Source organism: Equus caballus, chromosome 8 (genome assembly GCF_041296265.1).
Source record: "Equus caballus isolate H_3958 breed thoroughbred chromosome 8, TB-T2T, whole genome shotgun sequence".
NCBI classification, from domain to species: domain Eukaryota; kingdom Metazoa; phylum Chordata; class Mammalia; order Perissodactyla; family Equidae; genus Equus; species Equus caballus.
This window is the reverse complement of record NC_091691.1, coordinates 7,538,004-7,781,796: the sequence shown is the minus strand read 5'-3', so window position 1 is coordinate 7,781,796 and position 243,793 is coordinate 7,538,004. Positions and strand designations below refer to the sequence as shown.

The following is a 243,793-nucleotide window of genomic DNA, read 5'->3' as shown; positions in this document are numbered from 1 at the left end:
CCACTCCTGGCACCAGCACCTGACCCAGAAGGAACACTCAGAACCTTATTGGAGTCCAAAGTGGCATCCAGGCTTGGAGGAGGAAGACCCTGAAATGACCTCAGTGATGGGCAGGGATCAAGGTCTGGGGAGCAGGCTTGGCCCCAGTTCTAGCCTCCAGCCCTGGTGACCCTCATCTACCGCAGATGGTGGACATGGGGCAGAGGGGATAGGGTGAAGGAAAACAGGGGCTGGGAACAGGGTCTGGTCCTAGATTTGGCATGCCCTCCGCCAAGGTATTTCTCAGAGAGGCTCTGGAACAGGGCTGGGGCCAGGATGAGGGGCTCTGTAGGGTGTGGAGAAGAGATGCTGAACACCAGGGATGGCACCTGCTTCCCAGTCCCTACCTGCACACCACTTCTCTACACAAGCCTGTTTATTTCTGTACAAAACCATGTTTCTATTTTACACAAAAAATACCCCAACCTCCACCCCGCTCTCCCCTCATGTAAGCGCCCTAGCCCTGGAGAGCATCCCCCCAGGAAGAGGAGGCTGAGTGAGGCGCCACCCATGGGCCCTCACTTCTGCCTGCCCCAGCTAGGCTGGCCCAAGCTCCACTCTGGAGAAAATAAATAAGGAGGCTCAGGCGGAATCTGTGCTGGGCCAGCCAGACTCTCTGCCACCCAGTGGCCAGGTGGCCGGGCCCTCAGAGGGTGGGCAGGCCCTGGAGTGTCAGTCTATGATCTGTGTATGTGTGCCGAGACCCCGCTCTGGAGGCCTGAGCTGCCGGGGTTACAAGTAGGTATCCTCACTCTCTTGGGACGTCAGGCTCTCCCGGGAGTGGTGGTGGGCTGAGTCCTGGGGAGCTGAGTCCTGGGGGGCTGGGTCCTGGTGGACTGGGTCCTTTGGAGCCACATCCTGTGGGGGACATGCATCTCCTGCTGCAGATGCCATCTTGGTTTGATTTGGGGTCGGGGGCTTGTCCAGGTACCCCTTTGCCTGCTTCTGCTGCTCCTTCTGCTCCTTCTGGATCTGCTTGGATGGCTTGGGCTTGCCCTTAGAGCCAGGGAGGGGGGCATCCAGGGGCAGGCGGATGGATGGTGAAGGTTGCAGAGTGGGTCGGGGGCCTGGTTCCGCCTCCAGGATGGCCTTGGCACCATGCAGCCTGGGTGGGGAGCAGGACTGCAGCTCACCCCGGGTCTCCTGCCAGCGCCGCAGCTGGATGAGGTGCTCACGCTCAATCTGGCGCTCTGTCACTGGCAACTCTACCACCTGTGGGGGCAGTGACATGCAGGTGGGCACCAGGAAGAACCTTCCCCTTCTGCCTCCCAGGCTGGGCCCCTGTTCTCTCTCAGTGCCTCCCAGCCCTGGTCACTAAAGGCTGACCCTAAGAAGGATGGAGGTCTGGTCCCTGCAGTGGTCACAAGTCTTAGAACTGAGTGCCAGGTGAGCCAGGCACTTGAGACCCACGGCCTCAGAGGAGAAAGCTGCCCACAACTCATGAGTCCACTCATCTAACTATGTGTCACCTCATTACAGCCCCTGAGAGACAAAAATCCACCAAAGAAAGAAAAAAGGGAAAATAAAGGCCATGGATGTGGTACCAGGGAGTGAGAGGGGGTGACAGTTGCAGCTCCTCTTGTTCCCAACTGCTTCAGAACAGAGAAGGCCTTGCAAACCTAGGCTGCTCTGTGCCCCTCTTCTCGTTCAGACAGGAGGATGAGGTCTACCCGCACCATCCTGGGCTGCTGAGCACTGGGCCTGGCATGGGGGACCCACCCTCGAGGGCAGAGGGTTACCAGGCCCCCCTTCAAAGGGCCCCCACGTCTCCCCCTCCCTCCCAGTGGCGAGGGGAAGGTATGGGCCGCACCTCCTGGACCAGGAAGGCCTCCTGCATGATCTTGGGGCTGAGGCTCCGCAGCCGCTCAATAGTCTCGTACTGGCCCTGGCAGGCTTTGAGCTTCTCGGGGGAGCCCAGCGCGTGCTTCAACAGCACCAGCCCCACCCGGAAGATGATCTTGACTCCTGCATGGGGGGTGGGGGGAGACAGGTGGTGAGTGCAAGGGGGCCTTTAGGGAGTTTCTCTGGAAATAGAGGCCCCTCTGGGCTGGGTTGGGGGTAGGGGTACTCCCCCGAGCCCAGCCTGGTACCTTCGCAGAAGAACATGTCCCAGACACGCAGCACAGAGCTCCAGGGCAAGGTGCGGGCGAAGGCACACATGAACCACTCTGTCATGTAGAGCAGCGGATCAATCTTCTGCCGGCTGAGGTGCTTGTGGGCCACAGGCGACACCTTCTGCAGCAGTGAGAAAAGGATCTCCCCGTCCAGCTGGATTGCCTCCTGGGGGGACAGCAAGGCCACGGGGCCATGATGTTGGACCTGCAGCAGCCAGTGTAGGGACTATGCCCTGGCCCCCAGCACCAGGCAGACATTCGTTCATTCCTCAGGTGGCTATTGCCTGCAGGGTGCCAGCCTCGTGCTGGGTGCTTGGATACAATGATGAGCAAACCAGACACAACTGGTCCCCCTCGTGCAGTGTGAAGTAGAAAGAGGAAGACAGACATCAATCACAGGAACAAAGAGACTAGGAAGAGGAGGAGGGGGGGCTAAGTGCCCAGAACACGGCAGGAACAGGAACGCTGGGTGAGCGTGTGCTAGAGGTCCCACCTGGCAGGGTCAAGGAAAGTTCCCCAAGGGCTGAAAGCTGAGGGAAAGGAGGAGTTATCAGGGGAAGGAAGGACAGGAAAGGGGCAGAGGCCGAGGCAGGGAGGAAGTGGGTGCACTGGAGGAACTGTGAGCCTGCCGAGCGGCCAGACGGCTGGAGGCAGAGATGGAGGCAAGTGTGGAACTGATGACTCTGGAACCTGGGAGACCTGACCCTGGCAGGCCTGGGGACTTCAGCCTGAAAGCAACAGAAGGCTGGGAAGGTTTTAAGCAGAGTCAGGAGTGGATGTGGAGAGAAAGGCCTGGAGAGGCCAAAAAGGGTGTCCAGCCTGGGGCAGGTCCCAGGCCAGGTCCCAAGCCTGGCAAGCACTCACCAGTTTCTCACTGTAGTAGCCAGGCAGGTACTTCTCACAGATCTGCACCAGGCACCAGAAGGCTTGCTGTGAGAAGGAGAGATGTGAGGCCTTTCCGCAGGGTGTTCCCTGCCCGCCCGTTCACCCACCCAGGGCCTGGTGGTACCTCGGCAGGCATGTGCATGAGCAGGACAGCGGCAATGGGTGCCTGGGCCTGGCAGTAGCCCTCCTCAGGTCGGTACAGCGTGTAGGCCTTCAGCACTCGGAATAGGTCCTGCTGGCTGTGGAGAAGCCATGTGTGGCAGAGACGACAGGTATGACTGCCACCCACTGCCTTCACCTGTGCCCCACTAGACCAGACCTGTCTCAGAATTTGCACTCCCTTGGAGAGGGGACGTGACCTGATTGTGGTCACCAAGGGGTCAGTCTCCCACTGCAGCACATGGTCTCTCACATGACCAGAGTACAGAGGCAGGGAGAAGCTCCCCCATTTGACAGGTGACGGCAGAGGCTCGAAGAGAAAGCAGAGGGCAAGACCAGGGCAGGATGCCAGGTGCAGGGTGAGGCTGAATTGAGGGCTGGAAGTGTGGGCCTCTCACCCAGCAGCTGTGGCCCCTAGGCCAAGACAGCTTTGTCCAAGGTGTCTGTCTTGGTCCCCTGGCCCACCACATCTCTCCCTTCCTACATACCCTCTGCCCATCCAACTCTCTCTAACCTTTTCTCCCCACCAAAACTTGGTTTCAGAAGAGGGCCAGGCGGGCAAGCTCTAACACTCGGGGGAGTAAATGATGAAAGTTGCCCCAGAGGTAAGAGGAGATGCTAAGAGGACACATCAGACTCAAACCAAAGAAGGGAAAGTCTAACAGTGGAGTTTGGGGCCCCCAGATTCTGGGCCCCCTGGATACCCCACACTCATTTTACCTCCTCTGCCTCCTGAGGGACAGGGACTAGAGCCACCTCCAGCCTACCACACCCAGTCTGCTCACCCGTGGCCCCCCCGGGACACAAACATCTCATGGAAAGGGAACTGTCGGTGCAGGTCACGCTCAATCACATCCAGCCACTTGGGGTCCCCGGGGGACATGTCCAGCTCCTGGAAGCAAGATCAAGGGCATATTTTAGGAGTGAAGGATGGCTAGAAGGATACAACTGTCTCAGGTATTGGACAAGCCCCCTACCAGGGGCATTGCCTACCCAATCCCATCATGGACTGAGCCTTCCTGAGGATAGGTCAGAAAGCCTGGGCAAAGAGGCAAGGCGGGGAGGGCCCTGGCAACCCTAAGGGGTGATCCTGGCTCTAGGAGGACCCAAGTGCGCAAGTGTCCATCATAGCTATGGCTGAAAATAACTTCTATGTACTTCATTCAGAACTCACACAAACACCTTATGTCACATCCTTCAGAAGGAAGGCTACTGTCAAAGCAATAGCTACCACCTGTTAGCACTGCTCTGCACCACCCATGGGCCTCACTGACTCTTCTCCTCAACCCCAAAAGACAGGTCCTATCATTACATTGTTCAGAGATGAGGGTCAAACAAAAGTCACTTGCCCTAGGCCTCAGTGGCTAGAAAAATGGTGGAGCTGGGCCTGGAAGCCTGGTTGACTCAGAGCCATCAATCCCAACTCTTCTATCTCCCTGCGCAAGTGGCGTCACCTACTCAGATAGGTGTGTGTGTGATATGCATAGAGTGCTGTCTGGAAGGATGCGACATCTGTCAACCCATTAACCTCAGAGGCATCTCTGGGTGCTGGGGTTTCAACGAAATTGTCTCTTTTCTTTGAACTTCCACGAACATTTTATACCATGAGTACTGTTTATGAAAACAAAGTACTACACAAAGAAAAAGCATTTCTTGGTCATTTGAAATGTCCTATATCTTGATTTGCATGTTGGTTACACGGATGTGCATTATTTGTCAAAATTCACTAAATTGCACACTTAAGGTTTGCACATTTTACTCTATGTAAAGTCATGTCTCAACTTTAAAAAAGAGAGAAGAAATCCATAAAAGGAAACCCAGAGGGCTGAGCAGGGAAGCAGACTATATACGTGTTGCCTGCAAGGCTGGGGCAGTGTCAGGGGAGGTCCCCGAGAGGAAGGGCAGGTCCTCAGCAAACACAGCAAGTGGGTGCAGGCCCAGGCCCGGGCCCTGATCAGCGGGTGACTTCACACAAGCGCCGTTCCCTCTCATGCCCCCTCAGTGGGGGTGTCCCAGCACTGAACTAAAGAACCTGGGGTGAGAGAGTAAGTACTGAGAGAAAAACCTGACAGAGTGGTGAAGGCTGGAGGGTAGAAGGAAGGGCTGGGGGCTCCCACAAAGGGTCCTTGAGCAGGCACACAGCTGAAGAGATGGGTGTGCAACCTCTAGAACCCCATACACCCTCAAGATGGCAGCCTGTGTGTGTCCCATAAGTCAGGCCCAGGACCGGGTACTGTCTGAGTACATGGCAGGTTTGTTTTGTCAGAAAGGGGAGGAGGGTCCCACAAGTTCTCCTGAGGGTTCCTGTGAAGAGGGGACCTCAGAACCCAAAATGTCGGTTCCTGGGATGTGCTTGCCTGGTACCTCAGCAGCCCAAGGTGCTCAACCACACATGGGTTGGTGAGTAAGGAAAAGATGTAGCTGAAGGGCCTGTGGGGAGAAAGTGTGCTGGGAATGAAAGGCAGGTATGGGCTGTGGCAGATGATCCCACTACCACAGCCTCTGTGAGATTCTGAAAGCGCTGGCGCCATCATGAGGTGAAGCCAGGGAAGAAAACCAGCTAAGAAAGGGACAGAAGGTCCTGGCCTACCCAAGAAAGAGGAAGAAATAGCCAGTGCAGAAGAAGGAGCCACCAGGGGCTACAGAATCTGTCCTGACAGCTGAGGTTGGGGTTGGCCACTTGGGTCTGCGGGGAAGCACAGGAACAGGTACGTGCTGCCACTAGCAGCCCCCTCACCATACCCCTGCTTTGGTCTCATGTGCCCACAGCAGCCAGAGGGAGCTTCTCATCCCTGTCCTTTTCCTCCATGTCACCTATAGGCAAAGTTCTTCCAGATGTGCTCAAAAACGACTGTTCCAGCCCCCAGGACTGCCTCGGGGCCCCCACTTTGCTTCAGAGCATTTTGAAGACCTTTCTCAGCAAATCTCTCTCTTTCCACAAGCAACCTTCAAGACTACATAGGGGTGGCCAATTCCTCCCCGGAAGCACCACTCAACATACACATAATGCACATACAGCTCTATGCTCTGCCCCTCACATAGGATGCACTCACATTTGCTAACAGGAGGCTAGCTGGACCACCCAAGCTCTCGGCTTCATGCCTGTGCTCTGGCAGCCAGAGGCAAGCTATGAACTTGAGTGAGGCTCCCACCCCTGAGCCTCCCCCTCCGCCCAGGATGCAGCCCCCTGAAATGGAAGAGATGTAGCCACTGGGAGGAAGATTCTGGAGTTGAGAGGCCACTTGAGTAGGACCTGGTATTGGTGCTCTGTGGGACAGTCGAATCACCCCAATTCAGAGCTGCTCCCCCAGGGCCAACTGCTGCTGGCAAACAGCTCTTACCCACTCCAGGTCAACAGCAGAAACTCTGGGCTGCCCTGTTCCACCCACCCTTCTCAGGGAACAGGTTTGGTGGGATAGGAATGTTTGCTGAAGCCTGAAGTACGTCAACAAAGAGCTGATGGCTGGCAGCTCTGTTTCAGTCTGCCTGTCACCAGTCCTGGGAGAAACCCTGACACGTGGGGCCGGGTCTGGCAGGTGAGCTGGGACAACCCCAGGGAAGCTAACTCCCTCCCACAGTTCCCTAAGGGAGCAGGCTGGAGGAGCTGCCCAGCCCAAGTGGGACCCAAGAAGCTCTACGAGTGGAGGGGTGTTCTCACCCTGGCAGCCATGGGGCAGGGGACAGTGGTTAGGGTTGGGGAGGGGAATGCATGGCTGCAGAGGGCATCCTCTCTGGCCACTGACTGGCTTCTGAGCCCTAAGGATACTAGTTTGGCTCTGCCATCCCCAGTGCCGACAACCCCATAAGCAACACAAGTGAACCATGTCTGGCTGAGCTTGGCCGAGCTTGGCCCAGGGAGGAGAAAGAGTAGAGGATGGGAAACCAGGAAGCATTAAGGGTTCTGTGGTCCTGCTATGCAGGCCCCCAAAGGCCCAGAGCACAGGGCCCAAGGCAGTCAGGGAAGTGGTCTGGGTATCCCCTCCTGACGGCCAAGGGCTGGGAGGTGGCCCACTGAGTCCAAGAAAGCAAACCTGAGTAGTTGTTAAGAGAAAGCTGGAATGGGCAGTTGGGCACTTGATGGGTGGTTACATCATCACTCAGACTGCTGAGGTCCAGGTGAGCACATGTAGGATCACTGCCATGGAGAGGACGCCAAGAGACGCGGAAGGAAGGGCAGGGTGAAGGAAGGGCAACTCACGTCAAACTTTCCAGGGTTCTGCTGCAGCTTCACCTTGCCTCCTGACAGGTACTGCCAAGCACGGCCCCGCAGAGAAGGTGGGATGCCCTTCTGGCACCGCAGACGGATCTGAAAGTCAAAGGGAAGGCTGTGTCCGTGCATCTACTCGGGTAGTTCCCCCAGAGGCTGCATGCCAACCTAGCCCCTGAGCTGGTGTTTGGCGAGCCTTTGGTGAGTAAAATAGCAAGAATAGAAAAGGAGAGAAAAGAAAACTTTCTTACTGTTGCTAAAATGCAGATCCTATGATTTGGGTGTGGGCAGTGGGGGCAGTGGAGTGTGACTAGAATTAGATATGCTGCCACCAGGTGATGGCAGAATCCCCACATCCCCTGCTCCAGTGACAACACAGGTATTCCTGAGGTCTACCACAGAATTCTGAATCCCCATCACCATTTTCTGAATCGAAATGGAACCACACAAGTTGGAGGAGCCTCACGGGATGTCACTGGGAATGGATCTGCAGGGTGCAGTGTACGGCTACAGCCATAGGCAGTGTAGCTCATGAGATGACTGAGAATGTGCTCAGAGATGTGGCTCCAGGCACTTTCACAGGGGTGTTTGTTTAAGCAGCTGTGCGGCAGGACACAGCCAGCCTAGAGAGGAGAGATCTTGGCAGAACTCACAAGGAAGATGGGAGCTGATCAGAATGGCTCCCTCTTTGTTCTGGTCAAGAATCCCTTCTTCTGCTCTCCCTGGTCCTCAACTCCCATGATCACCAGCCTGAAGCAAAGGCAGCTGGCCTGGGTGCAAGTCCTGATCCCAGCCTTTGCTAAAATGGCTCAGGTATTCCCCACCACTCACAGACTGCAAGAGGTGAGGGAGGAAGTGTTTGGGATAGCTCATGACCCAGAGCTAGTGCTCAATTCACGTGCTAGCTGTTTTTATCAGAGAAAGGCTTCCACTGCCAAAACCAAGTTTAAAAAACCACCATGTCTTTTATGAATGGGGAAACTGAGGCTAAGAGTGGGAAAAATATTAAGGTCAAGGAAAAATATCAGGGACCCTGCTACCTCCTAGCTACAGCAGCACAGGCTAAAAGGATCAAGCCCCATGCACTTTCAACTTCACTGGCCTCTTCGAGCTGGGGCGAGGAGGCAACTCCCCCTGGGCTTAGAGGGGAATGAGGCTCTGAGGCAGCTTCCCTGATTGTCCTCCTTGACCTCAAGTCAAGGGTCAAGAAGAGTGAGGGCAAAGGCAGAGGCACCACTCCTATAGAACGGAGGGCTGGGGATTGGCCACCGACACTCCTCTCAGCCCCTGCAGTAAGCAGCCTGGCCTGGGATGAAGGAGATGGGAGCTCAGGGCAGTGGGAAGAGCACCTGGATGTGGGTTTGAATCCAGCACTGACTTTCAGCCAATCATTTCTCATCTATGGTAAGATCAGAATAATATTTAGGATTCTATTAGAAGGGGAAAAAAGCATACTTAGCATGGGGCCTGACACACAGTCTGTGTTCAGTAAAGGATGGCTTCTTCTCCACCTCTCCATCACAGAAGGATGTCTGACACAGAAGCCCCAGGGCCTTGGGCTTACACCTAACCTCCCCTCCCTGGAAACCCCCTCAAACAGTCCCGCTGGAAACTCTCAGAGGAGGCAGCACAGACGGCCCAGCCTTCCTGATGACCAGTGCAAACCAGAGAAAACTTTCCAAGGGTCAGAGAAAATAAACGACCAGGAAGGAGACAGGCTGAGGGCAGTGGGGGAAGAGCAGAGTGGCTGGTCACAGGAGCCAAGCTCAAGCTTCTGGGACTGCCTGCAAAGTGGGAAGAGGAAGGAAGTGGAAGAGAACTGCCCCAGACTCTGGGAACAGTTTCCTGCTGCTGTGGGACAAGGGTCTCTTTAAGGAAGTCACTTGGTCTGGGCAGGCTTTGGCAAAGGGATGCAGTATGGCCCAGAGCCACAGATCCTTTAGGATCTCCCCAGGGCCAAGCTCAGCCGAGCCAGCCCCCACATCATCATAGCCCCCTGTCATATTTGCCCAGGAACACCTTCAGTCCACTAAGGTTCTCAAAAAGGCCCCACCGTCCTCAGGCCCAGGGCTGGGGAGTGACAGCCAGGAGTACAGCCAGCCTTTCCCACTCTGGCCTCAGGAATCCCCCTCAGCACAGTGCTGCTAGAAATGGCAATCTCCACCTGCCTGCTTTAGGGAGGAGGCAATGATAGGGAGGGACCAGTAAGGATAAAGTGAGAAAATGCTGGCAAACAAGAAGAATAAGGGATTACCATGGGAAAGGAGGTCTCTGATGACAGTTGAATGAGGCCACACCCTGCCAGCTGAACTCTAGGAGGCAGGGCCACAGCTTGAGCAGAGCCCTACAGGGGAAGACAGCATTCCAGCCCCAGCCCTGCCTCCCTGCAGGGCTGGGCCCACGCTCCGGGGGACTCAGGATGAGTCCACAAGAAGTGGTGGGTCTGGACCCACTTCCTGAAACAGGTATTATCCTTCCTGTGCCATGACTTCCTGACCACAGGAGAGCCCAAGCCTGCACAGCCAGCCAGGAAGAGCTCCTAGGGCCAGTGTGGCTACAGCTGAGGCAACAGGAGAAGAAGAGAGGGCTAGGGCCTCTGCGTAGGGTGGGGTGAAGCCTCTTGTGGTGGCCCTGCTGGGTAGGGGTAGCCCATAGCCTCTAACCACAGTGCCAGGGAAACAAAGGGGAAGAGGAAGTGGTGCTGGCTGCTCTGCGGAGAGGAGCTCCCCAAGGCTCCCATCTGGAATCCCCATTTGCAAGGGTGGCTGTAGCAAGAAGGCCAGAGCCACTGTCCCTGCCAGCCACTAGTTACTACAACAGACAGTGGAGAGGGAGCTGAAGCTCAGGGTAAGAGCCTGAGAGATAAGGAGGCAGGAAAACAGATCCCAGAGTTAGGCAAGAAGCAATTGAGGAATGCTGCCATAAAAATAATTTAAAGGGGCTGGGCCCATGGCCAAGTGATTAAGTCCAGCATGCTCCACTTGGGTGGCCTAGGTCCGCAGGCTCGGATCCTGGGCACAGACCTACACCACTTGTCAAGTCATGCTGTGGCGGTGACCCACAGACAAAATAGAGGAGGACTGGCAGAGATGTTAGCTCAGGGCTAATCTTCCTCAAGCAAAAAAACAGGAAGATAGACAACAGATGTTAGCTCAGAGTGAATCTTCCTTAGCAAAAACAAAACAAAACAAAACAAAACAAAAACCAAACAAAAATCTTAAAAAGAGAAAGATTTTTTAATAAGCAAAAAATAAGTGCCCCAAAGCCCACACAGAACAGCAAGAAAGTGCCCAGGCCTGGATACACCTGTCTTCCCATGGGCACAGAGCATAGTTACTGCCTCGTGGGAGCCTTGCAACAGGACTGTCATTCCCACTTGACAAGGGAAACTGAGGCTGAGAGGGTAGCTGAAAGTTATACAGCTAGCCAAGGGCATGAAGAGAGGGAGGCAGTGGGGCTGGGGTCAAGCCCATACCTGACCTTCAGTCCCAAGCTTTCTGCTAGGCTCTGCAGCCAGCTGTACCAGCCTGGGCCAGAGTGGCCTGTCAGCTGAAGACAGTGGGCCAGTGAGTTCACTCTGTGCACTGGGAACTTGTGAAGAGAGACCCTGGCTGTGAGGCTCTGGGCAAGGCTCCACTGGGCCAGGGAGTAACTACACCCTGCCAAGGTGGTCGAGGGCATCAACACACACACTTAAGAGTGGTGGGCAAGGACATTCTTATGGGGTGGTACAGTTAGTGTCTAAAGATAGCCTGCCTAGACAAGGACCACTGGGTGTTTTCATTTTTATAAGACCATTAAACTGTGAGGTTACTTTTCTTTCTTTTTGCTTTGGCCAGGAGGTGGGAGGGAACTCATCAAATTAATCTAGCGGGTAAAGTCCCCTTATTGTGATGGTGAAGAGTACAAGCACCAAAACTAGTCTGCCTAGGTTCAAATTTTGATTCCGCAGGTCATCCATAAAGTGGGGACACTACTACTACGAACCTCACTGGGGCATCATAAGGATTATCTGAGACAAGTGCCCAGCACTCTACAAATGTTCAACACGTTAGCTATTCTTAGTATTATAAAGTCCTCTCTGATAGGTGGTAAGCAGCAATAAGGACTTCTTCCAAGAGGGCTGGAGGAAAGCTGCCTGTAAATCCTTTTGGCTAAGAGCAGCTTTGAAGTTTGACTCCAGGACGAAGTTTGCATGAGCCTGGAGTCATCTAGGAGGACCAAGTGAAGGCTGGCCCTGCCCTCCAGCCTGCTTCTGCTCCCATTTCAGAGCTGGCAGATGGGGGTTACCTAAGGCAGCTGGCAGCTGGAGAAGCCCCTGCTCCTCCAAGCTGATTCACTTCCTCCTTCTTCCTTCCCAGGCTGCCAACTCCCAGCACAAGGCACAAGGCTGGGCCCCTCACCTTTTTGTGCTTCTTGGCCATCCATTTGTCCCAGTTGTTGAGCATGTCCAGCCACTTGGACTCTCTCTGCCTCAGCACCTCCAGAGGAACTTCCTCCAGCCTGTGGAGCAGAAGGCAGGGCCCGTCAGAGGTGCCAAGAGAAGCAAAGGCCCTGGCTTAGGCCCCAGTCACCAGTGTGGCTGGGCCTCCATTCTTCCCTCTGTCTTGCATCCTTCCAGGTCCCTTCGAGGCTGCTAACTCACGAACGCCCTAACACAGAGGAGAGGGAACACTGTCCCCTCCCTGAAAGGCACAGGCCAGAGGGACCCCAGGTTCAAGTGCCTACTCCCCCAATAAGTCAAGGGGCCAGGAGTCACCATGCCTCTCTGGGACAGAGACCTGAGTGCCTGGGTCTGTCCACCAAAGCAAAGCATTCCCATCCTGGGTCTGTCTCAATAAATCAGCCTCTTCAGAGGGCCTAAATGCAAGGTGCAGAGTTGGATGAAAAAACTAGTCAAACGAGTACAGAAATAATATGCTCACCTGTTCACTCTAGCAAAACTAGTTACTCATAGTTTCCCCAATTACACCCTGGCCTTTTCCCACCTCTCAACCTTTGCTCATGCCAGTCCCTTTGCTGGAACGCTCTATAAGTTGTCTCTACTTAGCAAAATCCTACACATACTTCAAAGCCCCATCAAATACCACTTGTATTTGTACATCTACTAACTGAGCAGCTATCACAGCTGTGCCAGAGTTGTTCTAGGGCAGGGCTTCTGAGCTGGCTGTGGGGAAGCACTCCTATGACTAGAACAAAGTCCCGGTCCTCATGGCCTTGACATTCTACTGGGTACCAAATGCCCACTAGAGCCCGTGGGGAAAACACTTCAGTGTGGAGATCCACCCCAGGCAGGCAGACCAGCACCAAAGCAGCTGAGGCAGGGTGGGGCGGAAATCCCTGGCTTAGCCAGAGGCTGCTTCAAGCGAGAGGCCTTCCTCCAAGGAGTGAGTCCCTGGGAATTCATGGGTTCACATAGCTCTGAGAGGCAAAAAGAAGGAGACTAGCTTTCGTAGGCTGGGCATTCTATATATGCATTCTTATTTAGCCTACAGGGCAATATTAGTAAAACAACAACAACAACAAATGTATGTGTATCTCTCTACACACACATACTCACTCTCAAAATTGTTTTTAAAGTGATGGATTGCGGATCTTTTAAATTTCCTTTGTCATTTTTTTTTTTTTCATTTAAAAAAGTTCTTGATGGTATTGAGAGGTAAGATACCCAGGGAGGGTATCTTGCTCAGAGTCACACAGCAAATCGGTGGAAAAACCTGGACTCAAATCCGAGTGATCCCTGCCAAGAGCCTGCACTCAGTCCTGCCTGACGTCCCAGAAAGGAGTGCAGGGTCAAAGGCACTCAGGCGCTGGGAGGAGGCTCTCCGGAACAGGACATGGTGGGGCTGGGGCTTGGCCCAGGCCTCGATTCTCTGATTCTCTCTCTGCCGGAAGGAAATGCACTGCTGTGACTTTTACTGGTTGGAAGAGCAGAGGGAGGGGCCCTGGCAGAGCGGAGGCCTCTGAGACACAAAAGGGCAGGTCCTTTTCTTCAGTGCACTTTATCTGGGGAACTTCATGGGCCTGTGAGCAGCCTTGGAGCTGAACAGCTGAGGAGAGACATACCTGGCAGAACCAGCGCATGACGACATTCCCTTTCCCTCCCTTATAGGAGAAAAGCAGAGACCACACCTTTAGACCAGGTAATTTACAAAAGGACATGCGTTTCCAGGCCACTCCAAACACCCAGGGAGCGGAAACCAAAGGCCCACGCATCACAGGCTCTGCTGCCTTCTAGCACCTACGAAGCACTAGGTTATACAAGTCAGGGGATGAGCCTTCTAGTTGACTAAATGAAAGGGGGTGCCCACACACTGAATCACAGGAAGTTCTGGCAGTTATGAATGTGGATAATATCTGATTCAATTCCCCACTGAACAAATGAGAAAACTGAGGCTCACAGAGGGCAAGGCTTTGCCTGAGATTACCAGTTTCCAAAGAATTCCCATGTGATTAAATACATGCCCATTTGACACCTCAACCCTCCGGTCAGTCTTGGTTGATAAGATCTGAGTTCAGGGCCTCAGAGATACTCATTTTCCCAAATGCAGACACACAGGGGAACAAGTTTAAGTTCAGTGTTTTTTAACTGATGCCAGATAACAGCTTTGGCAATTTCAAAGCCCCAACATTAAACCTCAAACCGGAATTTCAATTGGGTACAAAACAAACGACCATATTTCCTGGATTCTAAGACACTGAATTTAAGCTACACCAGTGATTTGGCAAGTTCTCAGAAACAAATGAAAAACCTACCACTACTTTAAATGTACATGTGAACTGAAAGATCCATTTTGCTTTTTAAAACCTTAAACTTGGAAAATTTTGAAGAAATATGGTCATTTGAATAGCTTCTCTTCCAACAGCAGAGAAGATTAACCCACTTGGAGATGGTGAGAAGGAAGACATAGGAGGTCTGGTTGTACCCAGTACCCAGGACATCACATGCTCTCTAACTGCGGGTAGACCTCTCTTTACGTACAGGATGTGCTCCTGAAGAGATGCAGGCTACCTATTTTTTGAAAATCAGAAGGTTCACAATCTAGTCGGTCCGGATCTCAGAAGGCATCTGATCAGACTGCTGTCTGATATAGGAATCCCTTCCAGACCAGGCAAGCCCCTTGCCCTCTCTGAGCCTCAGTTTCCCTATATGAGTGAACAGCCTGCATAGCGAATTGACCCTCAAAAGATGCCCAGAAGGAGCCAAGATATGAAGCTGGAGTCAGGGCAAACAGTGTGATGGTGTAGAGGCCCTGGGGCAGCTTCCTCCTGACAGTGGAGGGAGAGCATGTGCCAGATTCTAGTGACAGGAAAGCTGACCAAATGGCCAGTTTAAGTGGCCAAATGGCCCATGGGGGATGCTTCAGGTCTAAGGGCTTCTCTCACCCTTAAGAAAACCCTGCTTTCCTTAAGGTGGCCTGAGGGAGTCTCTGCAACCAAAAGAACCTAATGAGAACAGTTTCTGGTGGCCCAGCCTCTGCTGGAACTCCTTCAGGAATGTGGCCTTATTATCTCCAGGAGGTGAAGTCCCTCTATTGTTGAAGTTTCTTACTGTTAAAACTTTCTCCCCCAAGTAATGCCAAAATTTTCCTGGTACCTTCTACCTATAATCTCAACACCCCCTTCTACGGCTGCATAATTCTCAGCCAGACCAGTCTCACACCAGGCACATGTGTGCTTATCCCTTGTCACCCACCCGTCCCTACCTGGAATGCTCTTTCTTCTCCCATCTCCAAGTCACAGAATTATATTGACCCTTTCAGGGCCCAATATATCAATAAAAACCACAACTTCAAAAATGACAGCAGCAATAGTAGTTACCATTTGTACGTAATTTCCTATTTACCAATTTCTTCCTAAATGCTTTACATACATTATCTCATGTACATTTCATAATAACCCTACCATAATATCAGTCTCCCCATTTTACAGAAGTAGAATCCAAGACTTAGTAAGGTTAAGTGCCTCACTCAGGGCCATGTACCTGTAACTGACAGAACTGGGACTCAAGCCTAGGACGGCCTAGGACTCCACAGCCCATGCTCCTGACCCCTGCACCAGACTCCTCTGCCCCTGCAGGTCAAGCCCTCAGCCTCCACACCTGCCCAGATCTCATTAACTGTCCTCCAACCTGAAGGCCTTCATCTTGACTTAGAACACTATTTCTCAAAGTTTTTAAACTGAGACAGAGTAAGAAACAGATTTTCTACTGAGATTATATATATTTTAACTGAAATATATTTAATATATTTCATGAAACAGTTTACTCTTACATGTACCAAAGCAGTTTAATTATATATTACTATATTCTTTTTTTTTTAAGGATTGGCACCTGTGCTAACATCTGTTGCCAATCTTTTTTTTCCTTCTTCTTCTTCTTCACACCAAAGCCCCCCGGTACGTAGTTGTATATTCTAGTTGTGAGTGCCTCTGGTTGTGGCATGTGGGATGCCACCTCAGCATGGCTTGATGAGTGGCGCCATGTCTGCGCCCAGGATCTGAACCGGCGAAACTCTGGGCCACCGAAGCGGAACACACAAACTTAACCACTAGGCCACGGGGCCGGCCCCTATATTATTCTATTCTATTTCTTTTTTCTTTTTTAATGCTAGTCACAATCCCCTAAAATTGATTTCAGCACTAATTCATTAACGAATCAAGACACGAAGTCTGAAATGAGCACTTCATTACAACTTGCTCAGCACTGTCCCTTCCTAACTGGACTGGGTCTTGAACTTCTCTAACTCCTACCATGCACCTCACAGGTGTTCAACAGGGGCCTGCCTGGTTTCCGCCATGACATCATTATTTTCAGCTGCACTGCATTCAGATCTACAAGCCTCTGCTGCCTAACAGCCCCTAATAGCCAAGTGAGGTGGATCCCTCATAGATGAATTACTATTTCCATTTGGCCCATGAAAAACTTGACCCAATCAGAGAGGCTGTATGATTTGGGGAAAATCACAAAGCTAATAGTCTGCCACAGTGACTCATGTGCTTCAGATACGTTCTTCAGATACTGCTGAGGGCTCCATCTCTGACTCCCAAGCCCCTAGAGACAGTCTAACCTCCTCCTCCTGTGTTCTGATTGCCCCAGTGAGCAGCCTGCCCATACCTAGTAGTGCTCAATGAGACCAATATGCTGGATGGGCACAGCTTGCAAGCACAACCTCAGCTGGAGACAGCAAGCCTGGGAAATGTGCTATTTGCCAGCTGCCCCTTCCTGAGGGAGAGAGGCACAGAGGAGACAAAGGTGGGGAGCCAGGGAGCACCTGATCCCAGATTCTGTCGGGTTCTCAGGCCAAGAGAGGCTTAGCTGTGCTGTGCCACTCTATGGCCCAAGGCAGCAGTGACATGCCACTGACCCAAAGTTTTGCAGGCTCCCAATTCCATAGCCTTCTCCTCAAACTTAGAAGCTGGAGGCTTCTAAGAGTTCAGAGGGACAAGACCACAGGCTACTGGTACCACAGGCTAGGGCTCTCTCTCCCCTTGTCCTTCCAGTCGTCTGCTTTCTGCCCAAGCACACCTCAGCCCCTCTGGTTGGCAAATTCTGCCAAGTATGGTGCCTGTGCCCATGACCCCTTTATGCAATGGTGGAAAATAAACTTTGATCCCAAGGAACCAGTCTAAGCCCCTCCTCCAAGCCTCACTCTCCAAATCAGTCCAAAGGAAGAGAAAGACAGCCTCAGCAGAAAGCCCAAGGTCACAGACCACAGGATTGATCCTTGTCATCTCAACCACTGGGGAGGTCAGGAGGGGTGTGGGGGAGAATGAACAGAGTGGGGACTCTGAAGCCAACCGACCTAGGTTTCCATTCCAGCTCCTCCACCTGGGAGACCATGGGCAAAATATTTGCCCTCACTAAGTCTCAACTTCTTCATCCTGAAGTGGGACAATAATGTACGCCTCACATTTTACAGGGCTGCAATGAGGAATACATGTGTATGGGGGCCCAGCCTGGCAAGTGGCCAGCAAATGGTAGCTATTAGGTGATCAGTATTTGCAGCTTATCCAGCACTTTCACATCTCTTTTCTCATCTAACTGGTCCATAGACACAGCCACATACACACGCGGCAAGGAAGGATTATCCCTTTCTTACCCATGAAGCAACTGAGGCCCCAAGAGATTAAGTAATTTACTCAGTGAAACATACTGTAATTCCTGGGTTCTGATCCCAGCTCTACCACTTTATGGCTGTGTAAAATGGGGCAGGTTGCTCTGCTTTCTGAGCTTCTGTTCCCCATCTAAAATATGGGAGCAATGCCACCTCCTCAGAGGGAAGCGGTAAAAATCACATGAGGCAGTAAGAGCTGATACAATTGCAGGACTGGCCATGTACCAGCTCTGCCAAGCACTACATATGCACGCAAATCCCCAAGGAAGTAGCTTTTATTATCTCCATTTAATAGACAAGAAAACTAAAGCTCAACACGGTTGAGTAATCTGCCCAAGGTTACACAGCCTGGAAGTGGAAGCTGGCACTTGAGCTCTAAACTATCCAACAAATATAAAGTGCCCCACATGTAACAGGGCCTCAATACCTGTCACATTCCCTCCCCTCTTCTCCACCACCCTGTAACACAGAGAACCACGACCCTCTGTGTTGAGAAGGACAGGAGTGAGCAAGATGAAAGTGTGGGAAATTGGGAAGTGGATGTGCAGAGAGAACACAGCCAATCACAGATTCAGGGACAAGAAGGGTGGGGGAGCTCCCCTTCCCACTCAGAACTGGAAAAAGAAGTGAGGATAAACAAAAGGCTGACCTACTTTGCACACTGGATAACAACCTCTGGAGTTCATTAACCTAAGAGGTGGTAATGACTGAAAGTATAAATAGCTTTTATGCCAGCTCCATAATAACAGACGATAGGAAACTGGAATGCAGGAGAGGGTGGGTTGGTGGTGTGCAAAAGGCCAACGGTCAGACTGGGAGGCCTGTGTTAGTGACTCCACCTCCTCCCCAGACAGCCAGGGAGGCCTGCAGCGCAGAGAGTAAGTGATCCTCCCAAGGCCATGCTGTGAGTCAGTGTGGAAAAAGAAGACGGTCTGCAGCAGGCTGGCACTCCCTCCTGTGACCTGGTAGCCCCTGGCTTGGGGGGAAGGCAGTGTCCAGCCTCCCTATCTGAGTGAGAGAGAGTCTGGCTTGCTTCACTCTCCCTCACTCCCAATGCAAGCTAGTTCTGCGCCTGCCTCCCTTTCCCATAAGGAATTCCCTGGCTGTGCTCCTTCCAGCCCTGGGTCAGCGCACAACGGTAAACAGGTTCTCTCCACCCTCCACTGGCCTCGGTGCCCTGGGCCTTTGCCCAGCTCTCCACTCTGCTCAGCTCCACTCCCCTCAAAGTCAGAGGGAAGAAATGGTTCCTTTAGGTACCAACCTTGCTGGCTCTAAAAAGCAAGGAATCCCCTCTCCCTGACCCCTACTCAGCTAGGGCAAGGCAGAGACCACAAGAGAAACACCCAGGGCAGCTCTCCCTGACAACTGCAGTTGCAGGCTATTCTTAATAGAAGGTTTGTGGAGGTATGGAGGTATGGAGACTATTCTCAATAGAAGACGTCCCTTCCCCAAGACCCTAACCTGACCAGGCAGAGAGAGTAGTGCTTGAAATGCCTGCCAGCAACTGGGTCCTCAGATCACAATCTCACTTCAGGCACCTGGGACCAACCTGACTCATGTATGGCCCCCTCACCCATCCTTACCAAATGGCTAGATCTTATTGATAGATCTTACCAAACTAGTTTTGACTCACTGTTTATATAAGGTCCCTCCTCTGCTCAGATTCCTTTAAGGCTCCCTACTGCCCTCCTTGTCCAATAGAAATCTCAGGCCCTGGCTCTCAGGCTCTCCTATTCCCTTAAACTTCCCTCTTTTTACCCCAGCCCTATCTCTAGGTGGCCCTCTCTCTGAGCTGCCCTCCCTCACCCCTACCCCAACTCTAATTGCATCCCACTCATCTTCTGAGGTCTGAGGCCTCATTCAGAAATCTCTCTTGTCTCTGCAAAAGCTTTCCTAACTACTCCAGGAACAGAACACAATAAGCACCTCATTATATTCCATACACTCTCTCTAGAGCCTGTGTTCCAGGCCCTGAATCTACAAAGATGAATAAAATACAGTCCCTGCCCTTGAGGAGGTCAATCTGGCAGAGGAGACAGGTGGGTGAGTAAATAACTAGCACACATAGAAGTGCTATCACAGAAGCATGGAGAAGGTGCTAGGAGGGGTCAGCCTGGTGGCGTAATGGTTAGCTTCGGCGGCCTGGGGTCCACGAATTCAGATCCTGGGCACGTACCTACACCCCATTTATTGAGCCGTGCTGTGGCAGGCGTCCCACATATAAAATAGAGGAAGATGGGTCCGGATGTTAGCTCAGGGCCAATCTTTCTCAGCAAAAAGAGGAGGACTGGCAGAGAATGTTAGCTTAGGGATAATCTTCCTCAAAAAAACAAAAAGGGGGGAGGCAGCTAGGAGAAGCCCCCAGGGTGGGAGCAGGGGTGTTTAGGTAAAGCTTTAAAGGAGAGTTGACTTTTGAGATGGTCCTTGAAGGGTGACAGGAAGTGGCCAGGGTGAGAAAGGGGAAAGGGCACACCAGGCAGAAGACTAGGTATGAGCAAGCACAAGTTAACAGAAAAGGGCACGGCTTGTTTGGGGAATGTGAACCATCCAGCAGAGTAGGGATGGCTTCTCCACCCAACTGTCAGCCTTGCTGAGGCAGCATTCCACAAGAAGGTGTGCTCCTGGAGGGCAGGGGCTCTGCTGGTCCTATTCTCTGAAGTGTATCCTGGGCCTAGAACAGAGCCTGGTACCTAGCCAATGCTCAGTAAACATGTGTCAAGAGATTCATTAGCTTTGCGACCTCGGGCTCTGCAGTGAAACGGGAAGACCGTTCTCTACCTTGAGATCAGGTGGATAAAGCACCGACAGTGCTTGATAAAGGGCACTCCCTCTCTGGCCAGATACCAGCTCTGGATCTCCTTGAAGTCCAGCAAAGGGCTGAGCACAGATGTGCCTGATGATGGCCTTTAACAACATTATAATTCCAATATTCAATTAACATAACTGCATGTCTGTTATAACACTTACCAGGCACTTGCTATGCACCAGACACGGTGCTCAGCACTTAACTTACATTATTTCATTTAATCCTGACATCAAGCCCATGAGGTAGGTCCTCTAATTATCAACCCCCTTCTGCAGATGAAGAAACACAGGTTTTCAGCAAGCCAGTAACTCTCCAAGGCCCAGGGTGAGCGAGGACAGCCGTGGGAGGTGAAGAAGCCCTACTCTTCTCCTGCTCTGTCCCAATCAACTCCAGCACTTAGTGCTGGCCACGAGGCTGGGTTGCCCACAAGCCTTACTGCCGAGGATCTTGGAGCTTAGTGGATTCAGAGCCATAAACTGTGTAATGCTTGGCAACTGACTTTACCTCTCTGGGATTGGCGTTTGCCTTTGTAAAATGGAGATTATGATGATAAGTATGTCTCACAGAATTAAATGAGGTGGTGTCGGTGGAAGCCTGGTTCACCATGCAGGCTGTTCTGTGAAAGGGTGTTATCATGTGACTATGGTGGGAAGATGGAGGGAGTCATTCAGAGTCAGGACAGGAAGCCCAGGATGAAAGTCTACAAGGAACATAGAAGGAAAGTGGTGGTAGTTATGAAGTAAATTCTGACTCCTTCGCCAAGTGACTGCCACTACCCAGGAGGGCAGAGGCCTCAGGCTGCCCTATGGTTGCATGCTTTGAGTTGAATCTTTCAGGAGACCCACCTCTGTTCTCACTTCTGTTTTATCTTCACAGGCCAAAGAGAAGAAAGGTCAGGGCTTCAGATCAGAGCCCTCAGAGTCAGGGTCGCTGAGGACTCAGTTCCAAATGACTCAGTGAGGAACTGATGGAGGGATCCCCAACCTGCTCTGGCAGGCCAGAAAGCCCCAGACCACAAGCTGAGTGGATCTGGCTCCTGCCTTCTCCACAAGGCCCAAGGGTGGGTGGGCAGAGCACGTGAGTGAATCTGGATGTTCACCTCCATACTGCCTTGTTATCTCACCTGAAGTGAACCTCAGGGGATAATTCACACTCAAGTTATAAGAGCCACCATGTACCATGGAGCCCTTACTTTGTGGCAGACACTGTTTGGGTGCTTTACCAACATCGCCTCCCTTAATCTTCATAATACCTCCCTTCCAATGCTACCACCTGGCCCATTTACAGACTCAGAGAGGTCACATGGCTAGAAAGTGACAGAGCCAGGACTTGAAGCCAGGTCTGCTGGTGTTCTGAACCTGGGCTCTCCTAGGATCAAATTCATGTTCTAATTTTTTGTGAAACCAAGATAGAGAGGGAAGGGATAAAAGCAGCATCCTCCAAAAGTGGCTGGCTGGAAAGGATCACTTCTGGACACACAGAGTCCAGGGCCCAGAATGCACTGAGGAGGAACAAGAATTGTCCACACTATGTTCCTGGGCCCCCTCAATACCTAGCTCCCCCTGCCTGGTCTTGGGGTACAAGAGAGGGGCTGTACCTGGACAGGAAGTATGCCATCCATCATGACAACTCAACTACAAAAACACCTCAAGAAACCTACTAGAAGTATAGACACTTGAGGCTGGGCTGAAGTCCTAAGCCTGGAACAGGGATGAGGAGGAAAGGGCACACAGTGGCTACCAGCTTTAGTAAGACAGAAGAGTGGGAAGGAGGAATTCTGGGTTCCAGGCCCAGTTTCATGACTTGCTCAGCTTTGGTTTCCTTGTCTGTAAACAGAGTAAGATAAAACTTACCCTACTGATTTCCCATTGCTCCTGTAAGGATTACTGGAGAGAAAGGGGAATGAAAGCACTTAGCAGACTAAAGAGCTAGACAAATCAAAGCCTCCTTTGATTTGATTACACTTCCAAACACATGAAGGCCACTGGTCTACACACCAAGAGAGGTCCTCTCACATGAAGAACAGAGCATGCTGGAAGTATTGGCCTCTGTTGGGCTGTGCTGGGACGACCCCTTGTAGTACCTCATGAAAAACTTCTGAAAGCACTTTTCATATACTCCAATGTCAGTCTCAGAATGTCAGAAGCAGAAGAGCTCTTCAACATTATCCAGTTAAAACTGCCTTAGTTTACATCTGAAGGAAACTCAGGCTTAGAAAGATTAAGCAACTTTCTCAAGGTCACACACAGCTAGTTAGGGCCCAGTGAGGCCCAGGACTCAGGCCTCTTGATCCTGTTCAGCAGTCTTTGTTTACACTATATTCCTAATCCACTTATCTTGTTTGATGCGCACAATCCTTTTGTATACAGGCCACACCTTTAACTATGTACTTGTTAAATGTCTGACATCCCTGCTAGGCTATAAATTCTGGGAGGACAGGACCAGATCTCTATCCCCTGAGCCTAGCAAACTGCTGCACACATGAGTAAGTGCTGGATGAAAAACAGGGAGCATTAGCCCCATGGTCAGGTAAAGGGACATGTCTAAGGCACACGCCACAATGTTCAGTGGTGGAGCCGGCACCGGCACCTTGACCCCTGTGCTTGGTTCAGAAACCTCTCCCACTACTAGCCTAAATCCACACTTCCAGCCAGAATCTCTCATCTCTGAGAAATGGCTGGTGGTGCCCCTTAGTGCTGATGGGTTTGCCTTCTCATAGGCACCGGACTTGCTTCCACCTGACCCAGCTAAGGCACCAACTCCAGGAACAGAATAAAGACCTGCGGTGAGGTCAAGCCAGCCCTCAGCTACCATCTGCCTCCCCTTGATCAGCTTATTCTGTGCCCAAAGCTGTACCTTCCCCAGCTGCACACCAGCCCAAGGTAGCTTGTCCATGCCTTCAGGCCTTACTCCTCTCTCCTTGCCATCCAATACGTTTACCAGGGAGAGACCACAATGCTCAGTTTCACTCACCCCACCCCCTCCGAACCAGGCCAGCTAACCCACTCTCCTACTGGAGAGACAAAGAACTCCTTGATGTGCTCTGGGCGTGCCAGCCAGGTCAGGCACCTTGGGGAGCCCAGGGATGTGACAAAGCAGAGTCAGCAGTGGCCCAATGTCTACTTCAGAGGAAAGTCACAGCTGGCTTTCCCTCTCTGTGGCCAGAAGGCCCCAAGAAGGGTTCTGTGACAGGCCAGGGTCACTTCAGCTTGTCCTAATCCTTCCCAACTCCCTGTCAGCCCACACAGTCAGTCAGGCACCAAGTCCTACTGATTTGTTGGCCTCTTCATCCTCACAGCTCTAGACCTCTTCCGGGCCTCTCCATAGCCCTTTTGGGCTGTCTTGAACTCTCCCAACTGGTCTCACTGCCTGCAGTCCAGCTCATCTTTATGCCATCTTCCATGCCAGCAGCAGACTGATCTTGATGAAACACAGGAAGCCTCAGTCTGACATTCGAGGCTAGGCAAGGTCTGCCCAACCTCCTTTCCTAGCCTCCTCTTGCTTCACATCATCCTCCTGCCTCCCACTCTTCTTGTCACCTCTGCTCTTGGCACACCACATTTCTCAAATAGCTGGCTTTTGGGGGAACTTTGTACATGAGTCCCCTCCCATCCAAAGGAATGCCCTTTCTTACTCCTTCTGACCCCTGGATCAAATGCCACTTCTTTCTGGGCTCCTATAGGCACAGCTGGCTGCTTCTTCCTATATATTCCCAAAGCAACCACACATCTCAATTATAGCCTTTACTGCTCAACATTGTAATGATTTGTTTGTGGTTCCCTTTTTTTTAATCAGTCTGTGAACCCTTTGAGGGCAACAAGACACAGATGTCTGGTTCAGTTCTGTATCCCTTGTCCCAATCACAAGGGCTGGGAGAGTAGGTGCTCAATAAATGTATGGTAAATAAGCTCACTGCTAAGAAGGCTAAGCTGGCCAAAGTAAGCCTTGCTTTCTCTCCCAGGCTCCTGAGTCTGATGCCTGCTTCCCTATCTGAAGAGCAACAAACAGCTAAGCTGTGACAGCCTCTGAGGAGCTGGACAGGGTATGGAATGGGCTGGGGTGGGTGGGATGGAGAAGGGAAAGAGAAAGATAAGGAAAGCCAAAGTTGGCAGCTGCCTTGAAATCCTGGATAGGGGGGCCTCTAAGCAGGTAAAGCATCAGGAGCTTAGGTTTGCCAGTAGAGCAGCTAGGACAGTTTTCTGTCAGGGAGGGTCCCTGGGTCCAGGATAGCAGCAGATTTGCCAGGGGCAGACAAAGCAGCTAAATGAGGCCTCCTCCCCCTCAGGTGTGCTGCCTGCAGGATAAAGAAAGTGATCAGCTAGGGACACTGACAATGGGTGGATGATGGCTAGGTACTGCTCTGGTGGGCAATGCATCCTGGCCTGGAGGCTCAATTGGCTTGGAGTGAGGAAGAGAATGCCATGTAGTGCCATGGGTAGTGCCATGTAGCTGGAGTAGCAATGGTCTGAGTCAGAAGATCTGGGATCCCTCCCTAATCTGGCTCTATTGTTAACTAGCTATGAGGCTTCTCCTCCATTATTAACTAACTGGATTTCTCACTTGTATAGCGAGCTAATCCCTGCCTTACCTACAAAGAAATACTCCTTCCAAAAGGCACAGACTGGATATCAAAGTCAGATGGCCATTATATGCAGTATTTTGGGGTCAAGAGCAATGCAGTGTGGCCTCTGGCTATGGGAGGGCTAGAGCAGGCGTGATCGAGCCATGCTTCCAGGGCTTCCCTGGGCATCTTCCTCACTGGGTCTTTCACTATATTGAGACCTGCCTTGCCCTCCACACTGCAATGGGGAGGTAGCCAGGTTCCTGCTAACTCCTGCTCTAACTCCTGCTCTAGGTGTGTGGACCTCAGGGACTGGCGAGCACCCGGCACCCTGCCTCTTCCCACCTTAGCAAGGCTTAGTCACTGAATCCAGCGTCGAGAAACAGTCTAGTCCCAGTTCTGCCATTTACCAGCTGACAAACCTTGGGTACTCTTCTTCGGTGTGCTCATCTACAGAGTGGGGATAACCACCCCTCTTGGGCGAAAGTGAGAGTTCACCATTGGTTAGAGTTCACTCCTGCCCACAGGGGATGACACTCATTATCACAGCCAGAGATGGAAAGCAGAAAATGAAAAGAAAGGACTACTAGCTACTCCAGTCTTTAAGAGGAAGAAAAACATTCATTTAGTACCTACTGTGTGCCAGGCTTTTTTCAAACATTAGTTTATTTAAGTCTCACAACAACCCTGCAAAGTGAGTAAAATCATAACCATTTCACAGTGAGAAACTGAGACTCAGAAAAGTGAAGAAACACGTCCAAGGTCACACAGATAGCCGGACTCCGAGCTTGTGAGGAGGGAGCACAGCACGCCTTCTTTCCCCCATCTCAGTGTAAACTGAATGGGTGGCTGGACCAGAGCCAGGACTCACTGGACCAATGGAGGTCTTATTTCAAACCCAGATGCTGGGAGGACAAAACATCATGCAGGCCCCACCGCCTTATCTATTTCCCACAGCTTAGGATTTCCTAGCAGGCGGACACACAGGCACCTTCCCAGGGCAGCAGCTGGTGTGCTGGCCCCCTCCTTCACCAAGTCAAGTCTTGTCTGAGGCCCTAGAACACCTAAAGGGCCATCAAACCGGATTTTCCTTTGAAGCTGGAGGAAGAGAAGGAGGAGAGAAAATGGAGGGCCTGTAGTCCCGAGTCACAGACCAGGGCCCCACATGCGCAGCTGCCTCCTTCCAGATGGGCTCCCCAGCGACCACTCCACTGCCAGCTCCATGCTCTCCTGGGAACTGGAATAGCTCAAAAAAAGAGGATGCTCTGAGCTTATAAACTGGAGAAGATAGTGAGAAGGCAGGGAGGCAGGCTCTGGCCTGCCAGGAGGGCCCTGGCCCCACCCCAACAAAAACTGGCACAGACCAAACTATAGGAATGCCAATTAAGGCAATTCTACGATTTCCAAAGTCATAGGGCTGCCAAGGTTGGCTAGGAGTAGTGGAGGGCCCAGGGGACAGGGGAACTGAATCAAGAGAAGACAGTATTGCTGTTCCAGATGTTTCTCCCTGGGCCCAGCTCAGATCCCTCTCTCCCCTAACAGGAAGCCAACACCCACGGGATCCCAGAGAGCATAGCTCCTCATCTCATCTGGCCTGCAGCACTGAGCAGACTGAAGGGTGGATGGGAAGCTCCAGCCTTAGGAGGTCAGTCCTGGCAATCGCACGGGAAAAGGAAAGGGAGGTCAGGGACTCACCTCTCAGGCCATCTCCCTCAGGCAAGGAGACCCGGTATCCAACTGATAGCCTTCTTTCCCTTCCTGATCACCTCCTCTATGCTGCAGAAGGGACCCCTGCCCGCTCCCCTGCCCTGCCAGCCCCAAACAGGTCTGCTCTTTTTACCCTAAAGTATTAGGAACAGTAATATCACTCCTCCCACCCTTCCCTGCTGAGAACACTTCTTTCTTCTCCTCTGGTCCTTCCTGGGCTTCAACAACCAGCTCAGTCCCCAGCCAAGCCACAAGAATTAATGCTGCCAGCATCCCTGTCTGTGCTCACGCTACTGCAGGACCCTTCGCTGACTGGCTGCTTTCTTGCCTCTCCTCACTTACTGGCTACTGCTTAAGAGTGGGCAGGGACCATCTCGGGCCCACCAAAGGTTCCCTGAAGAGTAGGCTCAAAAGACAAACTGAAGAAGTGGAAAGGGCCTAGGACCGGGAATCAGGAGTTCTGGATTCACTTCCTGGCTTTGCTCCTAATAGACTGAAGAGGTAAGGCTAAAAATTTCTCTCAGGCCTCAGTTTACCTATCTGTATGATGATGACCATCTCTAAGGTCACTTTCAGCTTTCTGACTTGAAATATCTGTCAGTAAAACTCATTCAGTAAATAAATATTAACTGTGCGTTTACTTCTCTGCAGGCCTGAGGGGAAAAGGTGAATAAGCCTGGTCCCAGCCCTGAAGCTGATCAGTCTAATGGACTGGTAATGACAACACACTCTTAACCTTGCTAGGTTATCCCTGTTAGCTTCCTACATTGCTGAGGGAGTCAAAGGTGCTGAGTTAAGCCAGAGAGAGTGAGGATAGGAAGGTTCTGCTAGGAAACTTCTGTTCTACCTCTCTGGCGCCTGACTTTCTGCTGGGGCCATAGGCCATACTAACGGATAGTGAAGACAGTGGAAACTGTCCTGACTAGGAGTCAGAAATCCTGGGTTCAAGTCCTGGTTCTGCCAATAATATGTTGTGTGATCTTAAGCAGGTTATTCTCCCCTCTGGGCCTTAGTTTCCTCATCTGTATAAGTAAGGGCTAAACTGGTCAATTTCTTAAGATCTTTTCCAGCTCAAACAGTCTATGATTTTATGATCTACTCATGCCAGGCACCGAATAGTCATCTGAGCGGCTCGCCTCTGATCTGCTTTCTTCCCCATCCCCCCAGACCCCAGCAACTGCCAAAACTGACCATCTTGAGACAACCTTTGGCCCAGGGTGGCTGAAATGGACCTTTAATCTGGAGCCAGAGTCCCTGTGATCTCCACTGCAGCCATCAGTGCTAATGTTTCACTTCTCTGGAATAGCACATGGACTCCTAGCCCTCAACCACAAGACTGAGTTCAGGGCGGTCACCCTGAAACGTCCCATAACTTCCTCTCTTATAGCCTTGAGCAGAGACTTACTTTCGGCTTTTTTTGGAACCACAATATAAACTCATCAGGGATCATTCAGGCTTTCAGACACCAAAGATTTTAGGTTGACCAACGGAGTCAAGAAAGTGAGGCAGGGAGAGAAGACAGGACCTGGGATCCCACCTCAGCCCCAGCCCTACAGACACCAGTGATGCAGAGGGCATCTGCAAAGCCTGGGTCTGCGGTTGGAGGGTGGGGAAGACAGATGTCTGGCCGTCTGGTTGGGGACTACAGCCAAAGGGAGTTGCTCCCACTGAGGCCTCTCTCTGTCCACAAATACCAGAGGTATGCCCTCATTTTTCTCCTCAATTCTCAGACCCTTAGAAGGAAAAGAAAGGAAACTGATATTTTCTGGGCACTACTTGTGCCAGGCACTGTGCTAGGCACCTTTGCATAGCTGATCTCATTTAATCCCCGCAGTAATCCTGGAAGTAGAGTTACAGTTGCCCTTTTCAGTGAGTAAACAGGCTCAGAGATTCAGGATCTTGCCCAAGGTCTCACATCCAGCAAGTGTGATTTTTTCCTAAGTCTCGCTTCTTACCACTATATCACACTACTCTATACCCTGAGTTCTGGTTAACTAGCTGATAAGTATGTACCACAAATTCTTATCTCCTAGAACTCACCAGCAAATCTGGGCTCTTCCTTCCAAACACCCATGAATGCAACTGGCAACTTTTTCCCTCTTCTCAAGAACCCTTCCTTCCCAGGGCCCTGATTCCTGGTGACTGCTCTTCAATTCAAAAATATACCCTAAATCCCCTTTGGGTTCTGACAAGCTAATGCCTGGGGAACTGTGACAAAGCATCAAGTCAGGGTGCGGGATCAGAATACAGGGTACTCTCTGAGTTCTGGACTGGATAGGCTTAGCCTGCGCCTGCTGTGAGCAAGTGGGGAGAGGCTGGAGGAGACAGATCCAGTGGGTAGGAGAGAACTCTCCTTCGGGGAAGGGCCTACATTTCTCTAAAGGAGAAGGAGGCCTGGAGAAAATGAGGCTTTGGGACTGGGGAAATCCCACAAGTGACCTTTATGGGGTTCCTTGTGTGGGGTGGGGTTCTTACAGATGGTCGACTCAATTCCATAAGTCATAAGAGAGGCTGGAGGAGCCCTGGGCAGTCACAACAGGTCAGAGAAGGGGAGGGAGGACCCTCTGGAGCAGGGGCATGGCTGAGTCCTGTGGGCCCCCACAAGGGACAGTGCGGGCAGTCTCTGCTGAAGGGGAGGCACACCGTGAGGGAGGCTTGTCAGTCCTGTGCAGAGCGCTGGTCTCGTGTGACAGGACAGCCGGGATGGGAGTGGGGTTGGGGTCCATCTCTCCTAGGGGGACCGCCGGCCCACCCAGACGATCTCTGTGGTCCTGTGGGTCAGAGTGCAGCTGCCCCATGTGCCCAGCCCGGAGGGAAGGCCTGCTCCCCTGCCTCCCCCTTCTCTGCCTGCCAGCTGTGCCTGGGGCCCTGCGGGTGGGGCGCCGGGTGAGCCACCGGCAGGGACCTGCTGCCTCCCTGCCCGCCCCTGGCTGTGTTTTGGGGGAGGGGCGCGTTTCCACAGCACACGCAAAGCGAGCGGAGGGACTGTCCTGTGAGGGGGGCACTGTCACCCTGTGGGCACTGGGAAGGGGCGTGTCTGCCCACCTGTTGCCACTGACAGGAGGAATCTGCTTCTGAGGGGGCAGGGAGCACTCTCTGACCCTTCCTTGTGGGGACGGGACTGTCTGTCCGGGGCGGGGGCCTGTCAGTCCATCGGGAGGTCTGTGTGCCTTGAGGTAAGGCCTGAGTGTCCTGACGCGGGGTGGGGTGGGGTGGGGCGGGGCAGTCATCCCTCGAAGTCTGCCGAGGTGTCCCCTGGCGTGGGTGGTGGGGCGGAGAGCCCAGGGGCCTGTGGGCGCGCGGGGCGCGGGGGATGGAGAATGCCCGGGGGGAGGGGCGGCCGTCTGCGAGCCCGTGTCTGCGGGGGCACAGCCAATCAGCCCGAAGGCCGCGGGGGCAGCAGGAGGGTTGGGACAGGTGTCTGTCGTTCTGTCCCGCAGCTGGGAAGGACACTGCCGGCCCTTCCTGGGGGCAGGTCCGTCTGCCTGCGGGGCGGGGGCCGGGGAAAGGCACCCACCCTCCTGTCTGTCTGTCCCGGCCTGTCTGTCCCCATGTCGGAAGTAGGCTCGCGGGCGAGGGGCGGGTCGGTCTGCGGGAGGGGAAGGGGGGGTGGGGCCAGGACAGGAGTCAGCCGTTCCCGGTCGGGAGGGGGGCCTGTCGGTCCGTCCTGAGGGCGGCTGTGTCCGCGTCGAGTCGTCCCGCGCGGCCCGGCCCCCGGCCCCGAGCCCCGGAGCTACTCACGCGCCCTCGGCGCCCTGGGAGCCCACGATGAAGCCGAACTTGTCGATGCGCCGCTCGGCGAAGCCGTTGGCCTCTGAGTCGGAGCCGAGAGAGCTGAGCTCGTCGGCGGCTGTGGCGTCGGGGCCCGGGGCCAAGCTCTCCCGGGTCCCCGACAGGCTCCCCGCGGCCGCGGGCGCGCGCGGCCCGTTCTCTCCGCGGCTCTTCGCCATCCCGGCCGCGCCCGCCGCCTCAGCCTCAGCGGCCACCCCAGCCACCTCAGCTGCACGGCCGCCGCCGACGCCACCGACGCCCCGCCCCCGCGCCGCGCCCATTGGCCGCCACCGGGGCGGGGGCGGGGCCCTAGGCCCTCCCCGGGAGCTCCCCCCACGCCCAATGGGCGCCGCGGACCCTGGGGCCCGCCTACCTCCCCCCAGCTGGCGCCAACCGGCCCGACGTGAGGGGGCGGGGAAGCCGTCACCCGAGCCCTCCTCCGCGGGCTGCCAATCACGAGAGCTCACCTGAACGAGCTCTTTCGGCCTTTCCGGGTTGGCCCCGTCCCGGCCAGTCACCTGCAGCGCCGCGCAGGCAGAGGCCGAGGGCGTCCGCTGGGGATTCCGCATCCGCCTCCTGAGGCCTCGCTCCTCGCGAGACCCCAGGGACGTGGGTGGGGATTGTTTCACCCATTCATTTTGAAGGGCTTTCAGGACTCCCCCAGGGACACTCAGCGGCTTAAAAACCCAGGCTGAGCCAGAAATTGGGCAGCCTCTTCCCCAGCTCTGTACTTTCGGGGCTTTAAATTAGCTCATGGGAGATCTAATTAATAAGAATGACCAACAGTTCATTAAGCCACTCACTGCCCCAAGTTCTATCTACTTTCTCTTGTAATCTTTTTTCCCAACAACTTTATTGAGATACAATTAACATACCATAAAAGTCACCCGTTTAAAGTGTATAATTCAATGGTTTTAAGCATATTTATAGAGTTGTGCAACCATCACCACAATCTAATTTTAGAACATTTTCATAGCCCCAAAAAGAAATTCCTATCCATTAGCAGTCACTCCCCATCCTTCCTCCCCCAGTCCCTGGCAACCACTAATCTGCTTTTTTGTCTCTATAGATTTGCCTATTCTGGACATTTCATGTGAACGGAATCATACCATGTGTGGCCCTTGTGTCTGGTTTCTTTCACCTAGCATAGTTTTCAAGGTTCATCCATGTTGCAGCATCTTATCAGTACTGTACTGCATTCCTTTCTTTATGGCTGAACAATATTCCATCATATAGATATACCCCATTTTGTTTATCTACTCGTCTGTCATGGTCATTTGGGTTGTTTCCACTTTGGGGCTATTACGAATAATGCTGCTATGAACGTTTGGGTACAAGCCTTTGTGTGGACATATATTTCCACTTCTCTTGGGTAAATACTTAGGAGTGGGAATTACTGGGTCACATGGTAACTGTTTAACCTTTCGAGGAACTGGCAAGCTGTTTTCCAAATTGGTCACACCATCCCGTAATCTTTGAGCAACAGGGTAGGTATTATTATTAGTCCCATTTTACAGTTAAGGAAACTGAGGTGCAGGGAAGTGAAGTCAGCTGCCTAAGGTCCCAGAACTAGCTGGTGGCAGAGCCAGGGTTTGAGCCTAGCTCTTACCAACAGCTTATACTGGGAGGCATGGACCAATTGTAGTTACACAGACTTAGCTCCCAGCAGCCTACTTCCGACCCCAGGAATTGTCAAGTCTTGGAGCCATGATAGCCCCTCAACTAAGTCTAGCACCTCATAGTTTACAAGTCGCAATCATGATGTCATCTAACACTCCCCTATAAATCTGCGGGGGAGATAGGCCCAGAGAAGGGAAGGGACTAAAAGAGCCAGGCTTGAGCTACAGGGCCTGGGACAGGCCGCTAAGGGGCCCAAAGGAAGCCCCAAGAAGGGGGGAGTCTTATGCCTTGAGTGATTTCACCAGCCGTTTCCTTGATGCCACGCGGCCTGGACATTCTTGAAGACTTCACTGTGCAGTCTTTGCATTCCATAGGCTTCCGGTTTTCCATAAAACAGGCTATTTCAGTCTTGAACTCTCAGTTGGAGAGGACCTTCCTCCTTTCCAGAGGCTCCAAAAAAGAGTGGTGGGCTCTTAGCCCCAGCTCTCAGGAGGGGCAGAGTGGGCCTCACATGGGAGTGTGGGCTTATCCCAGGGAAGGGAGAGAGGAGCCAGACACACCTGGAGCAGATATGAAGCCCCGAGCCTGGCAAAGTACCCACAACACTTTGACTCCATAATTCTGGTCCTAAGGTCATATCCCAAACACATTTAGCTCTGTAAAGGCACGTGTACAGTGGTGTTCACCCCAGGAGTAGGGGTGGGGGGTATGTTAGAGGCACCCAGGTGTCCATCTTTGAGAGACTGGCTAGACATTTCTCAGGTTAAGGCATTTATGCCTCAGCTTCTAATTTTCTTACCTAAGACCACCCAGGATTCAAATCTCTTCTCGTCACAGTTGTGACCTTGAGCAAAACACTTTTCTGAGTCCATTTCCTCAACTGCAAAATGGAAATACTGAAAAAATGCCTCCTTGGAGGAGTTATTCTGAGACTTTAATGTGATAATATGTGCTGAGCATTTGGCACGTGGAGATATACAATAAATGGAAGCCAGGAGTGGTAGTATTCGCAGTTTGCAAAGCACTTGCAAATTCATTATTGTCTCGCATTTCCCTCGCCAGCCTGTGGCTGCAGCAAGGAGTTTACCTAATTTAACCAATGGCATGTGGCTTGGGAGACTCTGCTTCATGGCTGTACCCTCAATAACTAGATGTTCTTGTGCAAAATTGTTTAACTTCTCAGAATCTGTTTCCTCTTTTGTAGGAATGTCAATAATCACTTGTGAAGAGTCAGTGAGCTACGTCTCTGAAGCCTCCAGTACATAATAGACAATAAATGTTACGTTTCTTCAAACTCCAGAGCTCTTTAGTAACTTGAAACTACTCTAGTGAACAAGAGAGACGAAGTCCTGGCCCAACAGAGTTTTTATTCCAGTGGTGGAGGGAAAATATGAACAAGCTCAGAACACGTGTCAGGTAGTGGGAAAATGAAGCAGAGTAAGGCAGAGAAAACGCTGCGGAGGCGGGGAGTGGATGGAAATGAGGAGGCCTCTCTGTGGGGATCCGGAAGAACAGTATGCAGGAAGCAGGACACCAAGTGTAAACCCCTTGAAAGAGAAGCAAGCTCAGAAGATGGTGTGGTTAGACTGGAGTGAGAAAGCAGGAGAGCTGAATGAATGATTCAAAGGAATGCCTGCAGAATCACGCGGTTCACTAGAGTACAAAATAAGAGGCCTCTGGCAATGCTGTGAAACATCCTAGTAGACTAGCTGCTGGAGATGTTCTTTTGAGGATGAGATGCTTGGCCACTGCTATAGGAAGGTGTTGATGACCTGGAATCTCATCCCACGGGGTCAGTCCTGAAAGTTTAGCCTGAGGCACGCACACAGGCCCCTGTGCAGTCCCCTCTCCTGGATACTGGAATGTGCAGCTTGCATGTGCTCAGGAGACCTGTCAGCACTGGCCATGAGCAGATGTCCAGATATCACAGCCTTTATTTGTAATGAGAGCAGTTTCAGAAGGTAGACAGCTGATCCCCAGCAGCCTATGAACAGTAGGCAAACTGTAAAGCTTCTTTATCCCTACACTGAGGATAACAGTTAACAATCTTTTGGTCCAAGTGGCAGAGAACACAACTCAAATGGGCTTAACCCAAAACTGCATTTAGTGGGTCCCATAGCTAAAAAAAATCCATAGGTAAATAAGCTTCAGGAGCAGTTTGATCTAGAGATTATCACCAGGGAGATCAGCCTCACTTTCCTTTTTCCTCCTTTTCTCTTTGTCCTCCCTTCCTGTGGTTGCTTCATCCCCAAGCTAGAGCCCCTCATGGCAGCAGCTCCAGGCTCACATCCTTCCTCCATACATCCACACAACGGATGACTCTTCTGGTAGCTTCTGCTCAGTGGTGAGGAGGCTGCATTCCTTCATGCATCATCTGTTTTACTAGGACACACAACTGTCCCTAATCTAATCACCACAGCTCAGGGACAGGGAACATTGACTAGCTTAACTGAACTCAGCTTAAGGCGACAATAGTACCTTCTCTGTAATGATATGATAAGCAATAGGAGTGTATCTCGTCCTGCTTCATGGATTGTATGCCTCAGGAGTACCTAGAATTACTCACTTACATTTTTTTGTAATATAACAATGTAGAGTAGTTAAGAGCAAATCCGCAAATCAGATGAGTTAATTATCTTAACTTCAAGATCTTACATTTTACTTTTATTTTAAAAAAGTAAAATTCTAAAAATCTTATATACTAGTATATGGACCATTAAACATGAGCTATACTGTACTTTTTTGCCTTTTTGCTTTTTGAATTATAAGAAAAAATGAAATATTACATATAAGGATTGCTATAATCACAGTACACCACATATCTCCATTCAAGCATATATCCTAACATAGCCTATTGCATATATTGTCTAGCATATAATTTTAAAAAGTGAAATGGGTCTAATCATTAGTGGCCTCCTGTGCGCTACATGACAGGTGCTCATTTCAGCAGCCGGTAGAACTGGAAGTGAAATTCCTTAGTGTTGATGACTCCTGATAGATGTGGGAGTCTTTAAAGTTATAGTGACTCTGAAAGGATTAAATTGTGCCCAGTTTTCCCAGCAATGCCACAAGAGGAACATTTCTCCCCATTTCACAGTCTAGTCTGGTGCAGTGCTAAGGACAGTGTGGTCACCAGGAACGGGAGACCTGCTTTGGCCTTCCAGAGGCTCACTGGCTACATGAACTTGGGTATCCACCTCATCTAAAAACGGGGTAGCTAATCCTCAGAGGATTACAGTGAGAATCTGAAAAGCTGTGCAAGCAAGAGGCTGCCTACATGCTGCAGGCCCTAAACAAGCAGCGCAGAGTGCTGGGCTGCAGGCTGGGCCTGTGGCCACTGTGGTAACAAGGCTGCCTGGTCAATGGGCCTTCTGCAACCGAGTGAGCCAGGACAGATGTTCATTCAGGAGCTCCGGGAAACTGGGTTCGGGCCCCAGAGGGCAGCTCAAAGGACCCATTCACTCACATTCCACCCGGCAGCATTCCTGGCCTCCAGTCACAGCCTCAGTCATGGAGAGTCTATGAGATCTGCCAAGCTGTGGAGGAGAGTGCTCTGACACCATGCCCTGTCCCCCATCCCCAGAGGCAATCCCAGGAAGAAAAGGAAGCTTGGAGTGTGAGACTCCCCCAGGTCTCCTGATCCCCATCCCTCTTGGAATGGGACCCCAGGTGCTGTTCAGGGGAATTCTGGGGGTTGGCCCTGGAGAAGCAACCAGCAGTGGGCTCACTTGAGGCACCCAAACCATGGAACCCACTTCAGGAAGCCAAATTTCAGCCCTGGCCCCTGGGGGAAACTTCTAGCAACCAGGAGAGAGGCAAATGTCAGAGAGAGGAATAACATCCCATCGACGAAGTTAAAAACGTGAGGGATCCAGCAGTTTACAACAAAGCCACACAATTAGCACTGAAGAAGGGCTACCTGAGCCCTAGGTCTGGAGCTGGAAGCTCTGAGCTTGGCGGGAGGTCAGCGGGGAGGAATAGGGTGGTGACTAGAATACTGGTTCTGTGACCTTGGGAACGGCCTTACCCCTCTGAGCCCTGGAGATGACCTCATGGGGCAGCTAGGAGGATCAAATGGAGGGACTGCAAAGAAAAGGCACTGAGAACTCTCAGGGGATAAACACACAAAAGATCTTCAGAATGAAACCAGCCTGAGGTTTAAAACCAGAAACGGTTATCAACAGGCTCTCACTTTCCTCCCTCTGAACACCCACAACAGCGCCTACCTCCCTGTGATAGGACAATTGCAAAAATAACAGCCTGCATCGGGCCCTTACTAGGGAGCAAGGACTGTGACAATGTGTCTCGCACTCAATTTCTTTTCACCTTCTTACTGTGTGACTGTGGGTATGTGACTCACCCTCTCTGTGCCTGTTTACTCAAGTGTAAAACAAAAATACATCAGGATTACATGAGTTAAAATTGATAAAGTGCTTAAAACAACAAGGAGCAAATTGGTTAAGTTTTATAAAGCCCTCAGAACAGTTCCTGGCCTTGGCACAACTGAGTGTTTTTTAAATAAATACATCTTTTAAAAACCTCATCATGTCCCTGTGCTCATCCAGGGTAGGCCACCTGCCCAAGGTCACAGAGGCAATCAGGTGATGGGTGATTCTAGGCCTACAGGAAACTGCTACCCTTGAGTCTCATCTGCCCAATGATCCAGGAACTGCGTCTCATCTGTCCTTGTTCTTCTGTGGTGCTGGCATGTTGAAGGCATCCCGTGTTAGTCTGTTAAATACACCGGGCTATCCCTTTGGAGGGTCTGAATGTCTTAAAAGGGTAATAAAATTTTGTCTAAGAAAGATTCATAAAAGACTTGATGGCAGCAAGAATTTAGTTAAAAGTCTCAGAGCAGGGCATTCCTCAGAGCAGAAGAGGAGCCACAAGGCACTGTGCCATGCTCCCAACTACCTTGGGTCTGGACAGGGTGCAGGAGCGAAGGAACAAGTCTATGACACTAATTTCACAAGAAGGATCCAAGAGGTTTATTAGATAGCCCATGGCAAGATACAAAATGATTAATAATGATAACGACCATACCCTATCAGCCAAATGCCACTTGGCACTCTGACACTATCTCGCAGGACATCCCTGGGTTCACATTTCTTAATGGGCTGCCTGAAGAAGTGAGCGCCCTCAAATCAAGACCCAAACACAAACGGATTCCAGAGACCACTGGGGAGAAGCAAGGCTTAGAAGCCCTCTCTGATCAGTATGGGGAGGGAGGAGGGGGAAGGCGACTCCGCAGGACAATTTGAATTTCCAAACTTACTAAGAGGGAAATAAATGTTCAACGCAGGGTCTTCTGGGTCTGTGGAAGGGGGTGGGGGACAGGAGAGGCAAAACGGCAGTGGCTGGGACCTGAAAGCAGGTTTCTCTCTTCTATTTCTTCCTCCCGCCTCTCTCCTTGAGGGCCAGGTGGATGACAGCGCCATTGGCCATGTTGTAGTAAGCCAGTGAGTTGGAATCCTTGATGAAGATGCCCTGGAAAGCAGACAGTGTGCCTCAGGGCGGGGCAGTCTGGCCTTGAGCACACTGCACAGCCTCACTACTCCCAACATCTGTTCATGTTCTGAACTCAGCAAAGGGGGAGGGGTGGGGGCAGGCAGAAGGGGTTAGGGGAGGAGGGAATGGCACAGGATAGGACTGAAGGGTCTCTGGTTCCTCCCAGAATGCTGTGCTTTTCCTACTTTCCTACCAAGCCATGTTCTTCCCCTGTGTCAACTCCCCTAGAAGCTGGCCCTGATCAACACCATGGAATTCTGACTCTCAAATCTTTAGAGATCAACTAGTCCAAAAGCCTGGTTTTACAGAGCAGGAAACTGAGGACCAGACTGGGGATTTGTCAAAATGCAAAGAAGGAGAACACAGTGGCCGCATGTGACTTGGTGTGCACCAGGCTGAGCTGGACTATCCTCTCTGTGCCCATGCATGAAGCCAGGCTAGCCAAGACCACACTGGCTGGGACGGCTCCACCACCAGGCCAGAAACCCATTAGAGCACTCCCAAGTCTTGTACCCAGGTGTCCACCCTAGTTGTTGAGGCACAGGGTTTTCTGGACTCCACACAAAACTGTACCGTGATCCCGCCAGAGCCTTACCCTGTCAGGCTAACCTGCTCCAGCACTCTTAGCCAGCATTATCACTTCTAGGATGGACTCAGGGCCACACCCAGGTGTCTCCCGACTCCTTCGATTCCACAGGAGATTCAGCTTCTGGGACAACAGAGGCATTGGGCCCCAAGGGGCAGGACCACAGACACCCGACTCACCTCATACTGCAGCTTCTGTTTCCCTGCAGGCATACCAGTGGCTTCGTGAATCTTCACCTTGATGACAGAGACCTGTGGGCCCAAGGAGAGGTCATTCACCCCCTTGCTAAAAGTCAGCTGGAGGAAGCGGCCCCATGATCCCTTGGTTCCTGTGCACCTCACGCCAGCTGGCAGCAGCAACTCATACCTGGTCTGTGAGTGGGAGGGTGAAGACCAGCACCTGTCCGTTCAGCTTCCATTCCGTCTTATCCTGCATGTTGGGCACCTGGACTTTGATGGATACTGGACCCTGCAAAGAGGAGGTGGCCATTATGCATAGGGAGCCCTGAGACCATCAGGAATTAAGCTCTCGTTTTCCTGGGCCAATCTAGACAATGTCACCTGTCCATCTGGGCTCCTGGACTCTGGCCCAATTCTCTACTGATGCCCCTTGTGATGTGGTACAAGTCACTCCCCCTTTCTAAGATTTGGTGTCTCTTCTTTAAAACGATCCCATATCCTGCCTCCTGGTGAGTCTAGAACTGAAGAAGTGACATGAAAATGCTCTGCCAACCCCAAGAAGCAACATGGGGGAAAGAAGATGAACTGCAAGGTCAGAAGACCTGGGTTCCCCACTCAGCTTCCCTGCTAACTAGGTCTCTCGGAGCTTCCACGCCCTGTCTGTAAAGTGGCTGATCACAACTCCTGCATGGGATTATCGCGAGCATTAAACGGAGAAGTGCCCATAAAATGCGCAGCTCTACCCTGGCACCTGAGTAGGTACGCAATAAATGGGAACTACTACCAGAAAGAACGAAAAGAAAGATCTGGTCAAGTGCATCAGTGAAATGGGGCTAGGACAGTTTCTGCCTCCTCACTGGAGCCTAACAGCTTCCCTAGGCACCAGCAGTGCCAAGGTTCCCACCTCCCCTTAATTCTAGCCCCCAACAGAATCTCCACAACAGGCAGGCATCTTAGCTAAGGCCTGGAGCCAGTGGGAAGGCCACAAAGAAATAAGAACTGCACCCAGGGTTTTCTTCACTGTCCAGGGCCCCTTTTGCACCTGAGTCCTGCTGCCTATGCAGCTGGGTCTTCCTGCTGACCTCTACGACAACAGTTCACACCCACATCTAGTGTGTGCCCAGAAGCCTCCCAGGCCTCCAAGGGCTGACTGAGGCCCCAGAAGCCAAAACAATGGGGGGTCAGGGAGTGTGTGACTGCGGCGGGCCTGACCTCCCAGTAGACACTCCAGGCCTCCGGCAGCGCTCTGGGATCTAGTACCTTGTTCCTGCGGAGGAACTCCTCTTCGGGCATGAGGCTGTCCTCTGTCTTCAGTTTCTTGGAGGCAGGCTCATCTTCCATGGGAGGTGGGGGGTGGACAGGGGGCATTGGGGCTGGAGCTGGGACAGGTGCCACAGGTGGAGCGGGCACAAAGGCTACAAGGATAGGAATAAACAGCCATGTGAGTGGGGGGAAGGGGCGCAGGACTCAGGACTGGTAAGAAGTAAGAGGGGAGAATGCAAAGGTTTCCCATTTCTCCTAAAGGTGTGAAGAGCCACTCCTTCCTGAGTCTGGCAGCCAACATGTTCCCTGGTAGGGGCACTCCTGGGAGGCTGCTCTGATTGAGCAGCAGGTGACTGGACGAGGGGCAAGACTGATGAATGGAGTAGGCGCCAGCCTACAGCAAGCAGGGGCCTCTGCGCCTGTCTGCTGTCTGGGGCCTCGCCCCTCTGGGTGCACACACCTCAGCTCTGCCACATCAGCCTATCTTCCCCAAGAGCCATGGCTCCCTGCTCCCAGCTCAGGGATCTCTCAAATGGGGAAGCCAAAGCTCTCCTGTAGGTAGGACCCCCAGCTGGAACTACCTACTGCTCTGCTCACAGTGCTTGGCCTGTAGTCCTGACCCAATAGCCTGGAAAGTGATTTGAGAGACACTGACCTGTTGGCACAATCATGGGGGGTGGGCGGGGTGCCATGATAGGAGGGGCCGAGGGAGGCATGGGCACCACGTTGATCCTGGGCGCGTGGATGATAGGCGGCATGGGGGCAATCACCGAGCCCGGGGGCAGTCGGACCACGGAAGCCATTGGGGGCCTAGGCATGACGGGTACTGCGGACACAACTGTGGTGCGGACAGGAGGTGGCATCTGTTGGGGAGAAAGGACCCATAGGTCACCGGAAACCAGGGCTGGCAACTGGCCATTTGCAGCCTTTGAGGATTAGGGATAGGCAGCTCCAACTCAGTCCCCTGGGACTAAGAGACTACAGCTTCACACCAGGCTCTGACGGGAACTTCGCTGAGAGAGGCCCAGAGCGACACTCTTTCCACTTGGGACTTAACCAGCTGCTCGTGGCAGACACTGAGAGAGCCACTAAAGAGGCTGACCTTGACTTAGCCTCCTGGAGACAGGCCAGCTGTCCTCGAAGACTTGTTAAGCCCTGCAGCCCTTCTCTGACCCAAGCGTGCTTCTCCCATTTGCCACTTGCCTCTCTCCTTGTTCCAATCCTCCCACACAGAGGGAAGATCAGGCTAGAGGTTCCCACTTCCAATTAAAGGGTTCTTTCCCTCTCAACTGGACTCACTCAGCACTTGAGCCCTCTATAAGGCAGTTGCCCTTCTCAGCCAAAAGTACCCAACCCCAAGAACCAAGCTCTGAAAGATCAGTCACAAGGTGGCTGCTGGCTTACGGCAGGAGGCCGGGGCACTGAGGTGATGGGTGGGGCCGAGCTGGGGATGTTGGTGGCTGAAGATGGAGGCGGTGGCTGCTGGGGGATTTCATTGGGCTTGCTGGGACCAATCTTCTCTTTGGTATCATCTTCCGGCACCAGGCCCTTGGCCTTGTGGATGGCCTCAATCTGTTCCTGGAGGGTGATATTGGCCTGGGCAGCCTGCTGGGTCCGTGCCATGCTGCCTGAGTGGCCATCCCAGGTCACCTGCAAGGGAAAGCAAAGCCACAGCTTGTCAGGGCTCCTGGAACTGAGCCAAAGTATGGGAGTCTGAGGGCAGGGGAGGCACTAGGATCCATCTGAATAGCACCTTTTCCTCTGGTTTCTGGATCTCCTCCTCGCCGATCTTCTTACCGATGGCTGTTTCCTCCACACCGAAGATGTCGGTACGCCGCTCAGCCAACTGTTTTAAGCTGCTTTCAATATCCAGACCTGGATACAGTCAGAGAATGGAGGCAGGGAACAAAAAGAGAAACTAAACCAGGTGCCCTTCCAACAAGGCAGCAGTTCTCCTGGTGCAGGGTGGAGGCTGGTCCCACGGGATGAGGCTGACTCTGGGTCCCAAGATAGTACTGTCCTCTGAGCCTGGGGAAGGCTGCCCAATCAGCACTAAGTCTGTAAACTAGAGCTTGTCCAACCCCTTGACTTAAGAGAAGCAAGGAGGAAGACAGGCTCACATGAGTGGCAAGTAGCAGTCAGGATTAAAAGCCTGGTTTCCTGCCTCTGGGACAGTTTCCTCCCTATCGTGCTGCTTCTTTTTAAAAACATTTTTATTTTATTTTTTTTGAGGAAGATTAGCCCTGAGCTAACATCTGCCAATCCTCCTCTTTTTGCTGAGGAAGACTGGCCCCAAGCTAACATCCATGCCCATCTTCCTCTACTTTATATGTGGGATGCCTACCACAGTATGGCTTGCCAAGTGGTGCCATGTCTGCACCCTGGATCCGAACCAGCGAACCCCAGGCCGCCAAAGTGGAACGTGCGCACTTAACCACTGTGCAACCAGGTCGGCCCCTCGTGCTGCTTCTCACACAGCAGTCACAGGACCACTGTGTCTCATTTCAAGGTGCTCAGGGTACTCCAGCCATCAGAGCCCTCATTCTAAGACAGCCCCAAAAATGAGTGCCCCTCCCAGGTACAGTCAGATCTTGCTCACGGATGTCAATGGGCACATGCCATCCATGTCAGGTGCCCGCCCTTGAAGGAGTCCTATGGGGAAAGTCGTTCTGGAAAAAGGGGAGTTCTTTTGTAGCATCATAGGCTACACCTACTCTCAAAAGCTTTTCTTGACCTCAATTGTTGCTTTCTATGTTTGCTTAAAGCAGGCTGACTGTAGTTTAGAGATCCCATTGACCAAAGTGAGCCAGGGCTGAGTCAGAGAAGGGGTGTAGACTGGGTGGGGGAACTCCCACCTCACCTGGTGCGTACACCTCATCGTCACTCTGTTTCTCACGGATGGAGCGATCACGCTGCTCTAGCCAGCGGGGGTCGAGAAGCCCGATGCGCATGTGTTCCTGCATTTTGCTGGCAGGGATCTTCTCTCCCGTGATGGGGGACACGAGATACTCATCTGGAGCAGGGGCTGGAGGCAGGGGCTTGGAAGCTAAAAGGAAACAAAGATGCTTGAGTGAAAACTAGGTGGCAGCCTGGGTTAAGAGAATTTTGTTACACTGGTGCATGATTCATTCGAGACATCCACTCAGTGCCATGCAATACCTGGCACTGTGCTAGGCGCCAGGGCACCAGACATGACTAAGCCTATTCCCCACGGTGAGGCCTGTGACAGAGGCTATCAACGCCTTTATGACAAGCCCTCTTGAGCCCTCTGAGAAACGAACAGTTCTGAGGAAAGATGAGGGCCGGAAAGCAGGCCTTACCTTTGGGGTCATAGTCCTTCCGGACAATGACCTGGTCTGGAGTTGGGGGCAGAGGCGGCGGCATGGGTGTCTCTGGGGGTGGGGGCACTTTCTGCCCTTCTTCTTCATCATCTGAACCCTGAAAAGCAAAGCAATGGCAAGACTCACAGAGGGGCTGAGAAACCACCTCTCTACAGCTGAGCCCTGGCGGCCCTCAGGGTGGCAAGGAGCCTAGGCCCCTGCCAGCCAGCATCCATGTGCTAAGCCTCCCAGGGCAGCTGAGGCCAGCCGGCAGCCGGCCAAGCTGCTTCCTCACAGCATGAATGGGAGCGCTAGGGGCTGTGGTGCTAACACTCCGCCCAGGCATTTCCAGCAGCTGGCACAAGGCAGTCCCAGGAGGCCAAGGGCACTTAACACACTGGGGAGGGGTGTGGAGGGCACGTCTGAGCTCAACGGTAGCCGCTCATGGAGCAATGCTGGGAGGGAGAGAAAAAGTCAATTCCCACAGACACAGGGGCCTTTCTTCTCAGGCTGCACACAAATTCTTTCCAAGGGGAGGAGAGCAGCTTGGCTCCAGAGTCTCTATGCTGCTTGGAGGGCCTGGCTTGAAGGGGGTAGATGTGGCCAAAAGGAAGCACAGGCTACACTTAGAAAAGCTCTGGGAACTGCTGACCATTTGGGCCTAAGCTCAAACCCATAAAAGCATGTGGTGTAGAGGGTTCCCTAACTGAGAGCTGGCGTGGGGGCAGTGGGAGCAGGGCCTCTGGGCAAAGGGGGAAGGTCACAGAATAGGGTCAGCACAGCTTTCAGATCCTTGCTTATGAATGAATCTTTGTTGCCTGAGCTGGAAGGAGGCTCTGTGCTGCCTGGGCTTGGGCAGCCGCTCAGCCAAGATGCCTTATTCAGGACCCACACCTCCTCTTGAGGTTCACAAGGCAACTGGATCTCTGACTCTGGTGGAGAGCACTCTCCCTCCTTGGGCTCCAGGGGAAAAGGCCTCCCACAGGCCTGCCTAGGAGTATACCTCATCCATGTCTTGCACTTGGGTGTCCTGGTCCAGCTGGGAAGGCGGCTCCTCTGCCTTCTCCTGTTTCTCGTCCTCCTCATCAGACTCGACCTCCATCTCGACCTCCTCACTCTCCCCAAACTTCTCATAGCGCTCTTGAATGAGGATTCGGGCCCCCAGCTCCTCCGGGGTGGTGGGGGGAGGGAAGTTCCCTGGCAGAGGGTAAGCCAGAATCAAAGGGAGGCCTCTACAGACATTGCTTGTCAAGGGCCCATCCATCTGTCCTCTCCACATGGTGAGCTCTCTATGAGGGTTGGGCGCTCTGATTTCTCTCCTATCTCCAGAGGCCCATCCACGATCCGGCACAGTAAGTATTCGTTGAATTGAATTTAATTGGGGCAATGTGGTAGAACTGAAGTCTTCTGGGAGCACAGATGAAACAGACACTGATAAAGCCCTCTAAAAGATTCTGCTGCTCTGTGGGAATAGGTGTATGAGATCTCCTGGGATGGCTTCAAGCTCCCAGCTCCCCGTCTGGAGTCAGAGACCTACCTTCCTCACAGACCTACCTTGCTCATTGGGCTGAAAGTCCACTGTTTCCACCACCACAAAATCATGCCAGTCGATTTGTGCATAGGCCACCCGCTCCTTCTCCTTCTCTTCCTCTTCCTTTTTCCTCTCGCGCTCCTGGAACTTGGCCCATTCCACTCGGTAACACACCTGAAGGGATGGGAACGAGCATGGTGCTAAGTTGAATCAGGGTCTGCTCCTGACCAGGCTGTCAGATCCAGGGCCTTCACCAAAGCCAGCATCTCCCTCAGAATAGGAGGCTGCTCTGCCCACAAGGGGAACTTCCTGGAGTAAAGTATGGTATTTGCATCTGGTTTTAGCCAGGCCAAGTGTGGACAGGATGAAAATTCTAAACGCCATAGAAACTTTCTGTCTGGGCCCCAAAGGCAGCCATTTGCTATAAACTCAGAGTTTTCTGCTTGAGTTAGCGAGGGGTTCTGTGCTCAAAGAGAAGCAAACTCCCTCCCAGGAAGTGTGCGTGACAACCCAGTGCCCACAAGAGAAGCAGCAGTCTGCGAGCCTGAGAACCAAAAGCCCTTCATGCAGCCACCCAAAACAGCCAGCACCAATACGCCTTCTCTAGACTCCTTAAACCTGGGGCTTTGAAAGGTGTCTGTCACCAGAGAAACTGTTCAGGAGTTGGGTTTCTTTGGCCTTTGTAGCCCCAAGGCCTTTCTTCCCACTACTCCTGTGCTTGGAAGATAACAATGTACTGCCTCAGAGACTATTTCCAAACACAAACCAGAACGCACACAATATAACTTGTAGTATCAGTAACTGGTTATAAGAAATTCAGTTTACCTGGTCCAAAACTTCTCGGGGGTTCTCGGCCTCTTTCTTGAGCTTTGTGAATAAGCCTTTAGGAGGAATCAAGATCTGAAACACAGAAGAGTTAAAGCAACTATCAGTGTAGCACACCACAGGACAAAGAGGTGGCCTCCCTGGGCCTGTGGAAAGACACAGGAGAAGGGAGAGCATAGGATTCTGGGTCCTAAGCCCAGCTCCACTTGGCTGTGTGACTTCAGGAAAGTCACTTAACCTCTTTAACTTGGTTTCCTTCTACAAAATGGTGACACCACCACTTAAAGTTGGCACCATCAACTTAAAAGGTGGCTGCAAGGATTAGGAGGAAAATATGCAAAACCACTGGCAGATCACCCAGCACACTGTCCGCATATGATGGTTGCTTCCAGGGGATCTACTCTAGCCTTTTGCACACACTAGTAGGCCTCCCCTGACGATCTTATTTAAGACTGCAGCCCACGGGCCCCACCTCCCTAGATTTCCATCTCCTGCCTTGTCTTTCTCCATAGTATTTATCGCCATCTGACATGTACTGACATTGCACTTGCTTGTCACCCCCTCACTAGACCAGAAACTCCACAAAGACAGGAATCTGTCTTCTGTTCACTATTACATCTGCAGCACCTGAATAGTGCCTGACACTCCATGTGTATTTGCTGAGAGACTGAATGCTAGCTTTGTTCAAAAGAGCCAGTCATTCCAACAGCCCCAACAGTATCTACTGTCACTGATGAAGTGGTTCAGCCCCAGCCACCCTCCCTACACCTCTAGCCCAGGAACTGCCCTGCTCCTAGAGTCTCCCACGGCCAGAGACAGACACCAGCGCCCTCAGGTTTGAGGACTAAATGTCAATACCCAAGTTCTGAGAGATAAAAAAGAGGAAAGTAACAGAACAAAAAGGGATCTAGGGACCTTTAACCCTAAAGCAGTCCACTGGGGGAAACTAACCCAGGGTTCGCTTAAAATTGATACTGTGTAGTTACAGGAACCCTTTGACCTTGGGCCTTCAATGATTGTTATTTTAGCTACTCTACTAGCTTCTGGATTTGGTCATTTTCTAAACACACACATTTTTACAATTCCTTCTAGTTATATACTTAGAGTGAATGAAGTTAGAGGAAATCATTACCAGTCCTTTCAAGTCAGATCTTTTCTCACATATTGTTTCTAGATAAGAAAAACAGACGTGTAGACCACGCCACTAAAAAAAGGAAAACAACCTCCACTATGTGTGTAGCAACTTGCCACAGGCAAATCTGTACCAGTGTACCTTGCCACAAATTAACAATTTGATTATTTTAAAGTCACCTGTTGCTTAATGAGAATACCTTCTGAGAAAAGCATAGTCAGGTGACTTCGTCATTGTGGGAACATCACAGAGTGCACTTACACAAACCTAAACAGAATAGCTTACTACACACCTAGGCTCTATGGTACTAATCAGACCGGACCACCATCGGATATGTGGGCTGCATCCTTATGCAGCACACAACTGTCCCAGTACTGACTGTCCAGACTCTTGATTGCAACAATGCAGCATGATAATTAAGATCTCAGGGTCTGAAATAAAAAAGCCAGAGCTCAAGTCCCACCTCTGCAAATGCCTACCTGTGTGACCCTAGCCATGTTAACTTGTCTGTGTCAGTTTCCTCTTGTATAAAATGAATATAGTAACAGTGGCTACCTCACAGGTTATTAGGGATTAAATGAGAAGATGCTACATATGTGAGTAGTTAATAAATAGTGGCTGTATTTACTGTTTCCCAATGCCTATTTAAATGACATTTCTGATTTAAAGTAGTTTTTAGGGTGAAAACAACATACATGTTAGAGTCAAACATTGGTTTAAATCTAAGCACAGCTACTTACGAGCTGAGAGACCATGAGTAAGTGACTTCATCTCTCTGAGACTGTTTCTGCTTTTGAAAAAGGCGGAAATTCACTTACCTCATGGGTTTGAGGATTAAATTAGGTAGTAAGAGGCAATTATCAAGGGCTTGCTTCTTCTCAGGCCCTGTTCTACACAACTGAAAATGTGGGTGTACTTAAAAGCAGCTAGCACCACTTGGCCTTGTCACATAGTAGGCCCTCACCTAACAGTAGTATCAATCACGTGTTTCATTTCTCATTAGAAATGGCAGTCTATGTTGTATTTAAAAGAAAAAACTGAATAGAAATCAAGATTTTACACTGAACTGGAATTTTTAACATCTCCCTGGAGGCCCACACAAGGAGGAGTGTCCTTCCAGACAGTGAGTGGATGGAGTGCTTCTGGTAAGATGCCTCCCTTCCCTGGGCGCAGCACCCTGGCCCCTCTGCCCAGGCACCTTGGTATACTGTTCCACCAGCTTCGTGAAGTAGTTGAAGAGGCTGTGTTGTGGCCGGAGGAAGTCAAACTGGTAGTTGCGCTGCTCTTTCTGCATCAGCTGGGTCAGAAACTGGCGCCCGTTCCTAGCCACAAACTGAGCCGTCAGCTTCACCACATCCAGGTCAAAGGCTGAGATGGAAGGGGGGTCTGCGATGAACTCAAACTCGGGAGGGGGCTCTTTGGGCACGATGGTCTCTTGGATCACCTGCGCTTGCACCTAAGATGCAGAAGGAGTGTGAGGCAAGAGGCACAGAGGGGGAAAGGCTCCAGAGAAAGGGCGGGAACGCACCCCTGGGAGGATGGTGCAGACCCCTATGCTTCTGTTAATCACATGTACACCACTGGCACACAGTATAAGAGAATACTAACTCAAAAGAGCACCAATTTCTTGGCCGCCTGTGGCCTCAACTCCTTGAATGACTTCAAGTGACACCTGTGCACCTCTGTATCTCTGCTGCTTCCCTGAAATCAAGGGCTAAAACTGGGTGACAGAAACGCCGATGGGAACACAGCTTATTAAACCCCACCCGAGGGGGACGGAGGATGTGGTAAGCCAATGTGTGCAGAGGACTCCACCAGACAGGACTTCCACGTTTGTTACTTCACTTGGCCTCCACACAAACCCAGAGACGGACAGAACAGGTACTGTGAATCCTTTTTACAGATGAGGAAACTGAGGTAGCCTGAGGCCCTAGGAGTAGTAAACTGCAATGCAGGGTCTCAGAACCTACTTCAACCCTTACTTTCCACTGTTAAACAAGGGGAAGGCTTTGCCACCATGGTTGAGGAGTGAAACAAAGAAAAGGGACCCGTCCAAGTCTACGAAGGAGGCAAATGTGCCGGCTCTTCCTGTCGTCACTGACAACCCTAATCGTCCCTAGTGCTGAGTATTCGGGGAGGCCAGATGGAGGGGCCCCGGGAAGGTGAGACAGAAAGGAGACATGGCACAAGAAGGCCCACAAGCAACATCACAGCACTGCTCTTACACCATAGTCAAGGCAAAGAGTAGGTGCAGAGAACATGGACTTGAGTTCTGACTCTGTGGCCTTGGGTAAATCACACTTCCTGAGCCTCAGACTCCTCATCTGTAAAATGGTCACTCTGTTGGCCTCCTCAAGGTGCCAACGAGACAAAGCCCCTAAAAGACTGAGCACAGAGCTCGGCAAGCAGTGCCTGGGAGAGGCCAACTGTCAGCAGTACTTTGTTGTCCGAGCCTCAGTGTGTGCCTCCGTAAGACAGGGATAAAACCCTCATGTCTCTCCCTGGGGGCTGTGAGGTCTGGACAGCAGAGCTCATTATCCTCCCTGCCCTGGCCTCCCTCTCAGCCCTGGGGAAGTGGGGCAGGGGCTGGCTCCAACCTTCTGGGGCAGCTGCTGCTGGGTGGCTTGCTGCTGCTGCTGCATAACCTTGGGGATGGCGGCCGAGGGCTCCTGAGCCTTCCCTTCCTTGAACTCGCTGACCTTGTGACGGTAATAGGCATGGTAAGGGTCATTGGGGTTCAAGAAGTTGAACTTGGGGTTGTTGATCTCATTCTGTCGTATTCTAGCTTCAAATTCAGGTCCATTTCTAGAAGGAGAGAAATAGAGAAGAATTAACACCATAACCCTTGCAACTGCTTAGACCCAGAACGCTGCAAATTCGAGCCCCCTTCTTGCCCCCACCCATCACTCAAACTACTCCATCCTTTAGCGCAGCAGAGGTCCTCCTGAGACTGCTGGCGTCAGCAGCAGTGCCGTCTGCCTCCTTTGGTCTGGCCCAGGCCTCCTCTACCACAGGGTCTTTCAGACCCCCGTCATTCCTGCAGCTCCTCTGCCAGTTTTGCCATTTCCAAAACCATCTGGACTACTGCTTTTTTCTTTTAATAAAATGTATTTAAAGAATGTACTTAAAAAGAAAGGCATATACTACACTACTTCAAATAAAAATCAGTATGGCTTTACTAACAAAAGGCAGTCACAAAATTATAATATAATGAAAACAAAGTAATATTGTTAAAGGTTACCTCAGTTTGCTAAGACTGAAGCCAGCTTAGTTAAAAAGTGGGGTGACAGAGCACTGGAGAGGTGTTAAAGATACACTACCACCAAACTGACACTCTGCCCTTTGATTAACAAGAAGGATTTAAAAAAACATGAAACCGTAGAAATTTGATTTAATGCCTTGTCCAAATACTGCCTAAAATCACCTCATTTCCCACTGGGTGAGGCCCACACAGGAAACACTGCTCTCCAAGGACCCGGATCCGTGCTGCTGTGTAAGGCACATTTAGACGACAGGGGAGTGGTAAGAGGGACAGGGAGTCTCTCATCTCTCTCTGTACTGGGGACAGTTTCCCACACAGACCTCGTGTCCCATGTTTGCGTGCCTTTAAGCATAATGAAAAACCATTCCTGTCGTGATGTTTAGGGAACCCTGATTTTTTAAAGAGTCCCAATGGTAATATTTCAAGGTATCATACCTGTACAACACCTGCATCAGGCAGAAAGTACACTAACCTTAAAGACACAAGACACTAACCTTAAAGACATGGTCAAGTTTTGGGTTCACTACTGACTCACCAAGTTACCGATTTCTCTTTGACTTAATCTCCCATGTATAAAATGTGACTACCATAACCTTCTCTCTCTACTTTGAAGTACTGAGAAGATCGACCTGGTTAAGGAGATGCCAAAGTCTTTTTGAACCATACAGTGGCCCACAAATGCAAGGGCTGTCACTCCTACAAAGGCTAGAAGGGGCTGTTCCATAAACATCAGAGATGATCTGGGTCTTAGGAGATGCGTGTGGGGCTGCTATTGCTCGTCCAGCCAGAGCCCAGCACTCAGAGATGCCCCAAACACACCAAGGGACAGCTCTAGGGCCTGGTGGCAGCCAGGTCTCTCCACTCTCTTCAGACTTTCACAGCTTGGCCCTGTCAGTTGAAGAGAGAGCAGGAAACAGAGTGTGGGCAATGCTGTGCCCCAGATTAGCCACCACAGCAACCTGTGCCACAGCGGTGGTCATCAACACCCAGGCTAGCTCCTCCACAAGTTCTGGTCACACTCTATAGCGTGACTAACACCATGAGGTCTCAATTTGACGGGGCATTAGTCCAACTGAAAGCTCATGCTTGGAGAAAACCATTCTTCCCCCTCCTTAAATAATGCAAACCACACACAAGGAGGGTGACTGTACACTGGAACGCTGTGAAACTGGGCCACCATACCCAGCAACGCCCAGCGCAGACAAAGGGCTGCTAGCAAAGAGGGCTCTGGTGGTCTCCTCTAGCGCTGCCTCCTAAGCCATAACCTCACCACATCTGGGAACAATCTGAAAGACGAAACAACGAGAAGGCAGGCACGCGCATTCCAAACTATTCTGTTGCTTTAAATTAGCTTAAGGTTAATTTTAGAATTATATTCTCCAACATAAGGAACAGATTTCAGCAGAAAAAGACATGATTCTGGCTCAACCCAGCTGGTAGGACTTTTTAAGGGTAATCTCCACTTCAGTTTCTTGAGAGGAAAATGCAGGGAAGGGAAGACCAAACCTAGAAAAAACTCCTTTTGAAGACCACACTTGGTTGGTGATGTTTACTGCATGCTCTGTCAGGACGTGCGTGAATACAGGGGAGGGAAGCAGAGGGTCCCGCAGGCTGCCTTTAGCCCAGAGGGAGATGCTGGGCTGTCCCCTCACTGCAACGTAACAAAAGCAGGTCCACAGATTTGAGAGATGCCTACAAGGCAATCACTGCAGACAAAAATAAATCTAGAGATGTGGATGTACAGATTTATTTTTAAGGGAACCTGGATACTCATTTCTGTGGCAGCAGAGGCAGGCACAAAATTATTGGAAAGCTACATGGCAAAATATTTAAGAAATCTTTAAAAACGCTCTTTCAGCCAGTAATGTGCCACACAGAACTTTCTTATAAGGAAACAATCTAAGAGAGAAAGAAAACACTCAGACTTCACCACAGCTTCATTTGCCAAATTGAGACGTTGGAAGCAAGCTTGAAGGAAATATTGAGGGGACAGCCAAGTCAAGGAAAGCGTGTCACCTTGACATGGTGCATCCTCTCCAGAGGACTGTGCAGCATCAGGAGACCACAGAACAAAACAGGAAAATGCTTACAACACAATGTGAAAGGGAAAAGCAGGATGTGAAAGTATCTTTGCTAGTTTTACAAGGATCTAAAAAAGGATGCCAAGGGCCAGAAGGAAACAGGAAAAAGTGAAAACAGCTGGTAGAAACTATTGTGATAGTGCGATCATACTGATTTCTTCCTCCAACACCCTTTTCCTATTTATTTTGCTTTTAAAAATAGGGGAAATGGGGAAGTATAAGTGTTGCTATGAAACATTAAGCTTATATCATAAACACAACACCTGCTGCCCTAAAGCTGGCATCATCTGATAATGTTTAATCAAGCACAGAACAGTTTTAACCCAATACCCAGGTTAATCAAAGCCTCTGAAACATGATGAGATGAATCTGTGTGGATCATGACACAGTGAAAGACATCAACCAGAGTAACCTCTTCCTGTGTTTCATTTTATTAGGAGGTTGTGAAAGGAAGGCACCTTCTATTAAACGATTTATTGTGATGGGGATGCCAGTTTGGGGTCAAGGCACAGTCCCTGGAGAGCATATGCCCTGACTGCGGGCAGCAGTCTGCTCAGGGCCAGCTACTGCTTCCATGCAAGAAGCTGTCCACTTTGTAAAGAGAAGCCAGAAATCCAGACTGACTGTGCAATCTCCTTATTATTAAACATTTTAAACAGTGGCAATTAATTCAAGTTTAAAAAAATATTGTCGAGGACAAACAAAACATCTACAGACTGGATGTGCCCCGCTGGCTGCCAAAGGAATACTTTACCCTAAACTAGGAGATACGTTGACCTCTGGAGTCAAGCGTCATCAAGAAGATTCCATCTGGGGAAGTGTGTGTCTAACTATGATGGGGAGACGAGAGGAACTCGGACTGATTTCCCTGCCATCTGAGAAGACAGCAAATGCTGCATGATGTACCTGCACTGAATTCCGTCCCGTGCCCTCACTCCTGCCTCATAGCAACTCTGACGCAGTATTTTATTCCATTTTGCAGATGGGTCATTTGAGGTTCTGAGGAATGTAGTCCTTGAACAATGAGAATGATCAACTCCCGTTTTTGTTGTCCTTGGGCCAGCAGCCCAGACACAAACACACAGATTATCTGCGACAAAGCAGCTTTCCAGGCATCCCCTCAGGTCCCTTGTGGAAGCACAGCTTCCTAAGTGACTCTGGGGCTGGGTGTGACTTGAACTCTGCGTTGCCATGCTATGCTGGAGAAGCCAGTCCTGCCCGTTGCCTTCCTTACCGCCATGCCGTGGTTTTAAATGAGCTAATGGGCCTAAGCCGACAACACCCCCTCTAAAAACCCAAGTGTCACCCTTGTGCGGATTCAGGAGCTTTTGGTGCTAAAGTCCGCCGTGACCCACATGAGCAGAGGTCGCTATCTTACCTGGCCACAAAGCTGGCAGTCTTGTCAACGATATTCCTGACCTCTGGAGGAGGGTAAATAATTCCCACGACTGGCTTGGAAGGGGTAGAATCCTCCTTTGAAGATGGTTCTTCTTCTGTGGGCTGTGAAGAGAGGAAAAGGAAATAAGGTCTTGAAGTACCTGGTTTGGAGGTGACCCCACGTTAAACTCCTCTAGGGGTATCACTGAGAATACCGACTCTCTCCCATAGACTTCCGGAACAGTGGTTCTCTTAGCTGCATTGTGCTTGCATGGGACTCTCCTGGGGAAACAGCGAAAAGAGCACCCTCTCTTGCTCCCCTAAGCCACACAGGCTCAGTGACACTGGGAATCTGCATTTTTACCAGTGCCCAGGTGATTCAGATGTGGAGGGGATCTGACCACATCCTGAGAAACCATGTTCCAGGATCCAGAAGGCCAGGTCTGTATGCCCGTACCCCAGGATGTGCCTAGCACAGGATACTTAACAATTGTTTGCTTACTAAAGAAACGGGAAACTCCTTACTGGCAGCTCCTTCTGCCTTGAACATCCTTTCCTTCTGCATCCCTTCCATAGTCCGAACCACACTCAACACTCAAATGGTGTGTGAAACTCCACTGGAATACTCAACATTAACTGTCCCATAAGTTTCAATACTTTCCTCACCAGTTTCTTCTCCATACTAAACAAAGGGTCAAGCCTCTCATCTTAGAAAAATAAAGTTTCTCCCCTGCCCTCATGTTCTTTTCTGCTGCTGCCTTCTCCCTCTCCCCTTGTGCCCCCAACCCCGGAACTAAACACCCTGAGCTACCATTCCCACTTCCTCACTTCCCATTTGGTCCCCATCCGTTTCAAGTGCTCTTGCCAAGTCAGAAACTGCCCACAGCCAACTACACTGGTGATCTGGCCATATGACCAGTGACCACTCCTTCACAAAATTCTCCAGTCCTCAACTCCCACACCCTTTTCTCACCTGCCTTTCCTTCTTGCTCACCAAACCATCCAAGTTTCCTGCCTGGCTTCCATTTAACTTCCTGCCCTACAATGTAGGGCATCCTCAAAATTCTGTTCTTAGTTCTCTTCACAGCATTCACACTGTCCTCAGTCAGGCACTCATAGCCACATCCTCCATTTCCCCTATCACCTTTAGGCTGAACAATCCCATCCAAACTGATGCCCCAGATCACTCTTACGTGCCAGGGCTTTATCCAGGCAGATCCAGTTGAATCCTGGGCACTGCTATCTCTAACCTCTTCCCTTATCAATGGCCAACCACGTACCTCAACATCCAGGCCAGAAATTTAGGCCTCCTCTCCCTTCCTCAGCCTCTACGTTCAGTGATAACAGTATTTATCAAGCAGAGCAGGTAGCATATGCTTTCCTAAGCCCTTTAAATATGTTAACTCTTACAATCTTCATGAGAGCCCCATTTTTACAAACAATAAAACTGAAGAATGGAGCACTTAAATACCCTCAACGATGGAACTGGATTTCCAACACACCACTTCGGCTGGAGAGCCTGTACGATCAGCCATTTTGTGAAACGAACCTGCCCAGACCCTCTGCCTCATCACCCATCTTCAGTACTTTTTGAATGAAGTGACTAATCCTCTGTCCTCCTAGCAATTCTCCACATCGCTGCGTGTTTCTGAAAAACAAATATGTCACTATCCAGCTTAATATCCTTTTCTCCCCATTGTCTACTGGTAAAAGTTCAAATCCTCAGAATCCCATCTCCTGCCAGCAGTTACCCAACGCTGTGCTTTAACCACACTTGTTTATTTACCTTGACCAGAGGCACCATCTGATTCCTATCTTGGTATCTTTGCACTTATTATCTGGTATTACTTTGTTTATTTTTCCCCAGTGACTGGGAAAATGCCAGGACACACAGGCACTAACATATTTGTGGAAAGTGCACAGACCTTTTGGGTCTCCTTCCCGGCTGTATTCTGAACCCAAAGCAGTGGCTAGCACACAATGTGCTCAACAAATGTTTGAGGAATGATTAAAGAATGCTATTTCCCTTCCCCAACCACCTACCTGGTGAACTCCTGTTCATCCTTCTAAAAGCAATTTATCTCACTCCTGTGAACTTCACCTACCTTAATCTCCCCTCTACCCGATCAAAGCAATGTCGATTAGTCGATTAGATCAGTGTCTTCTTTGTACCCGGCACTTCCACTATAGGGCCAATCACACCATACTGCAATCGTTTACTTATTTATTTTTTGGTGAGGAAGATTGCCCCTGAGCTAACATCTGTGCCAATCTTCCTCTATTTCGCATGTGGGACGCTTCCGCAGCATGGCTTGATGAGGGGTGTGTAGGTCTGCAACTGTGACCCGAACCTTCCACCCCCCACCTGTGGACTCACAACACAAGAACTTAACTACACCACCCAGCCGACCCCACACTGCAATGATTTATGTACATCTTTTCCTATCAGCTGCTTGAGCTATCTTTAAGGGCTGGCTGGAACTGTATCATTTACACTGATGGGGCAATAAACATTTGTTGAGTATTCCCGAATATCTGTCTCCCCAGTAGCCGGTGAGCTCCCTAAGGCAGAAACTCTGCCTCACTCATTCTGGTAACGTCAGAGGGTGGCACCGTGTCTGGCTTAGAGTAAGCACCGAGTAGATGCTGAGAATTAACATTATAAGATGTACCCTGCAGGGTGGGAAATTAGGGTAAAGGCTGGGGGGCCTGGGGGCTCAAATGCCACAGAAGACAGGTGGATGGGCTGGATCAGTGCTTCTCAAACTTTACTGAGTCACCTCGGGACCTTGTTAAAATGCAGATTCCTATTTAGAAGGTCTGGCCTGGAGACTCCGCAATTCTATTAAACTCCCCGGTGCTGCTGATGCTGCTGGTCCGCGGACCACACTTTGAGAACCACTGTTCTTGCCAGCCCGTTGCGCGACCAGAAGGCAGCGCAGCGCAGCAACCGCGCTGCCTCCTGGGACTTGCAGTCCCTCTACGCCCTCCTAAGCGGCCAGTTCCTTCTGCAAAACGGAGCGCCCGCGCCAGAGGGGAGGGCCCAGGCCTAGGCTCGGGCTGCCGGTAGAGGTGCGGGGGACGTGGTACCTGTTTGGGCTCGGTGGCCACGGGCGGCGGCGGGGGCACCGCCTGCACGGGTCCGGCCGGCATGACTGCGACGCTCAGGGCAGCCAGTCCGCCTCAGTGTAGGTGAGCCTTGCTGCGTCGAAAGAGTTTTCTCGCACCGACAGTACGACAAGCTCGCAAGATGGCGGCGGCCGAGCGAGTGGTAGCCGAGGAGGCGAGGCTGACGCACTTCCGGGCCCGCCCCTATCCGTGACATCACTTCCCACCTCTTCCCTGCGGGAGAGGCCCGCGCGAGACGCCGTTGCCATGGCAGCGGTCTGAGCGCCCGGCTGGCGTTTGCAGGGGATCTCAAGAGCGGCGGGCGCGTCGGGGCCGTTCCATGAGCCGACCAGACACAGGAGCTAAGGCTGCGACGCCGGAGACTGGTGAGACGTTCTGCACGCCAGACGCCCCCCGCACGCACCCCACGACTCTGGGCCCACTCTCCTTCACTCCACAGGCCGGTTCCTCGCTCCCTTCGACCGCGCCTTCCAAGGCCCCCGCTCCCTCCCATTGGCGTCTCACTTTGGAGAGTCCCCTCCTCTCGGGCCCGCCCCCTTCCCGAGTCTCTATCCCTAATTCCCACCGATGCCTTTTCCCGTGGGCGTGCCTTTTCTAGGTTCCACCCTCTGCCTTCCATAGTCTGGCCCTCAAGCCCTATGGACCATCTCAAATCAGGGCTTCTTTAGGCTCCACCCCTCACTCCCACAGGTGCTCCCTGCAGACCGCTTTCTCCGCTGCCCCCAGGCACAGCTCGAATCCCACTCTTCACTTCCTCTCCCGAGATCCTCTCCTCCCTGTCCCCTCTCCCCTCCCTCCCACCTCCGGAGTGCGGGCCTTGCGTGGTCTTCAGTTTCCTCACCTGTGAAATGGGGGAGAGTGATCGGAAGAGATGGCCTCCCAGGTCTGCTACCTGTCTCTCTCTCACACACATATACACCATAGCTGGCTTATGTCGTTGTTGTTATTAATACAGAATAATAATGATAGCTAGGATTTATTGAACATTTACCATGACCCAGACCCTGTGCCAGACTACATGCATGACATCATTTATTTCTCATAGCAACTTATTTACAGATGGGAACAGTGAAGTTCAGAGTTGGTGGAGTGGGAATCCAAACCCCGGCCATTCTCACTCCTCTACTAGTGCAGTTACTTATTCCGTTGTCTTCACTCAGTCCCTTCACTGTCCCCAGGGATCCAGGCAAGTAGCAATCCTGAGTCAGAGACTGACAACTGCTATATAGATGGTTTTAGAGTTTCCAAAGTGTTTTTGTGGTGGTGACTTGGAATCTCGGCACACTGGCCAGGAGGTGGGCATGAGCTTTACCATAGAGGTGGGGTCCTAGGGCTCAGAGAGGGAAGGGGCTCGAATGTTGAACGGGTGTGAAGGAAAGGCTCCTTCACTTCTCTGCGAGTCAGAAGGCTGCCTTGAGCTGCCTTGAGCTTGAGGGAACTGCGGAGAGGCAGAGTTAGCTGCTGCTCCTACTTCAGGCAGTGTTGGCTCAATTAGGGTCATCACCTGTGTGAACTCAGGACCAGTGCAGGGCTGGCGGCTTCAGGCTGAGGGTTCCACTCAAGACCCAGGAATTACAGAGAAAGCCGTGTCAAATGCTCCTTCACTTGACGCACCCTAAGCGGTTCTCAAACCATGCTTATGTCTGCAAATCCCCAAAGTTCAGAAGAAATGACATAAGGTAACCTTGGATATTTTTAGATGTTGTGTTTTCCTCTTGTATACTCTTCGGCCTTTGGCATTGCGGCTGCTTCTCAGAACCAGAATCTAATAGGAAGTTGGTATCTCAGTTGGGCCCAGGTGGCCACTGTTGTTCTTTGAGGAATAGGTCAATGTTTCTTGGTCTTCACAAGCAAGCTCCTGAGTTCCAGGTGCCACCTGAAAATGCCTCTTCCTAGGGTGGAGTTTCTTGCTTGCTTTATTTCCTTCCTCCTATTCCAGGAAGGAAACCCAGGATGTTTCAGTCTGTCTTTTCTGTTTGTTTCTGTCTCATTCCTTGGGGGCATAAAATCTCATAGATGGCAATATCTCACCAGAGGCAGTCGCTGAGGCAACATATGCCTGCGGGATGTAGGCTCATGTGTGTATGTGAGTGTTGTGTGGCGGATACTCATTGTCCTGTGGCTGGAACTGACACAGCTGACACACTCAAGACTCGTCCCCTGCAGAAACCCTCAGACATAAATGGTGGTTCCTGGCAGACAGGGCTCCGTGTGCCCTGCTCTGTCCCTATTCTTGACACGGTGCCCAGCACATAGTAGATACTCAGTCATTATTTGCTGAATGAACACACAGGATCTAACCCTCTACACCTGCACTCTCCAATCTGGTATCCATGAGCCTGCATTTGAAAATAGTGGCTGGGGCCGGCCCCATGGCCAAGTGGTTAAGTTCGCGCACTCCGCTTCGGCGGCCCAGGGTTTTGCTGGTTCAGATCCTGGGCACAGACATGGCACCGCTCGTCAGGCCATGCTGAGGCGGCGTCTCACATGCCACAACTAGAAGGACTCACAACTAAGATATACAAGTTGTACTGGAGGGATTTGGGGAGAAAAAGCAGAAAAGAAAAAAAAAGTTTGGCAACAATTGTTAGCTCAGGTGCCAGTCTTTAGAAAAAAAAGAAAACAGTGGCTGGTCCAAATTGAGATGTGTAGTAAGTGTCAAAGAGACACTGGATTTAAGACTTAAGGCAAAAAGAGACTATTAAAAAATCTCCTTAATAATGTTATATTGACTTCATGTTGAAGTGATAATATTTTGAGTACATTAGGTTAAATAAAATATATTATTAAAATTCATTTACCTGTCTCTTTTTACTTTTTTTTAATGTGGCTAATGGAAAATTTTAAATCCCACGTGTGTGTTCTGTTTCTTTTGTACAGTGCTGCTCTAGAAGCAGCATGGCTTGAATACAGAGCAGAAATGTTGGACTCAAGAATCCCAGCTCCTGAGTGACCTTGGGCTAGCCCCTTAACTTTCCAGAGCCTTAGTTTCCTCATCTGTACGAAGGAGGTGGATCTGGGAAGTGGCACACCGTAGGTCCTGTAGTCAGAGCTAGCACTGTTGAAACCTGCCCCCTCACACAATTCCTCCAGCCTGTAACACCCTCCCTTTCTTCCGGGACAGCCTCTTGCCTGCCCCCCAGGAAGCCCTCCTGGAGTACCCTCTCACTGACTCTTGCTTTTATTGGTTCCCAGGGACCGAAGAGCTGCTCAGGGCCAGCCCTAACACCTAAGACGGGAAGCCAGGAACCTGCATGAGCCTCTGACCCTGAGCCCCAGAGCCCACAGTCTAGTCCAAGAGCTTGACATACTCCGCCAGCCAGCTGCACAGTCAGGCACCTGTGAGAGGTGAGGACAGGGCCCAGTCCTCTGGGAGGCCAGAGAGGCTGGCTCAGCCCTCAGGAACCACCCTGGGTGCCTCTGAGCTTTCCAGCACCTGTGGGCACAGGCTGGTCCTCAGGTCCCTTGGCCCAGGTGGCCAGGTCATACTGCAGTGAACTCAACAGACAGTCCATGTGCTCACAGGGAGACAGATTGCCAACGGGAAATAATTACTCAAATAATGATTCTGTGCCAGTGTGGCGTGTGCTGGGAAGAAAAAGAACAGGATGTTCTGAGAAGGTGTAACAAGGGGCCTCACCTAGGCTGGGGACCTGAGGGAGGTGTCTTATCTAGATGAAGAGTGGGGAGGGGGCACATTCCGGGTGTTGAGACACTGAGGCGGGGGCAGACCACACAGGACCAGAGCCTGGGGATGTATTCCAGTCTTTATGCTGGAGAAAGCCATTCAGGGGCTCTAAGAGGGGGGTGAGTTGCTTTTTTAAATGATCACTCTGGCTGCCATATACAGAACAGGCGAGGTGCTGGGGGCAGAGTGAAGAGGGCGACCCCTCAGGGAGGCTGTGGCGGTGGTCTGGGGAGATGGTGGAGTGTGGAGCAGTGTCGATGGACAGAAGTGGTGGGTTCTCACTGTGCTCTGGACGTGGCAGCACTCGGTGCTTGGACATGGGGGTAAAGGAAGGGGCTTTGAGGAAGTGCCAGGATGTACTCAGTGGGGGTGCCATTTTCTGAGATGAGAGATGTTGTGGGGTGGAAATAGGTTGGAGGAAGAGCGGTTTCCCAGCCAGGCCTGAATTGGCTGGGGGCCACAGAGGCCATGGCCTAAATACTGCCTAAGAGGCCCCTGCCCTGCAGGGAGGGGCTGTGGTGCAAGGAAGCGCTTTCTGCTTCTGAGAAAGCCGCAGAGGACAAGGGGCACCTGCTGCAGGGTGGGGAGGGACCAGGGCTCAGCATCCACAGGGCTGCGCAGCTCTGAACAGAGTGCTGGCTCTGACACCAGCTGCCACAGGGTGAAACCCTGAGGCAGGTGGTGAGCCACCTGGAGGGGCTGGGACAGTGTCAAGCTTCGTGGCAGTTCAACCAAATCACCGTCTTCAGATGTCCACAGACTCTGAAGATGGACGAGAAGCATTCTGAGTGGGCCGCAGGGGAAACGGGGAAGTATAGGAGGCAGGCAACAGCTCTAGACAAGGATAGTCTTTACTGTTGTTACTGCTAATAATAGTAATCACAATAATAATAGTTACTATTGCTTGAGAACTTTACTGGTGCCTTGCCCTGGACGAAAGCCCTCACAACTACCCAGCCTGGTTGGGGACGGTGTCTCCATCTGACAACAGAGATAGCTGGGGCTCAAAGGGGTGCAGTGACTTGCTCAAGGCCACACAGCCAGGAAGGGGCAGGGCTGGGACTCTCTGTATCAACATATAATGGGTCCCCTGTCCCAGAGTGATTAGGATAGGTATTGATAAAAATTTTCGGGTTTTCCTCTCTTGTACCTTAGGAATTGTTTTCCCCCAAAAGTCAATGTATTTTACATTTTTTTTGTGGATTCTTTTTGTTTTCTCCACTCAATTATTCAGTCATTCACTTGCGACTGAGCCTCTACAATGGGCCAGGCCCCAGGCTGGCCACACTGGGGTACCACATTGACTAAGGTGGTCTGAGGACCTGGCCTGGAGGGCGGAGGCCATTCCAGCAGAAAGCAGTCAGGGCCGAGATGGGGGAAGCCCAGAAGGATTATCTAACCCAGCCTGGAGGGTGCTCAGGGAAGGCTTCCTGGAGGAGGTGATATCTGAGAACCCTGAAGGATGAGCGGAGTTAGCTAGGTGATGGGAATTGGATGCGGGAAGCATGATTCAGACAGAAGGGACACGGATTCACAAACAAGTGGCTCCATGTGAGCTTGGAGTAGAGGGTATGGGCCGGTTGTTGAGGGGTAGGAGGGCGGGGGGGACGTGATTAGACAGAGAGGGGTGTGGCTGGAGGTTGCCTTTCTCCCAAGGGCCACAAGGAGTCTCGAAGCGTTGTTTGCCAGTGTGACATGGTCAGATAGGGTTTGGTCTAGACCTCTAGAGCTGAAGTGGATCCGATTAGAGTGGGCAGGCCTGTGGCCCAGCTGGAAGCTGCTGCAGTGGTCAAGGCGGGAGATGATAGTGGCCTGGTATGGTCTGGCACTCCCCATCATGCTGTAGCTACAACTCTTTTAGTTGTCAGTTGCCTGCTCAATGGTTTGTTTGCTCAGGGAGAGAAAGATGGTAGGTACCTTCCCGTCGATAGCTGTATCCACCCAGCATTTAGCAGGGACCTGTGGGACGATGGAATCAGCAGGGTGGGCCTGGGGTAGGGTGGATGAGGAACGCTGGTGAGGTCACCCACAACCAGATCCCAAAGGAGCCAGGGAACAGACTTCTCCCTAGGGTCTAGGTTGGATTTTTTGCCTCGGAGCAACTGGGAAGATCGTGGTTTTAGGAAGGTTCCTCCAGCAGCGACCACATGGCTCTGGCTAACAGGGGTCCTCTCTGCCCACCTCAGGAGCCACAAGGATGGCGCACCTGCTGGGCAGCCAGGCCTGCATGGACAGCCTGCGCAAGGACCTTACCGACCTGCAGGGTGCCATCGTGGACGTGTTCTCCCGCGCTGGGCCTGTGCGTTTCCCCTCCTGGAAGTTCCCTGACCGAGTAGCCTGTGACCTGGACATGGTGGCCCTGCTAGAGCACTATGACCATGTGCCGGGTGACCCTGAGTTCACGCAGCTCTCCCATGCTGTTCTGCTGGAGCTGGTCATTGACAGGTGAGTCACCACAGGATGCTGGCACCCTCCCCTTAAACCAGTAGCAGCAGTGGTGATGACATTGGTGACAACAGTCACCTTTGACTGGGTTCCTGTTGGGGGCCAGCTCAGCTCAGGGCCCTCACAGCGATCTCACCTTGTTCATGCCGTGTCATGTGCTGGGCCATCCCATCCTGTCCACCCTCAGGGAGTTGCTGGCTGCCCTGTCAGTCTTTGCAGCACCACAGCTCTGACAGCTGCCTCTCTGGCCACTGCCAGCTGCCTCCTCAGGGTTTCTGTGTGTCGGGGACACTCCAGCTGCTGCTCAGAGTTTCCAACCCAGGCTCTTTTTTCCTCGTATCTTTTGGGCTGTGCTGTTCCCTCTGTGTCACAGGACCAGACATGGGATGTGTTTTTCCAAATCCTGGTCTTACCAGGAAGAGGCCAGTGGATTTCCCTGCAGCCCCACCACTTCTGCACTGTCATTGAAGTTAACATGGTCGTTGGCCTTCCACTTCCTGGGGACTGCAACCCAGGATCCCTGTGCTCCAAAACCTTACATACTATTGAAGTCACGGGAGCCCAGCAGACAGGGACCCCAGCAGTTTGGGGATGACCTGCCTGGGGACAAAGAAGCCAGGGTAACCACTTAGAGGCCTGGGGGAGCCCTTGCTGTGAAAGCACCATTTGTAACCTCTGAGGGGCTGAACTGTGTAAGCACAGAACACACCTTCCTTCCTCCTGGCTTTGCACATGCTGTGTCCTCTGCTTGGAACGCCCTGCCCACACCTTCCTGGTCTGGCCCAGTCCCACGCATCCATCGAGGCCCAGTTTACCCAGCCCCACTCTGTGAAGCTGTTGCTGATGTGTCCTTCCACCCTCTAGCTGTCCCCTCCGCCCACCTCTGGCTGAGTTTGTCGGGGCCTCCTCTGGACTCCTGTGTGTGTATATAACTCTTGACAGAGGCCTTGGGGTCTGAGGCCTAGGCCAGCCTAGGAACCCTGGAGGACAGGGCTGCGGCTACTGGCTCAGGCTGTAGCATTTGGAGATGCTCAGTTCATGTCCGGGGATGGGCCTGCGGCTCAGGATGAATACAATGCAGCAGGACAGCAGTCTCCCACCCGGAGGGTCTGTCTGTCTGAGCAGACAGATCGCTCTGTCAAGGCCATGCTCTCTCTCTTTCCAGGCGCTTTCCCTCCCCCGGTGCTGCTCAGCACCGTGGCACACCACTGTTGTCCCCATTCACAGAGGAGGACACCTTGACCCAGAGAGGGGCAGGGCCTGGAGGTGGTTGGCACCTCCTTCCCTTCTCTCCCCAAGGCCCCAGTGGGTTTGAGATCACCCCCCTGCACCTACAACAAGATAAGAGCATTTATCTGCCTGATATGTTTTGTAAATACAATACTTCTTCCTTTAAAATAGCTTAGTTCCCACGCAAATACAAACTTATCTTCCCAACACCCCTTTTTCTCAAAATTAGCACCCAACTCTAATTTTGAACTCTAAGGTTAGGATAGAGGCCTAGCTCTCTTCACTCCAGTCTCCGTTGTCACAGAAGCAGCCCACCCTGCAGGAGAAGCCCTGACTAGAATCAGGAAACTGAGGCTGTGGGCAGGCTCCTCCCCGCCAGGGTTTCAGCTCTGTTGTCTGTCATGTGAAGGCGCTGAGCATCTGAGATAAGGCAGCTATTCACCCCACACTTTCTGAGCACTCAGGATACATCTGAGGCAGGCTTGGCCTCCCAGGGCATCCTGGTCCAGTGGGGGACAGCCAGGCCGAAGTGCTGCCACCCAGGAGGCCCCCAAGCTCGGCCCTCAAGGGAGGGCTTCCTGGAGGAAGCAGCTCTTGGATTGGGTTTGAAGCTGGCCTGGCGGAGCATATTCTGAGATGCTCCAAGTCCCTGATGCATGGGCCAGTTCCCCAGAGCCAGAGGCTGCCAGTTGTGTGACGTGTGGGCACACTGGCGCTTGGCTCTGCCCTAGCTGACCGTGCCGTCTCTGCTCGCAGGCTCCTGCTCCTGCTTCAGAGCTGTGCAAGCTACTTGGAGAACCTCGGCTCAGGGCAGACAGTGCCCCCTGCCCGGGCTGCAGGGCCCTGCATGTCTGTGGGGCTCACTGTGCGGTGCTTCTGGAACAGCCTGCTGAGGCTGGCCATGCTCTACCAGCAGGCGGCCCCCCAGGTGGGTCGGCTACCCGTCATTCCCCAACTGTGGTCACCCTCACACCAGTCTAGCCTGCCCCAGCTTCCTGGCACACCATATGGGCACCGTATCCATTGCTGAAGGAGACAGTGTGAACTCTGGAACCTCCCAGTCAGGGCCCATGCAGCTTGGCAGTTAGCATCACAGGCCTTGAGGTCATGTCTGGGCTACCTGGCCCTGCTGTTTACACTGTGGGACTTTGGAAAACTCCTACCTACTCTGAATCTCAGCTTGTGCATCGGTACAATGGGAGTAATAACAGTCCCTACCTCTCAGGACGTTGTTGGGTAATAGAGTTAATATGAGCGCCATTTGTTAGAGGTTATCCTGTAACCCTCACAACCACCCAGTGGGAAGGACCACCATCACCATAAAGGGGAGGAAACTAAAACTGAGAGTGACTACACAATTGTGACACGAGAGCAAGAGAGTCCACCAAGCAAGAGCCCAGTAACCGGCAGCTGTGGCTGTCACTGTCACCCTCCCAGTACCATGCATGTAACTGCAGCGGGCCCGGGGGGTGGGGAGGGGCAGCAGAGAGGAGGCCTGGCTTGGGAAGTTCAAGCAGCAGAAAGAAAGAGGGTTCTCTCTCTCATTCATGTTGGTGTCCGATGACATCTGAGGGTCTGAGCATCAGGAGAGGCTGTCACAGAACTCCCCAGGGAACTGGCCACCTCCCCAGCCCATCTTGCTCACTTCTCCCTTTCTTTTCTTGACCACAGAAAAGGGCAAACCAAGGGGAGACCCCCACCTCCAAGCCCACAGCCAAGAGCGAGCCAGCCAAGAGCCCTGAATTTGTGACTGCCAAGTTCATCAAGCCCCCCTCCCCACTGCCAGTCTTGCCCCAGACCTGCGAAGAGTCAGACAGCCCCATTAGAGTCTCCTTGCAGTGTCCAGCCAGGACCACTGAGAACACCAGGAGTGTCCACTCGCAGACCGTGGAGACGGCCCTGGTGCCCTGTGATGCGTGCACCAGCGTCCAGGGCAGCCTGTGTGAGGTGGGCAAGGTGGTCATCAGCCTGTGTCAGAGCCAGAACTTGCCCTCGTCTTTAGGCCAGTTCCAGCAGCTGGTGCAGGACAGTATGGGGCTCAGGCCGCTGCCGGCCACCACTGTGGGCCACTGGGCGGCAGAGCAGAGCAAAGACCTGATGCGCCTCAGTAAGCATGTGGGGGCCCTCGCTCAGCTCGTTGGGCCCCTCAGGGCCCAGCTGGAGGAGGCCGAGGGGCAGAAGGATGGACTGAGGCAGCAGGTGAGCAAGCTGGAGCAGGCACTGCAGCAGGAGCAGGTGGAGCGGCGGCGGCAGGCGGACGAGACTGAGCAGCGCCTGGCCACGTGGGAGCGCCACAAGCAGCAGCTGCTCTCAGGTCTGTGCCGGGGCTTGACCAGAAGCAGGCCCCAAAACAGGACTGTGGGTACAAGTAGTTGGTGAGGAGGAAACCTGGGCTGGGGAGTGGGCAAAAGATACAAGGAAGGGAAGGCAGTGAAAAAGGGTGCCCTCCTCAAGCCGGTTACACTGCAGGTAGCTGGAGCTTCATGGCCCTGGGGAGACTGGAGCCACTAGTGTAGAACGGTGCCTCAGAGTTGTCCCATTAGAGGGGCAAGGGAGCTAGGGGATTCATCCACTCACTCCCATAGGTCACTGAAGGGGGCTCCTGGGGGAGCTCATTCCTCTGGCACCTCCAGCCAGCAGAGCAGCCTCTTTGGCTTCGGCGAAAGCTGTTAGGCAAAGAGATGTTGCTATGGCACTGCAAGTGGCCGGTGCCCGCTGATGTTGTGAGGCCGGAGGAATTTGGGCAAGTCGCTGCCCTTTCCGAGCCTCACTGTTGCCCCCATGGAAGACACCAAGGCCAAGAGAGGTGTATAGACATGGCAGCCACCCAACAGGAAGTAGGGCAGATGGGGCCCAGGCCTCCTGACCCCTCCATGCTGTGGCGCCTACCACGGCTCTACAGGATGCTCTGGGCATGAAGGCTGCCAGCCGGGCCCAGGGGAGCCTCTAAAGGACCTCTCTCTTGGCTGCCATAGAAACAAGTGACCTCAAGATGAAGGTGGCCACCCTGGAAGGGGAGCTGAAGCAGCAGCAGGAGTCCCTGCAGGCTGTGGGTGAGGAGCCCCGTCACACGGCCCTGCACCACATGCCCTGTGCTGGGTGGTGTGGCTGTATGAGCCCCTCCATCTCTGTCCCTTGGGGTTCCAGGGTAAAGATAAAGGGAACCACAAAGGAGGGTGGGCCTGGCGGGACACTATTGGGTGATAACTCAAGACAGGGTGCCACCTTCTATTTTCAGAACCCACCTCAGGCAGGGTTCAGAGCCCCATTTTGTGGCTCAGGACACTGAGGCCCAGAAACCTGATATGACCCTTCCCACTGGTCTGGTCCTGGGTCAGAGGCAGTGCAGGGACTTGCACCCAGGGCTCCTCCCTCTCCCCCCTCCCGCTTGATCCTGCAGAGACAAAGGCCCAGCAGCTGCAGAAGGAGGCCGAGTGCAGGGCAGAGGCTGAGAGGCAGGTGCAGCAGCTGGAAGAGCAGGTGCAGCTGCTGGCAGGGCGGCTGGATGGGGCCAGCCAGCAGATCCGCTGGGCAAGCACCGAGCTGGACAAGGAGAAGGCCCGCGTCGACAGCATGGTCCGCCACCAGGAGGTGAGCCCAGGGGCCTTGCCAGCGCCCTGGGCACCTGCAATGCAGGCTGCAGGGAGAGAGGGCTCCACTGGAGGTGGGGGTGGGGGGTCGGTTATCTGTGTAGGGTATCTGCTTCCCAACACACCCAAGTTTTGGGTTGACTGATCTTTACTAAGAGTCAGAGCCCTCCCCTGAGCTGGGCACTTGGGAAACAGTGACCCAGGGACAGAACAGCCAAATGAGGTTTTGCTCTGGAGGAGCTCCCTGCTCGGTAAGGATGAACAGTTGTGCCACCACAGCTCTCCTGCCAGATGGCTAAGAGGGGCAGGGAAAGTGCTGCAGGATCCAGGGAGGGATGGTCACATCTGCCTGTGGGAATCTGGGATGGCTTCTGGGAGGAGGTGGCCTTTGAACTGGAAGCCGATGGCTGGTGATTAGTCCATCAGCCAGAGGAAGGATAGGGCAAAGGGTGAGCCAGGGCCCAGGATATGGCTGTACCCTAGGCATTGGGGCCTTGCAGGAGTCCCCAAGGGGGTGGCTGAGGGAGCAAATGACCTGTCATCTAGAGAAGGGGGCAGGCCTGGGGGCTTTCCTGGCTGGGTTTACCCTCAGAGGTTCAGTGGGGAGCCAAGACACCAGGTAGAAGTCTCTGGGGTCAGGCATGGCAAGGATAGGAAAGCCTTTCAACCCCAAATGGGTGCTTTTCTCAGTGTCTTAGTCACAGTCACCACACATCAGGTGTCTGCTGTGAGCCTGGCACTGGGCTTCAGCCTCTGCAGCCCTGTCATTCTTACTCCCTGCCACAACAGAAGTAGAGACTCTTGTCATCCCCATTTTACAGAAGAGGAAACTAAGGCTTGGTGAGATTAGGGAAATTGCCCAAGGTCGCACAGCTAGCCACTGGTGGAGGCAGGACTCAGAGCAGACTGGTGCTGGTTCTTGCTGCTTTGCACTCGGCGGGTGCCAGGAAATGTGGGTTCCAAGTGACATGGGTTGATGGGACACTGGTGACCTAAGGAGAAGAAGAAAAGTATACTTCCCTGAATTCCTCTCCACGTGGAAACCATGTGACTGGAAAGAAGTGGGCGCGAGGCCGACAGAGTCAGCCAACTGCTTTCCAAGGGGGTGAGGTCTGCAAGCGGGGGGTGCCTGGCCTTGACCAGGTTGGGGTGTGCATCCGTCTTCCCTGTTCCTCTTCCGCTCCGTGCTGTGCACAGCCCCCCCCCCCCAACCCCCATTCACAGACAGACGGGGCACGAGGGGGAGGGTTTGGAGGGTCGCAGACATGGTAGCGTCCTCAGTCCCACGTGGCTGGGCCTAGCCCCGTGGGCCTCATGGCCTCCCCACCTGCCCGCCCTGGCTCAGTCCCTGCAGGCCAAGCAGCGAGCCCTGCTGCAGCAGCTGGACAGCCTGGACCAGGAGCGCGAGGAGCTGAGGGGCAGCCTGGACGAGGCCGAGGCCCAACAGGCCCACATGGAAGAGCAGCTGCAGAGCGTGCAGAGCGAGCGGGAGCAGGGGCAGTGCCAGCTCCTGGCCCAGCAGGTGGGAGTGGGCAGGGTGAGGGCACCAGGGCGGCTCTTCCCTTTCACCAGAGGAGCCTCCAGCCAGCTGAGTGCCGGGGGGGCCTGTCCTATGTCTGGGGATTAGAGGGGGTGTGTCCCCAGGGGAGCCCGGAGCCATTCCTCAGACCAGGTCTGAGCCTCCCTCTGCCCCAGGAGTTGCTGCAGAGCCTGCAGCAGGAGAAGCAAGGCCTGGAACAGGCGGTGACAGATCTGCAGCTGACCATCTCGGAGCTGGAACGGGAGCTCGTGGAGCTGAGGGAGCGGGAGCGGCTGCTGGTGGCCTTCCCGGACCTGCACAGGCCCGTCGAGGCCCAGATCCAAAGTAGGGGCACAGGGGTGCTGCAGAGGGCATGCTAGGGCCTGGGGCTGGCAGCTGAGGGCTCACCTGGGCAGGACACTGGGGTCTGCAGCTTGCAGCTTGCAGCAAGGGGGGTAGAGTGGGGGTGGCCAGCAGTGTGGCCCCTACAGAGCCCTCATGACATGAAGCTGCTTCATGTGTCATCCACTCCTCTGTGTAGACGGTGACAGGGAAGCCCAGAGGTGAGGGGACTGCCACAGTCACATGGCCAAACCCAGATGCAGGTCTGGCTGCCTGTGTAGCCTGTGTTCTTCACCATGTCACATGCCAGTCCTCAACTTCCCTGTGTCCCCCATTCCTGCGTCTCCCCAAACCACACCATGGGGTCAGCTCCAGGGACACAGCCCCAGCTGTTCAGTGTCCTGGACCCCTCGGCACAGCAGAGGATTGGACGCCAGGCAACCTGGTTCTCGTCCCAGCCCCGCCAGGCCCCTAAAGCTGTGGAGGCGACTCCATTCACAGAGCTGTCGGAAAGGATCCGCTGCAGTTTAGCTGCTCATAAGTCATCACTCCTGAGTGTGGACTATGTGCCAGGCCCCTCTGATGCCTTCTCAACTGCCCCACAGGGCGGGTAGCAGCTCCTTTTTACAAACCAGGAAACTCAGAACCAGAGCAGGCAGCCACTTGCCCAGGTTCACAGAGCTGGAAGGCAGCTCCATCCCGCAAGCAGTGGGAAAGAACATCCTTGCTGAATTCCTGTGACTCATACCCAAGAGCCTCCGTGTGGCTTTGGACAACTCACTGTCTCTGGCCCTCGGGAAAACAGGCAGCCTTGGAAGAGATTCACTCTTTTGCCTATTTTCTGAGTCTTCAGTGAGCTCTTGGTCCCACCCAGGTCTCAAATTCTATAATGCTATGGTCACCTTCCAGCAGGTAGAGGGATGGGGAAGGGGGACAAGCCCTCAGGAGAAGGAATGAGTTGGGAGACCCAGCACACTGACCCTGCCCAGCCTCCCTGTGCCTGCTGGGCCACCAACCCAAGGTACACCCCAGCTGGCGTGCCTGCCGACTGAGGTCCTGTCCCATTGGGCACAAGTGGCAGACCTGGCAGGGTGAGGTGCCAGATAGCATGTCCCCCCAGGCTCTGGCAATGTCACGGACGACATGGAGAGACAGATGGAGGCCAACAACATCCGCATACGGGTCCTGCACGAGGAGAATGGACGGCTCCAGTCGATGCTGTCCAAAATCCGGGAAGTCGCCCAGCAGGGGGGCCTCAAGGTGGGCAGCCCGGCTCCCCCACCCGAGAGGGTCAGCCCTTGGGGACTTGGGAGAGACCCCCCGACTCAGCAGAGGTCTTCAGACCCCACGCTGGGGACCTGTCAAGAGTCTATCTCATTGCACGTGGCTTTAGGCTGTGCTGTTGTGAAACACCTTCCACATTTCAAGAAGGTGCAAGGTGTTACAGTGCCTTCTGGCTCCAAACCCTCCTCTGGCCCTTCGTGCCTTTATTTCAAGTGCAACCAGGAGCCTTGACAGAAGGCAAACCTTCCCATACTTACTGCAGCTGAGGCGGCCCAGGAAGGCTTCCCAAAGTCTGCCCCTCAGAGAAAGGGATGTGGGTACAGGTTTGGGCCCTCCCTACCTCCCTGGCCATGACACCTCTCTGAGCAGTGGGGAGGGGACTCCTGGGCCTTTCTGAGCTTGGTTTTCTTTGCAGCTGATCCCGCAGGACCAGCTCTGGGCCCATTCCAGCAGGGGAATCCAGGGAGCAGCGCCCCCAGCCCAGGCCCAGAGAGCATCCCCAGGGTGAGTGAGGCTTTGCCAGAGGCAGGGCAGACAGGGGTGGGCTGGGCCCCCTTGCTCACAGGGGATCTTGCTGTCTGGTCTTCCCTTAGGCCCCTGGGCAGGCGGCACCCACCTGGTGGCAGGACAGCTAGTGCGGGCAGGACCCTGCCAGGCCAGCCCCGGGCATCGCCACCTCAGCAGCCCAGCAGCCGGCCCAGCAAGTCCTCCCTGGAGGATGTGACCCATCCAACCACCTGTACCCAGAACCCTATCCGGGCCTTGGCCAGGCTGAGGAGGAGACTGTCACCGGGCCAGGGCCAGGCCGGCCCTGCATACCAGCCCCAGGAGCGGCCCATGTAGCCTGCAGTGAGGTGGGGCTAGAGGACAAGTGGCTGGCAACCCACCCAATGTAATAAAGCCCCGGCCATCTGCCCACAGCAACCTTGGCCTCACAGCACTGGCTGAGCCGGAGGAAGAGTCTTTCCTTCCCCCTCCTAGGCAGGGACCACTGAGCCATGCAGGTTATCGGCCAGCAGAGGCCTGGCACGCTGTGGGCCCTCAGTAAATGGGAGCTTCCTGCCTTCCTCCTGATAGGGGCAATGGGAAAAGAGGGCACACTGAGGGCAGAAAGAAGCTTCTAGCATCTGGGCCAGGTGAAAGGCAGTCTTTCGATCCTTATAGCAAGGGCTAAGGGGTAACCTGGGCTCAGTGACCCCTGACAACAAAGAGCCGGGTTAGGGGAGAGGGTGTGCAGGGCAAGGAGAGCAGCTACTGAGACGGGCCTGGTGAGGATGTCTGAGGCAAGGAAGGCGTCAGAGACCGGGGTCCTGGCTCCAGGCTCTTGCAGGCAGGCAGAGGCAGCAAGGCCTTCCCCGGCCCCAGGTCTGGACCTAAACCTGGGGATGGGGACGCTAAGGACCCAAGAAAGTCAGCCCTCCTTTCACTGAGGAACTCCTCAGCTCCAGGAAATGTGAGTCACAAAGGGTTTCTCTAAATCCAGGAGGGTGGATCCCAGGAGGCCACTGAAGGCAGGGCAAGGCCTCACCCAACCAGAGTGGGGGAGACCCCAGCCAGCCCTGGCTTTCCCAGGCCTGTGCCGTGGGGCCCAGGCACTGATGCCACCAGTCACACCAGGGCTACAGCAATCCAGTTTTCCTCGCCAAGACTCCAGCCTGCCCTGAGTCACCCTGTCTGTAAAGGACAGACTCTAAGACCTTGCTGAGGACTTCTCAGGGTCCTCAGCTTCCTATGACACTTTCCCTTGGTGAGGGGGCCAGCAGGTAGAGCTAGTTCACAGAGAAGGGTCAGCAGGGGCCATGGCTGAAGCAGGGTCTGCCCAACCCTTGCTTCTGTGGAGCCCGGGGGTTCCTGAGGGGGGTGCCTGGCCCTGCCCCTCACAGGTGAGAGCCAGCCCTTGGGGGGGCTTCCTGAGGCAGGAGGCCCAGGCCCAAGTGCAGGGGGAGAAGCCATCACAGCTCAGCTCCTCTCCACAGCCATTTGTTAGCTCACTGTTCTGTAGGTCAGAAGTCTAGGCCCTGTGTGGCTGGGTTCTCTGTTCAGGGTCCTAGGAGGCTAAAATCAAAGGATCTGCCAGGTGGCATTCCTTTCTCATGGCTCTGGGTAAGAATCCAGGCTCATTCTGATGGCTGGCAGCATTCCCATTCTTGCAGCTGTAGGACTGGGGTCCATTTCCTTGCTCGCCACTATCAGCAGGGGCCACTCTTAGCTCTTGGAGGCTGTCTGCCTTCCTTGCCACGTGGCCCCCTCCATCTTCAAGTCAGCAACAGAGAATTTCTCATGTGGTTAGGTTAGGCCAACTTGGATTCTTTCCCTGTCTTAAGGTCCACTCTGCCACTTAACATAACCTAATTACCGGAGTCAAAGCCTTTAGCATCCCAGTTCCAGGATTCTACAAAGCACGTTCATGAGGCTGGGGGGAATCTTGGGGGTCATCTTAGAATCCCCTTCCCACAGGCAGTAGAGCCCAAGGTGACTTGTTTTTTTAATCTTAAAACACCGCACAAATTTTACTTCTTATGTTAAAATATATCCATGTTTATTTTAATATTAAACCTCCCCTCTCTTCTAAAAAAAATGGAGCCCCTGGAAGATGCACCACATTTATCCTGTGGCTTCAAGTATCCTGGTCAGCAACCTGTAGCCCCACCAAGAAGCACAGGACAGGATGGTTTCTAAGGCCTCTGGTCCCAGCCAGGCCTGGGAACGGAGCCCAGCTGGACAGGCAGTGAAACCTACAGCTCCCAGTGCCCAAGGACCAAGGGCAGCAGGCAGAGGAGGGGCCTCTGGGTTTAACATCACAGCCTTGACCAACATGTGTCCTGAAAAATGGTCAGACTAAGGTGTCCCCAAGGCCAGACAGCTCTTCCCCCACGCCACCCCCCAATAAATAAGCACAGAACCGGGGCACTGCAGCCTCAGCCCCCAGGGATGCCCTGACAGGCAGGCTGGCAGGCCGGAGAGCTCCCGGAGCCCTGGTACTGCTCCACGCTTTCCCCAAACCCCTGCCCAGGGTCCTGGGAGCTGCCTGGGAGGAAGGCAGACACAGACGGCTCAGGATGGTAGAGAAGGGCCCCAGAGCGGCCTCTCTTCCTGGCCAGTCTGGGCCCTGCACCCTCGGCCTGGGGGCTGTGGCCCCTCCTTCCCAATGTGGATGTGGTGGAGTGCCTTGCCCCTCAGCAGGGGAGCACCCCTGTCCTTCCACCCACAGGGCTTGCTGTCCTGTTCCAGGAGCCCAGGCCAAGAGCCAGGGTGCAGGTGGGAGGGGGTCCCTTCCCCACATGCAGAGACCCAGCTGGGACAGCTAATCATCTGAGTAGCGATTCCCTGCAGGGAAGGAAGAAAAGGAAGAGGAAGGGAGGCATCAGATGGGGACCAGGTGGAGCTGGCCAAGGGCCCCCACCCTTGGTGCTCACCCAGGACATTGAATTTGCACAGCGGGCAGGTCTGCTGGAGCATCAGCCAGGGATCCACGCAGTCTCGGTGAAACTCATGCTTACAGGGCAGCACCCGGAGCCACTGCAGGGTGGAGAAGAAGAGCTCAGGCCACAGGGGCAGGCCTCCAGTTGGGGGTGTCTGGCCCCATGCCCCAACCTGAGCTGGGGAACTGTAACCTCTGTGGCCTGCACACCCCCATTCTGCTTTCTGTAGGGCTGGTGGGGGCTGGGAGGAGAAAGGCCTAGTTGGGGTGGTTCCCAGGTCTCAGGAGTAGAGTGGGGAACCGCACAGGTCAGTTGATGGCTGGCCTCTGCCCAGGGCACTAACCTGCTTGTTGCAGAAGTAGTCCAGACACACTGCGCAGGTCTCAGCGCCAGGCTCCGGGGGACTCTGTGCTGCCCTGCCCAGCCGGCAGCGCCGGGTCTTGAGGGATGCCAGTCTCCGCACCACACGGCGCTTGAGCGAGTCCACCTGTGGGGGAGGGCAGGCACGGTTCAGCAGGCCCGAGGCTGGGGACACCGGGGCTCCTGCGGGCTCCCAAGGGCTGGCTCCCACCTGGCCTCCAGGCTCCCGCTGGCTCTGCCGCGATGCCTGCCGCTGGGCCTGGACCACGAGGCCTGTACACAGGAGCATGGCCACCAGCAGGATGGCATTCCACAGCTGCTGCAGGGGCTTCTGGGGAATGGAGAAAGGTGTCAGGGACACTGGAGCTGCCATACCCTCTTCCTCCAGGAAATCCACCCTGAGGACCAGCCAGGTGAGGTCTGTGCGCCTGGCTTCCTCTTCTGAAGCCTCCCTCCCTCCCACCCGTGCAACCCCAGGGTCTACCCCAGCTGCCTTTGCTCCACCCCACATAGTGAGGTGACCCACATCTCCCCAGCCCAGGCCCCTCGTGGGTAACAGACCTGGTCTTTTTGTACTCTTGGAAGCGTCTATCTGGCAGCCTCCCAGACTCCCCAGCCCAGGACCCTGTCACCTTCCCACGCCCATCGCTAACCTGCACTTCTGGTCTGCTTTCTTGGCCACCATCACCCACCCACCTCCCTCCGTCTAGGCTGAGCATTCTGGGAGGGTGCCAATCCCCAAGCCCTGTGGCCTTGCTCTCCCAGGGGTCTCACATGCCCCTCCTCTCCATCCCACTCAGGAGAAACCCCAAAATCCTCCACCTACCCTCAAGGCCCTTGATCCCCCACTCCCAACCTCTCAGCATCTTTGCTCCTTGCCCCCTCCCACATCTCTGCCTTTCCACACACCACTCCGTCTTGGGAACTCTCTTCTTCCTCCCCCCTTCCCCTTGGCTAATGCCTTTGGACTCTCCTTGCTCCAGAAGCTCTCCCAAACCACCATGGCTGAGCAAATGCTCCCCCCTTGCCTCTTCCTGCCCAGCCCGCCTCATACCTACTCTAACCCAGTGTTTCACTGCTCCCATTGGCAGGAGATAACCATGTCTGGTGCGCCTCACTTAGCCTTTGAGAGGTCCATGGGGGGGCCTCAGAGTTCCTGGGGGACCACAGCAACCTTGACTTAACTCCCACTGTACGCAGTGTGGCAGCGAGGCTTCGACTGCTAAACAGCTGGCTCAGGAAATGATGTAGCAGAATAAGCAAAACCTGGCCCGCTCGCCCACATAGGCACACCGTTTCACAGGGTCTGTGGATGTGTCATGACTAATAAATGCATTCATTTAAAAGCTTTCTGCATCCCGAGTAGCTTTCTGCCATCACATTCTTCCCCAGCCAATGCTGAAGTTCCACTACCATCACGTAGAAGAGAGACCAAGAAATGATTTGACGTCAGAAGAGGCCACCACTCTGGACAAGGCTGGATGCTGCTACTGTCACAAGATGTGGCTTTTGCTCAGGGTGGAGGCACTCTGGGAGCCACTGCCAAAAAGTATCTGTGAGCCCCAGCTCCCTGCCCTGTCCCACCCTCTCCCCTCTGGCTTCTGTGTCCCCGTCTCTCTCATTCGTGGTGGGGTGGTGGCACCTGCTCCAGGAAGCTCCCCCAACCACCTGGGCTGAGCTCAGGTGCCTTCACTATGCCCTGGAGGGCCCACGTCCACCACAAACTTGGTGATCACCCCAGCAGAGTGACTGTCTCTGGCCTATCTCCTCCCCAGATGGAGCCCTGTGAGCCCAGGGCTGCAGCTGCCCTGGCCTTGTGCCCCTTGCCATGCTGAGCCAAGCTGACACATGGCAAGACTCAGAGAGCAGCCTTCACACTGTCAGCTCTCCAGGGCAGAAGCTGGGGCTCAGTACTGTGAAGTGGCCAGGGAGCACTGGGTAGGCTAAGGGCACGGCTGGCCTAGCGCTCCAGTGTAGGCTGGAAACCCAGCCTGCTTAGGCTCAGTACATCGTGGGGACCCCCAGGTGAGGAGGGAGGGCAAGGTTAGGGCTTGTCCACCAGAACAGCAAGGAGGTGGTTCCTCAGGCTTTCCTGACACATGGGTGCCGCAGCTCTGGATTCCCAGAGGCTGGAGGGATGGGGACTGAGCCCTGGGGTCAGGGCTGAGAGCCCAGCCCCCTTCAGACAGCTCCACTAGCACAGGCACCCACACTTGTACTGGCCTGCCCTGGCCAGCAATAGGGCTGAAGCTGTGCAGCATTGCCCTCCATACCAGGAGGCCAGCCTGCAGACTGCGCACATTGCCTGCTGCAGGCCTCTCGGGCTCTCTCCCAGCCTGCTCCTCTCCCTGCTTTAGCCTCTCTGCCAGCCCCTCTTCCTGGCCTCTCATCTGACAGTCCCTCATGAATGTCCACCTGAGGTCCGTGTGTGCTACCCTCTGAGGGAGAGACAGTGGGGCTCCCTTCTCTTGCAGAAAGCCCTTCCAATCCCGCAGCCTCAGTGCCACTCCCTCCACAGAACTGTGGTTCGAGCTGCTCAGACAGGAGTTAGCACGTGCTGTCTGGGCTGACCTGCCAGGGCCACCTTCCCATGAGCGTTCTCTTGTCTGCCTGTCTTCGGGCCCTTCAAGGGCAGAGCCCAGGTCGCACAGGCCTTTTGTACCCTCCACATCGAGCCCGTGTCCTAGGACCTCAAAGGCTACTTGTGACCACTGACTTATTCAAGCACTTGGAACCATAAAGATATTCAGAGTCGCAGCAGCTGCCCATCTGCTGAGCGCTCACTGTTTCCATACACGATCCCCTGACAATCCTGTGGTGGGTACTGTCCCTGTTCACAAATGAGGAATGTGAGACCAGAGAGGTTAAACACTCGGCCTAAGATCACTCAGCTAAGGTCTCAGAGCCAGGATTTGAACCCACGTCTGCCTGACTTGAAGCTGTCTCACGCGGCCCACTTCCACGGACGCGTGCTGGAGGCTGCACGCCAGGAGACGAGGGCACGCCCGCCCTGCACAGACTAGGGACTCGAGAAATGATTGCAGCCCCAATACCTTTAAACCATTTCAGTGCTGAGCACTGGAGATCCAGAAACAGCTAAGACACAGCCCCCACCCACAGGAGACAAACTCACGTTCCCCAACACTTACTTACACAGGATGGGCTGTCGTAAGAGCCGTGTGAAGGGTCTGGCAAAACACTGCTGTGATTTACAAGAGGGAGAGAGGGACTGCGAGCTGAGGGTGTGAGGGAGGCTTTCCAAAGAAGGCAGGCAGGGTGAGTTGTGAGGGCTCTGGCTGGACTGGGAGACATGGAGACGGAGGAAAAGGGTGTCCTTGCCTGCAGCCAAGCATGGACAAGGCCTGGTGGCAGGAGACCAGGGTGCATTGGGGGGGGGGGGGTCAGTAAATGGCACAGGGTGGTGGAGTGTAAGGAGAAGACTAGGAAAAAAAAAAAGGATAAGTGATCAGGAGAGCTGTGAAAGCAAGCCTAAGGAGTTTGAAGTTTTTTCTGCAGGCAATGGGGAGCGAAAGACGGCTTCTGAGGGGGAGAACGACATGATGACAGCAGCAGCTAACACTGATTGTGCATGACCCTGGGTCAGGCACTGTACTGAGGACCTGCCATGTCATTGAACACTCACTCACAGCCTTGGGAGGTGGAAGAGGCGGTCCTCACTACCAAGGCAGGAGAGGCCACAGGATTTGAGACAGGACCTACGTATGGTCCCACCTGAGCCCCCTCTCTCCAGGCACCCACCTGCTCCTGGGCCCGACTGCCTCCCAGGCACACGAGGTCCTGCCATCCTCCGTAGCCATGCTTGGAGAGGCCACAGGTGGTCCACAGGGTCAGCTTCCACTCGATGTTGGCCGAAAGGGACTCTCCGCTGGTGATCTCAGCCGTGACCTGGGTCCTCCTGGGAGGGGAAGACACAGAGGGGCCAAGCAGAAGGGCTCTTGGGAGGGGAGGCCCAGCCCACCCATCCCAGCCTGGTGGGAAAAGGATACTCCCGCAGGAGTATCCTTTGGCCCCGAGGGCTTTCCCGGCTATTGGTTTTTCCAGTTCTTATACTAGCCAGGCCAGGGAGGCCCGCCAACCTTGGAAAGAGCTTGTCAATCAGGACTCTGGCTTCCTCCTTGCTGGAGGCAATCCCCTCTGCCCAGAGTCGCCTCCTCACTCCAGGCCCTGGCAGCTCCTGCCCACCCCGTCACTCATTTTTCAGAGCAGGAGACTACAGTCTCAAGGCTAACTGGAAAGGCCCTGGTCCCAAGACCCCTGAGCCCATGGCAGAGCCAGAGACCCTTAGCACCCGGGCCCCGTCTTTTGGAGCCCAAACCCCAACTCACTGCAGCAGTGCCTCCAACAGCTTGGTGACATTGGAAGAATAATGGAGGACAATCACTGGCCTGAGCAGAAGCTGCGATATGTCTAGCTGTAGAGGGACAGGGAGGTCAGCCAGCCTTGGTTCCCACTCCCCAGCCCGCGTGGCCCCAAAGCCTGATCTGGTTTACCTCTCGGACCACGTTGTGGTTCAAGATGAGAAGGAGCAGGGCAGAGGCTCCCAGGAAGAGCGCCCTCCGCATCTGCAGGAGGGCAGAGGCAAAGGCTAGCACACCCCCTGCTCACACACCTGTCTCACCACCTGCAGCCACAGCTGTTCTTAGCTCCTGGCTCAGCAGTGAGCATTTCCTCTGGACAGACTGGCTATGAGCTCCTTGAGGTCAAGGGCAGAAACTCTTATTCCTGCTGCCTTCCCCCCAGATGCTCTGTGGGACCCAAACAATGCTGTGCCTTCCCTGGTCCTAGCAGGGTGGGCCTGCCCACTGACCCCCAGCAGGAACTCCCCATCAGATACTCTCAGAGCCTGGCCAGCTTCCTGACTCTCTGGCCTCCTCCCACCTCCCTGCTGCCAATCATACTGACTCAATTCTCCAAACTGGGTCCCTTGCCCCCACCAGAGCCCAGGGCTTCTCTGGAAGCTCCTCAGGGGTCCATTTGGTAGGCTGGCTCTAGCGGACGCCTTAAAACCCCTTCCTCCAACCCCCTTCCCCACATACGCCCCCCTGCACCTGCTGGACCAGGGCCTTGGGATAGGCCTGCGGGCCGCTGCCCTGACTCTCCTGATGGATCTGGGCCGCCTCCTCCTTGCCCACGTATGCCACTGCAATCCAGCCTTCTATGGGCGCCTCCGGCTCAGCATCCACGATGTCCATCTGTGGGGCGAGGAGCCATGGGCAGGAGGAGGGGGAGTAAGGGAGGTCGCGCACACCGGGGATGCAAGGCCAGGGTTGGGGGACGAGTTTGGAAGGGCGGGCGTCTGGATCTCAGGTTTTGGAAGCAGGAATGGGTGGCCTGGGGAGGGGCGCTGGGTTGCCAGGGCATGGTCCAGGACGACGGGGGGACCTGGTGAGGGGGTCTTTGGCGCGGCGGGGGCCATCCGGCACTGCGGCTCACCAGCAGCAGGCGGCCGCCCAGCGGGGTAGCCGGGTCGGCCTCGGAGCCGATCCTGATGCCCTCCAGCACCAGAGCGTCCTGCCGCGGAAGCCGCACGTCCACTCGCACGGCGCTGGCCCCGCCCCGCCCCGCCCTGGCCGCGGGCTCGCTGCCGTCCGCCGCGGCCCCGGGCCCCGCCAGGCCCAGCCAGAGCGGCAGCAGGGGCAGGAGCAGCAGCAGCGGCGACGGCGGCGGTGGCGGAGGCGGCGGCGGCGACCTCAGCGCGGGGCGAGCGGCGGGGCCCATGGCCGGACGTGGCGAGCAGACGAAACAGGGGCGTCGGGGGTCCTGGGCGCGGGGGGAGCGAGGGAGCTAGCCGCGGCCGGACGGGGCGGGGCGCCGGGAGGGGCGGGGCCGTGGCCGGACGGGGCGGGGCGCCAGGAGGAGGGGGAGGGCTCCCGGCGGCTCCCGCGCGCGGAGCGAGCTGCGCGCGCCCCCTGGTGGCCACAGAGAAGCCCGGCGCTGGCGGCCCGAGACGCTGGAGCCGGCCGAGCCCCGGTCGCCGCGCGCGGAGGTGACAATCAAAGCGGAGGCGGGAATCAAAGCGGAGGCGCTCGCCGCTGCGGCGTTGTCAAACGGCGGAGACTGGAGCAGGGGAGATCCGGGGAGATGGTGGGAAGATAGTTAGCTACTTGGGGAGGCAGAGGCACGATCAGGGCCCCAGAAGGGCAGGATCAAGGAACGTCTGGGGCCCTGGAGGCTGGCCCTTGGTCTGCGGGGGTCCCGACAGTCACACGGTGTGGTCTGGGCCAGGTCGCACCCGCGTCTTCCCTGGGCTCCATTTCTCCACCAGACCAAACTCTGGGAGACGAAGAACCAGAGACTGTCAATGGACGAATGGATAAAGAAATCTTGTTGCGTCCATATGATGGAATATTATTGACCCATAAATAGGAATGAAGTACTGACACATGCTACAACATGGATGAACCTTGAAAACATTATGCTAAGTGAAATAACCCAGACACAAAAGGCCACATCTTACTGGATGGTATATCCAGAATACATAAATCTGTAAAGACAGACAGCCGATTGGTGGCTGAGGGGAAGAGGAACTGGCAGTCGCCGCTTAATGGGTATGGAATGTCCTTTTGGGGTGAGGAAAATATTTTGGAATTAGATAGAGGTGCTGGTTGCACAACATTGTGCATGTGCTAAATACCACTGAATTTTTTATTTTAAAATGGTTAATTTTATGTTATGTGAATTTCACCTCGAGGGAAAAAAATGCAGGACTGACTATATTTTTAAGGATGCGTTATTTGGACTAAAACTATAAAGAAAATCAAAGGAATAAGAAATAAAAGCTCAGTTCGCCCCAAGTAGGATGCAGTTGCAGAGGGGCGCCCAGGGGTGCCAGTGTCATCGGTGATGTTCTGTTTTTTACATCACGAGTGTTTGTTATATCATTCTTTATTCTTTGCGAAAGTTACTAACATTTTTTTGTATGTAAGAAAGCACTCTTTCTAAGTTGCAAAATGTACTGTGGAGGCCGCTTGTTGTCCACTGAGAGTCTTGCTTCTCTGATTCTATGAATGTACCAGCCCATTGTCAGCTCCAATGACAAGGTTGCAAGGACACACCCTGTAATCAGCCAGGCTGTTGGCTCCACTGTCTGCCTCTCTGGATTCCCACTACCTGCACCCTATCCCCCATCCCACCCACCCAGGCAAGGGGTCCTTGCTGCGCCCCCAACACACACTCACCAGCCAGACGCAGATCCTTGCTCACACCTGTACCCAGCCTAGAAAGTGTTTCTGCTTCCCCACCAGTATTCATATCCTAGCCTTCCATCAGTGGGAGGCAGACTGCCCCTGTAAACTTGGTGAGTAATCAGAGCCACCCTGTGGTCTGTTCTCCCATGGGCTAACACATGGTTATCCTGGAAGACACCAGTGCTTGAAGATGTGAGAGGGTGTAGCCCAGGCCAGCCCAGCCGGGCCCTCCCGCTGTTGCGTGGGTGAGATGGCGTTTGGGGCAGGGGGAGGAGCAGTGAAGATTGGAGCTGCTGCTGGAGGGAGTGTAAGCCCAGGAACAGGGCAGCGAAGGATAGGAAATTGACTGCAGGGAGCTGAGTGCCCAGAGAGGCCCTGCTTGGGAGCGGAGCATCTGAGGAGGAGGAGAGTGGAGGACCCCACAGGGAAGTGTAAAAGACGGGAGTGGAGCCATATTAAAATAGAGCCAGAGCAGCCATTTCAGAGGAATTGCTTTGTACATCTTGTTTTCTTTATCTTCCAAACTGGACCAAACCACCAACATTCCAAGAAGTCAGTAAGGACAAGAATATCCTGTTTGGAAGGACTGATGAAATTAGACCTTGCTGATGACCGGATTGCTAACCAATCAATGAAGTACAAGTCCAGCCTTTTGCCTGATGACTGAATCTCCAGCTGATCTATGAAGTACAAACCTATCTTTACCTCATCTGGTATCAGTGAACTCTTCTTTAATGCAACTTACCTCATCTTCCTCCCTTTTCCCCGTAAAAACCCTAAGCCCCTCTCCTGTAATTGAGACAATACTTGGGTTTCTACCTGAATCTGTGCTCCCCGAATTGCTATTCTTTGATCCCAAATAAATGCTTTGCCTCTTAAACTGATTTCTGATTTTGTAGGTCGACAGAAGGAAGGGATCCCAGCTGGGAGAGGAGGCAGGCCGCTGGGCCTGGCGCCGAACCTTGGTCTGCCCTGCTCCCAGGGATGGACAGACGGAATGCTCAGCCCTATGGGCCCCTCTAGAGGAGCCACACCCCCAGATCCCAGCTTGCTTCATTTCTGGGGCAGTGTGGGCAGCTGGCAGGGACGGGACTGTCACTCCCTCACCATATACCTCCAGGCAAGCCGCTTCCCTTTTCTTGGCCTGTGTCCCCGACTGTAAAATAGGAGTTGGACCAAACGATTTAGGGAGTCCTTTCATTAGACTTGCTGTGATTCCAAGTGGCTTGTGTCTTGGAGTACAAGTTTTGCTGCCCGGGCTGGGCCATGAACTGTGTGGAGGAGGCCCCCAGTGCTCCCATCTTTCCTCACCCTCTCAAGTTGCAGGGGGACGTGGGAAGAAATGAAGCCGTTAACGCAAGTGTGAGACATGGGATGTGTTACCCCAAGTGGAACAGGGTTGGAGCAGTGAAACGCTTTCTACTTGGTACCAGGAATGGGGTGTATGGTCAGGCCAGTGGATTCCACAGGCATCAGCCCACTGCTGCTCTTCCTCTGCTGTGAAACGCGTTCTTCAGTGGGATGCCAGGCTGTGCAAGAAAACGGATGAGGCTTCTGTGAGTCCGCAGAGGGTGGGGCTGGTGGTGCTGAAGGATGACGGACAGGGAAGGCAAATCCGTATTCAGAATATGTGTCTGTTCCAGTGAGCACCCTCCATGATGCAAGAAGGCCAACGTGATCAAGCTGCCACGAGGCGACAGGCTAGTTCCCGGGCAGTGGGGCCACAGTGTGGCCCAGTGTTGGTCTCTGCTGTTTTTACAAAAGGGCCTTGAAGAAAGCAATGCCTGGTTCACAGGAATGCATCCCCGCTGGGAGTTTCAGGCCCAGGGGCAACAAGACAGGGCTAGGCTGGGGGGCCGTATTTCTAGAACTCAGAGGTCACTGAGATCCCTTCATTTCATAGGCAGGAGCCCCAGGACATAGAATAAATTATCTTGGAAAAATCTTAGCCTGTCCCTTGGTTGCCTACTTCCATCGCTACCTCCCTCCACTCACCCAGCTGCCCAGAGATGGGTGATGACTCTCCTAAGGTAACACAGGGCCACTGGGGTCGGGGGTGGCGTGCAGCAGCATACTCATGGTGTCAGGAGAGGAGGAGCCGGAACGTGGAGAGTGGTGGCTCCAGCCCTCCGTGGTGGGGGCAGGACGAGTGTAGGGTGTAGGTTCACGGCCACCGTGGATGTGGAGCACCTGGTGGGTTATAGGCACTGAGCATGGAGCAGACCATGACCAGCAATGGCTCTTGGCCTTGAGAACAGATAGCAAACCATAACCACGTACACAGCAAGATCATTTCAGACCATGGTCCGTGACACGTGAAGAAGAAAAAAATAGCATTTAGAAAGCAACTAGGGGCTGGGGGCTGCTTCAGCTTCAGTGCCTGGGGAAGGAAGCCCTCTCTGGGCGGTGGGGTGTGGGTTGAGACCTAAATGGCGAGAATATCTGGGGGAAGAAACAGGAAGAACAAGTAAAAATGGCAGACACATTTATTGGGTTGCAGGCACTGTTCTAGCTCCTTTGCGTGAATGAGCTAATTTAAATTTCATCACAACCACATGAGGTAGTAAGATTATCATTGCCATCTTATGGAAGGGAAACTGAGGCATGGAGGTAGGTGATAGAACCAGGACCTGAAACCAGGTAGTCTGGCTCCAGACTTGGTGGGCTCCCTCCCTGCCATTCTGCTTTGCAGAGGCCCTGGCATGGAATGAACAGTCTGGCTGTAGAGTCTGCCTTCTGTCTTGGATGCAGAGAGTCGGGGTAGAAATGACAACCCACTCTTCCCAAGGGACGTCTCCAGGCTCGGCCAGCAGGGTCTCCAGCACCCCTCCTGGCCTGGCCTGCCCTCTCTGGAGTCCTGAAGTCCCTGCTCCCTGCCCCCAGCCTCTCGGTTCACAGCTAACTGGGCCACCTCATTCTAAAGGGATTTGACTCCCCGAGACAACTGGAGACTGGTGAGAAAGGGCTTAGGGATTAAGCAATGATACCGGGGAAGGTAAGGGACTTAATTAGCGGGGTTCGGGTGTGAGAAGCGGGGCGGGGAGGGGATTTGCGTCTGCATAAAGCCAGGGTGGACTGCGGAAGTGAGGAGGAAGTGGGCTGTTTCTCACGTTCTGTTGTGCCTTCAGAAATAACACAGGATAGTACCAATAATCCCTCACTTTGTGCGCCCATTTCTTTTCCAGCCATTATTTCACGTGGAATTCTCACAGCGGCCCTGGGAGAGAGGCAAGGATTATTTTCCTCCCCAGGGTACAGGCACCCAGAGAAGGCAGGTGGCTTTGCTGGGGTTTGGCTCCAGGCCTCCTGGCTCCTGGTCCAGGACTGCTTTCTCTGCTCTCACAGCTTTACTGCAGGAGGACAGGCGAGGTGGGGTGGGGGGGGGGGGGTGCGGAGAAGCTGCAGCAGAGGTCATGGGGAACGCAGGCTGCCAGTCCCTGAAGACCCCTGGCCTCCTCACTGGGTGAGGGGAGGAGGGAAAGCAGGAGGTAGAACAGAGTTTGGGGAGAGAGGGGCTTCCATTCTGTGTTCTGGGCAGCTGGGCAGGGCTGGGGCTGGAACCTGAGGGGCCTACAAAGAGGGGTCCCTATCCCACCCCCTCCCCTTCACCCCCCCAGGGGAGATCCATTTGCGGCCCTTCACCCTTCAAAGGCATTCTATGTCCACAGTCTGAATTCACCCTGGCAGATGGTCTAGTCTTGTTCAACACCGAGGGTGCCAGTGCCCCAGAAAGGAGAAAGACCTCTCCAGTCCCCATGGAGCAACCCCAGTTCAAGGATCTCAGACTAGCCCCTTCCCATCCATCGCTCAAAGTTCCTTCCTGACATCACTCCTCCTACATCCATGTACCCCAAACCCGAATTCTTTTTTTTTGAGGAAGATTGGCCCTGAGCTAACATCTGTGCCAATCTTCCTCTATTTTACGTGAGATACCACCACAGCATGGCTTGACAAGCTGCGTGTAGGTCCGAGCCCAGGCTTCAAACCTGCGAACCCCTGGCCACTGTAGCAGAGTGAGCAAACTTAACCACTACACCACTGGGCCAGTCCCAAAGCTCTAATTCTTTATCTGGCCCCACTCCCCGCCTCACTTCTCCATAGCCGAATCGCAGTCTGGGTGTGCCCCCCACTCCCAATGCTGTAAATCCCACGAGGGTGGTTTTTTATTTTTTATCTTTTAAAATTATTTTGTTGTTGTTAAAGATTTTATTTTTTTCCTTTTTCTCCCCAAAGCCCCTCGGTACACAGTTGCATATTTTCAGTTGTGGGTCCTTCTAGTTGTGGCATATGAGATGCCACCTCAGCATGGCCTGATGAGCGGTGCCATATCTGCGCCCAGGATCTGAACCAGCGAAACCCTGGGCCACTGCAGCGGAGCGCATCAACTTAACCACTCAGCCACGGGGCTGGCCCCAAGGGTAATTTTTTAAATCCAGGATAAGCATGGTGCTCAGTTAGATATGTGTTGAATGAATGAATGTATGAATAAATGAACGAGTGGTCTCTAGGCCTCCTGCCCCTTCCAATCCTGCTCAGCCACCAGGTGGAGGCTGGGATGCACTCACGCCCTGACTCAGGGGGGACCCTCGTGTCTACCTGCTCTGGTGGCACTGGCTACACTGTACTGGAGTGACTTGTTGCCTTGGCTGCTCCCTGAGGACCGGGAACTCCTTGAGGGCAGGGCCTGGCCGGCCTCATTCTCGGAGGTGTCCCCATGCCTGGCGCCATGCCCACAGCATCAGTACTTGTGCAGTGAAGGAGTGACAGGTGCTCTGGCTCCCAGCTCCAGTCGGGAGCCGAAGCCTGGGCCACCTGGGGGGGCGGGAAGTGAGTCCATCACCACTGCTTCCTCATTCTGCTGCTGTCACCTCTGCTGTCACTGCTGCCGTTGGGGCCATGTTGTCCCCGGGGGGGTGTGGATTCCTTCATTCCTTTCCCACCTTGTCAGAAAAGAACTTGAGGCATCTGCAGCCCCACATGGCAGGGCTGGGAGGAGGGGAGGACATTCGAGTCTCGGCCTCCCTGCACGGCCGCCAGCAAGCACGAGGGCTTTCCAGAGAGTTCTTGCTGTCCTGGCCCCATGGAAGTAGAGTGTTCCACAAATATTTGTTGAAGGGTTTAAAAGACTGTCTCTCCAACTCTCAGAGTGCTGTGCCAATCTCTGCTCCACCCCTTCCCCGCTGGCACCACAGAATCAGAGGACAGGGCAGCCAGGGTCCTCTGATTTTGAGGCCAATGCCCTTGTTTTGGGGAAGAGGCACTCAAGGCCCAGAGGTCAAGGGCAGACAGCCCGAGGAAGCCCCAACAGTGATCATTGCTTAACAGTCACTGCAGTGCGTTCGCTTAAGAACTAGGTGTGGCCCAGGCTCTGGACTCCCGGTCCAGGGCTCCTGCTGGTGCCTGGGGCCGCCTCCCAGGGGAATATCAACCCCAGGACACTAACTTCCAAGACTAGAACTGTTACCCCACGCTTCTCCCAGATCTCTGTGCTCCAGCAGCCTTCTTTCAGCTGTTCACACCACCTTGGCCAACAAGGTCTGCTCAGAATAGTGTACCCATCACAGAGCCAGCAAGTGGCAGGGCCCGGATCCATCTCGGGCCTGCCTGACCTGGAAGGCTGGGCTCCTCCTGTTGGGCCAGGCTGTTGCCTGATAGTCACTACTATAATACAAAGTAGTCAGTGTCAAGGTCAGGGGAGAGGGGCTAGGGGTTGGCAGAGGTCATGTTGGGTTGAGTGGATCAGGGAGAGGTTCCTGGAAACAGCATTTGACCAGGGCTTCGAAGCCTGGGGCAGACCTGGCAGGAGGCAGAGGTGTGTCTGAGGGACAGCACAGAGCTTCCCTGACTGAAATGAAAGTGTGGAGGGGAGGAGCAGCAGTGGAGGCCACAAGGGACACTGCGGTGAGATGAGGGTAGGCCTTGAATGCAAGTCAGTGAGATTAGGCTGACTCCTGAAGGAACTAGGGAGCCACTGCAGATTCTTGAGCAGGGGAGCAACATACCTAGCAGGGAGGGGGAATAGCCAGAGAGGAATTGGGGGATAGAGAAAAGGTGGGGATGGGGAGTAGGGACTCTCTCTTAGTAACCAGCTTGGAGGCATTTACCAGATTATTATTCTAGGACTTATATTATCAGATTAACTAGCTGTTCCACAGTGGGCCAGAGATAGGTAAGTGTCAGCGGAGGAAGGAGAGGCAGGCAGCCACAGGACCTGGGAGGGGCAGACTGGCGAAGGGCACCTTACTTAGGCCTTTACTGTGGGTAACTCCAGACTCCTGGCGGGTGGGTGGCTTGATTGGGGCTCCTGCTGGGCAAAAGTTTTCCTTGTGCTTTCCTGGGCAGCCTCTGCAGGCAGCTCCCAGGCAAGTCCACACCCTGCCCACGGGCACCTGGGAGCACGTGGCACAGAAGCCGGAGACGTGGGTTTAAGTCCCAACTCTGCACATGCTCTCACAAGCCTGGCTCTCTCCCTCCGCTTCCTCAGTAAATCACCTGACCTGCCTACCTCAGAGGGTCACCACAGGCTTAAATGAAAAGCTAGCTCTGAAAGTGCCTTATAAACTGTAAAGTGCTGAACCAACATGTTCTTCTATTTTCCTTTGAGTAGGCCCTACCCTGAAAAGAACATCTTGCCCCTGGAAGGGTCTTAAATAAAGATCTCAGGGGCTGGCCCGGTGGCGCAGTGGTTAAGTGCGCATGTTCAGCTTCGGTGGCCCGGGGTTCGCTGGTTTGGATCCTGGGTGCGGACATGGCACCACTTGGCACGCCATGCTGTGGTAGGCGTCCCACATATAAAGTGGAGGAAGATGGGCATGGATGTGAGCTCAGGGCCAGTCTTCCTCAGCAAAAAGAGGAGGATTGGCAGCAGTTAGCTCAGGGCTAGTCTTCCTCAAAAAAAAAAAAAAACACAACAAAATAAAATAAAGATCTCAGCCACATGTGCAGCAAGGAAGGCAGCCCGGCCCTGCCCTAAGCCAGAAGCCTTAACTAGGGCAGGACTGCGGGGACTCTTCCCAGAAAGTGGGGGTTGGAGGCCTCTCAGCCACAGGGCTGCACCCAAGACCCTCATTCTGCTCTGCAGCAGACCGCCACGGTGGGGGCCACATCAGGTGCAGAGCAAAGTCCTCCCAAGCATCTTTAACGGGCCTGCTGGAGCTGCCTCTGCCTTCTGGCCCAGAGAGCCTAGGGGGCGTTCTGCTTTCTACTCTCCAGGAGACCTGAGAGTGGAAGTGGCTGGGGGCCTGCTCTGGGAGCCCACAAGCTCCTGGGCCTAGCTCTGAGTGAATTCCAGGCAGTAAGCGGAGGGTGCAACTGAACACCTTCCGTGCACCAGGCCACGGGCAAAGCTCTCCTCATCTGTCACACCACTAACGACTTTGGGCAAGCCGTACACTCTCTGAGCTTCGGTTTCCACAGCTGTTAAATGCGTGAGCTGTCCGATGCCGGATGATCTACATTTATGTCTGCTTCCCAGGGCTCTCCCAGCACCTGGCTGTGTGCCTACTGGAGCATTTCTTGCTTTCATTCATTCAGTGTACGTTCACTGAACAGCCCCCATGTGCTGTGCTGGGAGTAGGGGGCTTGTGAGGATTCAGAGGTGAGTAAAACAGGGCCGTGTGCCCAAGGGACCTCACAGCCTAGCAGGGCAGATGCTGCTAAGCAGGGCCACATCAAGGTTCTGTGGGTCGTCCCACCTGCTCCTTCTCTCCCCTCCTCTCTGGTTGCAGCCACGCTTCCTACCAACCGCCAAAACTTTGTTCATGCCGTTGTGCCAGCACGGAATGAATGAATTTCCTTTCCATTTCCTTCCCAGCCCACATTTTAAGGCCTAGCTCCAATGCCACTGCCTCCGTGAAGCCTTCTAGGATTCTTCTAGCCCAAAGCAAATTCTCCCCCTTTTAAGCTCCCGGGCACTTGCCGCCTGTCCTTGGGATATTTGTCTCACTCTTATATTCTAGTTGATTGTGCCTATGTCTTATCTTTTGGAAGGCAGGACGGTGTCTGATTCATTTCAGGGGCCCCAGAACAGTGCATAGGGCCTGGCGAAGAAAGAATGACTGGAGGCATGTGACTGGCTGCTGCCATGGAGGTAGGATTAGAGTCGGGGAACCCAGGCAGAGGGGGAATGCTGTTGAGCTTAGAAAGGAGGAAATGGCTGCAGGGTATGGGGAAGAGGCTGTGACTGAGGCATGGTAGGACAGTCAGATGGCACGGAAGCTGCTGGGCTGCAGCTGCTGGGGCGTCCATCCCACAAGTCAGACTTACAGCTGCACGGGGAACCAGTGGCTCTGGCCCCTGCGCCTGGCAGGGGGCAGATAAGCTGACAGCAGGCCTGCTTTCATTAGGCCTTCCTTCACGCGGCTTTCACTGTGTCTCTCTCCATGTCCACCCTGCGTCCCCATTCAGAGACCGAAGCCTGGCCAGGCAGGTAGCACAGGGGGACTGTGCAGGGCAGACTAGGGAACGGTCCCAGAGGCGAAGCCTGTGTTAGCACTGCATGGAGGGAATCACGCACATTCGCTCACTTCATCCTCTCCTGCTGACTTGAAGTCCAGATCATCCACCTCCACTGAGTGAATGAAGCAGCTTGGATTCAGAGAGGTGAAGTCCCTTGCTGGTCTCCCAGAAAGAAGCATGGGATTTAGGATTCAAACCCAGGTCTTCTGAGTCCCAGAAAGGAAGCTGTCTTCCAAGCCAGCGGAGGGTGTGAGCATCTTAGGAGCAGCTCTCAGAGAGCTGGGAAGTTCAGAAGCAGAGGCTGGGGAGACGGGGTCGGTGCTTCTTTGCCCCCTCAGCCTGCCTGCTCCACAGGTGGAGGCGAAAGGCTGTCAACACTGCAAGGCCCCAAGTTAGGATTGGCAGCAATGGAACAGGAGGGCAAGGGCCCCAAAGAGAAATGGCCAATACCACTGTTTGCCGAGGCAGGGCAATGGCTAGGCTTAGGGGACCTAGCCCCCAACAGCAGCACGAGGCAAGCTCCCTACCATCTTGGAGTGGGGAGAGAGAGGTCCTGCACCATGGGGACCTGATCTTAGAAGAGCTCATTAGACAGCACCTAGATGGGGAAACTGAGACCCAGAGAGCTCAGGTGTCTCATCCAAGGTCACACTGCATGCTAAGGGTAAATATGGGACTAGAACCCAGACGTCCTGCTCTTCTAATGTCCACGGGCCTCGGCCCAGGTGGGCACTCTTGCTGGCCTCCTGCCCAGGTCTGCGACGTCGGGAGGAAGTAGGGGGCAGGCGTCAGAGGCTTCTGCGCTCAGCGCATCGCTCCCCACTCCGCCCCTCGGGATCCTTTAAGAGGCGGGGCTTGGCCGCCAGCCCCGCGGCCCGGGCAAAAGGCTGGGACTTTACTCCGGCGGCGGCGGAGGACGAGTCCGTGCTCCATCAGCTGCTGCAACCGCCGCGCCCGAGCCTGAGCCACGATGAGCGGCAGGGTCGGCGATCTGAGCCCTAAGCAGAAGGAGGCGCTGGCCAAGGTGAGCCCTCAGCCTGGTCCGGCCCCCGTCCTGGGCCGTGGCCCTCGCCCTCTGCGGCAGCCAGCCTAGAAGGGGCTGGATGGGGGGCTAGCGACCATCCGCGGCGGGCGGGCGGCGGAGGGAGCAGCATCCGGTGGCACCTGGCGCCCCGCGCCCCGCGCCCCGCGCCCCGCCCCTCCTCCCTCCACTGGCCGAGGGGGCCCGGGAAGTTTGGCCACCCCAGCCCCAGCCCCGAGCGAGCCCTTGGCGGTGCCACCTGGGAAGAAGTGGTTGCTTGGAAGCCCTCGGAGGCAGCTGAGGGCACAAAGGCAACATTCATTCTGGGGACTGGCAGCCGGGCCCGGGGGGCAGGGGCGGGGGCAGGGCCCCAGGTTTCCTCCCATTTCCGGGAGGTTTTCCTCTTGCGGGGGCAGTGGCAGGATGGCAAGGGGCCTGGGCAGCGCCTTAGGAGACTTGGATAGCCCGTGCTCTGGCATCAAGTCGCTCTGCGACCTTGGGCAAAACCTGGCCCTTCTCTGTTTGCTCCTTGAGGAAATGAAATGAGGAGGTTGGACCCGATGATGTTGAAAGCATCACCCTCGTGTGTAAAGTCTCGGATCCTGCCCGTGACTCACTGGGTTGGGGTGAGTTTGAGCTGAGACCAGCTCACCTCGCTCCTGCAACCCAGGCCCCTCCCTCGCTGGGACTTGGGCTGATGCTCTTCAGAAGGCAGGTAAGCCTGCCTTTGCCTTGGCACCTGGGCAGAGAAGGGGACAACTGTTTGAGGGCTGGACCCGCCGGCCCCCCGGGTCCCCACCTGAGCCTCCTCTTTTCTGTCGCCCTTGGGGAGAGGGGAGCTTGGCTGTTTTTGGAGCCAGAGCCAATTGGGTCCAGTCTCAAGGTTGGGAAGCTCCACAGCTGGGCAGTTTTCCATTGCTGGGAAAGGGGGCTGGGGGCCAGCCATCTCCTTCCATGCCAGTGGGGCCAAGGCACCAACCCCATGAAGGCTTTTCCCCGGGCTGGGCTTCCCCTAACCCCGGAAGCCTGGAAAGGGAGGTTCCAGATTTTACTGCTGACCTGCAGGGAAAGTCAGGCAGAGAAGGGATTAGGTGGTGATTAAACTGGAAACCAGGGGCTGGGGAGGGTCCTTGGTAAGGGGTGGCCTCATGCCTGGGTCCTGGATGAGCAGTTTCCTTGGGAGTCTGGGGCCTGTCTGGGGGATAGGATGGTCTGAGTCCCTGGCTGACCTAGGCAAGGGGCAGAGGTGGCAGGTCCTCATTGGCCCCGCCTGTGGCCCCCCTATAGGTCAGTGGCTAGGGAACGGTGAGTGGCTGGGAGCAGGAGGCCTGGCAAGGGCGCCTGCTCCCCTACAGGACAGTGAGCAGGTGGAGGTGGGTGTGGCCATCCCTCGGGGTCACTGTCCACCTTCCTTGTTTGGCATTCTCTGCACTTTCGCCCTTCATGGCCTGTCACTGGAACTGTTCCCTTCACCTGGATTGCCCTCCTCCTGCTGCCTTTGAAGTCCTTCAAGCCCAGCAAATGCCATTTTTTAGATGAAGTCATATGAGACCAGTGTCTTCCTGGCCCCAGTCAGAATCAAACTCTTCCTTCGCTCTACTCCCCCAGCACAATGCTCGCCATTCCGTTATGAAGGCGGCAGAAGACCAGAGAGTGCATGCTCTGGCCTCCCCAGACCCGGGTTTGCATCCCAGCTCTGCCAGTTACTAGCTGTTTGACCTTGGGCATGTTACTTAGCCTCTCTGAGCTCTAATTCCTTCATCTGTAAAATGGGGACAGTCATACTTCTGGGGACGCTGCATGAGGCGTGAATAAGTGCCAAGTTCAGTGCCAGGCACACGGAGAATGCTTGGTGAACTGACAGCTTTTTCTGTGGCACGTCCGAGAGTGTCTACTATCAGTTAGCTGGGAACACGTCTGCCTGCCCACCACACTGGAGTGTGTAAGCGCGCGCAGCCAAGCAGGGCAGTGACTTACTCCCTTCCCACCTCCTCCCTGCTACCCAGCTCCCACTGGCACTCACGGCAGACAGAGTGCCCCGTGCAGCCCAGGTGCTCAGCCAGCGTCCGCAGAGTAGACCCGTGTTGAAGAGGGGTCCAGCAAAGCCCCTACCGAGAGTCCTGGGCAGAGGGCGGTCAGGGTGGGACCTGCCACTCACCCAGCTGCCTCTCCCTACAGTTTCGGGAGAATGTCCAGGATGTGCTGCCTGCCCTGCCGAATCCAGATGACTATTTTCTCCTGCGCTGGCTCCGAGGTGAGGGAAGCGGGGCTGCGGGAGGCTGGGGCAGGGGCTTGTTCCAGGTAAGAGAATGGCACCCTCTGGAAACCCTGCCCCGGGCAATCCGAGAACCTGCAGTATTCAGTCTTTAGAGCCAAAAGCGCCCTTGGCGATTACATAACCGCACCCCTCCTATTGGATGGATGGATAATGGACACTGAAGCTCAGAGAGGTGAAGTAACTTGCCCCAAGGCACACGGTGCTTAACCTGCAGGCAGAGAGAGGACTAGAGCCCAGGTAGGCAAACTCCCAGCCCAGTGCCCTTTCCATCCACTCGATAAATCCACTCTGCTGATGGACTTGGGGAAACGGGTTGAGGAAAAGTGGAGAAGGGCCCCAGCCATGTGGGAAGTTGGAGGCAGAGCCAAGTTTAGAACGAGAGTCTTGGCCCCTGGGAGAGGCTGGCCCCCTCTGTGGACTGTTGGAATGGCAGGCCGCCCGCTGCCAGCCTTTTAGGTGGCTTGAAGGAGGGGCAGATTACATGGGGAACATGGGGGGCTCAGCCTCACCTCAGATGACAAGACTCCCCTCTCGCCACCACCAGGCTCCAGAGCCCCGAGTTCAAGTTCCCGTTCTGCCCCCGTGAACGTGTGCCCCAGGCTCCTCTCTGGGAGAGCAGGACCAAGCCAGGGTGCCCTGCCTATTGCATGATGCGACGCAACGCGACAGAGCTCCTCGCGCATGGTGATGAAAGGGCCACATTTCTACCGGCGTCAGGCTCAAACTCAACCCTGTGACCCAACTCCTGAAATCTTTCCATTCTTTTCCCTCTTCTCCTCTCCTGTGATTCGTGTCACGTGCCACCCTCTCTGGTTCTTGTGACACACTTTTTTTATTTTGTAGAAACTTTATTACCAGACATAGAAGTAATGGAGAAAATTCCACTGTTAGATTAGCAGAGATTAAATTGTGATGTAGCCTCATAGCCCAAAATATTAAAGTACAGATCGTGCCCAATGATTATTAATAGACACAGACATACACATACATACCCTAGGGGTCTTGGGACAGGTGAAGAGATGTGTTTTCCTGTCCAGAAATTGCCTAGAGCTGGCACCCCAGGACAGGTGCAGCCAGGAGAGCCACGTGGGGCCCTGTGTGTCTCTGGAAGTGCCACTTGCTCTTTTCCCCCAAAAAACTGCAAACCCACCCATCCCCCCAGCCCACTCAGAGAAGGTGGAGGGGCAGTGCGGGGGCGGCAGTGGAGTCAGTCCAGGGCTGGAGGATATTTTGGCCCAGCTGAAGGGCTGTAGCTAGAAGGGGGTGGGTGGGGAGCGTGGGAAGATTGTGCTGCCTTAAAGGGCCAGCTGCAAGGTGATCAAACAAACCGCTGAGCCACCGTGAGGTGAAGCGCCGCTTCAGAGAGCTGTTGAATAGCAATGTAGCTTTTTTCTAGGAGGAGGCCAGCCTGGGGTTCTGGCAGCTGGGTTCCCAGGCACCCCCAATTCCCCAGTCCTGGGATAACCCCTCTCTTTGTAGGAATACCAAAGAGTGGGCTCATCCTCATTTGCTAGGTGAGAAAACCGAGGCTCAGAGAGGGGAGGGCACTTACCCGAAGGCACACAGCTAACGCAAAGCAGAATCAGAGCAGAAACCTAGGGCCCCAGATTCCCAGGCCTGCATCCTCTCCAGTAAGCCACAGCGGCCCCCTGAAGCCAAGCTCCGCCACTTCAAACAGGAGTGTCTCGTCTGCACTTTATTTGTGCCTCACTTTCCTGGGCAGGAGCTCAGGCCTGGTCAGACTCTACTGTGAATTTCAATTAGGCTTTTTCTTGTCTCTTTTTTTTTTTAAGAAACATTTTCTCTTTCTCCCTTTGATTCTAAAGGAAACGCTTGCAAGGCACACGCCAGCGGAACGTCTGTCTCTAAGCTAGGTGTGAGCCAGGGTCCCACGCTTCCCCACTTCCCCCGACGTGGGCTCAGTTTTCTGCTGGCCCCCAGGCCTGAGAGCAGGCACGCACATCTCCGCTGCTTCCCCTCGACTGGGGCTGAGCTCTGGGCAGCCCAGAGGCCAAGGAGGGTCAGATGGCACGATAAAAACAACGACGTGGTGGGAACCCTATGAGGGGGCAGAGCAGGTCTGAGTCCCCTCGTTTTCCAGGACTAGGAAGTGGTCAAATAAGGCCCCAGGACAGCTGCTCCTAGGCCGGCTTTCTCTGGCATAGCCGTGCTTTGAGCTGCCCCTGAGCAGGGCAGTGGAGCCCTGGAGAGGCCTGACTCAGCAGGTGAGGGGAGACACCAGGCGGGGTACTGCCAGGGGCAAGTGGCAGATGGCCCTCAGAGAAGACCCTGGATGTTGGGCCCTGGCAGAATAGGGTTCCCTGGAGAGCCTCCCCAAGACAAGGGGGCTCTCAGTTCACCACCTCTCCTGTTCCCTGGGAAGCTAGGGGCTCTCACAGCAGGGGTGTCCCTCCTCTGGAGGATTCCCGCTTTCACGGTCCAGCCGGGCTCCCCCATCCTGAGAGCATGTTGCCTTGCATTCTGCAAGTGTTTCTAGCTCACTGGATGATTCGGTCAGAGATGTACAGGATCTTGTCCAAGGTCAAACAGGGAGAAGATGGAGGGCTGAGATGCAAACCCAGATTGTATTCCTCTACACGTTGCCCCCTGCCACCACGATGGCACACGGAGGGTGGCAGTCGGGAGGAACTTCCCAGGAGTGACGGCTGTTGAGGATGACAGGTGTGGCACTGGTCGGATCGCTTGATGCACCCTTTGGGCGCAGGAGAGTGGACTGGATTTCACGACAGCAGAGTCAGGGAATGTGCTCGGCCACTCCCAGAGAGCAGTGATTATGGGACCGGTGACAGTCCAGAGGGCAGCCTGGCTGGCCCAGGTTCCAGGGCTGTCAGCAGATCTCGATGTCGATCCAACCCACAGAGGACATACAGCTGGGAGAGACAGTTCATAGGTCAGATGGCAAAACCGGTCACAATCCGGATCTCAAAATCTCTTTAAAAGGATGAAGTGGAGCTGACTGTAACAGGATGAAATCTGATAGTGATGGATCCAGAAAACCACGCCACAACGCAGGGGACAGAGGCTTAGTAGCAGCACAGGTGGAAAGGATTTGGGGGTTTCGGTTGACTGTAAGCTTCACCTGAGTTAAGGGTGTGACCGTTGCCAAGAAAGTTCTTCGGCTTTATTGGAGAAGGGTAGGTCAGCTCTAGACAACACACTTTAGGAGGGGTACTGGAAAACAGCCAAAGGGAGCTTATTTGGGTGGACTTGAAACCAAGCTGTAAGGACTGGTTAAAGGACCCACGGATGGGCAGCCTGACAGCAGGGGGACGCAGGGCGGCAGCACGGCATTTACAGTATTGGAAAGGGGGTCACGTGGCTGAGGAAGCCACCCTGCTCTCTTGAGTCTCTGGAGTGGCTCTCTGTTGAGTATAACAGTGAGGACTGAGTGCGAACGGCAGCTCGGATTGTCTGGGAGCAGGTGGCCTTGGGGGGCAGTGAGGTCTTTGTGTTCAAGCTTGAGAGGGATAAGTTGTTGGGGTTCAGGCATAAAATAAAGAGCTGGCCCAAGCGAACTCTAATTCTGAAGCTTTCCGGGAACCCGGGGAAGAGGGCCCTCTGTGTCCCATTGGGGTCCATGTGGGTCCTTTGAGGACGTGGCAGAGTTGACTGGCGGCTCATTTACCCCTCCATTCTACTGGGATATTCTGCCAGCTCCGCCCTAGAATACAGGCAGTGTTCATCCTTGAACTGTCGGTCAAGTTCTCAGGACTGGCCGTTAGATGGAGGAGATTAACTTTGTGTAGGGGAAGGCTAATGGTAAGGGGGTCCAGAGTTTGCTTTCCCTGAGAGGAGCTACGACCCTTCACCTGACTGCATCCAAAGGGTAAAACTCTTTTGACCCCGAAGTTGCCGTGCTGCCCGCACCTGAGCTGTGGGTGCTCCAAAAGCCCTCAGAGGTCCTCATCTTAGCTTCCATGCGGGGTGATCTGAGAGTCAGCTGGGGCGATGATGGAGTGGAGCCAGCCCCAGGATGGGAATAGGGATCTCTCTCTGTCCTTGGGCACCCGGTCTGCTGCCCTAACCCTGACCACGTTTCCCTATTATAGCGAGAAGCTTCGACCTGCAGAAGTCCGAGGCCATGCTCCGGAAGGTGAGATCCGTTTGGCTCCAAATCCCACTGTTGCCTCCGTTCCTGCCCATCAGAATCAGATGGTGCTTGGGTTTCTTTTGCCCAACCCCACCCACTCGATCACAGCCTGTGGCTTGTGTAACATATCTGAGTATTAGCCGACCACTATTGCCTTATCCCTCTGGGACAAAGGGCATTCCCTTCCCTGGAAACACAGAGCTTTCACAGTTCTGGGCCAGCTAAGAATTATAATCTGTTCAGCCGAGACCTCTAAAACAGGCAGTGCTTTCTTTTCCATTCCTGCCAGTTGCCTTCATGTGACTTACCTGTGGTCTGGGGGTCTGTTCGTGCTGTCACCTATTGCTAGATGCCTCTTAAGGGGTCCCCTCGCCCCCGGTTTTTAAAGCCCTGATTGTGTGTTTGCAGCATGTGGAGTTCCGAAAGCAAAAGGACATTGACAACATCGTGAGCTGGCAGCCTCCAGAGGTGAGGACAAATGATCCTGCCCCGCCCTATGAGGTCTGTTAGACCCACAATCTGCGTCTTGGGTCTGTCAGACTGGGGCCCTCAGAGGAAAGGTCTGACAAGGCCTAGGGAGCCCTGGTGGTTCCCAGAATGGGTATCCACTGGCACCCAGGGGAGGGCTGTGGAGAGCGAGTTGACGAACCCAGAGGAAGGCCCTGGGATACAGGGAAGATATGGCCGCCCTGGGCCTGCTGACCAGGTGCCTGCTCTCTGTCTTTGCCCAGGTGATCCAGCAGTATCTGTCAGGGGGCATGTGTGGCTACGACCTGGATGGCTGCCCCGTCTGGTACGATATCATTGGACCGCTGGATACCAAGGGTCTGCTCCTCTCAGCCAGCAAACAGGACTTGCTCAGGACCAAGATGCGGGACTGTGAGCTCCTTCTGCGCGAGTGTGCCCGCCAGACGGACAAGGCGAGTGGACCAGCAGGGTTGAAATGAGTTCATCATGGGAGACGCGTTCGAGCAGGAGCAGGAATGTCACACAGGGGTTTAAGTACAGCCTCAGGGCTGAGGCCTAAGACATTTGGATTTCATAAACCAGTGAAATTTCAAAGTTTGAGAGACTGACATATGTTACCAAATTTTTATTTTTCTAAGTAGGGACTTAAAAAAAATTGTATCAGCTACTCTTGCCGTAATTAACCCCCAAAACTATAGGAATGGCATAATCTCAAAATAAAGGGCAATCTTTTGCATTGAATAAATTTAGCTTCACAAAGAATTTACGACATTATCGTTACTTTTCTCATTTATCTGGGCACCAGTGAAATCTTTGTCATGGACTACCCTATCTTTGGACAAGTATTTGGGTACTGCTGGTGTAGATGAGCTCCGATTGTGTGCTGCTTAAACTCTGTATTGAAAACAAAGATAAGGACAGCTGATTTCCTTACTGAGAAAAAGACGGAAGAGCAAGCTGGAGCTGCCACCATGATCTTCTTCCTTGTTTCCTCTTCAGCAGTTGAAAAGATCCGGGGAAACAGCGTCATTTGTTTGGGAACATTTCAACACTGTCATCCACAGACACTCACTGAGAGCCGCATGTGTGCGAGACCCTGCAGGGCTGGGGATGCAAAGATTAGATGGGATGTGACCTTAAGGGCTTAGGTTGGACAGGGAGCATCTGTGCCTAGGGAAAAGTGGCCGCACGGGACCCCACAGCTGAGCACTACCTGGGTGCTGCACACAGAGGAAAAAGGAGGCCACCACATCAAACTGCAGAACAGAAGGGACCTCACATGTAATCTACGTCCACCCAGTCATTTACTGATGAAGACACTGAGACCCAGGCAGGAAGAGTGACTTGCCTGGGCCATAATTTGGGCCTGGGGTGATTATCTTGATTTGGAAAACCCTAGGTTCAGCCCTGTCCAGATCTGGTTGCAATACGGGCACATGACACAATCAGCATTTGCCCTGGATCAGGGTGGGCTCCTGCAGTGGCACAGCCTGATGTGACTCTCTGCTCCTCTGTCCCCTGCAGGTGGGGAAGAAGGTGGAGACCATCACCCTGATTTATGACTGTGAGGGCCTTGGCCTCAAGCATCTCTGGAAGCCTGCCGTGGAGGCCTATGGAGAGGTGAGGGGCAGGGCTCGGAGGTGAGAGGGGGGGGAGCGGGCCCCTCTGCTAGGAGGCCCAGTGGGATGGCTGAGGCGATAGGGGCAGAGTCTAGCCTGGAGGATGCAGGGCCTCTCTCTCTGGCACAGAGCTGTGAGGCAGCTGGACTCTGATTTTGTTTCCACAGTTTCTCTGCATGTTTGAGGAAAACTATCCGGAAACACTGAAGCGTCTTTTTGTTGTCAAAGGTATGTTGGGAAGTACCTGTGATGAAGCCAGATGGGAAAGGGGCCCAAAATATTACTGGGACAGATTCAGGAGAGTGAAACAGAGTGAGCCACAGGAGGGGTGGAAGGCCTCGTTCAGAAGACCGGCCTAGTGGCCGGCCCGGTGGCGTAGTGGTTAAGTTCACACGTTCCGCTTCTCAGCGGCCTGGGGTTTGCCAGTTCGGATCCTGGGTGCGGACATGGCACCGCTTGGCACACCATGCTGTGGTAGGCGTCTCACATATAAAGTAGAGGAAGATGGGCATGGATGATAGCTCAGGGCCAGTCTTCTTCAGCAAAAAAGAGAAGGATTGGCAGCAGTTAGCTCAGGGCTAATCTTCCTACCAAAAAAAAAAAAAAAAAAAGACCGGCCTTGACACATGCAGACCACTTTACAATTCACAGACCTTTTAGGATTTGTTACCTCCTTTGAGCCCCCCGCTTTGGAAGATAGGAAGACTATACCTGCTTGACTCTACCCCCTGGACAGACGGGGAAGCTGGGACTCAAGGAGGTGCCCATGCCGAGCCTCACACCCTGGGAACTAGGGAATGTGTGGCCTGACACGGGGGGCTGTGAAAGACACTGTTAGGGACAGAATGGGCACCATTCCTGGCCTCACGTCTCCTTGTCTCTGTTCCAGCCCCCAAGCTGTTTCCTGTGGCCTATAACCTCATCAAACCCTTCCTGAGTGAGGACACTCGTAAGAAGATCATGGTCCTGGGGGGTGAGTAGGCCCGACTCTTCTCCACTCCACAAGATGGTCTGTGGCCCAAACCGAGGATGGCTTTAGAGGTGTGGCCGTAGCCACCAGGGTGAAGGCTCCCTCTGCTGGTTTGGTAGCAGTGGGACCCAGGAGCAACCGGGGCCAGGCTAGAGTCTTCCTGTCTGTTTCCATAAGAATACTTTCTCTCAGACATTCTAGAAGAAAGTATTGGGCTCAGCATCCAAAGATGAGTGATGCCCATCCTTGCCCTCGGGGAGCTTACAGTGTAACAGGAAGGAGAAGCCCTTTAGAGAGGAAGCTAGGATAGAAATTAGAAGAGGTACCAGGAATGGTGTAGAGAAGGTGCCAGGGAGGTCACAGGAGCAGAGGTTGCTTTCAGTTGGGGGCAACTAGGAATGGCTTCCTTTAATGAGCACCTACTGTGTGCTGAGTACTGGACTAGATGCCGAGGCTACAAAGATGAATAAGACAGAGTCCCTTGAAGAGCTCTTAGCCTCTTGGGGAAGGGAGACACAAGCAGACGTCTATCAGCATGATATGTTAAATATACAAGAGGGGGATGGGAAGGTGTGTGGGGAGGCCCAGCAGGGGCACCCACCCCACGTGACCGAGGGAGGAGCTGGTGCCTACCTGGGCTGGGTGTTGCGGAGCCAGTAAGAGGCAGCCAGATGACGCAAGGCAGGAAGAGCAGCACTGAGCAAAGACCTTAGGCACCAAGGTTGTGGTTGTTGTAGAGGCAGGCAGGGCGTGGGAAGAGATGCGGCTGGAGAGGGAGCCCGGAGCTGGGTCACAGAGAATCCAGGGCACCATGCTGAGAAGCTGGGACATGACTCCACAGGCCACTGGGAACCAGAGAAGAGTTCTGAGCAGCGGACTGCCAGGATCAGATTTTCAATTGAGACCCATTGTACCGGCAAGATTGTGCAGGACAGACACCAGTCTGCACGCCACGGCCACAGTCCGTGCAAGAGGTGTTTCAAGCCTGAGCCGGGACACTGGCAGAAGAGAGAGAGAGGAGGGCATGGATTTGAGACTTACTGAGGAAGTGAAACAGCAGAACTCAATGGACTGGATGTAGGAGGAGAGGAAGAGAAGGCTAGAATGACTCCCTGGTGTCTGGCGTGAGTGACTGAGTATTGCAGTCACTCTGATGCAATTAGTTACTCGGAGAATAAGCTTGAAGTTGAGTTTGAGTCGATGAGATAGACAGATGTTGGGGACACTTGAGCCTGAAGCTTGGGAGAAAACTGCAGTCTGGAGATTTGGGAGTTATCAAATATAGGCAGCAGCGAAAACCTTGAGAACAGATAAGACTGAACAGAGGCTGAACCCTTGGGAATATCCAAGCTCAAGGGTAGGCAGGGAAAGAGGAACCCAGCAGGTCAACAGGGGATTGGATACGCAGAGAGGACATCGGGGCGAGGGGAAGGCCGGCAAGGAAGACGCACAGGAATCAAGCCAGCCAGGGACAGGCACAAGTCGAGTTTTGCTGGAACATTAAGTGGAGTGGTGGGAGAAAAGGCTAGAAAGGTAGATTAGGCCTGGCTCATGGAAGGCTTGATGCCACCTATGGAGTTGAACTTGCGGGTAGGTAATACGGATTCTGAAGGTTTCTGAATGTTCACCTTTAGGCAACACATTGAAAGTGGAGATTTTCCAGGTGTGTGCCAGTGAGCCCTGGGAGTGGACTGAGGCCGTCTGGGTTCTGGTCCCAGCTCCGGCAGCTTCTCGTTGCCTCAGTTACTCTCTCTGTAAGATGGGAAGACTCCTCCTGGCCTTGTTCCACCTCTCCAGCTGAGCTGGGGGAAGAAAGACAAAATCCGAGCAAAAGGCTCTGATGATTTTTGGCTTTTCTGCTGCTGCCACCCACCATGAGCATGAGACAGGTTTCCTGGCAGCAGAGCTGTGGAGGACGTTCAGTCTGTTTTCCCACCCACACCTGAAACCCTTTCAACCAAACCCGCCTCGGGCTGAGAAGGTACAGGGTCTTCCAAAGACGAGGGAAGCGATTCACTCTGGGCTGGTCAGTGGGGCTTAGCAGCCCAGATCAAATCACCCGGCGACCACAGACACCGTGTTCCAGGAGTTGCATGGTCTCAGGTCCCTAGAAATCTGAGGGCTGGGAGACCCTGGACCGTCTCTGGGTTTCCAGCCGGCACCAGCAGCAGAGGACACTGGGTTCCACCCCATGACATGAAGCTGCTGCCTATATCTGGTTTCCAGTATTAAAACCTCGTATTCGGCTGATAACCTGTTTAGGAATTTGAAGTGGTGGAGAAGCGTTTCTCAGCATTGGTTGCGCTAGCTTCAAACTCTCCTTGTCAGAAAAGGGCTTGGTTATAAAAAAAATGAACCAAATCACTGGCAGCTAAACAGCCTAAAACAACAGGAGCAGAAGTGAAATGGTGGCTGGGGCAAAGCCACGGGAACCCATTTAAGGGATGACTCTACAGTGACACATTCACTTAATTAGTCATGATTGAGCTCGATGGTGTGTAGGTGACAGTAGGGCATGAGACACGTGGTCGTGTTCTCACAGAGTCAGTCTGACCAGGGCAAGTCCTGTTGATTCAGGCCCTCTGGGCTGCTGCACATGCTGTTCCCTCTGTGTGGAATGCCCTTCTCTGCTTTCTTTGTTCCCTCCTGCTCACACTGCAAATGTTTGTATCACCTTCCTGGGAGTGACAGTACATTTGCATATGTGTAGGGAACTATACAGTTTGCAACACCCTCTCAAGTCCTTAGTTCACTTCTGTCTCACTGTAACCTTGCAACTAGGAGCAACTAGGCTCAGAATGAAGAGATTTGCCTAAGGCCGCTCAGCGGGCCAGAGGCAATGGGGACAGGGCCCCAGTCTCCTGATTCCTGGGGCAGGGCAGGGCAGGGCCCTGGGTGACGGCTCCTCTTGAACCCCCTGCAGAGCTGTGTGCCCATCACATGCTCCTAAAGCCCGTGTTTTGCGTGCGGGGGTGGATGGGTTTTTTTCTGCCTCTTGTGCGCATGACCAGGGCTGTGATGCAGTCTTGCCTAGTGCTGACCCTTCTTGCTCCTTCCTTCCCTCTCCTGCCAGCAAACTGGAAGGAGGTTTTACTGAAATACGTCAGCCCTGACCAGCTGCCTGTGGAATATGGGGGCACCATGACCGACCCTGATGGAAACCCCAAGTGCAAATCCAAGGTATGGGCCGCCGGGGGCCGGAGGTGACCAGGGAAGCCTGGCTCAAGTACACATTCCAGCTCACTCCTTGCTCTGCTTCTAGATCAACTATGGGGGTGACATCCCCAAGAAGTATTACGTGCGAGACCAGGTGAAACAGCAGTATGAACACAGCGTACAGATTTCCCGGGGCTCTTCCCACCAAGTGGAGTATGAGATCCTCTTCCCCGGCTGCGTCCTCAGGTAGGGTTCTGGGCCCTTCCGGGAGACCTGAGCCTTTCAGCTGTAGGTGCTGGTCGGTGGGCTGGGGTGGGAGAAGCCTTGATGGAGAACCCCAGAGGGGGCGCACACAGATGGAATCATGTCTAAATGGGTGGATGTCCCCTGCAGGTGGCAGTTCATGTCAGATGGCTCGGACATCGGTTTTGGGATTTTCCTGAAGACCAAGGTGGGGGAGCGGCAGCGGGCGGGGGAGATGACGGAGGTGCTGCCCAGCCAGAGGTACAATGCCCACCTGGTCCCTGAGGATGGGACCCTCACCTGCAGCGATCCTGGCATCTGTAAGTATCCATGTCTTGGCTTGAAGCCCCTGCTCTAGCTGTCTGCCTGTGAGGTCCTCTTTCTCATGGATTTAGGCTGTCAGACGGTTAGAACTAGACGTGGGGCTCCCTCAGTTCAACCCTCTGCTTGCATAGATGCGGAAGCCTAGTCTTGGAGAGGTGAATGACTTGCTCGGGGTGACCCAGCTACTTACCACCGGGTGGGACCCTGACCGGATACTCCCAGGTAGAGGTGAGTCAGCTGCGAGGTGATCACAGGGATTCAGAGCATCTGCTCTCTGGTCCAGGTCTGACTGGGTCCATCGCTGTGACCAGACAGTTCTTGGGGATGCACCTTCCCCAGATGGCAGAGCGGCAGAACCGGCTGGGTGGGTGTAGGATCCCAGGGTGAGCAGACTGCTGGAAAGCCCAGCCCTGACCCCTCTGAGAGTCACTCATCTCCAAGTTGATCAAAAACTGGGCACAGGATGTGAACAGGAAGTTCACCTGAGAGGAATAAAAATGGCCACTAGGCATTTGAAAGGTATACACCTCACTCAGCTTTGCAGTATCGATTAAAATTCCCTTTGGCTCAGCAATTCTACTTCTGGACGTTTATCCTACAGCAATATGTACACAAAGACACAAAGAGATAGGTACAAGGATGTTCCTAGCAGCCTGGGAAGCTGGCAGTAAACTAAATGGCTTTAATAAGGTCTTGTTAAATAAATGAGGGTCCCTCCATACAATGGAATACAGTATACCCGTTAAGGAGAATAAGTTGATGTGTGAGATGTCTGGTACATGTTCAAAAAGTAAAGCATGAAATATAGCACATATAGTATACACTCATTTTGGTTAAAAAAAAAGTGTACGTAGAAAAGAATTCTGGGGAATCTATGCTGACTCCAGTGGTGGTTATCTCTGGGGTGGTAGGAAGCTTATAGAGGGTTTTCATTTTTTACACCACTTCTGCAAACACAATTTATTTTACAATGACCATGTACCACATTTATGAGCTGAAAAACCACCGACACACACAAAAAAACCCCATCAACTCTCCAGTTTCCTTTCTGTCAGAGCCAGTGGGCCAGGCGTGGACAATCAATGAGAGCCAGGGCTTTCCTGCCAAGCCGAGTTGGACTTGTCTGCTGACTGGTCCTTAGGCACGTGACCTTGCCTCTCTGGGCTTCAGTTTGCTGACTGCTACCATGGGGATCAAATCTCTACCTCATAGGGTCACATGATGATTAAATGTGATAAGGTCTGCGCCGCATAATGCCTGGTGGACAGCAAGCACTCAACATCCTGTAGCCACCATTATTATTACCAAGGTGAGACCTGGGGGAGAAGGGCCATCCCGGAGAAGGCGCTGGAGACGGGAGAAGCCCTGTGCCCCTTTTCTACGGCAGCAGCGCCGGGAGATCTGAACTAGCCCCACAGATGTCTCGGCCTCCATACTTGTCCACACCATCACCCCAGCCTCAAGTTCTGTGTCCTCCCCCACTTCCCAGGCAACCGTGAATCTCTACCGCCCCCTCCTCACAGATGCTCTGTGTATGGCTCCCCGGGGAGGAGGAGTATTCTTGTTAGTAAGCAGCCGGGTCCTGGGGGAGAAGGCGTGTATGGTGTGCTTCAGCAAGAAGGCGGCCTTAGCACCAGCCCAGATACTGTTATCCACAGAGCGTAACGCACTTTTTGTACATATGAGCTTGAATTTCTTTTTTTAAGAGACAGGGAAGCTGAGGAGAAGGGATGTTAGCTCTTCCACAAAGTAGCTGGCATAGACACCAAAAGAGAGAAGACAGCAGAGAATCCTAGGGTCCTGGTCCAGGATCTCTTGGCCGTAGACTATTCTAGAGATGGTCAGGTCTACCCCTGATGTGACACAAGAGAGAGTGGAGTCCCAGACCAACGAGGTAATTTATTCAAGATCACACAGCCAGTAGCAGAACCCAACCCATTTTCCAGCACTGCCCATTGCCCTCGATAGTCCCTGAAGGACACAGCCCGAGAAAGGACCAGGAACCTCTGAACATAATGAGGCTTAGGTTGGCAAATCCCAAATTTATTTCAGCTCCTCCTAGATACGTTCCCAGATGGAACGGTTGTCTGCCTGCGGGGCCTTGACTAGGAGCTGCTTGTTGTTCATTCCCAGGAGGAGCAGAGGCAGCCATGCCCCCTTCCCAAGTGTAACGACAGTGGGGTGGGATCAGCTGTTGTCTGGGGCCATGGCTCAGCTTAGGCCTGAGCCCGGAGAGAACCCAGTGTGAGGATACAAGCTCACTTGTGGGAGGGCAATGCCCTTGGAGAACCAGGTGACCCCCTGCAAAGTGGAACATAACCACCGAGTGGAGAAATTTGAACTCCATGCCAGCCTCCAATGGCAGGAACACATTGACCCTCCCCAGGCTGCTCTGGGCCTCACCCAAACGTGCTCAGTACCTTTGGTGGAGACCCAAAGTCTGATTTGATTCCACTTTTACTCTCCACTATTTCCTAAGGGCCTACTGAGCGTAGAATACTCTACTAGGAAAGAAAAAATTTCAGAAAGAAAGATCTAGACTTTCTCTGCCAGGAATGCACAACGTGGTCTAGAAGACTCGGAACAGTGTATGAAGCTTAAACAGCTCTGCCGGGCAGAGCTGGGGTGAAGAGAGCCCAGTTGGTCTAGAGGCCTGGTTGCTGAGTCCAGCTAGTATTTTGAGCAAGTATCTCTGAATACAGTCATTCGTCGCTCACCATTGGGGAAATGTGTCATTAGGCAATTTCGTCGCTATGTGAACCTCACAGACTGCACTTATACACCTAGGCTCTGTGGTACTAATCTTAGGGCACCGCTGTCGTCGGCGCGGTCCATTGTTGACTGAAATGTCCTTATGCCGTGTGTGACTATAATTAGGTTTTGTTTTCCTTCCTCTTAAAATGAGGGGAGTGGGCTAGAGCAGGAGATCTTAGTCTGGGGTTCATGGACTCCCCCAAGCAGTGATTGTAAATCTTAAAGACCAAATCCCTCCCTTTTCTAACAGTGTCGAGATGTCCGCTTCACTGTTCTGAAATGAAATTCACAGATAATGTAACTCACCTACACACGTAATTAAAAAAATCAGTATGATCTCCTCTCTGGAGAAATAAAAGGAAGCTAATTTAGAATATATATACTTTTCAATACGTAAACGAGAGGGCACCATTATACCCACGCACCGCCCTCTCCAGAGTGGTACCTTGCCCACTGGGAACCCCTGCCCCAGAGGGCCCACGATAGGCTCCAGGGGATCTGAAATTGTGTGCTTTCATCAGATTCTCAAGGGGTCAGTTCCTCAACAAAAGTTAAGGAGCCCTGGCCTGGAGGATCTCTGGGGGCTCCCTGAGTCTGTGAGTACATGCTTAGTGTCAACATGAAGCATGTGGTTCATGAACGCCACTTCCCTCAGGCCTGGGCCTCAGAATATCACGCTGGGCAGAGCTGTCACCATCCTAGTGCTTGGACCAGTTGTGCAAAGACTTCTCCTCCAGCATGACAGACTCTGGTTGCTAAGGCTCTGTCATCCAGGGCGGAGAGGAAGCTTCCCTCTTTCCAGAGGGCCCATTGGTCCTGAAAGAGCTCTGGCACAGAGAAAATCGATGACTAACGCTCACTTCGCATCTTGAAGGAAGAGTGGGTGGTGTGTCTGCCCTCGCTCTAAACTATGCATGTTATCTAGGGGCAGGAAAAGACAAAGGTTAAATCTCAGGATTAAATACACAATTTTTTTTTTTTTTTTTGGCTGAGTAGAGTGGGAGAAGACCAGGATAGGGGAGGGGCAGAGCTGGTGTTTTTGTTTTCACACTCCGTTCTCTTGAAGGGGTGTTTGACTGAAATGGGACACCTTCTCAGACAAAGAAGAGTTAGGTTAAAAGCCGTCTGTTCCTTGGCCAAGGCCTGGAAGCTTCTCTGCCAACTGCATGTCCATGTTCTCTCCTCAGAGGAAACCACCGCTAACAGGTCTTGCCTATTATCCTATCAAATATTTTCCATCCTTTTAGCAGCATGACATGTTTCCAGAACATACAGGACATGTACACACATGCATACATGCACAGGAATTACATCTGTCATTCAGTGTATGTTTGAAGGCATTTTGAAATTGTAAAACTCGTCACAGGATTTAGGAAAACTTTCCCTTTGGAACAAGACCCTGAGTAATACCATCAAAGAGAACTTGGGAATATAAGTAGATCAAGTAGCAAAGCCAAAAATTTTTTTTTACATATATATTGACAAAAATGTGAGAAACTATTTATAAGTTGTTCTGCAACTTGCTTTTTCGGCCTAAGGAGACATTGTGGACAGTTTCCCCAGCCACGTCTTACGTGATTTGATATCAGAATAGTATTTCATCATATGGATCGCAATATAAACCTTTTAAACAATTCACTTTTGACCATTTGAGTTTTCCCAATCTTTTATTATTTCCAACAGGGGTGCAGTGAACATCTCTGTCCATTTTATCCATTTATCTTTCTGTGGGATAAATTCCTGGCTCAGAAAGTTTGCTCATTTTAACTTTTGTCAGAAACTGAACAGAGGCAGGGCTTTCCAGGGTGCAAGTCAGGAGCAACGTGGACCGGGGGGAAAATTCCAGCTCCATCACTTCCTCATTGTGTGACACAGTGACCTCCTTTTCCTATAAAACAGGACTAATGCTGAACTCAGAGTTACTCTGCAGAATAGTGAAATATCATATATAGATTACCAGCCCAGTGCTGAGACACATAAATAACCGTTGTTACCATTACTATTATTATAATAACTGTGCTGCTGCTAATCCTATTCCTGCCTTTTAAGGCCCCATTCCCACTTCAAGCTCTAACTCCTCTAAAGAGCTTTTCCACATGATTTCAGTCTGTAGGGCCCTCTCTTTCCAAGCCGTTACGGACGTGGTTGTCTCTCTCACTCATCTGGCACGTGGCATGTTCTGTCATATTGTTTTTCCCTCTGTGAACATCTTGTCAACCCATCTAGACTGTTTCAGAAGGTGAAGGACCATCGCTTATGCCACCTTTGTCGTCATTACCTACCACAGTGCCTTGCTCAGCCAACCAAAATCGCTGTCCCCAAGCCCGCTGTCAGAATTGCCTGAATGTCTGGTTTTCTGCCTCCCCTCAGATGTCCTGCGGTTTGACAACACCTACAGCTTCATTCATGCCAAGAAGGTCAGTTTCACTGTGGAGGTCCTGCTTCCAGACAAAGCCTCAGAAGAGAAGATGAAACAGCTGGGGGAAGTCACCCCAAAGTAACGCCTCCTCCCACAGCAGGCCTGGCTCCCTCGTGTCTCCCTGTCAGTTTCTGTCCCTTGTAGCCGTCATTTTTCCAGCACGCTGATGCCCAGAGAAACTCGGCTGGAAGACAGACCTTGGGCTGGATCTGGGAGCTTTCATTTCAGAATAGGAAGAGGGAGAGTACAGGAGTGGGTCTCCTTGCCTGTCCTATTACTAAGGAGTCCCCAGGGGCTGGGCACCGTGATAGCATCTATCTGTCCTGTAAGCTGTGCCAACTTCACCTACCAGTGACAGCTGAGACAGGAAGGGGAGTACCGTGGGGTGGCAGCAGGGAAGACATTAGGAAAAGGGGCAGAGGTCGAAACCTAACACTTCAGGGAAGCCAGCAGCAGGTGAGGAACTTGCTCCCAAATGAACGTGTAAGTCTAGATCATAATGAAGAATAGCAAGGTAGCTAGAGTTACCGGGGGAGTCAGAGCTTCTTCTAGACTTTCTGTCACCGAGGCTGGGATCTTTTGGCTTTTCCCAGGTTTCAGGAGGTGGCCCGGAGTCAGCATAGATCTTCCCACTCTGGCAGACGGCAAGCCTCTCCCTCAGCTTGAGAACTGCAGCAACTCCTGGGTCCCTCCCGTTGGCTGCCTCTTTAATTACTAACGACTGTCAGTGACTCAGAGCTTCCTGGGGCTGTGAGCTTTGGTACTCAGCCACTGTCCTCTAATGCAAACAAAGCACAGGGAAATTCCCTCCAGGGACCCCAGCTCCGAGGAGGGCCAGGGGGCTGGGGTGGGTGTGAGACCTGGGGCTCCCACTCTCCTTTTCAGTGCCACCAGCTTCTCATCAAGTAACTCCGTTTGACCACCCCACACAAAAACGAGAAGTGGGATCAAGGCAGTAGGTCTCAGTGAGGGTATTTCCCAGTCTGAGTCTCGCGCCATGCCTGCCAACCCGTCTCCTGACTGACTTGAGCAAGGCGTTGGCGGTTCCCTCTCTGTGGGAAGCGGATGGTGGTGCAGTGGGTTCCTGGTGCCTGGCGGGGAGGCTGCCCGGGCAGGGGGCCAAAGGCCAGGCCACATCTGGCAGAGCCAGGGGCTGGGAGCAGCCACAAATAGCCGCAGGCGCCGAGCCCCTCCGCCCACGTGACAAGTAGGGACGGCCGTGGGGGCGCTCAGCGACTAGCGGCTGGAGGGCACCAACTCTGCTGCCACCACAGCGCTTGCAATCCTGCGTCCTGCACACGTGCACCAGGTCCTGGGCTGCACAGAACACGGGAAAGCGGCCGCGCCTGGGCCCTCGCAGGACCTCCTGTCTCTCCGAACCCCAGGCCCTGGGTCGGCCTGGGAGCTGGTCTGGCGAAGCGGAGGGAGCACGAGCAGGGCCAGGGCAGGCGCGGATGGGAGGGGGCCCGCGGCTGCAGGGGCCCCAGCCAGACCCCTCAGGAGGACAGCCCGATCTCGGTTTACAACGCTTTGTTAGGAAAGTTAACCAATGAATAAAGCAACGTTCAGTGCACAGAAAGTGGAAGTCAATGCCCACCACCTCGCTCCTCGCTGCCCCTCGTTCAGACCCCTACACTTCGACCTCAGGCGTATAGGAGCGTCCACGCGCGGAAGCCGGGGCGCATGCGCAGAAGCCCTCCTGGCCGCCATCTTTACTAAGGGTGCTCCTGCCGCCTTGGCTGCCAGGGCGGAGGCCCCGCCCCTTCGGGCGTCCCGGAAGCTTCCTGCGTGCCAACGAGTGCGGGTGCGGCGGGTGCGGGCAGCGCTGGCTGGGGGGCCCTGATTGGGAGGGAGGCCGAGCAGCGACGATCACGTGGTGTTAGGGACCGTCTCCCAATTCCGCGTCAGCACTGCCGGTGTTTCGGGGGCTACGGCTCGCTTTGAACCAGAGCCCAGATTCCTGGGAAGTCGCCCCTCACTGGGCTGGCCTACAGGACGCTACAATGACAGAAACGCCCAGGCCCTCAATAGGGAGTCACTGGTCTTCATTTTCCCCATCTCTATTTGATGATGATAAAAGCTAATTCTTTAATGAGTGCCTACCGGGTACCCACGCTACAACCGTGCGCTTACCGCCTTGGGTTGTTGCAAAGATTCAAGGAAACAATACGTGCAAAGCGCTTAGAGCAGAGCCTGGTACTAGTGAGCGCTCAGTGAGTATTGATTATGCTTATTTTTTACAGACGTGGTTAACAGCTAACTGGCAGCACAACTGGGGTTTAAACCCAGGACTGCCAGCCTTTAATGGCTGCGCCTTTGCTCGGTGATACCGGAAAAGGATTCACAGAGCTGTCGGGAAGTGCACGCGTTGCTCACATGGGTAAACTGAGGTCCAGCAGGGGAAGAGTTTCCTCCATAGTAATCACTAACTCCCAAGTCCATTCTGTTCTGCTCATTTCCCTGAGTCTTGTACTTCAACCCTTCATTCATTCATTCATTCATTCATTCATTCCTGTCCCCAAGAGGCTCAGTCTGGGGGCACACGATCCAGTTAGACCCCGGGGCTTGATAGATGAACATGGCGCCTGCCGGGAAGGGACTCTAGAGTCCGAGCAGCCACCTCACGGGGGTGCTGACCACTCACTCCCCCAGCCTCATTTACTGAGCTCACCTAGGAGCACGGGGATCTGGAGCCCCACTGCCTGGGTTCAAATCCCGGCTTCACCACTTGGCAGCTGTATGACCTGGGAAAGGGACCCTACTTTTCTGTGCCTCTATTTCCTCATCTGTGAAATGGGAATCCCAGGCTAGGGGCGGGGGAGGGGGGCGAGGGTTAAAGAAGCAATCCGTTTAGTCTTTAGCCAACGATCTGGCTGGTAGTAACCTCAATAAATGATGACTGTTATAATTCATCCACGCCACCGTCCAGGGAATGGATGCTGTAGTGTCCCCCATTTAACAAAGTGAGGCTCAGAGAAGTTCAGATTCTTGCCCGAGGTCACACAGCCAGGAAGGGTAGCATCCTGCATTTGAACCCCGTCTCTTTGGCTCCAAAACTACAGTCGGTCCTGGGAGAGAGAGGATCGCGCCGACAGCTCAATCCCAGAGAAAACGTGAAGAAAATTAGTCTGTAAAACGTAAGCGCGGAGAGGGGCTTCAGTGCGCGAGGGAATTTGCAGACGCTCCCTGCTGCTGGCGGGGGACAGCACGACCTGCCCTTCAGTTAGGGACCTTTAGCCTACCAAGCGCTAGTGGAAGCCGAGGTGGCAGCGGCGGCAGGACCGGCTGCAGAGGCTGAGGCCGAGGCGGAAGCGCCATGTCCGAGCCGCCCTCGCGGGGTGCCGAGCGGGACCTTTTCCGGGACACCTGGGTGCGGTACCTAGGTGAGCGCCGGGCGAGGGCGTGCGACGACCCCACCACCACTACCACGTGCCTGGGGAAGCAGGGGTCACCAGACGCCGGTCAGGGAGAAAGTGGGAGGATCTTAGTTGTCATTCGGCCTGGCCCGGAGACTGGGCTCAGAGAGGGCTAGGGACTTGCCCAAGGTCACCCAGCTCTCTGGTCGGCCCATCCCTGCTCTCAGGATCTCTGCTGGTCGGTCTCCCAGGTGGAAGCTCGAATCGAGCTAGGAGGAACAGGGCTGCTGTCTCTGGCACGCCCCAGCACTGGCTGGCGGTGGAGTCAGGGCTCTGGACTCCATCTCAGCTTCTCACTCACTGCCTCTGCCTGAGCCTCAGTTTCCTCCTGGGCAAAAAGGGATGAACACAGGGTCTCTCTCATCCGGTGGTAGTTGTAAGGGTAGCATAAGGTAAGGCACAGAAAGGCCTGGCACACCGTGAGTGCCCAGTCAGTGGGGCTGCCCTTGGTCAGTCTCTCTTGCCGCCTGTTCGCCCATTAGTGTGGATGCTTCTGGAACCCAGGCTGGGAAGGCAGATGAGCGATGATAACGGTGACTGTACTGGGTTCTCCCACCATGGCCCTAGAGGGAGGTGGGCCTCATAGGTGCCATGTTGGAGGCTGGGAAACTGAGACTCAGAGAGGGAAAATCACTTGTCTAAGGTCACCCAGCTACTGCTTAGCAGGCTGGGATGAGAACCAGTTCACACAAGAGCCCGCTGTGGAACAATCGATGGGCCTGGGAATTGAACGTCCCCTCCCCACCAGGCTACGCCAATGAGGTCGGGGAGGCCTTCCGCTCCCTGGTGCCAGCAGCTGTGGTGTGGCTGAGCTATGGTGTGGCCAGCTCCTACGTGCTGGCCGATGCCATCGACAAGGGCAAGAAGGCGGGCAAGGTGAGTGTTAGCCCTCACCCCCCACCCCGGTCCACTCCCCCTTGATTCAGTCCACTGCCTTGCACGTGGTAAAGTCTCTTGTGGGACAGTCCAGTCCCCACAAGCTGGCCTGGTGCAGTCCCTACCCCAGTCCTGTTTGTAGGACAGTGTACCCCGGCCCCAGCCCTGCATGTGACATGGTTTATACCCCCGTCCACCCCCAGCCGTAAAAGTGGTATGGTCCACAACCCAACACTAGTGTGGTTCTGACCCTGTCCCCTACTGGCCACTTCCCTCTCCCTGGTCCAGACTCATGTCCCTTGTCCTCAGGGTTTCCCCCCTCTGCCCCTGCTGGATTAAGTGTCTCTTGTGACCACCAGGTGCCAAGCCCTGAAGCAGGCCGCAGCACCAGGGTGACCGTGGCCGTGGTGGACACCTTTGTGTGGCAGGCTCTGGCCTCTGTGGCCATCCCAGGCTTCACCATCAACCGCGTGTGTGCTGCCTCTCTCTACGTCCTGGGTACTGCCACCCGCTGGCCTCTGGCTGTCCGCAAGTGGACCACCACCGCTCTGGGGCTGCTGGTCATCCCCATCATCATCCACCCCATTGACAGGTGGGTGCCCCTCTCAGCCTCAAGGATTATCCACTCAACAGGTGGAGATAAGGTCTGAGAGGCGTGGGGTGTGCCCACTTCGCACAGAACAATAGCAGCAGAGGCAGAGCTGGCACTCAGGCCTCCTGACGTAGAAAAGACAGTCTAGGCCCTTGCTGTGTGATCTGGCAGGTACTTTGGCAATAAAAGTAGGGGAGTGCCCAGAGGATATGGGACACAGGACAAGTAAGTTCCCGCAAAGAAAATCTCGTGTTGCAAAACAACCAGAGGCAGGCAGGAAACAAGTGCACCGTGGATGGGTTTGGGCAGGTTTTAGTGATAGAAACTCAACTGAAACTGGGTTAAGTAAAATAGGAATCAATTGTTTTATAAAACTGAAAAGTCTGCAGTTATGCTACTTTCAGGCGTGGCTGGATCTAGGCACCCAAATGATGTCATTAGGGGTCTGGATCTCCCCATTCTGCTGCCTTTCTCCCCACCCCACCCTGTGTTGGATTCACTCGCTTTTCCCTTGTGGGAGTAGAGATGGACCCAGCAGCTCACAGCTTCCATCCCACCAGCTTAGCAAGCCTCATAGGAAGCTTCTTAATAATGACAGCAAAAGTCCCAAGGAAGGCTATCATTGGTCCATCCTGGACTGGGTGCCCACCCCCGAGCCAGTTTCCCTTTTCTGATTGGCCGGGCTTGGGTCATGTGCCTGCTCTTAGAACTGGAAATAGGGTCAACTCAACCAGATCAACGTAGAGTGGGAGGAGTCTTTCCCCAAGGGAACATAGCTGACCCTGAGGCCCTGAGTGAGTCTTCTACCCTCTCTGTGCCTCAGTTTCCCCAACTGAATAAGGAAGAGGATGATGGCTGCCACCTAGATGGCACTTGCATCCAGGACTCCCATCCCCAGCCCTGACCTGCTGCCTCCCGTTCCCCCATTAGCAGCCCTTGGTCACCTGCTCATCATCCTTCCCTGCCCCACAGGTCAGTGGACTTCCTCCTGGACTCCAGCCTGCGCAAGCTCTACCCCTCAGTGGAGAAGCCCAGCTCCTCGTGACCCCGCCTTGGTACCTGGCTTGTGGGTTGGCCCATCCCTGCTCTGTTCCAACTTCCTCCTCCTGCTGGGGGATGCAGATGCCTGGCTCCCTGGGGTCCGAGGCCCTGGCACCTGAGTGGATTGGAGCTGGACAGAACTGAGAGACCAAGGCCTCAAGGAGCAGCAGCCACAGTGCATCACAGTCAAGGGCGGGACCTGAACCCGTCTGCTTCCACGGGATCCATGATACTGAGTGGGAGTGGACCCGGGTGGGCCCGGCTCTGTCTTTTCTCAGGGAAGTAACATCCTCTCATGGAGGAGGAAACTGAGGCCCAGACAGGGCAGGGAGCATGGCCAAGAGCACTTGGCAAGCCGGGGATCCAGGACTCCCAGAGGCTCAGCCGCGTCACCCCATGGCAGCGCGGCTGGCTGGAGGACCCTGAGGACTGATTCTCCGGCCAGCCCATCCCTGGGGCAGGGGCTGCTGGGGCCTCAGTGGAAGGCAGGACAACTCTGGCCCAATAAATCCTCGAGAAATTGAGTTTTCTTCTCCTGTTCTGTTGGGGATGAGCAGGAATGTGGTGGTGGGGAGCAGGGCTTGGGGCCCCCTGAGGTAGAGACTGGCTTCTCACTGCCACTGCTCACGTGGCTAGCGCTGGGCCTGTCTGCTACCTCTGGTCCCACCCATGCTCCCCTGCAGGTGCCTGGGATGCCACCTCAGGGCTGCCAGCCTCCTTTGGGCTAGGCATTGCCCTCTTTCTGTAAGTCTCCTAAAGCATCCATACCTCTGGGACAGGAGCCTGTTGGGCAGTGACCCAACCCACCCCATTTGCCTGCCCCCTCCCCTCCGCCCCCACTCCTTGAGGGCGTAACGGGTTCTCCTGGTGGCTTTCCCTGAGCTGCTGGGCCTGGGAGCACTGAAGGGGACCATTCCTCCCCGATTCTGGGCCAGCCCCTTACTTTGGCAGCCAACAGCGCAGCGGGTGGAGGGGGGAGGGAGGGTGGGGCCGACCTGGACCTAGGTCCCTAGTACTCAGCCTTACCCCAGCAGCAAATCAGTTTAGGCCGAGATCCTGCCCCCTGAGAGACCACTTGTGCCTGGACAGTGACATTATAGGGGCTGCAGGAGGAGCAGGGCTGCTGGTGAGGCAGGATGGGGGCTCCGGGGTCGTGGCTCCTGCTCTGGCCGTGTCTGCGGCTGTAGAGTGAGTCTGACGGCCTGCCCCAGAGCTGGGGCTTCCTGAGGGGGCGAGCTGGGCCGTTCTCTGCTGCCCTTCTCATCCCACACTGGCAGGGTCCCTTTCCCAAGCCCCTCCCCACCTCGTGACCTCTGTTTAGTCTCCCGCTGCTCCCTTAAATGCTCTGGGCCCCCCTTGATTTTCCAGCCCTCTCTCTGCCACCTCCCACATTCCTCTTCAGCACCTTCCCATCTCCCCCCAGTGTCACAGGGAGACCAGGCCACACCCTCACCTGCATCCCTATGACATCTGAGTTCTGCCACCAATTCCTTGCTCACTTGCTCTCCACCTTCCTCCCTCCAGGCTTCCCCTAAACCTGGGAGCTGCCCGGGCCAGAGTTGGGCTTCTGTGCTCTCAGGTACAGTCTAGGCTCTTGGCTCTGCTCCAGCCTTATGTCCCTCCCTGTCACCTTCCCTCCTGCACCTCCAAGCACACTCTCCCCTCCCCCAGCTGGAAGTCCTTTTCCTCTTGGCTAACGCAGAGCATCTTTCACACCAGCCCCAGTGCCCCTCCGTTGTTGCCCCCCAGCTCTTCCCTGCTGTGGGCCCTCTCTGGCCTTGGCTGCCCTGCTGGTGGCCCTGCGTGGTGAAGAACTATTGGGGTGCAACTTTGCAGATGTCTGGTACATAGTAGGTGCTCCCATGAGGCGCTCTCAGGCCTTCTCAGGTCAGGCTGCTGGGGACAAGGTCTGCGGACAGCCTGTCTGGGTGGGGAGAGCTCCCTGCTCCATTCTGGAGATGCAGTTGTTGAAGAGGGGGCGTGTTCAGGGAGGTTTCTGGGCAGGCTCTGCTGGCCATGTCCTCTCTGAGGCTGTTCTCTGGCTACGTCAGCCTGGGCCAGACTGTCAGGGGACAGCATCCTGCAGGAATGCATTCAGATGGACATCCTTCTGGCAGTGAGCAGAGAGCCCCAACTCCATACCCACCACCTGCGCCTCGACACCTGCATGCCCTCCTTGGTCCCTGTTGTGCCTGGCTATGTGATTTTTGTTGCCCCATTCAAAGCTTGTGGCTTCATCCACTGGTGAGGCTCATGGGGACAAGGCTGCCAGGAGCCTGGGGGTAGCTGGGAGATTCTTGGGGGAGTGGGGCAGAGCTGAGGTGTCTGGGCTGGAGGGAGGGGTAGAGCGAGATCTTACTGACTTGCTCTGCTACCTTGGGCAAGTCACAGCCTCTCTGAGTCTCAGTTTCTTTCTCTAAAAGAAGCAGCAGCCTGGATGGCTACAGAATTGGGTAGGCGAGGGTGTGGTGCAGACTTTCATTTATCATCTGTGTTTACACATGCCCTCGACTTGTGTTATTAGTTCCTTGAATCCTCAACAGCCCCATCGGGAGGTAGAGCTATCATCCCCATTTTCCAGATATGGAAACAGGTTCACAGAAGGGAAAGCCCCGCTGTCTACCACCAGACGCAACTCAACACATCGTTCTCCAAAGCAAAACAGGCTTTTGAGCAAGGCAGGGATCTTGAACAGGAAACCAAGGCCCAGAGAGGGCGAGTGATGGGGGTGGCGAGCTGGGAATGTACTGTCCTGGCTTCCTGTGCCAACCTAAGAAGCTGGTGCCCCCTCAGATGTCGGGGAAGATGGTGGAATTCTGGTCTGCGCACCCCAACCTAGGTGCGCGGAGCAGCCCCCGTTGCTGCCTTCTGCCATCCAGTCAGCTGTCTCTCCAGGCGGGGAGCACTGCCCAGCGCCCCTTAGCCTGCCTTGGGGCCTGCCACCAGCCGGTCCCACAGGAGGAGGAAGGTGGGCTGCCCCTCCAACAAGCGGGCCGCAGGCACTGACCTCTGAGCCCCGTTGGTGTGAGCCTGAGGCCGAACTGGGCGGGCTCACCTGGGAGTTGGAATTTGGAATCCCGGGATCCTCCCAGCCTCTTCTCTTCTGTCCTGTCGCCTGCCCGGGCTGCCCCTGGGGACTTGTCATGGGCCTTCAGTGTTTGTTTTCTGGGGCGCCTCACACTGCAGACTCATATTAACCCCCTGCTGTGTCTCTGCCAGCCCGGAAGCTGCCACCTCACCCCTGGCCTCTGTGGTGACTGGGTACCTGGTTGGGGTTGGACGTCTGGACTTCAGCGTGCCACTTTGGCCTGGTTCACCCCTTCCTACAGGTGGGGGACATCAGCTGAACAGAGACAATGACCCAAGGGGAAGGGCCCCCAGCTCGGGGCTCCTGTGCCTCCAGTTCTGAGCTGGCCTACCTCTTACAGGAGTGGGGAGAGGTAGGGCAGGGGGGCAGGGCAGGAAGGGCACTGGGCTTCTGGAGACCTGGCCCCTTTTTGTCTGCTTCCCTTCTTGCTGTGTGGCCTTGGGCAAGCCCTTCAATATCTCTGGGCCTTGTGTCCTCCCTATCTGGTTTTCTTTCCAGCCCAGGATGAGGCCGTGCTGGAGGCTCCAGACCCAATGAATACCAGCACTGATGTCCTGGGCTCTGAGCTCCGTGCGGAACTTTCTGTGGTTGGCAGCTCCCATTGGCCCTTCCAGCTGTATGTGGGATTTCCAGCCCCAGCGGGGATCTGGAAGTGGCCCCTGAGCACTGCAGCCTCATCAGGCATCATGGCTATGGGACCAAGGGAAGGGGGATGTGGTAAGATGTAGTGTCTCTGGGAAAGCTGGGACAGGGGCTGGGAGCCTTCCCAGGACTAGAAGGGACAGAGGCCCAGAGGCTGCCCTCTGGGGGTTGTTGGGTGGTCCTCTCTAGGTCAGGGGAGCAAGAACCCCTTACTGGCCCCTTTACCTCTAGAGCCTCTGAAAACCTCATCTAATTTTCCCAATAATCCTATGCTGTAGATGAGTTCAGTCCCATTTTGTAGATGTGGAAACTGAGGCTTGAGGTCACACGGGCATGAGTTGAACAGTACTCCTGTCTTCTCTCCCAAGTCAACAGCACAGTCTGGGAGGCAGGGGCTGTTGCCCAGACCCTTCCCTCTGCCTGCTGGTGTACTTCCTGCCTCTCGGGCCCTGGCCAGCTCTGCCTCTCATACCAGGAAGCCTTCCCAGCTCGCTGACCCTGACGACGGGGACTCTGCTCATGGGGGTTTTGACGGCCACCCTGGGCGTGGGCTTCTGCGTCTTCACCCACTGCTGCTGGCCCAGGCCCAGAGCCTTGCAGCACGTTTAGCTGCAGGCCCCGGCAGTGGGGTCTCAGAAGCCCCCGACACTTACCAGGGCTTTCCAATAGATGTTCCCCAATGACTTTAGCACTCATGCTTTTGCTGAGGTGGGGCTGGGGAAACGAGGCTCCCAGGACAGGGGCCATGGTGGGCCTGCTGTGAGGTGATGCCCCTGCGCATGAGCAGAGCCTGTGCCTGCCCGTGTGGACTTGGGCGGGAGTGTGGGGTGGCAGGCAAACCTGTGGCCTGCCTGGGGGTGCCCGGCTCAGGGTGTCTCCCCCTCTGTTCCTTTCAGGTTTGCTCAGGGGCCCAGCAGCCCCCTAGGGCAGAGGTTGGGCCCCTTCAGGATGCCTGAGACCTCGGCCCATCTGGAGGTTTACGTTGCACAACCACTTGCTGTGGGCCGAAGAGTGGTGTGCGAGAGGCGCTCACAGGGACCAGAACCAATTTAACTTTCAGGAATTTTGTGAGCTGGCGGTTAAACATAGCTACTATTAAAAATTAAACAAGGGGCCGGTCCAGTGGCGTAGTGGTTAAGTTCGCATGCTCTGCTTCGGTGGCCAGCCCAGGATTCGCCGGTTCGGATCCCCGGTGTGGACCTGTGCACCACTTATTGAGCCATGCTGTGGCAGGCGTCCCACATATAAAGTAGAGGAAGATGGGCACGGATGTTGGCTCAGGGCCAGTCTTCCTCAGCAAAAAAGAGGAGGTTTGGTAGTAGATGTCAGCTCAGGGATAATCTTCCTCAAAAAAAAAAAATTAAACAATATGAAAAATTAAATGATATAAATTAGATTTAAATGCATTATATTAAAAATAAAAGTGGTAAAAAGTTCTCATCACAAGAAAAAAGTTTGTAACTGTGTGGTGGTGGATGTTAACTAGACTTATTGTGGTGATCATTTTGCAACATATACAAATATTGAATCATGTTGTATACCTGAAATGAACATAATGTCATATGTCAATTATACCTCAATAAAAAACAAACAGGTAACAAAACCCCAGGGAGTAAATACTCAAAACTTATTGCTTCTTCCTAATTATTTTGCTAGACTTTGCTATTACCTATGCTCCTGAGGTAATTTACACCTCTCTCTACATATACCCTACGACAGTGCACACCTGCATGTCACTTCTCAGCTCTGCTCAGTATCTTCTCTTGGTTGCTTGAAATAGGCCATGATGGGCATATTTACACCATGGAGATCAACAAATCAGGGTCCCCCCGGCCCGGGGAGCCAGTGGTTAAACATTTACCACCACTGCCCAGGCACCATCCTCCTTTCCAGACCCACATTCTAAGGATCAGAGAGGGCAAGTGACCTGGCAGAGGCGTCACAGCCTGGGTCACAGGTAACACTCAACCCTGGACTGCTCTTCTCTCTCCCCAAATAGCCGGGTAGGGAGAAGGGAAGGCGGCCTCAGCCGTAGCCCCTCCTTGTCCGGAGCCCTCGCTCCAGGTTTCCTGCCACCTCTCTGGTTGCTGGCCCAGCACCTGATGCGTGGGCTCCGGCCCTTCTCTCTCTTTCCTGGCTGCTCCCTCTCACTCCCTTAGCATCTGTCCCCAGTCATCTGCCACCGCATCTCCTATTTGTCCCCTCCAGGCCTGGATGAGGGCAGCAGCCTCTGGCTTGCCCCCCACTAAGCTTTTTTATTTGGCAAACCACTTCTTAAAACGTTCAGAACAGAGCCCGGAGTCCTTGTGGTGGCTCTCAGGGCCCTGCATGATCTGGGTGACGCCACCCTTGGCTACCTGCCCCCAAATCTTTATTTCAGCCATTCTGTCCTTTTTGCTTCCTTGGATCTGGCGTTTCTCTTGACTGAGCTTTCTCATACACTGTTCCCTCCAACTGCGACACTCCCTTCCAGCCTTTCCCTCACCCCTTCCTGCAGGCCCACCCACCCTCCCCTGACTACAGCCTACTGCTCCCTCAGTTCACCCACCCCTCAGGGTTGCCTCTGACCCCCCTAGGACTGGCTTGAGAGCCTCCCCTGGGCTCCCTCCAGCCCAGCACTTCCTCCATCGCCTGAGAGGATGGGGCAGACCCCTGCTGGGACTGGGGGAGATGTCTCTTCCCACCCATAGGCCTATGTCCCAGAGCATGCTGGGAGTCAGGTCCCCAACTGGCCACCTTCACGTAATGCTCAGTATCACCACAAGGAGGCAGCACCTCTCAATGTGCCCATGTTGGTCGGTTCAAACTGCAGGGTTGCGGAGGACAATATCTGTTAGTGAACCGCTCCTAGTGTGCGCCACGTCCTGTGCTAAGTTCTTCCTCTAATGTGGCTCATTTACCCTTTACAACCACATCATGGTTAGGTTCCTGTTTCCTGGAGTTGAAGTCACTGACCCAAGCTCAAATAGCACTCGCTGCATTCCTTGACCTTCCTCCCCTTCCCTCCCCCTACCTAGCCCCCCAATTCCCCTCCCCCTAGCCTCTCAGCCCATGGCTCTCTACACAGTTGGGGAAAGAGATGACACAAAGGCTGTGTGACCATGGGCAAGTTACCTAACCTCTCTGAGCCTGGGTTTCCTCACTGTACAATTCTCGGTAATGACCTTACAGGAGAAATGGCTCACAGAGCATTCAGCCAGAGCAGGGCTCACCAAGAGAGCTCCACATATATTGGCTATTAATGTGGCAAGAGACATCTATTTCAAGGGCAAAAGATTGAATTGTTCCATCTGATGACTGACCCAGATATAAAGTATGCCAATTATATGGTTCAGGGATGCCAATCCTAAGAATTTACTCAGAGGAATAATTGGATGATTGTCCAAAGATGTGCATCTGAGAGTGATCGTCATGGTTTTATTTGTATGAACTCAAATCTTGGGGGCTCCTTAAATGCCCCGTGATAAAGGAACATTCATCTGATCGGATCATGCTGGTGGCTGGATCTCCCCGAGTGCCTCCTCTGTTCTGATACCTTCCGTGACTCCTGATGGCCCCCAGGATCTAGTCCAAACACCTCAGCTTGGCACTCCGGCCTTGGCAGTGTCCTCTGTCACCACAGCACATCCCTGCACCCATGTTCTTGCCTCTGCTGACTCCTTGCCATTCCCTGGACACACCCCGCACATCCACCCTCTGGGCCGTGTGTGCCATCTGGCCAGCTCAGGCCATGCCATCTGCCAGGAACAGCCTCCCCTCATTTCCCTCTGTTCCCATCCTTCAAGGTCCAACTCTAATGGTACCCACTCCATGAACCCTTCTCGGCTCCTTTCCCTGGACGGAATCATCCTGCCGTTCAGCACCCCCATCAGCACCCTCCTCCCTCCCCTTGGACAAGAGTTTCATAACGTGGGTTTCATAAGGACACTCACAGAGCACACGGATGGAGGTCTTACCATGTGCCAGGCGCTGCCCTAACACTGTGTTACGTAACCTCCGTAAGGGCCTGTGCAGCAGGTGCCACCACAATCATCCTACAGCTGAGAAACCGAAGTCCACTGTGCGGCGAGCCTGCCCCAGCATTAGCTCTGACTATCCTCACTCAGTCCCCCGTGAAGGGGGGGGACCTTGGAGGTTTTCTAGAATCAGGCGGCATTGCAGGCAGGTGGCGGTACAGGCTGGGGAATGTGGAAGTATTTGGCCCCGCCCAGCTCAGCCATGCCCTAGGCTCGCCTCTGGGCTCCAGGTGATGCCCATTCCTTCCCCAGCCTCCTCTGGGCCAATTTAAGACAGCTGGGGGAGGGGGGCAAGGTTTCTGTTCATTATGGCAGCCCCTAGGGGGCTTCTGCAGGTTGCTGTGGTCTTGCTGCTCCGTAAGGTCTGGGCAATGGGGCTTGCTTGGGAGCTCGAGAGGTGCGTGGGGGTCCTCCTTCTGCCCTCCCTGCCCCTGAGCTCAGCCTCCCCCTGCCAGCCGTGTACCTGGTGAGCCCCCTCAAGGATAACTCGTCCCACCTCGCCCAGCCTGGGCTGCTGCAGGAGCTGGACTTGGCAGCCTGGGGATACTGGGAGGAGGGGACTTCCTCCCTGATGGCCTGTGAGTCACTCCGCCAGGTGCACTCCATCCTCAGCCCCACTTCTCAATGCCCCCTGCCCCTGGAGTCCTTCGCTGCATCCCCCACTGAGAGCTGAGGACACCAGGACATGGGGTCTTTCCTACCCTCACCTGCATCCGGGAAACCTTGCAGCCTTGTCCCAGGCCAAACAGGACCCTCTGGAGTCCAGGGTAATCCTGCTTCTTGAGGCTCACCGCCCCCTCCGCACCCCTGGCCTCTAGGGCAGAGCTTGGCATGCAGTAGACATTAAACAAACACTAAAGAAATGCCTTACATTCTTCTTCTTTTTAAAAAACCCCCAAACTCCTTTCTGGTCCTTCGTCTGCCCTAGGCCCTCTGGGTCAAGATAATCCTCTCAGAGGCAGTGTGCAAGGTGGTCAGGAGTCCAAAGGGTACAAAGAATTAGCTGGGGACCTTGCAGGGGTGAGCGTGCTACACACAGGCCGGTTGCTCACAGGGACAAAAAGCAAGTAGTGGTAGGGAGAGGGGAAAGGAAACTCAGCTTTCATGTTAACACCGCTTGGTATCATCTGAATCTTGCCATACAACACCTCCAACCTTCAAATGTTCCTGGAAAAGCCCTTGGGAGTTTGAATCTGAGCTCTGCAGCTGATAAGCTGCGTGCAACCAGGGGCAGATGGTGGCAGGACTTCCCAGGCTCAGTTTGTACGTCTGGGAAATGGAGGCGGTCACGCGGTTCACAGAGGGTGGGTGAGTACCCCTCATGGCAGCTGTGATGATACTCATGTGAGCAGCTTCCCTTCAGCCCTCTCACTCCCGTTCCCTCCCCTGAGGGAGCCTGTCCTCCAGTCTGGCTGTGGGGACCCACTGGACCTTCTTGATGGTGCCCCTTCTTCTGCAGCCCCCCAGCCCAGGCTGCTCCTCGGGCAGGAGATGAACAATTCTGCAGCAGCAGGCCCATCCTAGACCCCACCTGGCCCTCTGGAGGGCCCCTCCAAGGAGCCCTCACCCCGCCCCCCCACCATGCTGCCCCTGCAGGTGGCCCTCCGGGTACCACATGGTGAGTCTCCGGCTGGCGTGTGTGGAGGGAGATGGAGTGTGGACCCCTGAGGATTGCCCCAGAGGAGGGCAAAATGTGGGCCATGGGCACCATCCTGTTTCTGGCCTCAGCCTTCCACCCCTGGTGGGACAGGTGTGCATGGTAGATGAGACCAGGGTAAGAGAGCTGAAGTTCAGCCACCTCTCCAAGCCTCCATCACCCCATCTGTAAAATGGACATAAAGAACACTTCTAGAACCATTCAGGAGTAAATGGAAACGTGGCTGTGACTGACCAGGCGTGCAGGAGATGCTTGTTAGAGGATGGCCGTGACTGCTTACCAGGAATGACCCGCTTCCCTCAGATGCCTTGCTGCCTCCCTACGTGGAAGGCTCGTGGCTGACCCTCGAAGCCCGCATCCAGCCTGCGCTAAACTGGGCCATGAAGCTCTATGTGGATGAGTGTGTGGGCTCCCAGACCCAGTACCGGAACCGCTCTCGGAAGATGTACATCCTTGTCTTCAACCGTGGGTCTGTGGGGCTGCAGGGGAAGTAGGAGGGAGGGCAGGGGGCTCAGCCCCACCCTAGGGCCTTGCTTAGCTGGGCCACTGGCGTCACCGGGTGTAGAGGTCTGTTTTGTTGCATTTGGTCATTGGTGACCATCCTTTTTGCATGTCTGGTCCGAACCTGCCCACCTTGGCTATGAGTCGCATGGCGGAGGATGGACTGTCCTTCTCAGCCAGGGTGCAAGCTGTTGAGTGGCTGCAGTGGCCTTAGAGTCTTGTCATTCATGGCTGATTTAACTTCTGCCCTTAGCTCAGGCCAAACACATCTGTCTCCAGACTATAGTTATGGGGCGGGCGTTCTCTAACGTGGCTATAAGGAGCAAGAAGGTCCCGTAGGGTGACCTTCTTTGTGGCTTCCCAGGGAACTTGTTCTGGCAAGTCCCTGAGCTGATGTTCCCTCTGACCCTCCTGGCTGTCCCCAGGTGCCTCTCAGTAGGCCCCCATTCTGGCCCTTGGTCCCGGCAGAATAATGAGACGCTGCAGTTCAGCGTGGAGGCCTTCATGCTCGACGAGGATGAGGTGAGGCGAAGCCTGGGAGGTCTGGGGACTCTCTTCCTTTTGCTCTGCTTCCCTCCCAGGACTATTTTGGCAGAGTTGGGGGTCAGCCTAGGAAAGGGGCAGAGGATCCCCTGATAGGGCTTCCAGATTTAGCAAATAAAAATACAGGATTTCCGATTCAACTTGAATTTCAGATAAACAACGAATTTTTTTTAGGATAAATATGTCCCAAAATATTGCATGAGACATACTTAGGCTGTATGTTTAAAGGTTTAACTGGGCGTCCTGTATTTTATCCGTCGACTCTAACCCCTGAGAATGACAGTGGGATCAGAGATCCGGAGCTGGGTCTGGGACTCCACTGCCCTGGATTTGGCCTGAGGTCTGACCAAAAGGCGAGGCCCGCAGGGTCTCACGTTTCCACATGCAGGATCAAGTCTGGGGTCCAGCCTGATGCAAAGATCACACCCAGGGGTCGGGAAGATGCACCTACACCTGAGAGATCTTGATCGATGTGTTTATGGGTGGGGGACCCTGAGCCCCATGGCCTCAGTCCCTCTGGATGCTGAAAGCCTGGGGCTCCTTGACGCTCCCCTTCTTTGCAGTAAGATACTGTCCTCACAAGAAATACCGACCTATGAAAGATGACTAGTGTGGCTTGGAGATTTTCCCAAGATGGCGCTAGAGTTTCTTAAGTCTGCAGGTCTCTTCATAGGAGCCACATTCTACACTTGACCCTGCTTCCTTTTAGGAGCTCTTCTCGATGCTCCTTGTTAATTCATGTATAGAACAGAAAGTGAAACTCCTGAAACCCTGAGATCACCAATACTTAGATGCTACATTAGTGTTTGATAAGCCAGGCTTCTGCGTGTTATCATAGAACCTGTTTTCCCCCTACTTAATATCAAGCACATTTCTCTGCAGAGGAGAAACTATTTTCCTATGCAAGTTACTAGCTACATAGAACCCACTGTCTGGCCAAGTTGTAACTTCACCAGCGCCCTTTTGCAGACACTACCCAAGGGTTCCAGTCTGTTCCTCTTCTAAACCAGGGTTGCAGTGAGGAAATACTCATGGGTAAGGGAAAATCAGAATTTTCTCTCCAAGGGCCTAACATGTGCAGGGGCTGGGCTGGCTTCCTCCCTGTGTTGGTGGTAGATAATGAGGCATAATGTAGTTCATTATGGTTCATTATGGTACAACATGGTGGCTGTGTCGGGGGCCCTGGAAGCCCAGGAGGAGCCCTCTCACCTGGGGCTGGGGTCCCAAGGTCTTTCTTGGTCTTTCTTTTCAGGTGTATATCACCTGCTGGACGAGCGTCTCGAGTTGGATGGGACCCTTTAAGCCTGGCCGGAAGTCCTGTTTTTATAACACCTCCTCGTACAGGTAAGCATTTCCTGTTTCAAGTTGTGGAACACGGGGCAAACTCCTTCCCCATTTTGGGCCTCAGGGGCCCCATCTCTGAAATGAAAGCATTGGCCACCGTGATGTGTGGGCCCTGGGTTCTGGAAGCTGGGCAATGGGGACAGGTGAGAGGCCTCAGCTGGCTCTGTCCCAGGATGCTTCACCCACACCATGGGAAGTCCTTATCCCGGAAATGTGGATGGCCTCTCCTTGGTACAGGCAAACTAGGGAAAGGAAGTTCCAGAGAGGCCAAGTGACTGCCCACTGTCACACAGCTAATATGGCCATACTGCGACTGGGATTCGGGGCAGGCCCTCTCTCCCGGGGAAGACTGTGACCCTCTTACCCTCCTGCCTGGCATGTCTTTCCATCTGGACTGTTGGCAGCTGTCAGCTTGCAGATGATAAGTGGGAAAGCTCGATGTGTGACTGCTGTGACTTTGGCTGTTCCCACCCAAAGAAAGGTCGGCACCATGATCAGGCAGGCAGGACCAGATCAGGGGGCCACTGGGGGCCTTCGGCTTGTGTGGGCTGATGGATGTCACTGAATCTGTCATGGGCTCAGGCTCTGGGCTGGGAGGTGGGGGCCGTGAAGGGATCATGGCTCTGGTGGAGTCAGCTGTGGGCTGGCCGGTGACCTCCAGCTGCCTCTCCTGTCCCATGGGTGCTTTGAGGAAGAAGCTCTCTCTGCTCAGTGCCAGGGCCTCTGATGGGAGGTGCTAATAACTTATTCCCCCTATAACCATCCCAGACAATTCAGATTCTTCAAAAAGATATAATCCTATAATTCAGACCGTCCCTCTCTAACATCTTAGTGTATCATATCCAGATGGCTTTGGTTATTTATACATGTGAGTATAAGGGTCCAGTCTTTGAGATATTCTATGACATGCTTCTATAATACTCTGCGACAACTCTGTAGGTCAGATCTCCCTTTTACGTTTATGATGGTGTAATAATCTATGGAATTGGAGGTTCTAGAACTGAACCCATACCGTGTGGCTGGATATTTGTATTCTTCAGTTATTGTCTCTTAAACCCTGCTAGGTTGACCCCTCACTGCTCCCTGTCCCTATTTAGCAGATGAAAACACACACATGCTTGGGGTGTAGCCCAGCTCTGGGCCTCTGCCCAGAGGGGTTGGGGTTGGGTGGGAGGAAGATGCCAGGGCTAACAGCTTCCCCTCCACAGAGTTCCCTGGGGAAGAGACACCTATATGGTGGTCACGGGGCTGCAGAAAGTCAAGAAGCCCCCAGTGTTGTAGTTTACGGGTAAGTGCAGGGCTGGGCCGCAGCCTAGGCCCTAAAAGGACTGGTTCCTCCACCACCATCCAGGTTCATGGACACTTGTTCTTGGTCCTGTCCCCCCTGCCCAGTCCATCTCAAGCCACACCCCGCTTCCCTTCAAGTTTCTGGCTTTTCTTTTTCCACTGCAGTAAGGAACTCTGGGCTCATAATCAGCTCAGGCTAGGCGGCCACACCTCTGGGTAGTCCTGCAGCATCCTTGGCCCCAGCCTCCTGCAGGACACTGAAGGACCTGCTAGTGGTGCTGCTGGCTTTCAGCCGTGTCACCGCTGCTGATCCTGTTCCTGCTGACCCTGAAGGTGCTCAAGACCTTCCAGCTGTCCTCCCGGCTGCCAGGGACCACGTTGAGGGAGGCCCTGGCCAATCTGGATGCCCAGGAGATGGGTCCAGTGGTCAGGGCAATGGAAAGACTCTCTTCTGAGGAGGAGATTGACTCGATGTCCCAGTCTGCTGTCGAGGAAAGCTGGGAGGCAGCGGGCCCTTCAGAAAACTAAACAACCCTTTTATATACGTACAATAAAGTTTTCTATTTCTCTAGGGCTGATCTTGCCTTAACTCTCTCTGGCACTCTTGTGTTGGTACTATGTGTTGGGGGGTGACCTCTGAACCGTGTGATGTGGAAGTGGATTCTCTGGAGAGGCTGCCACAGTGGTGGGTCCCTGGGGAAGGCGGCATCTGGTGGCTAGTTAGCCCCAGCACAGAGCTGGCTTACTCTCCGCCCATGGCTTGCCCTGGCCTGGGGTCTGCATGGTAAGTGGTCCAGACTTTCGGCCTCAGCTGCCAACCTTGACCGCTCTTATGGGAAATGGCCTGCGGCTACCACCTTTGCCTCCCAAGGGCAGCTGAGGCCCTCCTTTCCCCAGCACTTCTAGGGTGTGGGAACTGGAACTTCACTTCACACACAGTGGGGAGTCTGCAGGCCTTGGTCTTCCTGCCCTTATGTTGCTTGCTGATCACTGCTGGAATGGGCGTGCCCATTGGCCAAGGCTGCAAAGTCGGGGTCTCTTTCCCTCCTCCACACCTCCTCCTGGACAATCAGAAATGGAGCTAAGCGTCTGGCCCCTGAGGGAGACTGGAGGCCTGAGGCTGGGAGCCGGGCAGAGCTGCTGCCCCTGACTGTGGGTATCAGGTGGGAAGCTGAACAAAGGAACCTCACTTGAAATGGAGTCCAGGGGCCAGAACGGGGAGTGCTCCCACCTTACTACCTGTCGTCAATTTCAGACCCCAAGAGAACCTAGGCCAGGGCTTCCCAAAGAAGCACACCTTGCATTTTCCAACAGAAAGAGGCCTATCTCACTACCCCAGCAGGAGGAAGGTTTTCTCCTGCCCAGCAACAGCCCAGCCAATGAGAGAGGGTCACAACTCAGCCAATGAGAAGCGGCTACACTCTGAACTCCTAGTTTCCTCCAATGGACTCTTGGTTTATAACAGCCTCCCCCAACGCCTCCCTTTTTCCTCTATAAAGGAACGTTTCCCTCCTTTGTTCTTTGGACTTGCCTGAGTTCCCCATGGATTGCATGTCCTGAATTGCAATTCCTCTGCTATTCTCGAATAAACCCACTTTACGGGTAAAATAGCTGGCTGTCTTATTTTAAAGGTTGACGGGAGTGGGAGCTGGTTTGCCATGGCTGGGCATCAGCAGATGCCAAGGGACACTTTTTGCTTCTTAGCTCCAGCCCTGGCCTAGGCTCTGTGAGCTGCCCCTGCCTCCTGGTAGCAAGTCCCCTGTCTGCTCAAAGTGGGGTCTGTGAGCTGCAGTAGAGGAGCTCAGACAATTGTGGGTGGGTATCCAACAGCACGCCTCACAGCAGCCTTAGTCCCAGGGGCTCAAAGTCCACGATGCTCCAACCCTGTTGCAGTGTGAGGGCCTTTCTCTCAGTGGGTAAGGCTGAGACCACCCTCCCTGTCTCTCTACCTTGCCCCACCAATGCTGAGCCATCCTCTCCCAAGGATTCCATGACATCCTTGGCCCAAATTGCAGGTGCTGCCACCATGTTCCAAAAGAATGAGCCCATCCCCTTTTTCCCTGCCCCCCCCCCATTCTCCCTCATCCCTCATTTCTAGGGTGGCCAGATAAAAACAAGATGCCCAGTTATTTTAACTTCAGATAAATAATAAATTTTAAGTATATCCCAAATATTGCTTTTTTTCCTCCTAAATCTCACAACCCCCTTTTCTCCTCCTCCCTCCGCTTCCCCATCCTCCCCCAACACCAAGCTCAGAGGGTTGGCAGACTTGTCCTGTTCTGGCAAGTTGCTACAGTAACGTGAATTAGTGGTGGGAGCGAGCAGGTGGCGGAAGGGCGGTTTTAGCTCCAGTCCTATTCCTGCCACCCACGGGCTAAAGGAAACAAGGCCAGTGCCTTTTGGGAGCTGATTCTCATCTATAAAATGGAGATAAGATCGCGTGCCCGTAAGCGCAGATGGAAAGTGCTAGCCACCGCCGGACGTTTACTTGATCAGTCTTGGAGTCAGGCCGTGGGTGGGCTCCTCCTTTGCCCACGGGTGGGCTCACCCCAGCAGGGCTGGCCCTCAGCTTGTTCCCAAGGAGCCTCTCGTCGCACCAGCCAAGCCCTTTGGTTCCTACTCACCCACATACTCCAGGTAATTTGGCTTCTCCAGGCCAGAGTTTGGTCAGGCCCTGGGGCTCAAGTCAGTGTCTCCATGTCCCTGACTTGGAACAGGAGCGCCTCGGAGCCCGAGAGTCTCCCTGGTCACCCAGGGTCATGCTGGGTGTCAAGGGCTTTCCAGAGGCCCTGTGAGCAGTGGACCAGATGCTCGGCTTTGGAGCACAAGCCCTGCCCGCTCTGCTGTGAGTTTCCTTAGACCAGCCGCTTAAGCATTGTGGGTCTCCATCCTCAGATGCCCAGTGGGCATCACATCTCCGCCCACAAACTGGGATTGGAGAGGGTGACTTCCAGGACACTTTTACTGGAGGATCTAGGACAAACAAGTCATTCCTTCTCTCCTTCTTTGTAAACATGGGGTCTTAGGAGTGATATTACTGGACGATTAAGAGCAATGTCTTGGAGTAAAGAAAAAAAAAAAAAAAACCTTGGGTCTTGGATCTGCCACTAAGAGCTGTATGGTGTTGGGTGGATGACTTCACCTCTCCGAGCCTTAGTTTCTTTCTCCATACGGTGGCCATAACAAGTGGCCTCAGGGAAGGCGTGAGAATGAAATGAGCTAAACTCACAGAGCACTTGGCACCGTGTGTGGGACACAGAGAGCACTCACCGAAGGACAGCTGTGGGATTTTTATTATTATCGCCAGGCAGCAGCGAGAGCCAGATGTGACTTCCTTTGCTTCCAGGAAAGTTCCTTCAATTGCTTAAAACGTAAGCCGGGGGTTCCAAGGGAAGGAGGTAGGGGTAGGTGTGGTGGGTTAGGGAAGCTGTGGACCCTGAGTCAGGCAAAGCATTATGGAGGCATCTCTGACTTCCCCAGGGGGCAGCCACTGCCAGAAATCTGGGGGCTGGATCACCTGGGTCTCCAGGAGAGTCCACCCCCTCCATGGCCCTGTCCAAGGTGTTGAAATCTGCCCCAGATAGACTCCTCCTCGTCACGCACACCCATGAATCACCTGCTCCCTACCTCCATGCAACTTTACAAGTGTACCCTGAGCATCTACTACATAAGGGGTAGAAGTAAAAAGAATTTAGAGGCATCTCCAACCCAACTGGCTCATAGCTCATAGGGAAGGAACTCAAGCACACAGAAATGCCTTAGGAGCAGAGAGGTCCAAGGCTGGGGGATTCATTTTCCTATTTCTTGGGTTTCAGTGACATCCACCTCTTGCGTCTACCTTTGCTTCTTCCTTTTGTGCAACCTGGGCATCCTCCAAGTCTGTGCCTCTCTTACCTTTCCTGATCTGACCACGGCATATGAGTCTTCCCTGAGGCAGCTCTTTCTCTACTCACTAATGTCACAGAGTCAAGAGGACTAATGACCAATTTCTTAGGGGGCAGGGTGGAGAGGAAGGGTAGGATATATATAGAGAAAGCAGAGGGCCAGGGGTCTCTGTGAAGTGGAGGAGCTGCCTAGACAGGGGTGAGCTCCTTGTCGTATTTCTGCATGCCCTCGTCCGGGAGCAGCACCTCCACTGTGAAGCTGACCTTCTTGGTGTGGACAAAGCTATAGGTGTTGTCGAAGCGCAGGACATCTGGGGAGACAGATGGACAGACGGGTAGTTGGGCCTGGCTTCACGCTCCTTGTGTCCCTGCCCTGGTCACAGGGGAGGACAGGCTATGTTCCCACCTGCTGTGTTTGCCACGCTGGGCCAAGTTCCCACCACTCCTCTTCCCTTCCCCATGGGAACTGCCACCCCTGAGCAGGGCCTTTAAACAGACACTGACCTCCTCCTGGCACATGCCCAGCTTGGCTTTAGTTGCACCAACTGGCAATGAGAACAATGGCCACTGCATCCCATTGTCTCTACACCTGGATACTCGCACAATGTGGGTGGGAGGGGGCAGTTGGAAACTCAGAGGCCTCACAGCCCCCTTGAATGGACCCTGCCTCCTCACCTCCCCCCCCCCCCCCCCACCGAGAAGCAGGGCTTGTAACCTTGGCTTCACAGGTAAGCAAGCCAAGGGACCAGAGTGGTAAGACTTTTGTCCAGGGTTACACAGCGACGCTTAGGCTGACGTGGGACCCTGGCACCGCACTTAGCTATGTGGCTCTGGACAGCTTGACTTACTTCTCAGAGCCCCAGTTTCCTCCTGGGGAAAGTTGTACCTGCCCTATTGTCCCTTGCCTGTGTCCTGTGGCCCGAGTGCTCTCAGTCCCCCAGAGCCTGTGTGTCTCTGGCTCTTGGTGCACAGTAGATGCTCGCGAGTGTAGACTGAATGAGCAACTGTGTGAATGAATGGTGCTAACCTGGGCTGTGTGTCCCTGGGAGGTCACTGCCCCTCTGTTTCCTCCTCTAAACCATTGGACACGTGGCTCCAGCTTTCCAGAGCTGGGGCTGGCCAGAACAAACTTACAGACACCGGCTTCTGAGCAGGTGAGGCTGCCGTCCTCCGGTACCATGTGAGCATTGTAGCGCTGGCTGGCCACCACCTCCGTCATCTCCCCTGCCCGCTGCCGCTCCCCCATCTTGGTCTTCAGGAAAACCCCAAAGCCGATGTCAGCACCATCAGATGAGAACTGCCACCTGTTAGGGAGGCAGGGGGGCAGGTTGCTCCTCAGTCTGACGGGCCCCCCAGGGGCTAGGGCCCAGCCAGGGGTGGGGTGGTGACCTGTCCCTTACCTGAGGACACAGCCTGGGAATAGGATCTCATACTCCACCTGGTGCGAGGAGCCGCGGCTGATCTGCACTGAGTGTTCATACTGAGTCTTCACCTGGTCCCGCACGTACATGGACTTGGGGATCTCCCCACCATAGTTGATCTGCAGGCAGAGGATGGGCTGGGCTTGCTCTCCTCTTCCGGCCATGGCATTGCTTATGCTGCCGCTCCTGTCTGAGGCGCCTTCACCATCTCCTGGAACTATTCTGCTCATTCTGTTCTCCCTCCCCCCCGACCCCAGAGTGCCTTCCCTGACCCCCAGGCTGGGTCAGGGCCTCCTCTGGGAACTTCCCCTTCCGGTTCATCCCTTTGGGTCAGAATGTCCTCCATCCTTGTTTGATGTCACAGCTGCTGGAAGCCCAGTGGGGACACAGCTGGAACTGTCTAGCCCAACACCTGGCTCCCAGGGGTCTCTCTACAGACATTTGTGGAATGAATGAGCAGATGAGAAAGGAGCCCAGCTCTACTCCTCTCGCCTCCCCTGTCCTGAGGCTCTTCATACCTTAGTTAAACATTTGGGGTTCCCATCAGGGTCGGTCAGGGTCCCCCCAAAGTGGGCAGGCAGTTCCTCAGGACTGATGAGTTTCAGCAAACCTTCCTTCCAGTTGTCTGTGGCAGAGGCATTGAAGGGTGGTTATCAGGCATGGAGGGGACCCATCAGCCCCTCATTCCCACCCTGAGCTTGGGGAGAAGCCTTATAGGAGCTGGGCTGCCAGGACTAATTCCACAGCCTCTCAGGCCTCCAGCCGCAGGATGTATCTTCCAGCGTCATGTTGCTATGGAAACATGTTTCCCCCTGGCTGATGGGTTCGGACATTTTTGAGGGTCTCTCAGTCATAAGTAGTGAAGACAAGAGTTGTCTGATCGTCTGAAAGAGACTTTAAAGCCTGATGAGGTCAAGGACCTTGTTGGGGGCCCACACAGTGTGTAAGTGGCATATTCAAGTCAGTCCTCTCAGTGGGGAATGGACACCTGTAGGCCTTTGAAAGGACCTTCTGCCTCTCCACTCCTTAATCGCTGCAACCATAATGCCCATTCCTGTTCTTCATGCCCTTTGCAAAGCTCTAAGTGTTCTAGGTCTTGGGGTGTCACCGTAGCTCCAGCCCTGAGACCAATCCAGGCTATCCCCCTGCATGGCCATGAGAGATTCGCTGCCACCAGTGGGAGTAAAGACCACAATGCCTGGCACACCAGGGCCAAATGCACAGAGCCTCATGTGGGACCAAGTGGGCACCACCAAGTGGGACAGAGGCTGGACTTGGGCCTCTGTTCCAGGATTTGGGGGGCTACCCTGCAATCCACCAGCTCCCTATCCCAGTGGAATTGGGCAGAGGCAAAACTCAGGTACCAGGAAGAGAGAGAAAGCAGGAATTTGTAAGATCCCCACCCCCCAACCTCAGCTCTCCTGCTTTGATGATCTGACTACTCTGCCTGTGAGAAGTTATCCTCCAAGTTCAGGGTCATTGGTTTGAGTGTAAGAACCATTTCTTTTCTATCTTTCTTTCTCTTTCCCTATCATTTTAAAAAGTAACAATTTTTCCTACTTATAAAAGTAATATATGGGGGCCGGCCTGGTGGTGCAGTGGGTAAGTTCCCGTGCTCCACTTTGGTGGCCTGGGGTTTGTGGGTTTGGATCCTGGGTGCGGACCTGCACACTGCTCATCAGGCCATGCTGTGGTGGCGTCCCATATACAAAGCGGAGGAAGACTGGCACAGATGTTACCTTAGGGACAATCATCCTCAAGCGGAAAGAAGAGGATTGGCAATGGATGTTAGCTCAGGGCCAAACTTCTTCCCGCACACAAAAATTCCATCATGCTAAAGTGGAATTGACTAGTAGTTGTAAGGGCAAATACAAATTATAAATAAAAGGCTTAATTCTCCCATTGAAAATAAAAGAAGAGACTTCCTTCCATTTTTTTAAAAAAAGTAATGTGTTATTATAAAAATTTAGAAAATACAGAAAAATACAAAAAATAAAATTCAAAACCACCTGGTTTCTTGCCATCCACAAATAAACATTTTATTGTATTTCCTTTGAGAAATATTTTTGTTTTCACAAAAAATAAGATCGAACTATCCATACCACTTTGTAACCTACCTTTTTTTTTTTTTTTAACTTAATGACATATCCCATGACATCAAATCATTTTTCATGGCTGCCCAATAATTCCTCAAATGGATGCAGTGTTATTTACTTATCCAGTCCCTTCTTGTCGAGCCTCCCTTCATGAACCATGTCTCCTCTCCTGCTCTTCTTCCTCATCCTTGTCAGCCCAAACTGCCTTTAGAAGCACTGAGGTGATGAGTGCTAAAGGAAACTGAGACCCATAGCCCAGGGGTTGACTAGCAACCAAACTGAAATCGATAAGGAGGAAGGTGTGGAGGCCTCAGTCCCCAGCGAGGGATGGCAGGCGATAAGGCAGAGGTAACTGGGTAGACTCTATAGTGTAAGACCTACCACACTTTTGAGAAGGAGGAGCCTATGACTCTAGAGGATGTGTGGATCCCTGGTTGGGGGGATGGACCAACCTCATTCCAAACCTCATGCACAGAGCTCACGGGCTGGAGGTGGAATTACTTACTTCCCAACACTACAATTTTTCTGCGAGTGTCCTCATTCAGGAAGGGCTTCATGAGATTGTAGCCCACGGGGAACAATTTGGTGGCTGGAGAGATACAAGCAAGTATAATGGGGAGAAAATAACTCCATTGGACCACTCTCTCCATAAGTCATAGCCAGCAATATGGAGGAATCTTGAATTACCTTGGCAAGTTCCAATGTCCTGCACCTGACAAACCATCCAACCAATTGGTCAACCAACCAACAAGCAGCCAACTAACCACCCATCCAATCTATCAAACAGCCAAAAAACCAGCCAACAAATAGCCAATCAATTCACCTTCTAAGCAGCATGTCACTCAGCCTACCAACCAATCAGCCAACCTACCATATAGTCAAACAACCAATCAATACATTAGCCAATCAGCAAACCAATCAGACAATTAAACAACCAGCCAACTGCCCAACCAACTACCCTCTCCAGCCAGTCAACCACTCAAGCAACCAACAAGCCAACCATTCCAACAACCAGCAGTCAACCATTCAAGATCCAGCCAAATAACAAACCAGCCAGCCAACTAACCAGTCTGCCAACTAGCCGCTCACCCACCCACCCAACCAAAATGCCAAATAGTCACTCAATCAGTCAACTAACAACTATCCAACCAACCAACCAACCATCCCACCAACCACCAGTCAGTCAACTAGCCAGTCAACTACTGGCCAGTCAACTAGACAACCAACTAAACAACTAATCAACCAACCAATCAATCAACCAATCAACTAACCAACCATCAAACATACATCCATCCTTCCATCCACTCCCCCACCCACCCAAACAACAGCCACCCAAATACCCATTGAGCATCCACATGGCCGCAGGCCAGTGAGAGATACAGTAGAAGTGGAGAATCATTGGTCCAGGCTTCAAGGAGCAGATAACTGCAAGGAAAACAGGATGAACGCACACAAGACAGCTGAAGGGCCTTGGAAGGGAGCAGACAAGAAAGGCCAGACTGGGCTGCACCAGCTGCCAGTGCCAGGGGCAGTTTCCGGAGGGAGACATCAACATTGCCAGAGAAGTGAGAGGGGATTTCTAGAAGAGCTGGGGTTGGAGCTGCCTCCTCTTGCAGTAAGATCAGCCACAGAAGTTACCATTTATGGAGCACTGACTCTGTTCCAGACAGTCTAAGTAATTTGCACGCAGCCAAGCAACCAACTGCCTCCCTACTGCCCAGGGAAGAAGGCTCAGAAATGGAAATGGAGGCACAGCGAAGTGAAGTCACTTGCCACACACCTTTCACAATGAGCATGATCTTCAGGGTCTCCGGATAATTCTCTTCAAGGAGGCCGAAGAACTGTGGAACCAAGAAAGAAGCCATCAGAGCCCACACCTCCTTCTGCTGCCCCATCGCCTTTGCGATCTCCCTCTGGAGGGTTCAGAGGGCTGTGGAGGGTTTCCCTTCTTTCCATCACCTCCTCAGGCCCCTGGAGGGGACCTTCTCAGCTTAGACTATGGCAACCACACCCTGACAATAATTACATAGTAATAAGCATTTTTAGAGTAAATGTTATAGTATAGTAATAATAATGATTACTGTTTATTAAACGTTCACCATTTGCCAAGCATTGTGTATACACCTTACATATCAACTCACTGAAGTAAGCTTGCATCCCTTTGAAATGCAGACTATTGGTATCCCCATTTTGTAGATGAGGAAACCAGAGCATGGAGGGGTGAAGCAGAGCTGGGGATGACAGGGCTGGGAAGGGTTGGGTGGAAGCTGGTCCCTATGGTTTCAGCATAGTGTTGTCCCTGAAGCCTGTTCTGTGGAATCTTCCAGGAAATATATCTTTGGGTCTTGAGTTGCAGTGATGCGGCCCAGGAAGGCCACTATCTTTTACCAAATCTTGGCTCTGAGTGAGCAGCCAGGTGACAGCAGGCCATGCTGGTCGTTAAAGCAAGCGGGGCGCGCCCAGGGGCCTTCTCCTCACCTCCTGGTACACTTCCACCAGAGGTTTCCAGAAATGCTTCAGTCCCAGGCCCTCACAGTCAAATATCATGATGATGGTTTCAATCTTCCTCCCCAGCTGCGAGGATGAGAGCAAGGCCCAGTTCCAAGGATCAGGGTGCAGGCTCAGAACCTGGGACATGGTGACCCTAACACATGACCCCTCAGGGCTTCTCCCAGCCCCCTACTCTGTCCTCAAAGGAAAGAGTGGACAAAACAGTGAACGCTTCTACCCACCCCTCCCTCCACCACAGCCAGACTTGGTGGTCTAGGGGTTAAGATTCAGCACTTTCACCGCCACAGCCCAGGTTCGTTTCCTGGTCAGGGAACCACACCGCCCATCTGTCAGTTGTCATACTGTGGGGCTGTGTGTTGCTGTGATGCTGAAAGCTATGCCTCTGGTGTTTCAAATACCAGCAGGGTCATCCATGGTGGACAGGTTTCAGCGGAACTTCCTGACTAAGACAGACTAGGAAGAAGGACCTGGCCCCTCCCTTCAAAAGCACTGGCCATGAAAATTCTGCGTATTGCAGCAGAGCATTGTCTGACACAGTGTTAAAAGATGTGAAGATGGCGCAAAAAGACCAGGCAGGGTTCTGCTCTGCTGTACGCAGGGCTGCTAGGAGTCGGAATCAACTTAACAGCGCTAAAAACAACCATCCACCACATCCAGCATCCATTATCCAGTCATCATCCGTCCATCCATCTATCCATTAACTGACCCACCCATTCATCTCTTTGCCCATCCATCCATCCCTACCGCCATTCCTTCATCCATCCATCCTTCCATTTGTCCAACTGATATTTATTAAGCACCTATTTTGTGCCAGACACTGAGAGCGTAACATTCTATGTTGTGCTCAACAGTCCACAGTTCTTGTCCTCAAAGACTTCACGCTATGGCTGGGGAGATGGACAAGCAACCGGGGCCCTAAGATGAGTCCCGAGATGAGTGTGGTGACAGGACAGCACAGGAGCTGCGGGAACACACGTTAACTGGGATGGGGGCCTCAGAGGGGGTGACATCTAAGTTTGAGACCTGAATGATAGACAGGAGAGAGCCAAGGGAAGTGTGGGTGGTAGGTGGGTGTGCTGGGAACAGGGTTATCCAGACAGACGGAAGAGCAGGGCCATAACAATATGAGAATTGTTGTAACAATACCAATAACAGAAGGAATGACAGTAATTAACAATGTTGAGAAATGTGTATCAGGCCCTGTGTGCTGGGCCACAGACTTGCATTATCTCATTTAATCTTTGCAACCAGTATTTACTATTATCTCCGTTTTGTAGGTGAGGAGACAGACTCAGAGAGGCGAGGTGACTTTCCAAGTTTGCGCAGCTGGGAAGTGGCAGAGCTGGTGTTTGACTCCAGAGCCCTCTGACTGTGACAGTAGAGAGCACAGGGGTGTCCCGGGACTATGTCCCCTGGCAGCCTCGCCAATGCCCCTAGTCACCCGCCCCGCTCAGCCTGGGCCTCACCCGCTCTGTCTGCAGGTCACACTCATGCAGGATGCGCTCACAGTCCCTCATCTTGGTCTTGAGCAGGTCCTGCTTGGTGACCGAGAAGAGCAGGCCCTTGGGGTCAAGCGGCCCTATGATGTCATACCACACGGGGCAGCCGTCACGGTCATGGCCACACAGGCCGCCAGGCATGTACTTCTGGACCACCTGGGCGTGGAAAGATACGTGGAACTTGGCTTTACGCATCTCCCCCGAGATCCCTGGACCAGGCTGACCTGGTGGCCCACGCCCACACACACCATGGTACAAGCACTGTCTCTCCCCCAGAGGGCAATCCTATTGTCCAAATGAGAAAGCTGAGGGGGCTGCAGGGGAGGGCCTTGCTCACAGTGGGTACACCGCAAAGCCAGGCCTCAAAGCCTGGCTCAAGGGCTCTGGGCTCCTTAGTTCTGCCCCCGCGTCTCCCATGTCCCTTTCCATAGAGAGGAGTTGGGCTTAGTGATGGAAAACATGGATTCTGAAGGTCAACAGACCTGGTTCAGATATACTCTACTGCTTCTCTGCTGTGCATCCTTGAGCAAGTGAAGCTACCTCTCTGAGCCCTCAGTGTTCTCAGCTGTAAAATGGGGACAAAAGTACCCACCTCACAGGGTTGTGATGAACTCAGGCAGGTAAACTCTTAACTCAGGCCCAGACCGCATAAACCCCCAGGAAACAGTCATAATTGTTACAGGAGAGGTGTCTGTAGATCCAGGGGGTTCCACAGGCCTCCCAGGCTTGCTACCCTTCACTCATGGTCCCCAGGGATCCAGAGGCTGCTTGGGAGGTATGTCTGTAAAAGACTGGGGTATTGGGGGCTGTTTGGCTCACCTCTGGGGGCTGCCAATCAAGGATGTGGTCAATGTCCATGGTCTTCCGGAACTCCATGTACTGAAAGGGAGGTGAGTAGTAAGGCCCCACCGGGCTCCCAGCACCCCTGAGGAGGAGGGGATGGAGGTAGGGGCTCGAGGTGTGGATTGCCCCCCACAAAGCCCCTCACCAAATCTCCAGAGGGGATGGGTCTCACCTTGCGGAGCATGGCCTCCGATTTCTGCAGGTCGAAATTCCGAGCTGTGGGAAGATGGGGGAAAGGCGTGAGGTGGGAAGGACACTGCCTTGTCCTGGTCCTGGGCAGCAGGGACTATGGAGGGGCCCGAGGGCCTGGGTGGGACCTTCCTTCCCTGCCCCCTCCCCTCTCTTGGACCTGAACACGTGAAGCAAGATGGTGTGGTCGGATCCTGAGAGCCATGGGTTGTTCTGGAGCAGTTGGGACCAGGCCCCTCTCACTGCCCCCTCATCCTGACCTCCCCCATCCCTGCCCTCACCTCGGAGCCAGCGCAGAAGGAAATAGTCATCAGGATTGGGCAGGGCAGGCAACACGTCCTGGACATTTTCTCGGAACTTGGAAGAGAGAAGCTTGTTAAGGTGGTTTTCACACTGAGCATTGACCCCTAGACCAGTGATGGTTTTCATCATCCTTCCTTCTCTTCCACATGCAGACTGGCCCACAGTGATGGAAGGATGGGTGGGAAACAGAGAGAAGGAGAGATAGATCATTGAATAGGTGGGTGGACGGATGGACAGGTGAATGGAAGGAAGGATAGATGGGGAGTAAATGGATAGAAAGAAGAATGATTGGATGAATAGAAGGATGGATGAGGGGAGTAGATGGACGGAACAAAAATGGAAGGGGAAATCAATGAATGGGTGGATGGACAGAAAGAGAGATGGGTGGGTGAATGGATAGAAGAAGAGAGGATAGATGGGTGGGTGGGGTGGGAGGGGGGATGGAAGAAGGATAAATGAGTGGGTGGGTGGGTAAGTGGATTGGAGTATGGGTGTATTCTTAATTCTTTCCAAGTGTTAGCCCACCAAGGCTTCTGCCATTTTTCATCCCATTTTCTGCAAAAACATGGTTAATGATTATGTGTCCTCTTCCCTGTTGACCTTGGGGATGACAACATAACCTGCTCTTACAGACAGGTCATCTTTCAGGGTCCTGGGGAGGGAGGGCGAACAGAGTCAGAGGGCAGACCATGAGCATCCTTCAGCTCCCACCTAAGGGACCTGGGAGGGTGGGGGGAGGGGGCGGCTGTCAGATAAACTCTCTGGGTCTGGCTCCTGGATGAGAAGAAGGCAGGCTTGATCTGACATCCACACTACTGCCTGGAAGTGGTGCTCTGTCCCTCAACCCTTGCCCTGGACTGGGCTGATGTCGCTGGGCACTGTGGGACCTGACTCCTAGGAGAACTGACAGCCAAGAGACAATGTCAATGACACACTAGGCCAACAGAGCAGGGTAGGGTTCCAGCCACAGCCCCCACCGCCGCCCCTCAGCCCTTTTTTCCTGGGGCTCCAGGGGACAGGCTCTCTTACCTTGGCCAGCGTCTCTGCCTGCCTGGGGCTCAGGTCTCCGACTCGGCCACTCATGGTGCTGGGTGAGGCTGGAGGTGTGGAGGCCACTGCAGGCAGAGGCCAAGCCTAGTCGTGTAGCTCTGACCCAGCAGGGGCCTTTTGCCCCCACTCCTGGGTGTGGCTTCAGGCCCCTCCCCCTTGGCTAACTGTTGGATCGCACATTACATAATTGGGATTAAGTGAGGTCCCGTGTTTGGCTCTGGGACAGGTCTGGGGAGCAGGTGAGCACAGAAGGGCGTGCTAGAGGTCCCCTGCCAGGCGGAGGAGGCTGGGAGGGAATGAGGCGGGCCTCCCATGGCCTGGGAGCCCAGGCTGAGTGCCTGTGGGACCCCCATCGGTGCTCCCAGGCCTCCAGAGAAGGGGGCATTCCAAGGAGAGTGAGGACTGCTCCCTGAGGGACCCTTTCTCTCCGAGCCTCCTTCTCCCCATCTCACTAATGAAGAGACCCCACACCTAGGGTTCTCCAAAGGTCCCCCCACCCCATCTCTGACAGGAGGGGTCAGGGACTGGTCAGTCTAGCAAACACTTCATTTGCTTTGTTGGCTGAGAGGCTCATGTCCTTTCGCCACAAGCATCCATAGTCAAGAAGAGACAGGCTGGGGCAGAAGAACGGAACTCAGAAGTCCTTGCTGCAGGTCTGTTTCTTGCACAGGCCAACACTGCCTTTCCTGTCTTTCGAATCCTCCCTCGCAGTGCTGGCCCTGCACCTTCAGCACGGGGAACGGCTGAGCACCCACACCGGGCTGTCCCCTTCCCATCTCTGAGGTCAGAGGACACAAGGGGCTTTGTCCAGGATCCTGCATCCCCTAGGCCCTAAGGGAGAGTTGGGGTGGGGGGCATGCTGATGGACTTGGAGTGGTGATAGCGTTTCTTGGGATTTTAAACATCTGATTAGTAAGGGGTGTTCACCATCTATGCAAGGTGATGAGGAAAGCCCAGAAGGTTCCCCTGTCCTTTGATTTCTGTCGTGCTGCCTGATGTTCCACCATCAGACGTGCCACAAGGCCTGGCTCTGCTCCTTATGCCCCCATAAGACTCCCTTTTAAGATGACACCTCGGCTTGTCACTTGCCTCATTTACAGAATGGAGCTATGGATGCTTGCCCTGTCCTCCTTACAAGATTGGAAGGAAGATCTAATGAGACGTAGCGATTGTGGAGGGTCAGTGTGTTTAAGGGATTATCCTCCCCCAGCCGTCAGAAACTCTGAGAAGGCAGAGGCCACATTGTCACTGATCGTCTATAAAGAAACCAGGAGCTCCTCTGCTGGAGACCACAGCACAGCCATGTGGCCACATCTTCCAGGTCTTGAGGGGGTCCACATGGGCTGAAACTACCCGTGGGCCAGCCTCGGCCCCAACAGCTGGGCTAGCCCAAGCCCCTCTGCCCAGGGCTCTCGCAGGTTCCCTGCCCCTAGGGCACCCTACACTCCACCCCTGGGCTATCTTGAGCCTCTGTTTTGGGCTATCTTGGGATCTTTTTAGCCTAGCTGAAGTGAGCTAGTGCTGTCACCTCCCTTCTCTGGACTCCTGATAGAACTGGGTCCAGAAGAAGGGGGCCATCTTTGGCCATCTCCCTCTATCTGGGGCGCCTGCCGCAGGCACTCAGCAGCAGTTAGGTAACTTTCCACACCCTAGTCCCACCCCACTTCACATTCTGGCCTTGTTCCGCAAAGGCCCGGTTGCCACCCACACCCACTTCCCTCCGGGCTGGTGGTATGTGGAGATTGGGTTCCTCCACGGCTCTTTCATTAGCCGCTAATCTGGCCCATTTCTCACCAGTCTCCTTTCTCGCCCTGATCGCTCTAATGTCTTGCACCCCAGTTACTTCTGGGGACATCAGGGGCCGGGCAGGGAGGGCCAGGAGGAGGTGTGGGCCCTCAGAGACACCCCTAAGCACTTTTCCTGACCCGGACCACAAATAGACACAGAGCGCCTACAGTGTGCACATATCATCATTGTCCATAGTGCTGTCCAATAGAACTTTCTGTGATGATGGAAATGTTCTCTGTCTGGGCTGTCCTGTTGGACACATTTGGTAGTGACTAATGACACGTGATATGTGGTTAGTGAGACTGAGGAACTCAAGTTTTATTTTAAATGAGTTTTGATTAATTGTAGTTCGAATTGGCCCATGTGGCTGTGGCTGCCGTATTGGACAGCTCTACCACATTCGTTGAAGGCTTATTACACGCCAGGGCCCCTTTCTAAGCGCATTATCTCATGTAAACCTCAGAACACCCCGTGGGGGAGGTGCCACCATTGACCCACTTTACAGACAAGCAAACTGAGGCATAGAGAAGTTAAGTGTCTTATCCAGAGTTAAGCCCATGCAATTAGCCACTCTACTGTTGCACGGTTAGACTGGCCCACAGTCTCGGCTCCAGGAGCTTCCACCATAGTCTGGGAGAGGACCCGGGCACAGAAGTCACCCCAATGGGATGCAGGTGGCATTTGAGCCAGACCTTGAGGAAAGGGAGGCTGTCAATTAGTGGAGATTGGAGTGGAGGAAACAGCCCCGCTAGTGGAGGGGATGGCATGGGTGAAGGTGTGGAGGTGGGAAAGTGAGAAGCGCATGGAGGGAGTGCTGTGGATATTACAGCAAACAAGATGGATTAGGTCCCCACCTGCGTGGAGCTCACAGGCCCCCATTTGTTGAGCATTTCCTCTGTGCTGAGAGCCTTACATCATTATCAAACCATTTGGGAACAGGTAGGGGAAGAAATGGAAGGTCAGAGAGATTAAGAAGTTTTTCTGAGGTCACACAGCCAGGAAATGGGGAGCAAGGATTTGAACCCAAGCTGGCCTGACTCTGGAACCTTCACCAGAACCACCGCCCAGCCTTGCCTTCTCTCGGAGGGCCTCATGTTGTGCCTGGGATGTAGTAAGCGCTGAATAAATGGTCTAAATAATCAGTGGTGTTAGGAAGCCTGGACCCACCCCGCTCTGGCTGTGGGGCATCTTGAGGCCAGCAGAATTAACTTCCCTCCCTTGAAACAAAGGCCCCGGCAAGGGGGAGCCCTCAGCCCCACCCACAGTACACGTCTTCTCCAAGTAAGTGCCCAGACTGTGTTTATCTCCTAGTTTGCCAAGCTCTCAGGGGACCATGGCGACAACCAGGACATAAGCAAACAACTTCAAGGAGGTAAACAGGGCTGCCTGCGCCACACCCTGGAACCGCTCCTTCTAGGCCATTACTAGGAAACGTGAAAGGGCTGTCCCTCTGGCCCCGAGCCGAGCACATTCCTGCTCCCACTCCTAGATGGGTGGTATTAGAACCAGTTGGGTGAGTACAGAGGGGCCCAGGAGGAGCGTCGCCGTGGGGTGAGGTGGACCACAGGGAGGTGAGGTGGGGCGGCCTAGGAAGGGTGGATGGAAAGAGAATCGGGGGTTTCACCGGAGTCCCAGTGGCGCTCTGGGCAGCACCTCAGGACAGTCTGCTTTCCATTTTTACTCTTGGGTAGTTTTGTCTCCTTTTTTAAATTAAAAAAATTTTAAGTGTGATATCATTCACATATCATAAATTCACCGTTCTTAAAGTGTACAATTCGGTGATTTTTAGTATATTCACAAGGTTGTGCAACTATCACCACTATCTAATTGCAGAACATTTTCATCACCCCAAAAACCCTGTACCTGTCAGCGGTCACCCCCCATCTCCTGTTCCCCGGCGCCAGCCTCTGCAACTACTAATCTGCTTTCCATCTCTGTAGATTTCCTTATTCTGGCTATTTCATATGAAGAGAATCATATAGGGTGTGGTCTTTGGCATCTGGCTTCTTTTACTCAGCATAATGTTTTCAAGGTCCATCCACATTGTAGCATGTGTCAGCACTTCATTTCTTTTTACGGCTAAATAATATTCTTTTGTATGGACATACCATATTTCCTTTATCCATTCATCACTTGTTGGAAATTTGGGGTTTCCACTTTTGGGCTATCATGAATAATGCTGCTATGAAATTTTTTTAATAACTAAGATTTTAATAAAGGAAAATATTCTTCATTTTTTCAACTGAAAACCATTATCTAGTTATCCCTAAGTCAATGACAAGATGGTGTTCTTGAATGCTTGGTACATTTGTTTTTTAATTATTTTATTGAGGTCATATTGGCTTATAATATTGTGTAAATTTCAGGTGTACATTATTGTATTTTAGTTTCTGTATGGACTGCATCGTGTTCACCACCAACAGTCTAACTTTTATCCATCACCATACATATGTGCCCCATTACCCCTTTTGCACTCCCTCCACCTCCTTCCCCTCTGGTAAGCACTAATTTGTTCTCCTTATCCATGTGTTTGTTTGTTTATCTTCCACATACGAGTGAAATCATGGGGTGTTTGTCTTTCTCTGACTTGTTTCGCTTAGCATAATACCCTCATGGCACAATTCTATCTTTTTTATGGCTGAGTAGTATTCCATTGCATATACCACATCGTCTTTATCTATTCATCTGTTGATGGGCACTTGGGTTGCTTCCACTTCATGGCTATTGTGAATATGCTGTGCTGAAGAGAGGGATGCATAAATCTCTTTGAATTATTTATTTCATGTTCTTTGGATAAATACCTGGTAGTGGAACAGCTGGATCATTTGGAATTTCTATTTTTAATTTTTTGAGGAATCTCCATATTGTTTTCCATAGTGGCTGCACCAGTTTGCATTCCTACCAGCTGTGTATGAGGGTCCCCTTTTCTCTACATCCTCTCTAACATTTGCTATCTCTTGTCTTGTTAATTATAGCCATTCTGATGGGTGTGAGGTGGTATCTCATTGTAGTTTTGATTTGCATTTCCCTGATAGCTAATGATGTTGAGCATCTTTTCATGTGTCTGTTGGCCACCTGTATATCTTCTTTGAAAAATGTCTGTGCTATGAACAGTTTTTGTACGAGATTTTGTGGAAACATGTTTTCAAGTCTCTTGGGTATATCCTTAGGAGTGGAGTTGCTGGATCATATAGTAATTCTATGTTAACCTCTTGGGAAACCACCAAACTGTTTTCCATGGCTGCACCATTTTACATTCCCACTAGCAATGTGTGAGGGTTCCAATTTCTTCACACTCTCATGAACATGTATTTTCTGTTTTCTTTTACAAATTCTTATAGCCGGGGCTGGCCCCGTGGCCGAGCGGTTAAGTTCGTGCGCTCCGCTGCAGGCGGCCCAGTGTTTCGTTGGTTCAAATCCTGGGCGCGGACATGACACTGCTCGTCGAACCACGCTGAGGCAGCGTCCCACATGCCACAACTAGAAGAACCCACAACAAAGAATATACAACTGTGTACTGGGGGGCTTTGGGGAGAAAAAGGAAAAAATAAAAAATCTTTAAAAAAAAAAATTCTTATAGCCATCCTAGTGGATACCACTCATTGTGGTTTTGAATTGCATTTCTCCAATGACTGAAGATGTTAAGCATCTTTTCATGTGCATATTGGCTATTCGTCCATCTTCTATGGAGAAATGTTTATACAAATTTTAAAAACGTCTACCCGTTTTTAAATTGGGTTCTTTGTCTTTTTATTGCTGACTTGTAAGAATTCTTTATGTATTCTGGATATTAATCCCTTATCAGATACTGGACAACTTGCAAATATTTTCTTCCATAATGTGGGTTGTCTTTTCACTTGCTTTAGTGTCCTTTGATGCACAAAAGTTCTAAATTTTGATGAAGTCTGACTTACCTACTTTTTCTTTTGTTGCTTGTACTTTTGGCGTCATAGCCGAGAAAGCACTGCCAAATCCAAGGTCATGAGGATTTACCTCCATGTTTTCTTCTAATACATTTATATAAGGTTTTAGCTCTTATATTAAGGTCTTTGAGCCTTTTTGGGTTTGTTTGTCTAATTTTTTATTGTGTTAAAATATATTTAACAAAATGTATCATTTTTAAGAGTACAGTTCCGTGGCAAAAAGTGCATTCACATTGTTACGCAACCATCACCGCCAAACATCTCCAGAACTTTTTCATCTTCCTCAACTGAAGCTCCGCACCATTAAAAACAAACTCCCCAGCCCCCTCCCCAGCCCCTGGCGACAACCATTCTGCTTTCTGTCTCTATGAATTCGACTACTCTAGGTCCCACATATAAGTGGGAACATACAGGATTTGTCCATTAGTGTCTGGCTTATTTTACTTAGTTTAATGTCTTCTAAAACTAAATGTCTTAGTTTAATGTTGTAGCACGTGTCAGAATTTCATTTCTTTTTAAGACTAAATAATATTCCATTATATATATATACCACATTTTGTTTACCCATTCATCTGTCAATGGACACTTGGGTTGTTTCTACCTTTTGGCTATTATGTATAGCCATGGCTATTATATTTGGCTATTTGAATGCAGTTATGAACACTGGTGTACAAGTATCTGTTCAAGACCCTGCTTTCTATTCTTTTGGGGATATACCCCAAAGTGGAATGGCTGGTAATTCTGTGGTTTATTCTAGCTAATTCTATGTTTAATTTTTTGGGGGAGCTGCCATACTGTTTCCCACAGTGGCTGCACCATTTTACATTCCCAGTAACAACGCACAAGGGTTCCAGTTTCTCCTCATCCTCCCCAACACTTGCTATTTTCTGCTGTTTGATAGTAGCCATCCTCGGGGGTGTGAGGTTGTGCCTCATTGTGATTTTGACTTATAGTTCCCCGAGGATTAGTGATATTCAGCATCTTTTCATGTGCTATTGTCCATTTGTATATCTTCTTTGGAGAAATGTCTATTCAAGTCCTTTATCCATTTTTTAATCAGGTTGTTTGGTTTTTCATTATCGAATTGTAGGAGTTCTTTACATATTCAGGATGTTAATCTCTTATCAGATATATGATTTGCAAATTTTCTCTCCCATTCCATGGGTTTCTTTTTCACTCTATTGACAGTGTCCTTTAATGCACAAAAGTCTCAAATTTTGATGAAGTCCAATTCATCTATTGTTTCTTTTGTTACCTGTGCTTTTGGTGTCGTATCCAAGAAATCCTTGCCAAATCCAATATCAGGAAAATTTCCTCTTAGGTTTTCTTCTAAGAGTTTTATAGTTTTAGCTCTTAGGTTTAGGTCTTTCATCCATCTTGAGTTAATTTTTGTAAATTGTATATGGTAAGGGTCCAACTTCATTCTCTGGCATATGGATATCCAGTTTTTCTAGTATCATTTGTTCATGTCCTATCACTTATGGAATGGTCTTGACACTCTGCTCAAAAATCATTTGACCTTATATGTAGGGGTATATTTCTAGGGTCTCCATTCTATTCCATTAGTCTGTATGTCTGTCTTCATGCCAGTACCACACTGTTTTGATTACTGTAGCTTTGTAGTAAGTTTTGAAATCAGGAAACGACAGACCTCCAACTTTGTTCTTCTTTTGCAAGGTTGTTTTGGCTACTTGGGATCCCTGGAGATTCCACATGAATTTTTAAGATGGAGTGTTCTATTTCTACATAAAAGTCATTGGCATTTTGATAGAAAATACATTGAATCTGTAGACAGTGTTGGGTGGTATTGACAACCTAACAATGTTACATCTTCCAATCCTTGAACACGCAATTTCTTTCCAATTATTTATGTCTTCTTTAATTTCTTTCAACAATGTTTTGTAGTTGTAGTTTGGTAGACTTGTAAAAATACTTTTTACAAGTTTTTTGCATCCTTGATTAAGTTTATTCTTAAGTGGTTTTTTTGGTACTATTGTAAATGGAATTCTTTTCTTTTTTTTTTTAGATTTTATTTTTTTTCCTTTTTCTCCCCAAAGCCCCCCAGTACATAGTTGTATATTCTTCGTTGTGGGTCCTTCTAGTTGTGGCATGTGGGATGCTGCCTCAGCGTGGTTTGGTGAGCAGTGCCATGTCCGCGCCCAGGATTCGAACCAACGAAACACTGGGCCGCCTACAGCAGAGCGCGTGAACTTAACCAGTCAGCCACGGGGTCAGCACCCTGGAATTGTTTTCTTATTTTTTTTTTAGGTTTCTAGAACATTTTTTTTTCATTGAGTTAATGATAGGTTACAATCTTGTGAAATTTCAGTTGTACATTAATGTTTGTCAGTCGTGTTGCGGGTGCACCACTTCACCCTTTGTGCCCACCCCCCACCCCACCTGGAATTCTTTTCTTAATTTGATTTTCAGATTGTTCATTTTCATTACTGTGTAGAAACGCAGCTGATTTTTGTGTGTTGATTTTGTGTTCTGCAACTTTGCTGAATTCATTAATTCCAAAGCTTTTTGGCAGAATCTTTAGGGTTTTCTTCATTTAAGATCATTACATCTGTAAACAGAGATCATTTTACTTCTTCCTCTCCAATTTGGATGCAATTTATTATTTTCTTTTCTTGCCTAATTGCTCTGGCTAGAACTCCCAATACTACGTTGAATAGAAGTGACAAAAGTGGGCATCCTCATCTTGTTCCTGATTTTAGAGGAAAAACGCTCAGTCTTTCACCATTGAATATGATGTCAGATGTGAGTTTGATCCATCTTTAGTTGCTTTGTATATGATGTGATGTAAAGGTCCAACTTCATTCATTTGCATGTAGATATCCAGTTGTCCCAGCGCTATTTGTTGAAGAGACTGTTCTTTCCCCGTTGAATGGTCTTTGCACCCTTGCTGGATATCAGATGTTTTTGGGCCCGCAATTCTATTCCATTGATCTATATGTCTATCACTATGCCAGCATCACACTGTTTTGATTACAGTAGCTTTGTATTAAACTTTGAAATTGGGAAGTGCGAGTCCTACTTGACTTCATTTTACTTTTGCAGATTGTCTTGGCTATTCTGAGTCCCTTGCATTTCTGTATGAACTTTGGGATCAGCTTGTCCATTTCTGCAAAAAAGACAGTTGGGATTTTGGTAGGAATTGCATCGAATCTGCAGATCACTCTGGGGAGTATTGCCTCTTAACAATATTAAGTCTTCCAAAACATGAACATAGGTGTCTTTTCATTTATTTAAGTCTTTAATTTCATTCAACAATATTTTGTAGTTTTCCGTGTACATGTCTTGTACTTCTTTAAAGTTGTTCCTGAGTATTTTCTTCTTCCTTTTTTTTTTTTGAGGAAGATTAGCCCTGAGATAACATCTGCTGCCAATCCTTCTCATTTTGCTGAGGAAGCCTGGCCCTGAGCTAACATCTGTGCCCATCTTCCTCCACTTTATATGTGGGATGCCTGCCACAGCATGGCTTGCCGAGCGGTGCCATGTCTGCACCTGGGATCCAAACCTGCGAATCCCAGGCCGCTGAAGTGGAACGTGTGCACTTAACTGCTGCACCACGGAGCCGGCCCCAATTCTTTTTGATGCTATTGTAAGTGAAATTGTTTTCTTAATTTCATTTTGTGGGGTGTTCATTGTTACTGTATAGAAATGCAACTGATTTTTTTATATTATTCTTGTCTCCTGCAACCTTGCTGAAATTGTTTGTTAGCTCTAATATTTACCCTCCGTCCCTCGGGTGTGTATCTTCAATGTTTACTTTCATCTCCCTTTGTGATCAGAAAATAAATTCAAGTATGATAACGATGACAGTGATGTTGATTATCTGCTGCATATGATGTCTGTGCCATGGAGTACCAAAAGCCATCAGGAAATCAAAACTCTCGCTTGAGGAGACCCCAAAGAACTCTGTTGGTGACAAAGCTCTTCCTTTCCTTCTCTCATGTGCTGCGTGCTATAGGAATGGGTTGCTGCGGTGATAGGAGCATAGGGGAGGACAGTGAAGGAGGCTGCAAGGTGGAGGAGCTTAGATACTGTCCAGGGCTGGAGCTGGCACATCCTTCCTATAATCCCTGGGGTCATCCTAAGGGCATGGAGTGTCCCAAGTTCTTCATGCCAAACTGGTCTCTGATTTCATTGCCATGCTTTGGGAACCTGGAGTGCCCAAGACTACTGTCGGGGAGGCTGGGTCTGGCGGTGACCACACGTGAACTGCTCATGCAGTTATACTTTCTCTCCCAACACTGAGGAAATAATTCCAAATAGTTCAGAAATGTCTGGTGCTGAAACATAGAGTTTGAATCGTGGCTTCACCTCCAATGTGCTGTGTGACCTGGAGGCTGTTTTCTTACCTGTAAATTGGGACCATTAACCTCCTCTTCTCATAGGTTTACTGAGATGGTTAGAAGAGGCCAGTAAAGTATCTTACCCACTGCCTGGCACATGGTAAGTGATCAATAGTAGTGGCTTCGATGGTTATTATTGGGCTGGTCACCCAGCCTGTCTTCAACTCCAAGACGAGGGCGCAGCTAGGCGAGCCCATTCTTTCTGGTTCCTATTCCACTGTTCTGTGACTGTCCCGCCCAACCCTCTACTCGGGTTTTTCCACACCGCTGAGTCATGCTGCCAGACTCTGCCCTTTGGCAGTGCTCCTGGTATGACCCAATCTCTGGGGTGGACAGGCGAGGAAGACCCACAGCTCTGGAGTCAGACATCCTGTATTCCAGTCCTGGTGCTACCACTGAGCAAATGACTGTGTCTTGGAGACTTACTTTCTTCCCTTGTAGACCCAATGGAGATGACTATATTTATTTCCCAAGGCTGCCATGAAGACTAAACAGGACAGCACAGGGGCAGCAGCCCTCATAGGTGCCCAGTAGATGGTATCTATAATTTTTGCAAGGCTTTATCGAGCTTCTGGGGAGCACAGCCTGGACTGGTGGCTGGGTGAATAGGAGACAGACACGAGACAGATGGTGACTCTATTGCACGCTGAGCACTGGTTCTGTTGCTCTGAGAGCGTGGAGAAAGGACCATAACTCTGCTGGGGCTGGGCTGGGGAGAGGGCTAGGGAAGGTATTCAGAAAGAAGGCTCTAGGGGTCGTGAGGGTTCACAGAACGAGACCGGGGAGGGAGTCCTGGGCTGAGGGTACGGCATGAGCAGGGAGGCAGGAGGGAGCTCATGAATTGGTGAAGCTGGAACGGAGGTGTTGTGGCCAGGTCACAGAGGGCCTTGTAAGCCACCAGTGAGACTGACCTTTCCTGGGGGAAGTAGGAGCCAGAGAACAGCTTATGCAGGCAGTGATGTGATCAGATTTTCATTTCAGAAAGATTTTTCTGGCTGCCCTGTGGGGTCTGGATGGGAGGTGGTAGGAATGGGCACAGGGAGACTCAAGGACTCCTTTCTGGTAGTCCAAGCAAGAGAAGACAGACCCGACTGGGCCAGGGGCGGAGGGGAGGAAGATGGAGTCCAGAGGATTTAGAAAGCAAGCCCCCTAGTGGCAGAGCCAGGATGCGGACCCAGTGGGGAGAAAGGCTTGGCCCAGCGCCGCCCCCTAGTGGCTGAAGGCGGAGTTCACCATGGGTCACCTGAGTGCCGCTCAACTCAGGCCTGGCGTAGTGGCCTCTTCTGAAGTCACCGTGTGCTCATTAAGCTCCTGCACTGTCTGGACAGATGGATCCGGATTCACATCTTACCGCCTCCTGTTTATGTTGTGTGACAGGACGAGTGACTTCCTGCCCTGAGCCTCGTTCTCCTCAGCTCAGGCCTAGCACACGGTAGGCGTGGAGTGGAGCTGGCACCGTCACATCCCACCAAGAGGCACAAATGTCTGAGCAGTTTTCTCCAGACTCTGGGCCCTCCCCCACCCCAGGAACCCAGTGCCTTGCTCTGTCCACTGTGGGCCCCCTGCCCCAGGCTGGCCCTCCCTGGCAGAGGCCCACCTGCTACCCTGACCCTCTCCTCCCCTGAGAGTTAGGGCAGAGCCACTGCTGACAGCAAACCTGGGTGCTGGTCCACCTCTGCCATTGGATACTGGGCCCTTGGCTGAGGCATTCCACCTCGCTGAGCCTCAGTTTCCTTGCCTGTCAGATGGGGCCACAATCCCTATCTGCTTCAGGGTTGCATGTGAAAGGGTTGTGCAAACTGTGGAGTGCTGTGCTGTGGGGCTCTGGTGAAGCCCTCTTCTGGGCAGCTGTGCCTATCCCACAGCCCTGTCCCCTCCGGCTGGGGCTGTTGGAAGTTGAGCTGGACTGGGGTGGAGATTTAGGGGGCAGGGGAGCCTTTCCAACTGCCCTCAAAAAGCCCCTATGGGTTGCCGCCTGCATGGACCACAGCCCGCCCTGGAAGATTGGAGATGGGCCGGGAAGGGCAGGCCATGCCGCCCTTCCTCTGGACAGGTGAGCCTGGGTATTTCTAACCACCTCATTTTGAGCAAGAATTTTGATCCACAGCCTCTTGCCAAGATTTTTCCATTCTTTCCTGACAAACAACAAGCTCTGTTTTGTAACCTATGTTGTAAAATGGTTTTATTAACCACTAAGTGTACACACTTGCTCACAAAGAAATAGTAAACATCAGTCAACCGTCACCAGTGTCACCGAGAACTCTCCTCTGGCCTCAAACACCCCACGGCCACCCTTACCTGCTTCCTCTGTCTGGAAGGCTCGCCTGCACCTGGTCACCCCACACACGCTTCAGCTCTCCCTCCAGGGGTCATTTCCTCGGGAAAAGCACCTCTGACCCCCATCAGCTTTCTTTGCTGAATGTTCCCTCAGAATTCCGCTCCTCCCCTCCAAGCTCACGTGGTGACATGCCCGCTTGATAAGGGATCATCCAAGTCACTTCTGCCTCCCTCAATACAGGCAAGGTTCCTTCTAGCAGAGCTGGCTCAACTCAGTGGCCGTAGTGTCCCCAAGGCCTGCAGGACCTGGTGCTGGATGAAGAAACAAACTTTGGGAGAGCCAGCCCTTCTCTGGCCTGTTTCCTTTCTCTTTTCTTTTTTTTTGAAGAAACTGACAGTATTGAGTCAAGGCCAGGGGTTGCTGAGAATGTGCCCCCTGTCTAGCTCCGCAAGTATGCCTGCCCACCTTGCCAGGTAGGAGATTCTGTTGTCACCTCTGCAGGTGGCTGCTGCCCTCTCTGCTTAACATGAGGTGCACTCTGCCAGCTCTGGGATTCAGAGTCCCTGGTGCCACACTGGATGCCCTTGTTCCAGCCTGTATTTGTGTAAATTACCTGTGATCAGAGCCTCGGGAAACCCTGTGCATGGGGCAGAGCAATCCTTGCTACCTGCAAGGAAACCAGGAGAGGCTGTGCTCATGGTGGGAAATAGGCTGTGGGCGGTTAGAAAGGCAAAAGTTAGGGTTCACATCCATGAACCCCTTGTTTTTAGGCCGGGGATGTGAAGGCTGAAATGAGGCATCATGAGCCCCTGTCATGACAACAGGTGGGCCCAGCGAAACCTGGCACAGGGTCCTCCTAACCCCAGTCAGCCCCGCCCTCCATAGCCTGCCGAGGGCAGTGGGAAAATGGCACTGGGACCCCTGGGGGCCTCAGGGGACTCCAGATGCTCCTGCATCTGGGGAGGCTGCATGGAGGGTGACCACGTAAGGCAACAGGGGCGGCGGGACAGCCTGTCACGTCTGGGATGCAGGGGCAGTCCTTGGACACAGGGATGTTCTGTGATTTTTGCCTGATGGCCCTAGGCTGTCTCCCGGGTTCTGGCACAGCAGTTTTCTTCCTTGCCAAACAACTCAAACACCGTTGGACCAGGAGCACCTCATGGCACTGGCTTTTGGCATTTCCTTTTGTTTAGTTGGTTTGCTTTTTACAGCAGGAAAGCCCCAGTTCAGACATTGTGTGCTAAACCATGAATGATGCAGCTGCCACAGGTGGAGGGGCTGGGGACCCTAAGGACCTCACATAGCTCACCTGAAGACCCCCCAAGCCTTATCATTTTCTTGCCCCAAACAGATCCTAGGAAATTGAGAAACCTCCTATTAATTGGAGAAAATGAAATCAGAATCTGAAGGTGGAAAGGGCCAGAGCCCGGCCCCTTGCCAGCAAGGCCCTTGGATAGTGTTTGCTAAGGCTTCCAGTCTCTGGGAAAGGCCTTGGCAGCCAGGATGCTGACACTTCACAATGAGGACCCCTTTTACAGGGATGTCTGAGCACTCATTCTCGGGGACATCTCCTGGGTAGACAGCACTCCTTTGCCCAGTGGGACAGCAGTACAGAAGGACAAACCCTAAGGAGCTCGGGGACAGGGATCCAGAGGCAAGGTCTTTGGAGATACGGGTGGCCACTGGCCTGGACCAGCTAGAGGGCAGGGGACAGGGTGGGGGTGCTAAGGGATTGGAGAGCACAGGCACAGAGATGGCCGGGGTCTTCATTGCGCTGGGGTGGGTCTCGTTGCCTCGATACCCTGAATCTTCTCCTCAGAGGCCTTGTCCGGGAGCAGCACCTCCACAGTGTAGCTGACCTTCCTGCTGTGCCTCAGGCTGTGGGTGTTGTCAAAGTGCAGGACGTCTGCGAGGATGGAGGAGAAATCAGGCGAAGCCAGCCCGAGTCCCTGCCCGCCTGCTGCCCTTGGGAATGGGTCGCCCGGGACTGGGGGTGGGGCTATAGGGTCAGGCACTGCCCAGCCCCCGGCCCATTGCTTGTGACCATCTCCTTGGATGGTACTTGTGCGAACTAATGGAATAATAATAGACCCCAGCATGCATCAGCCCCTCCTGTGTGCCAGGCATTACGTCAGCGCTTCACAGCTCGCTGGGTCCTCAGGGCAGCATCACACGAAGGTACTGTCATCCCCATTTCATGGATGAGGAAACTGAGGCTTAGAGAGGTTGAGATGACTTTCCAACCGTTACAGAGCAAGGAAGGGGAGGGACCAGATTCCCCTCTCCCAATGCTCCCGCCCAGAGAGGAGCCCTGCGTTCCCCGGAGGAGAGGGCTGAGCTCCCTAAGCCACTTTCTCATCGAGCCTTTCATAGAAGACATTTCCTTCAAGGCCAAGGTCCAACGTGAACTCTGCGACATGATGAGTCATCCAGTGGGAAGTCCCCACCTTCCCAACTCTCTCTTTCCATACAGGTGCACTAGGTATTAAAGCATTAGCAGAACTCCTTCTCATTCTCCAGAGGAGTCAACCCTGGGGTCCCCCTATCCTGGCTCTGTTCTCAACAGAGGTGAGAGGGCAACGCTGCTTCTGGTAAAGCTGATCAGATGGCATCTGGCCTGGGCGGTCTGGGAAGGAAAGCTAAACACCTGGAAGAAGCCATCCCTTTGGGGGTCCCAGAGTGGGGTGGTCCATGCATGTGGGCAAGCTGGGATGCCCGAAGCTGAGCCCCTGGCTGTTTTTCCCTGTCTCTTAGCCTGTCCAGCCCAGCGTGAGGCTTTCCAGGAGCTGGGGCCATTGTCCCCAGGCTGTATATCCCACTCTCCACAATGTGTCTCTGCTCTTGTACCCAAACCTGGGGTTGCTCATCAGATCCAACACGCTGAAGCCAATTGCCCTGACTCCTGTGGGATCTAGAAACTCACACACACCCCCATGTGCTCCCTGAGAGCTGGAATTAGTGGACAGAGAAGCCAGACTGGCAAGAGACCTCAGATCATTGCTCCCCATGAGGAGGAAAACACCTCCACTGAATGGCTCTTACAGACGCCGGGCTTGTCACAGCTGAGGCTCCCGTCCTGGGGCACCAGGTGGGCATTGTAGCGCTGGGTGGGCAGCACCTCCGTCATCTCCCCGGCCCGCTTCTGCTCTGCCTTCTTGGTCTTCAGAAAAACCCCAAAGCCGATGTCTGCCCTCTCTGATGCAAACTGCCACCTGCAGGGGACGGAGCCCCACTGATGACCACCTGATGGGCTCCGGGCCCCTCCCAGCTGTGCCGCCATCCCTACCTGAGAACACAGCCTGGGAACAGGATCTCAGTCTTCACCTGGACGAAGGAGTCGCGGCCCACGGTCGCTGTGTGCTCGTACTGCGTCCTCACCTGGTTGCGCAGGTAGTAGCTCTCGGGCACCTCGCCCCCGTAGTTGATCTGTGGGGGAGGGGTGGTGAGCGAGCACTGGACCACGGCCGTCTCCCCTCCCTCCCCATCCCCTGGGCACCCAGTACCTTGGTCAAGCACTTGGGGTTGCCGTCGGGGTCGGTCATGGTCCCCCCAAACTCCACGGGCAGCTGGTCGGGGCTGACAAACTTTTGCAGCTCCTGCTTCCAGTCGCCTGTGGAAGCAAGAGAGGGCCTCACGGGGCCTCAGGGAGGCTCGACAGAGGGGGCCAAGCCCAGGGAGGGGACCCGATATATCCTTGGCTTGCTCCCCTGGCGTCTAGTCCTGAGACCACCCAAGATCTTTACGTGGCCACCCAGGCTGGGGTCTAGGACCCAAAGCCTTGTCTGAGTGTGCAAAGGCCGACGAGTGTCAGGCCCAGGTCGGCACCCGAAGATAGAGGACGAACCAGGGAGAAATGGGGCCTTTCACATTGACCTCTGCTCCCCAGGCAGACATGGAGATGGGCACAGCCAGGAGGCCAAATCACTCACCTCCTAGAATCACTATCTTCTTTCTCGTTTCCTCGCTCATGAACAACTTGACCAAGTTGAAGGCCACGGGGAACAGCTTGGGGGCTGAAACGATGAAACTCCGTTGGGAAGCTGGACCAGGGAGGACTTGGATATACAAAGTCACAGCCAAGGGCATGAGCTGGACAACAGTCAGACCCAGGTAGATTCTGCCACTTCCTGCTGTGTGACCTTCACCCTCTCTGAGTCTCAGTGCTATTAACTGTAAAATGGAGATTAAATTAAGGTACGCATGACACTTGGCACAGTGCCTGGCTCTCAATAATTGGTTGCCTGCCCTGCTCAGCTGCAGGACCTTAGCAATGTTGATTCCCCACCGGTGCCTTTTCCTGTTCACACTCAGGCTTTCCCGGGGTTGCTCTGGAATCCTCTCGGGTGCAAGCATGTGCGTTAGACCTCACGTCCCGCCTGAATCGCTGATGCTCCCTGGGTACGTTCTGTGGGCCGGGCTCTGTGCCACGCCTTCTCCACAGACTGTCTCATATAACCTCACAGCTGTCTCATGGGGAAGGCGCCATTACAGTCCCATTTAACAGAATGGGAAAACTGAGGCTCAGTGAGGTTAAATAGACTTTCCCAAAGTCCCAGAACCAGCTAGATTGGAAGCCTCATAGTCTGACTCCAGAGCACACGTGGCCACCCCCTCAGTGTACGGCCGTCACAGACCAGGACCATTTCCCCTCAAAGTGTGTCCACCAACCAAGTGGTCCATGACCATCTGGTACCAGTCCATGCCCAGATAAGTAAAGAAAATAACAGCAGACATTTAGAAACCTATAACTTATTTGACAGTGCTATGCATGCTTTTGTACACTCCAAAAGTATCAATCTGGGAAGAAATGAACTCAAAAAACCTAATCTTCACAAAGGATGGTTTGAGAAGCCCCAAACTCGGTAGCTTGCCCACTGTGCCCCCCACTCCCCAGGAGGTCATCCCCGTCATGGGCTCACCTCGGATACCAATTAAATTCTTCAGCCTCTCGGGATAATTTGCTTCCAGGATGGCAAAAAACTGTGGAGTCAAGATGAATCTGGTCGAGGCCACACAGCAACACTCGCTCCCCCTGGATTTGGTGGCCTCTGATGCTGCTGTGACGAGAGCCCCCTCTCCCCCATCCCCGGCCCACCCCGTCTTCCCTGGGGGCGTGTACTTCATCCTCTGTGATGCTCTTGCTTTTCTTTCTCCTTGGAGGGGAGACCCCAGGCCAGCTTCACTGGTGGGCCCCTGAGGGGTGTCCCCCTCCCTCACTGGACTGGAAGCTGGTGCGGGCAGTGGCTCCCTATTGGCCTCGAGCCAGCTGCCTGCCTCACCTGCTGGTAGACCTCCACAGCTGGCTTCCACAGGTGTTTCAGGCTCAGCCCCTCCAGGTCAAACACCAACACCATCGTCTCGATGTTCCTGCCCAGCTGCACCGGACAGCGCAGATATATGGGTCAGAAAACAGCTCCAGCTGGGAGATCCCAGCCAGAGAGACCTGGGCGCCCCTCCCAGCTTCCTGCCACCCACTCCCTTGGCTGCTCGAAGCATTTTCCAAACACATGGAGCCCATCTGGGGTCTGAGGAGATGCCACATCCGAACCCTGACACAGTGGCCCTTATCACATGATTTGCTCAACACTGTTGCCTGGAATTAGTTAACTGTGGAATTAAAGACATCACTCATTGCTCATTGGGCACCTTTATGTACAATAATATATTAAATCCAACAGCATCTGCAGTCCTGTGGCTGTTTCCAAGCCAGAGCTTCGCTGCTGGCAGGCTGTGTGGCCTTGGGAGGGTTTCTAACCCCTCTGAGCCTTACTTTCTTCCTCTGTAGAATGGGATAAGTCCAGGCTCTGAGAGAATTGCTGAGAGGATTCAACGAGCCCAGTGCCTGGCATGTGGCTGGACCCTGGTAAATTTTAGCAGATATTATTATTAGTGTCATCATCACCGTAATTATTGCCTCCAATCCGGAACATGCATGAATGGCACTCTTCTGACCCAATCAGATGAGCAATCTTGTCTGACAGACACGTCCATTCAAACTAGGCACTAAATTTGCTGCTTTGCAATTCACTCATGCTTGTTACAAGTCTCTGTGGAGGGCCCACTGTGCGTCCAGCCCTGCGCCAGACGCTGGGGACACAGGCCCTGTCCTCGTCACTGAGTCAGCCACTAGCCAAATTATCCCACAGTGACATAATGGCTCCCCCTGGGGTCTTCATCTGAGGCTCCTCTAGACACTTAGACTCACAAAACCAACCAGGACACACTTGCATTACAGTCACTCTGAAGGGGATGGGCCAGGAGACAGAGGTAGGGACGAGGAGGTCTACAGAGACGAGCGCGGGTCCTTCTCGGTTTGGAAGCCCCGCACCCCCAGCTCTCAGTGTCTTTTTGTAGCAAGTGCGTGGTAGCTTCCAAGGACCCACAGGGATGTGCCTGGTTCCAAGGGTCACTGATCTCAGGGATGTCCAAGGCAATGCTCCCCTCCCAGGTGTTTATAGTCATGCAATTTACAACTAGGAGACATCTTTTCCAAAAGTAAAGCTGACCGCCTGCTGTTCCCAGGGTTCCGGGGGAACAGAGCTAGAGCATTCGCTGCACCCAAGGCCAGCATCTTACCCAAGGTCAGAGGGGAAAGGGCTCTGGTGACCCTTGGCTCACACCAGCAGAGGGTGCCATGCACATGTTACATGCTCGTGGCTGAGTGACTGTGGAAGCCCGTGTCCCACCAGAGCCTGGAGTGCCGAGGGCTGGGGCAAAGCAGGGTTAGGGTGCCTCGCCTCTCTGGTCCTGGGGCCACCCTCAAGACAGACTGGGCCCACCATGCGCCCCCATCCCAGCCCTGAGAGCTCACCTTCTGACTCTGCAGCTCACACTGCTGCACAAGCAGCTCGCAGACCCTGATGCGCTTGCGGATCAGCTCCTGCGGGGAGGCTGACAGGAGGAGACCCTTGGGGTCAAGCTTCCCGACGAGGTCAAACCACACAGGGCAGCCTTCGTAGTCATAGCCGCTCAGACCACCCGAGTCGTACAGCTGGATCACCTGGCCACGGGGGTGAGGTCCTGACTCAGACCAGTCCACCAGGCCACGTCCCTGCTCCGTCAGGTGGCGGGATGTGGCGGAAGGGTACAGGGGAGGGGATCAGATGGCCTGGGGGATGCTGCACGGGCCTCACCTCTGGGGGCTGCCACGTGAGGATGTTGTCCAGGGTCTGTTGCTTCCGGAACTCCATGTGCTGTGAAGACATGGCAGGACCTGAAGACTGCCCACCCCAAAGATCCCCAGAGCATGCCCAGGCTCTGCCGACACAGAACCGGGCACGGGGATGCTGGGTGGAGAGCTGTGGGGGACCTGGGTCTGATGCAGAAAGGGATCCGAGGAGGAACGAAGAAGAACCACGAAAACGGGCCAAGAGTCCCCACCGCTTGTTGCTAACCCCTGGGGTACAGCACGAGGAAGCAGGAGGCTCACGAGAATGGGGCCTCACCTTCCGGAGCATGTCCTCGGATTTCTGCAGGTCAAACTTCCGAGCTGCAAGAAAAGCCGAGGTAAGAGGAGGCTTGAGGGAGGGTGTAGAAGGCGCCATTCTCTGAAAGCTTGTGAGGAAGTAGCGGGGGTGCCCCCGACTTTTCCTGACACCCCAAGAATACATTGGAGGCCTGGAAAGTTTTTTTTAAAAGCAAGGATTTTTAATCCTCTAGAAGACTTTAGAGGGCCCTTGATTTTAGTTTCCAGGCCTTTTAAAATTGCTGGTTCTAGAGGCTGATCTAGCCTGTAATACTTGATGTCTCCCTGGGAGCAGAGGCTGCCTTGGTGTTAGGGGTGGTGAGGAGCACGGGCTTTGGAGTGAGACAGACTTGAGCTTGAATTCTAGTTTTGTCTTTTTATTTGCTGCGCAACCTTGAGCAACTCACTCACCTTCTCTGAGCCTTAGTTTTTTATTCTGTTAAATAGGAATAGTATCTTTTTCAGAGTTATTCAAAGGATGACCTAAGATAAAGTATATAAAGTGCTCGCACATTACCTTGCTCCCAGTTAGTTCTCAATAAACTGTAGCTATTATAATTACTAATTGTGTGTGTGTGTGTGTAAGGAAGATTGGCTCTGAGCTACCATCTGTTGGCAACCTTCCTCTTTTTGCTTGAGGAAGATTGTCACTGAGCTAACATCTGTGCCAGTCTTCCTCTATTTTATGTGGGATGCCACCACAGCGTGGCTTGATGAGCAGTACTAGGTCTGCACCTGGGGTCCGAACCTGTGAACTCCAGGCCACCAAAGCAGAGCCTGTGAACTTAACTGCTATGCCACTGGGCCGGCCCCTCTGATTACTAATTTTGAAGAAATAAATGTACCTTCATTGAAAAGATGATGCTCTATTTTAGAAATGCCATGACCATTGCTCTCTGAGACCACTGGTTACTAAGGAATTCATCCAGTGATCGGCCTTTGATAAGAAGCAAGGTCAGAGATTTTCAAATAGAAGGGATCTGAGCTGCTATCTAGGCTTCCTCTGCCCTGATCATAAGCCACCTCCAGAGAAAAACCACCAAGGCTACCAGCTCTGCCTTGATTATCTCTTGTGATGGGGAGTTCACTCCCTCAGCAGGCAGCCCATTGCATTCCAAATCTGCCCCACAAGGATTCCAGCCCCATTGTCAAGGTCAAAAGAACATATGTTGCTGTTTGTCAACATGGAAAATCTTCAAATATTTGAAGACAGGCATCAAGTTCACCTGCCCAATCATTTCTTGCGGCTATACATTTATTAAAATCATCTTCTGTATCAGTGTGCTCCAGCAGAACTTTCTGTGAGGATAGAAGTGTCCTATATCTTAACAGTTCAAGTGCATGTGGCTCCTGAGCACTTGAAAGGTGGCTGGTGTGACAGAGGAACTGAAGCTTTAATTTAATTTAATTTAATTTAATTTTAATCATTAAATGTGGCTCGTGGCTGTTGACCTGAACAGTTCTAGAGTTTTTCTGTTGATCCTGTTGGTTTTCAAGGGAGATAAGCAAACATTATAACTCTTCTCTTCAAGCCTTTACACCACTGATTATTTTTTCTTTCCTTATAACGTTGGCAAAGGTCTCCGGTTCTGTGTTGAAACAGTAACGTTGATTGACATCATCCTTTCCTTGTTCCTGCTCTTAAAGAAAATCCATCTAAAATTTCTCCTTAAGCATAACATTTCTTGGAAGATTTTTGCTACATAACCATTACCAAGCCAAGGATATTCCATTCCATTCCTAGTTTAGTAAAACTTTTATTTTGTTTTTTCTTATAAATAGAATTTGAACATTTTCAAAGGTTTTGTCTGCATTGGGATAGCCACGTAATTTTTCATTTTTAATCTATTAATGTGTTCAATGACACTGGTAGATTTCTGATGCTGAATTCTTCTTGCATACTTAAGAGAAGGTCTCCATGATTGTGCTGTATAATTTTAACACCCTATTGGATTCTATTGTGTAAGATCGTATTTAGACTTTTTTACGTCAATATTAATAAGTGAAACGAGCCTAGAATTTTCTTTTCTTTTATTATCCTGATCTAGCTTTGGAATCAAACTTACGCAGGCCTTATAAGGTAACTTTACTCTTTCATATATTTTAAAACAACTTGAAAATTTTGTATAAGTAGGAATTAGCTGGACCTAAAACTTTGGAGGAGTCTACCTTTAAAACCATCGGGGTTTGAGTTTTAATGGAGGGGAGGTTTTTATTACCATTTAAATGTCTTTAATATTTATCGGTCTGTTGAGACCTCCTATTTCTTCTTTCTGGATTTTGGCCTTATATATATTTTAAAGGAATGTGTCAATTTCATTTAGATTTTTAAATTTGTGCGTGCATAATTGTACATAATGTTCTTTTATCAGCTTTTTAAAAATCTCTGTGTCTATAGGAGATTTTCCTACTGAGAACTAGAGTGTGGTTTCTCGTCCGGTAGATAGTGGTTTGGATGCTGCTCATGGGTCCTCATAGCTTTTTCAGTAACACCTACTATGTGCCAGGCTGGGAGGCTGGGGCAGGCACAGTCCCTGTGATCACGGAGCTAGCGTCCAGGTAGGAGAGATGGACGTGGATGTGGGATGGAGATCAAGAAAAACAAAGGGACGTGACTTCAGAGGGAAGGTCGTGGAAAGTCCCTCTGCATCCTGCCTGACAGAGGAACCTCCGAGAAGTTCGGTTGCAGCGATCGCCCTCTCTTCTGCCTGTGTCTTGAGTTTGTGAGGCAGGGAGTGGCTGCAGAGCTGAGTGGAAGTGGACTGGGCCGTGTCAGTAGGTCACAGGATAAAGCAAGAGGCATCAGGAGGCCTGGCACCCTCGCCCAATCTTAGACCCTGTTCCTTTCCCACGACCCAGCAGCCTACAGTCTCCGTGATTTCACTCCTTTATCAAAGACACACCAGGGACCTGAAACGCTGGTTTTTATACCCAAAAGGACTTCAAAGGAGGAGAGAGTTCTGATGCTGCATCAAGGGGTTTCAAGAAATCTCCTTTCCCAACTTTTTCTTTAGCCCAGGTGGAGGAAAATGACATGAAAATGACTAATTAAAAATGGAACAGAGGGGCCAACCCAGTGGCGTAGTGGTTGGGTTTGCACGCTCCACTTCGGTGACCTGGGGTTCGCAGGTTCGGATCTCAGGCACAGACCTAGCACTGCTCATCAAGCCACACTGTGGTGGTGCCCCATACAAAATAGAGGAAGATTGGCACAGACGTTAGCTCAGCGACAATCTTCCTCAAGCAAAAAGAAGAAGACTGGCAACCGATGTTAGTTCAGGGTCAATCTTCCCCACCAAAAAAAAATTTTTAAAAAAAGGAATAAAGAGCCAGCCCTGATGGCCTAGTGGTTAAAGTTCAGTGCTCTCTGCTTCAGCTGCCCAGGTTTGGGTCCTGGGTGCAGAACCACACCACTCATCTGTCAGTAGCCATGCCAAGGTGGCGTCCCACATAGAAGAACTAGAAGGACCTATGACTAGAACATACAACTATGTACTAGGGCCTTGGGGAGGGGAAAAAAAAAGAGGAAGATTGAGATGTTAACAGATGTTAGCTCAGGGCCAATCTTTCCCAGTTAAAAAAAAAAGAATGGAAAGAGCCACAGCCAAGAAAGCCCAAGGAGTCACGACAACTAAAGGCAATGTGGTGTCCTGGATGGGATCCTGGGACAGAAAAACTAAGGAAATCTAAAAAAAAGTATGGATTTTAGTTAATAATCATGTATCAATATTTGTTCATTAATTATGACAGATGTGCCAGAAGCATATAAATGTTAATGATGGGTAAATGATGTATATGGTAGCTTTCTATACTATCTTCACAACTTTTCTTAAATCTAAAACTGCTCTCAAAAATAAAGTTTGTAGGGGCCGACCCCGTGGCTGAGTGGCTGTCTGCTCGCTCTGCTTCAGCAGCCCAGGGTTTCGCCAGTTCGAATCCTGGGTGCTGACGTGGCACCGCTCATCAAGCCATGCTGAGGCGGCATCCCACATGCCACAACTAGAAGGACCCACAACTAAAAATACACAACTATGTACTGGGGGGCTTTGGGAGAAAAAGGAAAAATAAAAATAAAATAAAATAAAAAATTTTGTAGGGGCCAGCCCCATGGCCAAGTGGTTAAGTTCATGTGCTCTGCTCCAGTGGCCCAGGGTTTTGCTGGTTCAGATCCTGGGCACAGAGATGGCACCGCTCATTGTGTCATGCTGAGGTGGCATCCCACATGCCACAACTAAAATATACAACTATGTACTGGGGAGATTTGGGAAGAAAAAGTAGAAAAGAAAAAAAAGATTGGCAACAGTTGTTAGCTCAGGTGCCAATCTTTAAAAAAAAAAGTTTGTAAAAAATAGTAATTATAAAAAATAACCAAATGGAATAGAACAGAAGGGTGGACTTCCTCCGTGCAGGCAGGTAGGGCCTAATATTACACCCATTACACAGAAGAAGAAAGTGAGGCCGAGAGAGACAGCACGTGGCTTGTCCTGGGCACACTGTTAGCATGTGGCAGAGCTGGAATCGATCGCAGGTTTGCCTGATTCCGAGGCTGGTGTTTTCACGGCAGCCTGGCTTCTGACTTCTCTCCTGGTTTGAGTTTAAAACCCATCGCATGGAGTGTGTCGAGTTGAACTGAATTTCTCCCTAAGCCCTGGGGTGGTGTCTGTTCTTCTAATAATTTTACAAGGCTGCCCCAATTGCTAGAAGAAACTTCTCTAATTTTAGTTAAATCCACTTCCTGACGTATCACGGGGCACGAGCTCGGTGCCAGGTTCTCTGAGGGGACGACACAGGCCTGTCTTCAAGGAACCGGAGACAGACCTAATGCAAGTCCTGAAGACCGTGTTCAGCGATGTCTGACTCAAGGCCTTGCCAGGCCTGTCATCCTGAGAACTTCCTGGTATGAACTTTAACCTCACCTCGACCCTGTGCCCACCTGGTGCCAGGTCCCACACCCTCTCACTAACACAACAGTCCATGGGGAGGTGGCCTCACCCCCACTTTGCAGATGAAGAAACTGAGGCTTGGTGGGGCATTTGTACCGTGCTGGTCTGAAGGGGAGCTCAGATGCTAGCCCAAAGCAGGCTGATTCCAGAGCCCAGTTCGCTACCACTCTGTAGCGCTGTCCCCCTTGTCTCCCACCCCTTCCCCTGAGACCCTCCCAGCCTCCCCCCGCCTCTGCCACCCCCAACCCCGCCAGCCTCACCTCGGAGCCAGCGCAGGAGGAAGTAATCATCAGGATTGCGCAGGGTGGGCAGCAGGTCCTGGACGTTCTCCCGGAACTGAGGGGGAGATATGAGGGTCAGAGGGGCTCCCAGGACCCCTGGACCCCAAACCCCATCCCTGACCCTGCTCCCCCTCAGCCTGCATCAGCCCTGCTCAGGGACCCACGCAGTTAGCAGCAGCTGGGAATGGGGCACCCCCAGCTCAACATGGCAGGAAGAGTTGGGTCCTTCTCAAACTTTGGGGCTTCTTTGCCACGCCAGGCCCTCAACTGTAGGTCCTAGGTGGGGCCCTGCCATCCCTGTTTTTACAAAGATCTCCGGTGAATCTGATGCAGGCCGACCAGAACATTTTAGGACCGTTGCCCCTCGTACTGCAGCTTGAGGGTCTGAATTTGGAAGCAAATTATTTAACCTCTTTGAGCCTCAGTTTCCCCAACTGTGAAATGGCGATAATGATAAACTTGTGCCAATCCAAGGAGTTTATGCAGGTAAAGCATTTCGCATCAGGCTTAGCTTGCAGCAGGTGCCAGATGAACGTGGGTGCTCAGCAAATGTGGTCGGCCTGGGGCCCCGAGCAGTGGAGTCTTTGTGGAAACAACCCAGGCCAAGGTCAGCAGGGAGGGACAGAAAGAGAGGCCAGGGATGCCTCATCCGGGGCTGGGGCAGAGGAGGGGCCTGGTCCGTTGGGGGTGCCTTTTCCTACTGGCCGAGTTTGGGGAAGTGTCGGGGGGTCTGGGTTTGGGACTAAGGCTCAGCTCTGAGAGGAGACCCCACTTCCATGGGGACTGAGGGAGCTGAAGACAAGGCCCAGAGGGCTGGGTTTGCAGGGGAACCTGTGACTGAGAATCTGGGGTTAGCCACAGATGCCAGCAAAGCCATAGGAAGCTGTCTTGACAGCCACCCACCAAACCACCTTTAGCTTTTTAAGAACGGATTCAGTACTGCTCACGGAATTAGAAGTGAATCATCACGTTAAACCTCTCCAGTGTTAACAAGCTGAGCGACAGCATCTCCTATAACAGTCCCCAGCCCGGACAGGCACCCGGAATGCAGGTCTGTGCACACTGAGCAGCTGCAGCCTCTGGGCTCCTAAGGGGCCATTTTTGGGGACGGGGGAGAGTACCCCCCCGAGAAGCAATAATTCCTCACCCCGCAGCCCCTCCAGGTAACCAGATTTCCTCCTTTGAACCTCAGGGTGTGCCCTGAGGCAGGAGGGGCAAAGATCACACCTCTATGTTGCAAATGAGGAAACTGAGGCTGGGCTGGCAGAGGCAGGGTCTTCCCCAGGGGAGTGAGGAAGCTGCAGGGCTAGGAGGAGGTCACACCTTCCAGTCTCCAGGCCACTCCCCTCTTGGAAGGAATGTCAGTAAAAGAGAAAGCCACTAGGCAGGTGCTGACAAGAGTCTGGAATAACTTGGGAAAAAACTTTATCATATGACGATGCCAAGTGGAGAAAGGAGCATCAGGCCATGTGACCACAGGTGGTCAAAACTAGGCTTAGGAAAACGCTAGAAGGAAATGCTCCTAGGTATGGTTGTCTGAGCCTCTGGGACCACGGGTGACCTCTTCTTTTTCTTCCTACTTTTCTCTTTTTGTCAAATTTTAAAAATAACGAGCTTTCATTTCTTTGAAATAATGGAAAAAATAAGAATAAACTCTTTTTCCCTTGTTTAAAGCTCTTTGGCCCACAGGCCACCCCTAAAGGCCAGGCGGCGAGTCCCTCCTATGAGCCTAGTGTCTGGGGCTTCCCTAAGGCTTTCACCAGTGGGGAGACAGAGGGGTCACCAGGGGACTCCCCCCGCTTCCCCTGCAGACCCCTCCTTCATCTGGAGACCCTCTGCTCCTAGAACCTCCTCCTCTACCTGGGAATCCACGCAGGGCCCTCATCCTTCACCTGGGGCCCCTCTCTTCTTCACTAGGAATTCACGGGGGGCCCCCCATTCACCCAAGGTCCTCATTCTTCCCTGGAGGATCCTCAGGTCCCCCCCAGGGCAGGAGCCGCGGAAGAAATTTCTCTCCACAAGTTGGCAGCTGCTCTTTCACAGGCCTAATGTGCGAGCCAGGGTTTGGAACCCCCAACCCCGAAATCAGCGTTTCCAGTCCCTGGCCCTCTGCAAACAGAATTAATGCTGTGGCACTGAGACCTGGATATGCTCCCCTTTCCCCATGGCCATGACACTACAGGTGAAATCACCCCAAACCCCTCCATTTCCCTTTAATGAAAACATAGCGAGAAGGCTTGGGCCCTGGGGAGTCAGACAGCCTCGAAGAAAAACCAACAAATGTTGCAATCTGGGCAGGGGATCCAGGAGTCTGTCTGCCCAAGGCTGCCCAGAAGCCTGATGGCAGTGCCCCCGACGCCCTCAATCAGGGAACAAGGGCCAGGGCTCAGTGATAGAGAGCCAGCAGGGGTGGAAAGCTTGATTTGGCCCAGAGTGGCCCAGACAAAGACTCCTGCCTGGGGTCCCGCACACAGCTGCCTCAGCGACTGTGCACTGGGGCCGGCAGGCTGGACAGAGGTGCCTCCAAGATCCTTCTCCAGGCTGCACAGGGGGCAGTCCAGGGGTGTGGGCAGCATCAGGCTGCTGGGGCCCCTCCCTAAGCCTCCCAGCCCGCGAAGCCCCTCACCCTGGCCAGCGCCTCCTGCTGCTGGGGGCTCAGGTCTCCAACTCGGCCGCTCATGGTGTCCACGGGCACAGAGGGCGCAGGGTGCAAGCGGGCAGGATGAGTCTGCCAGCTGGCCTCCTGGCCTTGCAGCCTGGTTTTGACAGATACTGGTCCCGCCCCAATGGGAGAGCACCAGTCCTGCCCTGCCCCATTCAGTTCTCACCTACTCTTGATTTTTTGGGTTTTTTTTTTGCCAGTCTCCAAGATGCATCCTACCCAAGGTAGGGAGGTGACCTGTCCCGAGAGGGGTCCCAGAACACAGAGTTGAGTTGGGGGTAGCAGGCAACCCCCTCTCACCTCCAGGCCCCCTCATCCTAGGGGCTCCTACAGGTTCCCCCGTGGCAGGGAAGGGGGAGCGCATTAAGGACCCTTGAGCAAGTTTCAGGGAACACCTTGAGATCCCCTTCCGAGCAAAATGGAGGAAATTTTTATAAACCTGGCTCAACCCTCTAGGTGGTCCCCAGGTCTTTCTGCCCAGCCCCCCTCCCCTGTTCTTGAATGCAGGCTGCGCCCTGTCAGTGCTCACAAGCTGATAGCAGAGCCCTTATGTGCAAAATGGTTCCAGCCTTCAGGATGGCTGGGAGGATTAGATAAGATGAGCCGCCATGGGTTAGCCTGGCACTGCACCCAGTAAGTGTGCGATGTTAGGAATATGGTCTCATAATTATTATTATGGATGCTGTCACCAGAGCAGTGAGTTGCAGGGGTGGAGATCCTGGGGAGGCCCCATGGTGAGCCCCTAGGTAGGAGCCACAGCTCAAAGGCCGGAGAGTGGGAGGTGACAGTGGACAGATGGAAGCCTTGGTGGGGTGACAGAAGGTTTGGGATGCCAAGAGGTTGTGGGTGGCGGACACAGGTGTCCAGGATGGCATCTGAGAGCCAGGCAGAGGTCACAGCCTGAAATGTTGTGCTGCCCATCCATGTGTACATAAATGTGATGATATAGTGTGGGTGGTAATTTTTTACCTTTAACTCTGCTCATGATCATCTAAGGTGACTGAAAAGAACTTTGGAAGCAAAATCTGTTCTGCTTTCAAATTTTGGAAACAACATTTCCCAGGTCAACTGGGGGAAGGTGAGAAAAAGCAAGTTGGCTAGGCAGGAATTTTCGAGAGATAGGAGCAGGTGAGAGGTGAGGATGAAGGGTCTTAAATCCAGCCAGCAAAACTTTCTCCCTCTGCCCTCCCTTGGGATCAAACCAAGTTCTAGGCGTGCACTGACCAATCTGGTGGCCACAAGCCACATGTGGCTGTTGAGTGTTGGGAATGTGGCTTGTCACAAGCATGAATGGAGATGTGCTGTAAGTCTAAAATACACACCAAGTAACGAAGACTTAGTACCCCTCTAATTTAAATATTTCATTAATTAATTTCTTATATTGATTACATGTTGAAACGATAATATTTTTGGATATATTGAGATAAATAAGATATATTATTAAAATTAATTTCACCTATTTCTTTTTTTTTTTTTTAAAGATTTTATTTTTTCCTTTTTGTCCCCAAAGCTCCCCAGTACATAGTTGTATATTCATTCTTCTTTGTGGGTCCTTCTAGTTGTAGCATGTGGGACACTGCCTCAGCATGGTTTGATGAGCAGTGCCATGTCCGTGCCCAGGATTCGAACCAACGAAACACTGGGCCACCTGCAGCGGAGCACACAGACTTAACCACTCGGCCACGGGGCCAGCCCCAATTTCACCTATTTCTTGTTATTTTTTTATAATTTAGAGTTTTTTTAAATTAACAAACTTTTTTTTTGGCGAGGAAGATTGGCCCTGAGCTAACATCTGTTGCCAGTCTTCCTCTTTTGGCTTGAGGAAGACTGTCGCTGAACTGACATCTGTGCCAATCTTCCTCTATTTTGTATGTGGGACGCCACCACAGCATGGCTTGATGAGCAGTGTATAGGCCCTCGCCCAGGATCTGAACCCACAAACCCTGGGCCACCGAAGTGGAGTGTGCAAACTCAACCACTATGCCACCGGGCCGGCCCCAACGAACTTTATTTTGACAACAGTTTTAGGCTCATAGCAAAATTGAGCAGAAAGTACAGAGAGCTCCCATACAGCTTCTGTCCCTTCACATGCACAGCCTGCCCTACTGTGGACATCCCCACCAGAGGGGTACAATTGTTACAATCGATGAACCTACATGGACACGTCATTATCACCCACGTCCGTAGTTCACACTAGGGTTCACTCCCGGTGTTGTCTGTTCGATGGGTTTGGACAAATACGTAATGACATGGAGTCACCATGGTAGTGTCATACAGAATAGTTTCATAGTCCTAAAAATCCTCTGTGCTCCATCTATTCTTTTTAATTTTTAAAGATGTGGCTGCCAGAAAATTTAAAGTTATCTGTGAGGCTCACATTTATGGTTTGCACTATATTCCTCTTGGACAGGACTGATCTCGAGGGATTTTAAGTCAAAAAAAAAAAAGAAAAGAATCACAAAAAGCTAAAAGAATGTAAGAGTGAGGCTCATCACCGCTCTGGAGGAGCATGGTCTGTGCTTAAAAGCGGTGACAGAATCGCAAAGGGACAATCAATTGATTTGGCTACATAAAAATGCAAAAATATGCTAAACAGGAGACAGAATTAAGGCATTAAGTCAATATTTGCTGATGTGAATTTGGGGAAATAAAATGTATGAAAATTGGTATCTTTATCAAGAGTGCATACAAATTGATAAGAAAAATAGTAAGGCAGTAAAAAACGGGCAAAGGACTCAAAACACTGATTTTCAGAAGAGGAAATACACAGGGGAAATAAAAAAATGCATAAATACTCAACCTCCAGGTCATCAAAGAAACGGGTGTACGAGCAAGGAGACGCTTTTTCCTCCAGCAAATCAGTGACAAAACACGACAAAAAACACACACACGCACGAAACCTTTTTTAAAAACATGATAATAAAGTTAGGTAGAAGTTGGTGAAATGGAGACGTTCAGACATTGCTGGCAGGACTGGAAATTGGTTCAGCTTTTCTAGAAAACTAGTGGACAATATTCATTAGGATCCCTCAATAGTTTACCACATTGCCCAATAATAATCCTAAGTAGCAGAAAATATTTTCAGCTGAAAGCAGTCTGTGTATTGTTAATAGGAACATTGGAAACGATTTTTCAGGAAACCACGGTGCTTAATGTGATAGGTGAAGGGTTTACAACAACATGGAAAAAATACCACAAAACCATTTGGAAAAGACAGAAGCACATGATATATGCCCTATAGATACAAAAGAAGATCCAGACACGAAAAGAAATTTGTCCCCAACATTTTGCAGTCTCGGAGGAACGGGAAAAGTCATTATTTTTAAAATGCTGCAAGTAACAAGTCACCTGCAAAGAGAAGCCTTTATTTAACCAGCGCTTACAGCCGTTTTCCGTGGGCCAGGCCCCCTTCAGAGGGCTTTGCAAATATTTGCTCAGTGCTGTCTGATAGACAGATAATGGGAGCCACAGAGGGAACTTTAAATTCTCTAGTGGCCTCATTAAAAAATTTGACTTTAATAATATATTGTAGTTAACGTAGTGCATCCAAAATATTATCATTTCAGCATGTAATCAATATGATCAATAAAAGAGATAAGTTAATGGGGCCAGCCCCGTGGCTGAGTGGTTAAGTTCACGTGCTCCACTTCAGTGGCCTGGGGTTTGCCAGTTCAGATCCTGGGAGCAGACATGGCATGGCTCATCAAGCCATGCTGTGGTGGCATCCCACAGAGAAGAACTAGAATGACCTACAACTAGGATATACAACTATCTACTGGGGCTTTGGGGAGAAGAGGAAAAAGAAAAAAAGAGAAGATTGACAACAGATCTTAGCTCAGGACCAATCTTCCTCACCAAAAAAGAATTGAATGCCTCAAACTCCTTTAAAAAAACAAAAAGAGGTACGTTAATTCTCATTAATAATTAATAATGAGATATGTTACATGCTTTTTTTCTGTACCAAGTCTTTGAAATCCTGTGTGCATTTAGTATATCATATTTCATTTCTAACCAGCCACATTTCAAACGCTCAATAAGCCCCATGTGGTGTTGTGGGTTGAATTTTGTCCCCCACCCCTGAATTCATATGTTGAGGTCCTAACCCCCAGTACCTCAGAATGTGGCCTCTCTTGGAAACAGTGTCGTTGCAGGTGTCATTAGTTAAGATGAGGTTGTAGTGGATTGGGTGGGCTTCTAATGCAATACGACTGGTGTCCTTATAAAAGGGGAAATTTGGATACAAACATACACACAGGGAGAACGCGTGTGAAGACGAAGGCAGAGATTGGGGTGATGCTTCTACAAGCCAAGAAATGCCCAAGATTGCCCGTTAACCATCAGAAGCTCGGGGAGAGGCGTGGAACAGATTCTTCCTCACAGCCCTTGGAAGGAACCAACCCTACCGACACCCTGACCTTGGACTTCTAGCCTCCAGAACTGGGAGAGAATAAATTTTGTTGTTTACAACTCTCCGTTTGGAGTACTTTTGTTACGCCAGCCCTTGCAAACTAATAAAGGTGGTCAGTTGCCCTATTGGACAGGGCAGGGTTAGCTCATTTCATCCTCTGGACACATTCTGAGGTGGGCGCCATCGTCATCGTTGTGCATGGACCAGGAAACCGAAGCTCCAGGAGCGTCCCAAGGTCTCAGGCAGCAAAGTTGGGATGGGAAGCCGGGCAGGCTGGTGCTGGTCCAGGTGTGTCCTTCTGCCTGCCAGGCTCCGTGGTTCCAGGTCATCTCAAGTCCCTGTCTTTCCAGCCCAGGGTACGTGTCCTCCCCTGAGCCTGCAGCACCCCGCCGCCTCCTCAAGCAGCAGCTATTGCTGGGCATGCAGGACCTTCATTCTAACTCTCTGGGTGCCAGTGGTTTGGAAGACAGACGACTCCCCTCTTCCACGCTGCACCATCTCCTCCCACCTTCCGAATGTGGCTCTTTCCCTTGGTCCCCCTGACCTGTGGGCTGAGAAGCTGGACTGGGAGGATGGTGTTGTCTTGGTCCGGAACCCCAGTCCCACACCTTCCTGCCCACCTACCACGCTGCCTCTCCCTCCCACCTTCCAGATGCTTCTACAACTCCTGGCAGCGCTCAGTGGCCACAGGTGTCCTGCTTGCTGTCCTAATTCTGCCCCCACATCATGACTAAGTCAGTCCCAACCTGTGGCTGGACAGAAGCCACTGGATGCCCCTCCAAAGGCTTGGGTTACCCTGGGCAGAGGGTTTGGGAGAGGGTGTGTTCCTGACACGGGTGCCCAGGATAGTGGTGGCCTCACACCTGGGCCTGCTTGGGAGGAGGAGACTAGGATCAAGGGCAGCCAGGGGAGGCTTTCCTTGGCTCCTCCCACCAACCCATGGTGACCAAGGTAAGGGCGGAGCTTGATGTGGCCACATCCCCCTAGTCTCTGCTCCCAAGGAAAGGAGATAGCCACAGGGTCTGGGAGAGAGACGGGTGAGCAAGGGGAGCCTGACCAACTACCCTAAAGACCTGGGGCCAGGGAAAGAGGTGGGTTAGGGGTCTGGGGCCACAGTTGGATTTCTTTCTTTCTTCCCCTACAAAACCAGGAGGTCCCTGGTCTTTCCAAGCCACACAGCACCAGGAGGGGCATGTGAGGGGCCATCTATCAGCCCTTGCTGCTCCCTCCTACCACAGGGCCTTTGCACATGCTATTCCCTCTGACTTGCACACTGTTCCCTCACCCCCTCCTTCCACACTGCCTTGTTAGTGCCTCCTCGCCTCCTCTGATCCCCCAGGTAAATGCTCAAACAGAACCCTACTCCTCCTTTCCAGAGTATTATTCTCTTTAGACATTGTTTGTTTTGGCTATTTGACACACCCCCTTAACTGTCAGCCTCATGAGGGCATGGGCCACATTTACTGTGCTCACCATTGTGCCCATTTTACATGTGCGGGGACTGAGCTTCAGAGGCTGGTAAGGTTTGAACCCTTGTCTCTCTTCACCCAAGGCCTGGATCCTTCACCACCACCTCTCCTGGCTCCCTGAAGATGGAGTGTTCTAGCAGAGGTCTAAGCAAGAGCACTGAGCTAGGAGGTTCGGGACTGTCCCCCAGAGGAGATGGTATTCGAGCCGGGCCTCCAAGGTGGGAACAGGAGGAAGACGTCCTAGGCGGAGGTGACCGCTGAAGACACTCCCAGAGGTGAGAGGAAAGAGAGATGCCACGAGGGCAGGAGGCTCGAAAAGACTGCGGTCAGGTCGTGAAGGAACTGCAGGCAGTGCTGGGACTCTGGGCCACGCCCTATCAGGGTGTGGAGACTTTGAAGCTTTCAGAGGAAGAGACGGATGCGGCTCCACTGTGCCAAGGACATAACTCTGCGTCTGACATAACTCTTCTGTCTGAAGGACATAACTCTTCTGTCTGAAGAATGACTTGGAGGCAGCAGGCATTCAGAGCAGGAAATCGGTCAGGAGTCTATTGCGTAAGTTCATGGTGGATGTGGAAGGGGCACGCAGTGAGCAGGGACAGGTCAGAGCGTCACCTCTGTCCCAAATTGGAGCTGTCGGCAAACCTGTTTGGGGAACATTGAGGATCTGGATGTTGCTTGGTGCCTGGTCTGTGGGAGTGACACTCTGCTTGTAAGTTACAAATTCATGCACGCTGATGGTTTTGAGCACTTCAAATACCTTGAACAGCCAACGCAGAACTCCAGGGATTCCCAAAATTATTACCGTGATACTTAGCTTGTCCCTAAACATCCCACCTGAAATTAATTTGTTTATTGATTATTTTTATACTTGTTTTTATACCTTCCTAGTGTAACTACAGGCCCATTTAGACCCAGTTCGACCAGACCCCATCTCTTATCAACAGAGTGATTAAGGATTGTGTTTCAGAAAAACTGCAAACTCACGTAGCCAGGGTATGTGCAAAAGAAGAAACAGTGACCTGAAATGACCTCGGAACCAAAGATCCTGCCTCCCACTGAACCCAAGGACCGGGATAGGGCTGGATCTTGGAAGTCAGACTCTTATCAGAAGCAAGGATTCCCTCATTCAGGAAGATGGTGTTAGAATTCCTTTCCCACCTCATCAAAAATATTTAGAACCCCATCATAAAAGTTTAGAACTTCATCATAAATGTTTAGAACCCTGTCATAAACGTTTAAAACCTCACCATAAATGCTTGAAGCCCACCGGTCAAGACCTGCCTGCCAGCATTTCCATGTGCCAGCCTCTTCTCCCTAACCTCTTAAATTTTGCCCCAGGCCCTGAATCGGGGAGACAGATCTGAGGGCACACGCCACCTGTCTCCCTGCAGATCCATCTCACAGAATAAAGCTGATTTCTCCCCCAAAAGCTGACGCTGTAATTAATTAGCGTCTTAATGCACATTGGGCAAACGAACCCCAATTTTGTGTGGTAACACTACGGTGTAGCCAGAGGGTTACAACTGTATATTTTGACATCTTCTTTGAGTTTCAATATTAGTTTTTTACTAGTTTGCTGGAGTTGTGATCTGAATAGACCCAAATGAAAAAGTAAAATTGTTATTAGATATTTCTTGGTGTTACCACTCTGAGTTATTGACCAGTTAGCTCTGGAGTGGGGGGCGTGGAGCTGGGGCCTTCTCCCAACTTGATTAGAGCCTGACTGGTGGTTCTCAGGCAGAATTTATGGTTTTTAGTTAAGCCTCATTTGTTACTTCAATCAGACTTTTTTAAAGTTCACACCTTTCGTGCAGGGTTGGTTTGTTTGTTTGTTTATGACAAAATGCCCCATGCCTTGTCCAAAACCTCTCTTTCTGCTTTATATTACTAGGCATCGTTGGTCTGACATGCTTGTTCAATATTCTGCCTCATTGACGGGCTCTTTGGAGGCATCATCTCCAGGAGATGAAGGACCAGTCTGGCTCAAGTGGCCTCTCTTTGGAAGATCTGATGATGTCATCACGTTGCACAGCACTGTCCAGTAGAACTTTCCACAGTGATGGACACAGCCTACATCTACCCAGTCCAATTTGGTGGGGTCAAAGATAAACAAAGCTGAACACCAGTGAAAGGCGACAAAGACGGATTTTATTCGGTAATCACTACTGCAATAGGGAAGACAGCCAGGTGTGAAGTGAACTCAATTCCCTGAAACAAAAGGCAGGAGCTGGTTTAAATGCTGGGATGTGCTAAAGGAAGGGCCCGAATGGCCTTACAGGGCGTTGGTCCGTGTGAGGAGGCCGTCTGGCTTTGCTAATTGCCACTTATCTGGAAGAAACACAAACTTCTTGTATTTTTATGACAGGAGGTAGTTAGTGGTGCAAATGGGAGCAAGGTGCCCACGGAAGGTGAGCCCTCACCCTCCCATGGAATCGGGAGTGAGAGCTGAAGTGATGGCCTTGAGTGCTGGAATTTCAGAGACAGCCCTCAGGTCCTTGAGGAGACAGCTTTGCGTGGTAGAAGATTTCCATCTCAAAGGGACAGAGAAAGGACTTGTAATTGCAAGCTTTCTTAGGGTCATTTTAAGGGGGTCTAGGTCATCCTAGGGACATGGGGATAAATGCTAGAAGCCCTCTGAAGTTTGGTCAAGGAGTCTTTGCCAGTAGCCCCTGACCACATGTGGCTTTTGAGCATTTGTAATGTGGTTAATGGACAGAAGAACTGAACTTTCAAATTTTAGTTATTTACATTTAAATAGTGGCCAATGCCCACTGCAGTGGACAGCACAGTCTTGGAACACACTATTGACGCATCCTTTTTCTTGGTTATTGTGTGCGGCTCCTGGTTCATTCTTGGAGCCCCTTCCTCCCTGTTTATAAAGCATCCCTTTATAACGTTGGTCAGTCCTTCTGTTCCTTGTGTAGTTCTTTATTTTCCATGACTATGTCGCCAACTCATATTTCTCCGTGGATTTTATTTCTTTGCGCGTGTATTACTTTTATTCTGGGAGTCAAGGAATCCATAAATGTTATTTTAAAAAATTTCATATTGGGGTAAAATTCACATAACATAAAATTCACCATTTTAAAATGTACCATCCAGTGGCATTTAGCACTTTCACAACATTGTGCAACCATGACCTCTACCTAGTTCCAAAACATTTTCATCACCTGAAGGAGACCCCCTCATTAGGCAGTCTATCTCCCTGCCCTCAGCCTCTCGCAGTCACCATTCTGCTTTCTGCCGCTATGGATTTATCTGTCCTGGATAATTTATACAAAAGGTGTCATACAATATGTGACCTTCTGAGTCTGGCTTCGTTCACTTAGCATAATGTGCTCAAGGTTCATCCACGTGGTAACCTGTATCAGTTCTTCATTCCTTTTCATGGGTGAATAATATTCTAACATGTGGATAAACCACATCGTGTTGATCCACTCATCTGTTGATGGACTCTTGGGTTGTTCTCACCTTTTGGCGGTTATGAATAGTGCTGCTATGAACACTGGTGTACAAGTTTTGCTTGAATCCCTGTTTTCAATTCTTTTGGGTATGTACCTTGGAGTAGAATTGTTGGATCCTGTGGCAATTCTATGTTTAACTTTTGAGGAATGCAATTTTTTTTCGAAGGCAAAAGCGCAGACAAAGAGCCCGGGACTTCGGAGTCCCTGTCTCCCCCTACCCCAGGTCACCCGGCTGGGACAGTGTCAGCACATAGACCCTGAGGGGCCTGGCCAGCACCTCTGGACAGGACACACTCAGTGATGAGGCACAGAGACAGGAAGAAAGGGGCCTTGGAATACAGGGTTAGGCCCAGGTGTGGGCCAGGGTTGAGGAGGGAAAGGGAGAGACAAGGGGCTGGAAGGGACCTGTTAGAGGAGGCAGGAGCCGTGGAATGAGCTTCGGGGCCCCAGGAGAGCCCTGTGGGCTGAGCCACACCACGTCTCCCCTGCTCTGGTGATGGGGCTGGTCTGGGATCTGCCACCTGCTGTGTTCGGGCTGCAAGATGTGAGCGGCTCCCTCTCACAGAGGCTGCTCCTGGCTGCCAGCCTGAGCCCCAGGCCCAGGCGACTGTGGGTCAAACAGGGGACCCTAGGGTTGTGGTGACAAAGACGAACCTCTTAGCAGAGTATCCCAGCAATTCATCAGAGCCCTACACTCAGCAGAGGAGGAGGAATTTGGCATCACTGACTCACTCATTCATTCACTCATTCGTTTAATAGGCAGCTGCTCCATTCCGTGCGCTGGCCCAGATCTGGAGGCTGTCAGCGGAAACCTCTGGGAGGGAAATGTTGGGAGCTCCTGTGTGAACTGCTAATTTCTCAGCTACATACAGAGGTCTTTAGGCCAGGGGCCCACCCAGCTCCGGGGCAAGGGTCCATCTGTGCTCCCAGAGCAGGATCTCAGCCCTCCCACCCGCTCAGTACCTAAGGTCCACTAGCAGCCTCTGATGTGGCTGCAGGGTAGGGTTATCTTGCAGACTTGGGGTGAGAGGGTGCCCCCAGGCCTGGCCAGGGTGGCAGGAAGGCAAGTGCCACTGAGCTGGATGTTTACTGCACGAGGGGCTGCTGGCCTGCTGCTGGAACCGTTGCCGCCATAGCTGAGGCTCTGCTGACCCTCAGAATAGGGGATGTCCTGCGGGCTGGAGACGGTTTACAGGCCCAATGCCCAACGTCCAGGGCTCCAGTGGGCGGCTGTCGTTTGCTACCTCTCCGTGATGTTTATTGAACTGGGATGGATACAAAACCATTTAATACGATGACTCTCCCAGGTCTGAAGGGGCACTCACCACTCCAAGGAAAGAGTCCATGGAAAGATATAGAAGTTCACAAACTAATGGCAGTGGATGCAATGGACGCTGAACTGGCATAGGCAGGACAAAGACCACAGAGAACAGAAGGCACATGCCCCGGATCCGGCCCCGGGGTCCCTGCAGGATGGGATGGGGGGGATGACTCTCACACGGCCTGGGGAGAGCAGATGCTCTGAGCTGTCTGCTAAATTAAGAGAAGAAAATCCAGCAACAGGGCAAAAGGGAAGGTCAAATTAGGGGGCAGGTGTAAAGGGGTTACTGAGGCAAAAGATCAGGGGTGGGGTTGGCCCAAGCTGGGAGTGGAGCCAGAAGCCAGCTGGGGGAGCAGGTGGGGAGCATCAGACCCAGAGCACCTCTGGAGATCAGAGCTGGAGGAGCTGACAGAGGGGCCTGGGGGGCAGCCAGGGCGAGCTCAGCAGGTGAGATGAAGCTGCCTGGGCCAGGTGTGTGGGTCCAGTGTGGGTGGGTCTCTGGTAGGTTCCAACATGGTTATTAGCTCCCAATAGCAGCTGCCTTTCCCTGTGTGCTCGCTGTGTACCTCATTTATCCTCATTTATCTTTACAGCAATGACTCTATGAGGCATATACCGTTATCTTCCCCATTTGCCAGCAAGGAAATGGAGGCTCCGAGAGATCCGATCAAAACCACACAGTAAGTGCCAGAAACAGGACTTGAACTCGGGTCTGTCTCATCTCACAGAGCATGCCCTGTTCACAAAGATGCTCAACATGACTAGTCATTAGGAAAATGTAAATTAAAACCCCAAAGAGAGACAACCACACACCTATCAGAATGGCTGACATCAAAGTAACAGGATAACAAGGCAAGGACGTGGAGCAACTGGAATGCTCATACACTGCTGGTGGGAACGCAAACGGCTCTACCCCTCTCTGCAAAGCAGTTTGGCGGTTTCCAATAAAATTAGACAAACCCTTCCCGTGACTCAGCAGCAATCCTGCTCCTGGGTATTTACCCTGGAGAAATGAAAACAGGACCACACAAAAACCTGTACGCGAATGCTTACAGCAGCTTTGTTAGTAATTGCCCCCAACTGGAAACAGCACAACTAGCCTTCAACTGGGGAACCAATAAGCTGAGTGCGGTACAGCCATGCCGTGGAATACTACTCAGCCACAAAAAAGAACCAACCATTGACACATGCAATGACACGGATGCATTTCAGAAGCGTTATGCCGTGTGGAGAAAGCCAGACTCAAAAGGCTACATCCTGTCTGATTCCATTTATGGGGCATTCTGGAAGAGTCAAAACTGTAGGGATGGAGAACAGATCAGCAGGTGTCAGGGCTAGGGGTGGGGGAGGGCTTGACAACAAAGGGGCAGCAGGAGGGAGTTTGGGCAGTGATGGAGGTGCTCTGTGCCCTGATTGTGGTGGTGGCTACAGGAACGTTTGTGAGAGCTCCCAGAATTGTACAATAAAAAGGGAGAATCTCACGGGTATAAATCACAGGCCAAGCACATGCCCTAACTCTGGTTCAGCCTGCCTGCTGCAGGAAAAATCTGGACAGAGAGGAGAAAGACAGGCCTTCTAGGAGGGGGACAACTTGAGCAAAGACAGAGGGTTGGGGCAGGGCAGGGTGAGCCTGGGGTGGATGCTCTGAGCAGTAGGAGGGGGAGAGGAGGCAGGTGGAGCCAGCTGTGGAACTGCCATTATCTGGCCGGTGGCTCTGGCCTTTAGCCTGTTGCCAGGTAGACTGTGGCGAAGGCGATGTTGGAAGTGGATGGGTGGTGAGTGGGATGGAGCAGATCATGGGACCAAGGGACCAGAGCCAGGGAGACCCCTCTCTCCTCACCTTGGCTCCCTGGTGCCCTCCCCTGCCCCACTGGGCTACAGCTCATGTGGCATTTCTCCAGCTACCTCCGTCATCTCCTTGGTGCCATCTGGGCAGGAGAACATGGCAGAATCACGGAGGATGAGAGGAACCAGCTGATGGATTTCGGAATGAGTTGAATAAACTTGCTATCAAAATTCTGGAGTAGATTATTGAGTAGGGGTGGATGGCGAGCCCTTAAAAATGAAGGCAGTGAGTCCTGGGAGCCAGTGTGGGCTCACCAAGATCAAGACATGCTGAACACAAAGTGGCCAATGAGGGCAAAAGTGTCAGTGTCAGGTGGGGCTACTGCATTGACAGCAAGCTGGGGCAATGTGTGCAAATGGGGAGGTGCTCAGGCACAATCTCTGCTGACAGCACAGCCAGACCCAGCGGGCTGACCAGAGGACCATGTCATCCTAGTGGGGCTGCGGGGCCTGAGGCCAGCACAGTGAAAGGCTGCGTCTGAAATCTTAATCAGGAGCTTGGCTGGAGACCCAGACAGGGAACATATTCTCAGATGTCCTAACACTGGGAAGGAAAGTGTGCGTGTAGAAGACAGAATCAAGAGTCGAATGCTCTTCTAGATGCGAACTTGAATTTCTATTCAGAGCAGCAATTGCACACCCGCTTCCTGGGCCGCTCTATGAGCCCTGACTTCTGTTTTCTGTATTCTGACACTTCGAGCGTGGGGCCTTCTGACCCTGGAGGGACTGCCTCTCCAGGGGATAGCCAGTTCCTAGAGATGGAAAACAATTCACCCAGGAGTGTGCTTTTCACATTCAAAGCAACCAGTTCAGATCTCACATCCCAACCACCTCCTGGATCAGGCTCTCACACTCAGGGCCACTATACCCCCGCCCCATTCCCCTCAGGGCTGGGTACCAGACCACGGGACAACCCAAATGCCCCAGAAATTATTCAAACCAGCCCATCCTAAAGCTGCTTACCCTGCCTCACCCACTCCTTCCTGTGGAAACCATAATAAAGTCTCCTGCCCGCAATTCCTCCCTCTCCCCCCACCTCATGCCCAATCCTGGTGCTTCCCTGTGTGGCCCACCCCCGAGCATGGCTTGCTCCCTCCTCTTGGGAGCTGTGAGTAATAAATGACCTTTTCAATGGAAATCATTTCCTGATCTGTTGGTCTTACTGTACCTCAAATTTTCTATTAACACCGTATATTTCAGAACAGTAATTCATGACTTGATATTGGTTCATAGAAAAAGGCCTATAGTTTTTGCTGAACTTGAGGTCACAGGAGGTAATAACGGGGATTGAGTGTTTCTGTTGCTTTGCTGTGGTTATCCGGCCACCACAGGGACACTGTCCCAGCAGTTCCTAAGGTGCAGACCCACTATGACTGATGGGCTGGGACTGGCTGTTGTAGGATCCTCATCCCTGGGGAGGTTGGGGGTGGGGGGGGTCTGGCCAGGGAAGGCTGTGAACTCACTGTGGACCCAGAGATCAGAGGATGGTGTGGGAGCCACAAGGCTCGCCTCAAGTGTCTCCATCTTCTCCACGAAGTTTTGATCTGGGAGCAGCACCTCCATAGTGTGGCTGATGCGTTTGGAATGAACCAGGTTGTAGGTGTGGTTGAACATCAGAACATCAGCATTGAGGGACAGACGTTCAGACAGGACGCCCCACCCAGGATCTGACCTCCATGATGGTAAATTCCTGTGTGAGCACCCAGACCAGGGTGCTGGTGCCACACCTGAGAGCCCAGAGCCAGCCATACACTGTGCCTACCGGAGCCTGAGGCCCCCACCTGCCTGGCGGGACCTGGATGTAGTTCAAAGCAGCTGCCCCTCAACACCCAGCTCCAGGTGGAGCTGTTCTCTGCCAGCGCTTACAGACACCAGCCTTAAGGCAGGTGAGCCCTCTGTCCTTGGGCACCATGTGGGCACCAGCTGGCAGCACCTCCGTCATCTCCCCCGCTAGCTGCTGCTCTCCCTGCCTGGTTTTCGGGGAACTGCCACTTGCAGGGGACCGAGCCCCACTGACGACCACCTCCCTGGGCTCCAGGCCCCTCCCAGCTGTGCCCACGAGTGGAGTGGCGATCATCCTCACCTGAGCATGCAGCCCAGGAACAGGATCTGGGTCTCCACGTGCAGGTAGGAGTCGCAGCCCACAGTCGCCGTGTTCTCATACTGTGTGCGTCCTCACCTGGTTGCGCAGGTAGTAGCTCCTGGGCACCTCGCCCCTGTAGTTGATCTGTCGGGGAGGGGTGGTGAGCGAGCACTGGACCACGGCCGTCTCCCCTCCCTCCCCCCCCATCCCCTGGGCACACTGTACCTTGGTCAGCCACTTGGGGTTGCCGTCAGGGTCGGTCATGGTCCCCCCAAACTCCACGTACAGCTGGTGAGGGCTGATGAACTTTGGCAGCTCCTACTTCCAGTCATGGTGGAAGCAAGAGGGGGCCTCCACGGGGGCTCAGGGAGGCTCCACAGAGGGGGCCAAGCCCAGGGCTGTCCTGTGGCCTGCCGCTCCCCCTCCTGGAGCCCCCAGGGATGGAAGCCAAGAGGCTCTAGGTGTAGCCCTGGAACTCAGCGTATGTTCCTGTGTCGACCAGTTTCTGCTCTCAGACCTGCCCCCAGGGCTGCCTCTCCAGGCCCAGTACCCTGCCCTCGTCTGTCCAGGTGTCGGCACATTGGCCATCTCGGTAGGGGTGAGGACAGGCTGGGTCAGACCTGGGCTTCCCTTTCCCTTGGACACTGAAGTCAACTCTTGCCCTCAGCTCCTGGAGCTCCAGCACCCTTAGAACTGGGGGGCAAGTTTGTGTTCAGTTCCCCCCCCGCCAAGCTGCTCTGAGATAGCCAAGGGTGGTCCACAGACAAAGGAATAAGGGCATTGCAGGAACAAAGTAGGGGAAAGGAGAGGTGAACATCCAGTGTACCCTAGGATGGGGTATGTTAAGCATAAAAGCAACAGAGAATTCAAAAGTAAAGCCCCCCAAATGTGACAACATAACACTAAGTCAAAAAGCAAAGATAACAGGCAAACTACCAACTCAGGAAAATGTTTGCCACAGATATGACAGAAAAGGTCAATGTGCTTAATATGTAAAGAGCACTTATAAATCAAAAAGAAAAACAGTTTTCTAGAAAATGGGCAAGAGATACCAGGAGGCACTAAACAAACAAAACATTAAAATAGCCAATTAGCATAAAAAAGTTCTAATCTCGCCAGTGATAAAAGAAATCCAATGTAAAACATAATAAATATTTTCCATTAAAAAGATGGCAAGAGTCTTTTAAATTATTAACGGCCAATGTTGCAAGAATGTGGGGAAATGGACACATTCATCCACAGCTGGTGGAGTTAAATTCTGACCTTGAGGAGCACTTACACTATAAAAGGAATCAGAAGACGCAACACACGCCTTCTCCTTTAGGAAAAAACCTCCATTTCTAGAATTTTATCCTATGGAAAAGATTGTGGGTGTATACAAAGATTTATTTATAAAGAGCTTCATGGGGCCAGCCTGGTGGTACAGCGGTTATGTGCACATGTTCCGCTTTGGCGGCCCGGGGTTCACCGGTTTGGATCCTGGTGCGGACATGGCACCGCTTGGCAAGCCATGCTGTGGCAGGCGTCCCACATATAAAGTAGAGGAAGATGGGCACGGATGTTAGCTCAGGGCCAGTCTTCCTCAGCAAAAAGAGGAGAATTGGCAGCAGTTAGCTCAAGGCCAATCTTCCTCTAAATAAATAAATAAATAAATAAATAAAATAATAATAATAATAATAATAAAAAGATCTTCACTACTAACTTCTTCCTAATGCTATGAATATTACAAACAACCTAAATTCAGAACTTTACCAAAATGGGAAAATATTTATCACATGATAAGTGAATAAGGTAGGTTACAAAGGGGTATATATATGGTATAAACCCATTTTTAGTTATTTTTTAATGTATTTCTCTCAAGAGACAGTAAATATTAACAGTAGTTCTCTGGGTGACAGGATTTTTTCCTCCTTCTTAACACATTTCTGTATTTTCCAAATTTCCAAGCTGTATCAGTTGTATAATTTGGAAAACCTGGATGTTATTCTCCCCATTTTACAGATGAGGAAACTGAGACCCAGACAGGGCAAGTTACTCAGCCCACTTGTGGCTAACAACTGGCAAAGCCAACCTTCAAATCCACATCTCCCAACCCCAAATTTGGGTCCCTCACTCGTGCTGCCTCTGGGGGTCTCTCAGATCCCCCTTGGCCCCTCTGCTTTTTGGCATGTGGGCACATTGGCCTCAACAGTTGATGCCACAAAGCAGTGGGGTTCTCCACACTAGGTGGGTCCCAGAGCCAGCTGCCCTCGGATGCAGGAGCTGTCAGGTCTGTAGAGGGGCAGCCTCCAGCTCAGGCTCTGGGCTGGAGAGGAGACCCAAGGTGGCCCACTCACCTCCCAGAATCACCACCTTCCCGCACATCTCCTCACCTAGCACGACTTGACCAGGTTGCAAGCCATGGGGCACATCTTGGGGGCTGAAACAGGCCCAGAGCTGCTGAGGCAGCACGGTCTTCTGGGGTCTCAGATCCCACCCTGTCACCTCCACGTCCCCTGCACCCCACACGTGCATATCCTGGTTGCCTCACCTCTCGCGATTAAACTCTTCAAAATGTCGGGGTCATTTGCCTCAAGTGCTGTGAGAAACTGTGCAGCCAAACTCATGTCAATGCACAAGCTACAGGTGTCTAAATACTGCTCCCGCGTCCCCTCCTTCCTCACCCTCCAGGCCCCCAAGGGCGAGCCCTGGTCTCTGCCACCAGCCATCCAAGGTGTCAATGCAGGAGGCGCCCCACACCCAGAACCCACCCAGGCCAAAGCAGCCGCCGTTTTCCAGTTTATTGGTTCCTAGTCACAGACCCTCCTTGAAGCAACTAGTGTAGATTCTTGACAGGTTGCAGGGGGATGACCCCACCCACTCCAGGCCAGAAAAATCCCACTCAGGACTCTGGAAGTTTCCCTGCCAAGTGGTTTAGACAGTAGCTCAGCTTCGGGAAAGACGCCAACTTTTCTTTTTGCGTAATAAAGATTCCAAGTTGCACAGCATGGCTTTTAAAACAGAGATATAACTATATAGCAGAAATGTCACCCTTTCAAAGTGTGCAATTCAGTGGCTTTTATTATATTCACAGAGTTGTTCAACCATCACCACTATCTGGTTCCAGAAGATTTTCATCACCCTGAAAGGAAACCCTGTACCCATTAGCTGTCACTCCCCACTCTTCCTTCCTTCAGGCCCTGGTAGCCACTAATCTGCTTTCTGTCTCTCTGAATTTGCTTCTTCTGGACATTTCATATCAATGGAATAGTACTATATGTGACCTTTTGTGTCTGGCTTCTTTAGTATAATATTTTGTGGCACTAGCCTGGCTTACCCCAGCTCCGCCTGGCATGGAGGTTTCATCTTGTGCCAGAAGGGGCCGTCTCAAGGGGCGCCCTCCCCACGTCTGTCCATGGGAAGGCAAGTCACTGTGCCTCAGTTTCCTCCTCCGTCCACTGGGACTGAAATACCTGACTCCTTCCATCCAATGAGGCCATACAGGGCAGCGTGGCCCAGTGGGTTGAGCCGGGCTTTTGGGCCAGTCAAGGCGGGAGTGTGCTGGGGGTGATGGCCTCTCTGAGTCTGCGTTCACGCCTCTGTGCTAGGAGGAGCAAAGGAGCTCAGGGAGGTGGGTTCTGGGTGTGATGCTCAGCAGAGTGCCCAGTGCCAGAGGGCAGCCTTGGAGGGGGCAGGGCTGTGGCTGCCCAGGGCGGTAGGCTCGGAGGGCCCCCAGGTAGCCTCACCTCCTGCCTCAGCGGCTCACACGCCTGCAGAAGCAGCTCACAGCTCTGGAACCCGTCTCTGAGCAGCTCCTGGCTGGACACTGAGAGGAGGCCCTTGGGGTCCTCGCCTCTGATAACGTGGTACCAGACAGGGCTGCTTTCACTGCCACGGCCACAGATGCCATTGGCATCTTACAACCTGACCACCTGGACACACAAGAGAGAGGGACTGGGGAGTGGGGTCGGGTTCGAGGGAGAGCCAGAGCCCCAGTGGGGAGGCCAGTGAGAGCAGAGGAGGTATACTAAATCATGTATTCTAGGCATTTCTGTGTTATTGTATTCTTTATATTACATATATATTTCTGCATGTATACATTCAAATGCGTTGAAAAAAGTCTGCAAGATACACACAGACTGGTGACAACAGTTACTTTTGGGGGTTCAGGAGGCTTCAATGTTATCAGTAAAGTTTTAATTTTTTACAGTGAGGATATGTTCAGATGTTCCTTATAGAATTAAATTTTTTAAAAAATGGTATAACCATGGAGCTCTTCACCACCGCCGGCCACTCTTCAACCCTCAGATCTGTAATTCAACTGCTTCACAGAGCAGATGGCGCCGGCTCTGTCCAGTGGAGAAAGGGCTGCCCGAGGAGGGCATTTCAATCAACCGCATAGAGTCAGCCCTCCGGAACATTCCACAGCCTTCCGACTACACTAGAGAAGAAGAAATTTTTTAATGACTTGAGGAACTCTGTCCGAAATTATCACTGAACAAAACAGTATATAATATAGAAGCTCGATTGGGTTAAAAAAAATTATATGTAAAGTTACCTCGCAGTGGCGGTGGGATTATGGAGGACTTCTGTAACTTTTTGCACTTTTCTGTTTCTATACTCTCCGGATTTTTTATGATAAATGTGCCCTAATATTATAATCAGATAAATACCCACTCGGTGTTACCAACAAGTGGGAGTGAGGTCCTACCTGGCAGTCGCCGTAGGCTGTCAACGCAGTCCTTTGCCCCGAGGCCAGCCCTGGCTACCCGGGCCATTGCCGGGCTCTCCCAGAGCTGGCCTTGTCCCTCTCGGCTCGCTTCTGACCTGCTTCAGCAGCACTTGGGCTAAGTGCCCCTGGCTGGCGAGAACTGAGTGGTTTCACTTGGACTCCAGGACTGGTCCCTACACTGACTTCCTTTGGCCAGGGAGACAGTCTACTTCCCCATAACCAGATGAGGAAACTGAGGCCCAAAGTTTGGGGCCCGCCTGCCCCAGGTTCCATCCAGCTAGTAAGAGGCACAGGTGGGATTAGACCAGGTCTTTGGGACTCCAGTCGGATTCTTTTCTGGTTTGGTGGCAGTTCGAAGGGCATCCTGAGTGGAGGGAACGGCCTGAGCAAAGACTTTGAGCTGGGAAAGTGTTGTGACATATAAACTACACACCCCGCACAGAGGCAAGTGGCCCTCGCAAGTTTACAAAGGCTGCTCCTCACATGTGAAATGTCCTGGGCTCTCTGCACATTCAGGGATGCACTCCTGGGGACGCTGCAATAGTTGGGGTAGGTGTATAATCAACACAGCTTTATAGTGGTTTCCTCACAGCCCCCAAAATCAATCCCAGCCCGACCCTGTCGGGAAGGAGGCTGAGCGTGGGAACTGCAGCCACATTCTAGGGCCGCGGAGAAGGGGTCTCCTGTCACGTGCATTCGACTTCTGGGATACCAACATTTATCTAGAGAACAAGCCTCTTCCCTATCCTCGTCCCCAAACTCTTTGTCTGAGAAGAGTGACTTTAGTCAAGTGCTTTGACCTCTCTGAGCCAGTTTCCTCCAAGGCAAAATGCGGCTGATAACAGGACCTACCTCACTGGGTTGTTGTGCCGAAAAAAAAAAAAAGACAATAATAAACAAAAATTGATTTACCCAGTGCCTGGCACAGAATAAGTGCTCAAAAGACAGAAGTTATTATTGTTATTCCTAGCTACCTCCAAGATGCCCCCAAAGATCCTCATTTAGTCATGCCCTCGTTTAGTCCCCTCCCATAGTAAGCAGGGCTGACCTGTGTAACTAACAGGATATTGCAGAAATGACGAGATATGACTTAGAAGGCTTGGTTGTAAAGACCTTGCTGCTTCCTCCTCGCTCTCTTGGACCACTTGCTCCGGGGAAGCCAGCCGCCATGTTGTAAGGACGCTCAAGCAGGCCTCTGGAGGAGGAACTGAGACCTCCTGCCAACAGCTAGCACTGACTTGCCAGGTACATAAGCTATCTGAGGAGCAGGTCCTCCAGCCCCAGTCAAGCCTTCAGATGAGTGCAGCCCTGACTGACAGCTTGACTGGAGCCTCATAAGAGACCCTGAGCCAGAACCAGGCAGCTACGCCACGCCATAATTCCTGACCACAGAAACTGGGAGATAATAAATGTTTATGGTTGTTTTAAATGGCTATGTTTTGGAGTAATTTGTTACACAGCAGTAGATACCCAATACACTCCTCTTTTGTGCCCTTGGCCTTCATCCCACTCTACCCTCTATCCTCACTCAGAGCCAGCATAGGAGGAAGTAGTCATCGGGGCTAGGCAGGACGGATAGCACATCCTGGATGTTCTCCCAGAGCTAAGGACAGAGTGGGGAGAGACCTGGGTCAGAGTGGCTCCAGAGTTCCCCCTGCAATCAGGGGATTGGCTAGCCACCCTCAGGCCTGAAGATCTCGCCTGCCCTTAGGAAAGGGGACGTCTGAGTGGAGAGGGCCCTCCAGTGCTGGGGGAGCCAAGGCCTGGGTCAAATCACAGCACTTCCCTTTCTCCCTCTGGGAAATGACACAATAATGAGCCAGCCGCACAAATCTTCAGAAAGGATGAAATGTGGATTAAATGAGATTTGTGAGCCTGACTCTTCCCTCAGGCCTGTAGGGGGTGGGGGCCTATTCAGAACTCTGATCTCCATCCTCAGAGAGCCTCCAGGCCAGCGCACGTGGGAGGGTGAGCAACCTGCAGTCTGAGGCTCAGAGAGGTTAAGCAATTTGCCCAGCATCACACAGCCAGCAAATGTTAGAGCTGGGAGGCAAATCATGCATCTGATCCTGAGCCCATCATCTCAGGCCCAAGTGAGGGGTGGCTTGGCCCAGCCTGGGAGAGCAGCCTCCACAGACAGGCCCCAGGAGTTGGTCAGGGCAGTTTGGCTGGCCCCCAGCCCACCCTGGAAGGGCTAAGGGCTGAGGGTGCCACTCCTGCATGGATGTCGCTGACTGTGGGCCAAAGCCAGCCTTTTCAATATCGATGAGTCTGGTGGAGGAAAGAGCACTGGACAAGGAGTCGGCAGTCCCAGTGTGGCCTAGCCTGAGTCACTTGCCCTCTCTGTGTGTCTCTTGGTCTCCTCAGCCTCCAGATGGGGGCTCAAAGGACTGGCTCTGGTCCCCACCCCAAGCAAGCTGATAACCTCTGTCTTCAGGAACATGAGGGATACATTTCAACAAAAAAACCCAACAACCCGATTGAAACATGAGCACAAGATCTGAACAGACATTTCTCCAAAGAAGATATACGGATGGCCTACAGGCACGTGAAAAGATGCTCAGCATCATTAGCTATCAGGGAAATGCAAATCAAAACCACAGTGAGAGATCCTCTCACTCCGGTCAGAATGGCTATAATTAACAAGATAGGAAACAACAAATGTTGGAGAGGATGTGGAGAGAAGGGAACACTTGTACACTGCTGGTGGGAGTGCAAACTGGTGCAGCCACTATGGAAAGCAGTATGGAGTATCCCCAGAAAATTAAGAATAGATCTACCATAGGATCCAGCTATCGCACTGCTGGGTATTTATCCAAAGAACACGAAAACACAAATGTGTAAACATACACGCACCCCTATGTTCACTGCTGCATTATTCCCAATAGCCAAGACTTGGAAGCAACCCAGGTGCCCATCAAGGGATGAATGGATAAAGAAGATGTGGTATGTATACACAATGGAATACTACTCAGCCATAAGAAATGATGAAATCCGGCCATTTGTGACAACATGGATGGAACTTGAGGGTGTTATGCTGAGTGAAATAAGTCAAAAGGAAAAAGCCAAATACTGTGTTATCTCACTCATAAGTAGATGATAAAAACAACGACAAACACATAGAAACAGAGACTGGGCTGGTGGTTACCAGAGGGGAAAGGGGGTCAGGGGAGGGCAAAAGAGGTGACTAGGCACATGTGTGGTGATGGATGGTAATTAGTCTTTGGGTGGTGAACATGGTGTAATCTACACAGAAATAGAAATATATAAAGATGTACACCTGAAATTTATATAATGTTGTAAACCAACGTCACCGCAATAAAAATGAAAAAAAAGGAACACGAGGGAGTGTTTGGCTCTGGGCTAAGCATTAAATCAATCCTGATACGACACTGCTATTACACCTGTTCCCCAGCTGAGAAAACTGAGGCTCGAACTAGTGATGTGACTTGCTCAGCGGAGATCTTGACCCCAGTTGTCTCGTAAGAGGACTTACTCCCGGCCTGGGGGGAACACGCAGAACCCTTTGAGGGCAGGACTCCGGGCCTCCAGGGCCCAGTCGCTCCCTCCATGATCATGGAAGTGGGTGAATCTCCCTGGAGCCCACACTTGCAATGTGCAACCACGAGGAAAGAGCCTTCGGACCCTGTAAGGAGCTCCTTACAGGCTGGAGAGGAAAACCCAGGCTTGCTCCTGCCTCCCCGACGTAGGGCCGTGGCCTGCCATGCCAGCCTCCCCCACTGGGCCAGCAGCCCTCACCTGCACTGTCTGACATGGTAGCCACTAGCGGTTAAAACGTGGCTAGTCTGAATTGAGATCCACTGTGAGTATGAAATACACACAGATTCCAAGGACTTCACACACACAAAAATCTAAATCACAATTTTAACATTGATTACATGTTAAAATGGTAATACTTTGGCTATAGCGGGTTAAATAAAATATATTATTAAAATTGATCTCCCTTTTTACTTTTTTAAGGTGGCTACTAGAAAATTTGAAATGACATAGGTAGCTTGCATCTGTGGGTTGCGTTATATTTGTACTGCATAGCACGGGTGTCCCCTCGGGCCACCAGGACCCTCAGAGATGGGAAGAGACCCAGCTCTGCCTCTCCTGGGTGCTGCCTCTCCTGGGGCAGAAGGAGAAACTGAGGCCAGTGTAGGGGTCTCTCCCTTGACTCACCTGAGCCAGCATCTCCTCCCGCGATGGATTCCGGTCGCCCACTTGTCTGCTCATGTGCACACGGTGGTGGGGGTGGGGTCCACTTGCCCCAGTTCTGCGGCTCTTTCCAGGCCTCCTCCTTCTGCCCAGCTGGCAGCCCCACCCACACCTACCTCTGCCCAGAAGCCCCACCCCCTCCCACCCAGGGTGACTGGTGGGGGCCCAATCCTTGTTGGTGTCCAGGCACTGGCCCCTGGACTGACTGTCCTGGGTTCAAATCCTATTTGTAAACTGAGGACAGTGGTGTTTGCCCCACAGCGTTGAAAGTGACACCACCTGTTGTCTCACACACACACACACACACTCACACAGGGGCTGCTCTCCACCCTGCCTCTCAGTCGCCCACCGTCTACTCCATCAGATGCCTCCTTGAGCCAGGCAGGCCACTGCTCGCCCCGAACAGAGACCTGGAGCTCACTGTCCTTGTGCCCCAACATGTCCAGGCTCCAAATACCACCCCGTGTGTCTGGAGCAACTGCCCTGGATTCATCACAGGCGTTAGGGCACGTGACTTCAGGGTGAGGAGAGATTTCTGAGGCCCAGACCCAACAGGAGGATGTGCACCCCTGAGGGGCCACACCTGGCCTGGGGGTAGGGGTGACAGGGGACTCCAGGCTACAGTCTGCCCCACCTCCCACCCCCTGGACAAGCAGAAAACCAGAGCCCAAGACAAGGACACATGAGATGATGCTGTGTGCATGAGCCTAGCACACAGTAGGTGCTTGTCTCAGCTTCATTCACCCAGAGGCAGACTCTGAGACCAGGACTCCAGTGCAGAGTTTATTCTGGAGGTGATCCCAGGAAACACAAGCAGGGCAGTGGGAAACTGGGGCAGAGGAGGGGAGGCAGCTGTGCAGGGAGAGTAACCAAGGAAGGAAGGAGGGGCTCCATCCCAGAGGGACTAACAGCAGACAGCGTGGAACACGCACCTCAGAGTTCCTGCCTGAGGGACAAGGGAGCTGCGGTATTTATACCCCAGCTCCGCACGGTCTGGCTGAGGGCTGCCCCAGATTCTGCTGGCTCTCTGGTGGCTGTTCGGCTGAGGGCTGCCCCAGATTCTGCTGGCTCTCTGGTGGCTGTTCGGGGCTCTGGAGGCTGGAGGAAGGCCTCAGGCAGAGCAAGGCAGGTGCTACAGCTGGGAGCTGGTGAGGTTGAGGGATACAGTCAGGGAACTAGCAGCTTCAGCTGGGTTCTAGGCCAAAGGCTTTCACATGCTCTTAGCCCCAGGCTGTTCCTCCCCCTCATCAGAGCCTGGAAGAGGGGAGCGGAGTGCCCGAGGCTGCGCAGCAGTTGAGTAGTTGACAATCAAGATTGCCTGAACCTGCCGCTGACTCAGGACACTGTAATCCATGTGCCTGGCACCAGGCAGAGCACACACCTGGGCAGCCTCACCGAGCCCGTGATGGTCTCCCCTTGGCCTTGCACAGGGTTAGCTGGAGTGGATCTGCCTCTCCCGCAGAACGGAGCCTCCCCAGCACCCCGCAGACCCACAGGCTAGAGCTTTAGCCACAAGAGGCAAATGCAGACCACCCCTCCCTGCTCCTTTCCCAGCCAGAGCCCCTGCTCCTTCCCCCTGGCTCCCCTCCCCCAGCACCTCAGGCCCATCTTCTGGAAGCCTGCCTCTAGTAGGTTCCACCCCTGCTCCAAAGCCCCCGTTAGCTCCTTGCTGCCTTCGGAGAAACTGCAGACCCCTTAGCCTGGAGCGCAAGGCCCTTGGGGTCCTTCCCGAGCTGATTTCCCCTGCTCTCCTTATTCTGGGCCCCTTGCCTCTCCACCATTCCGTGTCCAGCTCTTCTTATGCTGTTCCCTCTCCCTCGAATGCCCTTCCTTGCAGCACCCTGTATGAAATCCCTGCCTCCCTCACGGCCTATTTCAAAGGCCTCCACTTCTGCAAGGTCTTTTCTAATATGTCTTACTTGCTGGCAACTGAGTCTCCCCTCATTAACACCCCACTGTCATCTTCCATCTGCCCAGCTATTGTGAGCACCTCACAGGTCCACACCTTGAGCTCCTCGAGGGCCTGCTTCATTTTGTATATTCCCACCCCAGCACCCGCCGTGGCCCATTGTACACAGTAGGTGCTCAATAAGAGTTTACCAAAGATGTGATGGCAAGGGGAGCTGCGGAGGGCCACCTCGGCTTTTTTAGTTTCTCTACCGCTCTCTGGTGCCCCCAGGTTGTCCCTAGCCTGCCCAGGGGCCTGCCCACTCTCCAGAGCAAGCCTTCCCCAGCTCCCTGTCTCCAACCACCCCTGTCAAAACGCGCTGACCTGTGTCCCACCCCAGTGTCACGTGAGTTTTCACCTAATGAGCTCATTCCTGCACTTGCGTGCATTGGCTAATGTATACCATTCCTGAGAATAGGGGCCTGGTCACGTAGGGGTCACGTAGGGCAAGTTCGCTCTGGAAGGCCATCGTGGGGGAACTACCTGCTTCTCTCCTGTCCTACTCTCACCCTCCCTTTGCTGCTGCCTCCCTCCCTGCCTCCTCTCTCTCGCCCCTCCCTTCCTTCCTCCTTCCTCCCTTCTTTCTTCTCTTCCTTCCTTCTTTTCTCCCTCCCTATTTCTTTTCTTCCTTTCCTCTGTCTTTCACCATTTATTAAGCACCGACTGTGTGCCAGGCATTGGCCTGGGCTCTGGAGGCCGATTGTGTCAGTCAGACCCAGTCCCTGTCCTGGAGGAGCCCGCCATCAGGGCCTTGCAGACCAGCCAATCCACAGTTCTGGCCGTGGGTGAGCACTGCTGAGATGGGGGAGCCCTGAGGCCCTAAACCAGCCTGGGCTGTCGGGGAAGGATGCCCAGACGATGCGGCAAAGCTTCTTTGAAAACACGCAGCAATGTTAGGCCTGCAAAGGGAAGGGGGCCTCACAGTAGAGGGAACAGCATGGGCGAAGCCGCAGAGGCGTTCAGCTTCTCCCCAGGGGTGACGGGGACCATGCAGGGCTTGGAGCAGAGGACGGCCCCCAGCTGCAGGTGGAGGGTGGCTGGTAGGGGTGAGCCTGGGAGAGGAAGGAGAGGAAGGGGGCCAGGTGAGGGGCAGAGGCCCGACCCAGGGCAGGGACAGGGCATGGAGAGTGTGCAAGTGTCCTGGGGCTGCTGTAACAAAGTACCACAAACTGAGTGGTTTAAAACAACAGAAGTTTATTCTTTCACAGTTCTGTAGGCTAGAAGTCTGAGATCAAGACGTCAGTGGGGCCACGTTCCCTACGAGACTCAGGGTAGCATCCTTCATTGCCTCTTTGTAGCTTCTGGAGGGGGCCGTCAGTTCCTGGCGTTCCTTAGCTTGTGGCTGCATCACGCCATTCGCTGCCTGGCTTCATGTGGCATTTCCGTGTCTTCTAAGGATATCAGCCATATTGGATTAGGGCCCACCCTAATGACCTCATCTTAACTTGATTACAGGGACAAAGACCTTATTTCCAAATAGGGTCAGTCACTGGGAACGGAGGGTTAGGACTTCAACACATTTTTTAGGGTTTACAACACAACCCATAAAAGAGAGGAACAGGTCATTGCACTGAATTTCTCGCAGGGGCAGCCATGACCCGCCTGGCTTTCACAGCTCAGGCTGACAGACGCCCGATCACCGTGGGTGCCCCCAGCGCCCCAGCCAGGATCGTCAGCCCTCGGCTGCCCAGATACAGCCAGGGCAATCTGGCTGCTGCAGGGCAAGCAGCAGAGTCCCTTGGAAACCTCATACATTTTCAGCCATAGAAGAGACCTCCGTCCTGAGGCTGAGGTGGCCGACTGGAATGGCGCTGAAGGACTGGAGGTCACGAGCACCGGCCTTGGCATCTGACTCACCCGAGTTTGCATCCTGCCTCTATGGCTGAGTGACCCTGGGCTGGTGGCTGAGCCTCTCTGTGTCTGTCGCCATCTCAGGGGAACAAAGGGAATTGTGCATGTCCTGCATGGCACAGAGCTGAGCGCACAGTCGTGGCTCAGTACCTGGCAACTACTTATCAGTAAAATATTAATTATGTTAATAAATGAGTTAATAACTATAACACTCTTGAAATGAACCAGGCAGATCGTAAATGCTAATGAAGTAATTTATATTCTTGGCATCAACTATCTGCCAGATTTGTTCTCCTTGGATCCCTAAGGGCCTAGAAGTGCCAATATTAATAATAATAAATAATGTAATAATATATAACAATATCATTATTGGCATTTCTAGGCTCTCAAAGGTCCCAGGAAATATAATTATGGGGTTCCACAAACCCCGGATGTTATCATATTGCACTGTCACATGTATCTTTGACTAATAAAAGGAGGGGAGATTATCTTATGAATTTGAGACCAGTAACATCTTTTCCTGTGAATAGTCAGCCACTGTCAGTTTTATTTACTTGTTTTCACCTAGTTCTCTCCATATGAACTAAATAAAGCCTTCAGGAACGTGCCTATTTCTTGCTTCAAAGAATATTATGAGGGCGCAGACAGTGGCTCCAGGGGGCTGGTGGGGCCAAACCTCCCCCAGGCTGACCAACCATCCTAGTTGGCAGGGACTGAGGAGTTTCCTGGGATGTGGGAACTTTCAGTGCCAAAACCAGGACAGTCCCTGGAAACTGAGACAATTGGTCCCCCCAACTCCCGCTCCCCCTGCTTGGACCAGAAGCTCTCTCTCAGGAGGAAGTTTGACTCAAGCCTGGGCAGAGGCTAACAGCTGACTGATCTAGCTTTAAATTCTGGCTCTGGTACTAATTAGCTATGTGACCTTGAGTAGGTCGCTTAACCTCTCTGAACTTTAGCTTATAAAGCTGAGATGTTGTAGATATTCAGTTAAGGTGTGCGAGCACTTGGCTTGGAGCCTGGCACGAACAGGTCTCCAATAAAGAATCACTTGGCTCTGGTTTCACATCTGGCTGCTGGCTCCTGGTTAGAGACCCAAGAGTCCTTGCCCCAGAAAGGGCCCCTGTCCCCCTGGGGAGGCTGAGGGAGGTGGGTGGTTAGAGCTGAGGCATCCCTACCCTGGTTGGTCATACCCAACGTGCCTTGCTTGCTTGGCCACTATCTTCCTCTCTGGCCACGAGCTCCAACAGGGCCTGGGCTGACACGCTGACTGCTGTATGCTCGGGATCAGCTCAGGGCTGGGGGGAACAACAGATATCTGACGAATACCAAATATTTTTTGGATAATTAAACTGAATCCCAGGGTGGAAGGAAGAGACCCAGGGCCTGGGCAGGGTTGGAGCACAAGCAGACGGTGAGGCAGCCTGGAGGGGTCAGTGGGGGAAGAGGGCAGGCAGGGAGGGGGTGAACAGGCACCGGAGATGGAAGGGGCTTGGGGTCCCAGGGAGATGGTTTAGCTCTTGGTCTGATACGTCCTGCAATGTGACCTCAGGCAAGTCCCTTCTGCTCTCAGAATGTCAATTCGCACATCTGTAATATGGGATGGTAATTGTGCCTACCTCAAAGGGTTATCGTGAGGATTAATGAGATTGCACAAGGAACCTTTAGCCTGGGCCCAGGGACTGCTGCTCAATGCCCCACCAAGTACTCCCACTTCCCTCACACACACACACACATTTATATCTATCTATACACACGCACACACACATACACATTTGTACTCTATTGTGATCTGGCCACATACTCTACCCTCCCTGGCCCTTGCTCCCGTCCTACCACTTAGTTGCTGTGTGACCCGGGCCAGGTGACTTTCCCTCTCGGAGCTCCCTTCCTTATCTCCAGCATGAGATAATAACAGTCCCCACATTGCTGAGTGTTGACAAAGATGAACTAACACCCACAAAGTACTTAGTCTAGTACCAGGCACATAACCAGAGTTCAACTGCAATAAACGACTGGTATAGACCCTAGGATGATCACACACACACACGATCTTTCAGGTCCTGGTAGCTCACAGGGTCCTTCAACTACACAGGGCTTCAGTATGTGACAACTGCACACCAAACCCTGCCACACCCTTGGGTTCTGTCCCACAGACACACTCATACAGGCGCCCACCATGCTCTCTTGGGGTGTCCCAGTCCCCATCAGTCACCCCCAGCCCAGCCCGCCAGTCAGCACCACTGAGGCTGATTAACAAAAAAACAACATCAAATTCCTTTACTTCCGAAGTCTCCCCTTTAAGGGGAGGCAGGAAATAGAACATTCTTTTTTGGAGGGGAGGGGATTTAATAAAAAAAAGCTATAATTAGTCAAATACTGATCTCAGGCCCTGTGTGCTGTGGGCCCAGTCCTGGCCTGCCCGTCCCTGCAGCAGCCCCACCTCACCCTGGGGGGGGCCAGGGTGGCACCAGGAGGGGCTCGGGGGAGGCCAGCGGGCCCCTGCCTGGCCCCTCCTCGGCGGGCGAGCGAGCAGGCAGGGGGCCCGCTGGGCGGGCGGGATGTCACCACTGCAGAAAGTCCCGGATGAACTTCCAGAGCTTGGTGACCCACAGGTTGACGCCGAGGTCCATCAAGTACTGGATCTCGGGCGTGAGCATGCGGCGACAGAGCTGCGCGTGCCGCCGCCCGATGCTCTTCTTGAGGTTGTAGCCCAGGATGGACTTGGCGCCCAGCGGCTGCCAGGGCTGCATGGCCGAGTCCTGGATGGCGGCGGCGTCCACGGCGCGGCCCCCGTCGATGCAGATGCGCCGCATGCGCTCGTTGGCGCGCCGCAGGGTGGCCACCTCGCGGGCCATGCGCTCGCGCCCGAACGCCTCCACCTTGCGCCAGAAGCTGGCGTTGAAGTGGCGGTAGAGGCGGGCGTCCAGCACGTTCCAGGCGGTGGCGCGCCGGTACAGCTCGCCCGAGAGGCGCGGCCCCGCGGGGTCGCGGCGGGCGTTGAGCTTGAAGTAGAGCACGTCCTCCAGCTCCCAGCACAGCAGGTCCTTGAGCAGCACCAGCGACTCGTCGAAGTACTCCTGCAGGAGCACCAGGTGGAAGCGGCGCTCCACCTCCAGGATGTGCTCCTGCACCTGCGGGCTGCCCGGGTCCAGGCCGCTGTCGTAGCCCAGGTCGAAAAAGAGCAGGTTGCGGAGGTAGTGGGCGTTGTAGCCGTTGGGGTCATAGTAGCGATCGGGGTCCTGCAGGAACTCGGCCAGCTTGTCTTGGCTCGAGAGCTTCCAGGTGAAGGGCACCACCGACCCGAAGTAGTGGAAGGAGGACTCGAAGAGACGGGCGGGGTCGCGGAGCACGGTGATGAAGGTGGCGTTGGGCGGCACCAGGCCCCGCACCTCCTCGTAGTGGAAGCGCATGTGGTTGCAAATGATGTTGAAGCAGGCGCCGGGCCGGTAGTCCTGCACCAGGCTGCGCGCGAAGAAGGCGGGGTAGTCGAAGTCGTTGCGGCCGTTGGGGAAGGCGAACTTGAGCCCGTGCTTCTGGCCGAAGCGGAAGAGGATGTTGAGCAGGGTGCTGCTGGCCGTCTTGTGCGTCTTCATGAACACGATGTCGCGCCGCGGCTGGCACCCTGCCGCCGAGCCATTGGCCGGCGTCACCGTCTCTGGCTCACCTGGGGCAGGGGAGCAGGGCGCTGTGCCCTCCGGGGTCCTGCTGGGAACAGAGAGGTGGGAGAGCTTCAGGGGCTGCCCGGGGCCTGGGGTCTAGAGAGCAGGGTTGTTGGGGACAGTGGTGGCAGGGGAGCTGGGCCCAGGCACCACGCGGGGAGGTAGCCAGGCTGCAATGCCTGGGCGAATGGTTTGGCCTCTCTGGCCTCACTTTCCTCATCTGTGAGATGGGCAAATAACAGGCCCTACTGGTGGTGGTGTGAGACGAGCCTGCAGGTTATTTTCTCATTCATGGCCACTGCATCCTACATTTATCATGAATTAGCATCAGTTTGGACCACGTGAAATTTTGTAGGCCAAAATTGGTCAATTTTGACCAAAAATGGCCAATTGTCAGCAGTTTATTCTAGTTCTACTTAATACCACCAACTAAGGGCCCAGGCTGTGCCAGGCCTGGGCTGAGCAGCCTGGTGGGGAGGTGGGATAACCTCACGGTTAGGAGGCAGGCTTGGAGGCAGACCCTAGGTTAAATCCAGGCTTTGTGCTAGCTGAGTGCTCGTGGACAAGTCACCCCCACCTCCCAGCCCCGCTGGAACCTCAGTGATGATAACTGGAGCCCTGAACACAGACGCTGTTATTTGTTTCTCATGCTCCTTGAGACAGGCTGTTATTATGCCCACTTCACAGATGAGGACACTGAGGCCCAGGGTTACACAGTGAGTTCTGCCCTCAGTTTAATTTCTGTCCAGCACAGCATGATGTGGGGCGCAGGGTGGCAGGGTGTCCCCTCACCACCACCCACCAGCTGCCCAGGTGGGCCACTCACGCAGAGGCCAGGCCAGTGTGCAGCGGGGGCACGGCGTAGGAGTAGAGCAGCAGTAGGAAGCTGGTGAAGAGCGCTCCCAGCACCAGCCCCTTGGCCATGGACTCCCAGCGCTTCTTCTGCGGCAGCGGCATCTCAGACACCTGCGGGGGACACAGAGCGGGACAGATGGAGGCCGGCCCCAGGGAGCCCCCGCTGCTGCCCCAGGCCTGGCTGGGTTGAGGGGCCGCCTTCAATATTAGGACCTGCCTTCTCAGCCCTGTGGCCACCCAGCAAGGTCCAGACAGGGACAGAGAGACAAACACGTGGAGAGACACAGCGACAGGGTTACAGACAGAGACGCTGGGTGAAGCCAACACAGAGTTAGGGAGTGGGGCAGGGAGAAGGGTCTACCGCCTGACTCAGTTTTAATTTTTGAGCTGACTGGTGGGGTGGGTATGTGGGTATTCATTAGTTTATTTTTCATACGTATTCGGGCTTCATAATGAAATCATTTCCTAAGAAGGAAAAGAAGACCCTCTCCCAGTGTCCTGTCTCCCCAGGCCTGGGGCTAGGGTGGTCTACAGGGAGGGGCTCCCCAGGTCCTGAATCCCTCAACTTTCAGAAGACCCAGCCAGTCCCACCCATCCCCTGTGCCACCCTTCCCAGCTGCCCAGGGAGGGGCCGAGGCTCCTTGTCTCTCTTCACTGGCCCCTGTGCCCCTGGGTCTGTAGGGGAGGCAGAGGGAGAAACTGAGACTCCAAATGAGAAAGGAGAGGGCTCAGGTCGCACTGCCGGCCAGGCCTCCACCCACACCCACCTTGCCCATCGCCAGCAGGCAGGGCTGCCCAGCGAAATCTGAATTTCAGATAAACAACAAATACATTTTTTTTTTTTTAGTATAAGTATGTCCCAAATATTGCACGGGACATACTTATAGTAAAAATTATTCAATGTTTATCTGAAAATCAAATTTAACAGGCTATCGTGGTTTTTTGTTTGTTTTTGGTGTGGGGGGAGTCTTTTGGTCCCCTATCAGCAGGGGAGGATGAGCTGAAATGGGGGCAGTTGATGCTAAGGGATGGGGTCCAGAGGAGAGCAGGGGCCCAGGGGGCCTTCCCACCTCCCCTTGGCTGCCAAGTGAAGGCACCAAACTTTCCACTCCTGTTCCAGCACAAGCTGCATTGGCCCCTGAGGCCACGAGAGGTCACGCATGCTGCGCCCCTGACCACACGCATAGCACGTCACCACTCTCCCTGGGGGCAGAGGCCCAACAGCCTGCCTGGAGGAGGGGCGCACATAGTTCCCCCTGGAAAAGCTATCCCAGGACCCACAAACCCTGCCCAGAGAACTGCAGGCCCACACCGCCAGCCAGCACCAGGCCCTGAGTCCTCTGCTCATCATCCGGAAATTTCTCCTCCTAGGAAAGGACATGAAGAAGCAATTTGCAGAGGAAGAAAGTCTACAAAAGGGAATTCGGCCTCCCTCGTGACAATGACATAGCCTCGTTCACTCAGGTGGGCAAGGTGAACAGGATGGCAGTGGACGAGAATGTGGGGGAATTTCCGGAGGGCGGTTCTATCAAAGGAGGAAGGCACGAGCTCTCCGAATTCCAACTATCCTGCGGAAACTCGTGGGCAAAGTCACACATTCAAGGGTGTGCAGGGCACTGTGGTCAGAAATAGAAAACAATTAGAAACATCCTCAGTGACCCTCAGCGGGGGACCGTCACAACAAACCAAGGCCCATTCCCGGATGGAGTCACCTGTACCCATTCAAAAGAACAAGGCGGAGCCAAGTGGACTGGCTCAAAACCCCACTGTGACCTGTTAATGTGAAAAAAGAAAGTTCCAGAACACCATGCCCCCAAATCCATATATATTTAGGATACTGGAGGGCAGTATCCTAAATTTTAACAGTGGTATCCTCTGCATAGCTGGGGGAGAGATATCCAGGGAATATTTTCCCATATTATGCATTTCTGTAATGATGTCTTTTTTTTTTAATGAGAAAAAGGCAATAAAATGAATTTTTTTTTTGAGGAAGATTAGCCCTGAGCTAACTGCTGCCAATCCTCCTCTTTTTGCTGAGGAAGACTGGCCCTGAGCTTACATCCGTGCCCAACTTCCTCTACTTTATATGTGGGATGCCTGCCACAGCATGGCATGCCAAGTGGTGCCATGTCCACACTCAGGATCTCAACCGGTGAATCCTGGGCCACCGAAGTGGAACGTGCGCACTTAACCACTGCGCCACTGGGCTGGCCCCAATAAAATGAATTTAATATATTTAAATAATAGATCATAAAGCTTATGAGGTGGCATAAGCCTGCCAGCCACAGGCTGGTCATGGAGGGGCCCGACGTGGACGAGGTGCCCACCCATCTCAGGCTCTGGAAGCCACAGGCCTGTGTTTCAAACACAGGAACCCCTTGAAGCCTCAGTTTCTCATCTGTAAAACGGGGCAGCGGGGAGCCCCCCTCGCTGGCTCTTCCTGAGACAGGCTGGCAAAGCGACTAGCACCGAGTTATCACTCAGAGAGTGTTAGCTGCCCCCTTCTGAGCCCCTGGGGGAACTGCTCCCAGCTTCTGTCTTTGTCACCCTGAGGTTGGGCCCCCCTGAAAAAGGAGTGGCCGCAGGGCCCCCCATCAAGCACAAACCTGTCCCACCGGCCTCCTGCTCCCCAGGGGCCCAGCAGGAAACAGGGCAGAGCCCTGGGCCAGGCCAGAGCCGCAGATTTGGGCCCAAACCCTGAGTGGATTAAAATCAGTGGGTTTAAAATCAGTTTCTCTGATTTCAAAATGGGGAGGGGTTAGGATTCCTACCCTCCGCAAATCCCAGGGCCCACCCAGGCCCCAGCAGCTCCACTCACCAGGGTACTTTCCGGAACTCTAAGGGCTGATGGCGCAGGCTCTGGGGTGGAGGCCAGGCAGCAGGGGGCAGACCGGCCTCCCAGAACCACCAATCAGGCTCCACCCAGCCCTGCCCAGGATGCCCCTCCCCCTCCCTCACTGCTTCATTCATTCATTCATTCATTCATTCATTCATTCTCCCACCTGGGCTTCCTAAAACTGTGCCAGGCCCTGGGCTGTCTCACCCTCAGGCGTCATTTTTGAGGCCCTACTATGAGCCCTGGGCAGAGGGCGGGGGTTGCTTCTCCAGAACATCTCACTGACTCTGCTCAGCTATCCTGGGAAGCAGACCCCACTGTCACCTCCATTTTGCAGAGGGGGAAACTGAGGCTCTGAGAGGTAACATGACTTGTCCAAGGTCACTCAGCAAGGCAGGGGGCAGGGCTGGGATTTGAGTCCAGGTCTGCCAGCCTCCAAAGAGCAGCTTTCGGCTTTGTTGATGGCAGCCCCTGCCTGGCGTGTCCCAAGCCCCACCCCGAGCTGGGGGAAGGAGGGCGTGTGCCTCCCCATCACAGAAGGCGGAGCTGTGGATGCGGAGCTCGGTCTCAGGAGCACAGCAGGGGCTGGCCTCTGCGGGCTGGGCAGCCAGGATGGGGGCAGCGAAGCTGAGCGGCCTCCTGGGCATCCTGTGCTGGCAGCCTGGGGCATCCAAGGCTGGTGGGTCCCTTCCTGCCTGGCCTCCGGGAACTTGGGCATGTTGCTCACCCTCTCTGAACTTCAGTCTCCACACGTACTCAATGGCCACACAGCAGTAAGACTGGGGCAGACAGGGCCCTTTGTGATCACAGGCAGAGCCCCTGGATAGACAGAGGCCACAGCCAGGAGTCCAGCTACAGGGAAAATAGTCATGAGGCCGTGAGATCTGAATGAGAGAATGCACGTACACAGGTGGAGATCAATACATACTAATTATTATTCTTGCTATTGACCAGGGCCCAGTCCCAGTGCACAGGCCCATGCTTGTGGGACGAGGGACTCCTTCCATGCCCAGCTGCAGGCAAGCCTCTGGTGACTCACCCCTGAGCTCTCTGAGCCTGGCACCTGGTGAATGTTTGACGAATGACCCTCCATAAGCCTTAGGGAAGAACGAGGCCATGGCCAATAATACGTGTGAGAGCTACGTGTTGAGTCACACATGTGGAAGCCACACGGGGCCAGCACCTTGGGACCAGGGTCCCTGGTTTGAATCCCAGCTCTGCTACTTCCTTGCTGTGTGCCCTACGCAAGGCTGTACCCCTCTCTGGGCCTCAATTTCTCTTCCAAAATGATGATAGCAACTTTCCCTCCATCACGGGGCGCTGTGCGGATCCTCTGCACCCCACAAGGAAAGTGCCCAGCATGGGGCTGGCACAGAGCAGACACTCACTGAGCACAGGCTGCCACCATTCTTAGTATTATCATTATTGTTACCCTCCCAGGGTCCCAATCATGGCCTCTTCGAGGTGTGTGCCCACTGGCCCATGAAGGAGCTTACAGGCAGCTGACGGTCCCAGGTCCAAGGCCACATGTGGAAGATGGCACAGCCGGGAGGCTGAGGCTCAGAGAGGGCAGGGCCACCTTCAAGGTCACACGGCGCAGCAGCATCAGAGACAGGACTAGAACCCAGATCTCTTTCTTCCTCTTCCTATGGTGGTGACAGTCCCAGGCATGCAGGGCAGATGGTCCCTTCTCCTTAGCCCACCCCGTCTGTTCCTGCCCTTCTGGGTTACCCCAGCTACATTGCCTCCATCTGTGCCGAGGGCTGGCTCCGGGCCAGGCCCAGCAATCCTCCTGTGTGGCTGGACCAGCACCCTGCAGGGAATGAAGGAGAAACAGGACTCATCCCCCACAGTGTGCACACAGGAAAACCAAGACCGGGATGGTAAACCTTCTGGACTAGAGCATCGCCACCAGGCAGATCTCAGTCCCAGGGTGTCCTACTCGCCCAGGGACCCCTGTGCAGGGGGAGAGGAAAACACACTCACCTCGGGCCCTGGCTGGCTGCCCCTTCCCTCTCCCTGCCTGAGCCACGTCTGACTCCCAGGCTGCCTCTGCGGTCACTGGGAAACAGGAATGCACCAATGACACCCAGCAGCATGCTGGCTCCCTCACGCTCCAGCTGGTTTGAATATTCATGAGTTCGCTCTCTGGGGATAGCAGGTGGCATGTCTCTGCACCCTGCAGGTGCTGCCCTGGCCCTCTGCCCCCTGAGTGGCTCCGAACCTCTCTGGACCTCAGCAGCGGGGCAGCTCCTTCATCCAAGGGTTCAGCAAGGTTCTGGGTGTCCTTGGGCCAAGGACACAAGCAGCCGCAGAGCCTGCAGAGAGCCAGGGACAGGCTCAGAGGCCACGGGAGGGACGAGGAGGCACGTGCAGGTGGGGAGGCTAATTGCCTCCCAAATCACATCTCTTTTAAGTCTCAGGCTGCCCTGTGCATCAAGCAACACTGTCAGCTCACTCCCCAAGTGAGGAAACTAAGGCTCAGAGAGGTGAACTCAACTGTCCAAGGTCACACAGTTAGCAGAGGGCAGACAGAGTCCAAAAACGGACTTGCCAAACTCCAGGGCTTAAAGATGCTGAGACACAACCAGAGACCCAGGTTTGTCTAAATCTGTGGGAGCCCAGAGAGCGAGCAACCTGGAAGGCCTCCTGGAGGTGGAGCACCTGACCAGGGCTGGGAGGACGGGTCTGATGAGATTTCACCTCTCCGAGTTCCAAGTCCTTCACCAAGGAGGTAAAGTATGGGATCCTGCTATCCTGCCTCCACTCCTGTGTGAGGGCTGGCGGCACAGGACACCCTGGACCAGCCTTGAGGGATTTGGGCCGATTAGAGATGCCCATCCTTCCCAAGGTCTCTGCAGGAAGAGGCAGTTCTAGGGGCTCTGGTCCTAAACCCCAGGGGCCCTCGGGCTCAGCCCAGGCACTGGAATCTCTGGCAGACTGCTTTTAGCTGGGTTCGGCTCTGTCCTCTCTCAGCCTTGCCCATGAACAGAGGGGGCCCAGAAAAGCCCCCCCCAATCCTTCCTGCAGCACTGATGCCCAGAGCCCCCACCATGGCTGAGGCACAGGGCTCTACGGATCCAGTGTCCCCGTCAATTAATAGTAGTCATTATTGTGATCGTCATTTATGACACACCAGAACACTTTCATGGGTTGAGCAGTTGCCACCTCTGCCCAGGGAGCAGCAAGCATCCGACACTTTGTTCTGAGCTCCCTTTCCCCCAGAACCCCACTCAGCCCGGGAGCAGCCCCCCAAACATCCATGAGACACCAGAACTTAAACGACTCCAGGGGGCTCAGAGTTCCAACCTGTCTGAGTGCTGATCAGGGGCAGGGCATGGGGTAGAGTTGTTTTATTTTTCTGCGCTGAGATAGCTTGAAGATAGATATCTGGAGGTGAGGCAGGGCGGAGCTGGCATCAAATAGCAGGGATGTTGGTTTATGAGCGTGGACTCTGGACCAAACAGAGTCGGGTATCAGGCTCAGGACTTCCCAGGCCACACATACCCTCATAATCCTCATGGGGAGCCCCTGTTATCACCCCTACTTTATAGAGGAGTGAGCCGAGGCCCAAGGAGGAGAAATGACAAGCCCAGTATCAGGGGGGGTTAAGAACCTCATCCAGGTGGGAATGGAGGTCAGGCTCTTGAGCACCAGTGAGATCATGGGTGGGGCGGGAAGGCAAGCAAAGAAGAACCATGAGAAGCAAAGCTTTCCAGAGTAGAGAGTGTCGATGGCAGAACCTGCCCCCCCCCAAGCCCTGCGAGAGGGGTCTCTTCCCAGAGCAACAATGACAACATCTCTGGCTGGTTCTCCCCCTCCACTGAAAACAATTTTTTTTTTTTAAATTATAAAAGCAGTACATGCTGACTGAAAAATAATTCAGGCAATTACAGAAAAATCTAAAGAAAACAACGAAAAGAGCTCCATCTCCAGAGGTCACTACCCTTAAAACTTTAGCACAAGCCTCCTCACATTTTTTTTCCGTCTATATATCCTTACAGATGATGAGAGGGGGTCTCTTTTGGGGCACATTTTGTTTTTGACTTTTTTCCCCCCACATATCACTAGATTGTGGGCATCTTTTTGTCCTTAGACATGAGCCTTAGATTGATCCGTTTCACGGGTATTTACTGAGCGCCTGCACCGCGGCCAGCGCTGGGGTTTATGATGCCGGTGCCCGGAGCAGAGAGGAGCAGATAGCTGCGGGTGCTGTGATGGAGGACGCATTGGCGGCCCGGGCTTGCCGGAGCACGGAGAAAACCCCTAGTCCAGCCTGGGAGGTGGGAGGGGCGTGGTCACGGAAGCTTCCTCGGGTAGGGGGCTCCGGCGGCGGAAGCAGCTGTGTAGTTTCCGATTTCCAAAAGCACTTTGTTCCTTTCTCTCCCTGGGTACACGGCTAAACTACATTTCCCATCCTCCCTTACAGCTCAGTGTCCTCACGTGACTAAATTCTGACCAATGGAATGTGAGCAGAATGGCAGCTGATGAGGTTAAGCGGGCGGACCTTCTCCGTGGTCTCCTTTCCCGTCTGCTGGATGAATGGGGCAGTCTCTAAGGATCCCGAGGTGGGAAGGGCCATGAGGTGGGAGGAGCCTGGGTTTCTACGTCACAGCTCACTGAGCACCCAATTGGATTTCATGAAATGACAGCTAAACTGTCATTGCATTAAGACTTTTGGAACTTGGGGCTTGTCTGTTACAGCGGCTAGCATTGACTAACGCATCTGTCACCCTAGAATGAGCCAGGCAGAGAGAAAAATGTGTGCAAAGGCCCAGGGCAATTGAGAAACTAACAAATGTTCAGCCTGGCTAGAGCGTCCACTATGTGTGCATGTCAGAGGTTGAGTGGGCAGGGAAGACTAGAGGCACAGCCAGAAAGGGGGCAGGGGCAGGCAGGACATGCAGGGCCTCGGGAAGCATGCTAAGGAATCTGGCCTGGATCCTGTGGGCAATGGGGAGCCCTGGCAGGGCCTACCGAAGGGGAGTGAGGAGATGGGATGCCCATCTGGCTGTTGGATGAACTGTAGGGGTGAAGAAGGAGCGGGAGGAGCAGGCAGACCTCTAGGTGGTTATTACAGCTGTCCAGGTATGAGATGACCTGGACCAAGCAGAAGGCCAAGGGATAGACTGGAGCCACCTGTAGGCCACGGCATGGACGGCATTTGGTGGGTGATTGGGTATGGAGGAGGGGCAGAAAGACTCCCTGCTGGAGTGACTGGCTGGCTGGGCGTGGAGGTAGTCCTTGAGTGGGAAAGGTTAAGAGAAGGACAGGTTTAGTGTTGGGGTCGGGTGGCTGATGTCAGGTTCAATTTAGGACACGTTCAGTCTGGGAGATGTGTGACATGCTCACAGAATGTCCAAAGGGCAGTAGGATCCCCTGCCTGGAGCACAAGAGAGAGATCTCAGGGGAGAGAGGGTAGGGGCCATGGGCACAGAGTTGGGAACTGAGGCCAGAGGAGTAAATGGAGTCACCAGGGAGAGGGTGAGGAAGGAGAAGACGCCTGCACTTGTGAGAGCGGGGAGGGGCACAGCCCTCTAAGGAGATAAAGGGCCTCCAAAGCCATTGGCTGCAGAACATTCTGTGGAACCGCTGCTCCCCAGGAAACGTTCCCTGCATGAAGGGCATCTGTGCTGTTTGCTGAGTGTACACACATAGGAACAGGGCTCTGGGAGAGAAGGTGGTGGGGTGAGGGGGCCCTAGGGCTGCTTCCTACAGCTGGAAAAGAATCTCATGGGGACACTGGAGGAGACTTTAAAAGTGGAGCAGAGGGGGCTGGCCCCGTGGCCGAGTGGTTAAGTTCGCGCGCTCCGCTGCAGGCGGCCCAGTGTTTCGTCGGTTCGAATCCTGGGCGCGGACATGGCACTGCTCGTCAGACCACGCTGAGGCAGCGTCCCACATGCCACAACTAGAGGAACCCACAACGAAGAATACACAACTATGTACCGGGGGGCTTTGGGGAGAAAAAGGAAAAAATAAAATCTTAAAAAAAAAAAAAAAAAAAGAGTTTAAAATAAAAAAAAAAAAAAAAAAAAAAAAAAGTGGAGCAGAAAGACTCTCCCTACAGTGCTCAGAGTACATATTTGACAGTAACTATTACAGTTCTAAAAGAGTCTATCCTCAGACCCAGCAACTCCATCTGTGGGAGTTTATTCAAAGAAGATAATCTAACAAGAGATCTGAGATGGGTCACAAAGATGTTCATTGTGGTATTATCCATCAAAGGGAAAAATAGAAATAACGTAAATGTCCAACAATAGGGGATGGTTAAAAATATTATGTGACATTCACCTCATGGTCTATCATATACTCATTAAAATGATGTCCACAATAATAATTAAGTGAAAAATACACACACATAGAATTGTACACATATATACACACATATATAATTTTGTTTTACAAAGAGTCTGTATTACTTTGGGAAAAAATTAAAATAAAAAATAAAGATATTTCCATTTTGAAAAACTGCAGTCTGTCTGGAGAAGGAGAGAAGAGCAGCTAGTCTGAAGCATGCCCCACCTTGCTGGGTGACCATGGCAGGCATGTTACCCTCTCTGAAGCTCAGTATCTTGAGTAGGGAAGAGGCAGCAGGGGCCCGGGATGGAGAAGAAGCTGGGAAGTGTGGGCTGCCCAGTTGAAGGTGCAGATGGCAGAGGTTGGCCCTCGATCCAGGAGCACTGGGGCAATGACATGCATGGATCCAGAAGCTGCCTTACTCGGAGCCCCTCTGGAGCAGGGTGCTGGAGTAAAGATGGGGAGGACCACCCAGAGGGGCATTTCAGTGGGACCCCAACTTGCTGACTTGCAGGACCACCTCCAAAACTGCCAGCCCTGGCATCTTGCTCCTACTGCCCCCTTGACTGGGGAGCAGTGGCCTGCTGGGTCCCACGCCTGGCAGTTGACTGAGAAGAGGGCAATGTTCTTTGATGATTCAGAAAGCATTTTTCAATCTTGCAGGGTCACCTAGCTCTACTGTTTCAAAGGGCAACCATACCTGCGACCTCAACAGACCCTCCCAGTGTCACCTACTAGTCCATGTGACACGTGGGGGAACAGAGGCTCAGAAACTTTTGGAGGGGCTAAATGGCAAAGTCAGAACTGGGAGCAGACCCATAGCTCTTCCTGCTATACTGCCTTGTCCAGGCAAAATCACCACCCCTCCTGATGGCCGATTTGAGTCACCTCAAAGCAGAGAGGCGAAACAGAAGTCAGTCACTTCATTAGCTCCAAAATTACTGGGAACCCCGGAGATGAGCATGTAAGACTTGGCAATATCATTCTCTGTACCTTCTAGCATGACTGAAATGTTTTTTAAAGGAATGTCATGCACTTGTTTGCATAAAAATATGTAACAACATACAGTCAGGCGCCACATAATGATGTTTCAGTCAATGACAGACCACATATATGTCAGTGGTCCCATAAGATTAGTACGACACAGCCTAGGTGTGTAGTGGGCTATACCATCTGGGTTTGTGCAAGTAATGTATGTAGGGGAGGAAGAAATTCTCCTCTGCCCTTCTAGGTTCTTCTGGCTGGCCTAAGAATTAAACTGACATGAGACAGACTAACAGGAGAAAACCAAACAAAAGTTTGAAAACAAGTATACACGGGAGAAACCCAGTAAAACCAAGTAACTCACCAAAATGGCCAAAGTCCTCACCTTAAATACCATCCTCAGCTAAAGACAAAAGCAGATGCCTGGGGAGGCAGAATCAGGGACCTCAAAGGGAAGGAAGACAATTCACAGGCGAAAAGGAGCAAACGACTGGAAAACAAGTGTTTGGCGACACAGAAACAGAACACCAAGGGAAGCCCAACAAACAGGCTTTTCGAGGATCCTCCCTGTCCACTGCCCAACTTGTGTTATGCTAAGGTGAGAGCTCGCTTCCTGAGATGGGTTTTTTGTCTGAATTCTTTTAGGCAGTTAAAGGGGAAGTGACAAGAAAAATTTTGAGTCTTTTGTTTCCTAAAAATCATCAGCCTAAACTAATCCTCATGTTAAAGAGACACATTTTGGGGTGGCAAATTTTGTTCCCTTTCAGTACACTCTATGATGTTCATACAACGATGAAATTACCCAACAGTGCATTTCTCAGGACGCATCCCTGTTAAGTGACCCATGACTGTAACGTTTTTAAAAAGGCGCAGAGCACTTGCTGTGCACTATGCCCCGGATCCGCTCACCCACCTCTCCATTCCTGGAGAGACTGAGAAGCTCTGGCTATAAATCCCAGCTCCACTACTCCCCAGCTGGGCAGCCTTGGGCAATGACTTCCCCTCTCTGAGCCTCAGTTTCCAAAAAAATGGGGATATTTGCCCTCCCATGGGTTTTCTGTGAGGATCAAATGGGATGAGGCATGCAATGCCCTCTGCACACACCTCTGATTATTATCACGACCCTTCTAGACACACCTGGCAAGAGAAGCTGGACACACCAGGGCAGACTCCTGAAAGGCCACCCTCCCCATCCAAGCACCCATATGTCCCATGCTCCAGACCCAAGTTCCCTAACCCCCAGATTTCACATCTGAGGACACTGAGGCACAGATAGGGAAGGACTTGCTAAGGTCCCCTGACAAGTCAGGGCACTGCTGGGACAAGGTCTGGGAGTGCTCAAGCCACACCTCAACTCTGCCCTGGAACCGGCAGGAGGAAAGAAGGACTCCACTTCCTCCCAACCATCACTCCTCACCTGGCAGTTCCCCCGGCCCCCAGCCCACCAACACCCCCCCCCCCCCAAACACCTCGGCTCCATCCTGCCCTCCGGTCTGGAGCAGGACCGAGCTCCTAAAAGGGGTTGTCCACATTCCTCACCAGCCAAAGCGAAGCCAGAAGCCCTTCACAAGCCTGCTGCTATGTCTGGAATTCCTCCACCTGTGCATCAGTCTCCCAGGTTAATCATTACCTCTTTCACTGGGATGGCACGCTCAGTCCCCGAGAGCCTGAATGGAGGGACCACAGGGAACACACTCCCCCCTTAGTGGGTGACAGGAGAGCCTTGGACCCATGCCCGTGGGACAAAGGGCTGTGCGGGAAGCTGCTGGGCTTCTCTGTCCACAGGGAGCTTCCTTCAGGCAGGGTTCTGCCTGAGAGAGAAGCAGGGAACGAAGCAGCCCAAGGTGGCAGCTGGGAACAGGGCTCCGTTGTCTCTGCTCCCAGGGTAGCAGCCTGCCCACCCTTCGAGTGTCAGGAAGAGCTGGGAGCCAAGGAGGCAAGGGGGGAGGGGTCCTGAGCAGGGGGTTTGGGGCAGCCTAAGCAGACCTAAGAGGCTAGGACCCCAGAAGGTCAGAGAGGTCTTGGGTAGGGCTGGGGTCCTGAAATGAGGGCCAAGGCAAGACTTCCAGGATTTGAGGTCAACTCAGTCACCTTTGAACTATGTGACCTTGGGCAAGTCACTTAATCTCCCTGGGCCTCAGTTTCCCCCTCCTGATAATGGTGATAATAGCAAGGTCCCCTTCAAAGCACAAGGTACAGTGCAGCAGCAGAGGGGCTGTTCTGGCTCAGGTCTGCCCACAGCCTCACCCTCTCTGGGCCTCAGGTCACCACCTCGCTAAAAGAAGAGGTTGGATTCTCCCAACTGGACTTCCTCCCGAGGATTTCCATGGCATCTGTCATCTTGGCAACCCAGATGATCGGGTGTCAGGCCTGCGCTCTCTCTCCCCCCCTCCCTCCCTCCCACTGGTGTGAGTTACAGCAGCCAGATGTGCGCCCATCACCTCTCCTGCTCTAGGCAGGTGGGGAGGGGGTCCCCACTGGGAAGGGGCCACAGTCTTGCTCTGAGCTCTTTGGCACCAAGGGGGCAGACCAGGCTGGACTCCCTTCCCGCGCACTGGTCCAGGAAACAGGGGAACTGCTGAGTTTCCTGCAGGACCCCTCCTGGATACCAGGGTTTGTCCCACTCCCACAAGCCTCTCCTTGGTGGCCTTGCCCCCTCTGTGGCACAGGACGGGGCCTTCCTCAAGCAGAGAGGACCATCCCTCACCCTGGCCCCTGCCCCTGCTCTGACCTCCGTGTTCTGGGGAGGGCTGGTGGGAAGAGGGGCGATCCCTGCCCCTCCTCGCCAAAGGCTCAGGCCTTGTGTCCAAGATTAATCATTAATGGGCTCCCAGCTCCAGCCTGGCTCCAGCCCCACCCGCCCCATGGTCAGGGAATGGGAAAACCCTGGAAACAGGGGCCATGGGAAGAAACCAAGGGCAGGGAGAGCATCAACCTGCCCACCCTCTGGCGGCTGCAAGGAACACGAGGACCCTGGGAGCAGCAGCGTAACTCTCCCCTGCCTCTAGGTCTGAGTCTGACGCCCACAGTCTCAGTTTGGAGGTTGGGGTGAGGAAAGCCGGGCCCCGAGGGGGTAGACTGAGGCAGGGAGCAAGCTGGTGGTGGGTGCGGGGCCCCCAGGACATACCTTGTCCCCGTCCTTCTCGGGTTTAGCGTGCTGGCTCGGCCCGGGCCGCGCCGCCCGGGCGCTTACTAGGCGGCGGGACGTACCCGCCGGGCCTGGACCATGCCTCCGCCCCCGCCGCCGCCGCCGCACCCGCTCGGACCAGGTGCGGCCGCCAGCCTGGCCCGGCCCCCGGCGCCGCGGCCAATGGGCGCCTCGGGCCCCGGCCCCCTCCCGGCCCCTAGGCGCCCGCCCAGGACGCACAGAAGCCGCATTCAGCGCGCCGGGGCGCATCGCCGCGCCCCCGCCGCCGTCCCAACAAGGCGCGTTTGTCCCCGACGCGCCAACAGGGCCATTGTCCCGCCACCGGAGTCGGAGGCTCGGCCGAGCTCCCAGCCCGGGAGGGGATTCGAGGGTGCCTGGGAAACGAGGTGGCGTGGTGGTGGTGGTGAGGGCAGTTCAGCTCTGGGAAATGGGAGGCGGCTAGACTAGTTGCTGAACTTTTATTGGGCCTTCTGGGGCCCTGGGGATCCAATGGAAGCTATGGCCTCTTGCTCCAGAATCAGTGCAAGCTGGACACGCATTTTGGGCATCTGAAATGTTGATGAGAGGGGTGGGGTGTGGTGCCGGAATCCTGAGAGAAGCTAAAGCAAGGGACAGATCTCCAACTGGTCTCACCACTTGAGGGTCTCAGCGGCGCAGGGCTGAGCACAGCACCATCAGCAGGTGCCCCATGAGGATCCACCTTTTTCCAGTCTGGTGTTTCCCTCCAGAGGAAACTGGTTCTTCCCAGAGGTGCAGGACGAATGACAAGGACTGCCACCCGCCTGGAGCCGGGAATGCTCAGCTCCAGCTGTGGGCAGTGCAAAACAAACTGGCCACCCAGTGGGGCATGGGCCATAGCAGAGCCCCACTGCCCCTACCATTGCGGGGTGACTCTGGAATGGGGAAAATTCCACACCAGCATGGCTGCCAGGGACTTTTCCGAATCTCATGGGCCTCCTCTCCAGCCTTGCCCTGGCATCCCTGCCACAGCCCTGGGATTCACATGCACCCAGGCAGGTCCAAGTCATCCCGTAGGGTGGCAGGCTTTGGCTCCGGAAGCCCAGCCCTGTCCCTGCTTCTGGAAGCATCCCTGCAATGCCTGAGCGTGCCAGAGTAGAGCACAGCCCTCCTACACCCGCAGCAAGGCCCAGCCGAGACAGGGGCCCCGGGTTCTCTGCTCCCTCGGCCAGAGCCTCCCCAAGCTCTTGCCTTCCCCTCAGCAGGTTGGGCCCGCAACCACTGCCCAAAACACCTCTACAGAGCCTGGGTGCAGTGAGGGCCAAGGCCCTCAGGTGCCTAGATTTGAGAAGGGTAGAGCCCAGGTCTAAACCCACACTTCCCCACCCTGGCCCCTGCTCCTGACAGCATCAGCCCGCCGTGGCAGCCTGGGGAGTCTATTCAGAACTCCCTGCCTGACCTGGGAGGGGCTGAGTGACCACCCTAAGACCCTGATTCTGGCCCTGGCTCTGCCACGAGGCACTAGCAGTCCCGGGCAAGGGCATGTCCCCCTGGGCCTCAGCAATGGGACTGCCAAGGTCGGTAGGAAGCTATAAGGATGGCTGAGTAAGGGTCACAAGTTGGGCTGCTGCCAATGTCCACACTGGGGGTTACTCAGTGGTTCTGCTCATGAGCCCACAAGGTAAAGCTGACCCCGAAGAGCCTTCAGGCACTAGCTTTCACCTCCTGGCTGACTCCAGCAGGAAGTGATGACAATCACAGCTGCTGTCTGCTTACTTACTAGACACCTGACACCAGAGTCTGCACATCATCATCACTGGACCCTCCACACAGCCCTGGGAGGGAGGCTCCAGAACGTCTACCCCTAATTTACACATAAGGAGGCAGTTTGAGAGGAAAGGACCCAGGCTGGAATGTGAACCAAGCTCAGACCAACTTCAGAGCTCGGACTGACAATCTCTGCACCTACCTTCTGGCATCCTTGGACCCAAAGGGGTGCTTGGATATCCAGAGCTCTGAGCAATGAGTGGACCCTTCTCCGTAAACACCCAGGGCAGGCCCAGCCTGGAGCACAGGGCACGAGGTGGCCCTTCAACCCGAGCAAGGCTCATGAACACAGAATTCAATTGGCTGCAAAACTCCAGCCGTTTAATAGCAAATGCTTCCCCATCCTCACCCCATCACGGCACTGGGAAAATCAGGGGTCCAACTACGTGTGAATGAGTATGTTGGGGGGCTGCGGAAAGCCAGGGTGAATGGGAGCAGTCGACAAGGGGCTGGTCAGAGAGGCCTCTCCTCCGCCCAGCCACCAGCAGGGACCTCCATGGAAGGGAAGCTGGGGCTGCCCAAGGGCCCAGCCAGAGTGTGAGAGGAGGCCAGGGCCAGCAGGAGGAGGAGGGGCATGGAAACAGAAGAGAGACTTGTCTGTCACCAGGCCTAGGTCCTCCGGCCTGCCCATGCCAAGTCCAGCGCCAGGAGCCGGCCTTGCCCATCAGGAGGCTGCCGTCACTCACACCGGCCTTGCCTTCTTGGCCTTCTTCTTCTCAGACTTCACAGCCTCATCGTGGGCTTTCCGCTTCTCTGCCAGTTTGTTGGCCTGTGAGGAGGAAGCGGGGAGGATAAAGCTGTGATGGGGGGGAGGGCAGGGAAGGCCACTTCCCCTTCTTCTCCTCAAGGCCACCCCTCAAAAGCAGAGCCTCCAGAAAAGCTAACAGACCAATTACCATGAGTCCAAACAAATCTATTTGAATAACCTCAGGTGAGCGCACATACCCTCACCTTTGCCTTTATGACTATTATTTTATGGGTTCTCAGCATGTTACGAGGATCCCAGAGCTGGAGGCAACTGCCCCATTTACTGCCTTCACTTGGGAAAGCTGGGCACCATCCAAACCTGCACCAGGAGCTGCTGGCGAGGGATCAACCTGGTACAGTCTTTCCCCTGGGACCATTTGGCAACATCTATTATAAAACAGGTGGGCCTTTCAACCTGGTGATTATACTCCTCCAACTTTACCCTGCAGAGACACTCGGAGAGAGGTGGGGACAAGCCCAAGATTGTTCTCTAAGAATGACTAAAAATGGAAAACAGTTGAAGCCTGTCAGCAGGGAACAGGCTACGTTTCGTACGATGTCATGGAGAGAAATTCAGGCTGTGATTAAATGGCAAACACACTGCAATACAACCTATATGTAGCATGATGCCCCTAAACCACGTCTGTTATTATACGCAGAAGAAAACCTGGGGGTTACTACAGACCATCCCAAGGGCAGGGCTGTGCGCCACTTCCACGCCATCCGTTAGAGTTCACGTGTACACAAAACTTTTTTAAAAATTTTCTTTATAATGGGCATATGTGGCTTTGTAAACATGAGGAAACAAAAGAGGGAGAAGCTTAACCAAAACCTTACGCAGCCCCTCTGCTTTATGCACTTCTGCTGAGTGGTCCTTTGTAATGCAGGCCCAGAGTCCGCTGGGACAGCTCTGTTCCCAGACCCTGGCAGACTCGGAAACAGTGGGTGTAGGAAGGAGACTGAAACCCTGAAGAAAGCCCAGGCGAGAGCTGCTCACAGCAAGATGCACACACGGGCCTGGGAGGGGGCCCCAGTGGCTGGGCTGGGTCAGGCCAGCAACCTCAGAAAAAGGCTAGGCGAGAGCCGGGAGTCAGCCCAGAGGAAAGCCAGCCTCAAAGTTCACTGGGCGGTCACCTGTGGAGTGTCAGACAGGTGGCCGGGACTCACCTCGCGGATTTTGCGCCTCTTGCCAAACATGATCTTGTTGTAAAGGTACTTCTCCCGCTTTTTCATCATCATGATGGCCAGGCGCTTGGCCTCGCTCTCCTCCTCCTGGGCCAGCCGCTGCTTATCCTCCAGCTTCACGGTGCCTGCCATCACCCTGGGCTTCTGGGGACACAGGGTAGACACCTGTGGATACAGGTTCCTCCCCTGACCAAACCCCTTGGCTCCTGCCCTTCTGAGCCAGGGCTACACCAAGGTGGCCAGTGGGGTTGCTCCCCTGGTACCTTCCCCTCCATCCTCTGCTCCTCCAGGGCTGTCAGTTGGGCCTCTTCCTCCTTTTCCGAACCAGCCTCCACATCTTCCTCCTCCTCCTCCTCCTCCTCATTTTCTCCCCCTTCATCACCATCACCTTCGTTGTCTTCCTCCTCGTTGTCTTCCTCCTCATCCTCCTCTTCAGATTCATTCATACTTCCTATAAACAGCCAATGACTTCTGAATGCCCGGGGAGCCTGCCCTTCCCCTTGCAGGGTGAGAACTGGCACTACCCTCTTTGGCCATGGGGACATTCCAAAGGCAGTGCAGGCCTGTCCCAACTGTGGCCCCTCTGGCCCCTCTCCCCACAGCTCCAGCTGCCTTCAGGGGAAATGCCAGGCCCTCCACCCGAGCTCTGTGCCTCCTATGCAAACATCAACGACAACTTCCAGACCTTTCTTCTGCTCAGCTACTCTGAACATCAAGCAAAACCTGACTGTGGAGCACAAACGTCCCCTTTCCTAAGCCTTACTCCAAAGAGGAGTTAAAGGGCTTTGGCTCCCTGATGCCTGTTCTCTGGAGCTGCCGCCTTTGTGGCCAAGAAGGGAAACAGCCGGCCTGCCCACCCACCGCCTGGCCCGCCCCTCCCGCTCACCTGGGTGCTCTCCCCGCTGCAGGGCCAGCAGCTTCAGCTTCTCAGGGGGGACGTAATCTCCTTCCTTCTCCGACACGAAGGGTGAGAGGTGCGGGGGTAGCTGCACCCCGGGGAAGTAGTCCGCCACAGGGAGGAGGAGCCGGGCGTTCACAGAGTCAAACACCCACTGGGGCTGCACGTAGTACCTGGCGCAGGGTGGCAGCAGAGACAGGTCACAGGGACCACTCGAGGCCTACCTGCATCCGCAGGGGCCTTTAGACAGACCTCTGCACCCAGAAACCCAAACAGGCGGAGGAAGATGAGGCCTTGGGGGCCTACCTGCCGATGACAGGGGTCTGCTGCCCAGGCCGGTCGACAATTTGGTGGGTGATGCAGGGGTCAGTCACGTCATACGTGGCCCCGATGCACAAAGACTTGTCCCAGGACACGTCCCCCCCAAAACTCCTACAAGCACAGGGGGAGCACATGAAAGAACTCAGACGCGAGGTGCCCGCCCTGGGATCCACTGGTCCACAAACTTGCCCTCCTAGAACACACCTGTCCCATCCCCACCTAGCATCCCCCCATCCGGCCGACCCCTCCATCCTGGCCCATGGACCTTCTGCCCTGAGCCAGTGAAAAACAGAGGCGAGCTGCCCTCTGACGAGTGCTTCCCATGGGCTCGGCAGCATGCTGAGCACCTTCCACACACGCTCTGCTGTATCCTCACAGCAGCCCTGAGACGTGGATACTGACTCCATCCCAACGGTACTGCTAGGCGTGCAGTGCAGGACCCAGCTCAGAGCCAGCGCTGCAGGCCTCCCCACCTGAGGACGAAAGCCAGGGCCTCGCGGGGCACCTCGCGGTTCAGGAAGAACTTCAGGCCCTCAAAGAGCTTCTTGTGCTTTTCCTGCGCCTCCAGCTCCTTCCTGCGGTCCTCTTCCTGCAACGCCATCTCCTGCCGCGAAAGGGGCCAGGTGTTGCACCATCAGGCCCACCCATACCCCCAGTGGAGGGCAGGGGTTGGAGATGATCACCTCCCCAGCTTCCTTCCAGATCCTTCAGTCCCAACAACCCTTCCCACCATCTCCCCGCCTTCTGCAAAGCAGCACAGTCCTCACCCCATCGGGCGGAAACTCATCCACCTCGGCTTCCTCCTCCGCAGGCACCACCACGCGGGCCAGACTGGCACTGAGGGCCGCCAGTTTCTACAGGAAAGAAACAGGGCTGCTGCTGGCAGGTGGGGGGCGTCGTCCAGGGTAGGCAGGGACAGTTCTGGGATATCACTGGGTTTGAGTTCGCAGGCAAGCCCCAAGACCACCCATCTAGCCATGACCACTGCACGCCCAGGCCAGGGACCACCCTTCTGAGGGATACAGGGCTAATGTTCTAGAAGCCTCTCTCACCTCCATAGAGCTCTCGGAGTCCAATGCATAGGTGTCCTCACTGGCCTTCGCCTCTGTGTGGGTCTGACCCTCAAGCTGGGAGGCAGGGGGAAGGTCAGAGGAAGAAGACGCCCACAGCCCCAGCCTCCATGTGGGGAGAGACAGCTGTGCCCCCTGCACAGTGAGAAGGGGCTGGGCTGGGGCCCCACCTTGGGAGGGTAGTGCAGGTTCAGAGACTGGTAGAGGCGGAAGTTGACGAAGCCCAGCAGGGTGGTGTAGAACTCGGTGAAGGTGGCCATGACCCTGTAGTCCACGTCTGTCGGGTGCTGGGGGGCACAGGAGGCGCATAAGCAGTGTGGGTGCAAAGACAGCACTGACAACCCACCCAGGGCGAGGGGCTCCAGCCTCCCTGAGGACAAGCCCCTTCAGGGTGGCCCTGCCTTCAGAGCTCTGCCCTACAAGAAGGGGCTAGGTGGTGTATCCCCACCCAGGAGCATTCTGGCACCAGTGAGGCTCTGGACATGCGTCTCAAGGGTTAGGGGTGTCCTGGAGGCCAGAGCCAGATCCCCAAGCTATGAAGAGGGAGCTAGGAGTAAGAAAAGGCAAGGCTTTGTCACAGGAGGGGCTCTCTCCGTCCCCTGCCCCGGCCCTCTCCTCATTCTGCAAGTCCCGGCTCAGACTTCCAGCCTTGCAAAGGTCACCTTCCCCGACCAGTCTGGTCAGAGCTCATGCCTTCTTCACGCCCATGCCAACCTTTGTTTAATGTCTTCTCCGGCGCTATCCTGCGAGCGCCCGAGGGCAGTGTTCCTGGAGCCCAGCACCATCGCTGGCCCGGCTGGGAGAGGCAGCCCTGGAGTAATCTGTGTACCCCGCGGGGGCAGTGGGTAGACAACCCTCAGCGCCCACAAGCCCCGGCAGGAGCCTTGGGACAGACACTCAAAATTTAGCAACCCCCACCTCAGGCCCAAGCCAAAGGCAAAGGCACAACCCGAGGACCCGGGATAGGCTGCGGCAGCTGCCCAGCTCGGCCCCGGGGAGCTCGAGAAATGGTGCGCAGAAACCCGCCTGCTCAGGGCAGAGGCACAGAACCACCATCTCAAGCTGCCGACCTAGCAAGCAGGGGACAGAGAAGGGATGGTCTTGGTCCCTGAGGAGTTGATAAAGCAAAACAGGGCAAGGATCTGAGCCAGACCAAAGTGCCTCAACTCCTGAGCCGCACTGCCCCCCACAACCAGGGAGGCCAGCCCAGCCCTGCCAAGCCCTGGGACCCGGACAGGAGGATGTACTGAACGATGCCAAAATCAGTAGTGATCGCAACGTCCCTTTTGTGTTGGGCGATGCTGAGCTGTTTCTCCACCCTGCCATCAGGCAGTGACCTGGGCTGTGGGGGCGTAGGGGCAAAGAAGTACCTACCTGTCCCCCCACTCACTTCCATCTCTCCAAGAGCATCCGTCAGGGCCCTCGATGGGCCTGGCGAGTATTTGAGCACCCACTCCATTTTCCCCAGCTGAGCAGGGCCCGCCAACCTGCCCCACTACCTGCCTGGGTCCTATCAGGGAGCCCAACACTGGCTGCTCATGGGGAGGGGGCACAGCAGCTCTGACCCAGGACCTGTCCCCCATCCTCCTGCTGAGGAAGCAGCAGCAGTGAACTGGTCGGGGAGGAAGGAGGAAAGGGCGGATGTTCCCCTCCCCCAGGCCCAGCTGTGTGGGGGCTGGCCTCCACAGGGCCCTATTCACCACCAAGGACACACAAAGACCAGTCTGAGCAGCACGGGGGTGGGACATCAGAGAGAAGGAAGGAGAGGGAGGGCCAGAGAGGAAGGAGGCATGGCAGGGCAGAGCGCGCAGGAAGGAGGAGGAGAGGAAGGATGGAGCGGACAAGAGGGAAGAGCCACAGGCTCCGGCACACACACCTGCCCCAGGGAGTGGGAACAGGGACTGCTGAGGGCCAAGCCTGCCACCAAACATCACTGCTGCTGCACAGTCAGAGCAGGGTCGGGCCCTCGAACCCCCACCAGCCCAGGGTGAAGGGGAGGGGCCTGGACCTCCAGCTCCCCCTGGAGCACTGGGAACCTGGTCAGTGAACCCACTGTCCAGCCAGGCTGGCGCATCTGCTCTCCACTGATGGCACCAGTTCCCACTCAACGCACAGGCAGAAAGGGGGGCCAAACGGAGGCCCACAGAACGCTAAGTCAGGCAGAGGGCCTGGCCGAGACCCTCTGGGGGAGTAGAGGCTAATTATGCCCCATAAAGAGACAAAAACCAGGATGTCTCTCAATGCATCCCTGCCAAAACCTCCCAGTCTAAAAAAGAATAATGAAGAAGTCACACCACCTGCTGAATGCTTCTCCTGGGCTCCCCGTCCCCAGTCTACCCAGCCCCCAGCCCTGTGGGGGGCTGGAGCGGGGAAGATGAGGAGTTACACACAGCAGCTTGGCCGAGGTCTGGCTGCCGCTAGTGGCAGAGCTGGATGACGACCCCAGTGGGTCCAAGGGTGGGGCTGCGCTCAGCCACTGTCCAGGCCCCAGCAGCTGCTCACTGTTCAGTGACCCAAAAGAGCCAAGCACTGGGCACTTTGAAAGATTTCCTTCCTTTCCCTTTTTTTTTTTTGGTAAAGATTGGCACCTGAGCTAACATCTGTTGCCAATCAACTTTTTCTTCTTCTTCTCCCCAAAGGCCCCCCAGTACATAGTTGTATATTCTAGTTGTAGGTCCTTCTGGTTCTGCCACGTGCAATGCCACCTCAGCATGGCCTGATGAGCGGTGCCATGTCCGCACCCAAGATGTGAACCAGTGAACCTCGGGCCACCAAACCAGAAAGTGTGAACTTAACCACTTGGCCACGGGGCTGTCCCCAAGATTTTCTTTCTTAAATCTTCATGACAAGGCTTATAAAGTGGAAGCCCATCATTAACTGAGGCACAGAGAGGTGGAGGAACACGGCGAAGGTCACCCAGCTAGGGCATAGTGGAGCCAGGCTGGCTCCAGCTCTTACCACAATGCCGTGCAGCACATCCCCACCCCACCCGCCACCCCACCCCCACCCATGCTTAGGAACCCAGCATATGCTGGATGCTGCAGGACAGCAACTCACCCCTTCGTCCAGGCCCTAGTCTATGAGCCAGAGAAGGAGCAATGACCCGGCACGAGCCACTCCCAGTGGGAACACTCACGTCGTGGGAGAAGGCGTAGGGCATGATCCACACGATGGGCTGTCCCAGCACCTCAGCCTGGTAGTAAATGCCTTTAATGGACAGGAAGACCTGGGGGTGGGAAGGAACAGCATGTGAAAACCAGGAGCGGCAGGGCAAGGAGCGGGGTGGGGCCCCACCAGGCAGCCCTGGCTCACCTTGCGCAGGGCACGTGCGGCGATGACATAGTGCAGGAACTCCACGGTGAGCCGGCGGCACAGCTGAATGGTCTGCACATGGCACTTGCCAGTCCGTGGGAAGGTGGAAAAGAGGAAGCACATGGAGAGGGCATCGTCCAGGTCCCGCAGGGCGTCTATGAAGGTGGGGTACCTGCACGGCCGAGAAGGCAGTGCTCACAGGCTCCGTCAGCGGGGGCTCCAAGAGGGGCCCTCACCTCCTTGCCCCAACCCTGTCAGCCATCCCAGAGGCCCCATTCCCAAGCCAGGCCTTGCCACTGCCACCTCCTGACCAGAAAGTCGGGCAATGCCCAGGGGCCTGGCAGTGCCAACCTCTCCACAGCCTTGGGAGGAAGCTCGGGACCAGGACACCGCCACTTAGCTCCGAGGATCAGAGAAACTTTAACAGGAGTCCTCAGGACACCCAATGCTCACCAAGGACTCAGCCTTGACCCACTTCCATATGTCATGGTCAAAGAGAACAGACCAAGTCAGTGGCTAACTCTTTCTCAAGGTGGAAACTTTGGTTCAAAGGGAAACCTATCTGGAGGCCAAGACAGAAAGGAGAAAAATGTGACACTGACCTAGGGCAGAGGGTGGGGGCCCGCCTGTCCTCAGCAGCACGTATGTCTTAGCTTGGTCACAGGTCACCAGACTGGGTTATGTCTTGTCTCTCATCACCCAGACTTCTGTCTAGTTTACAGAACCAATAACAACCAGGCAGTAAAAATGCCAGAACCGGATCTGGGCAGACAGACTCAGAGCAGGAAGTGCTTCCAGGAATCCTGCGGTAAATTAGGAAGCCAACGAGAATGAGCCATCCTTGGCAGGATCCACTGCTGTGTGGCTGCCGTGCTGAGGCACAGAGGCGTGGGGCATGGAAAGGACACTGGAGTATGAGTAACGACACCTGGATTCCAGGCCCAGCTGTGACCCTGGGTGGGTCACCCTGCCTCGCCCGATCCCAGTGGTGTCATTTGGAAAACGACCGTTGGACCAGACTGCTGGTTTAAAACCAGACTCTTGCAGCTCCCTGGCAACACCTGGGGACAAGTGGAGAGAGGGGCTTCAAGTCTCCTCCCCTGGCCAGAGCAGCTGTCAGAGCCTCTGGCATCCAAACTGCCTTCCACGAAGCTTCCTTTTGAGGAAAGTGTCCTGCTGCTTCAGAAAAGAACTCTGTGAAGGCCACGGGACCAGAGTGAGCCAGGGTCCTTCCAGCCCGAGAAGGAATCATTCACGGCAACGAGTCAGAAGGGGCCTGGCAGGTCTGCAGACACAGACCAAGACGGCTGAAAGGCTGCAGTGACTCTCGCCAGACAATAGCAGGAGAGGTGTGCGGCTTCCTGGTGCAGAGGTGGGAGCCCCACTGGGCCCCCTCTGGTGCCTCCAAGTTTCCTCACTCTCCCCTTGACAGACAAAACCACCAACCCAGGCCCTTCGTAGACACAGCACATTGCCATTGCTGCGCCACTGCTTTTCCTCCTTAAGCAGTGGCTAAGGGGATGGGGGTGACGCAGAACGGGAACACCACAGCCACACTGTCACTCGGTGTGCACTCCCTTTTTTCTTGTGCCTTTTTGTCATTTGTTCCACACAACAGCTGGAAGTCACAGGGAGGATAGGAGCAACTGTCATCTCTGTCAGAGAGGAGGACTTGCTCAGAGGAGGAACGGTTCTCAGCCCCCAGCTCGCGGGCTGCAGGGCTGGGGTGAGAACAGCAGCTGTCGAGCTCCTAGGCCAGGGCTCGTCCTGGACTAGCCCGTGGCTGGCGTGACTCAACGAAGCCACATCCATACAGCCTGCAGCTAAGCGTTCCCAGGCCGGCCGCCCCAAAGAGAAGGCGGACATTCACCTAGCCCTGGGTTTCCGAACCTCAACACTAATGACATCTCAGGCCAGGGTGTTCTGTGATGTGGGGACTGTCCTGTGCAATTGTAGGGTGCTCAGAAGCATCCCTGACCTTTATCCATTCCATTAAACACCAGCAGACACCCCCCATCCAAGTCATGAGAACCAAAAGTGTCTCCACACATCGCCAGATGTGCCCTGGGGGCAAAACCACCCCTGGTTAAGACCACTGACTTAGCCAATGAATGAGCGAGACTGCTGAGGTGGCTGGGCAAGGAACGGTTAAGATCAGAGGTGTCCAGCCACGTCCTCCAGGTCTGACTATGCACCTGGTGTGCATCCGCAGAACTCTGATGCACTCTTTTGCACTACAGGGCCTTTGCACCTGCTGTTTCCTCTGCTTGGACCACACTTCCCCTGGCTGGCTCAAATGTCTCCCCTCAGAGAGACCTCCTCTGACAAGCCTGTAACTAACGTATGTCCCCCAGCCTCCTTCACATGGTTGGCATCCCTCATGGCACCGACTCTGACTTCCAATCATTACAGCAATTTGTCAGTTTGCTTTTTGGTCTGTTTCCCCCAAAAGGATGCCAGGAAGTTGAGCAGGGTCTTGGTCTTGTTCCCCACTGTATCCCCACTGCTGGGACTGAGCCCCCAACTCACCGCTCCTTGACAATGTGGTCAAGCTTGTAGTTGGGCTTGTTGTCCTTCAGACGCTCCACGGTGTTCCACTCACTCTTCCCATAGGCCTTCCGGAGCTTCCGGACGAACACCTGGAAGAGAGGAGACCCCTGATGCTGGGCCGAGGGCTCCTGGAGACTCCTCTTCCATGGAGGGGGATACAAGGGGCGGGAGATTCTCAGGGCCTCCTGAAGCTGACCACAGCTGTCTGACTGTGCCATCTGTCCCCTCAGCCCAGGATGTGCCAAACAGCCAACTCCAGGGAACATCAAGACGGACCCACAGTGACGAGCGGAGCCAGCCTGCTGCAGCCCTGTGACGATGAACAGGATAACCACTCGAAGATGTGCCAACTCCACAGGTTTAGGTGAAAACGTAATGTCTCCAGCCCTACTTTCCAAGTGAGCAGAGACCAACTGAGCCGCCAGCGAGGCAGATCAGGGCCAGGAGGCCCAGCCTTCGTTCCCAACGTCAGTGTGCATGGGCACGAAACAAGCCAAAGGTCCGTGTGTGGGGCGGGGTCACACAGGAAAATGCAGCTGAAGCCAGTTGTAGGCCCAGAAGGTCCTCCAAACCAACCAACCTCCCTCCAAGTACTTCGAGTCAGGCCTGCCCCCAGTCCTCTTCAGAGGCTCAAAGGCCGCCTCTGTTGGGGTCATGAACAGCAGCTCCGAGACAGCCATTTCCCACAATGGGCCCACTTCCAATGCAGTGAGTTTAAGTAGTTGCAACACGCAGAGGCAAGAGAGGGCCAGTCACCCACCCGGCCGGGCTTGGGCAAAAGGGCTGGTGGCAGCTGCTGGCCAGTCTCCAGTGGCCGCCAGGTGGCGCCCCACCCCTCCCAGCCAAGGCCTCTGCCTGGCCCTGCTGCCGGGCAAGTGTCAGTAACAGCAGTCTACTTTCAATTATGTGCATTTGGTACAAATGGGTTTCTACTTCCCCTGCGGTATTTAAGCATTTAATGGTTTCTATTTGTGGAATGAAAAGCTTGGTCTCCGGGGAGCAATTCCAGAAAGAACCTGAATAGAAGAGGTTTCTTTAGGCAGAGAACACGCCACAGAGCCCCTCAAATAGCACCATCTTTGCCTCAGAGGCAATAAATTTACTCTTTTCCAAAGAACCAGGGGAAAGGTACGACGAGTAAAGCATTAATCACGTGCCAGGTTCTGTGCAAACGATTTCCACGTGTGCTCTCAGTCAATCCCCCAAGACATTCCTTTGAGGAGCAAGTACCTCACCCTTTGTGGAGGCTCCTGGGAGAGGCTGAACCTGCCCAAGGTCACAGTTAGTGGGTCACAGAGCTGCGCTGGGCCCCCTGCAGACCCCAGAGCCCGGGCCTCACCTTGTACTCCCGGAACTTGTTGACGATGGGTTCGTGGAGGAGGAACTTGATGTCTTTGATAAGGTAAAAAGTTCGGGCCGCCGTGGAGCCCTTGTTCACCTTCTTCTTGTGTTTGGGTTCGTGGGGATAAATGCCCTTCAGGATGCACAGCCGCCTGGAAAACAAAGGTCATTCCTCCTGTCAGTAAACATGCTGAGCGCTGCCCATGCTGGGCCTGGAAAAGAGCAGTGAACAGGGACACTGGGGCCCTGCCCTTGGAGAACTCACATCCTAGTGCAGGAGTCTGACAACCACAAGTTCCCTGAAAATCACATCATGCAGACTGTCACAGGCACCAGAAAGGAAACAATGATGTTGACAGGGGCAGCAGGCAGGCACTCCTTTTAGCAAGGGGAGTCAGGAAAGACCTTGCAGAGAAATCGATATTGTAGCCATATAAATGGTAGAGGGAAGAGCACCCTAAGAAGGAGGACAAAGGCTGGAAGGGTGCAACGTGCCGGGCGTGCTTGAAGGACTACAAGTGGGCCAGGCAGCAGGGCCCACAGGCCATGGAGTCTGGGTCTGACTCTGTGAGGAGCTGAGAACACTGAGCCACAGGACCAGGGTCTCTTCTGCAAGAAGAGAGGGAACAGGTGACAAAGACTCAGATAGAGAGTAGCAGAGAGACCACTGTACCAGTGGTCCCATTCTGATGACTCGGGGCGCATGAGCCAGGTCTCCTCCAGCTTCCCCACGGACCAGGCCTGGCAAAGCACAGCACACTAAAACAAGGTGAGGCAAGAAAGAAGGGGCATATTAGAATTCCAGACAGAGTTTGTGGCAACGCAGGTAAGACAGGGACGCAGCTGAGTTTTCACTGTGTAATTTGCTGCCCAGGCACCCTGAGGTCACCCTCCTCCACTCCTCCCACCGCACCTGAAGTCAGCCAGACTCAGCTGCAGCTTCTTCCGGGCTTTGTTTCTCGTGATGTAGTTGGTGGCAGAGCCTCGTTCATACTTGACAGGGAAAAAACAATTCTCCATTAGCAAGGATTGAAGCAACTGACATCAATCTCTGGGCATTCCTTGTGCCAGAGGCAACTAAGACTCTGGATAAGTGACCAAGAGGTTTCTGGGACAAGAAACACTGGCTGGAGGGAGCTCACGAGCCTCAACAAGCTTTCCTGCAGCATCCTTGCAGTAGCCTGCATAAATGACACATACACCTGCATGATGCTGGGGACCGTGAGGCTGCTGTGGATCCCATGCTGTGCCAAGCACTTACCAGTAGCTGAGTATTGGCCACTATGATTAGTGATTTCCAAACATTTCATTTAATCTCCACAACACTGGGAGGTGGATGCCATTAAAACTCCCATTTTACAGAGGAGGAAACAGGCTCAGTGACAAACCTGCCCAGGTCACATAACTTTTTAAGAGTCTCAAACCTAGGTCTGAGCCCAGAGCCTGAGTGTCTAACTCACTAAGCCTGTGTTCTCAACCTTTCTTTTCATTATAACCACTCCTCCTCCATCAGAAACTTTTTTAGACCTCTTCCCCCCTCCCACAGCCCTATGAAATGTTAACACCCAAGATATACCATAGATCTGTTTACGTAATGTGGTCCTGTACAGGGGTGCAAACCACTGTAACATCTAAGAGCCCTCCCAACCAATGTTTGTTCCCTTGGGAGTGACATCATCTGACTGAGAATGCATGCTCTAAGCCACACAATCTTTCCCCTTCCTCATTCATTCATTCAACAGACCTCTACTATGTTCCAAGCATCAAGCTAGATGCTGTGAGGGCAATAAAGACGACACGCCTGGTCTCTACCTACCCCAACAGAGCACGCTATGTTGTGCAACCATCTGGATGTCTGTGGTACCAAGATGCTGCCTCACACTCACTTCTCTGCATCCCTGATAAAGAGTAGCAGCACACCGTACAAAGCAGTCTGCAACGGTAACCAACCATGTCCTTTCCACACAAGACCTTCCGCTGGAGTAAGACTGTGGGGCCTCGATGGCCAGGTCCCACTCTAAACATGCAGCCCTCCGAGGGCTATGTTTATGAATAAACTCACAGTCACGAAACACACCCTTCATTCATTCTTTCCTTCAGACATTTATTACCTGTCTATTGGGGATCAGACTCACACCAAGTCTTGGGGATACAAAGATGAGTTAGACTGTCTCAAAAAGTTGAGTCTCCATTAGAAGTGTTTTCCATTGCCTTATGCCACACATACTTCTACCACTATACTACTCCTTTTAAACATTAAGGGGATCAGTAGTTCTCAACTGGGGTGATTTTACTCCTGGAGGGGGATGAGGGGGAGAATTAGGCATTTTGGATTGTTGGGTGCTACTGGAATCTAGTGGGTAAGAGGTCAGGGATGCTACTAAACATCCTATGTTGCACAGAAGAGCCCTTCCCACAACAAAGCGTTACCTGGCTCAAAACGGCTGTGAAACCCAGCTTTAAAAGCTGTCATGATTTGTTTACCTATCTGCATCTGTGCCACAAAGGAGGATTTTTCCATCTTATATTTTTGCAGCTCCAATCACTAGCATTTACTGGGTGCTCAATAGCACGCCGGGTTAAACACAAATTGCCAACAGAAACTGTCAAGCTGAAGGAAACACCTGAAGCACCGACATCTTCCTTGCCTTCCTCCCGCCCCCAACCTTTCATGTCACCGAAGTGATCCTCCATTCAGCAACAAAAACTCCTTGAAAAACCGATCATGTTACTCTCCCTTTAGTTGAGTCCCACTGCCTTTAGAATAAAATCCAAGCTCCTCATCGTGGCTGACACGCCTGGCACCATCTGGTCCCTGTCCAACCCCAACCTCACTAGATGCCAGTCTTCCCTAGGTTTACTATACTCCAGCCATCCTGATGTCCTGCCAATTCCTTGCAGACAGCAAGCCTTTCCCCGCTAAGGGTCTTAGCACTCAGTTTACCCTGCCAGACTTGTTCGCTAAGCACTCTCAAGCCCTAGAACCCATCCGAGATCTTCTGATCTTTCAGATTTCAGCTTAAACGTTATGACTCAGAGAGACCTTCCAAGACAACACGAACTGAAGTAAGTACCCTTTTATATTCTCCATCCTTATTCCTCATTTGCTTCCTTCACACCACATCTAAAATCTGTGATCGTCTTATTTGGTCGTTTAGGGTCCATCTTCTCCACAAGAAAGTTGGCTCGAGGAAGGAGAGGAACACATCTGTTTATGTCTCCATCCCCAGAGTCCAGGGCAGGGCCTGGCTCAATCGAAAAGGGAATAATAAGTTTCAGAGATGATGAGCTCGACGTAATAGCGGCTTTACATAATATTTATCACTCAGTAAACAGCTGTCCTCCGGCTAGGCCCGCTTTTGGGCTGAAGCTGTGCTTGGTAATCTTAACACTCGTTTACAGTCCCGCTCCACGGTTCTTTCCCGGATTTCACCGACCGAGTACTGCCGTCCTCCCCCTCGCCTCGCGGACCCCTTCTCACGGTTGTCTCCCATTGCATTGACACCAACCGTTTCTGTACCCACGATGGACCAAGACCGGGGAAAGACGCAGTCCCCAGGCCCCGTCGCTCTCGTCTCCCACCTTCTGGCGCCCCCCGCCACCCCGGTACCTCCCCCATTCACCTTCTTCTTCTCCAGGCCTCCCATGACTCCACGCTGAACGGTCTACCAGCTCCGTGCGAGCAGACAGCGCCGCTTCCTCGCGCACGTGCCCCGCCTAGGGCCCCGAGGCCCCCACGCTTACGGCCTGTGCGGGGTGGCCAGTGTGGTGCCTGAACGAAGCTACGGAAAGATGGGGCTTTTCTCCTCGAGGTTTACAATTAAACGCTCTGAAACAAACCAGTAAGACCGATCTTTGGAGCTCTTTCCCATCTCTGAGCCCATTACAATTTTACTGTTTAAACAAGATACTCAGGCATTTCTATAATCATCCTGATTAGGAAGGCTTGCCCTTTAAGCCCCGTTGCATATTGGGATGGAGGGGGGCGGAAAACTTGAGCCAGCGCAGTGCCTTCTGGGATGCAGAGGGGAGCTACCCTCTGAGGCGAGAAAGCGCGAGTTGCGGTTGTTACGGTAACGGTTGCTAGGCGCCGTGGGACCCGGGCTCCCGGGGCAGAGAAGCGGCTGCCGCCGGGGGCGCTAAGGGCAGGTGCGCTGGGTTCGCCGCCCGCCATCGGCTTTTCCTTTGACTTGTGGCTTGTTGACTTTGACTTCCTTGACCTTAAAAATAAAACCGCCAGTTGTCTTAGCAGCAAAACGAGTTTATTCGGAAAAAACAAAGAATTGCAGTTTGGGACCCGCATATTGATGGCAGAAGCCGTAGGCAAGCCCAACAATCAAGGGAGAGGAATGTTATTTTATAGAGAAAAATAAAGAAATTGGGGGGTGGGGGCGTTGTTTTAACCAAAAGTCCATTAGAGAGAAGCAGGAGTTTGGGGTGGTGATGGTTTCTCATTGGCTGAGTTGCTGGAGTAGCCATTTTTTGTTTGGGATGCAATGTACATTTCTTCCTGAAATTGAGGATTCTTTCCTGTTGAGGACTGCTTTCTGCTGGGGTCGGCAATTGACTCTCTTTCTTGAAATTGACTTCTGGTGGTACTAGTGGGTGATGAGGATTATTTTAGGCTGGTTAATTTTAAAACTGCAGATGAGAAGCAGGTTCCAAGGAGCAAGGTTTGCTTGCCCTTTGTTGGGAAACATTTACATTTGTAAGGGAAACCTCCATCTGTAAAGATGCCTCCTCTCTGTGCTGGGAAGAAGGGAGATGACCTTATCTCTAGAAACTCTTAATCAATGCCAAAGGCAAGAACTTAAGTTGTTTACTATCTGGCAACCTCATGTAACTGACCCCGCCCCCCCAACATCCTCCTTTCTCTTTAGCTGAAGATAATATTTGAGCGATGACTTCTGCCATTTACTCAATCCGGTTTGATTCTTATCTAGAAGTTATAGGACCAGCCCATAACCAGACCCTACCGGCACTGATACCATTTTAACAACTCTTTTTACATATTCTTTCCTTTGTCTTGTAAAGAGATAACTCACATACCTATGCCTTAAATTTAGCCTTACTCTCCACCCATGTTTGCAGCAGCAGCAGCTCCCCATGCCAGCAGCATCTCTGACTGCCCGTAGGTCCTGTCCCCACGCAGCAGCTCTGACTGCCCATGGGTCCTGTCCCCATGCTATTCCACACTATTCTCTAAATAAAAGAGCACTACTGCCAGATCTTGAGAGTCCAAGAAGTCTTTCTTTCAACTCCTCGGCTCACCACCCCACATCAGTGGGCACTCCCCCTTCTGGCCTCCTGACTCCATTTTAAATTAGGTTTCCCTTTATTAATTTTCACAGGTTCATTTATGGGGATAAAATAGATCAAAAGCAGACCTTTTTTTCCCCCCACAGAAGTAGAGACTTGAGGCCATTTATATTTTCTGAGCTGTGGGGGATCAGAATTGGCCACCCCAAAATGTGCCTCTTTGCTTTATTTTTAAGAACAAACAACTGAAGGAAACTTTGACCTCCCCTCCTAACTGCCTAAAAGAATTTAGATAAAAGGCCTGTCCCAGGACAGGCCATCACCATGGGTAACTCTGGGTATCAGTAGACTGTGAGGGTCCTTGCTAAGCCCATCCTTATCAGAGTTCTGTCTACTAAACGTTTGCTTTGCCATCTCCATGTGAATTGCCTTCCTCCCCTTTGAAGCCCCAAACCACTACCCCCAACAGCCTCCTTTGTCTTTAGTTAAAGATGGTATTTAAGGTGACAACTTCAGCCATTCTGGGGAGTTACCCAGTTGTCCTGGGTTTCTCCCGTGTAAACACCTTATAAAGCTTTGTTGGATATTCTACTGTTATTCTGTCTCGTGTCAATTCAATTCGTAACCAGCCAAAAGGACGAGGAGGGTAGAGGAATTGTCTTCCTCCCCTACAGAGCCTTAGCAGTGGGCTGAAGAATGACAAAAGGCCAAGGAGAGTTATAGAACTCCTGCTATATTTTAAATGTACATTCAGCATGTATGAACTTTTAATATGTTGATAAAAATAATCCATAACCAATCTATAAATGAAAATTTGGGGTGAGTTTATTCTGAGCTAAAATGTGAGGACCATGGCCTGGGGCCTTTCTTCCCAAAAGAAGAAAGGGCACCAAAGAAGTGGGGTGCACAGAGTGGTTATATACCCCCAAAGAGGATGTTTCACATATGATTGAAACGTCCCTTTTACAATAGTCTCGAGACTGCTCTGTCAGCACAGCGACGGATGGACACAGCAGGTAGATCTGTTGTCTTGGTGGATACAGCAGGGTGGCAGGTCTGTTGTCTGGAGCTGGGTGGTCACAGGCAAGCGCAGCAATCAGTTCCTAGCCTAAGGAAAGATGCTTATCCCTAAGGAAATGCCAATGTAGGGGGAGTTGCACCTTTATCTTAAGGCCATTTGTTCTTGCCATAGTGGATGTTTAAAGCAGATATACAGTGTGTGCTCAATGGCCATGGTCAGGCCCTTTTGGAAAAAAGAAAGTCAGGCCGAATTAGGTTTACACCAAATGGCTTCCTCATGTACTCCAATACATCCTATTGCTTGCCATTTCTATTTGTCAATATGTACACAGAAGTTCCATATTGTGTTCCTCAAATGGTAATTACAAGATTTATACATATATTCACACTAAGGTGATGGGGTCTGCAAAGTAGATGAAATTTTAAAGTTGTCTGAAAGTTAAAGTTAAAGAGTTTGTTCTTTCAGGCCTCCAAACTCGGTTTGGAGATTGCCACAAAATTTGGAATTTGAGGCCCTTGTGAATGTGACTTGACCCAAGGTCATGGTCATAGAACCCTTTAGAGGTAGCTATAGGCGTTAACCACTGGCCAATGCTTGTTTTGAACCATGTGGATTTTATTATCTACTTTAAATGAAAGCTAAAATAAAATAAAAACCCAGCGATTCCACAATGAAAAATGAAATGAAATGAAATGTAAACCAGGTCCGGGCAGGTGAGCTGGCAAAGACTTTGAAGGAACTTGCGAGTGAGGTGTGAAGAAAACAAGGCGCGGGGTTCTCAGCAGAAGACTGAGAAGTGTTTCAAAAAGGATCTGAGGACCAAAAAGAGTGGGGCTGGCAAAGAGGAAGGAGAGAGAGACCACCCAGGCCAGAGGCAAAATCTGGGGGGATTCGGAGAATGAAAGGTCCCTCATGAGCGTGGAGGATGTGTGACCAGGCAAGAGGAGACGGACGGGTGTGAGAGGGCAGCAGTGGCCAATCCAGGAAAGGAACACGGGAGCAAGGCCAGTGTCGTGGGCGTGTCACCTAGGCAGTCACCCACGCACCGTGCTTGATCCAATGCTCCATCACTGTCTTAAAATTAACAATTTTTTAACAAGGCGCCCTGCATTTTCATTTCTCACTGTCCCTCCAACATCATGTAGTTGGTCCTGAACAGGAGGGACCCTGTTTTGCTCACGTTGGTTTTGAGGGGTCAGTGGAAGACACAGGTGGAGGTGTCTAGGAAAGCAGTTGTGCATTCAGGTCTGGAGCTCAAAATAGAGGTCACATAGGTACCAGATATTACAGGTGAGGAAACTCAGGCTCAGGGAAGTAAAGGGACTCGCCCCAAGGTCACTTAGCTGCAAAGTAGGGGAAGACAGACTTTCATAGGCAGCCTTGCTGCAGAGCCCGCTGCTTGAAACCCACTCCACGGCCTGCTGAATTGATCTCTTCCCCTCCCTGAGTCTGTTTCAGAAGATTCCTTCTGAGCTCTGTGACCTTGGGCAAGTCTCAGCACCCCTCTGAACCTCTGTATCCTCCTCTGTAAAGTGGGGATGATAGCTAATGCCCACTCCCCAAGGGTCCCCAGTGGATCTCTGGGAAAGGAGCCCGTGCCATGATGTGGCCTGTGACAGGAGCCACCACTGAGTGAGAGTCCCCTGAGTGCAGCCCTCTGGCCGTGTAGCTTCTGAACATCATTTCCTTCAGTCATCGAACAGCCCCAGGAGGGAGCTCGTTCCTTCTCCATTTTTTTGATGGGAGAACTGGGACCAGAGAGGGTAAGAGGCTCACCTGGGTTAGCACAGCTGCAAAGTAGCAGATCTGGTATTTGAACACTGGACTTTCTGACTCCAAGCCCGGTATCTGTTAAGCTTGGGACTCAGTGAGATGCTCTAAAGTGGCCATTCAAAGACTATTTTTCACTGGGACTAGAACAAGAATTCACAGCTGCATTTCTTTTATTAGAACACATTTTATTAGAGCAATTAATTCTTGTCTAACGTGCGTAATTCAGAAAATACTGAAAAGTGTGAAGGAAAACAAGTCAACCCTATTCCCACACCCTGAGAGAATGATTATCAACATCTTGACATAGTTCCTTCCAGTCTTTTTTCTATACCTACATGTAAAAATGATGGGCACAAAGAGAATCATCCCATGGACACGGTTCTGTCTCAGCAGATGGGGAGAGCAGGGAAAATGCATCTCATGAATCCTTTGCTAAGGCTGGACCTCCAGTCTCCCCGCCCAGCAATCCCAGATGAACTTACCCCACTGGTCCAAGAGGAAGCCGACCAGGCTGGGGATTTGTGCATCCCACCCAGGGACCACTGGGCAGACCCTGCTCTGAGGCTGCCCCTCCTCCCTCCCCATCCTGTGCCTCCCTCCTGGAAGATGAAACCGTTCCTTTCCCTGGAGTACAGGGACTAGTGAGGTCACACACACCTTCCCACCTGTCCCTGCCCCTCACCCACTCCCCATCATGAGTAAAGCATTCCCAAAGTGCCAGCCCTAGAGGGACAGAGGCAGTAGACAGTGGGCCATGAATGTCAAGGGAACCTGGCTTCAGTCCTGGCTCTGTCCCGGGCAGCTGCAACCTCTCAGGGCCTCTGTTCTCATCTACAACATGGGCGTGTAAATAGCACCAACTTCCTGGAGTCGTCATGAGGATTAGATGAGATAAAGAGAAGTAAATGCTCAATTAATGGCAGCTGTGCTTTTTATTAGCAAGAAGTGATCTAAATAATACGAATATTAATTGCCAACAATTGTTGAGTCTTTACCAAGTGACAGCACAATTCCCATGAATTCTTTACAACCACCTTAGATGATAGGTATTGGAACTAGTCCACTTAAAGATGAGAAAACTGAGGCCCAGAGACATGAAGTCATTTGTCCAAGGACACACAGCAGGTTCATGGCAGAGCTTGAATTAGACCCTTGCTCTTCTGCCCCCTGCCCAATCCCCAGCACTATGCCAAATGACAGACTCTCTGTGCCTTTCCCATGCCTTCCTCTTCCCACCACATCTCAGAAGCCTCTTGCTCTGTCTTGGGGACAAATCCCCTTCAAGGAGGGGTCTAGGGACTGACACCTGGCCAAGGAGCCCACCACAAATTGGTGGGGGTGGAAGGAGGGTGCTGGTGACTGCCAGCCCCTCCCAGTCCACCTCGACCATAGCCCACTCGTCCCTGCCCCTCCCTAGTCCCCTTGGGAATGGAGTTGGGCTCCTCTCAAAGTGGAGAGAGCACCAGGCTTGGAATCAAGCAGATGAGGCTTGAATGCTAGGCGAGTGTTCCTGGGTTGGTCACTCGCCCTTTCAAGTCTCTGCTCCATCATCCATGAAAGGACAACAGTGTCTTCCCTGCCTGCTTCTTAGGGTTGTTGAGGAAGTGATAGATTGAGAGAGGCAAAATCTGCGAAAATATAATGGTGATGTTACAGTCATCGCTGTCGTCATCATACAAGCATATAAGAACAGAGCGCCATGGCATCGGGTAGTGGTTCAAAGTGGGAGCCCTGGAGACAAGTTTGTTTCTCCCCATACGGATGTCCAATTGGCCCACCATAATTTATTGAAAGACCTGTCTTTCCCCCACTGCTCTGTGGGGCCACCTTTGTCACATATGTCCCCATGTGTGTGGGGGCTGGTTCAGGGCTCTCCATTTGGTTCACTGGTTAATTGATTATCTTTATGCCAATATCACATGGTCTCAATTACGATAGCTTTATAATAGTCTTGATATCAGTAAAAGACATTTTTCATTTTTTTCCCCTGCAAGGTTATCTGGGCTATTCTTAGCCTTTTGCATTTGCCAATAAATCTTAGAATCAGTTTATAAGGTCCCTCATACGACAATGAAAGACCTATTGGGCTTAGATTGGAAGGGCACTGAGTCTACAGATCGATTTGGGGAGACTTGCTGCCTTTACAATATTGAGTTTTCCCATCCCCCTCTCTCATACCACACAATCCCGGTTGGGTTGTAGATGTAAATGTGAAAGGCAAAACAACAAAGCTTCTAGAAGCTTATAGTGGAGACAGTCTTTATAACCTTGGCTAGAAAAAGGTTTCTTTTTTTTTTTTTTTTAAAGATTTTATTTTTTCCTTTTTCTCCCCAAAGCCCCCCGGTACATAGTTGTGTATTCTTCGTTGTGGGTTCCTCTAGTTGTGGCATGTGGGACGCTGCCTCAGCGTGGTCTGACGAGCAGTGCCATGTCCGCGCCCAGGATTCGGACCGACGAAACACTGGGCTGCCTGCAGTGGAGCGCGCGAACGTAACCACTCGGCCACGGGGCCAGCCCCTAGAAAAAGGTTTCTTAAACAAGGCAAAAAGCACTATCCATAAAGGAAAACACTGATATGTTTCATTACATTGAAATCATAAGAACTTCTCTTCATTAAAACACACCATGAAGAGAGTGAAAAGTCAAGCCATAGAGTGGGAGCAGATATTTTCAACATGCCTAATGAACTATGGGCTCCTATCCAGCCCATAGTTTTATTTACAAAGTTAATATTTATTTACATAGTTAATTTACAAAGACCTTGTGTAAATCAACAGGTTGAAGACAGACAACCCAACCAAATGGTCAAGAACCTGGGACAGACATTCACAACTGGGGATGTTCAGAGAGCCAATAAACTCATTAAAAGGCACTCAATCTAATGAGAAATCCAGGGCATGCCTATTAACACTGCAAGGAGATGCCACTGCACCAAAATTATGAAGACTGATGATCCCAAGTGCTAGTGAGAATGTGGAGCAGCTAGAAATCGAATATGCTGCAGGGAGGAGTGTAGACTGGTACAAATGCTTGGAAAAACTGTGGCATTATCTACTAAAGCTGAATCTTCACCTTCCCTATAAGCAGCATTTCCACTCTTAGGTATCCATCCAACAGAAATGAATTCTTGGGGCCGGCCCCCTGGCCCAGTGGTTAAGTTTGCACACTCCTCTTCAGTGGCCCAGGGTTTTGCTGGTTCAGACGCTGGGTGTGGACCTGGCACCACTCAGCAGGCCACACTGAGGCGGCTTCCCACATAGCACAACCAGAGGCACTCACAACTAGAATATACAACTACGTACTGGGGGGCTTTGGGGAGAAGAAGAAGAAAAAAAAGAAATGAATGCCTGTGTCCACCAACAGACATGTCCAAGAATGTTCACAGCAGCAATTTTTGTGGCTTTTAATAGCAAATTTTTAAATAACCCCAAACATTTGAAATGTTCACCAACAATATACAACAGCATGTATAGTCATATGATGGAATACTATACAGCAATGAAAACAACCAGATTCCAGCTATTCACGACCACAGGGATGAATCAGACAAGCATAATGTTGCCTGATAGAAACTAGACACCAAAGAGTAGGCGCTGCTTGTTTTCATTACAAAGGCAGGCCAAACTCAAACATAATGTTAGAAGCCAGAATGGTGTATGTCTGAGGAGGACGAGAGTTATAATTGGGAGGAAGCACATGGGGTTTCTGGAGTGCTGGACGGCTCTTCTTTCTTGAGCTGGTCAGTAGCTGTGCAGGTGTTTGTAGTAAGTCATTGAACCGTACATTTACGTATTGAGCACTTTCCTACACACGTGTTAAATCTTAAGTTTTGAAGAAGCTGTTTTTTATGTGACAATTCTTGAGTAAACAGAACTGGGTTGACGCCTGAGCTCTGCTCCTTTCTGGCTGTGTGAGCGTGGTCAAGTTATTTCATTTCACTGAGCCTCTGTTTTCCCATCCATAAAATGGGAACAACAATCGTACCCGCTTGCTGGGGTGGTGTGAGGACGAAAGGGCTTCAAGTGAAATAACGGATGCAAAGCCTGGGACCTGCACTCACCCAATATCGGCTGGTGATGGCCACGAACCACATCCTACAGTATTATGTGTGTCCCCTAGTCAAGGGTGTCTGAGAAATACCTGAAAGCCCTGAGTTTGATCCTCCGGGTAAAATGCAGGATGCTCAGCTAAATTTTCAGTGTAAGTCTATAATTTTATATGCAACATACTTATACTAAATTTTTTTCATTGTTTATCTGGAATTCAAATTTAATTGGGTACGCTGTATTTTTATTTACTAAATCCTGCAATCCTAACCTCATAGTTACCAGCTGTGTGTCCTGGGTTAAGTTGCTTGACCTCTCTGGCCTTGGTTGCCTAATCTGTAAAATGGGGATGATGGTCCCTGCCAGTGTGGACATAGAATGAAACTGATTCAAGTAGGTAGGTGTTCCCAGCACACACCAAGCTCTCTGTGTTTGTTTCTTTCCCTTCCCGTCATCTCCCTCCCTCCTTTTCTGTTCTTCCCTTTTCTTTCCTTGCCTAATTCCTAGGGTTGCCAGGGCTCCCCACAAGCATTGTTAAGCCCTGTTGCTGGCCTTCGAAACTAAGAGATTGTGATTAGCTATAATAAGTAGTAAAGTTGTAGGATTTTTGTTTAAAACACACACAGTTAATTTTAGCAGGAAGGGACAAAGTGGGCTTCTTCTGGACTCTTCCATTGGACAAATTCCAATTTTCGCTGCGGACGTGCTCTGCTCTCTGCTTGCCCCGCCCTCATTTGTGTGTCAGCTCTGACAGGAGCTCATCCTCTCTCTGCGCCCTCTACCTCAGCTCTGAATTCTATTGTTTCTGTTGCAGGATTCACAGAGGAGAGAGAAGAAACAAAGCTCATCTTTGAAATAAACTATAAAGATCAAAACAGGGTGATCTAAGAGAGTTTCTGAGTATAAGATGAGGTAACACTTCTGAGCTACGTTCATAAAACCAGTCACTAACCCATACCTCACACTCCTTTGAACCTCACCATCTAAAAATGGGATTCGCTCTAATTTCCTGAGTAGCTGATGCAAATAGAGAGAATGTGAGAGTAGTGAGCGGGCTGTGTCAGGGGGTATGTAACTCCACTTTGATGGAGTATTTAAAAAAATGGAAAGGGGGGACTCGCCTCCAGAAATGTCAGGCAAACCCTGGCAGAGCTCAGAGGGTTAAGCCGAAGGACGCTGGAGTCAGCCAGACCTGGGACAGGGCCCCAGCTCTGCCACCTCCTAGCTGGGTGGCCTGGGTAAGTTAATTAACCTCCGGCAAAAGAAGCAAAGGTACATAAACAGAAGAGTGGAGGCTGCATTCGAGGTGCGGGGAGCAGAGCCTCTGCCCCCGCGGTAGGTGCTGTCAGCTCTCTGCCCGTGTTCCGCGCACCCACCATTGCCGTTCAGGGCAGTATCTTCTCAGGGCAACTGGGACCTCTCTGCCTGAGGGTCTCTACGAGCCAGGCCAGCCAGAAGTGCTAGAGAATTGATCCCCAGGAACATTCCTCAAGCGATGACAAGTGAGAATTGGTGGATAAATACCCCAGGTGCTTGTCCCGGGGTGGGACGCCTCTGGGCACAGGCTCCGCGTGTGCAGGAGCCCTGTGTGGGCCTGGGTCCTAGTTGCCCACAGCACTCGCCAGCTCATTAACACACCCTGTGTTGGTTTCCTTTCCCTCCCCGACTCCTGCTTCCAAGGATCTGCTCCTTGTCTCAGTGTCTGCTTCTGGGGACACTCAACCCAGGACACCTCAGAGGCTCCTGAAGGGAAGGATGAGGGGGCCAGGCTCTAGCTGTCTGGGCTCTGGAAGGTGGAGCAGGCAAGCAGACCTGGGGTCAGCCCCCAAATCTTCAGCCCCCAGCCTTGGAATCCATCTCATGAGTTTCTTTCGGCTGCAGCGGCTTCTCCTTCCAGACATTACAAATCATTTGCGGTCCAGGAGCCTGCACCGAGCAGAAGTGCATTCGCCCCGAAATCTAACTGAGTATTGACTGTGTGACAGGCACCTGCAGGGCTCCGGGGACCGGGAGGTGAGGGTGCAGGAGCATTTAGCAGAGGGAGTCTGGGGCACCTTCCCGGAGGAGGAGATTCTGATGCCTGGACCGCATCCCCAGAGATCCTGGCTTGATAGTTTTCGGTGTGGCCAATCTCCCAGGTGGTTCTAATTTGCTCTTAGGGTAGCCACTGCTTTAAGGCCTTCTCAAAGCCCCATTCTGCGGGTTTTGCTGATGGCCTGACGTGGGAAGATGAGAATGTTGATGGGGACTCCCAGGCAGCAGTGTTCCTGGCCTCTGTTGTCTTACCAACCCGGGGCCAAGGGCGCAGAGGAGGGAGTGCTTATGGGAGACCTGTGGAGTCAGGGTTCCTGGTGGTCCTCATGTGTGTACCCCAGATAACCAGTCCGTCCACACCAGCCATGTTCTGAAGGGGGGTCTGGCTCTGACCTGGAATTTATATATCTATATATACACACACATTCCCATACAGCATGGCACCCTGCGTGCGATTACACAGTCTTTGGAAATAGAAAGATGTGGGTTCTGATCTCAGCTTTGCCACACTAGCTGTGTGACATTGTGCAGGAGACTTCACCTCTCTGTGCCTCAATTTCCTCATCTCCCACATGCGGATCATAAGACCACCTCACAGAGAAGTGAGGATTCCAGGGAATAACTTAGATCAGTGCTTCTCAGTCGGGGCAGATTTGGCCCCTAGGGGACATTTGGCCCCCAGGGGACATTGGCAGTGCCTGCAGACGTTTTTGCTGTCCGAACTAGGGGATGATACCGGCATCAGGCAGATGCTGCTCAACATCCTACAATGCACAGGGACCCCTTCCCTCCACCCCCCTCCACCCCCAGAGAATTATCTAGTACAAAATATCAATAATGCCACTGCTGAGAAACCCTGATCTAAGTCACACACTTAGGACTGAGCCGGACACGGTCAGTGCACCAAGGACATCAGTTCCTTTCTACTTTATTCATTTACTGCCACGATGTCAACCTGGTATGGTGATCCTGGGTGGTGTCATGTGAGAAAAAAATAATTAATAAATGTAAGTTGATGAGAAAGAGGCACTAGGCTAGTGCTCTCCCGCAGAAACAACCCACAGATGCGGGCCACGTGTCATTCTAACTTTCTCTAGTAGCCACATGAAGAAAGGAAAAGGAAACAGGTGAGATATAATATTTTTAATAATATTTTATGTAACCCAACCTATCAAAGATATTATCATTTTAACGTGAAATCAATAGAAACTATTATTAGATTTTTATACTTTTCTTTTCTTATGCACTAAGTCTGCAAAATCTGGCAGCCATGTCACCCTTACAGACCATTTCAGTGCGGACTTGCCACATTTGAAGTGCTCCATAGACACACGTGGCTCGCGGCTCCCGCTGGACAGCACTCATGTTGGACCAAGACCTTCCCACTCACAGATGCTTGGTGATGAACGGGTCAGGCTGGGAGAGAAAAAAGATGAAGAGAAACAGGAAGAAAGGAAGACGGGAAGGGAATCTTTCAGAACCTGCAGGCAGGAAGCACAACTAACACGTCCAAAAGTGGTCTGGTGCCCAGCTCTCTGCCTCCGCCCCCTGGTGGCCAGGAAACAAGATCTGAACCCTCCTTCTTCTCTCCAGCTCAGCCTCGTTCCCAGGCTCCAGGCTGGGGAGGCTCAGGGACGGAAGATGCTGACCTTCCAGCTCAGGGAGCTTGATCTTTCCCGCTGCCTGCTGCAGGGATCCAAGGTCCCTGGGGAGGGCCACGAGACACCCCACCCCCCATGAAATCAATGAGACTGTGTGTGTAA

General features: G+C 53.0%; 11 protein-coding genes and 1 long non-coding RNA gene across 35 annotated transcripts; 3 read left to right on the top strand and 9 right to left on the bottom strand.

Moving 5' to 3' along the window:
* Positions 1-397: 397 nt before the first annotated feature.
* On the bottom strand, positions 398-31,083 carry TBC1D10A (TBC1 domain family member 10A). Of its 4 annotated transcripts, XM_070276219.1 has the most exons (10): positions 29,639-29,889; positions 29,237-29,364; positions 11,808-11,907; positions 7,396-7,503; positions 3,983-4,089; positions 3,163-3,277; positions 3,018-3,083; positions 2,130-2,319; positions 1,850-2,004; positions 398-1,251 (listed from the first exon to the last, which is right to left on the bottom strand). In XM_070276219.1, exons 2-10 carry the CDS (start codon positions 29,317-29,319, stop codon positions 772-774), a joined length of 1,404 nt encoding a protein of 467 aa, XP_070132320.1. In that variant the 5' UTR covers positions 29,320-29,364; positions 29,639-29,889; the 3' UTR covers positions 398-771. The 4 variants fall into 4 exon arrangements, with proteins under 4 accessions (XP_070132320.1, XP_070132321.1, XP_023502631.2 ...); XM_070276220.1 differs by lacking the exons at positions 29,237-29,364; positions 29,639-29,889 and adding an exon at positions 30,832-31,083; XM_023646863.2 differs by lacking the exons at positions 29,237-29,364; positions 29,639-29,889 and adding an exon at positions 30,335-30,634.
* Positions 31,084-36,948: 5,865 nt separating this feature from the next.
* SF3A1 (splicing factor 3a subunit 1) lies at positions 36,949-56,362 on the bottom strand. Its single transcript, XM_001498224.7, has 16 exons — positions 56,139-56,362; positions 53,050-53,171; positions 48,926-49,133; positions 47,527-47,784; positions 45,197-45,271; positions 44,395-44,545; positions 43,844-44,037; positions 42,841-42,958; positions 42,381-42,566; positions 41,274-41,395; positions 40,925-41,170; positions 40,176-40,383; positions 39,518-39,672; positions 38,445-38,546; positions 38,258-38,329; positions 36,949-37,471 (listed from the first exon to the last, which is right to left on the bottom strand). Exons 1-16 carry the CDS (start codon positions 56,199-56,201, stop codon positions 37,370-37,372), a joined length of 2,382 nt encoding a protein of 793 aa, XP_001498274.1. The 5' UTR covers positions 56,202-56,362; the 3' UTR covers positions 36,949-37,369.
* Positions 56,363-56,400: 38 nt separating this feature from the next.
* On the top strand, positions 56,401-71,215 carry CCDC157 (coiled-coil domain containing 157). Of its 3 annotated transcripts, XM_001498215.7 has the most exons (12): positions 56,402-56,542; positions 59,373-59,525; positions 62,052-62,310; positions 64,297-64,468; positions 65,212-65,854; positions 66,516-66,593; positions 66,941-67,131; positions 68,476-68,652; positions 68,826-68,994; positions 70,112-70,251; positions 70,691-70,779; positions 70,869-71,215. In XM_001498215.7, the coding sequence occupies exons 3-12, from the start codon at positions 62,063-62,065 to the stop codon at positions 71,116-71,118; spliced, it is 2,157 nt and encodes a 718-aa protein (XP_001498265.4). In that variant the 5' UTR covers positions 56,402-56,542; positions 59,373-59,525; positions 62,052-62,062; the 3' UTR covers positions 71,119-71,215. The 3 variants fall into 3 exon arrangements, with proteins under 3 accessions (XP_070132318.1, XP_001498265.4, XP_070132319.1); XM_070276217.1 differs by lacking the exon at positions 59,373-59,525 and having other exon boundaries at positions 56,401-56,542; XM_070276218.1 differs by lacking the exons at positions 56,402-56,542; positions 59,373-59,525 and adding an exon at positions 59,870-59,984.
* Positions 67,261-79,897, bottom strand: RNF215 (ring finger protein 215). Of its 5 annotated transcripts, none has more exons than XM_023646860.2 (9): positions 79,512-79,897; positions 79,127-79,270; positions 78,569-78,640; positions 78,404-78,489; positions 77,817-77,973; positions 74,269-74,388; positions 74,041-74,184; positions 73,692-73,794; positions 67,261-68,122 (listed from the first exon to the last, which is right to left on the bottom strand). In XM_023646860.2, the coding sequence occupies exons 1-9, from the start codon at positions 79,794-79,796 to the stop codon at positions 68,004-68,006; spliced, it is 1,230 nt and encodes a 409-aa protein (XP_023502628.1). In that variant the 5' UTR covers positions 79,797-79,897; the 3' UTR covers positions 67,261-68,003. The 5 variants fall into 5 exon arrangements, with proteins under 5 accessions (XP_023502628.1, XP_023502629.1, XP_070132322.1 ...); XM_023646861.2 differs by lacking the exon at positions 67,261-68,122 and adding an exon at positions 72,793-73,602; XM_070276221.1 differs by lacking the exon at positions 67,261-68,122 and adding an exon at positions 72,793-73,602 and having other exon boundaries at positions 74,269-74,385.
* Positions 79,898-90,231: 10,334 nt separating this feature from the next.
* SEC14L2 (SEC14 like lipid binding 2) lies at positions 90,232-110,664 on the top strand. Of its 4 annotated transcripts, XM_005612435.4 has the most exons (13): positions 90,580-90,746; positions 91,278-91,458; positions 92,922-92,997; positions 97,092-97,135; positions 97,541-97,600; positions 97,864-98,052; positions 99,125-99,220; positions 99,387-99,447; positions 100,109-100,192; positions 103,263-103,369; positions 103,452-103,591; positions 103,739-103,908; positions 109,037-110,664. In XM_005612435.4, exons 2-13 carry the CDS (start codon positions 91,441-91,443, stop codon positions 109,165-109,167), a joined length of 1,176 nt encoding a protein of 391 aa, XP_005612492.1. In that variant the 5' UTR covers positions 90,580-90,746; positions 91,278-91,440; the 3' UTR covers positions 109,168-110,664. The 4 variants fall into 4 exon arrangements, with proteins under 4 accessions (XP_001498201.1, XP_005612493.1, XP_005612492.1 ...); XM_001498151.6 differs by lacking the exon at positions 91,278-91,458 and having other exon boundaries at positions 90,232-90,746; XM_023646856.2 differs by lacking the exon at positions 92,922-92,997 and having other exon boundaries at positions 90,609-90,746.
* LOC138925322 (uncharacterized) lies at positions 98,211-101,187 on the bottom strand. The gene is made up of 2 exons (XR_011441298.1): positions 100,823-101,187; positions 98,211-99,806 (listed from the first exon to the last, which is right to left on the bottom strand). It is a non-coding gene; the product is annotated as an uncharacterized lncRNA (long non-coding RNA).
* Positions 110,665-112,248: 1,584 nt separating the features above from the next.
* Positions 112,249-115,534, top strand: MTFP1 (mitochondrial fission process 1). Of its 2 annotated transcripts, XM_001498086.5 has the most exons (4): positions 112,249-112,468; positions 113,250-113,377; positions 113,737-113,969; positions 114,942-115,534. In XM_001498086.5, the coding sequence occupies exons 1-4, from the start codon at positions 112,402-112,404 to the stop codon at positions 115,012-115,014; spliced, it is 501 nt and encodes a 166-aa protein (XP_001498136.1). In that variant the 5' UTR covers positions 112,249-112,401; the 3' UTR covers positions 115,015-115,534. The 2 variants fall into 2 exon arrangements, with proteins under 2 accessions (XP_001498136.1, XP_014597614.1); XM_014742128.3 differs by lacking the exon at positions 113,737-113,969 and having other exon boundaries at positions 112,266-112,468.
* A 15,829-nt stretch (positions 115,535-131,363) lies between these two features.
* Positions 131,364-143,470, bottom strand: SEC14L3 (SEC14 like lipid binding 3). The gene is made up of 12 exons (XM_023646853.2): positions 141,864-143,470; positions 140,813-140,888; positions 140,515-140,558; positions 140,319-140,378; positions 139,467-139,655; positions 137,968-138,063; positions 137,270-137,330; positions 135,995-136,078; positions 133,912-134,018; positions 133,373-133,512; positions 133,107-133,276; positions 131,364-132,283 (listed from the first exon to the last, which is right to left on the bottom strand). Exons 1-12 carry the CDS (start codon positions 141,915-141,917, stop codon positions 132,162-132,164), a joined length of 1,203 nt encoding a protein of 400 aa, XP_023502621.1. The 5' UTR covers positions 141,918-143,470; the 3' UTR covers positions 131,364-132,161.
* A 10,641-nt stretch (positions 143,471-154,111) lies between these two features.
* Positions 154,112-169,684, bottom strand: LOC100063838 (SEC14-like protein 4). Its single transcript, XM_001494931.6, has 12 exons — positions 169,550-169,684; positions 166,903-166,978; positions 161,680-161,723; positions 161,368-161,427; positions 161,046-161,234; positions 159,514-159,609; positions 159,154-159,214; positions 158,164-158,247; positions 157,738-157,844; positions 157,521-157,660; positions 157,277-157,446; positions 154,112-156,140 (listed from the first exon to the last, which is right to left on the bottom strand). Exons 1-12 carry the CDS (start codon positions 169,601-169,603, stop codon positions 156,001-156,003), a joined length of 1,221 nt encoding a protein of 406 aa, XP_001494981.3. The 5' UTR covers positions 169,604-169,684; the 3' UTR covers positions 154,112-156,000.
* A 12,441-nt stretch (positions 169,685-182,125) lies between these two features.
* Positions 182,126-186,784, bottom strand: LOC100146357 (putative SEC14-like protein 6). The gene is given in 9 exon segments (XM_023648059.2): positions 182,126-182,178; positions 183,559-183,717; positions 183,962-184,122; positions 184,179-184,270; positions 184,272-184,322; positions 184,404-184,510; positions 186,515-186,556; positions 186,559-186,597; positions 186,709-186,784. Coding segments are annotated over 9 exon segments (780 nt in total).
* A 9,448-nt stretch (positions 186,785-196,232) lies between these two features.
* On the bottom strand, positions 196,233-215,076 carry GAL3ST1 (galactose-3-O-sulfotransferase 1). 9 transcript variants are annotated; one of them, XM_070275286.1, is made up of 4 exons: positions 214,668-214,800; positions 213,080-213,207; positions 201,395-201,534; positions 196,233-200,614 (listed from the first exon to the last, which is right to left on the bottom strand). In XM_070275286.1, exons 3-4 carry the CDS (start codon positions 201,523-201,525, stop codon positions 199,471-199,473), a joined length of 1,275 nt encoding a protein of 424 aa, XP_070131387.1. In that variant the 5' UTR covers positions 201,526-201,534; positions 213,080-213,207; positions 214,668-214,800; the 3' UTR covers positions 196,233-199,470. The 9 variants fall into 9 exon arrangements, with proteins under 9 accessions (XP_070131387.1, XP_023502618.2, XP_023502619.2 ...); XM_023646850.2 differs by lacking the exon at positions 213,080-213,207 and having other exon boundaries at positions 214,668-215,076; XM_023646851.2 differs by lacking the exon at positions 213,080-213,207 and having other exon boundaries at positions 196,233-200,611; positions 214,668-215,053.
* A 1,691-nt stretch (positions 215,077-216,767) lies between these two features.
* Positions 216,768-231,874, bottom strand: PES1 (pescadillo ribosomal biogenesis factor 1). 3 transcript variants are annotated; one of them, XM_001915756.5, is made up of 15 exons: positions 231,521-231,874; positions 228,811-228,890; positions 227,896-228,049; positions 226,536-226,645; positions 224,007-224,178; positions 223,831-223,920; positions 220,865-220,981; positions 220,677-220,751; positions 220,392-220,478; positions 220,098-220,228; positions 219,610-219,735; positions 219,292-219,476; positions 218,669-218,856; positions 218,388-218,549; positions 216,768-217,242 (listed from the first exon to the last, which is right to left on the bottom strand). In XM_001915756.5, the coding sequence occupies exons 1-15, from the start codon at positions 231,542-231,544 to the stop codon at positions 217,156-217,158; spliced, it is 1,788 nt and encodes a 595-aa protein (XP_001915791.1). In that variant the 5' UTR covers positions 231,545-231,874; the 3' UTR covers positions 216,768-217,155. The 3 variants fall into 3 exon arrangements, with proteins under 3 accessions (XP_001915791.1, XP_070131382.1, XP_070131384.1); XM_070275281.1 differs by lacking the exon at positions 231,521-231,874 and adding an exon at positions 230,972-231,371; XM_070275283.1 differs by lacking the exon at positions 228,811-228,890 and having other exon boundaries at positions 231,521-231,608.
* Between the last annotated feature and the right edge of the window lie 11,919 nt (positions 231,875-243,793).

Coding starts and splice junctions, on each gene's coding strand:
- TBC1D10A (XM_023646863.2), bottom strand. CDS start 30,543: ATGGCGAAGAGCCGCGGAGAGAACGGGCCGCGCGCGCCCGCGGCCGCG. Junction 11,908..30,334: donor TCCCAGGGCGCCGAGGGCGC/GTGAGTAGCTCC, acceptor TCTGCTCCACAG/GCTGGAGGAAGTTCCTCTGG. Junction 3,278..3,982: donor GTGTCCCGGGGGGGCCACGG/GTGAGCAGACTG, acceptor GCTTCTCCACAG/CCAGCAGGACCTATTCCGAG.
- SF3A1 (XM_001498224.7), bottom strand. CDS start 56,201: ATGCCGGCCGGACCCGTGCAGGCGGTGCCCCCGCCGCCGCCCGTGGCC. Junction 47,785..48,925: donor AGCAGCAGCTGCCCCAGAAG/GTTGGAGCCAGC, acceptor TCTGCATCTTAG/GTGCAAGCGCAGGTGATCCA. Junction 38,330..38,444: donor CCCTCCCACTCACAGACCAG/GTATGAGTTGCT, acceptor TTGGGCCCACAG/GTCTCTGTCATCAAGGTGAA.
- CCDC157 (XM_070276217.1), top strand. CDS start 56,497: ATGAGCCGACCAGACACAGGAGCTAAGGCTGCGACGCCGGAGACTG. Junction 56,543..62,051: donor GGCTGCGACGCCGGAGACTG/GTGAGACGTTCT, acceptor TGCCCACCTCAG/GAGCCACAAGGATGGCGCAC. Junction 70,252..70,690: donor CCCAGCAGGGGGGCCTCAAG/GTGGGCAGCCCG, acceptor TTTTCTTTGCAG/CTGATCCCGCAGGACCAGCT.
- RNF215 (XM_023646857.2), bottom strand. CDS start 79,796: ATGGGCCCCGCCGCTCGCCCCGCGCTGAGGTCGCCGCCGCCGCCTCCG. Junction 79,271..79,511: donor TGGGCGGCCGCCTGCTGCTG/GTGAGCCGCAGT, acceptor CTCGCCCCACAG/ATGGACATCGTGGATGCTGA. Junction 74,389..77,816: donor GCAGTCGGGCCCAGGAGCAG/GTGGGTGCCTGG, acceptor TCCATTCCCCAG/AAGCCCCTGCAGCAGCTGTG.
- SEC14L2 (XM_001498151.6), top strand. CDS start 90,693: ATGAGCGGCAGGGTCGGCGATCTGAGCCCTAAGCAGAAGGAGGCGCTG. Junction 103,592..103,738: donor TTCCCCGGCTGCGTCCTCAG/GTAGGGTTCTGG, acceptor TGTCCCCTGCAG/GTGGCAGTTCATGTCAGATG. Junction 103,909..109,036: donor CTGCAGCGATCCTGGCATCT/GTAAGTATCCAT, acceptor GCCTCCCCTCAG/ATGTCCTGCGGTTTGACAAC.
- MTFP1 (XM_001498086.5), top strand. CDS start 112,402: ATGTCCGAGCCGCCCTCGCGGGGTGCCGAGCGGGACCTTTTCCGGGAC. Junction 113,378..113,736: donor AGGGCAAGAAGGCGGGCAAG/GTGAGTGTTAGC, acceptor TGTGACCACCAG/GTGCCAAGCCCTGAAGCAGG. Junction 113,970..114,941: donor ATCATCCACCCCATTGACAG/GTGGGTGCCCCT, acceptor CCTGCCCCACAG/GTCAGTGGACTTCCTCCTGG.
- SEC14L3 (XM_023646853.2), bottom strand. CDS start 141,917: ATGAGTGGCCGAGTCGGAGACCTGAGCCCCAGGCAGGCAGAGACGCTG. Junction 133,277..133,372: donor TTCCCAGGCTGTGTCCTCAG/GTAAGGGACAGG, acceptor CCTCCCTAACAG/GTGGCAGTTCTCATCTGATG. Junction 132,284..133,106: donor CTGCTCAGAAGCCGGTGTCT/GTAAGTTTGTTC, acceptor CTGTCTCCCCAG/ATGTCCTGCGCTTCGACAAC.
- LOC100063838 (XM_001494931.6), bottom strand. CDS start 169,603: ATGAGCGGCCGAGTTGGAGACCTGAGCCCCCAGCAGCAGGAGGCGCTG. Junction 161,428..161,679: donor CCGAGGACATGCTCCGGAAG/GTGAGGCCCCAT, acceptor ATGTCTTCACAG/CACATGGAGTTCCGGAAGCA. Junction 161,235..161,367: donor TCACGTGGCAGCCCCCAGAG/GTGAGGCCCGTG, acceptor CCCCGTGGCCAG/GTGATCCAGCTGTACGACTC.
- GAL3ST1 (XM_023646850.2), bottom strand. CDS start 214,937: ATGCGCCCCGGCGCGCTGAATGCGGCTTCTGTGCGTCCTGGGCGGGCG. Junction 201,535..214,667: donor CCGAGAAGGACGGGGACAAG/GTATGTCCTGGG, acceptor TGTCCCCCGCAG/GTGTCTGAGATGCCGCTGCC. Junction 200,615..201,394: donor CACACTGGCCTGGCCTCTGC/GTGAGTGGCCCA, acceptor CTCTGTTCCCAG/CAGGACCCCGGAGGGCACAG.
- PES1 (XM_070275281.1), bottom strand. CDS start 231,001: ATGAGGAATAAGGATGGAGAATATAAAAGG. Junction 220,982..223,830: donor CCTACGCCTTCTCCCACGAC/GTGAGTGTTCCC, acceptor TGTGCCCCCCAG/CACCCGACAGACGTGGACTA. Junction 217,243..218,387: donor AGAGGCGCAAAATCCGCGAG/GTGAGTCCCGGC, acceptor TCCTCCTCACAG/GCCAACAAACTGGCAGAGAA.